The 288,358-nt window shown below is 42.5% G+C and overlaps 10 protein-coding genes across 18 annotated transcripts; 5 read left to right on the top strand and 5 right to left on the bottom strand.

Moving 5' to 3' along the window:
• Positions 1-20,033: 20,033 nt before the first annotated feature.
• LSM11 (LSM11, U7 small nuclear RNA associated) lies at positions 20,034-33,663 on the bottom strand. Its single transcript, XM_083726227.1, has 4 exons — positions 32,328-33,663; positions 25,401-25,540; positions 24,014-24,097; positions 20,034-22,177 (listed from the first exon to the last, which is right to left on the bottom strand). Exons 1-4 carry the CDS (start codon positions 32,953-32,955, stop codon positions 21,794-21,796), a joined length of 1,236 nt encoding a protein of 411 aa, XP_083582353.1. The 5' UTR covers positions 32,956-33,663; the 3' UTR covers positions 20,034-21,793.
• A 2,418-nt stretch (positions 33,664-36,081) lies between these two features.
• On the bottom strand, positions 36,082-41,892 carry THG1L (tRNA-histidine guanylyltransferase 1 like; the record flags this gene model as incomplete). 4 transcript variants are annotated; one of them, XM_083726231.1, is made up of 6 exons in its annotated part: positions 36,082-36,368; positions 36,772-36,879; positions 37,601-37,689; positions 38,640-38,809; positions 40,034-40,210; positions 41,693-41,892. In XM_083726231.1, 6 exons carry the CDS (start codon positions 41,890-41,892, stop codon positions 36,207-36,209), a joined length of 906 nt encoding a protein of 301 aa, XP_083582357.1. In that variant the 3' UTR covers positions 36,082-36,206. The 4 variants fall into 4 exon arrangements, with proteins under 4 accessions (XP_083582357.1, XP_083582359.1, XP_083582360.1 ...); XM_083726233.1 differs by lacking the exon at positions 41,693-41,892 and adding an exon at positions 41,558-41,652; XM_083726234.1 differs by lacking the exon at positions 41,693-41,892 and adding an exon at positions 41,541-41,596.
• Positions 41,893-43,044: 1,152 nt separating this feature from the next.
• Positions 43,045-54,168, top strand: SOX30 (SRY-box transcription factor 30; the record flags this gene model as incomplete). Its single annotated transcript, XM_083726214.1, has 5 exons — positions 43,045-44,023; positions 49,135-49,374; positions 50,101-50,337; positions 51,619-52,111; positions 53,711-54,168. The coding sequence occupies 5 exons, from the start codon at positions 43,045-43,047 to the stop codon at positions 54,090-54,092; spliced, it is 2,331 nt and encodes a 776-aa protein (XP_083582340.1). The 3' UTR covers positions 54,093-54,168.
• A 12,761-nt stretch (positions 54,169-66,929) lies between these two features.
• Positions 66,930-118,074, top strand: ADAM19 (ADAM metallopeptidase domain 19). 2 transcript variants are annotated; one of them, XM_083726210.1, is made up of 23 exons: positions 66,930-67,795; positions 72,233-72,318; positions 75,762-75,832; positions 90,244-90,322; positions 91,804-91,880; positions 94,789-94,981; positions 95,461-95,526; positions 98,247-98,318; positions 99,246-99,412; positions 100,041-100,125; positions 101,208-101,347; positions 101,986-102,163; positions 102,801-102,890; positions 104,828-105,023; positions 106,103-106,211; positions 106,928-107,129; positions 108,350-108,427; positions 109,329-109,437; positions 110,509-110,650; positions 111,564-111,645; positions 112,617-112,844; positions 113,617-113,757; positions 114,682-118,074. In XM_083726210.1, exons 1-23 carry the CDS (start codon positions 67,690-67,692, stop codon positions 114,733-114,735), a joined length of 2,751 nt encoding a protein of 916 aa, XP_083582336.1. In that variant the 5' UTR covers positions 66,930-67,689; the 3' UTR covers positions 114,736-118,074. The 2 variants fall into 2 exon arrangements, with proteins under 2 accessions (XP_083582336.1, XP_083582335.1); XM_083726209.1 differs by having other exon boundaries at positions 111,561-111,645.
• Positions 118,075-118,408: 334 nt separating this feature from the next.
• NIPAL4 (NIPA like domain containing 4) lies at positions 118,409-140,894 on the bottom strand. Its single transcript, XM_083726228.1, has 6 exons — positions 140,440-140,894; positions 132,228-132,476; positions 128,789-128,845; positions 126,964-127,054; positions 125,898-126,058; positions 118,409-122,393 (listed from the first exon to the last, which is right to left on the bottom strand). Exons 1-6 carry the CDS (start codon positions 140,483-140,485, stop codon positions 121,789-121,791), a joined length of 1,209 nt encoding a protein of 402 aa, XP_083582354.1. The 5' UTR covers positions 140,486-140,894; the 3' UTR covers positions 118,409-121,788.
• Positions 140,895-147,062: 6,168 nt separating this feature from the next.
• Positions 147,063-210,958, bottom strand: CYFIP2 (cytoplasmic FMR1 interacting protein 2). Of its 4 annotated transcripts, none has more exons than XM_083726205.1 (31): positions 210,606-210,958; positions 199,005-199,145; positions 197,741-197,830; positions 197,534-197,611; positions 195,503-195,604; positions 194,124-194,305; positions 193,760-193,856; positions 192,977-193,105; positions 191,798-191,902; positions 188,364-188,455; positions 182,914-183,031; positions 181,998-182,117; positions 181,643-181,768; positions 180,985-181,151; positions 180,011-180,158; positions 178,338-178,491; positions 177,737-177,893; positions 176,588-176,684; positions 176,401-176,477; positions 175,708-175,816; positions 174,692-174,811; positions 172,994-173,193; positions 171,788-171,875; positions 165,655-165,798; positions 164,478-164,568; positions 163,357-163,487; positions 158,881-158,953; positions 158,360-158,454; positions 152,523-152,761; positions 151,946-152,093; positions 147,063-150,794 (listed from the first exon to the last, which is right to left on the bottom strand). In XM_083726205.1, the coding sequence occupies exons 2-31, from the start codon at positions 199,119-199,121 to the stop codon at positions 150,627-150,629; spliced, it is 3,762 nt and encodes a 1,253-aa protein (XP_083582331.1). In that variant the 5' UTR covers positions 199,122-199,145; positions 210,606-210,958; the 3' UTR covers positions 147,063-150,626. The 4 variants fall into 4 exon arrangements, with proteins under 4 accessions (XP_083582331.1, XP_083582333.1, XP_083582332.1 ...); XM_083726207.1 differs by having other exon boundaries at positions 188,364-188,452; positions 210,606-210,874; XM_083726206.1 differs by lacking the exon at positions 210,606-210,958 and adding an exon at positions 210,233-210,352.
• Positions 210,959-212,242: 1,284 nt separating this feature from the next.
• On the bottom strand, positions 212,243-243,201 carry ITK (IL2 inducible T cell kinase). The gene is made up of 18 exons (XM_083726216.1): positions 242,934-243,201; positions 233,879-233,983; positions 232,888-232,969; positions 231,321-231,449; positions 228,578-228,618; positions 227,156-227,307; positions 226,800-226,865; positions 225,942-225,996; positions 224,994-225,073; positions 223,439-223,575; positions 222,795-222,869; positions 222,000-222,171; positions 220,425-220,641; positions 219,276-219,340; positions 218,246-218,364; positions 215,270-215,427; positions 212,860-214,330; positions 212,243-212,742 (listed from the first exon to the last, which is right to left on the bottom strand). The coding sequence occupies exons 1-17, from the start codon at positions 243,069-243,071 to the stop codon at positions 214,259-214,261; spliced, it is 1,863 nt and encodes a 620-aa protein (XP_083582342.1). The 5' UTR covers positions 243,072-243,201; the 3' UTR covers positions 212,243-212,742; positions 212,860-214,258.
• Positions 243,202-246,254: 3,053 nt separating this feature from the next.
• On the top strand, positions 246,255-249,198 carry MED7 (mediator complex subunit 7). Of its 2 annotated transcripts, none has more exons than XM_083726235.1 (2): positions 246,255-246,386; positions 248,307-249,198. In XM_083726235.1, the coding sequence occupies exon 2, from the start codon at positions 248,324-248,326 to the stop codon at positions 249,014-249,016; it is 693 nt and encodes a 230-aa protein (XP_083582361.1). In that variant the 5' UTR covers positions 246,255-246,386; positions 248,307-248,323; the 3' UTR covers positions 249,017-249,198. The 2 variants fall into 2 exon arrangements, with proteins under 2 accessions (XP_083582361.1, XP_083582362.1); XM_083726236.1 differs by having other exon boundaries at positions 246,308-246,419.
• Positions 249,199-254,540: 5,342 nt separating this feature from the next.
• HAVCR2 (hepatitis A virus cellular receptor 2) lies at positions 254,541-266,765 on the top strand. Its single transcript, XM_083728762.1, has 7 exons — positions 254,541-254,834; positions 258,133-258,486; positions 259,973-260,005; positions 260,681-260,754; positions 261,797-261,926; positions 263,765-263,804; positions 265,431-266,765. The coding sequence occupies exons 1-7, from the start codon at positions 254,795-254,797 to the stop codon at positions 265,522-265,524; spliced, it is 765 nt and encodes a 254-aa protein (XP_083584888.1). The 5' UTR covers positions 254,541-254,794; the 3' UTR covers positions 265,525-266,765.
• Positions 266,766-272,866: 6,101 nt separating this feature from the next.
• On the top strand, positions 272,867-286,495 carry LOC310839806 (uncharacterized protein). Its single transcript, XM_083728746.1, has 8 exons — positions 272,867-273,048; positions 277,067-277,411; positions 277,737-278,099; positions 280,645-280,825; positions 281,336-281,378; positions 282,446-282,515; positions 285,195-285,234; positions 285,808-286,495. The coding sequence occupies exons 1-8, from the start codon at positions 273,003-273,005 to the stop codon at positions 285,878-285,880; spliced, it is 1,161 nt and encodes a 386-aa protein (XP_083584872.1). The 5' UTR covers positions 272,867-273,002; the 3' UTR covers positions 285,881-286,495.
• Positions 286,496-288,358: the final 1,863 nt, after the last annotated feature.

Raw genomic sequence — 288,358 nt, 5'->3', positions numbered from 1 at the left:
TTCCTCTGATGGCAGCTATTATATCTGCAAAGTTCTTGGATTTCTACTTCCCCATTCAAGTTGAAGGTTTGGTTGTTGTTGAAAAGGGACTTAGCACTGCTCAAATGTGTGGGAAATTCGCTGTATGAAACAAATAATTACAAAGGAGCCATGAATACCTCTCACCCAGTTACAGCACAGACCTGTACTGTGTATATTGCTCCTGCATGTACCATAACCTCCCATAGGCATGCTAGAATTTCTCTTTGCATTTCCCCCCAATCTTCAAGTCCAATATTCAATGGCAACAGCAGAGATTGAATGCAAATTGCCTACTTTTGTTTCTCTAGGCTATTGCGGGTAAGGCTTCCACCCCATAGTTTTGAGAATCTGTGCTATCTCTGACCTCGGCCCATAATGTACAACTCAGCTGCCAATTTAGGTGAGTTCTTCTAGCAGATACAATTACACAAAGGAGTCTAAAATTCTGTAGTGTTTCATTTTAAAGTATTGGATGGCTTTCTTAAATAAGTCCCCAGGGTTTTTATGACTCAAATCATAAAAAGGGGCAAAAGAATGACTGGGTGCCATAAGGTACCAGTTTAGTAATTAACTAGCTCTTTTAATAGGCCTGAATTACTTTGTTTCATGATAAGGGGCTTTTTTTAAAAAAAAGAAAAGAAAGAAAAGCACACACACATTCTAAGACAAAGCTACATTCGACATCTGGGAACCTCCGAACAGCTGGCTACCTAATGAATATGCATCTGTTTAAGAGGCTGTGGTCCATTAATAAACCAATAGATATAAAACAGAAACAATCTTCGTCAGCTTCAAAAGAGATTGGATGCAATGTGCTGTGAAGTGTCACTGTCACATTGAATTGGGCTGGTGAGGTTAACAGTCAACTGTTTGGTACCCGTGCCTTTGTCTCTGCAAACAGAACTCCAATTTTCCTTCCATTGTGAAGCATAGGCAGCGCTGGCAAGAGTATTTGTTTCGTTTTGTTCCCTTTTCGTTTTCTGGTGCCCAGCTGCATGCTGGGCGCCAGTATCCTTTCAAGTTGGCATCTCCCCGTTCCTTTGCACCACTAAAAGAGTGCTCTCTACATTCTACAAAACCAGCTTATTTTAACAATGCAAATTAGCAAAAAAAAGAGCCTAGTATTCCACCACACATATAAATAAACTGGTAGACAGGTAGTGGTTGCAATAAAACATGCTTATGTGAAAGAGAACAGATTTCTCATTTAAAGCCCTTCCTGGAAATGTTCACAGGGGCAAAGAAATGCATTTAATTCCTATTGTGGTATAAAACAATTCTATCCAACAGCTACACAGCAAGTCTGATTGCTGAAGCCAGCATAATGCATATTAATCTACCATGATAAGAGTGTGTTGGATGCCATACATATATTTCTGCTTTCTTTCCAGATTCCAAGCCAGTAAGATTTCAGATGAAACCTGTTATCCAGTACTGCAACTTTCTCCATCTGTGTCCCTGCAGATGTTGTTGGACTATAGCTCCCATCACAGCCATTCAGCATCACCACTAGTCAGGAAGTATGGGAGTTGTAGTCCCAAAAACATCTGGAAGGCCACCAGGCTAGGGGAGACTGTGCTACTGTTTTCAAAAAGCGGTGCTATGTATTGGGGGGTGGCCAAAAGATAAAACTAGGATCTGCTGGTGGTTAGCAGTAGATTGGCTGGGCTTTCATATTTAGAATGGTTTAACAAATTGTTTAGCGGCAGCAACACACACATCCGCCCCCCAATCTTGCTTTGGATGCTGAAATGAAGACAATGAGCAGTGCAGAATCAGGTTTTTGTGTGAGCATGCTAAAGAAGATGCTAGATGAGAGAGCATTCCACAGATGGGAAGCCACAATTGAAAAGTCTCTCACCCTTGACACCAGCCTCCCTCAAAGAGGGGATCTTGAGGAGGTCTTCCAAAGATGATCTAAGGGTTTAGTTAAGGCAAGGCTTGCAGTTCAGCTGTGAGCTGATGTTATTTGCATCTGTCTTCCATAATTACTGATTTATTTATTTTTACTTTTTGCAAATACAGAACAGATAAAGTGTTTAGATCTTTCTTTAATTCCACCCAAAGCGTTTTGGGAAAATGGAAGGTGAAACTTGACTGGAGTTAAGGTAAAGGTAAAGGGGACCCCTGACCATTAGGTCCAGTCGTGACCGACTCTGGGGTTGCAGCGCTCATCTTGCTTTATTGGCCGAGGGAGCTGGCGTTTGTCTGCAGACAGCTTCCAGGTCATGTGACCAGCATGACTAAGCCGCATCTGGCGAACCAGAACAGCACATGGAAACGCCGTTTACCTTCCCGCCAGAGCGGTACCTATTTATCTACTTACACTTTGACGTGCTTTTGAACTGCTAGGTTGGCAGGAGTTACTAAGAATTAAATGTCTGCATGTGTTTTAATGGGGAAATAGCTTTGTGTTTGTGTCAAGTGTTTGGTGATTGTGTGTCACTGACTGGAATGCAACCCCAGATAGTTTTCCATGGTGATAGTACAGTCCTTTGCCTTGGATATTTTTAAGCAAAGGTTGGATGGCCATCTGCCATGGAGACTTGGACTAGATGACCCTCAGGGTCCCTTCAAACTCTAAAATTCAATGATTCTATGATATGCTTCCCCATCCCTGGGGCCTTCCTTGGCCCATTTTTATTCCCTTCCATTAGAAATACAGATTTGGAACTATGCCTGGTGGGGAAAACAATGTAGGGGGAGGAGTATGGAGGTGGAATGTTTGGCTGGGGAACCTCTCCTGTTGCTTCATTGGGCTTCCATTACAGAGAAGGTTGTAATAAAAGAGGTGAATATATTTGGCCAGATACAAATTTGCATTAGGCCCAAGTGATGCAAAGCTGCTGTTGCCTTTTAAAAAATCTTGGTTTAGCTTAGTTGCCAAATTTTGGCTGCTAACAGCCTGGCATTTTAGTAGATGATTGATTTGATGTTTTCCTCTTTGTTGTAATGTTCCCAAGGAAATATGCATGGACCCATCTTTAATGGCTTTTAAAAGATCCTTGAAAACTTTCCTATTTCAATCGCATAGTGCTGTTCTTTTAACTTTTCTTCTTGCTGCCTATAAATCAGGAGGATGCTGTAATTTTACTGAAAGATTGCCTCCTTGCATATACTTACCCAAACCTTATGATCCTCTTCAAAGGCTTTGCTCTATGAGCCACCACCAAAGGAGGCGAGGCGAGGCAGGCGGCTGCTAGAAAAAAGGGCTTTCTCTGTGGTAGCACCCCAGTAGTTGAAGAAGAGTTTCCTGGCACCTTATTTATTTATTTAGAGCATTTGTACTCCTCTCTCCAGACCAAAAGGCTCCAGAGTGACTTACATACAATTAATTAAGGCAGTCCCCTGCCTGTAGGCTTACAATCTAAATAAATGTGGCACGCAAGGAAAAATGGTCAGGGAGGGAAGAGGGAATGGTCTTTTCAGTGCAGATGAAGAGCATTTTGTTCACCCACACCTATTAAAATTGTCCTACAAAACAAAGCCTAGGATCTCATTGTTTTGCTGTGGTTCTAAATAAACCTTATGCTCTTGTAGCATAGGCTAAGTTGTACTTCCTTATGTTCTGTCTCTTAGGGGACATTTTATGTTGCTTTTATTAATCTTTTGCATTATTAGAATCATAGAATCACAGAGTTTGAAGGGACCCCAAGAGTCATCTAGTCCAACCCTTTGCGATGCAGGAATCCTGCCCACAGCCAACCCTGAGTGGGCTCAAACCACCAGCCTTCTGATGAACAGCCAGACACACCTGCCCTTTGTGCCACAGATTGTATTTTTCATTATATGAGGTTTGTTGTATGATGTCTAGGGAATGGTATTGAACTTCAGCAATTTGTATTTAATACAAATAATAGCACCTTATTATTATTATTATTATTAAATGAAAAATGCTTGTGAATTGTCTTCGGAGGTTTATGTCCTGAAATGTGGTTAAGAAATCCCATTTGACAAGTAGTAAACCAATATGAAGGGACGCGGGTGGCGCTGTGGGTAAAACCTCAGCGCCTAGGACTTGCCGATCGCATGGTCGGCGGTTCGAATCCCCGTGGCGGAGTGCGCTCCTGTTGTTCGGTCCCAGCGCCTGCCAACCTAGCAGTTCGAAAGCACCCCCGGGTGCAAGTAGATAAATAGGGACCGCTTACCAACGGGAAGGTAAAACAGCGTTCCGTGTGCTGCGCTGGCTCACCAGATGCAGCTTGTCATGCTGGCCACGTGACCCGGAAGTGTCTGCGGACAGCGCTGGCTCCCGGCCTATAGAGTGAGATGAGCGCACAACCCTAGAGTCTGGCAAGACTGGCCCGTACGGGCAGGGGTACCTTTAAAAACCAATATGATATTTTAATGTGCCCCAAGCCTTAGGTGAAAGAATTGGACTAGGAATTGAAATAATGTGCTAGTGATGTGAAAAGTATGGATGCCTCTAAGTCAGCCTAACTCTAGGGGGTACAATGCCCCCTGGTTTCAAAACTGCAGGTATTATGTAGTGCACTATGAATACTTGTATAAGCCCTGAGGCTGCATGTGTTCCTGCTTGTTTCTGATTTTTGCTGAAATCCGCACAGTGTCACAAAGCTATTATCATACATAAGTAAATATGTTATGTTAAATCAAAGAAAAGCTGTGCTTTTGGCAGTGTTTCTTGAAATTTGTAAAGCTTTAACCGCCCCCCCCCCCAATGTATTGCTTATTATAACTTGAAAAGAATTTGCCCGGTTTTTCCAAACAAATGGACTAAAATCTTTGAAACCCCACAATAGAAATACCGTATTTTTCGCTCTATAACACGCACCTGACCATAACACGCACATCGTTTTTAGAGGAGGAAAACAAGGGAAAAAACATTCTGAATGAAACAGTGGATGTATCATTTTTGTGCTTCATGCTGTGGCCACAGACATGTGATCTGATGGTGAATTTGGGGTGACCCAGTGCAAAAATCCTGAGAATCCCTGTGCATCCATGGTTTGTAACCACGTTTTTGCACCATTGCAGCCCCAGGCAACAGTGGGTGTGTGATTTTTGGGGGGCAGGCTGTAGCCATGGACATGCTATGTGATCTGATGGGGAATTTGGGGTGACCTAATGCAAAGATCCTGAGGATCCATGTGGATCCATGCTTTTTAACCACGTTTTTGCACCATTGCAGCCCCAGGCAACAGTGGGTGCGTGATTTTGGGGGGGCAGGCTGTAGCCATGGACATGCTATGTGATCTGATGGTGAATTTCGGGTGACCTAATGCAAAGATCCTGAGGATCCATGTAGATCCATGCTTTTTAACCACGTTTTTGCACCACTGCAGCCCCAGGCAACAGTGGGTGCGTGATTTTTGGGGGGCAGGCTGTAGCCATGGACATGCTATGTGATCTGATGGTGAATTTGGGCTGACCCAATGCAAAGATCCTGAGGATCCATGTGGATCCATGCTTTTTAACCACATTTTAAGTGGGGAGGGAAGGAAAAACACAGAACGGACAAGGAGCACGAGAGGCTTGTGCAGAGAAGCAGCTGGCTAAGAATGCAGGAGAGCGGTATAACTGGGAGGGAGGAAAGGAAGGCAAAAGTTTTCCCTCACCTACCCACCCAAGCCAGCCGGCTCGCACGCTCGCGCTCTCTCTCTCTCTCTCTCTCTCTCTCTCTCTCTCTCTCCCTCCTGCATGTTTTCCCCTCTGCATGTCTGGAGGGGAGGGGCTTTCCCTGCTCTTTGTTCCGTTTGAGCAAACACAGCAAGGAAACAGAGATGGGTGGGCAGTAAGACCCTGAGGCAGAATGCAGGAAAGCAGCCACTTCCTGTTTTCAGCTTTCCCTTCTAGGAGACGCGCGATTTTTGCATGCTTTTTTTTTTGCCTCCCCTCGCACCATTTGGCTCCAGGGACCACACATTCGCTCCATAACACGCACAGACATTTCCCCTTCCTTTTTAGAAGAAAAAATCTGCGTGTTATAGAAGGAAAAATACGGTATGCTGTATTTTGCAGTTGCCACAGAACTCATCTTATTTGAATTAACTTTTGGACACAGCAAACATATCAACCTTTAGTCTCTGTAATGGGCAAAACAATGGGTTGTTTGTATGTTAGTCCTAGTCAAAATAGAATCATTGGAGTTTAGAGGCTTAAGTTAGTCATACTAGTAATTTCAGTAGATGTATTATGAGTATCACTAACGTTGGATACAACCCAATGTCATCAGAAATGAGTGAGGGCAACATTCTGATTATCAGTTCAGATCCCATTTAATCAATCAGCTGAAGCTAGATGGCACTCTAGCAAACAATTAAAGAAGGATAGAAAACAACAGTTATATAATTTATATACAATGCTCTGAAATGCTCAAAGTGCTTCACATAACGTCACAATCCTTACAACTGTCAGGAAAGCTGTGACAGTGGGCTGTGTCCAATGCTGTCATTCAGCTGGTGGTCAGGCGTCTTTCAGCTGAGGGACCCTCCAGATCAGATTTGGGGGCTGCAGGGTGGTGGGAAGATTGCTAAAAATGGCTTCCATCTTGTTCTGCTGATGGAAGTCTTACCATCAGCTGAGTGACACCATTAGATACAACCCAATATTATCCTAATATAGATGAAAGCAGGGCAGTTGAGGCTTAGATAAAGAGTTTCTGTTCACTGCCATCCCCCCTCTCTCACAACACACCATCTGCTGTTACATTCAAATGGGCAACCTGTGGTTTGCTTTCCTCCTCCTAATCAGAATTGTAAACCGTGGTTTGCTGGTTCAGATATAATGGTATCTGAATATTGGCCTGCTGAAGTGTATTTCCTCTTGGTGGTGGTGGTGGTGGTGGGGAATTGTACAAGATGCACCCCCCAAGGCCATGTAATGAATGTATTATGGGACAGATGGCATTCAGACCTGAGGTCTGAATTGCCTAAGGTCCAGGACTTGCCTAAGATTGAGGACAAAGTGCCCCCTTTTGGAAATCCCCCCCAGATATCAATTCCACCTTTGAAATTCCAGTAGTGTTCCAGAAAATCCGGACTTATGGCAGCCCTAACAAAATGCTACATGAATAACACACAGAACAAGACACTGACTTCATTTCTGTGTTTTTAAAAAGTCTCCTATTTCCCCAAAGTAGCTTTGTTCAAAGGCCATGTCTAAGATTCCAGCATCAGACGTGTTGAAGAAAAGTGAGAGAAAAACAAAATTATGTAGCAGAAAACCTATTACATATGCACAGAAAATAGTACAGTGCTTACTTTAGTTTGACAATATGTACATTTTCTAAAAAGGAAACAAGTGTTGGAAAAAGGTATGGTCCCAATATGTCCTGCATAGGTTTAAAATTGTGTTCTACCCTTGGTTTACCAAGGGCTGCTTACCAGGAAATGTTGAGGATTAAGTAATACTTAGGAAAAGGAATCCCCTTTTCTAAGACGTTATTGGTATACGCAGCATTTAAAACTACCTTCACTTGTGGTGAAAACTTTGAGTTCTTTATAGCAAAAGGAAGCCATACATGTTGGAGAAGTAATGAATAAACTGTGATTTTTGTAATCCTGATCAAGGATTATCTGGATGAGGACCAGCAATTAGTTCATTTGAGGACAGAGGGTAGAGTCTGCTGCAATAAAATTCTCTGTGTAGACCTTGTTACCTTCAGAAGAAGAATAAAAAGATTTGAGGGTTTTTTAAAAGGGGGGTCTGATGTGTCAGGCAACCTCACTCTACATACCTAGCAGATTTCAGTACTTCATAGAAGAAGAAGAAGAAGAAGAAGAAGAAGAAGAAGAAGAAGAAGAAGAAGAAGAAGAAGAGTTTGGATTTGATATCCCGCCTTTCACTCCCTTTAAGGAGTCTCAAAGCGGCTAACATTCTCCTTTCCCTTCCTCCCCCACAACAAACACTCTGTGAGGTGAGTGGGGCTGAGAGACTTCAAGGAAGTGTGACTGGCCCAAGGTCACCCAGCAGCTGCATGTGGAGGAGCGGAGACGCGAACCCGGTTCCCCAGGATTACGAGACTACCGCTCTTAACCACTACACCACACAGGTGGAACCCTGGAGCAAATCAGTTTCCATAGATGAAAAGAAATTATTATGGAGAAAGGTGCCCTTTAAGAAATGATGTCCCCAAGCCACATAGGTGGTTACAGGGAAACTGCAGTTTTTAGCCATGGTAGCTGTTATGTACTGAAGTTCTCACCCTGGGCCAGCAGGGGGATACTGTAGATAGTTATGCAAATGAAGGATTGAAAGTGACATTCAGTGATTGGATAGTTTGTATGCAAATGAAGGATCGAAAGTGACTTTCAGTGATTGGATAGTTTTGGATAGTTTTAGAAAGTTGCAACAGTTACGTTGTTCTGGAGCTCTATATAAGCAGGTTGACTGAGCTCCTCAGTTCAGTTGTGTTCTGGCCTTTGAATAAACAAGAGCTGTTTGAAGAATCACTGTGTCGTCTGATATGTTCGCCCACAACTTAACAGTAGCCAAATGGAACCTCCATGTTGAGAGGAAATGTATCTCTCAACTGAAATTATGTTTGTCCTCATATCTGCTCATAGGCTCTTCTGTGACTGCTGGCTGGCTGCTGTTAGAAGCAGGATGTTGGAATTCTGCCTGGGTCAGAGGAATGTGCCACAGCGTAGGCACCAGCAGATATTCCTTGTCGACCTCCCGCTGCTACTCCCGTCAGATAAGCAGGCAAGGTCTCTGTGATTCTTCCCAGATGTGTGAGAAGAACACACCGTTTCTTCTCTCTCCCCTTTGGTATCCCCAGGGAGGGGAAAGAAGCAGACAGAAATCTATTTACATCCTTTATTTCTGTCTCTTACAGCAGTACAGAGAAACATGTCTGCACTCAATGGCAGTAAGAATAAACTCCACCCATGTACTTCCAGTACGGGTCACATGATACACACACTGAGCTAACATCCGGTGCTCAGTACAGAATGGACTGCCCCTTTCTTCCCATGGCAACAGTCACAAACATCCTGTCTGGCTTTCCAGCCACCTGCAGCTGACGAAGCTGCTAGAGCCTTTGCTTGCTGCCGCATTGGTGCTTTATGGTAACACAGGATGCCTGCCTAGACAAAACTTTTATTTGAACCAATAAGGTATGAGGGGATATTAGAAACTACTGGTCTCTCTGGCACCCTGCTCTTTCATGCTAATCGTATCTATTTTGCACCTGGCTCTCATTGGCTTTCTGTTTTAAATATTTACAAGCCATCTTTTAGGGTCAAAATCCTCCCAAGGCAGCTTCCCCTAACATCACAACACAATACATTTAAAAACCAGAAATAAGCAGCGGTAAAATGAATAAGTAACAGTAACTAATGACAATATTCAAAATGGTAAAACCCAGTAAAATGCTAGAATCACCAAAGTCGTCAAAGATAAAGCAGCAGCAAAAGCAGAGTGGTTCAAATAGTTCTAGTAAAAAGCTAACCAACCCAACAAGGCTGCCCACCCCTGTGATGGCAAAGAACAGATTCATGCTGGTCCTGGTGGACTACCACTCAGGCATTTCACATCATATAGCCTCCCAACCATCTTGGGATTGCAGTAATCAATCCTTGAGGTCACCATGGCATGAATGATAGTTCCCAAGTTCATGTTCTCCCAAGAGGAAGGAAGGCAGAGATGGCAAATCATTTTTGAAAGCTAGAAAGTGCTTCTGGTTGCTAGCACTGTGTGTGCTTTCCAAGAACATTTGCAAACTGATCACTAGCCCTATGGTTCCATTTACCAGGAACCCTAGATTACTCCTATGACTTGAGCCAATCTTCCTCTTCATCCAGGAGCCTCTGAGTCTCACACCTGACTGACTATTCCTATCCAGTGGTGAAGCCTCTGTACACAGCAGTTGCAATTTGGGGTTGTGGTTTTTTTTTGGGGGGGGTGGCTTTCCTCCCTATAAATGGTTTATTAATGATAGCATCTTAATGATCTGTTTAAAATAAATAAACCATTGACGCCATTTCAAAGGTATTTTGTGAGGCTCAGCTGATATTAAAATAGCACCAACCTTATGTGCTTTTTCAGCAAGTGACCTAATTAGTTAATAAAGTAATTGAATATTAAAAAGGATGTTGCAAGTGATTAAAATTTAAGAGCCTTCAGAACATTATTAAAGCTATAAATCATACATCACTGTTTTAATTTGCATAGCTACGGAATTACTAATGGTCCCACATGCATATGGTACTTGGCAATTAGTCTTTTCTACAAAATGTTGGTGATGGCAGGGTGGGTTACCAAAAACCTTGTGTGTCTGGGTGTATACTAATTTCTGGTTTCAACACATAGCCTGAGATGGTGGGAGCTTTTCAGGGGCAAATGAACTTTAGCTTCTTTTCTGTGCCTGAATGAAACAGCTCCAGCTACTCCAGGATTGCCTATTGTTCTCTGAGCAGTCTTGACAGTGATATTCTTCACCACCACAGCTAATAGCAAGGAGGAGGGGGGGGGGACACTTCCATTTCTGCTTTGAGCAGGGCCAGTCGAAACCTGACTTAACTTTCTTCACTTAGGATGTGTGGTTGGATTTCCCGAGACACACTCTAAAGCTTGCAGTGGGTGAAGAGCAATCAGTGCCATTTGCTGTGTGCTGACTACTTCTTTTCATGCCACTTTATTTAGCTGGAGTTCTTATTGCCCTTAACGCAATTACAGCTTATGAAATCCCCGAGTTAAGAGGCCGACTTCCAGCAGCCATTGTTTCCTGCCAGCTCTTTCTACATCACAAGATGGTCTCACAGAACATACTCCAGAATATTATACTACCTGCTTTTCACTTAAATTGGAGTATCAACCTTAACTTTGATTCACAAAGTAAACAATAGAAAACAGCAATCTAGGCAAAGTTAGCATGTCTGCTCCACCAGTAACCACGACTTATTTATTTACTAAAAGCATTTAGGAAATTAGATCTAGTTCTAAGGGCCTTGTGGCAGTTCCCTCACTGTAAGAAGTGAAATTACAGGGAACCAGCCAGAGGGCTTCTCAGTAGTGGCACCCATCGTGTGGAACGCCCTCCCATCAGATGTGAAGGAAATAAACAACTATACAACTTTTAGAAGACATCTGAAGACAGATATGTAATGTGTAATTTTTTATGTTTTCATGTGTTGGAAGATGCTGAGTGGCTGAGACAAGATGGGTGGTATACTGTTGTTGTTGTTCCTTTCCTTAATGAGCTAATGTCAGCTAACAAAATAGTCAATGGTCAGGGCTGATGGGTGCTGTTGTCCAAAACATCTGAGGAGGCTTAACACATGTTTATCGTTAATGGCAGAGTGAAGCAGTGCACCTCTAGGTTGTCTCAGAGTTGCATAGACGCCTCTGTCTATACTTTAGCAGTAAAGTCGTTTTTGTTAGCCAGTATGACCTTTATGATAGGCAAGCCTATGCAGACACATAAATGTTGATAAGTCTTTACGGTTAAAATTAATTATTTTTAAAATGTTTTTAATTGCTTTTAAATGTTTTCACCAATGATTTTAATATTTCTTGTAAGCTGCTTAGAGGTTTTATTATAATCGTTTTGTTCAATAATAAATAAAATAAATTATACTGATTGAAGAACCAGTCTCGGTATCATCCAGCAGAGCTCTGTGCGAAACAAAGATGCCATTTCCACCAACTCAGCAGAAGATTGCCTTAATATTTTATTGACATTTGCATGCAATTATATTATCAACCCACTATGGGATGGTGGTTTTGTTTTGTTTTCTCCATAGATGCACATCCTTTTGAAGTCTTTATTGAGGCCAAGTGCAGCAACCTGTTGAATTCTCTCTTTGAGAAACTGCTGACTGAAAACCCATACACTAGCTTTTGTAACAAAAACTGGACCTTTGTTTGTTAGCTGATGGTGGGTGATAAAGGCAGAGCTGAGAGTGAAACTGGTTCCTAGAGAATGATTCACACTCTGCTACCCACTACAATTCAATGCAATGAGGCACTTGAAGACCTGTTTTAAGGAGTTGAAATTTTAATTAAATAGCGTTCTAATGGAAGAGGCAAACTCTGAGCATCTTCACTCCAATGAAGGCTGACAAGCTCTATGCCGTTTTTGAAACAAATTAATTCCCACTGTTTCATTGCGTAAGGAAATCATTGGGCAAGAAGTTCAGACAAAAATTCGCACACATGAATTGGCTAAGAGCTCATAATATCAGGCAAAATTAGTATTCAAAGCTGTCAGTTTCCATATAACTCAGGCAGCAATCCTATATTCACTTACCTTGGAGTAAGTCCCATTGAACTCACTGCCACTTCCATAACACTATTGGATTGCATGGACAGTATTCACAGCCTTTGTCTTTTTCAAAACAAGGAAAATTCATTTCCAAGAGATGGGCTTGCAGTAGCACCAACTGGTTTCAAGGCAACTATGTGTGCACGCTTCATTTTACTGACAAGGGGAAGTTTCTGTGATGTCTAACTGGTCCTCATTGGATTGGAGTTTGTGGTGGTATCAGGAGAACATACCCCCAATTTTGCAGCCACATTGAATAAAAATATGTTGCGAGAGAAATATGCATCTAACATGTCTCGTTGCATTTGGGCTTCAGTGGAGAGGATAGAAACCCCCAGGAAAATTAGGGAAAGGAATACAAATTCTGTGTTGCAATCACACATACAGGTCCTATCCAAATATCCTATATTGTTCTCAGCTTCTAACCCTCTGCAGCTTTAGGAAGGGGGATATTTTTGTGTGTGGAAGGAAAGTGTTACCTCCTTTCCCCAAAGTGTCATGGGCCCCATCCAAACCAGCTGCCTCTGTTCCTGTAAAGCGACTTCAAAGCAAATTAAAACATGTCAGGTTATCTGATCACATGTCTCTCACATTGCATCTGGTTTTGCCCTCAACAAACCATTCCAAGGCACAGATAGCTCTGTAGGTAGTACTGCAAGGTGCTCCAGAGTGACATTCCTATTTATGGCAGATGTGCGCCATACATATATGCCATAAAATATATTGCGCCACAGAAGCAAGACGAAGGCTGGTTCTGCATGATTCTGATGAAACATTTCAAGGAACTGCTCATGTGCCCCTCAAGGTATATAAATCTAAATAATAATAATCATAAAAATAAATCAGTCTGATGCAATGAGTGGGAATGGAATAGGGTATCCAAAGTGCCCCCTTAACTTGAAAAATCCAAGGTTTTAGCTGAAATTTTTGCAAAAGGCTATTCTAGTTAGCAATTTGCATAATGACTTAGAGCTGATATGCACTCGCCTGGGCTCTGTTCAAAGAGCCTCTGATGGAAACATTTGCTTCTTAAGATATAAAACTAAAGGACACACATTGATGTGTGTGTGTTCAAAGCTAATTAAACTATATTACTTTATTTTAAAATTACCTGTGTCAAATCAAGCAGGAAAAGCAGCTCTTTCATCCAAAACTCCTCCAAGATTCTCTTTCTACTTTAAATTGGGCTCTTGGCTGAAACAAACATATGCACCTACTGCTCTTCCCTCTATTTTGCCAGCCTTCTGTATAGACTGTAGTGAAAGAGGCTGATGTCATTTTTTGCCAGCTGAGCAGAACACAAATTCTCTTTAAACTATTGCCATCTAGCGGACAGTAGTAATGAGTACAGCAGGAATAATTTTGGAGGGACTAGCAAAAAAAGTTTAAGGCCTTTTCTTTTCCTTGGTTTTTGGTTCTGATGTATACCAAATAAGAGCTGACAATGGCAGCATTTAATATTGTGATACCTTTTATCCAACAGCATGGCTTTATCCTACTAACAAAGACTGAGAACAGGCTAGCATGATGACTAGCTTGTCTTCAGCATAGGACACATTATATTGAGTCTGATGTGACAAATCTGGTTGGCGCTATCAAGGGGAGCAAAAGAAGAGGCATTTATCAAGTCAATAATAGAAAATCCTTATTTTGGATAGGAGAAGCTTGTTTTCAGTAAGTATCTATGAAGATAATTTTCGATCAAAATACGCAGGGCTTCCAGGTATTTTTCAAGAACTGTATTTGATAAAGATGGACTTTTAGCATCATTCTGAGACTCTTTTTCTTCTTTTTCTTTTCCTGAGGTTTGGTGCTTCCCACCCTTTGCTTAACAGAATAATAAAAGACATTTGTTTCAAGTAATATAATGAGTCAGAACTGAGCAACCTGCTTCTTCTAGGAAATGCATCCACTGAGTTACAAACACCTCATTCCCACTGAAATGGTAAAGTTGTGACAGGGCTATACTATTTGTGTGGCTATACCACTAGCATCTCCCTTATACATAAAACAAAAAACCCCAATTCATTCCTGTACATAGAAAACTAGGTAGGGCTAGAAGAACCCTTTTGCCATAACATGTCAAGTAAGGAGAAATATTTGTGCTGATGGAATGTTCTCCTTAGTGCTACATTGAATACATCCCACAATATTTGTATACATATTTCTCAGAAACTTTTCTATACAAGAGTATGCAGAGTTTTTTTAAAAAAATTCCCCAAATCAGCATAAGTTTACTGATGAAGTAAAATGGTAAAACAACAACAACAACAACACATTGTTAATAGATTGTGCTGCTTGCTAATGGGCAACAGGAAGAATATTTAAGAGGGTTCAGCAAAGAACATTAAAGTGCTTTTGTGAAAAACACCGAAGATAAAGGGATGTAAGCGTAGGAAAAGAGATAACGGCTTTTAAAAACAAGGCTTCATTTCCATCTGGAAGCAACAAGGGAAAAAAGCAAGGGCTTTTCTGCCTGCTTGGTCTTTTTGACTTGACTTGTCCTTTGTCCTCACATTTTGCTATCACAGGAACTATTCCGAATCTAACTTGGGTTACTTTATTTATAGGTTTTCTATACACAAGCACAAAAGTCCCAAGCCACCTCCTCCTCCTGCATGCTTGGCACATGACTGGGTCTGGCGCCCCTTTCCACCATCTCCTATCACAGTGGTGTAACTTCAGCAGAAGGATGCAAAGATATTCTAGTTCCTCACAAGCCTATGAGCATCCTTTCACTGCCCCTTTTATTATTATGGAGGGGTGCCTCTCACACATTAGCTTTTCCCCTTAGCTACGTCACATTCCTTCATTTCCTAACCCTTTAGTACTGCGGCCACCATGTATCTGAATGCCATCTATTTTCTACCTCAGTTTAAGAACCACTGGCCATGGTTAGCAGTAGGACAAAACAGCACAGAGGTCCAACCATGAGGTAAAAAAAAAACACCAAGTCAATTATTTTAGTAAAATATAAATAGTGATATTTGTGTGTATGCCTGGTTCCTTAACCAGCTTCGCTTCCTTAGAATTGCTTTAAATAAGAATGTTTACACTGTTACGCTGCCACTTTAAATGAAATAGCAAATACAACATAGGATTCCTTTCAGTAATCGTGTGAGCTTGGTCCTACCTGTATTCAAACCCAAAGTTAATTTTCCCGATGTCACTCTTCCTCAGTTAATTCTCATCGACTGAGCACACTTGCAGTCTTCAGTCAAGTCCATGAACACTTCCCTGTTGAGTCTCTCAAGTTTTTTTCAGGACTTCTGCAGCCTTCCTCCGCCCCCCTGCCCAGAAACTGTTGTTACTTCAGTTTCTCCATAATGCTGCTGATTCTTGAGGGCAGAACTCTCCTGAACGCTGCCTCGCTTCCCCGCCATTCTTCTTCCACAGCTCTAGCCAGTGATTTCAGCTCTCAGATCCTCTCAGGTTTCACAAGCCACTCCAAGCCTCTCCTTAAGTCCCCAGGTGTCCGCTGTGTGACTCAACTTCCAGCAGATGAACAACAACCCCCGTTTGTTGTTTCCCCTGTCCCTTCTTGACCAGATCCCAGCCTTTTATTCTCTCAGGAGGCCCCCACCTACCCCCAGCTAATAATTTCAATTTGGGTGGAATTCTGCAGCCTTACTGGCCTACAGTCAACCAACTAAAATTGATCAGATTCTGATGCCTTGGCTCAAGTACGTGGGCCATATCCCCCAGTTGGACACATTGCAATAACTGCTGCTCAGCCTCCCTGCAGATACATGGCATCTCCCAGTATAAACTCATCATGACAGTTCACAGTTAATCTTCTACATTAAACTATGAATAAATCCATTTATGCCCAAACGAAAACTTTCACCTCAGTTCAGAAGGGGATCTCACAAATACATACCTCTGAAATGCAGAAGCACACCCTTCCCAATTCTGCAATGAATAAACAACTCACGACCATAAAGGAATAGCTAACCTTAGCAGTGGAGTCTATTTTGCTAAGATTCCTCCTCCCCATCAAAAAATAAAAATAAGAAAAAGTCCAGCCTTTGGCCTCAAGGTGATTGTATTCTCCTGCTGTGGGGTGATGGTGGATGGTTTTAAGGCAACTGCTGTTTTTATCAGCTTCTCAGCAGCTTATTTTGGATTGTTTTTCTGCAATAACCTACAACGTAATAAACCAAGTGTGTAAATATTCCTGGCATCAAAATTGTCAGTATATAAATTGTGCCATATATAAATTGTCCTAATAGTTAGCCTGCAAGAAATAACTCTGAAGCAGTCTATGTTACATCAATATATTTATTGCCTTAGAGGTTGAACTCTTTTGTATACAGAAATCTAAATCCATCAAGCAAAAATAAATAAATAAATAAACTGTACATTCATTTTTAGGTTCTTAGCAGCAATTTCTTCTCAAAAATAAAACAGGAAGACAGATTAAACAGCTTGCATGTTCCTTCCAGTCCGAAGTACTCTGGTGGGTACTTGCAACTAAACCGGGGTTTAGTTCAGAGTATTTTTGTGTGTATTATATGCCATATATCTATCCGTTCTGATCTGTTGAGTTGCAAAGCTAGAGAGCTAATGCCTGACAAAAAGGGTATGTAATAGGTATTTTTACTGTATTATTTTTTACATTTTACATTATACAAAAAATGCAAACGTTACCCCTTTATTTACAAATGGGAACAGTCTCAGAGGGAAAATAGACACAGAAAGCAAAGGCATAGAAGAATCAAACCCAGTGATTGAGGCTAAAAGTATACCTGCACTACAAATTTAAATCAATTTTGAGCCTGCTATGGTTTTTGAGCAAGGAACCTTGTGAACTGAAGTTCACTTTGAACTATGAAGTCACCAAACTACAGTTCCCAAGGTTCAGTGGGGAGACCAGGCCACTTAAACCAATTTGTAATGTAGTTCAGGTTCACTTATCTAAGCTTTAAACGCTGAAGCCCTGAAGCCGGGAATGTATCAGTACAGCAGTCAGCTGAAGAAATTCCTAACAATGCCAAGAGAGGTTGGACAAGTATTTCGGGTTGTTTGTTTCTCAGCCTAAAACTGATCTTACCAAGATGATACTAGGATACAGCTGCACTTTGCTCTGAAGTAGTGAAAATCAAGCATAATTGCAAAAGGAGCCTGGAGCGGCTTTCAGGGTCCCCCCCCTTTCTCCTGAGGGAAAGCTTCAATCTTCTGAGAGAAAAGGGAAGAAACAGACTAGCTATGTTTGTACACAACCTGATCAAACTACTTTTCACTCTAAACGAATACAAGTCTGACAAGAGTCTCAGGTGTACTAATCCTATTCCTTGTTGTGAAGCTAATAAAGCAGGCATCCAGAAACATGATAAGCCTTTTTCTCTTTCATGACAGGCTTTCACCTCTGACAGCCAAGAGCAATAGCTCTTTTCAGAGACATCTAAAAAGGGCTTGTATACATCAAGAGACAAGTTATTCACATTACTCCTCCACTAAAGTAGGCCTCTGACATCCATTTTGAGGAAGAGCTTCAACAAGGCACTGGTGTATTCCTAGTGCTGAATAGAAATGTAATTCTCTGCATCTTCATCCCCAACAGGAATTCTGTTGCAAACTGGGAAAACAGAATTAAAATATGTTTCTACCACTCCCAGGGTATGCTTTGAGCTGCGTGGAATGAGTAACGAGTTTTGACACATAGCAGATTCTTACTGATGGAAGTGTAAATAGGCACTATTGAACTCATATTGAGACAAAAATTGTCAAAGCAATATAGGAATTATTTTCTCTCTCTTTACACAAAAATTCCCCCAATGGCAGCAAGTCTGCAGCAGGAAAAAGTTCGGCTTTGAGACCTCCATTCTGCCTGCCAATAACATAGTTGCAACCTTCAGAGTTGAAAAGCAAGGGAAAGGCTCAGTACATGTAATTTTCTTGCTGCAGTGATGGAACAAACACCACCTGCCGCACAGTAACCGAGGGTTTAAATACCGAAACCTCTACATGGAAGTCTAAAAAAACAACCACTTTGCATATTTGTGGTAGTGTTCTACAGCTGAACATTTGTCACATCACTGGTATGGAAATGCTACAAACACCTGGGTGACTCACACATGGGTACAGAGTTTTCAAATGTCATACTTGCTAAGTAAAATGTGGCCACACAGACCTTTTTGGTTTTGATTCTCCATAACTTGATGTTTTCTTTTTTTAAAATGTTGGGTTGAATTGGAGAGTTATGTGTTTCATATCAATCAGGCAAGAAACTAACAGAAAAATCTGGAAGAGGAAAGCTGATGAAGAATATGAAAACGTCCCCCTTTCCAGACACTCGTGCCTTACTCATCAGGTCTATATAGTGGCTTTGTCTCAAATTTATGAAGTTACTATCTTTGGAGAGCAGGGGCACTTTACGTTTGACACCTACACTTTGCAACTTTAGAAACCAAGTGCCAAGACAGGATAGGAATTCTAGTGAGAAACTCAATTTCTTGCCAATAAATAAATAAATAAATAAATAAATAAATAAATAAATAAATCCATCCTGAGTTAATTTGTGAGGTGTGGGAAGAATAGTAAGACAGGCAGATATGTTTCCATAAGTACTACTTATACAAGGCGAATTGCAACTCCAAAACAACAGCTTGGAAATTAAGCTTAGCACCTTTGATCTAGAGGCTTCAAGTAACAATAGAAAACGTGCAAGTCAGTAAGAGTCTGAAGATATTTTTAAGAATTCAAAAGAGAGTCTTGTGAAATTGACAGCGGATATGGGACCACAGACAAAGTTGTGAAAAGGATTCTGGAAGACAAAAGCAGCAGCAATTTAAACACTGAAGCATGAGGTAGTAAACTTACAGAGGCCGGCTTATGAAAGCATTTAATGAAGGCATTCCAAAGAATATGGATAAAGACCAGTGAAGGGAAAGATCATTCAGGAAAAAGAAAAAACCAAATTTGATGGTCCACTTAAATTTGTATTTGGGGGCCTAACCTTAGCGAAGTAGAATGTGAAAGGGCAGGCATCTCAAGAACAGACATATGAAGCCTACCCACCCCCCAAAATAGAAAATGTGGGGGATATATATATAATAAAGGGAGAGGTGTCTAGGTGAACTTTTTAAGCTAAAAGAAAACTATCTGGAGCGCAGAGTCAAGAAACTGTACTTTGAGGAGAAAAGAGCCACAGAGGAAAAATCAAGAACAGACACAAAACCTGTTAAATCCAGCCACAAGAATCTCTTAGGATCATTTTTGTGATAGCCTTTGCAGCCAAAGGTGATTGGGGAAAATCAAACTGGAAAGGGCAAAAGGCAGGCTGCTAAGGGAATTCAGAAACTAGTATTTCATGTCGTCTTGAGCTGTACTAGGCTGACAATAAAATGGCTAATTCCTTGAACCTCACAATACTCAGGGCAGAACTTCACACAGTGGATCATTCCATGCTTCTTTTTCACACAATTTGAAGCAGGCGGGCTGGGGGGCACAACCCTTTCTCCTCATGCTGTTTTCTCCACTGAAGATTGCTTTACTCTCCACTGAGAAAAGCTTTGGGACTCCCCAGAAAAAACAACATGAACAAAAAGGGTTAAGAAGCCCCTCTTCTCCACACTGGCCTTCCTTTTCAAACTGCAGCCTCAGTTTTCAGGGGTGAGCATGACATTCAGAGCTCCTCCAAATTGGGACTACTTCACCAAATATTTTCTGAAGGGGAATAATTCAACAGAGGATTTGGGAGAGGGCTCATAAGATTTCCTTCCTTCCTTCCTTCCTTCCTTCCTTCCTCCCTCCCTCCCTCCCTCCCTCCCTCCCTCCCTCCCTTTTTACAAAAAGATCCTGTGAATCCCAAATGATGCCACAACTCTGCAAATTTCAAGGCACTGAGTGGGGGGAAAATGGTTGCCTCCAAACACAAAAGTTGGAACAATCATCTGCCCTCCCCACCTTGAAACCTACCCTACTTGAGCCTACCCATCCCATTTTGCAGCCCACAACTCATCTGGAGAAATAAGAGGAAAGAAACTGAGCTCCACCCATGAATAGTTTTTTTAAGCCAGAAAAAAATGATAATTACAAACTACATGCAATTATCTAAGGGTTACTATCGATGGTGGAAAACGCCAATCATTAGAAGATTGTCAGGTTATTCTAGAAAATCAGAACTGACTTACAAAATGTAACCTATATGTTTTGAGTTATCTGTGTTTTTGAGCTTAATAATTCTACAGAGACTTTTAAAATGCCTCCCAATACAATAGTCATTGCATTCCAACACAAGCTATGGCAGCAAAGGCCAGCTATTGGAGTGCTACATACACACACTCACTGTAAACAGAGGGCACTATTATACAGCACCATAAAATCTCTCTTGGCAGACACTTTATATATATGTATTGTTACAACATACAACAGCTTCTTCTGATTATTACTGAATCATAAGGGGGGAAACAGTTAATAATACTGATTTTCTAAATAATCACCATGCATACTTTTCAGTAGTCTTAAAACATGCTTCTCAGGAACAATCAAACTAGCATTAGAGGCATGTCATTCAGAACCTAGAAGCAATCAGGACTACGCTTGCAGGTATCACAAGCAAATTATTCTCTTCAATCACCATCAGGGAAATCAGCCACTTCTATAATGTATAACTGTGCCTAAGCATAAAACACCCATCTTCTCTATTTTAAGCAACTTATGTACATCACCTTAAGTCTTTAGCGCTGCAACACACAAATGGATGAAATGAACAATTTAAAAAATAACAACCTGGATTGCAATTTCTGGGTTGTTCCAACCCATTTTATAATACATACATTTAGACAAGCTCCAGGTACAGAAGCTACATAGTTAGCTACATTCACTGTTTGCTGGTGGCACGGGGTGGGGTGGGGGGGAAGCAGGGGAAGATGGTTTTAAGAGCATAGGCTGTGTAAATACTGAAGAAAAGGCCAATTACTGCCTTTGATCACAAATGAGTTAGAGAGAAAAGGCATCCCATCAGCAAATAACCACTTGATTCAGTTTCCATTCCCTTTTTGTTCAAGACACAAGCTTGGACACCAGAGGGCACTGTGGTTCAACTCTGGAATACCTCCCCCACCCACGCATGCTATTAGGAGGGAGAGATAAGATCCAAACAAGTCCATACCTAAAGCCATTCCTCCTTTTCACACACTCTGAATTCCATTGCCATTTTTTATAAACGTGCTTTTCCATGATTTCAAATTACTAGCATTCCACAATGAAGTACCAAGGTCAATGGCATACTCTGCTTCTTTTGCAGCCACGTAGCAAAAACAGAGCTACTTTCAGACCACATGGGTTTTTAATATACAGCAATACTTGCCCCACAAATTCTGGAAGTTCCACAGTTCAAGGACTTAGGAGACCTGTCTCTTTGTGGAGGCAGCAGCTTCCTTGGCCAAACTTTAGTCCAAACAAGCTGGTAGCTGGCTCAAGATGCTCTTGCCTTCCTCCCTTTTAGTCAGAGGAAGAGAAGAAGTTACAAAACAATTCACAAAGTAGCATGCAGCTGCCACCACTGTTCATGCTGCTGGCTGAGTAATGGCAATCAGATCAATGGGCTAGATGAACAAGCAAGACATTCTCCCCTCGAATAAAAATCTGGTTTATGTGCCGTGTGAAAACTTGCTGGTAATCCACTTTGGGCCTCCGCTTTTTCCGTGATCGACCTCTTGTGCCACCTGCACTCGTCCCCTCTGTTTGGGAGATTCTGCCAGACAGCTCAATCTCTTTCCCATAAGTTCTAGGCAGGCTAGAGCTCCGTGTCCTCTCTTTGCTCGAGCGCTTCTTTGCCCCTCGTTCTTCTGACCTCCTCCGACCTGACTCGGACTTCCACCGAAGTGTCCTAGGATCACATGGAAGAGCTGGCAGATCAGCAGCCATCTTTGAAACGTCCTTTTTAACCAGGGACTCTTGCAGCTTGAGTCTGTCAAACAGCTACAGGGGGTGGGAGGAAACAAATATGTCATGAAAGCTGCCATCTCATTCTGTAATCTGAAAGCATATGGCCCACCACGGAGGGCCAAGCTAGAGAGTGGGTGTTTTTTGCAAGAGGAAAAATACACAGCAATGCTTTTCATGTACAGTACTTTCTGTTGGCTGGATAATACAAATTGTAAGCACTCTAATGCTAAGGAGATTACTTATTTGGCAGTTATGGAGTTATCCAGCTTCCACGTTTTCTGTGTGCATGACTAACGCACCTCACGCATGTACACATAGCAGATTTGGCCATGACTCTGTACTGCTCTGTTAAATCCTGGGGCTAAAGCAATAGATTAATCTGATTTGAGCTGTAACCCCTCTGGGACAAGGACTGTATCATTTCAGACTGTTGTGTGAATAGAGCCTAGTTCATTGCTGGCATTGAATAAACTCAAACATGGGTGCTCATCATTTTAGAAAACTGCCCATGTGAAAAGGCTATCAAGGGCATAACCATAGACAGAAGTTTCCTCTCCCTTTAACAGTGTTTCCCAAGGAAGCAGATTGCAAAGCAACAAGTCCTAAGCCATCAAGCACGTGTATACCAGTTGCAAGTAAAAAAAATTACACTGTCTGCCACCTATAACTGAAGCTTGCAAAACACATCCAGTATCAAATGTTTTTAATTATGTTTTGTATATATTTATAGTTTGCTTTTATTGCGTTCCCTATGTTGTAAGCCACCTTGTTAACATTTTATGAAAGAGTGGATTAATGTTGCCAAGTGCGCCAAAAGACAAAGGTTTTGGAAAAAGAAATCTCTACCTTTGGCCAGCAATTTTATAAGTTCTTTACAAGGTAAGGGCTGGAAAGTGGGAACGGGACCCACTTTTGCTGCTCTATCCATTTACCTAACATTAAGAAATGAGCTAGCCCTCCAGCTTAACCTTAAGTCTGTTTTGAAATAAAATACACCCTTAGTATGTGGGAAATTGAGCTTATAGGCTTAACTTTAGTGTACTTGCACCAGCCAACTACAAGGCTGGCCCAAGACATTTTGCTGTCTGAGGCAAAGAACAAGATGGTGCCCGCCCCCATTCCATGTACAGAATCCAGCTGGAAGGGAAATTAGCAGGCTAGCTTGGGTAGGCCATGGTGTGGCCATCACAGCTCTCTCTTCCAACACCTTGCCACCATTCTCTTCTCCTCCATATCTGCTTCCTCACTCTGCCTACTCTGGCAACCTAAAAGCAACAAGACAGGCCAATAGTTTGATTACAACACTTTATATAGCTACAAAATTGTATCTTCATTCAGAGTCAAGGGGCATACAATATATACAAGGTAACACCAACTAATGTCACTTCAGAGAATTTCCCAAAGTAGAGGATTTTTTCAATGGTGTATCAAACAGAGAACGATTCAAGCTTGAGGCAACATGCCTTCCTAAATAAGTATAAAGTCCCAACCACAGCACGGATGAACCTGGTTATATCCACGACTTATTCATATATTTAGCAGTGAACACGCTGAAAGAAGTTGATGCTCCAGAGGCAGTAGCAGGACTGTCCTTCCTGGATAACTGACTGTTTCAAACTTTCTTCCTCAGCAAATAAGAGGTCCAAGAGGGTACATAGGTTACAATGGTTCAGCTTTCACTACTAATTAGTGACTCTGAATGAAGATACAATTTAGTAGCTATATGAAGTGTAATCAAATTATTAGCCTGTCGTGTTGCTTTTAGGTTGCCTGGTTTTTCTGTTCACAACACAGGGGATCTTTGCTGTCACTCTGCCTAATGGCAGGGCTGGCCCAGAACAACAGACAAGCGGGAGAATGGCTACTTACCCTGGTGAGAGTCAACTGTGGCTCTACATAGAAAGCTTTACCCAGCACAGGTTTTCGATATGTCTCATCTACGTCTGTCAGGGCCTAGGGCAAGGGAAGCAGAAAGAAAATATCAAGGCAGGCTGTGGCTGTACATGGCATTTTTGTAATGTAACTTTTGAGGCCTGGGTGCAGAGAATTAGGAATTAGCATTATCCAGCTTACACATTACTCCAATAATTTAAGCCTTTCCATTTTGTTTTTTATATATATAAAATCACTGCTTACAATTATTATTTTTTAAAGAAAAACGGAAGAAAGCACAAATTTAAATAGGATACCTGCAGAATTACAATTACAAAATGTTTGCACATTTCTTTTCATCTTCTCCTTAGCCCTTTTCAGAAGTGCTTTGCATGCCTGCCTGCCCCAGGCCTAACATCCCCAGGGGCTCCACGCTTCCAAGTTCCTGGGTTCAGTACAAGAGGAGTCTGTGCACACAGACTTCTCCATATGAATGAAAGCCCTGTGCATTGGGGCTCCTCCTTTTGAACTTCTGCCAAACATGAAGAGGTTTTTTGGGGGGCTGCTTTAGAGGGCGCAGCCACTTGCCTATTGCCCTTCCCTGTTCTTCTGAAGGTCTAGTCAGTTTGGTTAGGATTCTGGCCTGGTGATGCAAGTAAATTTTTTTCTCTGCTTCTGTATCAAGCTTTGTGCTTACTCTTGCAGCTAGCACTCTAGACGGGTGGCACATTCAGCTCGTGTCTTAATTCTGACTCGTCAGCATCCAGTTTGAACTAAACTAAAAAGCCCTTGCAGAGTTAGCATAACATGGAAAGAACCATAACAAAAAGATGACAAACTGCTGTGCGTGTGGGAGAGAGGTCGAGAGAATGGCCGGGGGGGGGGGGGGGGACCTTAATGCCAGACGACTTGGGGTTCCAGTGAAACAGATGACTGCTAGGGCTTTTGTTGCATATTTTAGGGAGATTTCTGCTTTCACCCATACATTTTCAAAGACATTTTATGTGCATCTTTCACTTAGCAACCATAACATGTAAAAAAAAAGGAAAGGAGGTGAGAAAGATATTGCAGGGGGGGGGAAATGGGGGGTATAAAACAAGAGCGAGAAAGAGGAAGGTAAGTGAGAACAATCTAACACAATTAGCTCAGCTTGTGTTAACCGAAGACAAGACTCTGAAGAAACACTCCCTGGTCAACAGGGTGCAAGACTGTTCCACTGATGAAGCCTTGCCTTGAACTGACCAGATAAGAGCCAAGACTCACTTCTACCTGAAAACTAGAGGATCGTCCTTACCCCTTTGCTGAACATGCCATCTGGTTGAAGTAACCCTTTGCCAATTGGTAATTAGCTGTAAAATCATAGAAAGGGGGTGACAACCCTTACCATATTCCAGAACTTGTCAAATGCAACCAAGAACCCACTGCAGACTCCACGAAGTCCTTTGAAAGTTCGGACGTGGACGTTGACCTTTACACCATCACGGACGCATCGGTGCAGCTCCCCAAGTGGACTGCCTTCGTGAACTAGAATAAATGTAAACTGCCATTACTTTTTACTGAAACAAATGCCATGGAGAATAAAACAAAACCATTCACTGTTTTAAATCAAAGCATTACAGTGAACTCTGCTTAGGGAAAATGTCACAAATTTATACACTCATACCAAGTATCCACTCAGCTGCAATGTCTTAACTAGATTCCTGTACAGCAGGAATAGGAAAGCTTTGGCCCTTCCATTATCCTCAGCCATTAACCATCTTGGCTGAGTCTGATGGAAGTTGAGAGTCCAACTACATCTGAAGGGTCATAGGTTCCCCATCCTTACTCTAGTCTACAACTTGCTTTGGGGATCTAAGAAACAAATCTGCCCTGTTTGCACCAATATTTTTTAACTACTTTTCACTTTTGCCATGATAAAACAAGTTAGTCTTTAAAGTGTCATGTCTGAATGCAGTTAAGGAATAACAAATTTAGCTACGCTTTATAACACTACTGAAGACTTCAGTTTTCTTATGTCATAGTAACAGCATACAGTGGTACCTCGGGTTACAAACATTTTGGTTTACAAACTCCGCTAACCCGAAAGTAGTTGCTCTGGGTTGTCAACTCTGCCCCAGGATGAGAACAGAAATTGCGTGCCGGCAGTAGGAGGCCCCATTAGGGAAAGCGTGCCTCAGGTTAAGAACGGTTTCAGGTTACAAACGGACCTCCGGAACGAATTAAGTTCGTAAACTGAGGTACCACTGTATAAGCAAAATTGGTCAACCTCATCTAGCTATTAAGATTCACATCCCACAAAATCCCAGTAAGTAATATAAAGTGGAACTCAGGCTTATTTAAATCAGAACCAGTGTCTGCAAGGTCAGTCTTGTCTTATTCTGAACACTGAGCTCCATGGGCTCAAAGCGTAAGACTTGCAGAAAATGACCAAGGTTTCACAACTCTTGCACATATCAGTTTGTTCTTTAGTCCTGTGTGTTTTCAGAAATGCTTACCTGTGGAATATTTTGCTAATAAAGCACTCTGATCCCATCCTAATGGCACTGAATGGCCTATTCACCCTCTTATCAATCATATCCAGCTGGCACAGTTCCCTAACCCTATCACCACCAAATACAAAGAGATGCTTCTACACTCTGATGATGATTTCTCCAGAGGAGGAAAAACCCTGTGTTAGATTTGTCTTGGCAGCACATAACCATTCTGTGAACATCAAAAACTATTATGCCCTGCATGTAGCTATTATTTTTCTGTGGCTTAAAAGCAATGCAGATGCATTGTCAATCATTTGTGCAATCTAGGATGCCGTAATTACATCCCTAATAGTTCAAAATGGATTCCCCCCCCCCAATGTAAAGTATGTGTTTAATACCCCAATTCTAAAGGATAATTAAAAGGCTACTGGGGGTTGTCACCATACAACATAAATATTTTTAGTAGATAATCACTGCCTCTGTAACAAAGTGCCAATGATCAGCATGGTTCCTGTGGCTTAATTTATACAAGAAAATGATCTGTACCAAATAGTTTGATGGGCAACTATAAGCACACATAGTAGTCACTTGCCTTAATGGGACTACAAGACCGACAACAAAAAAACGTACCAAAACATGTTTAAAAGAGCTGCAGTGGCTACTTGCCTATTTCTGGATTCAGTTTAAAATGTTGACTTTCAACCTTTAAAGCCCTAAACAGTCTGGGAGCCTGGGACCTGGTCATCTAAATAATGGCATTCTTTAAAATCAGCTTCAAAGGCCCTTCTCCATGAACATCTGCCTCTGGAGGAAGGAAGGTCTTTTCAGTGGTAACACCCAAATTTTGGTCACCTCACCCCCGCTAGACAAATATGCAAAAGCATCAGGTCAGGTTCATCCTGCTTTCCACTGTTTTAACAATGCCTGAGACTCTTTTAAATGCCTGTTATTTTAATGGCTTTGCCTGGTGTTTTTTATGGCTTTTTCTGATGCTTTCATAGTTAGCTTAAATGTGTGTGTGTGTGTGTGTGTTTGTAAGCGACAGTAAGGTATGAAAAACGCCTTCTAAGTAACAGATACAGATAGGTAGCCGTGTTGGTCTGCCATAGTCAAAACAAAAAAATTCCTTCCAGTAGCACCTTAAAGACCAACTAAGTCAGTTCTTGGTATGAGCTTTCGTGTGCATGCACACTTCTTCAGATACACTGAAACAGAAGTTTCCAGACCCTTCTAAGTAAAACGCACACAGAGAGAGATTAAAATAATCCTAAATAGAAAGCAAAAAAACATGTTAGTACTACAGTCGTACCTTGGTTTTCGAACAGCTTAGTGCTCCAACGTTTTGGCTCCCAAACACCACAAACCTGGAAGTGACTGTTCCGGTCTGCGAATCATTTTTCGAAGCCAAACATCCAATGGGGCTTCCATGGCTTTCGATTGAGTACAGAAAGCCACGGCTTGGTTTCCGAATGTTTTCAGAAGTCGAATGGACTTCTGGAACAGATTCCGTTTGAGAACCAAGGTACAAATGTATTCCATGAACTCTTGCGCAAACAATAGGAGTCTGCACACACTGCAGTACCAGCATAGTTCAGGGTGTTAAATTACAGCTCAAGAAACATAGGGAGGACACAGGCTGTGATATAAAAACACCAAAAAGCCATAGAAAAGTCTTAAGAGGAGTTCACACAAACACAATAGCTCCTCTAGATCTTGGATAATTGGCTACTCCTGGATTTAGGATCTTTACAAATATTACAGTCCTTTTGGGATATAAGCAGTATCCGTTTCCCTGCTTCAGCAATCCCCATCCAGGCTCTAACGTTAGGATCACTTTACAGCATGGAGCTAGGTCATAGGGTTGCAGATCTTCACTCCATACCCCTTATGGCTCCTCTAAGCAGCGTAGAGACCCACTACTCACAGCATGACGACTGAGCCCCAAGCAACAATGGCTTCTAAACTTTATGTGCCAGGGAAGAATTACTCACCATAGGAAGACGCTTTCTGGCACTATCGCTTTCTGGTTCTCCAGCTCTATCCATGTGCTGTAAAGACTTTTGGGGAGCTGAAGAATCAGCATAATCTCTTCTCTCTCTTAACAGCTAAACAGCTATATTTTTATGCATGGGAGAGACCACACTATTATTTGGGTTCTTCAATCATTCTTTGGTCTTTCACAAAAGCAGAGAAAATAATTGTTATTCAAGGCTTAAAAACAAGAAAGGAATTTAAGATCTCTTCCCATGCAGATTATGTAGCTTTATCAGTCTTGGAGCCCGTGAAGTTTCAGAGTTTTATTAAGGTTTATTAACTCTGTTATTAACGAAGGATCAGAAAGAGGCTGAATACAAGAATTCTGTGATATTCTATAGTCTGAGTTTAAGAAGCTACGACTAATCTTGGTACTTTCTTGGTAAATCCTTTTTTAAATTAGTAATCAACTGATTACTGGGTTTTTTATCAGTAATCAACAAAATTAAATATGATTTTCAGAAAAGGGGCACATGTATTTTCTGGCTAGGAAGGATTGCCTGTACCAAACAACCTATATGTATCTATCACCAATCATACTGGAGAAAACAAAAGCAAAATAAAGAAGTAACACGTCCTTTAAATAGCATGGCTAGATCCATGGACATCAATGAGTTAAGTCTGCATAAAATAAGCTCTGCATGGATAGCAATTCAGTGACCCAGTAGTAGATTGCTGTAACATAAACTGGCATGAACACTACAGGTAAACCTATCTTGTATGTTGAAAAGCTTGGGCAGATGCTCCACTCAAACAGCTATAGAAGGCCAATGTAGACAGCATGTGGTCAATGCTGCTGCCCATGGTTATATATGCTCAGTTTATTATTTACTTGTTGGATATGGAAACAGAACACATATTTGTTCCTAAAACCATCTACTTTATAAGCAAGTGGCTAGCAAGCCAAAGTCAGTTAGAAAATATTAGAGGTTTTATGGTACAACAACATCTGGGCCGCATACCAAGTCAGCATGTAAGAAAACCTTAAAGACAATGGAAATTTGTAATTTAAGGCCAAACTACATTAGACTGTTGTAAAGTGTCTTTTTTGGGGGGTTGGGGGGTTGGAATAGGCTGTATGCCTGAGACAGGATAAAATAACAACTTGGAAAAACTCCGCTCTCCATTCACAAAGTCTCTCTGCTGGAACAACAAGCCTTCTGTGTGTGGAGGAACACAACTATATACTGCTTTTTGGCCCTAAGGTTCCCAAAGCAGTGAACATAGTTATCACTTTACATTTGGTTAGGAATACCATCTATTTGCTATTTAAGTGAAATTAACTAGTCAACCTTTTCAACTCTTTAGCCTGAAAAATGGAAACTCATCGCATCAATAACAAACAACACTGTACTTGTTCAATTAAGACTTGAGATCTAATTACTGTATTAAGATGCATGTAAACTTTATTTCTGACAGTCTTCTGGCTCTCGGTACAGGTATTCCAAACCATAATGGAAATCACAATCCCACTGAAATAAGTGGGAGTTTTGCAAAAGGATTTCGTGCATAATCTCAGAACAATCATCATCACACTTCAAGCTGTGATTCACTTGCCTATCATCATGTTATCATGAGTCGCTGCACTATATTTATAACCCTAGGACGGATAGTTAAGAACCTAGATTATAACAATGTAAAGGACATACCGTTGTTATAACTAGCGGAACATACTGTTGTTTTATCTAGGACAGTGGCATTTTTCAGAAGCAAAAGAGCCTTTCCTCAAAGGCTAGTCTCTCCTTGAATCGATACTGTAAGTAGAAAATAAGCAAGAGGAGTGAGGGATAAAAGTGACCTCAACAGACCCCCTGTCTGTCACCAAATGCAGGGCTTCTGCTTTGTATTATACATGTCAAGCCACAGAATGTGGAAAAAAACATGTGTTTGATATGGGAGCACAGCAAGCTGCAGAAAGTACCTGACTGGTTACAGCTCCTGGCAGGAGAATTGTGTCTTCACTTCATGCTGTCTCTGAGCTGAGGCCCTTAGGATGCAGTCACTCTTGCTTTGCAACTGAACAGAGTACCTAACCTTTGATGTCTAAATCAACCTGTCCAGTACGCAAGCTCCTGGGGGCCACCTGCCAGCAGTAGGTGGGGCCAGAAGCAAGAGTGGGTGGAGCAATGAATCTGAGTATTACCTTTGTGCTACACAACACACCCTTCTCTCTCTTACACCCAGGCAAGCAGGAGGCATTATACAAGTTCAACAACACGGCCAAACCAATGAAAAACATCCAAGGAGGATGTGAAGCAGAGCTATTGAGGGGTGTATCTGGGGAGAGCCCAGAGGGACCTGAGCTTTCCATCCCTGCTTTGACCAGTACCAGGCCTAATATCCACCATGGATAACATCCCTAAGGCAATACACCTCAACATTTCATGCATCCCAATACCCTTAGCAACTGTTCTGGCCAGAGTGTTCCCCAAGGCCGTGGAAAGTTCTCTCATCCTTGTTACTCAACAACATGGTTATGCAGACACGTATTTCAAAATGTTCTTTGCATGTTGTTACTCAGCCTGAGGGAATATACTGAACTAAATGTCCACACGTCCAGTTATGAACAACATTTATGACCCATTTTCGGTCAACCTGGTGTCAATTTCATTTAAGCCAGCATGGTGTGGTGGTTACACTGTTTGAGGGGATCCAGGTTCATATTCCCCTTCAGCCATGAGGCTCCCTGCATGACCTTGGCCCAGTTAGTCACTATCTCTCAGGGTTGTTTCAAGAATAAAATAGGGAGTACAGCCACATGCACCATCTTGTCATTCTCAGAGGAAAGGCAGGATATAAATGCAGTATATGAGCAAGTAAATTCCACATCAGACCAAGAGGTCCTATTTCCTTACACCAATAATCTTAATGTGTTTTTACACCTTAATCTCTTATCAAAGCACCTACCTTCCCACACACTGCAGAGCTTCTCCAGAACTCCCTCTTTATTCAGTTCTCCCTCTTGCCCACACCCATGATCTCTTGCCTCAAAATATATCATATTTTTATCACTCCAAACACTTCACCCCCCCTCTACAGCCTACACACACCCAAATCAAGAAAACACATTCTTCCCACAATGAAGCCACAAACTTTTTTTTTAACCATGCTTTCGGCTCTTAATTATCTATGGCCTCACATAGATGGAGTTTTAATCGTGCCTTTTGAAAATAGCAATGTCTTTTAGGACCCCCCCCCCTTTTTTTGGCCAGTTTCAATGCAGGTGGTCTTTCATATATTGCAGGTTGTTTTGAGTTACTCTGCCTAAAAAAGCAACCAATGAATTTAATAAGAAAATAATCACAACAACAACAAATACCCAGCCAGAACTCCAGAATGCACATGTGTTTTAAAACGTATGTTTCACAACACCAAATGGTGTCTTTTTAAACACTGCAATAGCAGCACAGGCTAGTGCCAACTAACACATAAAGAAATCAGCGTGCTATGCAGATTTTTATTTCTGCGGTTTTGCCTGTATGTACACAGTGCTTGTGCCAAGACCATGCAACACGTACACACGTGGGTCTAAGCCAAGCCAACACATGGGGGACGTGGTGCATCACAGTGCACATGGGCCACAGGCGGGTGTACTTGTCACATCCATAAAATTGTGAAATGCTACCAGCCAGTGACCCATTTTCAACGTCGAGGCTCCATCCCCGGAATGCCTTTTCCAGTCATAAGAAAGGGCTGCCTCTGAGCATACGCAGAGTGCATTTCCCTCCCTTGCCGACCAGCGACTTATAGAAGTTCACAGCATATGCTCCTCTTCAGAAACAAGCCAGCTCAGCTCCCCTTACCGGGCATCCTGGTCAGCACGTTGCGAGGCGCCCTCCTGCCCCGCTGCTGCCTGGCGCGCTCGGCCTCTTCTCGCTCGGGCTCCTTGGCCACCATGAGGCTGCGGAGACGCTGGATGCGCTCGGGGTCGGCGGGGGCCCGGGCGCCTCGGCTCCGGGCGCGGGTTCCCGCTGGGCGGCTGCCGCGGCCGGCGGCCCCTCGCTGACGTCCCGGAGCGCGGAGCAGGCCGCGCTGGAAGCTCTCGTACTCGGCCAGGTTGTTGAAGTGCGGCGCGGCCGGGTAAGGAAGCGTCGTGCGCTCCGAGTAGAGCGCCAGCAGAGGGTCGAAGCGCGGCGAACTCACGTCCAGGCGCCCGGGGCTGGGCGAGCGCTCCGAGCTGCTGCGGCCGCCCGAGCGGCGGCGGCGGCGGCGCCTCGGCCCTGCGCCGGCCTCCTCCGCCTCCTCCATGACTTCCTGGCCCTGCGGGGAAGGGATCCGCCCGCAGCTCCTCGCTCTCGCCGCTAAGGGCCGCCCCAGCACCGCAGGCGTCTTCCCGCCTTTCTTAGCGCCGCTTGGCGCTCTCGGAAGACAGCCAGGAGCGAGATTCCCAGCACCTGCGCTGGGGCTAGCGACCGCCTTTGGGCTTTTCATCCATCGGCTGCCCTAGGAAGTCGTAGCTGCAGTCGGTTGCCGCTTGTCCCCCACCGCGCTGGCCGACGCAGGCAACATTATTCCCTCGCTTCTCCCTCCTTACTCGGCGTTAGTTAATCCGAAATAACGCCCGACACCCCATCGCGCGTTTAATACTTCCTGCAGTGTCCATGATTCCCGTAGAAAAGCTGCATTGGCTGGCTGGATTTGCACGCTTCTCTCTGCAGACCTTCCTCAGAAGTGGCGTTCAATGCCTATGCAATAATATATGGCAAGAAAGTCTTACGTCGTGCGAAAGAAAATTGCGCTAACATTTCTTAGAATCCGCAGTGAGCCCAAGTGAAGTGCCCAGAAGCGAAAAATCGCACTTCGAACGCGGCGTTGCTGCTCAAGAGTAGCGGGATTTCAGGGTGGCGCCTAACCAAGTTCATATGAAATAATCTTAAATAGGAGCTGCTACAGCATACTCTTGTGTCGCTTATAGCAACCATTCTATTTGCAGAGGTGGAAAACAATGAGACCTCTTCTTTATAAGTCAGTCAAGAGATTGACAAAATTCAGGGAGCCATCTGGCACACCCACGCCTGGCATTTAAAAGTGTATATGGTATGTTAAAAATAGCAGGTATTTGACACCTACGTTTTCTATTTTAAAATCATTATTTCATTTCATTTTCATTTTTTAAATAAAAGGTTCGATTCATATATTGAAGGATATCAACTGGAGGTACAGGGGGGCATCACCTTGTTGAAGCTAAGCAGACCCTCAGGGAATCAAACATACACCACCCTGAGTTCCATGATGTAAGAAAGGTGGCAAATAAAACCAAGAAAAGGAAATAAAATACTTGCACTGGTCAAGGATCCTGTGTGAACAGAAGGTCACGAACCCCAATACCACACTGAAACCTCAGCCAGTATTTCATTTATTTTTATAACTTTGCTATGTTTGTAATTATGTAAATCTTTTCATATTGTAAGCTGCCTTGAGCATTGTTTTAACCGTGGAAAGGCAGCATACAAATAAAATGATGACTGGTTGGATGGACACAAGATGAATGGTGGGAGGAACCAGCTGGGCAACCACCAAGGGAGGAAGGGTCAGAGCCTAGGCAGTGGTGGGGGGGTGGTAAGTGGTCGCGGAGGAGAGACTAGGAAGATGAGGAGTCAGAAGCTGATGAGGTAACAGAGCTCAGTGAGCTGGGAGAGTCTGGGAGAGAGAAGTCAAGAATCAGGCAGAAGCTGAAGCAGGCAAGGGAGGAGGGAGGTCAAGAGGCAGAGGTGAGTCAGGCTAGTGAAGAGTCCCTCCCTCCTGCTGCAGCAAGCTCCATCCACCCTTACTACCAGAATCAGGAGAGGGATAAAACGGGTGGAGCAAAGATAGGCTGCACGCAGACACAGTCTCTGATTGCTTGCAAGAAGCCCCAGAGAGGAGACAGACAGCTGTGGAGAGATGGGGATTTTTAGTCTTAGCAACTGATTCAGGGCATGAGCTGCTGTGCTCATTAGGCCTGAAACCCAGCCAGGTCTATGAAGATCTTATTTCTCTAGTAAAGAGTTAACTCCAGTGTTGAACTGTGATTTATTGACTGGCGTGCTTTGTGACAGCCAAACATTTGTTTATTAATTTGGAGCAGAGGAGAGCATACTACAGGAATGTGGAAGCTATTTTGTGTTTTACTAGTACCCTGCAATCAACCAAATGGGGTACAGTACAAAATATATACATTAGAATTAAAGGACAGGTTGCCTCTACATAGCTGCTGAGTACAGTAGGAACATCAGAACTCAGCTGAGCTTCAGCTCCTTCATTCAAATCTGTTCCTGAGTACCTCAAGCTCTCTTCATTTCAGCTTTCTAAATTAGCGAATTAGGTTATTGTTGTATACATTAATTGGGAGTTGGACTTCCTTGATCAAACCACCCAGATACTCTGCCCACCTATGATGGAGAGAAAGTAGAACATGGAAGCCTTGAAGTCAAAGATCTATTTGCATGTTTGCGAGGATATTTGTATGTATGATAGGTAGCAGAGTGCACCAGTGATAGAGAATTGACTTACATGATTCCTGAACTATACAAGAGAATTATTCCAAAAATCAATGCAAAATTTTATTATTAACATTACAGCAATAATTTAAACACATATTGCTTAGAAGGTTGTTTTTCTTAATGATTAACCTAACTATAGCAATGAAGATGTCCACCATTTTAGATAAATTGGTTGATTATTGTTATCTCTTTTTCAAAGAGGCTTTAAGGGACCTGGTCTTCTTTAAAAGATAATGCAGGAAAGGCAGAAAGTGAGGAATGGAATGACATTAACAAAATATTTCACATAAAACCCTTTTGTTATTATCTCCCAGCATGTATCATTCCAGTCTCTGCATAGTCCGAGAAAGTATCAGATACACTCCATCTCCCCCCCACCCCGGAACAGGTCTTATTACTTCACAGGTCCAGCAGAAAGAATGCAGAAGCGCAACAAACTTTTTTTTGAAGAGTAAAGAACTTCCAGTAAGTTGATTGCCACAATCCTCAACAGCAGGAACTCGATAGTTTCCCAGGCAGCAGAAAATTGAGAGCATGACCTACAAACATATCCTGTTGTGATGCCCCCCCTTATTCAATAAGTTTATTATTCCAGTTTGGTCACCCGAGACCTTCTCTAATAATCAGTAAAGCAGCAAGGAGAGAGTCCAAACAATAAATGTATGATTACGGAGGGAAATTATGTTTCCATAGCTTTCAAAAAAGCCATAACTAATTTACACTTGAGAGAAGACTTCCTAATTAGTTTCAGCCATTTGCCAGGGTATTTTGTTTATCACTCATATAATCCAGAGACATTAGCAACTAGGATAATTTGTAACTTGGCTCCCTGATGATAGAACTTAATTTGAAGCAGGAGTTTAAATGTTTTCAGTTTTAAATGGGCAGCTCAAAATCTCATGGGACTTGTACCAGTAGAGTGCCTTTGAGGGCCATAGCCTAAATTAAAGGCATTCCTTTTCAAGTAAAAAGTTTGTCAACCTGACAATGATATTATTGTAAGGCACCTCATAATTTTGATGGGAAAACATACACATCTATGAAACTATAAAAATGAATACAAGCACTACATGGCTTCTTAAGTGCACCACACAAGTTTACTGAAATATCCATTCTGGGCCAGTCACCTATCCGTCTCCCATGGTCCTTGCAGGAGTAAACTGTATGGAGTATTTCACACCAACATCCAGATGGCAAATGTCAGCTATCATCAGCTAGGATTTCAGGATACTGGTCCCAAAACTGATCCCCAATGATATCACAGTGCAAAGCAACTACTGTAGTCCTTGGCCGGGTCACTTCAACTTCCTTCTCTTCCGTTTCCTCTGGAATTTTAATTTTCTTTTTAATGGCTTGATTTACCTATAAAAACAAGTGACAGATTAATGTAGAATCGCAGAACTGAAGTAGGCTAGAAGGCAATTCTAGTTTCATTTCTTTTTTTAACTATAATATGAGACAACTCTCAAATTAGAATCATCACTAGTAAAGTTCTGGTCGTTCAGTGGCAGATGTGCTCCTATTGAACCTTCACTACTTAAAATTTGAGTGAAGTTACCAGAGGAATTATCCTTTTCACTGAAGACCAGAACATTTCTAGGCTTAAATCTTAAACAGTGGTAATGTTATAAAAGCAAGACACACCTGGAAAATCAGCACACGTATGACTGTCAAAACCACTTACCTCCCAAGTACAGTAAGTATTTTGTATAACAGTTTGTAAAATGCACTACACACAAATGGGTATCTGTCAAAATTATATTACCTTTTGCCACAGTAGAACAGTTCCTTTTCTATACAACAATGATTCGTTATTGTAGTTAATGCTGAACTGAGAAAATAAAATCTCATTCTTGTCACTTGCAACTGTTCCCTAAGGATAAAGAGAAAATATTTTTTTTCCTTATAAAAACACCACCACACAGGCATATGAAAACACTGACTCCTCTCCATCTAGATCTGAGCACTATATTTGGAGACAGGATGGATTATACACAACCCACCAGTCCCCTTTTCTGCTTGCATTTAGACAAACAGTTAATCCTTATTTGTTCCACCTGGTTTTTAAACTTTGACAAGTGTTATATTCATACTAATATGGAGATAGGAAGATAAAGCTATTGGATATAGTTTAAAAAAAATCTAACCCAGGGGTCAGCAACCTTTTTTCAGCCGTGGGTCGGTCCACCGTCCCTCAGACCATGTGGTGAGCCGAACGATATTTGTGGGGGTGGGGGAATGAACACATTCCTATGCCCCACAAATAACCCAGAGATGCATTTTAAATAAAAGGACACATTCTACTCATGTAAAAACACACTGATTCCTGGACTGTCTGCGGGCCGGACTGAGATGATTGGGCCGCATCCGGCCCCCAGGTAACCTATTCACTCTCTCTCACTCACTCACACACACACCCCCCCCACCCACTCTTGCACTATGATAACTGTGTCACTTACAAACCCCTTCAACCTCATCCAGACTCCCAATTCTCATTGCCCATAACACTTGTGTAATTTGAATGCCTGCACATTAAAACCTCAAGCATGAGTGAACATACTACTTAGCATAATCTTGAAAGAAGACTTTCATACCTGTAGTCGCTTTTGGGCTTGTACAGGTGTCAAGCCACCTCTCTGCACAAGAGTCCAAAATACTGTATTGTAGAGATTATTTATGTGGCCTGCAGGAATGAAATAACAAACATCAGACTACATTGGGAAGCACATTGAACAAGCTTTCTGCCACAGCAGTAGTTACTGAAGGACTTGTATACTATTATATGAATATTAAAAAAAATCCTTAGAATATTAAAAAAAATCCTTAGCACCTTAGAGACCAGCTAAGTTTGTCATTGGTATGAGCTTTTGTGTGCATGCACACTACGGCAGACCAACACGGCTACCTACCTGTAACTATTATATGAACATGATATTGTAAAAATAGCAGTAGTCTTTTTATCTAAATCCAGTATTTTGGTTCAGTATTTATCAGTGTTTTATATATTATTACCCTACCAACGGTTCCTGTGACATGTTTTTAAAATAAAAATTTCCTGCTATGCAGGTTTTTTGTCACATCAAACATGAGGGTTTCTGTAGACCATCCAGCCAATCTAAAACTACTGCTATCCATTTCATGGAAACACTACTCAGTCAGGTAGCCAGATAATTGGTGGGGGAAGGTGGGGTGGAAGAAAACATGCAAGTAAATTGCTGTGTGCAGTGAAGGGAGAACAACAACATGGGTTGCTGTGATTGTCCATCTTATTTGTCGCGCCTTTTACATTCATTGACTAGACTTCTGAAGGCAGCAGCAGGGTTCCCATCATACTACAGAATTGAATATAATACTGTTTGCATTTCTCATGGTGTTGTTGGGATGCAGGGGGGAAAGGACATGAAAGCAATGCCTCTCCCATCGTGGCATAAAACTGGAACCTCTCTAAGGTTTTAACTTTCTCCATATGTGTAAGAACTAAAGTCTTGGAATATCCCAGCTGAAGGATAACTTTCTGTAACTACAGGCAATACTGACCAACAATCATAAACCCATGCAAACAAACAAACAAACAAACAATCAAACACAAAAACCTGATGGTGGAGGTTTCTCATGTGCGTAAGAGATGCTTACAATCAGCTTGTCGCCAACTAAGATAGTCCTTTAAATTCTGGTCACTAGGATATAACACAACACGCCCATCAAATCCTGGTGGATACAAAAGAGGCTGGTCCTTAAAGTAATCTTTCCAATAGAAAACGTAGCTGGAGGCAAACTGGGAGACCACATGAGTCATGAACTTACTTGTAAACAGAAAATAAAAAGGAAGTGAAAGTTAATAACATCAGTACTACAACACTGACAAATAAATAAACACTTGAGTACTCTATGTAATGCAAAAATGCATTTGACTCAATGGCCCTGTTCACGCATCATCAAAACTCATGGCTAATACTTTACCATGATCATGCCCAAGAGAGCACCTTCTTTCTTCCCGGTTTGTGCACAAAGAAAACAAAACACAATCCCTGGCTAAGCATTACATCCAACCCATGGATCATGGCTTGTTCTCTTCTGACAAACCATAACCGGTAAGCCAAAAATAAACCTTGGCTATACTTCAGTTTGCTTGGGAATAAAAGAAACCTTTATCCCTGGTTCAGATACAAAACCTAAAACACAGAAATCATGGTTTGTTTCCTCCCAGCACTAGCAGGAAGCAGTAAAACAGACTAAAAGGCACATTTACAGTAAACCATTAATGGCTGAATGTTTCAGAGTTTTCCAGATCTGTATGATTCACTCCTACATTTTCCAAGTCCAGGAGGTTGAGAGCATCGCATGCATATGAAAACTGGATAACAGAAAATGAAGATTCTATGAATTTTGCCATTTGCGGGCTGAACTATCATACATAATAGTGCTCAGTCAACTCTCAGGACTGGATGGCTGATTGTATCAATGAGATCATGACATAGAATGAAAACCGCAGTATGCTGTCATTCTTAAAGCATATCATATGCTAATAACAGCAGCTGATGACCACCTACTAAGCCAAATGGAAAGACTATACCAATGAAAATGTGCAAATTGAAGCTTATCTGTATACATTCCTTGTTACTTGCTCTCCTACCTTGTGAACTGAATACCCCACCAAAACCCTTCCACCTCCCAATTTGGTTGCATTTCTTTTGTTTTCTGCAATTATTACTGCAAGAACATGAAAGGAGGCCATTACCAAATCTATGAAAAGCAACGCATGTTGCATGCATACAACAGCTGTCAAATTTTTATATTTCAGATGAAAATGAATTTTAAGCAAAATAAATAGTACACCCCTTGCCTTTACACAGCACTTATTAAAAAGCTGCCATTTTTTACCAAATCAGAATTGTTATGAATTATTGTCTGCATAACTATATAATAAAATTAAACAAACTGGTTATATTTAAAACATATTGTATGAAGAGTAGATATGCAAATATTGGGTTGGGATGGGAGGAGAGAGAAGCTCTAAAACCAGTTACCTTGCTCTTCTCTTAAACCAGTTGCTTTTCTTTTTGAAAACAAAGCTGTATTCATCACTTTGTCCATAGGCAATGACAATATCCTCTAATTCTTGCATTACTGTCTGTGCAGACTTGTTCATCAAGTTAAGAGCGCGATCATCATTAGGCTTCTTAAAACCATGTTGCTCGGCAAAGCTTCAAAAAGGGAAAAATACAAATAAATGAAATTTGTCAAAGTTATTAAAGTGGTTATTAGCGTGTTTTTATTTTTTAATTTTGGACTGGATCCCATATGCATGCTATTATGTTTTAGTTGCAATACTAATTTATAATTTTTTAAAAACAGCAGATTTTTGTAACTTCTTCACATTTTTGCCAAATGGAAGGTAAATGTTAAGTTGTGGGTGAACATATCAGACGACACAGCAAATCTTCAAACAGCTCTTGTTTATTCATAGGCCACAACAGAACTGAACTAAAGGGTTCAGCCAGCCTGCTTATATAGAGCTCCACTACAACGCAACTGTAACCACTTTCTGTAACAATCCAATCACTGAATGTCACTTTCAATCCCTTATTTGCATATGTGGATCTAAGTGAAAACTATCTACAGTATCCCCCTGCTGGCCCAGCGTGAGAACTTCAGTATATAACAGTAAAACTACTTCCACTGAGGCACTACTAAGAATCCTAGCTGTAACTCATATAGCTCAGTGTCTTTTTAAGCAGGATGAAAACCTTCCATTCCTCCTTTCCTTATTCAGAAGCAGCAGGACAATTACAGCTTTTCAAATATTCATGACAATACTGGTTGTTATCTGTTCTACCAATAGGGGATGGCTGGAAGTGAGTTTTGTGAGTTGCAAGATGTGAAACAGATAGGTGGATGCAATACGGGAGGGGTGGCCCACGAACTCCCTGCATATTGTATTCTTTTCAGCACCTGCTGAACACAATCTTTTTCAGACAAGCCTACCTAGATGCTTAGGAAGGTTGCATGAGTTTTAATTTGTCTTAAGTCTATTCTAATGCAGTTTTAACTTTCTCACCAATATGGGTGGGGTATAAATAAATAAAAATTATTATTATTAGAAACATCAGTGTTTTAAATTATGGTTGTAAACTTTTTAGTGCCTTTTTATTGCTTTTTTTTGGTAAAGTGCTCTGATGGGTTTTCCCTACCATCAAGTGGTGTATACATTTTATGAACTTAGCTTCATAAAATTTATGCACCACTTGATTGTGGGGAGTAAAAAACCGTGCTTAAGAGGAAGGTACGTTTGGCAAACCCTCATCGTAATCAACTCCCGCAGGGAAACTTACGTCCCCCCTGTGGAAGGACGTGTGGATGCAGAATTTTTACGAAATAAAAAGATGCGCACACTCCCAGCGGAGAAATCCTCCCAAACCAAAGCTTCCCACTGTGGTCTTCAGATTACGACCACTGGCCGTCTTGGCTAAGGAGCTGTGTCCCATGGATGCTGCCCCGCCCGCAATCCGCCTCTGGGTGGAGCCCTCCCGATACCCAAGGGCAGCTCCTACCCTGAAATCCGACCACCGGTTCTCTATCCTTGCACGATGCCCATAACCTCTCCACCCCTCCCTCTTCCCGCCACCATTGGCTGAGCCGTCGCCAGCGGCAACCAAGCTGCCGCCAATCGCTGAAGCGGGGCTTACCGGTGGAAGCCGCGGCCGTCCAACCGGACCACGACCCAGCAGTTGGGCAAGCACGTGGCCTCGTCTTCGAAACCCCGCACGTATTCGAACTTGCTCTTCGCCATGGCGACGCGGCCGCAGCTCAGCCGCGCGCGCAGACCGAGGGAGGCGGCGGCGGCAGCAGGCGGAAGAACGCCACCAAGCCTAGGCAGCGCCAGCATCGGCGGAAGCTGCGTTGCGCGATCCCGGAAGGCTGGCGCGCGCACACACACAAACACTCCCCCCGTCCTCCACTCTAGCCGCTAGTCTCTATGACGCCGCAAGGTCTTTCGGGATTGCAGCTCCCTAACCGCATTAGCCTCCTCGCAGTGCCGGGCGCAAAAAGCCTCGCAGCAGAGTAGACGGGATAAATGCAGAGCGAACCGAGGCTGAAAGCCACGCCCTCCAGTCTCGATGCCGCCCATCCTGGATGTGCGTAGGCTGCTGTGGGGCGTTTAATGGGGGCGGGGGAGGAAAGGAGGCCCTCGCGCCGTGTGTGTTATGTGCGCGCGCGCCTGCCTTTTCTCAACCCGGTGCCGGGGGACTACAATTCCCATCATCCCTGGCCACTGGCCAAGCCTGCCGGGGCTGATAGGAATTGTAGTCCCGCGACGCCGGGTTGAGGAAAGGCGGGCGAACGTGCCTAATGGGGATTCTGACAGTGTTGTTTCGGGCCTCCATTAATCCAGTTCCCTCTGCCCGTTGAACGCGCATCCTCCCTTCCCACGGTCAGGTGCAACACGCGTCGCACCGTGCAGGGGTAACCCGTCCCGCACTCCTTTTAAGTTTTATCCTCGCCGTGGTCGTCTCCATCCTCCCAACCCCGACGCTGGGTTTGAAAAGAAGGAATCCCGTAGACGAGGGGAAATGAGCTGGTGCTTGTCAAGGAAGGAGGCGACGCGCTGAAAGCGCACGGGCTGAGGGAACGGTAGCTGTTGGCGAAAGGGAACGTTGGGGGCGAGGGAGCCGGCGCGCGCCGCCGCCAAACGAAGCCCTTTCAAAAAAGCGGGCAAGGCGCGTGGGTTCGTCCCGGGGTCTCCATGGCGACCTCATTGTTACGCGGCCCCCGGGGTCGCCCTGGCGACACCAGCGCGGGGAAAGTGCGGGAGGCACGTGGAGCCAGCCCCGCGGCTGTTGCCATTTCCCGCCGGTGCCCCGAGGCGGCGCGAGGCTCCGGAGGGCGGGGTCCGAGCGCGGCGCGCGTGGCCCTGGCGGGAGGGGGAGCCGAGAACGTTTGCGAACCAACCGCAGGAAACAAACGGGCGGTCACAGAGGGCGGAGGCTGAGCTCACAATCCCCGCAACAATCCCTCTCCCCGGGGGGCGGGCTGCGGCATGGAAGAAGGGGCGCAGGGGGAAACCCCCCGAGAGCAGCACCGCCTCCTGCACCCCGCGGCTTGGCAGGGCGCTCCCCGGATGGACCACCTTCTCCTGCACCCTCTCTCGGGGCAGGGGGCCAGGGACCCGCACCTCCTGCTCTTCTCCCCCAAACAGGGGCCGCAGCACCCTCTGCTGCACCCCAAGCAAAATGCCCTGCGCAGGGAGCAGAAACCTCCACTGCCTGGGGAAGGGCTTGCCTATAAAGAGCAGCAGCACCTGTTGGAAGACCAGCCTTGCCTTGCCAGGCAGCTCTGCCAGCCTGGCCTCGGGTTGGAACCTGGGGTTTGCGAGAAGCTGGAAGAGGCGGTGGCGGAGGGAAATGGCCAGCAGAAGGTGCTGCAAGTGAAAGCGGAGGAGCGGGAGCAAGAGAACCAACTGCTCCCGACGGGCGGCAGCAACAAGAAAAAGAGAGGGGAGCACAGGGCGGCTGCCAGTCGTCGAGGAGGGAAGGAGGAGGGAAGCAGCGGCGCGAAAGGAGGGGGGGAAGTCAAAGTGGGGAAAGGAGAAGAGCCGGAGGAGATCAAGAAAGAGGTGAAGGTGGAAGAGAATTGTGATACCAAAGCCTTGGGGTCCGGAAAAGAAGGGGCCATCAAAACGGAACTGGTGGAGCCTCGCGAGGAAGCTTGCAAGGGGAGGGAAGAGTTGGCATCCAAGCCTCGCCCCTCCTCCAACGGCCCAGCTCATGTCAACAAAGATGCTGACTTGTCTCAGCCTCTGGGGACTCAGCATCCTCAAGAACTGAAGATTCCTGTCACACTCCATGCTGTCCCTCCTGGGGCTAGAATCCAGTTTCAAGGGCCACCTCCATCTGAGCTCATAAGAGTGACTAAAGTGCCAGTGGCACAAGTACCCCTTAAAATGCAGTCCTTGCTGGAGCCTTCAGTGAAAATAGAAACGAAAGATGTGCCTCTCACAGTGCTACCCTCAGATGCAGGTAGTAGATAGGTATAATAGTATTTGCCAAGTTGCCCTTTAGTCGCTATTTATGTACAAGTAAACACCGGGATAGAACTGTTCATACACATTAATCTGCACCACTATTCCAAACTTTAAAAAAAAATAAAAAATGAAGGGCCAGAAGGAAGATAGGGCTTCACTCACGTTCATGTAATTAACAACAGCTCACTGTATACTTTACTGGCTGTTGCAACCACCAAAGATTATGAAGATGGTCAATTATGCAAAGTCCCATCTACAATTTTTTAATATTTGCAGGAGCTTTCTATTGCGGAAGTATGCCACTGCCCTCTTTAATACATTGTAACCAGGGCACAGAGATTAACTGTGACCCACAGAAGAAACAACAAAGTGCTTCTTTCATGTGTGGCAGATTAAAGACTAACCTTTTTTGTGCCATCAGCATTCATAGACCAGTATCCACTTCATCGCCAGTTTATGCCACAATAAATCTGTTAGGCCTTGTTCTGACCCTCTTCCAAGGAGCCCAGGGCACTGTACAAACATCCACCTTTATTATCACTACATTACTGAAGTAGGCTTGGCTGAGACTGTTACCCATAAAGCATTCTTGAGCCTTTGGGCACATTAGGTACTTTGAAGGAGTATTGTGGGCACCAACACCTCTAGTTGCTTCCCCCCCCCCCTCCCAGTAGTCAGAAAGAAAGCACACACAGAGATTGTTTGGTTTTTCAAAAGGTTTGGTAAAAGTCAAATCCAGTTGAATTAAAATGAATCCTCTTGAATTTGCATGATTTTATGTGGGGTTCCACAAAAAAAAACCCCACCAAAAAAACCCCAACCCCACCTTATAGTGGTACACAACACAGTTTAAAAAAGAAAAAGCAGATCTGGTGCTTTCAGGTATCACAAACATCAATCAAAGCATGGCTACTCTTGATCTTTACACAGAATAAAAAACACCCCCAATAAATTACAGAATATGTCTGCAGACACAGGTGACTATGATTTGATTATGGTTTTGAAGAGATCCCTTGTATTACGAGGATCCAGAAATATCTGTGCCTAAGATCAGCGTCTTTGTGTCATGGCAGCTCTGGAAAGTACCAGATCCATGGTTCAGTCAACTGACACATGATGTGATACTGGTTCTGGGAAACACCTGTGAAAAATTCTGCAATTCCAAGGGGATCTGATTTACTGGCTCCAATGTGCACAGGCACATGTGTGCACCTCTCTCCTTATTCCCATGGCACCTGTTTCCCCTGGTTGATCCATTTTCTTCAGTCTCCCAGATAACTCCTCTTTCCCTCCTATGCTATGTACGTACTTTCTTCCCTTCACATTCTGTTAGCAGCTCAGGAGCTGATCTGAGTCTTGAAAAGTACATCGAGATGAAAGAGCAATGCCTTCCTTACCTCTTTCATTTTTCTGAGCCCGGAAATACAGGCAGAGAAGAAAGAAGAAGTAGAAAAGAGTGCCATCCTTTCAACTTCTTCCTTCAGCTCTATGTTCTTTTCAAGGGGGAGGGAAGTAACAAGCCTTGTGCCAACTCAGTGAAGGGACAGTGAGCAACGTAGAACTTGGAGGCTTTGCTCCCAACAAACTATGATTTGTAGCCAAGATTACCAGTTATGAATTGTTGTAGCAAAACAAATCTTGATCACTGGCTTGGGTGTTACTCTAAGCCAGATGTCATGGTTTGTTTCTGCTTAGTTCAAGTAAGTAGGAGGCAAACATGCTCAAAGTAAATTTATATTTAAAAAAATTCAATACTACCCTTCAAGAATAAAGTTTTCTCATCAGCCTCAAGGGCTGCCCCACATAGAATGTATTGCAATATTCCAGTCCGGTGAAATTACCCACCTTAGTGAAATTAATGGGGATACTTTTGAAATACTAGGGTTCAGAATTATCTCTTGAGTGACTTTCCAAAGTCAGACAGAAAGGTTGAGCAATTTAAGGCTTGCCAAGTTTAGATCTCACAAAAAAGCTTGCTATGTGATCTTGTGCATGTCTACATTAGTTTCGGTGAGATTTACTCTTCCAAGTATAAGGGTGCAAAGGATTGCAGCACCAGACAACTTTAAATTTAGGTCTCACCATTTCTAAGCTGTATCCCTTGAGTTCTGACCACAGAAACATCTGTAGTGGATATGTAATTCTTTTCATAGATTAATAGAAGTTGTTGATATGCATTCCAATCCTTAATACTTGTACTTTGAAATAATTCAGGAAGCTTAGATTCAGATGTATGAGTAAAGTTTAGTACCTTAGTGCCCAAAAACAACATTCTGCTTTTAGTACATATCTGTTTAAGCCAGTGGTTCTCAACCTCTGGGTCTGCAGATGTTGGACTGCACTCCCATCATCCCTGAGCTCTGGCCTTTCTAGCTAGGGGTGATGGGAGTTGTAGTCCAACAACATCTAGGGATCCACAGGTTGAGATAAAATGACTCGGGAACAGCTATTGGTTGAAGTGGTGCTCCTTCTGAATGGTTGATGTATGCCTGGGTGGACACCCACACCCCTTTCCTAGTGTAGGGATGTACCCTGGATTCAAATCAAACACTTCAAGCATGTAATCATAAGCTGTTTCACCTAGTTAGGGCTTTTCCTTCCAGCTCTGTGCTGCTGGTGTCAATGCCTGTATTGAGACTGGAGCATGGAGAAAACAAATTCCACACAATGTGTCCGATTGATGTCTGCTGCAGTAGCAGCAGAACTGTTAGGGAACTGCTCAGTATGGGGTTGAGCCAGGATATTTTGCCCCCTTCTGCCTGCTGATGCTCAAACCTTTTTCTCCTGCTTCCCAGCACCCTTTCCCAACTTGATGCCTTTCAGACATTTTGGACTACAACTCCAATAGCCATGCCACCTGGCCATGGGCATAGGCAGGACCTTTGTTGGGGGTGCAGAACCAACGTGATTGGTTGGTTAGTTAAGTATTTATATTGTTTTACTTGATGTGGGCAGCTGCCCCTCCCTTGGCTACACCCATGCACCTGGCTAATGGAAGGGATGATGGGAACTGGTAGTCCAAAATATATGGAACACACCATATTGGCAAAGTCTGCCCCACAGAGTGAGACACTGCTGCTGCTGCTGCTGCTGCTACTACTACTGCTGCTGTCAGTGTGCGTCCTGGCCTCTCCCCCTGGTTGTTTGTCAACTAGACTCTAGAGTGTCCCGTCCCCCCAGTGGGTCTTGAGTCCCTGTCCCCGTAAGGGTGTATGTGTATATGTGCATGTGCTCTTTGCAGATGAAATTGTGTGGGTGCCATGTTGTGTCTCGTCTCCTTCCTATTTATTTATTTTATTTATTATTTATTATTTATTTATGTGGCATAAATGTGGCATAAATTTAAAAAATAATAATAATCAAGAACAACAGCCCAATAACCCCACCCCCTACTCAATGTGTCATGTGCTAATAAATGAGTGGTGGGAGCATAACAGGATTTGAACTACTTCCTAGAAGAATGCTTGTGGACTGGCAGTAGCAAAGTAATTACTGACTGTGCCACTAGGGCTGATGAACTGGGGGCCCTGTAGTCTCATCTTGTGTGTGTGGTGATGGAGGTGTCTGCTAGATGGGTGTCCCACTCATTGACTCCCTGTGTGTCAGATGGGCAGTCTCTGATTGCTGGGTATTACCTGGGTTTTTCCTGTTCCCCTGTGTCCCCCCCCCCTTCCCTGAGCATGCTTTATATACCACTGAACACCACCCCAATCTCTGAGTAGTGCGAGATCCCGGGGCTCCAGGCACTTACCCAGGGTTCGGTTTCCTCAGAATGAGGGACAGTGGAGACCATGGTCTTTAGGATATATGGTTTATTTACACATATATACAACCTGAGCCTGTGTTGCAGGTGCTCACAGCATCTTGCTTCTCCCATAGCCACAGCCTTAGATTCCAGCACAAGTCAGACATGGCTGTGTGTCTCTCAGCTGCCCAGGCTGCTTCCAACACCTACCACTTACACACCTCCCTTGCTTTTGTCTTTCTAACTGCCAGACAGTTGAGGGAGGGAGGCCCACTCATTTCTGCTCTGGCACAGAGCCACTTCCTTTGTTACCTTAATGACCCATACTTGCGGGGCCATTATCAAGAAACATGTCTGGCTATTCCAGCAGCAACTGGATCCTTGTTGGATCCAGGAATTAGGAGGGACTCAGACATACAGTCTACTGCTCCCTCTCTGCAAAATCACAACAGATGCAGTGGCTGTTTTGGCAGTACTATATATATATGTGGAGCACAAAGACACCATCTCTAGTGTTCTTGGCAGTATGCAATACCTTCCTACACTCAAAAATGAAGATGATTTTGTTGATAAATCAATATTTGTTTTTCAAGTAAGCAAATATAACCATAGCCCTGTCTGGTTCTGAGGACTCTACCCCAAAACCTACTCCTCTCCAGCTCTACTTTACACTCTTCTTGAACTGGCTGGAATATGTCCTTGAACTCTGATAATGCCTCTAGTTTGTCTAGTTGATGGAAGGGGTGAGTGAGAGTGTGTAAAACTAGCCTAGTGGACAAAGGTAAAATTTACATTCATTGTTCCACCCTCTTTAGTCTTTGGCACTACCGACCCCTGACACATGGCCCTTGGAAGGGAATGTGGCTTTGTCTGAAAAAAGTTGCCACATCACAAATCACTTGTGAAGCTCCCTTCGATTTCAAGCACAGTTTGCCATGTGGTTTGAGAGAGTTGCTGTTACTCCTTTCCTGCTGTGATTTTGGAAATGTGTTTATAGCAGCTGAATTCTATTTTTATGGAGGCTTTTTTTTAAAAGTCCCATTACATTACAGTACTGTATCCCATTTAAAATATAGCACATGCACTGTCATTCTCTATTACTGTATTTCTTTTGGTATATTGCTGTTGGCCCCCTTGAGAGGACTTGATCCAGAAAGGTGTCTTATAAAAATTTAAGGAAAATAAGCCAAAAGCTCCTGTGGGCTTATGACAACGGTTTCATGGTTATTTGGAGCTTGGCCTTTATTTCTATAGTCTGCACTAAAGTAATGAGCCCAGAATCATTAGCAAACTCGTTGTTTTTAACTACAAACTTTGTATGGTACTTATACTGCCTACCCATCCATCTTTCTTTCCTGTAGGGATACCAGACACTCCATTTAGCAAAGACAGAGATGGCCATGTCAAGCGTCCCATGAATGCATTTATGGTGTGGGCAAGAATTCACCGGCCAGCCTTAGCCAAAGCTAACCCTGCTGCCAATAATGCGGAGATAAGCGTTCAGCTTGGATTGGAGTGGAACAAACTCACAGAAGAGCAAAAGAAACCTTATTATGATGAAGCTCAGAAGATTAAAGAAAAGCACAGAGAAGAATTCCCTGGTATAAAATAGGTTTTGGTTTTTTACATGTTTCTCAACATCTGATGGTCTTGATGGAGTGCTTTGTGTTATCCAGAAACAGGTTTATGAGTGGGAAAAGGTGGGGTTCAAGGACGATACTTGAAAGGAAATACAAAAAAACCCCACCACCATGTAGGAACCACGAGGCAGTATTCATTAAATCTTTTGTCACCACCACCCCTTCTATTCCCATAGTCCAGTGGTTTTTTTCAGGCTCTGAAAGTTTAAAAACCAGTTCAGAAGAGGGAGCTGCTTAAGGGGGCTGCACTCTGTAAGTTCATGTATGCATGAATGTTGCACATGTACATTTTTACAGCATCTGCCATTGACGTTAAGTATTTAAACTGAGTACAATAGCAGATTTATTATAGCAAATGCTACTGGGCCAAGTTCAAGGTGTTGCCATTAGTATATAAAGCCCTTAACAGGATGGGACCAGTTTACTTGCAAGATCACTTTACCCTATATATGCTGAATTGACAGTTTCCACCAGTGGAACTGGCACTGTTACAGGTGCAACATAATACTTGTTCTGTAGTTATAAGAAATTGATCTTTTGATCCAGACTTTGGAACTCCCTGCTTATTAACATCAGGCAGGTGCTTTCACTGTACTCTTTTTGGTGTCCTTTGTTATTACATTAATCAGTTTTGAAATAAAATAACCCATTATATTTCAGTGAGCCTACTCTTTTATATTCCCACAGGTTGGGTTTACCAGCCACGACCTGGCAAAAGGAAGCGGTTCCCCTTGACAGTCTCCACAGTATTCTCTGGCACTACTCAGAATATCATTGCTACCAGCCCAATGACAGCCTCCACTGTCTTTACTGGGACATCTCAGAATATTATTACTACAAATCCAACTACCATTTACCCTTTCCGATCTCCCACCTACTCTGTGGTCATACCCAGCGTACAGAACAGCATTGGACACCCAGTCTGTGAGTTCATTCCAATAGTTTATGTGAGTTCATTATATGATAGGAACTACAAAAACCCAATGTCTGTATTCTTGTTGAGAGTATGATTATGTAGGATTATGCAGGAATATTTGATGATGAGATGTGCCATAGTTTTGCAGTAGCCTTATTAATTCATTTCCAAATTAGATTAGTGAAGTACAGAATGTTTTGTTTATATGCTTGTTTATTTGTTTTAATCATTCTCAAAGCAAAGTTGGGTCATTATTCTTACTAGCAAAACGTCTGTTAAATCTGATGAGAGAAGCAAAAGCGATTCAGTTTTCTTCTGCCTCACCACTCTCCACCCTCTCATATATCATTGACTTAATGAAGAGTAAGACACCAGGGCATTCTCACTTTTCTAAATCTAGTCCTGCCCCATGTTTCCCCAAAATGAACATGGCTTGAAAGTCTTGAGGAAGGGGTAAGGAACCTTCATCACCACTACCACACTGAAGGTCTTTCAGGTTCTGTGTTTCCTCCTTCCCTCCTGAGCCCACTTCCCAGTTTTCAGAGGCTGCCTTAGAAATATATTGCCGCTTCCCAACACTCTGAAGTTGACTTCAGGAGGGAAAGAAGAAGCATTATATCCCATTCCCTATGCTCAGTTATGCCAGTGTCTGGAATGAGAATCAGATTTTTCACCCTTTCAGCTATATCACATATTGCAACTGTTTCCTTTGGGGTTTTTTTAGAACTCCCTGGGAACTATTAGAAACCAAGCTAGTCCCTGTCTGCACAGCCCTGTTTGGAGGTCGTTTCCTTGGTCCCGCGAGACACTGTTAGGGGAGAAAATGTTGGGGACTTGATTTTATATAAAAGATTCAGTTTTATGCTGATAGGGAATTGAGAGACTTGCCAAAAAGTGCCTGGAAAGTCTTTGCCTTACATGTTCAATGATAGCACACTGCATACTGGGCATCATTGTGAGGGAAACTTGTAGGAGATTTATAAAGAAAAGACATTTTAAAAAAAGATTAACAATCTAAATATTGAATGTCTTTTTTAATGTTGCTGATTCATGAAATTGCATCCATAGATGTCTTTGGTTATGAAACTGCAGTAGGTTATGCTAGGGTTGCCATATTTCAAAAAGTGAAGATTCAGACATATGGCAACCATAGGTTATGCTATATTAAAGAAAAGCTTAAAAATGATGAGGGATGATTCAGTGCTATTACATGGATCATTCTTTCTATAATCACATAGTATAATATTTATAACATAGTGTTAATGGCTAATACTTTCTCTTCTCCAAAGGTGAAGCCCCTTCTACTATCCAGCTGCCAGGTCCTTCTGCTCAGCATCCAGGCCCTATTACGCTGTTCCAGCCAAATGTAGGAAGCACAGCCCCACTGGCTGCCTCAACGGCAAATCTGCCAATTCGTCCAGTGCTTCAACCTCAGCGTTTTGCTGCACCTTCACCTACAGAAGCTCACCGTGTTTCTTCAGGAACAAATTGCTCTATAAAGAGACCAACCCAGATTTCTATCGAAAGCGCAAGCAGGAACCCAAATAATACAAGCACCACACATTCCAGATACAGTGTCTCAAATAGTCAACCCCCTAAGGAGTACTCAGGTGTTTCTTCTTGTTCTAGAAATGGACCCATTCCTCAAGCTCCTCCCATCCCCCATCCACACGTTTATCAACCTCCTCCCATCGGTCATCCAGCCACCCTGTTCGGAGCTCCTCCTCGATTTTCATTTCATCATCCTTACTTTTTACCTGGGCCCCATTATTTCCCATCAAGGTAATGCAGCTATTTATTTGTGTCCTGCAGTAAAGGTGCATATGTAGTCAGACAACCATGGAAGGATTTGCAGATTTGCAAGGAAAAGATTGAAAAGAACCTGTGTGAATTTCCATGTACAGTCATACCTTGAAGTCAAACGAAATCCATTCCGGAAGTCCATTCAACTTCCAAAATGTTTGGAAACCACAGCACGGCTTCTGATTGGCTGCAGGAAGCTCCTGCAGCCAGTCGGAAGCCATGGAAGCCCTGTTGAACATTCGGCTTCCAAAAATAGTTTGCAAACCGGAACAGTCACTTCTGGGTTTGAAACGTTCAAGAGCCAAAATGTTTGAGAACTAAGCTGTCCGGTTTCCAAGGTACAACTGTATACTCTTCCTTTCTGTCCACCCTTTTTTCCTCTTTCCTCACACATTTATCCTCTTCATTTCATTCCACTGAAACATTTCTCATCATACTTTGCAGTGACCAAAGGGCTTTTTTTATAAGGGTTTCTTTCTCATTCTTGCTTTTTAAATTTGATCTGTGACCTTGACCTTGTTATTTAAACTTTTCTCCTCAACTCACTTTCCTCCTTTGAAAGGAGAACCTCTCATTCGGGTTCTCTTGACTCTTTGGTCATCTCCAGATGACCTGTTTAATGAGCATTCAGCCTGATATGTTTGTGGGGAAATTAGACAATGTTGCATCAAACAAGTGTTATTGCAGAAGCTCCAGTCCCTTTTCATGTCACTTTCCTTATCACAAAAGGCCATCATGTTCTGCAACAGTTGGTATTCACCCATGTTTATATCAGTTTAGAAGACCTTGCTCAATGAGCCACAGGCTAAAAGCTAGGCTGATGGTTATGAAGTAGGAAGCTTTTTTTAAGTGGTGGCATGGATACTGTGTAATGTTCTTACTGAGGTGGTTTATCAGTCCTGCCGCTTGCTAGTATATCTGTTTGTTTGTTTGTTTGTTTGTTTGTTTCAAAAAGCTTCTAGTTAAATTGAGTATTTTGCAAAGATGTTTATTTCGATGTAGTCTTCAGTTTTACTTCACTTTTATACTGATGGTTTGTTTGCTAATTTTATGTTATGAAGTGTGGTAGAGGTGTTATGAGGTGTGCTATAGGTCAAAAGTTGGAATCATTCATCACAAAAAAACAGGTCTGCATTAAGAGTTATGGGATGTATGTGGCTACATGGTCCTGCCCCTGGTTTCTGAACTGGACCAGATGATCTTCTGGACCAGAAAAGGGGAACATATGGTCTTCCAGGTGCTGTTGGGCTCCAACTCCCATCATGTGTAACCACTGGACCTTGTTGGTTCAGATTGATGGGAGTTGGAGTCCAACAGTAGCTGGAAGGGTACAAGTTACCCACCCTGTTCTTGTTGTATCTTCTAAATTAGTTATTCTGCATAATGCACTATGGGCACACATCTTGGCTTTTTGAAACACGGCCATATTATTGTATTCTATTTACAATTGTGTCCCATGACTGAGGTAATCCCTTTATTATGGTAACTGGTTTCCAGATTTGAATACAAACAAGCTATAATATATCATTCAGTTTTATGGTAAAAGCCGTGATGCAACTCATCTTTGTCTTGCTGCAGCACATGTCCATACAGTCGCCCACCGTTTGGCTACGGAAACTTCCCCAGCTCCATGCCTGAATGTCTTGGCTTTTATGAAGACCAGTATCAAAAACATGAGGCGATGTTTTCTGCTCTGAACAGAGACTATCCTTTTAGAGAGTATCCTGATGAGCATACGCATAGCGAAGACTCCCGTAGCTGCGAGAGCTTGGAAGGGACATCCTATTACAGCAGCCACAGTCAAACTGAAGAAGAATACTTAAATCCTATGCCACAGCTGGACATTGGGGCCCTTGAGAATGTTTTTACTGCAACCCCATCTACACCCTCTAGTGTACAGCAAGTCAATGTGACTGATAGTGATGATGAGGAAGAAGGAAAGGTGTTAAGAGATTTGTAATTTTAAAAACCCAAATGATAGTATCCAGCATAATTTTTTAAAACATGAAATAAAACATGTTGGTCATATAACACTATTTTAGTGAGTGTGGTCAAGAAGACATAATTGATTCAGGTTTTTGAATTGTTATGATACATTGGAGGTTTTTCAGGGCATTGTACCATTGCAGGAGTTGTACCTTAATACACCTGATTTCATATACTTTACCTGGTCAGGGCAGGTCTTAAGACTGAGCTGTTTGTATTATATGTTTGTGCACCACCTTTCTGTCAAACAGTGGGTAGCACTTCCAAAACCTGACTGATGCACTTTATTGATACTGCACTGACACAGCAGTGATCTATCTGCACCATGTATTCAGTTTTACATGCATGCAAAGAAGAGGTGTGACTCATTCATGGAGTCAGGACATAATGCCATCTGTTTTATGTCGATGCAATGCCAGAAGCAGCAGATACATTCACCAGGCTTTTCTAGGGACTTGCCCATCTAATCCTACATGGTAATAGGATCACTCACTTATGAGGGCAGACTTTGCTAACTCAGAACTTTTGTTATTTATGTTCCTAGATGACATAGTGGGATTTTCATTCTAATCTACATATTTATGGAGCAAGTGAAAATTCTGTTTATTTTCAGGATTTTAAAATTGCTATCTTTTTAAAGCACTTGTTTCATATATATATGCTGAAAATGGTTACATAGTAATCTGAAATTCTACAGCCCTTCTTATGATTTTAGCTTCCTCCTCGATAAGAGGATTTCATATTTAAAGCCCACATAAATGGGACTGTTGAATGTTTCTAAGAACAAGTATTGGTGAATCTAGCTGTGTGTGTTGTATACAAGTGGGCTATGATTCTATACCAGAGTATAATTAACAATAATATCTCAGGCATTCATTTTAAATGTATATTTTGAAAAATAGATGTAACAGAAGGTAATGTTGCTAAATGTTCATGTTAGAAAACATTTAATTTTATTTTGAAATTTTTCTTTGTTTTGGGGGTGGGGTTGATAGTACATTTGTTCCATTTTTGTTACATTAAAATAAAATCACATGAACTGTATGTTGTTAGCTCTATATATTGTGATGAACTATGAATTAAGAATGTCATGATCCTATTGCGTCCATGTAATAATAAGTGAAAACACAGTAGCCACTTCAATGTCTCTTCAGGGATATTTGTTATAACAGAAAAGATTGGCTGCTTCAAAAGTTTATACATTCTATACATGTATGGGGTGATTTTATTATAAATTTTTAAAAATTGTTTTTAGAATGCTAGCAGTGCGGACAGTACACAACCTTATCATAATATATTTCAAGCTAGCAGTCAGAACTGAAGCAGAAAAACCTAAAAGGAACAAAGAAGTTCATTGGTAATTTTCACTGACAATCGTTGGCAGTATCTCATCAAAATTGTGTAGTTTGTCCTTTCAATATCTTTATGGTTTATGGTTTTACTCTATACTTTGGACCTAGCATTTCCAGTACATTGTTCCAACTGTGCTGAATACAGTTAAGGTAGTTGAGGACCAGGCTTATCCATCATGAATGCTGCAACCAGACCCTCAGCTTCCATTGTGCATGCTATGTCAATAGTGCTTTTAAGGGAAAGTCTTATTAATAGCCAAAAGCATGCCCTAGCTCTGAAACAGACTACTGGGTGAAAGATGACCTTCAAGAATTCTTGTGGGCAAATGTGCTATTTCCCACATAACTATGGCTCCAAAGTATAAAACAGCTGTCGGATTGTTCACTCCATCTGCTTTTTCCCATCTGTCCTGCCCCAATCTTTTTTCTTTTCTTTTTTAAACAAATTGCAGTATCGGCTAGCTGGAACCATATATTGGTTGACTGCAGTTTTATTAAATCCAGACTGATGTTTCAGCCATAGTGCCAAACTATGCTTAGGTGCTATGTGAACGAGCCTGGCTGGACCGTTGGGCTCACACGACCCCCCTCCTCCCTTTGCATGTTTCCATTCCTTTCCACGTTTCCTCATTTGAGGCAAACTGTAGCTTGCCATTTCACTTGAGCTAGCAAAGCATGGTTTCTGCTATGCAGACCAAGACTGGAAGCCACAGTCCACCCTGGTTTCCACTTTGGGGCACGTGCAAACCATAAGTGTGCTGGTAGGACTATGCTTTGGCTCAAACCAAGAAAGATAGGAGGAAATCACACACAGGGAAGGGAGATGGAGGAAAGAGACTCTGAACTGTGAAAAAGTCACTACACTTTCCTTGTTTTCACAGTATTTTGAGATCACATTTGACTCTTAAGGACTCAGATCTCATTTCCATTGAATATTTCCCTGCTCCTGTTTTTAAGAGTTTCATGCAGCAATCTTTCCTAGCTGCATCTGGGCATGCCAGGGATGGAGACTGGAATATTTAGCATGAAAGCAATATGACTGAGGCATGTAGGCAGTGGTGGCTGGTGCCCATTCGAACTCGTGGGGCCGACGGTAGGGAGGCCAGCAGTAGGTGGCGCTAGAGTCAGTGGCAGGCAGAGCCAACTACTAGTTTTGCTGCCCCACCCCTCGTTCAGTTGTACAAAGGTAACATAGACTAAGAAGGAGGGAGTTGACAGCCTGTCCCACCCACAGGACTGGTTTGTAGGAAGGTAAGGTGATGGGGGTTGGCTGAGGGTGAACTGAGGTTGGTGGGAAAGTGCCCCATTTCCTCCAATAGTCCAGCCTCCTCTGTGTTAGGTGTGGTGCAAACATTCGCTGCTTTTGGCTTATATTGCTCCTGGTCAAATGGGTTTTGCAGGTTCCCTGAGCACTACAACCCCAGCCAAATCTGTTTACCACAGACAGCGGTGTTAGGAATGGACACACCATGGTTAAAAAAACCAACAGTGCTTTTCCCCACTCACTTTCAGCTCTGAAATTACTATCATCTGTCTTCAGCCAAAGTGATGGGGAAAGTTTTACCAGCTAAATATCTTGTGTCCATTGACTTTTAAGGCACACAACCAGTAAAACAATAACAAAACCCTTAGCAACCATATTAAATGCATGTATTGAGCAGCCTTCTCCAAATATGACAAACAGTGAAGCGCGATCACACGAAAGCTCTGCCATGCACTTTTAAAGCCAAGGTCTGGTTCGGGGGGAAGGTTAATACTTTCACTCACTGTAGTATATATATGCAAATCCAGGAAGTGGGTTGCACTGTGGTCTAAACCACTGAGCCTCTTGGGCTTGCCGATCAGAAGGTCAGCAGTTCGAAACTGCGCTACAGGGTGAGCTCCTGTTGCTCTGTCCCAACTCCTGCCAACTTAGCAGTTTGAAAGCATACCAGTGCAAGTAGATAAATAGGTACCACTGTGGCAGGAAGGTAAATGGTGTTTCTGTGTGCTCTCGCTTCCGTCACAGTGTCCATTGTGCCAGAAGTGATTTAGTCATGCTGGCCACATGACCGGAAAGCTATCGGCGGACAAACACCAGCTCCCTCGGCCTGAAAGCGAGATGAGCACCACACCCCATAGTCTTTGACTGGACTTTACTGTGCAGGGGTCCTTTACCTTTTTACATATGCAAATTTCATTTGAAAGAATGGCTAAACTCTTACAGATTTTTATTTTTCAAATACACAGTATGAAATGGTTTAAATTGGTCCAGGAGTTGAACCTTTTCCTTATTACCTCAGGTAAGAGTATTTTGGTATCTTCAAGACTAACAAATTGCATGGCATAAGCTTTTGTAGGCCAGAGGCTCAGAGCCAACATTATCAGTTGCAGGACAACAGCTTCACCTGAAGTGGCTATGAAAACTAACGCCACAATATGCCTCTAGAATCTGTCATCTCCAGAGTAGTCCAGCAAATGTATTTGCCTCCTCCCAATGCAAGGTATAAACACAAAAAATAATTTGTATGGCACTGTAATAAGAATGGGCAAGTGACATCCCCAATCCTGATCATCCTAAAACAGTTGTAGGGAATCTTTGGCACTTCGGATGTTGCTAAAGAACAACTAAGTTGTTCTTAGGAGCCTAAAAAATCAAGAAGGGAAGGAGTATCAGTCAAGTTGCTCACTGGAAGGACAGATTGTGAAGCTGAGGCTCCAGTACTTTGGCCACCTCATGAGAAGAGAAGACTCCCTGGAGAAGACCCTGATGTTGGGAAAGATGGAGGGCACAAGGAGAAGGGGATGGCAGAGGACGAGATGGTTGGATAGTGTTTTCGAGGTTACCAGCATGAGTTTGACCAAACTGCGGGAGGCAGTGGAGGACAGAGGTGCCTGGCGTTCTCTGGTCCATGGGGTCACGAAGAGTCGGACACGACTAAACGACTAAACAACAAAATCAGTCAAGTTGAGGGAAGTCAAAAAAGAGAATGGATATAAAAAGATGTATGAATTGTATAAATTTTATATTGGAAAAATTGAATAAAAAATATTTTTTTAAAAATAAGTTGTTCTTAGGAGCCTAAGGAAGTTTTTAGAGATTAGGGGCATCCGTGTAACTCTGAACTACTTTTTAAAATGAGCAGTAGAGAGTTTAACATTAGAGGTAGAATGGTTCTGACTGCTCCTGCACCTATGCTTTTAACAGCAGCCTGATAAAGAATTGTTTTCGTTCACAGCCGAATATTTCCTGGCTTGAAGTGGTGGGGAAATGTTTACCTGCTAGATTTGTGTGTGTCAGGTTGCAGCTGCAGGCAGAGGAACAGGGCCAGCAAAAATGTTTAAATCAGGGGCAGCTGTTGACTCGGGTTTGTGCAGCTGCAATTTTTTAAGCCCCTTCCCTTGCACACATTAAGCTGCATACAGTGCTTACAAAGGAAAAAGTACATTTAAACATGTGCAGATGTCAGTTTTTTCACTGAGAAATATCAACTGTTTTCTGTAATCCATTGGATAGAGGGGTAGACTTCCATGTGGGAGGGCATTAATATATGTTCCAGACAAAGACGAATTCCAGTTACTCGAATTCAGAATTAATTTACCCATTCAAATTAATGAATATCACTTCACAAGTTTCTGAATCCGTCCATTTTTAGGGGAATGCAAACACACCCATTGGCAAAAGATTTAAGCAACAAAGCTTTGAAAATGCCAAAAAACATTTGTTCCTGGTTGTTCACAATTGTGATCTTAAATCCAAACTCTCAAAAATGAAGGAACTAATTATTTCAGAGTTTAAATTAGGCCAGGGACCACCAGAAGTTAGTACAGTGGTACCTCGGGTTACAGATGCTTCAGGTTACAGACGCTTCAGGTTACAGACTCAGAAATAGTACCTTGGGTTAAGAACTTTGCTTCAGGATGAGAACAGAAATCGCGTGGCGGCAGCAGCAGGAGGCCCCATTAGATAAAGTGGTGCTTCAGGTTAAAAACGGACTTCCAGAATGAATTAAGTTCTTAACCCGAGGTACCACTGTATTAGAACCTATTTTTAGCGTCATGGCTCAGGCCTAATATAGGGCTGCCATATGTCTGGATTTTCCTGGACATGTGGTGTTTTGTCCTGGATCTTAGGCAAGTCAAAAGAAAAGTTCAACTATTTTGAGGGTTTCCGAAAAAATTCTTTACTTTTTGAAATATGGCAACCCTAGTATGTGTGGCATATTTTAGAAAGACTAGAAGCACAGAGCATATGACTTCACTATGGAGATATGAAAAATGAAGAAGAAAATGAAATGTTATAAAAAGTGTCAACGGTGGAGCTCAGGAATGTGGAGCCATTGGCCCTCCAGATATTGTTGGACACACAATATCATCATCCCTCCAGTCAGTTGTAAGGGATTATGAGAGTTCTAGCCCAGAAACATTTGAAAGACCACAGATTCCCCAAACATGAGGAATTAGGAAAAAATAAATTACAATTTGTTACCATTAGTGCTTATTGTTTGTGTTTATACACCCAAATAGAAGTCTGCATGCCTCTTATTCACAATTAACAATGTAACCCTATACATGTTTCCCCAGAAGTACCGTAAGTCCCACTGTATTGAGTGGAGTTACTCCCTAATAAAATTGGGGTTACAACAATAAAATATACCATGGTAAAGCAAACAGAAAAGTTACATCTGTAAAACAAGAAATTATAAGACGTCTCATATATAAAACTATTGAAAACAATTCCAACACACACACATACACACATTTAAAAACAATTCCACACCATCTGGGTTGTCCTTGTTGAGGCCTGGCGAAGATTCACTGCCCCCGGCTCTGCTTTCTGCACTATTTCTTTCACTGCCTTTTTACTTTTCCCCTCTGAGAGTGCAGCTGCATACCATGTTAACAATGTGATTAGCAACCCCACCATGAGTTTTAAAAAAGAAAATACCAGGCATATTGGTAGTGGTCGTGGTCACAGGGTAGGCAGATGCAATAGTGATTATCAGCACTGCAGTCAGTGTGCAGGGAGGTGAAAGCCTTCCCTCCACAGCTGTGATCTTGGCAAAAATCACCCCTCTCCACACACCAATCAGCACGGGGTGGGGGGATGGGGAGCTGCCTTTGGTGCTCTTTCCGGGCACAGAGAATAATACAGGCAGGCATTATCTTTTATATCTATCTCTTTTTCAGTGTGGAATAGGTTTTTTTGAAACGATGATTTGTTCAACCATCTTTCCTCAAATGAATCCTGGAGATTTAGTATGATATCCATCCAAGCTGTTCTCTGAACCACTTTATTACTTTAGCAGCCATCCTTCTTGGTTTTCAGCATGTCTTTTTATTAAACCACAATGAATGTAGCTTTCTTTTCTTTTCTTTTTTGGCCATTCTCAAATAAAGTTTGCAACAACCCCCCTGTCTGTGTTAGCTAAGAATGCAGTGCTTCTGCGCAGTCACATCCTCTGCTGAGTGCCACATGAGCAGGATACAACGGTACTTAGGCCCTCACACAATGTGGCTAGTTATTGCGTTGCATTAGCACAGCAAGCCGGAAGCTGCACAGTGCCAGAAAAAGACATTTATACTGTGCAGCTGTGCCTGCCTAACCCAGCTGGGTTGTTGCCACTGCCCAGCCCAGGGCTCAGCGAAGGTGGAGATGCAAGGACAGAACATACAGGCAAAAGGAGAGACCAGAAATGGCCAAGAAAAGCAATATAAAATGGGCCACTGAGCTCACAAAGAGAAAGGAACACAGGAATCTGCCTTTATACCAAGTCAAACAATTGGTTCACCTCACTCTGTACTGTTGACACTGACTGGCAAGAACTCTCCATGGAGACACCAGGGACCAAACCTGGGGCCTTCTCTATGCAGAGCAGTCACACTACCACTTGGCTTCCACTCCAAGGGATGAAGTGATGGCTGCCTCAGTGGAATGACCTCTGAACTGGAAACCTGGTGAAGAAAAAGACTTCTTTGTCCAGGATTTTGCTGAAGAGCAGAAAACAGCTTGTCTATGTATGTGTGTATGGCAACTGAGGGACGGTGGTAGAAACTGAGCCCCACCCTCCTTTCACTATTCCTGTTTCCCTTCTTCCAGAACCCCTTGGCGTACAGACCTGCCATATCTGTTCTTTGTAGAGCACCATGCACAAAGATGGCACAGTAAATGCATGGAACTGGCAAACTTTGGAAGGGTAACCATAAACCAGAGTCGGATTTTGCACCATAAACTCTATAAAGTCAATGTAGCTTAGTGGGTAGACTGCAGCAGTAGGACAAGTGAAACCCAGGTTTAACTCAATCCACCTCTTTGAAGCTCAGTAACCTTGAGCTCAGTCACTTCCTCAGAGTTGTTGTGAAGACATTATGGGCGGAGGTGGGGCAAGACTAATGTAAGTCACTTTGAGTTCCTTGGAAGAAAGGTGGGATACAAGTGTAATAAATACATAATAACAAACCACATTCAACCATCTTTGACTTCCCAAGCCTAATAGATCAGATCCCCACTCAAAATGAGATCCCATTGTGAGACACGAGGCCCAGACTTTCACATAGTTATAGAATGCTGGTGAGGCCTCAGTTCCTGCCTCATCACTGCTCCAGCTTCTTCACTCTGCTTCATGACTGGTTCCTTTCAGACAGCTTAACTAGGGGTTGCCTGAATCAGAAATATCAATGGTATTTATAAAGGCTGCTAGTGAAATATTTCTGCTTGATGTAGGATGAATGACATTCACAGCATAGTCTATTCAGAACCTCACTGAGCTAAGATCTTCTTGGCCTCTCTCTGTGAAGTTGTCTTAACCCTTCAAAGGATATTTTATATATAGAATAAGCTATGCACAACTGGACAGTGAACAGCTCATATTTTTGTGCAGGGGGTTTCCTGGAACATAGGGACAGACAGGAGGAGAGAGAGAGAAAGCAAAGCTCAAGTGACCACAACCCAGTGGTATAAATACTACCATATGGCATGTTTCATTACAGCATGCTTTCTATTTGTACAACTTAACAGGGGTTTGTTTGTTTGTTTTTAAAGTTCTATGCATCTTTGAATGTGATGATCTGGTAAAATGAAAAATCTTGGCAATTGAAGAGCAGGATTGGTAACCCTTGAAACAAAAAAATTCTGTAGCCTGGGTGTGGCAGCCACAGAACAGGGGAATAAAAGTCTCTAGGGTGGATCCCAATATTTTTCTTTTACTATTTCAGGATAGACTCCAGAACAAAGTCTGACTATACACTAAAGATACACAGCTGTTAAAATGTCTAAGGGAAGAGGGGGAACAGCTTTGCCCATTGTTTTTCTTGCAACTGTCCAAAAAGTAAATCAAGCAAAACTAGCTAAATGCCCAGGTTACTTCTTTTCTTTTTAAATGATTGAAACTTTATTTGAAAGGCAGGGTGACTGTTATGTGCCTAGTAACTAGAATAACTGAAGAACAAGAGGAAGAGATTCCATTCTGTAGTCAATGCACCAACACAGCCCCATCACCAATTCCTGTTTCATATAAACATAATTCTATGTGGACAACTAGAAAAGTAGGTCTATCATCTATCGGGTTCCAATTCTGCATAGATGATGCATAATAGTGTGCATTCCTAAATATGTTGTCACTCTAGGAAAGCCCCCTCCTACAGTACTTGCACAGCATAGAATTATGTGGGGGGAAATCCTGGGTAGAACAGGCTTTCCATTGTTAACACAGACCACAGTCTCCAGCAACCATATCCTCAGTCATGAAGCGCTGGATTTTGGTGTGCCATATGCTTCATGTTTATCAAGGATAAAGTTCTTTACGGTGGGAAACAGATAGCCATTTCAAGAGAGCTGAGAGAGGCTTGGAAGAGGCTTTGGTTCCAATCGTGTGCAGACATTTTTGTTTTATCTCTCGCCATTTTTTAAAAAAACTTATTTAGGAATTTTTATCTTACCTTTTTGTCATGAAGATCTCCCAGCAAGCTTAGGCTTCTGGTGAAATAGGGTTTTGAAGCTGAGCCTTGCACAGCCAACTAACCAGAAGTGAGAGATATGAGTGTATACACACCAAATTCAACGATCTCATTTTCAAGCCTTATTCAATCATCTGACACTCATCACATACCATGAGAGTATCCCTGTTCAGCAAGTGGGTTTTAAGGAATATCATGGTAAAGATGTGTCTGACAAAAGCCTTGAATTCAAATCAGCCACAGGTGATTATTGTAGTCTGCTTTGACTTTAAAATAATTTTGCAGCACCTTAAATGCTAAAAAATGGTTATGACACAAGCATTCATTGACTAGAATCCACCATTTTAATCAGATGCATCTTCAATGTCATTATTTGAACAGTGTCACACTTTTGTGGTACAGTTACAGATAGGTAGCCGTGTTGGTCTGCCATAGTCAAAACAAAAAAAATTCCTTCCAGTAGCACCTTAAAGACCAACTAAGTTAGTTCTTGGTATGAGCTTTCGTGTGCATGCACACGAAAGCTCATACCAAGAACTAACTTAGTTGGTCTTTAAGGTGCTACTGGAAGGATTTTGTTTTGTTTTGTGGTACAGTAAGTGAATGAACCAACTTGGTTTACACTCTTCTTGCAACTTCTGAGAAATAATTGTGTTACATGCTGCAGTGCCACACACTTCTCTGATACAGTATGTAGCAGGTTCCAGGACTATTCTTATATTACAAGTTTCATTACAAGCAACACTACTGAAAGTTGGTTGTGTATAAATTTGGAGGTTGAGCAGACAGGAAGCAAGCATGTACCCAGGTAATACTAGCTTTAAAACAGCAACAGTCTACCAGGTAGTCTCCTATGCAGCAGTTTCTGCTCAGCAGCAACTTAGCAAACTTTTCCAACAAGTTCAAAACCAGCACTGATTTTCCCTTTCTCTCTCTTCTTTCCACATTCAGTCTGACTGCAAAATTGTTTCTCTCAGCCATCCCAATGAGTGGTGTTATGCACATTCTAGTGGCTTGGCTTGCTGTTGGTCATCAAACACAAATAATCAGGACCACCTTGCCCAGCATGGAGTTCCAGCCTAGGCAAAATCCTAGAGAGTGAGAAAGCTCTATAATCATGGAACGTATTTACAACAATATGGCTGGAGACACAAAAGCTAAACCACTACTCTCCAGATGATACTTTCCATTTTTTTTTAAAAAAGCAGCAACTTTATAAGCTGCCAGAAGAATATTCTTTCCCCAAAAAACAATAAAGTCTCATGGCACCGAAAAACTAACACATTTCTTATGGCAAAAGTTACTGAGGGCCAGAACCCACTTTTTCAGCTTCATAGGCTATCTATCTATCATCTATCTATCTATCTATCTATCTATCTATCATCTATCTATCTATCTATCTATCTATCTATCTATCTACAGTAGTACATCGGGTTACAGACGCTTCAGGTTACAGTCGCTAACCCAGAAACAGTACCTCAGGTTAAGAACTGTGCTTCAGGATGAGAACAAAAATTGTGCGGCAGTGGTGTGGCGGCAACGGGAGGCCCCATTAGCTAAAGTGGTACCTCAAATTAAGAACGGACCTCCAGAACGAATTAAGTTCTTAACCCGAGGTACCACTCTATCATCTATCTATCTATCTATCTATCTATCTATCTATCTATCTATCTATCTATCATCTATCTACCTATCCATCCATTATCTATCTATCTATCTATCTATCTATCTATCTATCTATCTATCTCTATCTATCTATCTATCTATCTATCTATCATCTATCTATCATCTATCGACCTTATCAGGCGCCTGTAGGGTTTCTTTCCCCTACATAGAAAGACACTTTCTATGGCAGCCAGTGGAATAGGCTGCAGTGTGCGTGCATGTGTATGCTCATGCTACACATTTGGAAATGTGCTGACAGACCCCAAAAGGTAGGTGATCCCTGAAAAGCATACATGTGTACAGGATAAACACAGTGTTCGTTTGAAACAAAAGTAAAAGTTAAGAAAATAACTTCCTTAGATTTGCTGCCTGAGATGAAAGACAAACTCGTGCCTACCTCCACCCCCCACTCAATGTAGAAAAATCTAATGGACTTGCAGTTGAATCTTACTTCAACACTAGCAGCCAAGCAGCATCCTCTACCATACCTAAGAGTACAGTAGTACCTCAGGTTACATACGCTTAAGGTTACATACTCTTCAGGTTACAGACTCCGCTAAACCAGAAAGGTTGCTTCAGATTAAGAACTTTGCTTCAGGATGAGAACAGAAATCGTGCTCTGGCAGCGTGGCAGCAGCAGGAGGCCCCATTATCTAAAGTGGTGCTTCAGGTTAAGAACAGTTTCAGGAACGAATTAAGTACTTAACCTGAGGTACCACTGTACTGGCTAGCTTAGGGGTGTTGAACAGACCACATGGCATACACTAAGCTCTGCCCCCCCCCCGGGCTTTGCCACTTCTTCCTGCCCCCTCAGCATCCATCTGCCTTAAAAGGAGACCATCCTACTAGTGGTAGGGCCATGATGCCATCCCTGAATAACAACCTCAAAACACTGAGAGAAGCTGAAGCTTAGAACAAAGCAGAAAAATCGTTATTTCCAGACAGTGTATTTTTCTTTTAAATAAATTCCTTATTTCCCCACCTGGCTGATTTATTGGTATATGGTCAAAAGATCAATAGATACCACCTGCAAACTGCTGCTCTTTGAATCTTGCACCTCATTGCTTTCATATATATACAGTGCCACTTTAACTACACATGTACAAATGCAGACGTCTTTATAGAAGGAAAGATCAATACTATTCTTAAGAGGCTGAGCAGCAAATTAGGAGGGTTCCTCCCTCACCCGTCCCTTGAGATTTCTATAAAAGCATTGATAAAGCAAGCAGCTAAATAGATCCCCCCTCCTCTGATCTTTTTCTTTTAAAAAAATACATGAAAGTAAACCCCATTTATTTCAGTGGAGCTTCATTCCATGCTTAGGACTGTGGTCTTCTTCCTTTCATTTTGTCCCTTTTCAACTAATGGTTTTGAGTCCCAAATGCACTGGGATTTATTTATTTCCTTATACAGTATTTAGATCTCATCTTCCTTCCATCATGGAGCAACTGTACACAGAATCATAGAGTTGGAAGGGACCCCAAGGGTCATCCACTCCAACCTGCTGCAATGCAGGAATCTCAACTAAAGCGTCTACTGAATTCAATTAGAGGTACTCCAAGGTAAGAGCACATAGGACTGCAGTCTGAATGCATTGTTACCTTTTAAAAATAACTTTTCTGTGTTGCTTTATGCATAACTTAAGCTGCCTTGAGAGTGGAACGGAGAGCAACCTCCACCCCCTTGCAAACAAGCGAAGAAGGCAGACTATATCCCCTTCGTCTTCACCGCATACTGGTCCAATGATTTACTGGAGAAACCGTTTTAAATGTATTTGGTTGCTTAAATGCATTTGGCTTAAAAATAGCAGGCACCAGAGCTGGCACAAGGAATGGAGAGTGTAAGATTTGAATCTGCCTGGACTCTGAAGCCACACAACCGCGTCCGTTTGGGCTGCTCCAGCTCTTGATTTTGCCACTAGAGGGCGAATGAACAGATCTAAGTCGAGATGCATCTTTAATACAGATGCCTCGTGGGAAGGTAACTGTTCGTTAAGAAATGCCCCAACCCTGTTCTGCGTCTGGAGATGCGCACGGCGTGCGTTTTCTTCCAAGGAGGCTGACGCTGCGTGCACCCTGATCTCTTTACTGCTTATCAAATTAATGCCTGTGAGCTTATAACTGACTGATTGCTGAACGACCCCTCAAGCTTTTAAGTCATACATTTCAGAATCCGAAGGAGCTCCTGAAATAAATACAACTAGCGCTGAAATTTACTGCACACACCGCCGGTAGGTTCGCAGACAAAGGAGTAACAGGAACGAGCTCTCGCTATAATTTCAGGCGGGCTGCAAGGAAAGACAGATTGCCTTTCTCACCACCTCCCGCTATGCTTTCTTAAAGGCTCCTCGTCAGATAATAATGGTTGGACGGATCCTGAGTTTTGCTGCTGCTGCTGCTACGTCACCGGCCAACATCTGTCTTGGAATAGGAATGATGGCTTCCGTGATGGGCGGGATTTGAAAGCTGGTCTTTTTTTTTTTAAGCCACTATTTCATGTGCCTACCAAGGCATTGCAAAAGCGGAGGCTTCTGTACCAAGCCAAATGCAGCAGTAGCATCAAGAACCACCAGCAGCTATGACATCTCCATCTCTATGAAACGTGCCTTCTCTGCAGACCATGGGAGGGATCGTGTGCGGTGCTGCAAAAGGAGACTTGATTTATTCTATTTCCATCATCTTGCTTTGGCTGAGGCAGTTGCCGGCTGAGGAGTCAGGGTGGTCAGGTAAGTGTTTGGATCACTGTGCAGGAGGGCAGGATAAAAAGTGGGAACAGTTTTACCAAGGGGGGGGGGGAGACAACACTCTGATTAAGGCTGCAATCTTCACCCCACTTACCTAGGAGTAAATTCCACTGAATTTAATAGTACTTACTTCTGAGTATACATGGGATTGTGCTGTAATGCATAATCCACCAAACGACAGTAACTGAGATATGAGTGGAAATCTTGCAAACCTTCATTTTAAACAGCACATTTACCTCTTGATATATGCAATACTTGCATGAAAGGATGGGTGCTTAGCTGGGAGCACACCTGAACAGGAAAGAAGGTTTCAGCACTTTTGATAAGAAAATGCTAAATACACCAGATTGCTGTGAACATAAACCATAGGTGTAGAAGATGCTGCCTTCTCCCTCCCTTCAAGCCATGAAGCTCTAATTCAGAAGCATCAAATTCGTTTAAGAAAGGATGTTCAACAGGTATGCCCCTGGGAGTGGTTATAGAAATAGAACTGCAGATTTTCCATTTCTTCTTACCACAGTCCTAGGTTGGTAGGACCAGAAGGGGTACTGAATGGCAGCTGTGCAACCCCACAGTTGAACTAAATGCAGAAGTCTTTAAGTGTAGACTTGTCACAGGGATCAAAAACATTCTGTCAGTCATAATGCCACCCATGCATAAGAGAGCTGCTTACTTGCAATGCATAGGCTTCATTAACATTTCAGCTGTAAAGTAAGTTTCTAGTCCTCATGATAACAAAGCAGCATGGAAACCTGATGGTAGTGTGTTAGAGAGCAAGCTTCTAATATGTGCTGAATGCTTCTAACCCTGAAACACTTGTTTATTTAATTGCTTGAATTGCTTAAGCATTGCAACACACACACAAACACACACCATTTGATCTAGGAGGCCATACAATCTGAGTTGAAAGGAGTGGAGGGAAAGTAATTTAATGTGTCTGAGGTTTTCTGCTATATGAACCTGTTATTAATTGTTCCTTTAAAATTCAGAAGGAAATAATTTGAAACCTTTTTAACCTTCGGGAATGCCTATATTGCTTACAGAACAGTGGCAGATTAATTAAGAGCTCGTGACATTAACCATATTTGCCAAGTTATTGCTTTGTACAATTAAATGAACAGAAGATTGTTTTGAACTACAGTGAACTTTCATGAATATTCAATAAATAAAAATGCATCTGTTCTTCGAAACGTAGGAAATGCAAGACCAAAATGCAAGGCAAAAACTGGCAGATAAATGTACAGACACCCAAATTTCTAATCCTTCAGATTTCTAATCCTTCAAATCTGCCTAGTTTCTGCATATTGCTTTCTAATCCAGAGTGGATTAGGTTGAATCTGTTCTTTTGGATTTGGAGATCACTGATTGGCCAGTCCTTGTGATAATATTATGCTACGACCATCCCCTCTTCAGACCAGAGGGGTGCGCAACATTAATTGCCTGAACCTTGTGGTCATTTTTTAATGTCAGACTTCTACCCTTCTCCGACCAGCTATTTTTTTTAGGTTTTACACTTTTTAGAAAAGAGCTAACTAGGTATTTTATTAGGTGAACATGCTAAGCATTTATCCAGGATAGGGGGAAGGGAGCATGGACATCCTTCTGGAAGTATGTGGGGAAGAATGAACAGGAAAAGGCAATTGGATCCTGGGGGAGGGATGCAACTTCATACATCCTGCTTCTGACTTCCACTTAGCAGGACCAGCTAGTTGAATATGGCCCTCCAGATGATGCGTTTATTGAGCAAAGTTTTCATGGAGGTTATACAAAGTTTACTTTTTATTGAGCATTCATCCAGATTTGTTTGCGGGGAGGTTATACATCTTTCTGTCAATCACATGTTACCCCACACTTTTTAGTACATTTCCCTAACTGCAAGAAGTTTATTGGTTTTTTTTTTAAAGAAAGGGGTGGGGGAAGTGGATTCATTGAGCCCTATGAATTGCATAATCTTAAATCTCCAATATCCAACTGAATCCTTCCCACAAAATAGAGGCCAACTCACTCAATATAATGCAGTATCTTTATAGAAGGAAAGAAGTGGTGCAGAGTTCACAACACAGTCAATCCCTTTCCCCATCCAAACTCCACTTCACAGATGCATGAAGTATGCACTCTCATGTTTACTCTTTTTTGTCCTCACTAGGGCAAAACACTGCCCCTCTGAAGGTAGCCCTCTCAAGACAACACCAAGGTTGCAGGTTCAATCCCTGTATGGGACAGCTACATAGTTCTGCATTGCTGGTGGTTGGACTAGATTATCCTTAGACTCACTTCCAACTTGACCAATCTGGAACTGGACAGCTACTTTCATAGTAACAGAGCAATCTAGAGCCCCCCTTTTTGGCTTGGATCAGATGGGGACGTCCCCCCCACAAAGCTCTCACAGTCAAGGCAGCCTCCTCATTGGTGAAGTGAAAACATCAGACTTCATTTTCCAGCCATCAAATATGTGGCTGATTAAAGCCAAATAGTAGGATACCTGTTGGCTGGAGCCATCAGAAAGAGCTGAAATGGGACACTTGAAGGTTTGGAGAGGGCAGGGTTGACCTGACAAATCCACTGGATCCCAAATTGGTCCCTCTGCTACCACATAATTGCATCGGGCCTGTTCCCTGTGCCATTCTGGAGTTGGTGCAATGATCAACACTGATCAACACTGTGGTAGCTTTCTGCCCGCTCCACTCCACTGTCTGCCACAAATCCTCACCAGCAAGGGGCAGAGGGAGGTATGGGTTAGGATTGTTCTGTAAATGTAGTGCCAAATTGTCAGTTGCTGATTCAGTGTGCTTGACTTTGGCAAAAGCCTGTAAATCGAGGAATAGGGATCTCCAGAGGTTGTTGGACTACAGCATGGGTAGGCAGCCTAAGGCCCGGGGGCCGGATCTGGCGCAATCTCCTTCTAAATCTGGCCTGTGGATGGTCTGGGAATCAGGATGTTTTTACATGAGTAGAATGTGTCCTTTTATTTAAAATGCATCTCTGGGTTATTTGTGGGGCATAGGAATTTGTTCATCCTCCCCCCTTCAAAATATAGTCTGGCCCTCCACAAGGTCTGAGGGACAGTGGACCGGCCCCAGTTTGCTGCCCCCTGGACTACAGCTTCCATAATCCATGACCATTGGGCATGTTGATTGAGACTGATGGGAGCTGGAGTGCACCAGCATCTAAGCCAGAGAAGCCCTCTATTGGAACAGCTTTCTCCCTAATCATGAAGGCGCATTTAGCCCATAAAGCAGAACTATCATCAAAATTCTACAAATAAGGAAGAAACACAAACCAGGACAAATGTAGTACCATCCCAGAACAAGCATAAGAAACAGCAAAGCAACGTAGTTTAAACAAGCTTATTTCATCACACTTAATCACCAAAACCATACCTGTAAGTATTCAGCCAGAATAACCTTGTGGGAAAACACCTTCTTAACCCCCCCCCCCCGAAATGGGAGTGGATGGCACTGTGGTCTAAGCCACTGAGTCTCTTGGGCTTGCTCATCGGAAGGTTGGTGGTGTGGATCTGCGCAACAGGATGAGCTCCCATTGCTCTGTCCCAGCTTCTGCCAACCTAGTAGTTTGAAACCATGCCAGTGCAAGGAGATTAATAGGGACCACTGTGTCAGGAAAGAAAATGGCATTTCCATGTGCTCTGGCTTCTGTCATAGTCTTCCGTTGCGCCAGAAGCAGTTTAGTCATGCTGGACACATGACCTGGAAAGCTGTCTGTGGACAAACGCCGAGATGGCCTGAAGCGAGATGAGCGCCACACCCCAAAGTCACCTTTGACTGGATTTAACCATCCAAGAGTCCTTTACCTTTTACCTTACCCCAAATATAGCAATCTGTGGTCAGCTACTATATGCCTTCAGCAAAATTTGCCTTAACACGTCTATAAAGCTCTCTGTGAGTTAATGTGGGAGGAGGGAGTGTGGTTCAAGGAAAAATTAACCTGATTGGCTGTGTGGTGCTTTGATACACTTATACCAGCTCTATGACCCCCGATTGGCTTGACCATGTAGCCAGGAAAAGGAGAAACCATTAAAAAAACACATGTGCCAAATCAGCTACAATGATAGCAATGAACCCAGGTGAAATGATGCCCCAAATGCTTTTTTTTGGGGGGGGGTGTGTATTATCCACAAAAATCCAACTCAGTCTAGTCTCTCCATGCCAAGAAGCCAGCATTATACTTGTGAAACAGAGAACGGAATTAGTGAGAAAAGTGCTTGATGAATCTGCTCTCAAGAACCAAGGCTGCTTTTGACTGGCAAAAAGACTTGTCTGGGTTTGTAAAAGACACGGTTGGCTATTTGGATAGGTACAGTAGGGTGTTAGTGGGGGGTGCCCCCCTGTGTGCTGCTTTGCTCCTATGACCTTTCGGAGTTCAGACTGGGGCTTTGAACAGTTATTTATGTTTCCTCAGGGACATGGAATGCAGTCCACTCCCAGGTGCACCATGAAATCATAATACCTCAGTGGCGATCAGATGGAAGCTCTGGCAATGATAAGGTAGGTTGCTCAGCCACAATAACAGGAAACGAGCTGTGCTTTCTCGTCCCTTTCAAATAACCATTATCCTCCTGATACGATCCTTGGCGGGAATTATATAGCAGTGACAGTCTGGCTGTGAAGTGCCTTGTAAAATCTGCCTAAGCTGGATAGAGTGATGGTCATATAAACTCATATACCCATTATCAATACCAAGAGGAATGAAGGAAGCTGTCTTATACTGAGTCAGACCTTTGATCTATCTAGCTCAATCAATATTGTCTATGCTGACTGGTGGTGGCTCTCTAGGATTTCAGATTTCAGTGGTTTTTGCCAGCCCCACCTGGAGGTGCCAGGGATTGAATCTGGAACCTTCTGCAGGCAAAGCAGATGCTCTGCCACTGAACTTTGACTCTTCCCCCTCACATATGGGTGTATGTGTGAAGATGTTCTGTGGCCTTTTGAGTCATCATCTGGCAAGAGCGTCAAAACTAAATGAATATTGAAATTAACAAACCTATCTTAGTCATGTTCTTTAATTAAAATTAGTCTGCTCTGAGTAAAAATTCCTTGAATACCACCCTCAGAATTTAGAAATTCTAGAATTTATTACATTTTACTATGTTGCAGAGGGAATCGTATCTGCTGGTGGCACTAGCAAATTGCTTTTAAATATGGTTCTGGCAGAGGTGCACCTGGCCTTAAGTACTATTTGTGCTAATGGAGAAAGATTTTTTTAGAATGAGTGGTCTTTTGTGTATTGCAAGTGCCTTTTTGTGGCTATGTTTTCTTAGTGCCTCTTGCTGCTACCCTTAGATCCTTTATCACCACTAGTGATAAAGGGCTTTTTGGTATGGGGCCTGGGGAAAAGAGTGTGATAGCCTTATCAGTGTTTATATTAGTTAACAGTGCATCAGTTCTGTTTGCCCATCCTGCTAAGTAGGCCACTCATCTTGTAAAGATGAGTAAGCAAGACATAAGACTGTGTGATTTGCGGAAGACAATTTCAAACCACTGGGTTGATCCGTCTGGTTCTCAAAAGGCTTGGAAGCAGCTTGTAAGCCCCCCCCCCACTAGAGCGTCTGTAGCCCCTCTAGTCACATAAGGATACCATGCTGTGAACTAGCCTACACAAAGAGGCAACAGTTCTCGAGACTGCAGCAGCTGGAAAAGCTGAAGCTGTGGCCGCAAAAATGCCTGCCAACTTTTTCTGTGTACAGCCGAATTCTCACTAATGCTTCCCCTTTCCCCCTTGGTTGTGGTACCATGTGGTTCCTTGTATGATGTACAGGAATCAGATTCTGTATGCTTGGCATTGGATATAGTCAACAGTGCTGTTTGTCTTCCACCTGCTCCAAGCCAACATTGGGAGTTTCTCCAACTTCAATCCAGTTAAGAACATAGGAAGCTGCCTTTTACCAAGACAGACCATGGGTCCCTCTCGCTCAAGACTGTCCACACTGACAGGCAGTGGCTGTCCAGGGTTTTAGGCAAGGAACCCTTCCGGTCCTGCCTGGAGATGCAAGAGATTGAAGCTGGGACCTACTGTGTGCAAAGCAGATGCTCTCCCATTGAGCCACAGCCCTTCCCCGGTTATTTCCTACAAAAATGTCACAGATGTGCAGCAGAATTATCTGAGGAGCTCAGCTAGTTGTTGTTGGCTGTCTCTGTTTTGGCTGTGTGGAAGCACCAGACAGATGGGAAGCAGAGATTTAATCAAAGCAAGCATCAGTTTTCCTCTACTGCTATGTGTGTGGCCATGCAAATGTGCTTTTGATCAAAGGGAAGGGCCAGCTCTGTGGCCCGTTTGCTATCAGATCCCTTGCAGAGTTGACGAAGAAGGATGTGTCAATAAGGGCAAGAGGGCATTGCTATTTCTTTTTTTGTCCTTCTCTCTTGCTTGGAACAAGTTGCTCAACAAAGAGATTGCACAGGCAACTCTCAAGCTGCGAACTGAACCCACATCTCCCGAGTCTTTGCCCTGCACATTAGCCACAAAGTGCTCTCTCCCTCCTCCTGCTCATGCAAGCTCTCAAAAATGTTCCTGAATGCTCTAAAATAAAATTGGAAAAATCGTTTAAAATTAGGCATGAGAAGGGGGGCACATCTGTTGCCACTATGAATAGTCAAGGACCGTGTCGATATATGAATAGAAAAAGAGGATGGTGTTCTCCATGGAAGTTGTAGCAACCATTAGTGTGTGTGTGTGTGTGTGTAAGCACTAGAAATGCAGAAGCTGGAGGCTATTTTGGTTGAACAATTTGCTGCTCAGTGTGGGCGAGGTTCCTTCATAGACCACACTTAGGATGGGAACATGTTTAACAATGGTGCAATTTTGATTACTTGGGACAACCAACATTACTCACTTTCCTTCTTATTAACAGGCTGTGGTTTGTTTTTTTTATGAGGGTGCATGGGGGGAGGTGATAGCAATTTCCTGCCTCATCCGCCTGCTCTGCCTTTGACACTTCAGCTAATATTTGCCAATTTCCACCTTGCAGCCTTCGTAAGCCACCACAAAGAATCATTAGCCAAGTTCCGCTTCTGAGAGAACATACTGTAATATCCATAGTAGGGTTGGAAGGGAACCCAATGGGGCATCACGTCCAACTCCCTATAATGCAGGAACCACAGCTAAAGAATCCCTGACAGAGGGCCACCCAACCTCCAGTGAAGGAGGGTGGGTGGGTGTTAGATAGGCATTATTAGGGTCTGCATCATTCCCAATCAGCCAATGATTTCCTAAATTTCGTTGCATTGTGTTTTGCTTGTTCTTTGAATCAGTCTTGAATAGTAATGTCTTGACCAACCAACGTCACAGTGGCATGCATCATGCACAAATCTACAAGTTCCTGTCAACTGCACAATGGCTATGTCATGTCTTCACAGCTGCAAGCAGTACACATGTGCCCATTGGTGGGAATCACAAGTGGGAAGAGTGCTGTTGCACTCACGTTCTGCTTTTGGACTTCTCGTAGGCTGGCCACTGTGAGAACAGAATGCTGGACTAGACGGGCCATTGGCCTGATCCAGTAAATGCTTCATATGTTCTTATCCACTCTCTAGTCCTGCTTTTCCTTTACATTCAAGTCAGTCCATTCAGTACAGCTGCACTGGAGCCCAGGAAGGGAATTTTAATTCGGCGTTCATCACAGTTTGCTCCAGATATAGTTTGCCAGTGTTCTTCTCTGGTTGTGTTATGGTCTGGTATACCACTGTGGACCAATAAGCCTGCAATCCAGTTGCAACCTGGGAGTTGGTCTTATTGAACTCCATTGGATTTGCTTCTAGGTAAACAGCCATAGCAACTGGGTTGTAAGTGATCTGCAGTCTCCTGTTTGAGAATCAGTGAAATAAACTATTTGCTATTATTTTTCAACTGTTGCTTAATACTGTATCTTGATTCTGTCGTAAGCCAGAAATGCAGAGAGTGTGTAAACCTATTGTTTCTGTGTTGTACGCAGCACCCACCCAGAGCGGAAGTAGAAATAACAGCTGAAGGAAGAAACTTCATCTTGGATGTTGAGAAGAATGAGTAAGTAACCTTGTACAAAAAGGCAGGGTACCTTTAAATATGCATTCCAGTTAGTCTATTGTGTGAACTAAGCAGAGGTTATCTGCCATTTTGAACTCCAAACAGGGCACTCCTGTTCCTCTAATAAAAGTTCAGTTAGTGGAACATCTGCTATGGTGTTGTATAGCTGTCAAAATGCAAAGGCAGAAGATGTTGAGCAAGCCTCCAAAAGAGACTTGTGAAACTCGTACACAAACAAACCACCAGAACTCTAGCTTGTTCCTGTTCCTAGGCACTAGAAATGGGATTACATAAATCAGAGGTAACATCAGGCCCAGGGGTTATGTCCCTACAGGCATCTCTAGCTGGTCTGTGGGACTCTCCCTTTGCCATGCCACGCCCTTAGCCATCCTCAGAGCCTTCTTCAACTGCTTTTGTCTTGCTGGTTATGTGTCCTTAAACTGTAATTATTTGATTGATTGATTGATTGATTTCAATTTATATACTGCCCTATATCTGGAAGTCTCAGGGCAGTTCACAGAATAAAATCAAAATATAAAACCACAAAATACAGAATCAAAGTAAAAACAACAATAATACAATAACTCCCCCCTCAAAAACCCCACATTTTAAAAGGCCACTTGCTTGACTAGATCGAAGATGAAGAGGCGTGGGTGCAGAAACTTCTGGCTTTTGCATTGTTGGAATGTAGCCAATGCTATGAAGGAAAGGGTCACATTATTGCTTTGCCCACTTTTGTCTTAAGCTGATATGTGCCCCCCCCCCCCCTCAGAAGCTTGTTTACAAAAGAATGCCACCCTCAGGCTGGGAAAGGTTTGCCACCCGTGACATAATTCCATAGATCAGAAGAAAGGCACTCTGCAAAAGAGAAGACTTTGCCCTATGCAAGAGAGGCCTAGTTGCTGCCATCCAGCCAAATAAAACAGAGGGCTCTGGTGGTATTGGCAACTGCCAAGAGACTGAACTATAAGACATTTCCAAGTTTTTGTTATCATTTGCATTCTAGGCCAGTGGATCCCAATTAGCTAAGTATGGCAGACCCCCTATTTTTCAAAAGCCAAACCATGGACCACCTACTTTTGAAAATTTTGATATGTCTATGGTTGTTTTTGTAGGTGAATGGTGCCATGGACCCCCCCAGGTGGTTTTTGTGGACCTTCTGAGCTCCATGGACCACCAGTTGGGAACCACAGTTCTAGATCATTTATAGATAAAGCCATGTTAATTGCATTAGCTGCAGAAGTTATAATTGTATGCAATATAACTTTCTCTGTGGGGGCACCTACTCTATGGGATGACTTCCCCTTGGAGATGAGCCTAGGCACCAACTGTTGGGTGCTTCCAGTGTGCTTAAAAAACTTACCCATTATTTTTTAAAAAATTTTTAAAAACCAACAACTTAGCTATTTCCTCAGACGTTTCTAGGCTGTTTCTATACCAGTTTTTAACACCCTGATTACTGTAACTAACGTTAATATTTTATTGTGTTTTTTTTGGGGGGGTATGTTTCATGATTTATTGTTGTAAACTGCTTTGATACTCTCTGGAATGAAAGACACTAGAAATAGTTTTATTTATAAGTAACTGTAATATAGGGGATGAGGGGGATGCTCATCATATTTGCAGAGGACAAATAGTAAATAGATAAATAGTAAAATTATCATTATGGAGTAGGATGTCTCTATTTTCATCGTAGAAATATTGGAGGGTATGTCAGCGTAGGCCATAGTGGCTTATGCCACTATTGGAGAAACTGTTTTTCTGTTTCTATCTAATTATTCAGCTACCCAGAAGGAATTCCATTCCTCAGAAAGAAAGACTATTGCTACTTTAATTTGACTGGGTGCCTTTAATCACTTTAAGCACTTCTGGGTTCACAGGGCTGATGGATACACAGAATCACAAGGAAATGGTCTAAATGCTCTCAATCCTTTGCAGTTGATGTTGGTCCTGTGAAGAAAGCAGAGCTCGAGTCCTACAAATAGTCAGAGGCAGGCCTTTGTTAAAAAGTCTACAGGCCTTCCCAACGCCTCCAGAAAAGATTTTGTCTTAATAGGCCAGACTGGAACCTTCTGAGAGCAGTCAGCCCGCCCTGAAATGCTACTTGCTAAACATGTTCCAACAGCTAAGGCGAGATAGGGGAAGAGAAATTGACACATCTTACATTGCTAAACACATGCTAGATTTGTGTTCAGCACAGCTTCTAATACAAACCATGAAACCGCATGCTTGCATTGGCTTTTGGGAAATGAGTAGAGTACCGTTAAATGTATTCAATATACCCTGTTATGAAGTCAGGCTGTAGCTGCACAACATGCTCTTTAATTGAGAAATCGGGTCCTCCCTTAAAGAGGGCACATGATGCAGTGAGACCTGGCAACCAAACCCTGTGTTGTGGGTAGGTATGATTGGATAGCCACAACACCCAATTGGTAGGTCCCTTGATGCAGGGTTTAATCAGGCCAATGGGACGTAGGTTAAATGGATCAAGGGACCTATATATACCTATATATACCCATAACTTCCTCTTTTGGTGCGTGCATCAGAACACCTGCCCACCTCTCCCTATTTTTACGGTTTTGCGCTTGACCTTGCTATGCCATCGTGTGTCGTCTGTCATTGGGACAGGGGCACAGCAGTAATTTCCCCCACTTGGCTGATTGGCTGGTGCCATTGGGGTTTCACCTGCTACGTAGCAAATCGTCACAACTTGTAAGGTTGCGGATAGGCTCTGGTTCAGGTGATAGGGATGGGAGAGCGGTCTCGCTATCCCTATGTGAAGGGTATTCCGTTAAAGGAATCCAGGGAATTGATGGTTTAGTCAACCCCTGAGAGGGGGTTGTGCCCGTGCCTGAGTCCAGGGGGGCATTTGGGTGGTGGAGATAGCCTGTTCCCAGCTTTCCGCTTATGCAGGTGTTCATCCTAGACTACCTATGCTGGTGCCCTGAATCAGTGCTACCTGCAATGATGCAGGGAGCTAGTCGAAGAAGAGCCTATGCAACCACTCACTTGCTGTAATCAATAAAGTTGTGGCCTAAACTCTGCCAAAACCAAAACCCAAATTTGAGTCTTGTCTGAATTTATTTAAGGGGGAGGTTTAAAGGTCTGAACATGCAAAAATCTGTTTCTGTGCTCCGAAGAATTGATTTGGGTCTGCAGCCTAACAGAAACAGGACTTTTGTCCAGTTTCTTTTACATTTCTGGTGTTTGGGGATTTTGTGGAATTGTGAAGGGAAAGCTATGAGTGGTGGAAGAGAATTGGCAGAAGCAGAGTCTCTTGAGCAAAACATTAGCAGTAGATTAACTCTGAGCATGATGACATAATTTCCAGGTGTCTCCTGGGAACCATGCTGTGCTATTTTCATCTAAGGCCTGCTCTCAACAGGCTAGCCAAACGGAACACATATATTGTGTTTACTTCCTGAGTTGGGCCCCTCATTCCTCTAAATACAGACCCGCACAGCCATTCAACTTTGCAAGGGGCTGCAGGAGAAAATGTACAGGGTTCATAGTTAAAACAAAAAAGAATTCCTTCCAGTAGCACCTTAAAGACCAACTAAGTCAGTTCTTGGTATGAGCTTTCGTGTGCATGCACACTTCTTCAGATTCTTCAGATGTGTATCTGAAGAAGTGTGCATGCACACGAAAGCTCATACCAAGAACTGACTTAGTTGGTCTTTAAGGTGCTACTGGAAGGAATTTTTTTTGTTTTGACTATGGCAGACCAACACGGCTACCTATCTGTAACAGGGTTCATAGTTGTCTGTGATGTGTAATAAGTACAACTCCTCACTTGGCTACTGGTAGAGACTTTCGTCAAGTGCTCCAAACATAGAATGCTAGTTCTTTGCTAGTATAATTTTTAATACTAGTATATTTTTCTTTTCTTTGCTGGTTATTTGTTTTTAATCAATGCCCTTTTAAATGTGTTGTGGGAAGGGGATTATTGGTTTGTTGTTGTTCTTAATTTTATTATGGAGCTTATTTCCGAGTAGGTTTGTGTAGTATTGCACTATTAGTGTTTTGAAGTAAGTTCAACACATACTTGAGCTTAGTTTCAGTACATCTGAGGATACTTTGAGTATGTTAGAAACTAACAATTTATGTTTTGATGGTGGTTATAGCTGGGATTGAGGAGGTTCAAGCTCTATTTAATTCCACAGGAAGTTACTCTATTAGCTATTATCTCTGAATAGGTTCCCAGACACCTGGTGCAGCCCAATTGATTATTAAATGATCTGTCGAGATGCTTAAGCTCTGCAGCTGCAAAGCAGAAAATCCAAGGCAGATGGATCACAAAATAGATGGAGAGAGGTTCTAAGAATAACATTGGCCATAGTTCAGGAAGAACCTCACATGTAAACAGATTTGTTTTAAGCTTTGTGTGCATTTTTGAAAGAAAGACAGAATTCCCCTTTGGACGAAGACAGTAAGGTTGAAAATGTGACGAACATATAAGTAATTAATGACAAAAGACTATGCCTAAGAACTTGGCCCTTTGGATGAAGAGGGTAATTTTTAGAAGAGAAGCTGTACTGAAGAAGAAGAAAATATTCTACTGCTAGTGAGGATCTTGTTTTAGAATGGAAGGTTGTTACTGCTAATCTAAAAACTTTCCTGTGTCACCTGTGTGGTTTGCTCCATTTTGCTTGACATGGAAGGCATGGCATTTAATGGCGGCAATGAGCCTTGGCACAGGTTTGTTTAGAAAGGGCATTTATAATTCAGGCTGGGAAGAATTCCTTGTGATGGTAGCCAAGACATGCAGTTGTTGGCTAGTTGACACAGAAAATGCTCTGGCTCTCAGCCCAGCTCAAATATCTAATTCTAGAATTACTGTACAGTACCTTGGAAAACAAAACTGACAAATCCACTGTACTGTTTCCATGTGTCAGGGCTAACAAGACCCCATCCCCCACTGCTGCCTGAGATTCTGAGCTGCTGGATACAGGGTCACTTCCATTATAATTTCCTGCCTTATCTGGTTTCCTTTCCAGTGCTTGTTTAAGGAAACAGAAAACTGGAAACAAACGTGGCTGTTGCCTATTTCAGCTTTACGTAGGAAGGATTGCTGTGGGATTTTGCATAGGCGCTACACACACTGTGATTTGCTGGTAACTTCCTACACACGTAGGATATGAATGGGAACAAATACAGAAGGCTTTGACCTCTTCTGCAGGTCTCTCGAAGAGTTTCTGAATGGTTGGAAATCCAGGTCTCGCTCCGGGAGGGATTCCAGCTCATCTTCCTCTTGGAATGATGATTTCATTGTCAGAGGGCTAGGCAAGGAAGCTAGGTTATCTCTTCATTGACTCTAAACATTACATAATTTCCCAGGCAGGAAGAAAGCTTCCTTCTCTCCTGTCCTCATTTTGCTTATATTATAGGAAGACGTACAGGCAGTTTGACTCTGCAGCTTTACAGTTCTTTAATCTTTGGGGTTATAAGAGGGGAGACCTGCTTGGCTCAGCATAAGATGCTCCAGGAAGGAAATACTTTCCAGAAGAGATGATATAAGCAGAACCCAAACCTTTGGCATCAGCAGCAATATGAACCCCATTAAGCCCCACTTGAAAATGCCTTCTTATTTTAAAAACTGGTAGATCTATACATGCCACAAAGAAAAGTTGTGAGAAGAACAAATTGCCCTATTTGCTCCCCTGTGACTTGTGGGTTTTGCATGCTTTGGGGCACATCTCATTGCCCATCAGTGTTAACTCTCCCCAGCAGTTCTGACACTTAGAGACAGCTTGGTTGAAACATGGTTGACCTGAGGAAAGACATAAGTGTTTGCAAATGACACTAAACCTTTTGCAAAGAAGAAGAGAATCCTGAACAATTCATCCAAGGGCTGCTGGATTGCATCATATTCCTGACTTGAGTCCCAAGAGAACTTCTGAAGAAAGTGTGATATGTAACTCCCAAAGTTCATAAGCCAACTAAAAACCTCAAGCTTTAATTATTTTACAGAATTTGAACATTTCCAATCCCATGTGATTCTGGAATTTAAAAAGCAATTCATTACTGGCATATACTGCATGGGTGGGATGGTTTTGTTTTTCATAACAAATGGTGATTTCATATTATTGGAGTAATGCGGCAGAGCAAAGTCAAATTATCACTCACTTGAAGGCATTTGTACTGCAGCCAAAAGGAAACACAGCAGTGTAGGAACTGGATTTGGGTCCTAATCCAACAATGTATAAAGAATTGCTGAGAAATAAATCCTTCCTCTACTTCCAAGTGTTCTTGGCAAGCCATTTGGGCAGGTTTATTGTTTCATATTAAGAATTTGCTGCCAGTGGGCCTTGGCACATGTGATTTTGACCTCATTTTGACATACCCCTGTCAAAATCAGTGAATAGATATTGGATTTTGACTGTCATACTTGTATGCACCTATTATTCTTATTATTCTTATTCTTATTATTCTTATTATTTTAAAAGGCAGCAGTCTATTGAGGAAAGGATATGGTCAACCTAAGACAAATACATATTCTTAAACAAAAATGCTGCTCCAGCTTGTTCAGATCACTAAGATGAAGAGTCCAGGATTTTTTATTTACACTTTAAAAAAAATAATTTTTATTAATTTTCTTTTCTCAAAACAAATATCCAATATCATTGCTGAACATACATTTTCCAATTTCCCCCATCCCAGTTGACTTCCCTCAACTACTGGTTTATTACATCAGATGATACATTCTGCTGTTTATTTACAATACTATGTTATTACATTGTTGTACTACTTGTTCTCTGTAAATAAAATTGTAAATGTTTATTTAAATCCTGCCAGCGAGACCATTTCCTTCTGTTGTTTCTGCAAATATATTGTAAAGGGTTTCCATTCTTTTTCAAAGTCACTATTGTCCTTTTCACGCAGTTTGTTGTCAGGATTTTTTATTTACATTTATCCCTTTATCCAGAAGGATGCTGATCCACTGGTGCAAAATTCTATCGTCATTGAAATCTTACACATAATATGGATAGCCTGACTGCTGTAGACCATGCATTGGTAACCTCAAGGCTGGATTACTGCAATGCACCCTCCCTGCAAAACAAATTTGACAAATGGAAACCAAATAATAGAGAATGATGTCTTAGATTTGACCTCTCTATGTTGTCTCTTATGCCCCATAACTTTTTCTGCAACTACTATCATAAAGGGGCAATCCATCTTTCTTCCATCATGGGACTCAACACTATATATACAGGGTTCCCAGGTGCTCTCCCAATATACATATATAGATGCTTATAAGTGCAAAGGACATGGACACATTCCCAGTTTGATGATGTCATAATAATAAATAGCCGTTGTCAGGAATTACTGAGGTGGAGGAAGCTCCTGATCTGTTCCATTCACTTGCTTATTCCATTTATCCACTGGGCTAACAAGCCAAGTCATCAATTACCCTTTCACATACTCTTATAATACTTTGTTTCTGTTGCTGTGAAAACTATGAATATACAGTATCATCTGCAGCAACAGTCCCTAATGTTCAAAAGTATTTTTGTGGGTTTTACATTAGATTGAAGGTAAATTTCTCAAATTAATCCAGACCCTTGAATTCTGAAAACTCAAAACCGTTTATTTATTTGTTTGTGCTTTTGTATATTTCAGTTCTCACCTGCTTCCCTCTCCTTTATCGTCCCCTGGAAGCTGCTCATAGTTTTTCAGTGAGGCTAATGTTGTGACTTCTTATCAGTTTTTCTCTCCTGAGCTGTATTTTCTCTTTCCTGATTTGAAATTGTCCCCATTTACTCATTAATCTGTGTTGTTGGATATCTTTAAATTATAGCCATGCTTCTGTCTTAGGCTGCAGACCTAGCCAGTGCTGACTGACATCATCTAGTGTGAATGAAAGCAAGACATGCAGTATTTTGTATCTCTTAGTTTCTGTTCATTGGAAATTCATCTTTTATTTCTCTCTTTGGACTTTGAACACATAGGAAAATAGGAGCCTACCTTATACCAAGTCACACTGATTGGTAGCAGCTCTCCAAGGTTTCAGGCCAAGAACATTCCCAGTCCTGCCTGGAGATCCTGGGGATTGAATTTGGGGCTCTCTGGGATGGTAGAGCACAAAGGATGCTCTACTGTTGAACTATGGTTATGTTCTTCTGTGCTTTTTGTTCATCTCTTGGAACCAGAGGTAGGATAGCTCTTATGGTGGGGTGAAACAACTTTCTCCGATGAGAGCAAAATGATGAAGTCCAGGATGGGTGTAGGAATGGTGCAGATACCAAGGAAGCCCATGCAGAGGGGACACCATTTGAGTTATTCTTTAGGCATAAAAATATTCTGGGATGGTGCTGAGGGAATGTGCCTTTCCCTTCCTCAGTCCTTGCATCCCTCTGACCATGAGGGATAGCTCAGTCGGTAGAGCATAGGACTCTCAGGGCTGTGGGTTTGGGTGGAAGGCTCCTGCACTGGAGGAGATTGGACCAGATGATCCTCATGGTCCCTTCCAGCTATGGTTCTATGATGCCATGGAGGCATGTTGGAAAGTATGGATTTATCTCTCCATTCTGGTGGAGGCTTCAGTCGTGTAGGGGGCTGATGAAATCTCCAGAAGAGCCACGCGACAAGGGAGCTGCGATGTATGTGCCTCTGTTCCCTTGTTGCCATTCAGATGACACAATGCTCTTTTCTAACCTAATTTCCATCTGCCTCATACATAAAATATTTGACACTCCCCACCCTATACCACAAAATAGAAGCCTCTTCACTGCAGGCACTTTCGCTGATCTGCCCCATGGTGTTAAGATGGAGGATTTGTGAGGAACAATGGTATCATTGACAGAGCCGAGCCGAGCCAAGAGGGCTCTGAATGGGGCTGGAAAGGAGACTTTAAGACATCTGTACATTGTGGCTGTGGGCCAGGCCCTTGCTCACTCCTTGGATCTGACCCTTTCCTGAGGTTTGTGGCTCAATGAAAACTGGCAGCAGCTGTCCACATACAGCCTGCATCTATACTTCAGCAGGAGGACATTCAAAACTGCAGGCAGCAGCAAGCGGCCTGCACCCACAGAAGTTATTCTTTCAAAGCAAATGCTGGGTGCATGCTATGTGGGTGTATCAAGGTCAGCTTTCACTTGGCTAGATCTGGGCCAGTTATTTTTTTCTTCTGGGTTAAGGCTGCAACCCTCCACTTATTACCAATATAAAATGGGTTGTGTGTGTGTGTGCTCCAGCCGTTTCTGAAATCACCTCAGCTTTGAAAAACAGTTCCAGTTTTGTTGTTAATCTTATCAGCAGAAGCAGCTTCCTTTCTGAAGCACTGCAGATAGAATACGAGATTGAAGCCAACAGCTGGCAAAATGCTATCAGCCCCCTACAACAGGGTTGGGCTGATGCACAAACCACGTTTTGAAATCACTGGCTGGTCAGTCTTTGTTAGAGAATAGAGCCTGATCTATGGTGCTGACACTGCTTTCCTGCCAGGTAGTCTGGATTGGGCTGATTTTTCACGACCTTCACTGTCATAGTTAACTTGTATTCTTCTTTAGGGCCATTGCTTGTGATGCTCGAAAAATAATAACTGTCCTATTAGTCAGCAGAACCACTTAGTGATTTTCATCCCCTTGGCAGAAAAGAAACAAAAAGTGGGGTTTTTTTTGGGGGGGGGGAGGAGGAGGCAGAGAATCTGAACCAAGTGGCTCATATTACTTTATCACAAGAGAAACTTAGAGCCATTTCTGTACAGTATACTGGAAGTGCCTAAGGTCTGCAGTAAATGCATATGTGAGTTTTAATAGCAGAGGTACCGGTAATGAGGAAGCGTTTTGTATGTTGTGAGTTGCTTGGGAGTGATTTCTTGGGGGATCCATATTGGAGACGTGGCCACCCGGTGGCAGGTGGGACCAAAGCCAAAAGTGGGCAGAGGCAGCCATCTCTCCCTCCCCACCTCTTTTTCTCTCTTTTGTTCTCTGTGCCCTCCTCTTGCTTTGGTTCTGTGGTGGGTGGAAAGAAAAGAAGCTTCTCCTTCTTCCTGACCAGCATGAAAACCCAACAGGTTGGGAAGTCATCACTGGGCAAGGGAATGGTATGGAAGAGGATGAAGCAGGGCTAAAGAGGAGAGGTCATGGCAGAAAGGCACTGGGACCTGCATCCAGTCAAGAGGTTGGCAGTTCCCCACTCCTGTTTTAGTAGGGGTGACAAATAGACATTTATTTATTTAGGCATTTCCAGAGCTTCACCTTCATCTAAAACATGGACCTCAGAGACCTGTCGTACATAAAAGTCAGTCCAAATCTCTACTATATATTTGCTTAAAGAACCAAAACAATAACACCTGAGAAATAATAAACCAACAACTATTCAACGAGCAAAAGTTAGAACTAATAGTTTGGAGTTAGATAAACCATGAGCCCAGGTTCACATGTAATGCTGTGCAAACCTATGGAATAGTGTTGGGTCTCACGAGAACAGCACTAATGTGGCTGCAGTTTTTACTGGTGCTCATTCAGGCTAAGCCATGATTTGGCTTAGTGCCAACGTCTGAACCATGTCACAATCTTGTGTGTGTGTAACTTATAGTGCACAAAGAAAAATGTTTACCACAGCTGTTTGGGATATGAACACATTGATCAGCATTGCAGAAACCAGACCTTCTTCTTTCAAATAAATAATAACACATGCAAAAAGTTGGCCAAATGACCTCAGAATTACATTGCTGCTCATGTGTTAGATCGCCATTTCAATGTTTGGTTTTATTTTATGTTGGATTTAACTGTTGATCCCTGCCAGGCATTTGTTTAGTGTCCAATTAAGGATGTTTTATTTTTGTATTCATAATCGTGAAATGGTGTGGCTCATAGCCATTAAGTTAGCTTAACCCTGCTTATTTTGGGTCCATGGGTTTGACAATAAGAACATAAGAATCAGAAATGTCTGCTTTTGTTTTTCAAAAAAATAGGGATTGCAAATAATCTCAAAACAACAGGTTCCCTACACAGGTAGGGCTCCTTGACTGCACCATGCGCTTTCCCTCCTCTTAAATTCCTGATGTAAGAGCTGTTGTGCTGGGTGGCCCATAGCCTCTAGCCATAGGAGAAATTAGAATCTGTGACTTGCCTTGTTTCAGCCCAATTTGTCACATGCTGGCCACATTTATACTTACCGGTTGGTCCTTCACATCTTGCCCATACTCGTTAACCACGGCATGACACATTTAGCGTTTACTGACATTTGTGTGGTAGGCTGACAAAAAATGGAAACCAGCAAGTTACAGTAACTGAAAATTTTCATTTTGAATATTTTTATCCTGGCTTTTAAAAAATAAAAATACCACATGATTACTTGTATTTTGACTTCTCTAGAGTAAGATTTATCCTCAGGACCAGGCTGGGTCATTTTGCTGCTTGAGGCAAAACCACCGCCCTCACTGTGCCCAGCCCCCACCTTGCCACTGGGCGCCTGCCACTTGCTGTGGCTTGGCACTCACTGCCCAGCACTTGCCACTGTTGAGTGCTCATCATGTCCACCATGGTGGCTGCGCCCCAATCCCCTAGTGGGACATAACAGTTCTATTAAGCTGCACCTGATCTTCTTGGAATATACCGTATAAAGTGGAAATGGCAGGACTTTTAGAGCGATGGGATCTCAGTTGTTCTTGGGGACCTGGTAAATACCCACCCTCCGGAGTTAGCCTTGACCACAATAATATTAAGTTTGCGTTAGTAGGGCAAAACTCAGATTGTTGGGTTTTGTTTGCTCGGTGTAAATAACCCCAAAATTTCCTGTTTCTTTTGTAGTCTAAAGAATGGCATCATAGGTTGGGAAACAATAAGGGGAAATGGAGTGAGAGACACACAATTCAGGGAATGTATAAACAATATCCATTGAGCTTATAGTGCCCTTAGTGTTGTCGTTCATATGCCAAGGTGCAAGTCATAACTCAATAGCTTTGAATCTATCCTTTTTTAATCAGATGTCCAAAGATGGGAGGAGATGAAAGATTTTCAAGTAAAATGAAGTTCAAGTGAACAGGCATAGGGGTACAGTGTTATATGTATGGGTAGGTTAGGTAACTTGGAGATGCTGGAAGTTGTGATTTGGATGAATGGTGATCTGCATATGGCAGTTCATGAAAGAGCAATGATTTTATAGCTCCCCTGACAATTCATTGCCTATTAGGACAAAATGGTCATACTCAAGCTCTCAGCTGATGTCAGCTGGCCTTGGTTATCAGTGTGTCAGTTATCACATGCTCTTATCTTTGGCTTTGGATATACCTACATTACAAGTATTTGTGTTTTATATCAGTTTGTTATCAGCACCCACCAAAAAAATATTGGATATTGTTGTTTGGTAAGGCTGAAAATTCTGTTTAGAGATCCCTCTTCCCCACCCTCATCCTCACAGAACTACAATTACCAAATTCTCCTGTCACAGGGAATGACCATTTTGTTTCAGTGTGTACTACAGATATATTGCTCAAATATACTTTCATATTCTTGGTCTCAGCCCAGACTTAAGAATCAGGATATATACGTGTGTGTGTGTGTGTGTGTGTGTGTGTGTGTGTGTGTGAGAGAGAGAGAGAGAGAGAGAGAGAGAGAGAAACTAAATGGAATAAATTGTCACAAAATTTATAAATAGAATGGGAAAAGTGGGTAAATGGGATGTTGTCTCCTCTCATAATATTAGAATGCTAGGTCCCCTGATGAAACTGATTAGCAAACAAAAAAGTACTACTTCATTCAAATTCTAAAATTCCATGTGACTTCCATGTTTTTAGTTATAGTTTCATGTGTGCAATTGAACTGCCAACTTGGAAGAGCTTACACTGGTCAAACCCTTTGCATATCTGTGAAGTGCTTCCAGGAGTCACTACTTTAATTATTATTATTATTTAACCTCATCTGAGTTTACCACACCTGAAGCAAGTTTGGCACAGCCTCTCCTAAGGCCACTGCTTGCTCTGAGGATATTGCTTATGTCAGTTTCCTGGAAGCTAGCACAGTTTGGGTGGGGAAAATAATTGTTTCTTGCTTTCCAGACCATGACAACATAGGAGATAATAGAGAGCTTACTTTGCAGTATTTTTTGTTTAGGGTTTTTGTTTTATTGTGGTTATCTGTAGTCTGCAGTTGCAATGTTTAGTGTTCTGTATCAGCAAAGAAGGCCAGAGAAGCCAAATTAATTTTGCTGGAGTACAGTAACGATAAAAGGTTGTCATATTGGCATTAGTTGGCTTTCTTTATCTCTAGAGCACATTCAGCATACAGAGGTACTTTTAATATCGTAACCTTCTGTGAAAGACATGTGACTAAGAGCTAACAGCTTACCCTAGGCCAGACAGTGAGCGATACAACTTTTGAAGTTAACTTAAATGATGCAGGGGTTTTAATGATGATCCTTCTGAAGGGAGCGAAAAAAAGAGATGCATTTTCCTTTATCTCTCCTGATGACTCACAGATCATGGTGAAGTGCCAGGGGCCATTTGTTGGTGAATACCAGACTTCCTGCAAACCCTCAAAAAGCCTATCTTTCCCCTAGTTGCATTTGTGTATTTTACTCAGCTTGATGGTACACATTGCGGGTTATTTTAGCAACACATTGGTGTCCAGCGGAACAGGACAGCACTGCCCACTTGGCTTCCCAACATGGAACTCACTGCCAATAACCAAGAAGGAAAAGGGCAAGTCAGTGGGGAGGTCAGCGCACTGCAAATGCGCTGGATTGGCTCTGCTGCTGCACTTGCGCAGCACCAACCTCTGCCCTGCCTTACCTCTCCCTCTTGGTTACCAGCAGCAACCTCTGCACTGGGAAGCAAGGTGAACAATGCCACCTCCACTCCACTCTGCCACGCCAGTTGCATCTCCAACAATATATTGTACAGACCCCAAAGAAGATTTGTTGCTGTTGTTGTTTAGTTGTTTAGTCGTGTCCGACTCTTCATAACCCCATGGACCAGAGCACGCCAGGCACTCCTGTCTTCCACTGCCTTCCGTAGTTTGGTCAAACTCATGCTGATAGCTTCAAAAACACTATCCAAAATCTTGTCCTCTGTCATCCCCTTCTCCTTGTGCCCTCCATCTTTCCCAACATCAGGGTCTTTTCCAGGGAGTCTTCTCTTCTCATGAGGTGGCTAAAGTATTGGAGCCTCAGCTTCAGGATCTGTCCTTCCAGGGCTGATTTCCTTAAGAATGCCTAGGTCTGATCTTCTTAAAAAGAAGATGCTGTACTTTTATTTATTTTAAAGATTTCTATTTTCTACATACAACTTTGGCAGGCCCAAATGCCACATGACAATGTTGTTTTTTTAAAAAAGCTTTTGTAAGATATTGGTGTAAGCCTTTAATGATGTATGGTAGGGAGATTTCACAGAGGTGGACCGTTTAGGTAATGACATGCAAAATATAATTCTTTTCTGCTCTCTTTTGTCTCTCCTTTGTTGCTGGCAGGCACCTCTTTGCACCAGGCTATACGGAAACGCATTATACTAAGAGCGGAACTCCCCACACTGTGACTTTGAACAACACGGTAAGTATTGCGTGCCCAGCCGCAGAGTCCCCACCCCAGGGAGCTTAGCTGACTAGAGGGAATAGTGAATGGAGATGACAGCTGTAGGTTGTAGTTGGTTTCTCCTGTGCAATAGGTAGAAGAACCAAGGCAGCCCAGATCAGTGCATTCTCAGTAAGCAGTTAACTATGGTTTGCTATGATGTGTGAACTGGGCAATACAATACAAACTGGATTGGCTCTTGTTGGCTCTTGTTCCACCATGGCAGGTCACACCTCTTCTCAAGAAGTCCTATTGAATCGAAAACTGGATATCCATGAGCTGGTCACTCTGCTCTTGTCCTTTGCTAAGAGGGATCTGAACGTTGGTTATATTCTCAGTTCACTGCAAAGCTAGCCCTTGCCAGCTGGCCCATATCCAGCAGGACCTTCTTCATGAATTAACTGAGTGGAAATGCTTTGACTGGCTGGCACTTCACCGAAACAGTGCAAAAAATCATATTGCAAATTAGATGATTAAAAAATGAAAAAGCTCACGTCTATGAGCTCATCCTTCTTGATGCTGCTTCCTCTTCCCTTCCTCTAGGCTTAAAGTTTCATGAGAAAGATTACTGTGGTGGAATTTTATTGGCAATTGGGTTGTAAAGCGCATTTTTCCTGCCATTTGTAATGACAGGAACCTGCTACAATAGGGCTTTATCACTTCATGCCATGTGGGTGTTTTAAAGATCTGAAAAGTAACAATGCTCCGGGAACCATTTGGAGTGAGCGGTAAAGTTCATATTGATTTTAGTGTGCTTTGGATCTGGCCTTTAGGCAGGCTTTCAAAGGAATTACGTTCAATAATACTGCAGGACTCAATAGTATTATGCCAAAATGAGAGGTTATGAGTAACTGATCTGTACTTTATTTACACCTGAATATTTCTTTATGAGATTATAGAATGGGAACATTTCATTTAACTGTTACGTTCATGTTCCACCTTTATTCCAAGAGGCTAAAGGCAACATACAAGGTACTTGCCTCCATTCTTTCCTCACAGCAAACCATAGAAATAGTGACAAGCCCAAAGTCACTCAGTGAGTTTTGCAGAGATTTGAAATTGGGCCTTCTGAGTCCTAGTCCCAGCATTTTAACTGTTACACCAGACGAGCTGCTTACAGTGGTGGAATATACCTAAAGAAAAGGAGACTTGAATGTATAAATGTTTTCCACAAAATAGTACATGTACATTGCCAGATGGAAATGACAAGGTGTTTATACTCAAGCCATGTGCTTTTTGAAACCCTTCTTGGGGTTTCAAAGCACCTTAGGCTTCATTGACAATAAAGGAAAAAAGCATATGAACTATGGACTTCTCATATGCAGGGTATTTGGGGGAGCAGGTGGAGAGGAATCTATACATTTTGCTATCCTCTTCTTCCATCAACCATCAAGGGGAGTTGAGGAGGAAGAATAAATTTACAGAATAATACCTTGACAGTCTTTGTTCTGTCTTTCCAGGATCATTGCTTTTACCATGGTACTGTGAGAGAGGTAGAAGACTCAAGTGTGGCGCTCAGCATATGCAATGGTCTACGGTAAGGTCAAGCTCTTCCTTACAGAATCTCAAATTAGATTAGTTCTTTGGGATCACAGGGACATTCTGATAGTCTTGTAATTCTCTATCAGACAATATGACAATGACATTTTTTTAAAGCCATTCATTCGGTATTTTTAAGCCATACATGGAGGAATGGTGACAGGTGTTAATGGGTATTAACTATGGCAGCTGTTACCCATCCATGAACATAGTCTTAACAGTGAGTCTGTAAGTGACTGTGGAGGCCAATTCTGGGTCTACACATCCTTCCCCTGTGGGGACATAGGTTTTCAGGCAGGAGTTGATCACGGTGAGGATTTGCCAAGCCTTCCTCTTAACACATTTCTCCCTTTCATCCTGAGTTCGTGTATCTTCAAAGCCCATGACACCTTTGGTAAAGGCTGTTCTCCAACTGGAGCACTCGCAGGCCAGTGTTTCCCAATTGTCGGTGTTTATACTACATTTTTTAAAGATTTGCCTTGAGAGAGTCTTTCAACCTCTTTTGTTGACCACCAGCATTACGCTTTCCAATTTTAAGTTCAGAATAGAGTAGTTGCTTTGGAAGATGATGATCAGGCATCTGGACAACATGACCAATGAAACGACTTAAACTGGACTTGGACTACTGAGCTACACTGTTGATAACAGAATGGTAGATTTGATTTGTTTATTTATTGCACTAATATCCCTCAATTTTCCTATAATGGATCCCTGTGCAGCAGACATGTGGTTCCCAAATGGTCTCCCATCCAGACACTGACCAGACCTAGATCTGCGTAGCTTCAGCAAGACCTGATCTAAGCCACAAGAACAGTTCTTACATTGCCCCAGCTCAGACTTAGAATCAGAACCACATAATTGCAGGGTTGCAAGGGACCACAAGAGTCATCTAGTCTAACCCTCTGCAGTGCAGGAATCTTCTGCTCAACATGGGGCTCAAATCTACGACCCTGAGATTTAAGAGTCTCATGCTGTACCAACTGAACTATACTGAAACAACAAATGACATCAGTGAGGGATCCCCAGATATGTACATTCAAAAGGAGATTATCTGCATTAAGATTTTCATCTCCAAGCACCATAGGAAGAAATGTTCATTAGGTACTCAAGATTCTATTCCTCTGAATTCTATTTTACATAAAATCTCATTATCAATAGACTCATTGCAGTATCTTCAGCTTCCACCGCATGCTTGCTTTCCTGCCTTCTTAGAATCTTATCTCTTTATCTCAACAGATTATTCTGAATTTCTCCCTTTCAGTGCCAGCATTTTATAGCAATTTTGACATACATGCTTCTTCTGAAAAGCTGTTCTCTTCCATTTACCCCTCGCAAGAACAGAATTCTATAACATCCCATGTTAGCCACAAGTCTGTTGTACAGATACGCACATATTTATTCCACGTGAGATGATTTGACCTCCTGAAATGACAAGTTAAAGAGATTATTTTTATAAACAGGACGTGGTTTCCTTTTGGTCACCTTTATAAAAAGCCAATTGAAAGCTGGGCTGCCATCCAGCCAGGAAACAGTTTTGGCCAATTTTTATTCCCCCCCCCAAATCCCTCAATGACCTCAAGTCACTTTAATGCAAACAAACTGTCCAGTAGTGTAAACAAAGCAAATCCTGGCCATTTATGGCTGACATAATACACAGAGCCCACACAAAATAGGAAGCATCACAGGTGCATGCTGGCCTACTTTCACCCTCCCCCCCCCCCATTTTCCGGTACTTTATCCCTGGCTGCAAAATGACCATCTGAAATCTCATTTTTCATTTACAGTAGAGTTGGTCCATGGGCTGGCCAGTATCCTTCATGTTGTTCTAAGTCCTTTCAGAATTACTGGAGGAATACAGAAGCTAAACACTTGCATATGTTTGTACTTCTCAAGGGGAGAAGTGAGCAGGTGGGGAAGGGTGTAACTATCTCTAAGGCCAAACACTTCTTCCTTGGTACAATGCACTCAAAACAATCTCATTTGAGAAATTGTTCCCAGTCATTCTGCATAAATAATAACTGGGAGAGCAAAAACACCCAATCCTATATAGTCAATTCTCATGAAACAATGCTAGTTTCCTTTGTTGAAAACAGGCCTTTCTGTAATTTGTAGTTGAAATGATTGCAACTATAGCCCATTTACTGAAAATAAGTGCCCAGAGTATTAATAATAAGGTATCCTAGTGCTGGCTTCTGCTAGCACAGAATATGGCCCCATGTGTTCTCTTACCCTTCTGTGATCTTAGGTAAAGGTAAAGGGACCCCTGACCATTAGGTCCAGTCGTGACCGACTCTGGGGTTGCAGCACTCATCTCGCTTTATTGGCCAAGGGAGCCGGCGTACAGCTTCTGGGTCATGTGGCCAGCATGACTAAGCCGCTTCTGGCGAACCAGAGCAGCGCACGGAAACGCCATTTACCTTCCCGCCGGAGTGGTACCTATTTATCTACTTGCACTTTGACATGCTTTCGAACTGCTAGGTTGGCAGGAGCAGGGACCGAGCAACGGGAGCTCAGCCCATCACGGGGATTCGAACTGCCGATCTTCTGATCGGCAAGTCCTAGGCTCTGTGGTTTAACCCACAGCGCCACCCGTGTCCCTTCCATGATCTTAGGCCTTAGCAAAATGTGCTGAAACGTTCTTTTATACAAATTCAGTAAAAAAATATTCTGCAAAATATACACCAAGCTAGGTGATTATTGGTTTGTATTCATAGAATCATTGAGATGGAAAAGACCATGAAGGACATCTAGTGCAACTACCTGCAAATGCATGAATTTTTTGCCCAACATGAGGCTTGAACCCATGACCCTGAGATTAAGATTAAGATGCTCTAGCAACTGAGCAATCCCAGAGGAATAATGAAGTGGCCTCCCATAACTTCTGCTTTATTGATTTTGTCTTCCAGTGGCCTTATAGTCCTGAGCAACAACCTCAGTTATATCTTGGAACCACTGCCTCATAGCCAAGAGCAACACTTGATCTACAGGTCTGAACATCTCAAGGTTGCCAGGGGTACCTGTGGAAACCAGCATTCAGGATCAAATGCTATGGATTGGCTTGGAGAGTTGACAAGCCCAGCCGGGTCCAGTTATCGCAGGGTTAGTACTTCTGAATTATTCCGTTCCATCCCAGAATACATCTGTTTTGAAAGCTTTAAGGAAAACGATGATTCATGCTTAAGTGTTTAAAGTACTTCACTTGTATTATCTCAATAATCATGGGAACAGCAGTATAAAAAAGGCCGCATCATTATTCCTAGATTTCAGATGAAGGACTGAGGCTAAAAAACAGTGATTTGCCTTAGGTCCCCCCCAGGAAAATGAAGTCTGAGCTGAGAATCCATAACAGAACTTCTCTTTCCTCTTTGTTGCCCACATGCCACCTATACTGCCCTCAGATCTGAGCTGGAGAGGTGGGGTTTTCTCTTGAAATTATGAGGACTACAAACAGTTTCTAATTATTTCAGCATATGTGACATTTTTGAACCTCACAAAATGAGTACATTTTAATAAAAGTGTTTTTAGAATTTCAAAGAGCCTCATGAAACAGTTTGGGATGTGTACTTTTGTTACCATAGGTGAAGAGGGATGACCAACAGTCAATGAAATACGTGGAGCTCCTTCTAGTGGCTGATTATGCAGAGGTAAGAGGGACGTGGATTTATACCAGATCCAGAATCAAACCCAGGATAGACAGTTCAGGGCCAAACTACTTATTACACATGAGATCAATGATCGGGCCTTCACCAGAAGGTCTTTTTACTTAAAAGGAGCTGTAGGGGGAACCTGCATCCATATCCCCACCTCTTCGGTGCTAATAGTAACTTTGGAGGCTGCTTTAAAGTAAAAATACAGAAAATTATGACACAAAATCAAAATATCCTGTGTGATATGTTAATTGGACCTGTTGAGCTACCAAAAATAGTAAAACAGGAAAGTTTTGACTTGGATTATTTTATTTGATGTTTTAATGTGTTTTAAAATGCTTTGATATTTTTTCTTAGAAATACAAAGCGGTATAGAAATAAAATGAGTATAATTTATGTGCGTTTTCCAAAGCTGATTTAACAATGCTCCTTATCCCAGATCTGTATACTTCTCTTCTCCTGTTCTTTTAGCTGCAGACCCTTCTGCTGAAACATGTAGCAAAGGATCAAACTGTATTGAGAGCACTCATATATTTCATATTGTGTATGTTAGCAACTGACAGAAATGTAAAAACATCCTGTCTGCATGTGCCTGGAATCTGTTTCTAATCAGTGACCTGGAGCTAGTTGGGTCTTTGTCTTGTTAACCATCCCCAAGAGCATTAGGTCATTCACGCATCTTTTATTTTAATGGCTTTTTTTCCTGGCACACTCTTCTCCTAAGATTTCATCGCTGCTCATATAATTTATGTTGGGGTAACTTGATCCTCTCTGCATAACTGGATCTCTTCATAACTGTTGTTTTCCCAATTGCAATTTTACAATTGATGTAAAGGGCACATTCCCCCTCTTGTGACATATGTGTGCGTCTGCACACATGCACATACACACAAGGCTTCCATTATGCTAGAGTTTGTCTCTCTGAATTCTCTATGCGTAAATATCATGCATAACAATTGTGTTTAGTTAATCACAACTAGTGCCATTTGGATTTTACAACCAAAACTGCAATCCCACTTGGGCCAAATTGTTCCAAGTAGAGTAGCCAAACCACTGCATTTTTCTCACCCTTAGAAAGTGGTGGGGTACTTCTGGCCCACTGATCTAACTTGTAGACCTGGCAGGTCTGCTCACTTGCTCAGGTCATGGCCCCCTGCCCTACATATATGGTGCCAAGTATGAGGCAGGAAAGGATGTGGCTACCTGTCAAAAGCAGGGTTTAGAGCAGTGTTTCTCAAGCTTGAGTCCTCAGCTGTGGTTGGACTACAAATCCCATCATCCCTAGCTAGCAGCACCAGTCATCAAGGTTGATGGGAGTTGTAGTCCATCCACAGCTGGTGACTTGAGTTCAAGAAACACTGGTCTAGAGGCACTATTAATCAGCTGGTCATTGACACCTGCAAAACTCCCTGCCTATGTTATTGTGGTTTGATTTCAAATTGTGCAGGCAAAGGAGAACATTTCACCTGGTGATATTATAATAGGTGATTGAGAGGCAGGCACTGAGAAGCTGAGCAGGTGGTGTGAGAAAAATAACATTCTGGGTTTTCTGGTTGTTTGCTCACCCTCCTTTTACTAGACAAAGTGAATACAGCAATACATAAGGAGACATCAGATAGAAAAATAGGCAACCTTTTCCCCAATCGCGCCCTAAAAGGGGGGAAAATCCACTTCACAAAACAGACCCTAAATAGTAGTTGCTTGGATTAAGCAACCTATGTTCAGTTAACAGACAATATTTTAAGGGACATGCACATCACACCCGTTTTTAGGTAGTGTTTTTTTGCAGACACTGCAAAGCAGAAGCTACATCTGCTCTGCAGTGTCTGCAAAAACCAGCATGGCAATTTATGGAGGTTGCTATGCAAACATCTGGATGGGATAAGTTGCCCCGAGGCTAGTGTGGGTGGTGCAACCAGCAGAGCTTGAGGGACAGGGATTAGAACACTGATTACTAGATAGCATGCTGTGCATATCAGGAGAATACAACTAATCCTGCCAAAAACGTCTAGGCGGCATTTCAGGATTATGTTACATCAGTGTTCGGTCATGTAGGACAGAGAGATTGTGCTCTTTTTATAATTACAAATAGCCTGATACAGAGGAATAATCAACACTGGTTAGTGGGCAGTCAGCTGCTGCAAGAAACCATAAGCATCTATGGCATCTGGACTGTTCTTCCATGAGCCCCACTAATCTGTCAGGGGTGAGTGGTGACACTAATTCTGCTAGGACAGGCAGGGTGACCAGAAGAGTTTCTAGGCTCTGCTGTGCTAAGAGCTGGTTTTGATTTCAGTGCCATTCTGATGTTGCTGAGTAAGCCACATCATAAGGGCTGTGTACCTCCATAAGGGCTGTTCAACCTTTCCATTTCTAAAATTAGAGGTTATTACAGCGGTGCCTGAAATGCACAAAGGTGCCTGAAATGTGCTCCAAAAACTTGACTGTATAAAGACTATGATGAACTTTTTATCTAAAGAATTCGAAAAAATTATTTAAGTGTTTTCTGGAAGCGCAGAGTACAAGGAAATTATTAAAGCTTGTAAATGTTCATGGGATAAATTGAAATGCAAGTTTCAAATCCCCGGTAGTTGGGCAGTAAAAACAGGCAGCTCCTCAAGTGAGTTAGGCCAGAATCTCAAAGGAATAAATTTCACAGAGTTAGGAATGGCAGTGATATTTTATGGAATAATTCTGAAATGCTTTTCCCTCCCCAGTTTCAGAAGCATAATTATGATCTTCAAGCAACCAAAAATAAGTTACTGGAGGCTGCCAATTATGTAGATAAGGTGAGACCAAATAGCTACATTTTATGAGAAAACGGCTTTTATTTTTTTAAAGAAAGATGTCAGATGCTAAGGACTTAACTACATGCTTATATGTGAATAGTCACTTTTTTAAAAACTAAGAAAACTGTTTGGGAAGTTTCATTTGTTGAAAAAAAATATGGCAGGGGGAGGAGTGCTTAACTTTCATCCCTCCCATCATTCCAACTTTCATCCCAAGGTCGCTGTTCTCCTGTGAAGTTCCAAATGTGTATTTGAATAATTTTAGTAGTAGCTTTACGAAAGATGTGAAACTTAAGATAAACCAATAATTAGTTAATTTAAGATAAAAGTGTGTATTGGCAACAAATAATATATAAATGAAATAAGGAATGGACGGGAGGTCAGGTCTACAGTCTAAGGAGCACATTTTGCTTTATTGATTTGTAATTAATATTGTCTTTATTACTGTTTTGTTTGTGTTCTTGTTTTGTTTTTTGCTTTTTTGGTGTATCAATTATTATTATTATTATTATTATTATTAATACAAATGTGTTTTTCAGAGGACAAATTTGTTGTATGGGGGAAAGCCACTGCAGGGGACATTTGAAGGAGAAAAATGATTGGCATGTAAAAAGATTAAGAACCTAACCCTATGCTGTTTTTTTCTGTACATCCCCTCTCCTCCCAGCTGCTTTTCCAAATATTTAAGCAATCAGTGGCAAATTCTGAGCGTTTGCATGTAATGTCTAGTACAGCTCTAAGAATAACAAAGAATTCAGTTCAAGCTTTTGCTGCATGTTTTATGTACATTTATTTCCCAAGGAGAGCTAGGTAAGGAAGAATGTGGTGTACTGTATTCTAAGAAGATGTAACTCATATTGGAGCTATAATATGGTAGAAACAGAGGCATGTGATTAACTCCAGCTCTTCTTTTCTCCAACCTCTTAGTTTTACAAATCTCTGAACATACGGGTTGCTCTGGTTGGGCTTGAGGTTTGGAATGACCACAATAAGTGTGACATCTCTGAGAACCCACATTCGACCCTGTGGTCTTTTCTTGCTTGGAGGCGTAAGCTGCTTATGTACAAAAAGCACGACAATGCCCAGCTAATCACGTAAGTTGTTTTTATAGGAATAATATGGCCGCTGCTCCGAGTTCTCTAGTTACTAAATGTGAACTGGTACTGTTCTATGTAACTGTGTTGATACTAGTCACACTTTAGATGTGTGCCCCCATCCCTGGTATAAAGGACCATATGCAGATCCTGTTTCAAAAATACCTGCAACAACTTTCATGTCTTGCCAACCCCTACTGTAGAAGATTTGCATTGGTTCATATTGACTTGTAAATTTTGGAGAAAGCAATGCAAGCTGCAAACTTAGGCTTAATTTCCAGATTTGCCTCTAAAATGTAACTGCATGCATAAACCAATTCAAAAGGCTGTGGTTTGTGTGAATCCTTTAATGTTTGCCGTGTTTAATGAACCACTGGGATCATTGCTGCTTATTGGAACGGTGCTGGGGTATAGCAGGGTGGTAGTGAGATCAGGGCAGAGTGGGAACACCTACTGTATGTGGTGACCCTACCAGAGCACTGCACAGCCCCAACCTCGCTGCCACCCAGCCCTGTCCAGGTTTGCTCTCAGTGATGGCAGTGGAGAAAGGGCAGCACAGACTCCTATGGAACACTGGGCACTTTGACAAGCAGCTCTTCTCTGCAACATCTCTCCAAATCTGTTTCAGTGGGATGTCCTTCCACGGTACTACAATTGGCTTGGCCCCCTTGATGGCCATGTGTTCTGTCTACCAGTCTGGAGGAGTGAATATGGTAAGCTTCATAAACTTGACAAAGAGCACAACCCTCCAGGAAGTTGCTGTGCACAAGATCCGGCAAAATGAGTAGCAGCACAGCATCCCACGCTTCCACTGGATACTTCCCCTATTGTTTTGTGCCTGATGAAATCACCATCCAGAGAATGCAAGGTCACAAGTTAACATTGCTTGGTGGTAATTCAGGAGACTACCCCTTGCCCCAAGAGCACTCCTTGAAATGACATGTGACCCTATCACAGATTCCTGTGATCGTTGTCCCAATAAACTAGAATTGCAGTTTTATGTACACTTACCTGGGAGTACTCTTGAGCACGGTGAAATTTATTTCTGAGTAGATATGCATGGGACTTAGCTTAAAACATATATGGGGCACATGTTATCTTCCAGGTGCTGTTGGGCTCCAGTTCTCAGGGCATCCCTAAGAGGACTTGTGACAAATAACATTGTCTGCACCCACCCCCACCCACAATTCCTTCATCTTCTCCCTGCTTCTGCTGTCCATCCTCTTAATTGTGATGGCAGTGGCACCCCTTTCCCCACCTCATTTCTTGTTTTGTCTTCTGCTGCTGCAGCAGCAGCTGCCCCTCTGTCCCCCTGGTTTACATTCCCCTGCTTTTTCTGCCACTTTGGTGCCACCAAGGCCCTCTGCTCCCACCCTGGCTCGCTATAGGAATGAAGGCGGCGAAGAGTCTCGCTGGGTGGATGGGAGGCAGCGGGATTGTTGGTACCTAGTACCTATCAGAGTGTGGAGCCTGGGGTGGTCACTCCAGTTTGCCCCCTTCCCAAGGATGTTGCCCTGCCAACTCCTGTCATCCCTGTCCAGGATATGCTGAGATGATGGGAGTTGGGAGTCCAACAGCAACTGGAGGGGCACAGGTTCCTGATATCTGGCTTGAGTCTGAGGGTAGTTCTTCCTGGGAATGTTGCACAGCTGAGGAAGAGGAGAGCATCTTCCACCCATGCTACATTTGGCATTCTGACGGACAGGCCCATCTCCTGAGCCAGATAATACATATTTCTGTTCATAATGTGCTGCATGGTATACTAACTCTCACCCTTGATTCCTTGCCTGGGCAGGATCACTCTGAAAATGCCATTGGAGTTGCTGCCACCATGGCCCATGAGATGGGCCATAACTTTGGCATGAGCCACGATGCGGCTGGCTGCTGTACGGCCAGCGCTAGAGATGGAGGTTGCATCATGGCTGCTGCAACAGGGTGAGATGGCTCTTCTCATTGTTTGGTAAAAACATGCTACGAACTGGGTTGCATTAGAGTGCTTTCCTTTATTTGCGACTGACTTGAGGAAGGAGCTTTAATCTGAATTATAACTTGGTCAAGGGCTCATCCACACTTCTGAGAAGTTTTCTGCTTCCCCTGTGCTTCTAGCCATGAGCCAAAGTGGTTTTCTGTTTTCCCCGCCATTTTCCCACTGAATCAGAACAAACATCAATCCATGGTGTTTGCTCCAATTCAGCAGTAAAGAGCCAGTTTTTCTGGGGGAAAGCAACACGACAGGTGGAACAGTGGACAAGCCCAAATATAAATCTACCCACCATGTTTTTCACACTCTCAGAGGTCAGGAAAACTCTAACAGTCTAGCACTTAAAGTTCAGTGATAAAATGAAACAGCACTCCCCCCCCCCCACTGAATATTTGGTACAGGACGGATTCCTGCTTAAATGCAAAAGGGGCAATTCTGTTGTGCCTGCCATTCACTTGACACAGTAATGATATACTGATAGGGAAAGGAAGCATTGTTCTCTGGTGGTTTCTAGTAGCAAAATATTTTCTTGTGTCACTGTAATGCATTACTTCCCAATCCATTCAAAACAATGTGCCCTCCTTGCTTGCAGGGACCCATTCCCCAGGGTGTTCAACAGATGCAATATGAAGGAGCTGGACAGGTACCTGCAGTCTGGTGGAGGGATGTGTCTTTACAATATGCCAGATACCAAGACCTTATACGGAGGACAGAGATGCGGAAACGGCTACCTGGAGGAAGGGGAAGAGTGTGATTGTGGAGAAGAAGAGGTAACTCTTGTTGGACTTATTTCATGATCGAAGGGGTCACTGGCATGACTTCCTCTTATCCATGTTACAACAACTTTTAAAAACTAAAACATAGGCTGCAACATAAGCAGAGAGAGAAAATGGAATTATGATACAGTGACATATCAGCAACACAAACACTCTCTGTAAACCTGGAATAGTTCTGCCTCTGTCCCCCTCCCACCCCCATAGAATTATTACTGCGCTGTTTGTAATTCCAAATCCCCTTTGCAACTAAAGAACCAAGAGTCTTGTGGCATCTGGAAGACAATTTTTCTTGCGACAAAAGCACAAAACTAGATGGGAAGTGATTCGGCAATGAAATAAATGAATGACAATGATAATAAGGATAGCATTTTGATCCAAATTTATGTGAGAATTGCTGCAGTTCGATAATTCTGGCAGCTCCCAAGCACATCATGGAGGTAGTGATACAGTTAGAAAATGTGCTTGGAGCTCGCTCCAGGTTATTTGTTATGTGTGTGGTTTAAAGACCAATTGCACATGCAGTTACAACCTTACAACCTGCCCTGGAAAGCAGCCCAATGCTCCCTGGTGGTTTTTTTTTGTCTGCCCTGTAAACACAGCACGTGTCTTGTTTCTTCCCCCTCTCCCTTAGGAATGTAATAATCCTTGTTGCAATGCCTCTAATTGCTCTCTGAAGCCTGGTGCTGAGTGTGCCCATGGAACTTGCTGTCACCTCTGCAAGGTGGGGTTACTTGGTTCCTCTCTGTACAGCACAACAAATAAAGGTTTGCTTTTCTGTTTATAGGACAATAACTGAGAAGGAGAGGGAGGGAGACTGTGACCTTGTTCTGTCTGGGGCTGGTTTGCATGTTAGATTCACACTTTTTTTAGGAAACCCAGGTAAAAAAAGTACTCCACTTTAAATGGAAGAACACATGCATAGCACTTTCAACAGTAAACTGGGCACAGGGGTTAAAGTATGTGGCTTTCCTTATAGTAAACACAGAAACAGCAAACCAAGTGATCAAGCCCCACTTCTGCAGTCACCACAGGGAGACCTGGTCATTTAAATATGCACAAACCGCTTTTGACAATGCCACAAGTGTATTTTGCTAGCGTCAGGCTGGATTTTTCTTGAAATGCCTTCTGTTACTGCTGGACAGAAATCTACAGGTGTTTGTGTGCCTAGGCGAGACTGTGAAAGAGCCACCTATTTTCTCGTCTTGTGGGAAACCTACTCCTCAGACCCAGCCCCCAGCCCCCAGCCCGCCAGCTGTTTTGGCTTATACTGGTGCCGCTTTGTGATTATGGGATATAGCAACTGCAAGTGGATGGCTTGTCTTTCAAAGCAGGCAACTGGCTGGTGTGGGGCCTCCCTGCTCGATTCTATTACCAGTTATTGATATTTCTTTTCCTGCGCTGCGGGCGCCTCAATGCTAGGGAGACAAAACATGTACTTAGGCACACAGAGGCTGTTTTCCAGGGGGATTAAACTGCCTTGTATCTCGCTTAATAGCTTTCTGTTCTGCTTTACACTACCCAAAGCTGAATTCCTTTGCTAGCCAACTGACTGATAAAACTGTAGCGGTAGGCTCGGGTGGGGTGCAGATGCCTGTGTCTCATTTTACGTCTCAGCTTTCCTAGGCAAGTGTAGTTAAAATAGTCTTGGTATGTTAACTGCTTCCATGCTCCTCTCCAAATGCCGACTTCCATTAGAATCAGGTGCCCGGTGCAACCCAGTCAGATGGGCGGCACATCATCATCATCATCATCACCACCACCACTGCACACGTTGGCTCTGTTTGTGACCAATTTATCAGGTCCAGTCGTTCTCCAAGCAAGTTCCATCTTTTTGCAGACAACTGCAACATTTTAATCCTCTCCATCAGTTTCAGGGAATCCTTTGTCTTCCAGATGTTGCTGAACTACAACTCCCATCAGCCACAGCCAGCATGGCCAGTGGCCAGGGATGATGGGCGTTGGAATGCATCAGCATCTGGAATGCCAAAGGTTCCCTACACCTGCTCTACATGGTGTCAGCTGCCTACAGCCAGAACAAGGCTGACAATCACCGCACTTTAAAGCAGTCGCCGTAGCCCTGAGGATGGTGAGGAGCAGCTGTTAGTCCTTCAGAGTTGTGCACACGAGATTCATTGTGTTTTGTGTGAGCATGGATACTTCTCTTCCGCCCTGTCTTTGCGTTGAAACTTTATGTTGTGCCAGCAGTATATTCCAGGCACCGTGCAGAATACAGACATAGGCTGCTCCCTGCCCTTCCCATCTAACCTGGTGCTGTCTACTCTGGCTAGTAACAGAAGCTCCTCAGTGGTCTTTACCAGCACTGCTGTCTGAGTGAGATCTTTTAAAAAATGGAGATGTTGGGGATCGAACCTATGTCGTTAAGGTCAAACAAGGGTGTAGCAATGCCCAGAAGCCACCCTCCTGTCACTGCTGCTGCTGACCAATACAGTGTGCCCACAAGGTTGAGGGACTGCTGGATTGATGGAATAGGTACACCAATGCATACCTATTCAAACTGGTATTCTATAAAATCATGAACATTTCAGAAGATGTGGGAAACCAACAGCCGAAAGATGAACCTGTTCACTTAAGTCACCAGGTGTGCTTACCTGAGTTTTACCCTGGAGCAACTCTTTTAATTGTTTCCTCTTTCTTTAGTTGATTTCACCAGGGACTCTCTGCCGGGAACAAGCCAGACCTTGTGACCTGCCAGAATACTGTACAGGCAAATCCCCGTTCTGCCCTGCAAACTTCTACCAACTGGATGGCACCCCTTGTGCGAGTGGCAGGGCGTATTGCTACAGTGGAATGTGCCTCACGTACGAACAGCAGTGCTTGCAGCTCTGGGGATATGGTAAGGAAGGACATGTGACTAAATGGGGTGGGGGGCTTTTCAAACAGCATGGGGTCTAGGAAAGGCAAGGAGCAAATTGTTCCCCTGCTGATATCCTGAGCTTGAGGGATGGAGCTGTATTAGGAAAGAGGAGCAGGGAAAATGATAGATTGGGGAATGGACTTTACATCCATTGAGTCTCCTGTGACCAGATGCAAAGGTGACTTGTGTGCTCTTAATAGGTACGGTAAGTAGAATGAATTTTAGCAGGAGCAGCTTCTCCTATCAGAGTGCAGTAGGTTCAAGGGAAATTGCATATGCTAAAATCCCTTCTGCGACACAGCCCTGTCGCCTGTTGAATATGATCAACCTGTTGGGTCCATACCTTTATTGTGGCTGGTAGCAGTCCAACCAAATGGAATGAGGAAAACCATTCCTTTTACTCTACCAGTAATTTTCTATCCAGGTTGTCAAATATTGAATCTCCTGGTCTCTAAAAATTATGGAAGACATTAATAAATATGGCTTTAGCAAACAATTTAATCTTGGTCCCCACTTTCCTATTTCTTGCCTATGATATTTTGAATGGTGGGGAATAGCTTTTTGAACTTTCTTCACAACCACGCGGAACAAAAACCTTTAGAAGGAGTATGGAATTCTCATGATTCCACATACCAAGAAGTTGCTTCGTAAGCTACGTGTGGAGCACATTACACATATCTCTTACATTTCCACATTTGTAGCAATCCACTGTCATGCTAGCCAGTTTTTCTCAAACTTGGGTCCTCAGCTGTTGTTGGACTACAATTCCTATCATGCCTAGCTAGCAGGACAAGTGGTCAGGGATGATGGGAGTAGTAGTTCCACAACAGTTGGAGACCCAAGTTTGAGAAATGCTATGATATCCTGTGCCACAGGGGGAGTGATACTGATGACTTATCTTGTATGCCTCAGTTTCTTAGTGTTGCTGTTGGTTTTTTTGCTCTTCACCTGAAAACGACAATAGAGAGTTCACATCTACTGCCATGGTAGAAAGTTGGCAGATTTGGGTAAGCTACTATCTTCCACAGAAATCAGTTACATGAATCTCTTCCATGCAGGAGCAAGGCCAGCACCTGACATCTGCTTTGAGAGGGTTAATGCTGCTGGCGATTCCTATGGGAACTGTGGGAAGGATATCAATGGCCGATACAGGAAGTGCAACTTAAGGTACAAAGCAGATCCAACTATGCTGGGTGGGATTGGTGTCCTCACAGGTTAAAGGCTTAAAAATGATCAGTTTTCTATTGTTACTGGCTGAAGATGACTTCTGGTTTCTTAGGAATTTTGTTAGCAATATTCAGTTGCTTATATTGAATATTTTAGTGAATGTTCATGCCATGTGAACGTAAACCATTCTTTCAGGTCATACTTTTTCAAAATATCCTTCAGCTTTTCTGAGTGTGTGGTTTGCATCTGAAAATAAAAGAAAAGCAGCATGATTTGTGAGTAAGCCCCCCCTCCCCACCTACTGTGTGAAATGAACTGTGTGAGGGGCTCATTTGTGAACAAATCTGCTACTTAGAAAAGAGGCCCAGCTAGCCACCTCAGGTACTACTTATTGATGGGTTGCCACCAATCTTTTAAGGAGGAGGCTTAGGTGATTCCTCATGAGAAACTCTAATGAGAAACTTTATTTCTCAAAACCAAGCCTAACTCTAAGCATTGACTCCTTTGAAGGTGATCCCAAGATATATCCAGGGGAAAGTTGATGCAAACACACCATTAGTTGTGGCTAAGGAATGTTAGCTCCTGGTCCCATAGAGAGTTCTGTGTCTCAGATTTGCTCATTTTGTAGGATGGAAATGATCGTTTCTTGAATGTGAAGAAAAGCTGACACTTTAGCCAGAACGCTCAGGTTCTTATGCACTATTTTCACTTTCCAGAGATGCTAAGTGTGGCAAGATACAGTGCCAAAGTTCTGCTTCCAAGCCTTTGGAGTCCAATGCTGTTGCAATTGACACGACTATCACGTTAGATGGAAGGAACATATTCTGTCGTGGAACTCATGTATACCGAAATGAAGACGAAGGTGACATGTTAGACCCGGGCCTTGTGATGGCAGGAACAAAGTGTGGTGACAGTCATGTAAGTGCAGGTTGCCTACAATGCTCTGGCACCTTTTCCAACTGTGCGCTATGAAGAGAGCTCAGTTTGTTTCATTTTCAAAGCACTGCACTGAGTGGCGCCACTGTTTCAGAGGTTTGATACAGCTTTGGGGAAAAAAACAACAACAAGTGGAACTCTCTTCAGAAATGAGTGTCAGGAACCAGAACCAGGAGTAGGTCAGAAGAAAAAACACCAGTGCCAGTGAAGTTAGCTCTTTATTCAAAGAAACCAAAATAGCACAGGCCTAGTGATCACAGCAACTCTTCCCAGTAGATCTTGCCCCAGTGAGGCAGTTGCAAGGACTGGAGGTCACCACCTTCCTACTGCTCTGTAAGGTTCCTCTTCAACTTCTTTCCCCCAGCAGCCTAAGGCTCTGTTGTCTTGTATCTCATTGCTCTGACCTCCTAATTTCTCTGCATGTTCTGGGAGACCAGGAAAGACAGGGAGCTGGTCATAGCAGGAGCTGGGGACTCCCTGGCTTCTTCAGCAGCCTACTTCATCTCTGTCCCATGCCCCCCTTCCTATTCTGCCTCTGATTCTGGACTGCTCTCTGCCCCATGCTCTTTCTGCTCACTAAATCCTGTTGCCGCCTCAGCTTCTGATGCTTCCTCCTCCCAATCTGTTCCCTCTTCTCCCTCAGACCACCCATTGTTGTCCCACCACCACTTCCCCTGGCTCTGAGTCTTCTTTCCTTGTGGGTTCCCCAGCTTGTGCCTCCTGCCATCCAACCAGTCCATGACAATGAGTGTGCTCATTGCCATGTGCTTGTTGGAAAGCAGCTCCATGTGGGAGGGAATGTTCCCAACCCCCAAATTTGATCCCTTGTATCCTTCTGAGAACTGTGCTCAATACAAGGGAATGCTGTGAGGCTTGAGGCTGGTTTGCGTTTCACCAGCTCCACCACATCAAATATTGGATGGAACACTACAGATCTGTGAAAGTAAAATAATTCTTGTTCAACCTCATGTCAGCAGATCAGCAAGCTGTGGAGGCAAACCACAGAACAATAATAATTGGCTTTTGCCATTCTTCCACCACGTTTTGACTTCTGTTTCTTCCACCACTCCAGCAGCTACCAAGAGCAGCAGTATTATCTGTGGGGTGAAGCAATGGATGCAGCTTTGATTATCTCCCGGCCTAGGAATACATTTCATAGTACTGCTTCAGTTTTATCCTGAATGCCTGTCTTCCTCCTACAGATTTGCTTTGAGGGGCGCTGTAGAAACACCTCCTTCTTTGACACTGGAGACTGTGGGAAGAAGTGCAATGGCCATGGAGTAGGTATCTTGGTTTCTGCCTTCTTAATATGAAACTCTGTGCTACTTGCCCATTCAACTAGTGATTTTTATTTCTATCTGTAGGAGGAAATATATGTGATTTCACTAATACATGCAGTGCCTCAGAACATAACCCATGCATAAAAAGACAAACTGATGTGAGCAAAGCTCAACTGGTTCAGACCCTGGCCCACCTAAAAAAAAAAAAAAGTTTATAAATCCACTGAAAACTGATTCCTCCATAGCTAGTGTTATTCCAGAACATCTGGAGGGTACCATGTTAGCTACTCTGCCCTGTGGCCTGCTAGAATGGTTTCCTGTACAACTGCATGCATTTATGGATGGGCTTTCAAACATAGATGTCAAATTGAGGTCTTCATGGATTTGTTTGGCATAGAGGGATTGTTGAGTGTTATGTAGACTTTGGATACCATGTGTTCGATGTGCTAGCTGTTCTTAAGCCATGTTGCAGTTTTTGAGAAGAAGCTATCCACACCCATCATGGTCAGACAATGTTACGGGAAACATTTGCTGGGAGGTTAAAAATAGTGGAAAGTCAGTTTGGTCCCATTTTGGGAATGTGCATATATCCCAGTATACTTTTGAAGGGTGAAAACATATCCATTGGAACTTGGTTGGGAGAAATGATAGGAATTTCTATTGCAATTCTTAGGAAGGCTGGGTGGTATTAGACATGACTTTTGGGGGGTGGGGGTGGGGGAGATGAGACATTCTTCATATAGATGTAGTGTTGTTGAGCCCTAACAGTTGTCAACAGAAGGTGCAAGTGCTCCTTACAAATCCACCCTGATGTGCTTTTGGATTGGAATGATCATAGCATGTGATGTTTCTGCTAACAAGGAAAGGGTAATGTCAAATTTCCTCATTGTTCTCTCTGCAGATTTGCAACAACAACCAGAACTGCCATTGTTTCAGTGGATGGGCACCTCCATTTTGCAATAAACCTGGGAATGGAGGAAGCCTGGACAGTGGGCCCATGCCTCAAAAAAGTGGGTGTGACTCATGTTATTTGGGGGAAATCAAGGAAATCTGAAGGGGGTGGGAGGGAATTAAGGTAACTAGATACAATAGAGGGCAAGGGAACCTGTAGCTATATAGCTGAATGGGCGATGGAATTTGGCAGGTGGCGTTTTTGTCATAACTCCAGATTCCAGCAGCTATAGAAAACTGCCTTATAATGAGTCAGAACATTGGTCCATCTGGCACAGTATTGTCTACACCAGCCTTTCTCAACCTTGGGGCCCCATATGTTCTTAGACTACAACTACCATCATCCTTGCTAGATATGGATGATGGGAATTGTAGTCCAACAGCATTTGGGGCCTCACATCCTGGATAGTTGCTGCTAGTCCGCTACGCAGACCAGCAGCAACTATCCAGGATGTGAGGAAGAAGTTTAACCCAGATCTACCTGGAAATGCCAGGGATTGAACCTGGAACCTTCTGTTTTCAAGGCACGTGCTATACCACTGAGCTATGGCCCAGAGACTCCCGCTAAGGAGCTAGATCAGCTGCTAGAGATTGGGAGTCTAAGGCTGACAGACAGGAGCCAATAGAACAAGCTCCCAAGTCACCAGGGCTTCTGGGCCAGAGCTGAGATCCTCACAGGCACCTTTCCCTGAATCTGTAGGAACCAAATGCACCCTACCGTACCTTACCCATCCAGCAGTGCAGGGAGCACACACCTGGCATAAGGCTATGGAATGGGGAGGAGTGCTCACCTTCAAGCCAAAGGGTTTGGCCTTTAATAATCCACAAGGGGGTAGAGCCTGGAAGAGGTGGTATGGGAGTAGAGGTGTAAAGCCCGGGTCTGCGCTCAACCTAGTTGGGGCAAGTTGCTCTATTGGAGCTGTCTGTGGTCCTGTAACTCCTAACCTACCTTGAATTGTGGCATCTGGCATCTGGGCATGGCAAGTTCCTGGGCAACATTATGACATAAGTAGAACTTACTGAAATTCCCTCTTCCACACACTGGTCACCATGGTCTGGGGTGGGGGTGGAAACGATGTGAAAGGAGGACTTATAACAATATTGATATGTCTATTTTCTCCCCCTGTCAGGTCCTTTCCCAATCATAATAGGAGTCCTTTCCATCTTGCTTTTGATTGCAATTGGAGTTGCTTTTTGCTGCTATAAATGGAGAGCCAGGCTTGTGCCACTAAAGCAGGCTTTCATTCCTCCAAAGAAAATGCAGCAGTTCAGGTGAATATTTATAGTATGACAGTAACAGATGTGTTTCCATTTCTGATGCCGGGATAAAGAAGTCTGGGATTGCATGTGCAAGTTGCCTTGCGCACCATGCACCTTGGAGAAAGGCCAGGATACAGATATACTGATAAACAAATGTATTTCTTGCATACGCAACAACAAAGATATATATGCTGAAAAGGGAAGATGTTTAAACTAGTTCCTTTCTTCTTTTATGAAATTCCAATTACTTCCCACCTCAGACATTTAGCCCATTTAGTGTTCATCATGCAGAGACTTCCTGCTGCAAAATTTAGTTTATCAACAGTACTCACTGCCAGTAAATGTGCCTGAATTATTGCAGTTGAGTTGGCCAGATTATTATTATTATTATTTATAATTATATTCACTTATTAGTCTCCTTTTTAAACTTACAAAAAATAAACTCAAATCAACTTACAATATATATTGGCCTCTTGCAAAGACGTTGTTCCAATAATCTAAATTAGGATAGAATGGGAACCAGACCCCTCAGTCTCACTCCCAGTGTGGTGTAGTGGTTAAGAGCGGTGGACTCGTAATCTGGAGAACCGGGTTCGCGTCTCCGCTCCTCCACATGCAGTTGCTGGGTGACCTTGGGCCAGTCACACTTCTCTGAAGTCTCTCAGCCGCTCTCACCTCCCAGGGTGTTTGTTGTGGGGGAGGAAGGGAAAGGAGAATGTTAGCCGCTTTGAGACTCCTTCGGGTAGTGATAAAGCGGGATATCAAATCCAAACTCCTCTCCTCCTCCCATTCTATCCTAAATTAGATTATTTGGATTTGTTGTTTTTGATACATGATTCTGACTCAGCTACATGAAATGGTTAAATATATACCATGAGAGGCAGCTTCCTTGTAATTTTTGTTTCCTGTTATTTTCCCCAAGCAGTACCTCTCCTCCCATTCAGAGTGGTGCGACTGGGCATGCCAACCCAGCCTTCAAGCTGAAAACCCCCCAGGAACAGAGAAAGGTATCTGAAAGCTGAAACTACTTACAGCTGCCATGTTGAATAACACCTGATCTTCTCTATACAGTAGAACCTTGGTTCTCAAACAGCTTAGTTGACAAACAAATTGGCTCCACAAACCTGGAAGTAAGTGTTCCAGTTTGCAAATGTTTTTCGGAAGCCAAACATCCGACATGGCTTCTGCTTCAGTGCAGGAAGCTCCTACAGCCAATTGGAAGCCGCACCTTGGTTTTTGAACAGTTCTGGGAGTCAAACAGACTCCCGGAACGGATAAAGTTCGAGAACCAAGGTACCACTGTATTGATCCATGCTGATTATTCCCATGCCTTATAATACACATGATCCAATCAATCAATCAATCAATCAATCAATCTGCCGGAACTGCAAAGCTGCTTCTCTTGCTACATCCTAGAGACACAAGGTGAAAGTGATTGCTTAGGGAACCTCTTTGGGCTCTCGCAAGCACCTTTTCTCACGGTAAATGATTGCGTGCAAAGCATTTGATCCAGCATGAATGTATTAATGTCAATGTTTTAAAGAATTAATTTGTATTGTTTATATTAGATGTAACTCACCCTAAGGGTCTTAATGGAGCCAAGTAGTGGGAGAGAAATTGCAAAAATTCATAAATAAGCACAAGGAGTGCTCAGGGAACAAAATGTATATGGGACCAGGACTTTGTGTACTTTTAAAGGACACACACACACACACACACTAAAAATGCCTGGGCACTGCAGTTTACCGACCAGAGGGCTACAATTCCCAGCACCCTTAACATACTATAGTTTCCAGGATTTCTGGAGGATGCTTTAAATGCATGGTGTTTGTAAGCAGCACTGAGATTCTGTGGTTGGTTGGTTAATAAATCTATTCATATTGGGTCATTTGAAGGTCTCAGCAGGAGTAAACCTAGACAATGTAAATGCAGGAGTGATTTTAGAAAGATCACCTGCTCTTTGTGTGATTCCATGCAGGCAATTGGCATACAGAATATCCCTGCAAAGCCTGAAGTGCTCTACTGCGAACCACCTCCAGAGCTCAAAATTCATGCGCAACCACCACCACCACCACCACCACCAGCTCTCCCAGCTAACACAAGGAAACCTCCCTTTCTCGGGTATCAGAGTGAGGCAAATAATTTCCCCAAGCGAACTCCTCCAAACAGGCCAGCGCCACCAGCACCAAAAGTCATTGTTTCTCAGGTGAGTATTTTTATACGGATTGATATCTTTACACCTGTGGAAATAACTTGTTCCCACAGCTTGCTAAAAAGAGAGTGAATATGTGAGTTAATGGTGCCTAAGAGCTGATTTTGGCCTTAGTATTGGTAAGGTAAAGGTAAAGGGACCCCTGACTATTAAGTCCAGTCGTGACCGACTCTGGGGTTGCGGCGCTCATCTCGCTTTACTGGCCGAGGGAGCCGGCATACAGCTTCCGGGTCATGTAGCCTTCTGATCGGCAAGCACAAGGCTCTGTGGTTTAACCCACAGTGTCACCCGTGTCCCTTTACTATTGGTACATATTAGTAAATGAGGGCTAATAAAACTTTAGTATAGTTAATTCTGTTTCAGCATGGAAAAATGCATTTGGTACAAGCAGAACAGGTATTGCCCCTCCCCACCAACTGTGCATATCAACACTGAAAAAGCACAAGAATTGGCATACATCCTATTGCCAGTCGGCTGTGCTTCATATGAGCTCAGCCCCAAACTTTTGCATGTGTTTTCACATGCAAATGAATTAAGGCCATATTTTTCTTTTCTGAAAAGGAAATCCGGACTTTTGCCTTATTACATGCATTTCTGAAGAATAAAAATGCACTGCTCTATTTTCCTGATGCCTAACATTTCTGTAGATCATAAATCAGGGAATAGAGACATCATAGAGTTTTGCCCATCCTGGCAACTGGATAGTTGGAAGGTTGTTGATTTTTTTAAAAGAAGATCCCTGCTAGATCTTACTTTCTTGTCCCAGGATTCTTCCAGACCACGACCACCTCAGAAAGCTCTTCCTGCTAATCCAGTTCCTGCCAGCAACAGAGCTGGGTTGCCCCGGATGAATGCAGCAGTACCACCCCCCTACAGTGCTGTAAGGAATACGAGAATACGTCAGGAGGTGAGGCATATAAAGGACAGCAGGTGCTATTATTGCCCAAGGGCTATGTAGCAATATACTTCAGACCAGAACTCCACCACGTTCAGTGTCAAGTCTTCAATCTGTGGCCTTGTCAGCTGACGATGAGATGTTGGGGATTGTCAATCTGAGCCAGCTCCATTTTTCTTTGAGGGGCAGGGAGCAGCTACATTTGACTGCTTCTATCATATACGAAGGCATTTACAAATAGGTTTTTTGGGTGGGTGCTTTAGAAAGAAGAATCCAATGTGAGTAGGCTTCCTCCATCCTCTCCTTCTACAGTCCCCAGCTTGTAACACAGAACTCATAAAACTACAGTGGCACCTTGGTTTAAGAACAGCCCTGTTTATGAACTCAGTATACGAACTCCACAAAACCAAAAGTAGTGTTCCAGTTAGTGAACTTTTCCTTGGTCTAAGAACGGAAGCCGAACAGTGGAAGGGCACCGGCAGTGGGAGGCCTCATTAAGGAAAACGTGCCTCAGTTTAAGAATGGCTTTGGTTTAAGAATGGACTTCCGGAACAGTTTAAGTTCGTAAACCGAGGTACCACTGTATATATAATTAAAGCTGAGATCCTATAGTTAGCAGCAAGTCCTATTACAGACTTGGCCCGCTAGCTGTTTTGGGACTACAGTTCCCATCATTCCTGACCACTGGTCCTGTTAGCTAGGGATGATGGGAGTTGTTGTCCCAAAACAGCTGGAGGGCCAGGTTTGGGGATGACTGTCCTATTACATTCAGTGGGCCTTATTTCTGAATAAACACATATAGAATCGGTCTATAACTGTGAAGTGAGAACAGTTACAAGAGACTGAAGTATTTCCATTTAAGAAGTACTGTTCTTCTCTTGTTTCTCTTACCTAAATTAGCATCCATTGAACTCACAATCATTTTCCCTTTCCTAGAATTTAGTTTTGAAGAATGCTGAAGCTGTGAATACCCTGAAGTTTAGACATTGAAGGTCATCTTGCAACTCTGAACTCCACACCGGTTCTTCCTTCTTTGACCTGGGATTTCCCACAGGCTTTGTTTCCAGGAAGAAGACATGCTGGGCATGTTTAAATCTCAACTTCCTTCCCACCCCCCAGACTTGTATGACTAGGCGAGACCAATTTCAGGTCCGGTTCTAGCAACCTTGGCACAGGTCGATGACACACCCTTGGACGTCAGTGGGGATTCTATCCATGCATACCAAGGTTAATGTGACCTGCTTTGCCTTTTGGATATTTGTTCATTACAGGAGTTACTTGTTTAAAATAGCACTGGTGTGTTATAGTGCAATATGCAATGTGCTGGAACGGAAGTGGGAGAAGCCTCTATTTCTCCCAGCAATTCATTATCGCCTCAACAGAAGACAAATGTATTTTAGTCAACACTGAGCCACCACATTCTTCTCAGCTTTGTTACAACCACAGACAATCCTATGGGGAAGAGAGTGTTGTGGTGCCCCTGTGATGACATCATCTCCTCCAAAGTACTGTATGGAGACGTAGTCCGATCTTGTGGAATTTTGCTACATACTGACTATATTTATTCCCTCTTTTAAGGAATCTCCCAGGGTTCAGTGATTTACCTTTGCCCTCTTACACCGTCACCTTCTTAGCCCAAAGCTTTTCTGGTCATTACGTTCAAGGTTTGAAAGTGTTGGTGGCATAACTATGATGAGTCCTTCCTCTGCTCTCAACCGCCATCAACCTTTAAAGTCTACTCCATCCTGTTTGCATGTGGCATCTTAATTATAGGTTCTGCCCAGCCGCACAGAATGCTATTCCCATGACAACCTAAAAGAAATGTACTCTACCAGTCAACCAAATATTAGCAAGGCATTTTAAGGGTTTCCTACAATTAATTGCAGTTAGTTATCTGTTTTTGCATGCTACATCTTGTTCATATAATCAAGTACACTCAGCTTAGTTTTTGTCTATTTCTGTTTCATTTGGATTGGGCTTGCTCACTCAGGAAATTGGTGCCACTAATTTACCTGCGGATAGTTATCCTCTCCTGATGGGATAATCTTGGTTGAGAGTTTACACTCAACACTATCAAGCTAAGGCTTTGAAGCCTATAGCTGATGGGCAGGGTTGAATACCATAGCCCTAAATTAATACAAGCCAGCCTTCCCCAACCTGGTGCCCCCGATGTTTCGGACTACAACTCCTATCAACCCCTAACTAGGGTTGTTTGGGAATTAAGGTCCTAAACATCCTGCGTGACCAGGCTTGAGAAGGCTGATCGAAACCAACATTGAGTAATTAGGAAATAACCCTTGGTTAAATATCGGTGTAATTGGAATTCCCTTTGCATCTTTCCAATTTGGGGCTGGTGTAAAATGGATTACCAATGGCAAATTTACAATGTGATCAAGCCCTCGGACAAGGTACTACAGGTGCTATAATCCTAAGACTCTTTTCCTATTACTACAGTGGTTTGCTGCATCTCACTTGATTCAACAAAAAATCATAGGCTGTGTGCCTTCTTTCTAGCCTCTATATTCCAGTTCACCTGTAGGCACCTAATTGGGTGTCTTAACACAGTTCAGCTGGCTAAATAGAAAAATTAACTCATGGTGCTTTTACCATTGGGTATTTTAATACTGTAACAGGATACCATAGTGCATAAATAACCTCAACTTCCAAATATGCAGCTACAACATTGTTCCCAGTCTGAAGCTTTATGAATGTTTTCTCAGGTTTTAGGTGTTTTTGGTGCTTTTGTTGAATCGGTGATATTTTTTCAGTTGGCTTTGCAAATATGCTGGTGCTAAAAATAAGGAACTGTTTTGTCTATTACCATGAATTGTTAGGAAACTTGAATCAAAACTGCCATAGCCAGTCTTAGAAGTGGGTCTAGGTGCTGTTTATGCAGACTTTCTGGGGTTTTTTTGGCAGCAGTACAAACTGGTGTTTTCGGTTTTGTTTCTTTTTAAAAAAGGCCCTTTAGGCTTGGTTGTTGTCTTTCTAGATGAGCCAAAACAATTGTAGCCCCATGGCCCAAAAAACTATTTCAACAGTCCAAAACTCAGCTTGAGTATGCAAAACAAGGTTTCCTAGAAATTTTCCCAAGTTGTGCACAGTGCAATAATCAAGTGGTATCTTAACTATGCATGTACGTACATTGCTCTCATGTTACAGAATAAGCGGTCTATGCTGTCTACTGCATTATCAATAACAATGCACAAGTGGTTTTGAGCACTGCATTCTTCCCCAAATCCTCAGGTTGTGCTCATTACGTTCTTCCAGTTCTAGCACAGAACTGGTGCCACAAAGAACGGTCACTGGAAATACAATTAACGCTCCAAAACATTTTTGTTCTAGTTTCAAATATCCCACATGAATGGCTGTACACATACTAGTGTGCTTTAAACACATGCCGGCAGCCATTTCAAGACAGAAGGTGTGCGTCTCAGAAAACATAACAGCATCCATGCTGGTCTCTGTCTTTTCAGGTTAAGTCTCAGGCACTCTTAGCATAGTAGGATCAGTAATCTTCCGTTCAGAACTGTCACAGGTGAAGGCAAAACAGATTTGTTCTGCTAACTCCCTGAAGCCAATGGCTTTGCTAGGTCTTGGCTTATGCCATCTCAGAATACTTCGAAGAACAACTCGCTACAATTTCAAGGGGGGGGGGAATTATTCAGAGCTGGAAGGTTATCTTCCTCAAGGCATTGCCAAATGTCAATCCAGGCTTACTTTTAAAAGCTCCACAGCAAAGAGATCAGCACTCTGTTTTCCCCTCCCCAATGCTGCCGAAATGTGGCTGTAGGCCCTCCATCCTCACCTGCTGTAGTGTGAAGGTAAAGTTTCCTTGGGTAGGGTAGAGAGATGGTAGTATGCAGATACTGCCCCATGGAGATAGCCCAGTTTTGCTGAACTTCTTCCTTACAAGGAGTTTTTAAATAGACACCGTTCAGGTTTGGGAACTGGCACCCCTGCTTCAAACAAGGTTGATGAGTGCATCGGAAATCGTTTTGTACTTTCGTGTGTATGTTGAAAGGATAGATTGGGAGAAGAACATTGTGGTTGCAGTCCTATGCTCACTTACCAAGGAGTAAGGCCTTGTGAATTCAGGGGGACCTACTTCCAAGTAAACACACACAGGGCTGCACTCAGTGTTTATTAATTGTTATTATTATTAATTATTATTATTATTATTATTATGGTAGAGCCTCTGCATCATGCGTCACCATTTTATGTCTCGCAGGTTTACAATATGATCTCTGTGCATCTATGCAAATACTTGAATAATGCAGTTTGTTGTGCCTTTTGCCTAGTTATATTTAATAAATTTTGTGGTCAATATATACAGTTACCAAATCATTGAACGGAGGGCTGGCTTTGGTCTTGAGAAGTGGGGGAGGGCAGGGCTTGCACCACTTCCAGATGTTGCCTGTGCTACTGGGTCAGCCAGATGGTCCTCGTGTGTGGAGAACAGTATAATGGCCACGTTGCAAATTTACCGTATTTCCCAGAACGTCTGAGGTAGAATAAATAAAAAATTATTATCACCAGCAGAGGGCGCTGCAGTCCCAGTATCTAATTAGCAGCACTTGCCTTCCTGGTTGGTCACAGAGCAAATCTTACAGGAAGCAATACAAGGAAGCAAACAAAACTTAAAACAATTGAAATTTCCATCTTTTAAGCGTTTGTACAAAAAGATCTTTATTCTTCCCCTCTCCAAGTACAAATGAGTACCATTGAAATGCCATATGTTCAAACTTGGGAGTGGAGGAAGGGGCAAATCCAAGTTGTCCATGATAACTATTCACAAAGTTACATTGATCTTATGTAACTGTAAAATACATTCATTAGGAATGAAGATCCCCGGAGTTTTAAAAGACCTTTGTAGACAATGAGGAGCACAGACTTTTAGCCCACAGTTGTGGGCTGCTATAGAGTTTTGAAATATGACCTCTCAACTGAGTTGGCGACTTTTTATTGATCTCTGATCTGTAGCTTGTACTCATTCAAGATCCATCTCCTCCCTTTTCCGGTTGAATGTTATTTGTCAGAATCAGTGCCAAAGCCAAAATTTCTGGTTGATATTGGAACTCTGCACAATGGTACCTCAGGTTAAGAACTCAATTCGTTCTGGAGGTCTTTTCTTAACCTGAAACTGTTCTTAACCTGAGGTACCACTTTAGCTAATGGGGCCTCCTGCTCCTGCCACTCCGCTGCACGATTTCTGTTCTCATCCTGCAGCAAAGTTCTTAACCTGAGGTACCATTTCTGGGTTAGCGGAGTCTGTAACCTGAATCATCTGTAACCCGAGGTACCACTGTACTATGATGGTGAGATGAATTTGGATGCACTTCAGTCTCTATGGAGCTCCACTCTCCAACCTTCCCATCAAATCTTATTGTAAGATTTCATTATTAGAGCTCAACATCCTGGAGGCTTCAAACACCACATTCTTTCCATTCCAGAAGTGAAGAAAGGACCTCAAATTTAGAAGAAACTAGAAGCTCATCAACTTTTCATACCTAGCATCAAACACACATGCCACCATAAGTTTTGATGCCAAAAATATCCAGTTTGTCATTTTGCATTGGAAAAAGAAGCACAGCAGAATGAAAGTGAACCTTAGAAGGGTAACACTCTTACTGGAGTTCTTCCTTCTGGAATGAAGAACCACTGATTTAAATGGCAGAAAAGGAGGCTATGTAAATACGGGCAGAGCTTCTGTTTGTACTTCAGCAGCTGAAGTATTATCAGCATGCAAAAATCAACTCTCTTTGCATCCTAAAATTTCTTTTAAAGTTTTTGCCAGCTCTCGGTTAATGCCTGTGCTATCTGTATAAATCTTAGGATGCTGCTCTTTTAAAATGCACAGCTCTTGCTGCTGCTTCGGTGGAGACTGAGAAGTTGTCCCTCCCCATAGCAAGCAAATACATTTCTCCATGAAGTGGAAGCCTGCACTAGGCACTATGATTTGCTGTTCCACAGGAGCAAAACACAGGATCAGGATGTGGATTTTATGGCACCCAATGCTCGTCATTTGCCCCTGAGCCCCCTTCATTTGGAGCAGACTTCTCCAACCTTGCACTCTCTAAATGTTTTCGCCTGCTATACACATAGCCAGTCATGGACTCAGGGTTGGTGGGAGCTGTTGCAAAAAGCTTAGATTCATCATTCTCATGATTTTGATGTCTGTCCCCTAATCCTGCCTAATTTCTTTCTTATTGGTTTTCCACAAAAAAGGGGTATGTGCCTGTTACAGTACATTTTACAATTTCTTGGTCATCAAGGCTAAGCAGAAAGACTTTCATTGACCAAAGGAAATTTTACAAGCATTTGGGGAAATAGTGACAGTCATGGGACCCAAACCACCATCAACTTTCATGACATCATAAATCCTGCAGACTTGACCCCAGTTTACACTGCTGTGATCACAACTGGGGATTTGAGCTGTACAGAAAGGGTTTTTTTTGGGGGGGGGTCTACTACATACTTATAGAACTTAACATTGAAAATAAACACTAATGGTTATAGCCACTTACAAATCTTATTAAGAACCTAACTAGCATGTTGCCCCCACCCTTTAATCATGGCGTAACACAGTACCCCAAACAGAACTCATGAGATACCACCATCATTCTGGTACTTAAGGCACTTTTGAACATGGAGGGCTATTGGCCAATAATATTTACATCACAACACCAGTCTCTCATATCTATCATGTTTAAAGCCCTAGCTTTTAAACATGGGTTCCTTGGGTGTGAGCCAGGGCTTTTTCATGTTTCCCTGGGAGCTGTCAAGTCATCAGAGTAACATGGGTGCTGAGCCCAAGTGCACCCAATGTGCAACCAAGCATGTTGCATGAGAAGTATGCTGCTTGTGGTGAGGAGAACTGCATCATCTTCCTGCAACCAAAAACTGGGCACATGGGCAAGATTCTTATCACCACAGGAATGAATACTGTAGTCGACTGATTCTCCTTATGGTTGTATGTACACTGTAAGGTAAAAGGTTCTCAAACACCCTTGGTTAGATGGCTGACCCTTTGGTACAATGGCAGAAGCTAACAGAAATACAAATAGCATTTTGTCTCGCCAGAAGTTTACAAGGGATGAAGCATATTTCACAATTTTGCATTGGCTGTTATGCCTTTTCATAATACATTATTGCATAGGCACTATAGTACAAGAAATGGGACCGCTATCAGAATTGTCCTCTTGATACACACTGGCACTGTAAGACAGTTGCTGCACTATCAGGGCAATAGGTTAATGGGTTAATTCCATCCATTTTTAAGCAGAACAACTTAATAACAGTGGAAGACCAAAAGGCACTAAAGGGTAGTATACATAGGCAGAAAGACCCATGTGATATTGTCCCAGTGAAATTGTTCCCTCTTTACCATACAGATGAGGCAATCGCAAGATGGTGCAACCACCCTTCATCAGGAATTGTCAGGCAACAACAGAAAGCTAGTTGTCTGGGAAAAGAGTCCTAGCATAGCTTGATATCTGATCTAATTGGCTCATCAGAAGAATGCCTTAAGTTATTTTCTGTTAACGCTTTCAGTAGAGGACTGAGTACTCAGGGTTGAAAAAGACCACAAGAACTTTCCCTGAAGTTTCACAGGTCATGGACTTCAAATCTGAATGCTCTTCGTGGCCTCACAGCACCTCAGTATAGCCTCTCAAGGGAAGATCACGTTGGAGGAGACAACGTCGTGCAAAGGGGCCAAGAAGCAACTTCAACCACAGATGGAACCAATCCCCCCCCCCCCCAAAAAAAATGATTAGTGAAAACCTGCTTGTCTGAGGCAGGCACAGTCAAAGCAGTCAAGGCAATTCCAGAGTGTGGGGTGTGCGGTGACATTCCAAAGGATGGGGGGAAAGGGTTACTGAGACAAAACATGAGAGAGTTAGTTCACGGTATTCAGCTTGGTTGCTATTTCTCAGAAGATGCGTATGCGTACCCGTTAATGCAAAATATAGCACATGCCTGTATTACCTACACACAGTTCAATCCAAGTTCCTGCAGCTGCAGGATTGTTGCTATTAGGTTTCAGCTGTAGATCATGAATACTTTGGGTTTGTTGTCAGCCTTGATTTCTGGATTATCCAGCTCTATCAGGATGTTCTTGTCGTCCTTGACGGCTGGGGCCTCGTCAGCGTTTTGAAGGGTTTGTGGCAGGTTCCTCAGACTGATGTCCATATCTTTGAAGGCATGGAGTAAGAAGACCCCTAAAATAATGGTGAGGAACCCACAGACCGTCCCAATGATGTCCACCACAGACATGGTGACCCACTCCTTAAAGAGGATGACTGAAGTGGTGATGACAATGGTGGTAAATAGCACGTAGTAGATGGGGAAAACCATAGAGGTGTTGAAAATGTCCAGAGCTTTGTTGAGGTAGTTGATTTGGGTGGTGATAGAGGCCACCAATGTGAGGACAAGAATCCAGGTGAGTGGGTCCTTCAGAACAGGCCAGTGAGCAAAAAAGCCCTTAATGGCGATGCCTAGTCCCTTGACTGAAGATACTGAGAATGCCCCAATCACAGAACAGATGGTGAGGTAGATGAGAATGTTGGTCTGGCCGTAACGTGGGGCGAGGAAGAAAATCAGAACCAGGCAGACTGCCAACAGAATGCTGGCATAAGCAAGGAAACCTGGAAGAATGAAAAGAAGGGGGGTGAGGAATTCATCACCAGGTTGCAGCAGTTTTATGAGGAGCTGAGTTCAAGTTGTGGCAAGGCAGTAACACACCACTAACAGGTATAAGGAGTTCAACTGATCAACCAATAGAATCCTAGCTGTAAGAAATGAGAACTATTCCACCTAAACAAATGGAACTAGGTGAGGTGAGTCTGCCAAAAGGACTGGCACAAAATGCAGAAAATAAGCACATATAAGGGCAGGATCCAGGGAAAGACATGTGCACGGGCTCTAATTCATGCACCTAAATATATACGCAGAAGACCTATTTGGACATCTGCCTGAACAAGGTCTTAGAATGGAGGTGGATCACTCTCAATGTGGCCCTCCAGATGTGGCTCCCATCATCCCTGACCACTGCCACTGCTGGTTGAATCCAACAACACCTAGAGGGCCACAGGTTAACAATTCATAACTTAAAATCATGGGAGGGCATCATGCACCCAACATCACTGGGCACACAGGTTTCTCTTTAGACCATTGTGTGTTTTAGTGCAGAGAGTTTGAAGAGGGTTTCAAAGTGAGCTCTCCACATTTCAAGTTCTTGCGTGTCCAATTTGACAATGGGGCATGAGAGATCTGTGAAGGGGGCAATGTCTCCAGGAAACAGCAGCACCGGTGCAAAGACATTTCAGGTGATGGCACTGAACCACAATGCTCACAAATAGGCACCAGGCGTCCTATTGGGAAGACCCAGTTTTCTGAGTGCATGTTCTGGAAGTTGGGCAATAGGGGCAGTACAGGATTCCTACTGGTGTACCGACCTCCCCGCTGCACCAAGGATTCCCTGCCCGAGCTGCTTCAGGTCGTGGTTGTCCTGGGGGATTTTAACATCCATGCCGACACGACCTTACAAGGGGCCGCTCGGGACTTCGTGGAAAGCATGGCCTCCATGGGGCTGTCCCTGAATAAGTCTGGCCCAACTCATAGCCACGGACATGCCTTAGACTTGGTGTTTACCTCTACGGATGTTGGTGATCTGACATTAACTAAAAGCGAAACAAAAGAAGTGCCATGGTCAGATCACTTCCTGGTGCAACTGGACTTCTCCGCAACCCTTCCCCTTCGCAGGGAGGTGGGACCGATTCGGATGGTCCGCCCCCGCCACTTAATGGATCCAATTGGCTTCCAGAGAGTGGTAGGGGATGCTTTATCCCAAGTTGATGGCCTTTCAGCTGATTCCCTGGTGGCCCGCTGGAATGCGGAGTTAACCAGGGCTATTGACTGTCTGGCTCCGAAGCGCCCTCTCCGATTGCATGGAACCTGGACAGCCCCGTGGTTTTCCCCGGAGCTGAGGGTGATGAAACAATCGTTGAGACGGCTAGAGCGCCGGTGGCGGAAAACTCATTCTGAATCAGACTGGACACGGGTTAGAGCTCAACGTTGAGCCTACCAAGTGGCAATGGCGACGGCGAAGAGGGCCTTCTTCGCCGCCTCCATTGCATCTGCAGAAAACAGCAGCAGGAGACTTTTTCAGGTGGTTCACAATCTATCAGAACCACCTGTACCACCGGGGCCTGGTAGGGACCCCAAGATCTCCTGCAATGCTTTTGCAAAGTTCAGATTCAGAAGGAGGTAGACTCCACTGTGGGAGCAGGGCCAGGGCGGGAGAGTGCTAGAGTTCTGTCTGGTCCTGTTACATGGGATCAATTCCAATCTGTTACCTCCGAGGATGTGGACAGGCTGCTTGGACGAGTGAAACCGACCACCTGTCTCCTTGATCCTTGCCCATCCTGGCTGATAAAAGCGAGCCGGGAAGGGCTGGGCGATGGGCTCTGCGGAGTGGTGAATGCTTCCCTCTGTGAGGGAGCCTTCCCAGACCCACTGAAAGAGGCGGTCATTAAACCGCTTCTTAAAAAAACATCTTTAGACCCGGCCAATTTGGCCAACTATCGCCCAGTCTCAAATCTGCCATTCTTGGGCAAGGTGATTGAGCGGGTGGTTGCTGAACAACTCCAAGCACGCCTGGAGGAAACGGACCATTTGGATCCCTTCCAATCGGGATTCAGGCCTCACCATGGGACTGAAACTGCCTTGGTCGCGCTGGTTGATGATCTCCGGCGGGCTAGGGACAAAGGTGAGAGCTGTTTCCTAGTTCTGCTGGATCTCTCAGCGGCCTTTGACACCATCGACCATAACATCCTTCTGGACCGTCTAGAGGGGCTGGGAGCTGGGGGCACTGTCATACAGTGGTTCCGCTCCTTCCTCCTGGGCCGTGTCCAGAAAGTGGTGGTGGGGGGTGAGTGTTCAGACCCCTGGGCTCTCACTTGTGGGGTGCCTCAGGGTTCTGTCCTCTCCCCCATGCTTTTTAATATCTATATGAAGCCGCTGGGAGATGTCATCAGGGGGTTTGGACTGGGTGTTCATCAGTATGCAGATGACACCCAGCTCTACCTCTCCTTTAAATCAGAACCAGTGAAGGCGGTGAAGGTCCTGTGTGAGTGCCTGGAGGCGGTTGGAGGTTGGATGGCGGCTAACAGATTGAGGTTGAATCCTGACAAGACAGAAGTACTGTTTTGGGGGGACAGGAGGCGGGCAGGTGTGGAGGATTCCCTGGTCCTGAATGAGGTAACTGTGCCCCTGAAGGACCAGGTGCGCAGCCTGGGAGTCATTTTGGACTCACAGCTGTCCATGGAGGCACAGATTAACTCTGTGTCCAGGGCAGCTGTCTACCAGCTCCACCTGGTACGCAGGCTAAGACCCTACCTCCCCGCGGACTGTCTCGCCAGAGTGGTGCATGCTCTAGTTATCTCACGCTTGGACTACTGCAACGCGCTCTACGTGGGGCTACCTTTGAAGGTGACCCGGAAACTGCAATTAATCCAGAATGCGGCAGCGAGACTGGTGACTGGGAGTGGCCGCCGGGACCACATAACACCGGTTCTGAGAGATCTGCATTGGCTCCCAGTACGTTTCCGAGCACGATTCAAAGTGTTGGTGCTGACCTTTAAAGCCCTAAACGGCCTCGGTCCTGTATACCTGAAGGAGCGTCTCCACCCCCATCGTTCAGCCCGGACTCTGAGATCCAGCGCCGAGGGCCTTCTGGCGGTTCCCTCATTGCGAGAAGTGAGGCTACAGGGAACCAGACAGAGGGCCTTCTCGGTAGCGGCGCCCGCCCTGTGGAACGCCCTCCCATCAGATGTCAAAGAGATAAAGAATTACCTGACGTTCAGAAGACATCTTAAGGCAGCCCTGTTCAGGGAAGTTTTTAATATGTAATGCTGTATGGTTTTTAACACTGATTGGGAGCCGCCCAGAGTGGCTGGGGAAAACTCAGCCAGATGGGCGGGGTATAAATAATAAATTATTATTATTATTATAAATAGGATGACAGCCACACAGGGGATTCAAAGCTGAAGTGCCATGCCACTGCCATCCCACCTGAACTAGGGATTCAGATAATAAGCTACAATTATAGCTGTTTGGTGATACCTTTAACCTTCTGCTTTTCTGATTACCTGGCTCTTTCAGTTTAGAGGCCATTTCGTCCAGAGTGGTGACCTCCTCCTCTTCTGGAGCATGAATCACAAGAACTGTACTACCCACAATGCTCAGCATGCAACCGAGTTTGCCCAGGAGATTCAGCCGCTCTCCAAGCAGGTACGAGGACAAAATGGCACTGGGTAATAGGGGAGAAAAATCAATAAAAATGCTTTGAGGTAATCAACATACAGAAAACTAACAAGAAGTCAGAATACATGGTTGTCCCATTAATAACAGCCTTTTACAGAACTTCTTCTTTCAGTGACAAACAGAGAGATATATGCAGTATTTGGACACTTCAAATCAGAATCAATCATCTAATGGGCATGTTCAGATGTTCATATCTTAGCTTAATAAGCTGATATATTGATGAGCTTTGGGTACTCTCATGAAACCGGTTTGCTCCTCCAATCATATTCTAGCTGCCATGTGTATCAGTTGATGAGGAGCACAGAGACGGAAGAGGGGAGCAACTGCACCCACACATCCCTTCCTAGCAGCCCTAATGCCCTTGAGGTTGATCAAGTCTTATCACAGCTGGGAAGAGGAAAACACTCGCTGTAACTTATTGACTGACTTCCAGCCCTGAGATTAATATTTAAGGGGTGCTGCTGCAATGCGTCAGGCTGCCACCACCACTTTGCACCCAAAGGGAGTTCATCCTTTGGGACCACTACTTTGGTGTCTCCACAACTCCCATCAGCTCCAGTTAGAATGGCCAATGGTCGAGAATGACTGGAATTTCAGTCCAAAACATCTGGAGGGCACCAGGTTGCTGGTTGCTGTTTTAAATGAGTGCTACATTAAAGTCACCCCTGTGTCAAAAAGTATCATGCAAGATCTGCTTTGTCTGCTTTGTGTGGGCGGGGGGGGGGGGGGGGGACGACCAGCCAGGCTGAAGCAAATGTTTGGCTTCTGTGTAGTGGGAGAAAAAGTTATCAGGAATTTTTTCTGTTTGCATGGCCAATCCTGTTGCTACCACTGACATTTACAGACCTAGAATAAATATGGGAGGACAGAATAGAAATAAGAGGAAATCACCTTATGAGCACGCTCAGGGCTCCGAGCGGAGTAACAATTGTTGCAGGAGCAAAGGCATAGGCGGCAAAGTTAGCAGCTTCTCCTCCACCCACTGAGCAAACAGCCAAAGGATAAACAGAGAACAGGTAAATTACAATGAGTGCTATTCCTGCTCAAGTGTTTTTGCTAATCTTGTTTGCATTCAGTGCATAGTTTGGCCCAATGAAAAAAGAGCACTGGAGTTAAAAACTAGAAGAAAGATGGTTTTACAGCAATCACTGTTGTGTTTTCATTTCTTTAACAAGAAAAGGCATCTTAAGAGTCATGTTGTAGATTCAAGGAACTCCGTGCGAAAAGTATTGACCAAATATCTCCTGAGTAATGGATCAGAATCCAATATGGTGGCAGATGTGCCCAGTCAATTTTAGAAAATGGACCCAATCCTAGCAAACCAGACAATGCTAAAATGACTGATCACTGCCTTGGGTCAGTAGCTTCCAAAGCCTTGGAGCACCTTTAAGAGTGTCATAGGCTTTCATGGACTAGATACAGGGGTAAGCAAACTTTTTCAGCAGGGGGCCAGCCCACTGTCCCTCAGACCTTGTGGGGGGCTGGACTATATTTTTTTGGGGAAATATGAACTGTGCCCCACAAATAACTCAGAGATGCATTTTAAATAAAAGGACACTTTCTACTCATGTAAAAACATGCTGATTTCTGGACCGTCTGCGGGCTGAAGTTAGAAGGCGATTGGGCTGGATCCGACCCCCGGGCCTTAGTTTGCCTGCCCATGGACTAGAATCTGCTTCCAAGTCCTTCTGAAGTGGACTCTAGCCCATGAAAGCTGATGCCAAGGGCAGCAACAAGGTAGCCTCCTACATTTCCCACCACCCATCTCCCTCTGACCAGTAGCCAAATTGTGTTGCAGTTGCAGTTCGGAACATATGAAAGGCACCAGACTGCTTACTGCTGGCTTATTCCATAAGGTGCCTTGAGGCTATTTGTTGTTTTTGGCCAGCAAACATCTTTACTGAGGAGTGAATCATTTATACTGTGATGAGCAGGGCCGGCCCACCCATGAGGCAAGGTGAGGCGACCACCTCAGGTGGCAGGATCCACAGGGGCAGCAGATCTGGCTTCCAAGGAATGTATCGCTTACTGCTACTGCTGATGTGGCAACAACAACAACTGTGTCACACTCCTTGGAGGCTGGATCTGCCACCTCCTCAGCAGCTCCCCCACCCCATACCGCCTCTACAGCAGCCTCTTGGTGAATAGGGTGGACTGCTGGTCTTCCACCCATAGGGAGGAAATGGTGGGGGCTGCCCTATTGGGTCTCTTGGACACAATTCAGAGCGGTACCCTTTACTCCCAATGACAGTCTTTGATTCCCACTTCAGCCATCATATAAGGTTGATTTGATTCCCCAATTTGTTCCTGATGTAGTTCTTAACTCAACCCTTCTTCCAGGGGGAGGGCACCATTTTGTGGTTTGCCTCATGTACCAATATGTTTTGGGCTGGCCCTGGTGATGATCATTCCCTCCACCCCAACCTTGGTGATGAGCTCTATACATTCCAGTCCCCACAGGGAAGCTGAAGAAAGCTAGATGCATGCTTCGTGCAATGGTGGTAAAGACTGAAAGGCCATCTCCATATAGTTCAGTTTGATCACCTAGACATTTCCCATGTCATTGTGGGAAAAGGCTCTCAAATATCACTGCTAGCATGTGGCGCACTACCAATGGAAATGGCCTCCACATGGTAGCAGTAGTGAATGAAAAAGAGGGAAAGTGATAAAGATTTGATAGGAACAAATCCAGGCTAGTGTGAATAACCATACTTACTGGTCAGCAAGCCAGCCCACCACAGCCAGTCCCTAAGGTAGCCATGGCCTCCATCCCCTGGGAAAGCAAAAGCCACACATGCTTAGAGACTTCAAAAGGAAATAAGAACCACATACTAGGTAAAATTATATAGAAACAAAAAGAGATAAAACACATGCAAACCAGTGGGTTCTGGGTGCATTTTTAACTTCCTTCCCAGAATGACAAGAAAGCATTTCATGTTCAAGATAATTATACAGCACATTTTTGACACACATCATCATATGAATTTTAGCCATCCCTCCCTCCATCTTATATCCTGCCTTTTCTCCCAAAGAAGCCCAGAGTGGCATGATGGGATGCTATGATTCTACACATGACTGTGGCCTGTTGGGAAGACTTGCACATGACTGTGGCCTGATGGGAAGTCTTGCTCCTAAGCTTCGCTTCTGTACATAATGCTGCACAAACCATTCTAATACTAAGACATTCACTCACCACCTAAGAATGTTCAGTTCACATTGAGTTCAGGAAAACATTGTACCTGACCCGTTCTTAATGCATAGTTGACCACATCTACGGATGAATGCTATATCAATCACTAGTAAAAGTTTAATAAGGAGGTTTTCACGCCTGTCCAATTCTGTCTTCCCTTTCCCAGCCTTTAATCTATTGGTGATTAATGCTTATATGCAACCCTTGTATTGTATTTGTGTTGACCAATCAGCAATAAGCACATACGTGGCAATGCTGTAATATTCAATAAAAGAGACTCCTCGAGACTTGCTCGAGAGGTGCCTCCCAGATGACGCTCGCTACCTGTCTGTCGTTATTTCAACCCAACAGTGGCAAACACATAAATAATAAAAATGCAATCAAAAATAAAGCAAAACATATTTAACATTTCAAAATTGTTAAAAACATTTCAAACAATGAAACACAACAAAACATGTAACAAATCACGTGCTTAAACAGGCCCACCAAAACAGAAAATTTTCTCACAGGTGTCTAAAAGAATACGATGGTGTTTGCCTAATGCCATTTGGCATATTATAATGCTTTTGGCCCAGGCCCTTTTGCACTCAATACTAAACTATGACGGGGTGAAGAATCTACTCTGGCTGGCAGGTCAGATCATTATCTCCCCAAATCTATATTAACGAATCCTGTTTTCAGGCTTCCAAAAAGCCTGGTCAGTGTAAGAAGAGGATGCTGGACTAGGTGGGCCATTGGTCTGATCCAGCAAGACTCTTCTTATATTTTTGTGATTGTGATGCTACCCTAATCAAGTATTCCCCCTCATATGTTTTCCATTGCATGAGACTGGGGGAGGGGGATGACCTCAAGGATGCACTTAAAAGATCCCAGTGCCTCCATTAGGATCCTACCCCCTGACCCTACATGCTTTGCAGCTAAGTGCCTGCAGTTGAGAACCAGCTCTACTTGCGGAAGCTCCCTGCAAATTTGAGGCCTTGATCTAAAAGCTATTTGTCAATGCATATCAGTATAGTGACTCCCACCATAGCTAACTGAACATTATTACTATTCATAATAATGATATCCTAGTTTTAGAACAAGACATGACACTGAAAAACAAGGTAAAAAAAACAACTTTGTTGGAAAAACACAGAGTGAGATTATCAGCTGCTACACACAAGAATCCTGATTCCAGTATTTTATTGGAAACCAAAGCAGCTTAAGACTGAAAATAGGTACTGGCAAAACAGGAAGCACCACCTATCAATAGATGTCAGACTTTCAGGAATGTTAAAATGCAAGAGAAAGAGGGAGGTACCTAGATACCATGACAACAAATATGGCCCGAATGCCTAGATGGGCATGAGATTAGATGGGGCAGATATAGGGGAAGAGAGTAGAACAGCAAAGTCTAGAATCTCCATGGTCCTGTAAGAGCTATAGAACCTGTGTGTGCTCTTCGAGTTTATTTCCTTTTAGCAGGGACGGCTGATATTTTTCTTAGAGAAAGAGCTAGTCTGTTGCCTTCAAGCTTTGCAAAACAGGGGCATTAAGATATTCACTGGAGAGACTCTCTGCAAGGGCCTCGCACTACCACCACCATCCAAGGTGAGACGAGTTACTTCCAGAAAAAGAGTCTACTCGGTGGTGGCATCCATAGGCGCCGACTCCATGGGGCCTGAGGGGGCCCGAGCCCCCTCAAAAATTCGTTTGGGGGGGCTCTGCCCCCCAATAATTTAAGAAAATTATTAGTTATATTATGCTTTGTAAAATCACAAAATTATGTTGGTATTTTTTATTTTCCTTGTTTGACGATAGTTACCTTTTAAAATACATTCAGTAATGAGTTAAAACAAAGCCACTCCCGATCTAGAGAGGGGGTGGGGTTGCGGGTCTCGACCCATCAACAATCTCGCGGGGCTGGCGTCAGCCCCGTGAGAAGCGGGGATTCCCCCTAGCTCATTAATATTCACCGCCCATGGCGGCAGCCAATCGGCTGCCGCAAAGGGCGGGCCCTCACAGGTTCACTTAAGGTCGGGGCAGCCTGGGGCTCGCCCCTTTCGTTCCCCCAGCAGCTGCGGTTTGGAGGTCTTGGGCCCCCCCAATATTTTTTATAAGTCGGCGCCCCTGGTGGCATCCCAGGGGTGGAATGCTGAAGAGGTTTGGCTGGTGATTACATTATTGTCCCTTCAGTGTCAGAAACTGTTCCCAAATTTATTAGGTGCCATTTTAATCTTGCTGACTTTTTTGCTGCTTTTATAATTTTGTGGATTTCACATTATTCTATTTTCTCCATTTTTAAAATTATTTTAGTAAACCATCCTAGGAAGATTATTGAGTTGTGGTATAAAATAGATTGTGAATGAATGAACCAACCAAAAAATAGATTTAGTTAAATGCACTTGGGGACCCGCTTCTTCATTTTTCTCGTATCTGCATAGTGTTGGTGTTGCTGTTGAGACTCACCTTAGGCCCAGCTGTAACAAAGTAGCGCAGAGATAGGTTGCCAATGTGGTGCTCTCTGGATGTTGGACTGTGACTTCCATCAGCCCCCACCCAGCATGACCAAAGGTCAGGGTTGAGGCAAGTTGAGGCAAGTTGTTGACCAGCTACACCTGCCTTCATCTACCAGTTGAAGTTCAATGGGTTAGATGGAGAAACGTGTCATATAGGCACACTCCCTAATGAACTGTGATTGGCTGTAGTTGCCTGTTCAGGCAAGGATTTGCCTCTGTGTAATGTGTAGGCAAAGGCCTTCAGAATCCAAAACACTTTGAGGCTCAAAGTCAGATCTCTCAGCAATAGCCAACATGATACCCTCAAGATGTGGATGACGATTCCTGTCAGCCAGTGGTCAGGACTGATGGGACTTGTGGTCCAAAACATCTGAAGGGCGCCATATTGGCCAGCCCTGTCTCAGATACAACCAGAGCTCATTCAGAAAATAATTCCTCACCCACCTCCTGAGCCATTGAAACCATACCTGCCCTGGTGCCTCCTGTCTCCACAAGCCGACGCAGTCCTTTTTTCTTAAGGATGACGCTGCTGCCAATCAAGAAGCTGGAGAAGATGGCCAAGGCCAAGCCAATGTAGAAGCCATATTTGTCTTCTATCTGTACCATCCAGTTTGTGTTTAAGGTGATATTATTGTGGGGTACGACTGTTGAGCTGACATTCCCAACAACCTGACAGAACGTCTGCCCAGAAAGGCATGTCAGAGCTAATAATGAACCTGGGAAGACAAGAAAATGGGAAGAGGGCAGAAATTAAGACTTTAAGCAAATAATACATTTACTGCCTTTATTTTACATGTCATGCTCAAAACATGCCATTATTTAGGTCCTTTGCTTCCTTGAAAGAAGAAAAGAAATGTCCTGCTAGATCACTAGAACATGATTGTTCTAGAACATGCACAAGAACACGGTTAGCTTTTGCACTTATTAGATTTCTAACAGTTCCATGAACTAATAAATGTAGTTACTGTATGGATGATGGAAGTAAGGGAATGTTACCTGTTCATCAGAATTCCCTCCTATGAAGAGCCTTAGATGTTGCCCAAAAAACAAACTGTACAGCTGACATAATGCTGTATGTCTTACAGTCTGTCTCACAATGTATTGCATCATATAAAGAGAGCATTTCTCAAAATCTCTTTCATACACTTGTACTGAATCAGTAACATTTCATCACTAACAAATCATTTATCAAAAAATATAAAACTGGAAAAACTTGACTGAGCTGCGACTGAGGATAATAACTAACCCCCCTTTTTTGCAAATGCAAATAAATCATGATTTACAGATTTATATGGGACTATATAACTGGTTGATTCAAACAATCAAATCTCATCTTAATAAACTAAGATATGAACACACCTTTTGTCTACCCTGGCAGCCCCTTCTCTACCCCCTTCGTGGAGTTTATAATGAACAATAGTTTCCTGTTTCATCTGAACCAGGTTACTAGCTTTGGAACAGGCCAGGTTATTAAACTAACTTCAAACTGAACTTTAATATCCCATCTTGTTCCAATGCTGGTAATCATAGTTTCTTCGTTCAGACTAAATGGGGAAGTGTGGCTAATTAGAGGCTTCCTGGTTTGATCACTCCTGCCACAAAGGAAGGAGTGAAAGGGATGCGTTGGGCAGGAGAAAGGCTTGTTGAAATCTCAGCTTACTAAGCCAAGACATGATTGTTCAAATTGTGCCAACAAATGCGCTATCCTTGTTAAAGCAACAACACTGAGAAAGGCTCAAAACTTGTGAGATTACCTTTGAAAATGAAATAAATAAATAAATAAATAAATCCTACCTCAGCAAGAACTGAAATAAGTTAACTAAATAAAAGTAAAAGTCAAACTAAACACTAGTGATACCTGGGTGCCATAGCTCTGAAGTTTGCATGTCATATACATAGTTAACCACAGCCTGCTGAGTCTGCATAAACACAGTCACAACAGCAAGATGTTCCCACAGTTGCAAGTACAAGGCCAGTCACACCTGGAATGGCCTGAGCACGATATGAAGAAGGATAAGTGAGTAATTGTTCTGTGGCCAAGTAGAATACCTGACTTAGGCACGCTTTGTTCACACAAGCTAATAGTGACGCAAGAAATCATGTGCTTGTTTGCTTGCTACAGTGGCATAAATGCTTTGTATTTTGTGTGCTCGATTTTGGAGATATCCTGCCGAGTCTCTGTGCAGCAATTGAGAAAAAACTTTTACTTTTCCACCCACTGTCTTTTTATTGGCCTGGGAGGGACAGCGTTTTGGACTTGGTACCAGTAACACTATCATCTTCACATAGGAGAGAATAAAATATTCCCAATGCAGTCAACATGCTAGATCAGTGGTGAAGAACTTCAGGCCTAGGGCTGAACATAGACCTTCAGGCCTCTCTGTCTGGCTTTGGGATCCTTCCCAGCCTGCATCCCTTTATTCCCAGCCTACTACCTTTATTTTAGGAAGGTAAGACCTGTTTCTCCACCCATTGTTGCCTCTGGTCCCACCCAGTACCACGGACATGCAGCTCATGAAGAATTTGAGCCTTGGGCTGAAGAAGGTTCCCCTCAGGCTGGATATAAAACCAGGGAGAAAAGAGAATTTTTAGAGCATTGAATTGAAACACACACTCTCTCTCAGCACATACATACGCATAGACTGCTCTGCAAATAAAGCATGCAACATAGTTTTAACTGGAACGAACACAGATACAAATCAAGTTTCATCAGTTAAAATTTTTATCAGCACCCAGATCTAAGGTGTGTCAGCTAGTGTGGGTGGGGATTGATGAGCCTCTGTGATTCCCAGACTCAAGACACACCCAAGGCACCAATTCAGTTACACCATAATACAAGACAGGTGGAAACGATTACACCTCTTCCATCTCTACAAAGCCACTCATTGCTATAAATATCCTTCTTTTCCGTGACTAAACGGATTATGGGTGGTTGAGGTGCAGAGTACAAACCTTAGAACTCAAATAAGGATAGGTTGGGCAAAGATTCCTAAAGGTAACCTGTGGCCAAAGGGCTTGACAGCACCTGATCTCCATGTGTAGCTTCTACTTTGCCCTCTGGAACAGGAGAGCAAGGAGAAGAAGCAGGTGCTGTCAAAACTTGTCCAGACCTTTGTTTGAGCTACGCAAAGTGAGTGACACCTAAGGACTCCAATGCTTTGTGGAGGACCTGGGTTAGGGCAGACTGATACTTGAACTATCAGAAGCAAAGAGGGAGGTGAAACATTCTATAATGTTACCAACTGATTAAAAAACGTTGTTTGGCCTGGGCTTGTGCCTTTAAAAACAGTATGATAGCAGATAGCAGGTGTCCCTTTTAATGGTTCAGAGATAAACACTATAACCTGCTAATGGCTGCCCCCATCTGAAAAAGTGGGTGGCTGCAATACAGGAAAAGCCTCATGGTTGTTGTACCTCTGCTATGAAACCAGACCCTCCAAGTGTCCCTATTTTCAAGGGACATCCCTGATTTAGAGAAGCCATCCCAGTTTCTGATTTGATCCTGGAATGTCCTGCAATTCCTTTGTTGATGTTTAGTCGTGTCTGGCTCTTCGTGACCCCATGGACCAGCACACGCCAAGCACTCCTGTCTTCCACTGCCTCCCACAGTTTAGTCAAACTCATGTTCATAGCTTTGAGAACACTGTCCAACCATCTTGTCCTCTGTTGTCCCCTTCTCCTTGTGCCCTCAATCTTTCCCAACATCAGGGTCTTTTCCAGGGACTCTTCTCATGAGATGGCAATTCCTTAGGTTGTCCTTATTTTCATTGGAGAAATGTTGGAGTGTAAGAAGTTATCTGGCCCCCGAGGCGTCTGAAGGCAATCCTGCACAGTATAGGGAAGGTTTTTAAAAAAATGTTTTTAAATGTTTTTATACAGGGTAAGTCTTTTAAAAGATGCCCAGTGGAACATGTGTACTCTATATCTATGGGGCCTCTTTTAAAGGACTCACCCTCTATATGTTGGAAGCTGCCCAGAGTGGCTGGGGCAACCCAGTAAGATGTGTGGGGTATAAATAGTAAAAGTATCAGTACAGAATGGGATGTCCCTATTTTCATAGGAGAAATGCTGGAGAGTATGTGAAACTAGTGAACATGGGAGGTTTATTCTGTACCCTGCTCATTGGTTTTCAGGATATAGGTGATAAAAATATTTTTAAACTAAATTGGGTATTTAATCAGGTTTTTTAAAGAACCCTGAGATGCTTTGTGTTTTGTTCCTTGCTATTACTGTTTGTTTTGTACATGGTCGTTTATTGTAAATCCACTTTGCTGCACAGGCGCTCTGATGAAAAAAATTGTTGGCAACCCAGACCCTTAAAGGAAAGCTCAAAGGAAATGGTGCGTACCCATTTGCAATAGCTCTTTAAATGAGAGGGAGAGAACATATATACCTATGGTCTGATAAAACAGGGCAGGATTGTAGCTATGCTACAAATACAGTAATGCAAATATGCCGTGGTGTTTTGACACTGGCAATTTGCCTGATACAGACCAGTCTTTGTGAGCCTGAAAACAAACAGTGAATTCTTATCTCCAACATACTCACAATGCCCTAATGTCATGTAGCCTTTTCCTTCCTCGGGGATTGACAAGAATACCAACATCCTCAAAAGCCCAAGTAAAAAAGAAAGGAGAAGGGGGAGGATTGAGGCCAGTTACAACCACACCAATTTATTTGCTCAGATTCTGCTGCATTCTGTGAGGGGAAATTCAAAGAGAGTGGGGAGGGGGAAAGCAACTTTTTTTTTTGGGGGGGGGGAACCTGCACAGTCAGAAAACCAGCACAGAAGAAAATGGGCTGAGATACTATTTTTCTTCTTGCTGCAGTAGTTTTTTTATAAAAAGTTTGTTGACTGAGTACATGCGAGAGTGATAAAAAATGGGTAACCCTCTCCCCCAACTACAGCATGAAGCAGTAAAAAGGTAAAAGGTAAAGGACCCCTGGATGGTAAAGTCCAGTCAAAAGCAACTATGGGGTTGCAGCGCTCATCTCGTTTTCAGGCTGAAGGAGTCAGTGTTTGTCCACAGACAGCTTTCTGGGTCATGTGGCCAGCAAGACTAAACCGCTTCTGGTGCAACAGAACACCGTGACGGAAACCAGAGCGCACAGAAATGCTGTTTACCTTCCCGCTGCAATGGTACCTGTTTATCTACTTGTACTAGCGTGCTTTCGAACTGCTGGGTTGGCAGGAAGCATGAACTAGTATAGCCCACTTGTGCATCATAAGATTCTCTCACCTCAGTCTACTGTGTGTGTAGATCAGCCCTTCGAACTTCCATAAAAATCACAAAGGACAGAAGTAAACATCCAAATGTGCATTTTAACTCGAAAGTCAAATTTCCAGCACAACTAACAATGTATTTACTCACAAGTAGGTCTCACTTTCAATAGGACTTGCTCCCTTTTAGGTTTGCAGGTGTTGGCTGTTTTTTATCAGAAACATTTTGCCCTGTTCTTCAGCCAAAAGAAAAAAGAAAAAAGGTACCCAGAGGAGCTTACAACTATAATGATGAGACCCACAGGCAGCTGACCCACAACCCACTACCTTCTCAGGATACAGAATGCAATATGTTGTCCAGTGAGCAATTCAAACTCAAATCGCTTGTCTCTTTACACCTTGGCCATGTTTAGGGAGGCATCTCTATACTTCAATGGCAGTGTCACACACAGCAGCAGACATCTGGAACAATTCCCAGTCAATAACATTTTTGGTGAATTCTGGTCTTGAAAACATAGTTTCTAATTTTCAAGGAGAAAGTGATGTATTTATTAAAGACTGATGGCATCTCAACAAAGGTCAAAGCCTTTAATTATGATGCCCACTCCATAGCCTGCCATCCCCACCAAGCCAGATAGTCATAAAATCACAAGCAGGTAAACCAACTGCCATGAAAGTATTCAGGATTATCTGTTAAAGGAGAGAATGAAAGAGTTGTAAACTCATCAAAATCTGCAATACATCTTTCTTCCTTTGCTCTGTTTTCTTTCCTGAGTAAAAATAAAATAAAAGCTTAGAAAAAGTATGCCATCCATTCCGGCCTAATCTGCAGTGCAAACTTCTTTGAAATTGATAGATTTAAAAAATCTGTTTATTCATCTTTGGATCCCCTTGCTGTAATGCCTGACACCAATAGTCACAAGCCAAGGTGATACTCAAACACTTGACTGAATCCCTGGAGGCTAAAAAGCCAGCTATTACTTTTTAGAAATGTTTACTGTGTGTTAATTATTTTGATGCACAAACTTTGAGAAGCAAATGGAATACATTATTAACAAGCTCCATCTTAGTTAAAGAATGGGATAATATTTTAGCCTCCGTTTCCAATGTATCATTAGATTATAAATGATGTCTCACACAAAAAGAGATTTTATTTCGCGTTTATTGGATTCCATCATGATTGCATAAACATGGACTCTCAGTGACAACATGCTGTTGGAGATGCAGAATGAATAAATATTGTGGAGAAAGAGTTAAACATTTCAGAAGATAACATCATTTTAAACTATATACTTAATATATGAGGCTTGACTACCAGTCAGTGTAAATGGATTCTCTACGAACTCACATCTGCAAAAGGATTGATACTGATACATTGGAAGGATAAAAATATGGATGAAGTATCCTTTAATTAATGGATAGCTGACATGACAACTCCTGGAACCCATGAACAGATCCCTTTCAGAGGAAGATTAGGCATGGACAAATTTAATGATACTTTGGAACGTTTTTATCGAAACCATAGTGATACATGAATCATCATATACTGAGGGAAACAATAAGTCTATCCATCTACATACTACATACTATACTATATAGTTTTGCATTTTATTGTTATCTTGTTATTGCTGTTTTCCTCTTATTTTTAAAATGTTTTTAATATTTGGAAACCCAGCCAGATGGGTGGGGTATAAATAAGAAAATTATTATGAAGATTATTTCTTTTTCCATTTTATATTCTTTCCTTCGCTATTTACTTTAACTCACTTTTATAACCTCAATAAAATATAAATATTTAAAAAGAGCCACAAGCCAATAAAGCTACATTAATCCAGGGAGCAGCCATGCTCATCAGTAGAAGCTAACAGAAGGTAATCTTGAAGACTTATGGGTCATATGCTTCTATTATCTTCTACAGCCTATTTCACAAGAAGTCTATGACAAAACAGACTCATGAAAGCAGATGTGGCGTTTGATCCTGTTTCAAAACATTCTTAGCAAATTAAGCAGCAGCGGAAGGGCAGCAAAAGAAGCCATCTCTATTACTTTTGCTTGTGAATGCAGGGGAAAATATTATACCCTTTTGGAAGGTGAACAGGGAACCCTAATCTGAGCAGCACCACATTGTTCTGTAGGATTCACAAGTCACCACTGCTTTTCACCATTCTCACCACCCACTTAGCACCCTAACCCTTCCACTGCTCCCATAACCCTATCCTGAAATACTCAGCCATAATTCCCAGTCAAGCCAGCACAATTTAAGACAAGGCAGCTATTATACCTGAGCATGAGGGAAATCTTCAGGGCTTTTTCCACTTTCTTATGAACTTTCTGTTTGTGGACATGATAATACTGGAGTAACTGCCCCGAGGGCCATAATGTTCCCAACCTCCCATGCTTTAATCTTTCCTTTGCCCTTTCCTTTGCCCTTTTACCTGTGGGATGAACCTCCCAGAGATTGTCAGACTACATCTCCCATTGGCTACACTGGTTGGGGCTGATAGGAGTTAGAAGTTCAACCTCATTGATACATCAGGGCACGGCAGCTCACCTGCCACAAGAGTTCTTGTTGTTTCTCTAGGGGTGAACAGCTCAGTGCTAGAGAGTCTGCTTTGCATGCAGGTCCCAAATTCAATCCCTGGCATCTTCAAGTTGAGCTGGGAAACTCTGGGGAGCCACTGGGAGTCAGTGTAAACAATACTGGACTAGACTGGCCAAGAGTCTGACCTGATACAATGCAGCTTCCCATGTTCCCACAAGCGCTCACAAGAACTGCCTGTTCCATAAACGGTAGAAGAAGGAAATATACAAGTAAAACACTCCCGGGAAAATCCTGCTCTTTAAGTTTGAGTTTCACCTGCAAAGGAGGAGACTGGCCGGGCTGATCGTGAGAACGAGCCCCCTCGCCAAACAAGCGTCTCCTTTTTGTTTTTAATCTCTGCACCTGCCTCTTCAGGCGTACTTTGCACAATCGCTTGGCTTGCTTGCTTGCTTGGCGACCTACAGGCACCCGGAGGGAAGGAGACAGAGGAAGCTGCTGCAATCGCCTGGAGAACCGAAGGAGAAGAAAACGCCACCTTCCCAAACCCCACGGTTACGCAAAGCAGGCCACTCTTCCGAGCCACACAGACCTCAAGGGCGACGTGGGGCAAGAGGTTCTTATAAAGAGGTTCTTATAAAGACCTTATAAATCTTCTGATCTCCCTCTTAAAATGATATGTATTCCAGCAAAAGGAGGCAAAGCGATTATTTTATTGGGTTTGTCTGCCAGCGTGGGAAGGACCGATCCGTTTTTTGGACCAGGAACCAGGAACTCGCTGATAGAGATGGAAAGGTCTCCCTAACCTTGGGAAGTGGAAGCAGGAAAAGAAGAGGAGGAGGAGAGCAGCCGAGCGGTCTCTTCTCTATCTCCCTCCTCGTAACCCGCGTGCGGCGGCCAAGAGAGGGCTCTTACTCACCGTTGGCGCAGCTACTGTTCACCCAGAGCGGCTCCGGTCGCTCCATGTGCTCTTTCCTGCCGAGGCTCAGCAGAGATCAGCGCATCCCCGGGAGAAGCGACACGAAGAGGACGCGGCTGCCGGAGACGGGACCTAAGGAGGCTGTGTGTGCAATGGTTTCTTCCGCGCCGCCGCCGATCTTCGCTCGCTCGCTGTTCCCAGAGGGGCAGCGCAGCCCTGCCAGCGAAAACTCCAAGGAGTCTCGTTTGGCAAGAGCAACTTCAAGACTAACAAATTATTGGGACGGCCTCTGCGCGCTCTTGGCTCTTCTCCCTTCGTCAGAGACTCGAAGTCGACCGGCTGGCCTCGCCCCAACCTGTGGCGAGCGGAGAAGTTGCCCTGGGCGAGAAAAGAGATCACACCTGCCCCAGCCGGATCCACCACTCCTCCCGGTCCGGGTTTTCTCAATCTGACTCCGTCTCCCCCTCTCCAGAGGAGGGGCTTGTGCCCACGTGCTCTTCGGCGCCTACGCGCGTTGCGAAGCTTCCTTGCCCTGGGGCGAGTGGGGGGGAGGGCAGCACAAATCCGGCAGGTGCTCGTGACTCCCGGGGTCAGATGCCACACATGTCGGGTTTCCTTGTTTCATGGAGAACCGCTAAGGTGAAAATGGGGCGGGGGGTTCTCAGCTCTGCCTGGAAAACAGACACTTCCACTTTGTGTGTGCGTGGATGAAGTTTCTTTAACTTGCACTCTAAAAGTGGGAAATCCACGAAGCCCCTCTGCCAAAAGCAGCAAAATAAAATGGGCCTTAGATGCCCAGGTCTAGTTCGCACATGTTTTCCCAACCAGGGGTGGCTGGTGCTTATTGGTACCAAAAATAGGTGGAGCCAGAGCCAATGACAGTCAGAGCCAAGTCACCGGTGGAAGTTTGTCCCCAGCTGCCTCCCTGTTGAGTTCTGCAAGGGAAATCCAGAGACCAAGGAGGAGGAGGAAGCTGACAGGCAGGGTCATCCCCTGGAGTGGTTGTAAGAAGAAGGCCGAGGAAAGATTGAGGTTGGTGGGGTGGTGTTTGGTTAGCCCTAATGAACCAGCCCCCACTGATATAGGCTCAAGTTTACACATCTATGTTTGTTAATTGCCAGCTGCAAACTGAAGTCTTGGATGTGCGGATGGGCTGGTGTGACAGATATTGCCAGCACAACTTTCCTACCGCCCAAAGTCAACTCAACAAATTATTTCAGTTGATATAGTTCACACATGTGGCTAAGCAGGGCTTTTTCCCCAGCCAGAACTCGTCAGAACTCAGTTCCAGTCCCTCTCGGGTGGGCACAATTGCCATTATAAGAGAACAAGGGAGGCGTTCAGCTGAGTTCCGGCACCTCTTTTTCTAGAAAAAACGCAGTGTATTATGTATGATTCATGACTCATCAAATGTAGGTATGAATGTGTGAACCAGATTTCAGTGTGGAGAAAAGGGGTGTACAGAAATGACACTCACATGGATGACATTGAGCTCAACCAGTGCTCACACGTGGGAATAGGGAGGAAGGACTTTCAGGAGAGGAGATTGAATATAAGGACTATGCTGTTGGGTTGCATCCAGAAGAAGCTAGCTGTACTTAGGTCCCATTGAAACTGGTATGGTTAGTAATAGCTATCCCAAGTCCCCTTGATTCTGTTTCATTTAGCCTGGGTCTGACCCTCTGTGAGTTTGTTTAAGAAGTGTTCGGCAAGCCCCAAATACTGTTTGACTACACTGAAATGAAAGGCTCGGACAACAGTGTTGAACTTTATTCTCACAGAATGCCTGGAGCAGAAATCAAAAGCAAATAAGATCCTTATTTCTTAGATAACAAAGCATGTGCTAGCTATGCACGTACGCCATTGAAACATCCAATTCCCACAGAGAAGGTGAGCAAGTTTATAGACAGGGACTGTATGCTTTGTATGCAAAAGGTCCCGGGGTCCAATTTCAGCATCTCCAATAGACTGTTCTTGCTGGGCTGACATTTTATCATCAGGTCTAGGCTGCTGGGACTTTCCATCAGCCTGAGTGCAGGACACGCCCCCCCTTGGCATACCTTGTTCTGGTGCCAGAAAGGAAGAATAAAAACTACAGTTGCCAGGGTGGTGGGCTGTGCTGCCAGTAAAGCTGATCCCAAAGGATGCTCCCCTTTTCAGTGCTTTGGCCCATCCCCTTTAAATTAGTTTTATAGGCTATGGTTGAAATTGCCCCTCCCCCTTCTAAGCTGTTTCTTTGTGATTTTCTTTGGACCATTTCCAGGGTATGGGACTACAGCTGTCCTGGACTGGTGTGAAAGAGAGAGAGGTACAGTAGTTTCAGGCCCTTGGAATGAGAGTCCGGCTCCACATGGAACTATGCCCTTCCTGGGGGAATGATTTTTATCCCAGGTGACACCTGGCCCATGGGTCATGCCTGATACCTTTAACACTAAGAGACACTGAAAGCACCATATCCTGTGACATAAGACTTGCTTGTATTGCTGAGAGGCTGTGTGTGAAGTGCTTCTGTTTATGCAGTATGCACCTGGAAAGTCTTGGGCTTGGTGGAAATTGGGGTATCCTTTCAATCTGAGTGGCCAGTCTGCTACAGGGGCACCTTCTGAATGATTTGTTATTATAATGATGATACAATTAGAGTGCCCAATAGATTGAAGTTCTTTAACTGAAGCTATTCAACCTCATTTCCTATCCTACACATTGAGAGAGAATGACTTGTACCAGGTCATCCAATTGACCAAGCTGGCTAGAGTTTATTGTACTATTGGCACAGTTCCTCCCTCTAGCAAATTCTTCTTTCTACAGGTGTCTACATGCCCGCCAGAGGGTGGGGAAAAAACATCATAGATATTCTTCTCTTTCCGTATTAGATTGTTCTCCTATTTGTGGTCCAGGCTATTTGAATTTCAAGCAATTCAAACAGTATCATAGCAAGAAGTATGATTTCCCCCTACCTGATACAGTTTGGAATGGAAAAGGGATCTGAATACAGTACATGCATTTGACAAATGAGTCCCGTTTTACAAGTCCCCCCTCCATCCCTCCTAATGAAACTTCACTGCAGAACACTGGTCTCTTAGCAATGCAGCCACACCTGAAATACTGGTTTGGAAATGGTGTGCTGTGAGGCTGAGGCAACTGTAAGTATCTGGAGTGTAGGTTAACACAGGTTTTTGTCCCTTCTGGTATGTTCTTTGGCTGTATGGGGAGATATGGAACAACTCCGGGTACCAGCAATCGGTCCCTCGCCATACTGCACTTTTTGCCATTGATCTGGACATTCAAGGATAATTCCTCCTGCAGGAGGCTTGGCTCAGCGCTCGGGATACAGGTGTATGAGAGGGTATCACACAGCAAAATCAGGTGCTTTGAGGCATTGTGAAAAAGGAGCATTGTGATGGGGTGTGGTTTCGACTTCTCACATTCGTAACTAAATGGGAGGTCCCATCTCCCGCCCACCCAGCTCACTTGACAATGTGGAGGGGTTATATCCAAGAGGAATCACAGTTGCAAAAGTGGTTAGTGATCTGTAAAGTGATACAGGCATCTCTTTCTAACATGCTCTGCGTGAATATTGTGGTCGGTTGTTTTTATTGTAAGTTTTTGAAAACAATAATACTTTTTTTAAAAAAAGGTTCATTGCTAAATTTTTCATTGTGTGGCTGTAACAGAAATTATTGCTTCCCTGGTGAATATTATCCAATTGCTTTGGAGAAATGAAATGGCCATGTTTGCTTTCCAGAGGGGAAAACATTTTACACACTAGTACTGTAAAGGAGAGTGGACTTAACTAAGCTTACGAAGACTGACATACACACAAAGCCATTATTTTTGTGTGTGTATATATGTGAGAGAATGGTGGTCTGAGGTAAACTACATTTAGCCTCAGTTCCCTTCTCCGTCTGCAATAGAAAGATAGCTCTTGACTATGTTGAAAAGGTTACTGATATACTGTATCTGAAATTCTCTGAACAAATAATCTCAGTAATCTTTACAACAGCCCTTGACGGTAGGTCATTATTACTAGCATATCCATAAACAGGGGGAGGGCTGAGAGTGCGGCGTACCTAGTGCTCATGTAACTGGGGTGAAATTTGCTAGGGAGATTTACCTCAGCCCACACTTTCTGTGAGCTCCAGTGGCTATTGTATTCTTGCATTCAGAGAGGCATGAAAAGGGTGGAAGAGAGGTTGGCTTCACACAGGTGCAATCTCCAATTGCTTGAAAAAGCCCCGGAGAGAGGGAACTTAAATGGCTCTAGGGAGGCAAGGACTTTCAGTCTTTGCAACAGATCCATGGGGCAAGACTTACTGGGGATGAGCTACTGTGCTTGTTAGGCCTGACATTCCACTATGGGGTGGTTTATTGCTGTCTTGCTCCTGACATTGTGCTTGCTGAATTATAAGCATAATAAGAACATGGCAGTGATGAGCATTGTGGCAACTGGATGGGCAAGGGAACTACAGCTGGGAAGATTTGAATCCCCAGATCTAAATGTAGCACAGAGACCTGTATAAGCCCCAATTTGGGTCGATTCGCCTCATACCCCAAACCACCTGTTTTTGTAATAATGCTACAGCAACTTTGTCACCCTTTCATTCAAACCATTCATGACTCAACTTTTATTTTCCCCTTGTTAACAGGATTCATCCTAGCTTTGCTGTACATATTGTTGGAAGTTGCAATACAGGTCATCATGTCACCACACACAGGGTGTCTTATCGATACAGAAGCATTTTGAATGGAAATGAAGAACTTCTGTTGACCAATGATGAAGGAACAAAAATACAAAACAAGATATATCATTTCCCGCTGCATAGCAAATATGATTCAAGAATTCAAACACCATAGTTGATCACTACTGTGAATATACCGCACCATAAATAAATGTAAATTCATTGTACAAAAAAGTCCTGGACAAGTCTTCATACAAATATGATACATTTGAAAGAATTATGCAAAGTCCTTTTTTAAAAACATCTGTTCTTAAAAACAGCACCTTGCTCATGTTCTCAAATAGACAAATATCAATTAAAACCAGAATAATACAGAAGAGAATAGGAATTAATATGACCACTGACACTTCTGACAAATTCTGTTGGTAAAGGGAATATGTTTGAAGTGCAGAGAGTTTGTTCTTTAATATCAAGTCACAAAAAATCAACCTGATAGACTGTTTAAAGCCTGAAAGGGCCACAGCTGTTCATCATCATTGCTGAAGTAGTCTGGAGTCTACATCCTCAAGGCTTGGTTTATCCTTTTGTCAGGCCCTACCTTGTGGTACGTACCTTTGTGGTTTCCTCGTTCCCACCAGAAACACTTAAAAAGCCAAATGGCATGTTGCACACCATTGCATGTTTCTTTCCCAGCCCCTAAACATGGTGCTTGTTTTTATTTTATTTTTACTGAAAAACAGCCTTGGAAGCAGCAATCAAGACTTGAGACAGTGGTGAGGATGGGGTTAGGGCAGCCTAACTAAGGGACAGGGAACATATGGTCTGTGTGCCAAATTTGGTCTTCTAGAGGTTCTAATTTTGCTCACAAGGCCATCCCCTCCCCAGACCTGTCCACCCAGACATCCTCAAGGTTGTGTAGGGCCATACCTGCAAAGGAATGACCGGAAGCCTTAAAGGAGACTCCCAGCTATTTTACGGCAAGGAAGGCTTGGAAGCTGTGCCTTTTAAATCTGGCACCAAACACAAGCCCCATTGGGACTGGTTGTATTCAGAAGCTCCTGATCAGAGGGGAGCCAGTCCCTGTGGAATGCCGGGCCTGCAGTCAGCCATGAATTTAAATCCATCGCCAAGAGCAAGCCTCGCTTTCCACAGGAACCTTTGCAGCTACGGCTTGAGTTGTAAGCTGTGGAAGCAAAGGAATAATTGGGAACATAGAGCACTTCCAATTCTTCCTTTTAAGCTTGAATAACCTGATGTCATATGATGCCAGGGGAATGACAGGTGGGCATGGGGGAAGGGAGCCCAGATCATTCCCCATCCTTTGCCTAGCCCTTTCTCTTTCAGCCACTGATCTATTCAAAAATATTATGGGCTGGATCCAGAGAAGTACACACAGAATTCTGCTCATGCAATGGGGCTTTCCTGGCCTGGCTCCTTTTCACTGTGTCCCCACCACCATACACACACCCAAAAAGGCTGGGCATGGCATGGCCCACCCAAGGCTGAAAAATCAGCAGAACTCCAGGTGGTTTTCTTGCATTCCATTGGCACAGGATAAGTTTAGGTCCAAGCCATTGGGCCTCTCCAGTATGCTTTTCCACCTACAGGGGGAAAGAAAAGGATCACTGATCCAGGGTTTGTAATTCTGATAGGTGAGAAACACCTTTTTCTTTTTAAATAAAATAGGAAGTTCATTTCATGCTTACTTCCCCATAAGCTATGTGCCTGGAGTAAGAACTGTCTGTCCTCAGAGGAGTTCCACTCCGTGCTTCTTTATGACTCATTGTTCTGGGCATTCTTGGAAGGCAAGTAATGGCACTTTATATAAGAATTATCCTCTTACAGTAGATGTTGATGGGAAGGCTAGGACAGAACACTGGATCACAGAAGAGATGCATCCACAGCTTCTTCCGGGGAACATTCTTGCAGGTATTCTTAATTATTACATTTATTTGTTTCTTGTGGCATAGTGTTCCTGTGGGACAGTGTATCTTCACACACAGTTGGGGACAGACTTAAGATGTTACATTTCTTTTTTAGCATGGAGGAAAATCTGAATCACTCAACTCACTCTTTGATAACAACTTCATTATTTAGTCTGCAAGTAGCAGGACCAGAACTATCTCATAAAGAGCATCCTATGAAGGCCACTGGGATTCTTTGCTGGGATTTAAAAAGATGGAAATCTCAGGGCAAAAACATCCTGGGAGAAAGCAAACCATGTTGGACAGTTACTTTAGAAACTCAAGGAAATACTCTAAACTTACCCTGAGTTTTCCCCACACTCAAAGACTCAGAAGTCAACCCTGTTTTCCTTCTCACTTGTGTACTTAAAGCATTTAGGATTTCCCTATAAATAGCATTGATCTCAACAGAGAGTAACCCACAACCCATGTGTGAGTAATAGTGTTAAAATGCAATGTGTGAGCATAGCTAAAAATTCCATTTCATAGAACTGGAAACGATTATTGGAATTATGATCATCTAGTTGACTCTTCTATTGGATATGGGCTGTTAAATATAACATACTGCAGCTGATACTACAGAGTAGGCCTCGGAATGGCATTTGTTCTGGATTGTAATGTCTTTCTCAAGTGGCCTGAGTGTTTACACCTGTGGTATCATGCTCTGTTAAGTAACCACCACAAAAAGATTGAATTTTATTTTGAAAAGGCTGTGGGAATAAAAATAAAAATGAACAGCATCCTATTTATCTATTTCATTAGATGTGTTCAGATTCTAACTCTGGGGTGTTTACATAGTGTTTAGTTCAGTTTTGCAAATCTGAAGTTGAGGGTTACTAAGGTGCATGAAGAGAATGAAATTCAGCTAAACTGACAATATGTGCTCTCAAAAACAACAACCCTGAAGCACTTTAATTGTTGCATTAGATATTTAAGATGGGATTTGCTGGAAGTTAATTCCCCACCTTTGGACTTCCAAGCCCCTTTGTTTGTTTCTGCCTGAGTTAAGAGTCTTCAGGTTACTTTTCTGAGCATTGCCTTAATTCCACATTGCAAGATGTATCTTGCAGTTTGAAATGCTGCAAACATGCTCCCCAGATTCTGTGGAGGGATATTTATTGGTTACTTTGGAAAAAGATGAGAGCCTTTAAGGAAATAAAGGTATTTGCCAAAGGAAACATACCTCATGGTAATAATTGTATGTCGTTGCTGTCCCTTGAAACAGAATGTTCTTCCTGTCCCTGACACAGACAATTAAGAGGTTTCTACTTCATGCGCCCTCAAGGAGGAAAAAAATGCTGAGTCTCTGGCTTCGTAAGATTTGTCATCATGCTGTGACAATGAACCAAACACCAGCAATTAAGTACTGTGTCAGCTTTATGGTGAGATGAAGGAAGAAAAACACAGACCTAAAACACCTGGTTGTTGTTTTTTTAAGAAACCAACACTTTTTTTTTAAAGTGGCGATTTCTCTTGGCAAAGGTTAGACTAAATAACTAAATGTCTGGAGTTTGGGATAAATGCAGAATGTTCTGACATCTGCCCTGACAATGATGGAGCCTGACAGGGTAAAAATTAGGGCAACACACCAACATATACATTCCTTCAACAATATACCAGGATGTTTTCCTGAGCAAGACCCAGTGAGGTGAACATGGTTATGCTCCTGCACTTCTCCCTTTCATTGTTTTGTGGCTTGTATAGGAGAACTTTCTGGTGCATTGTGTGCCCTTTGTCTAATAGATTGCATTTTAAATATTTCCTTAATGCTTTATTCTGAAATCTTTAGAGCAAATCAGAAGGGAGATAAAATGCTGCCTTTTCCTTGTAGGAAATTCAATCTAAACTACCTAAATATTAAAGGGTTGCAATTCTGAAACCCTTAAAGAGTCACGGTAGGCAACTGGGGGACAGGAAACTTGCATGGTAAATAACTCAAGTGCCTTATGATAGCCTAGCAGAAACTAATTCTTCTCTCAATATCTTATAGAACTTCATTTTCATTTCACGCTATTATACAGCCCTAAACTTTGGTACCTGTCTCAGCAGACTTGTTCTAAACTTTCTCATTAGTTTGGAGAGACTTCTCTGTAGCATTGTCGCATGGCTTCTTTGCATTGTCTCTGGTATTTTCTCTCCATGCTTTCTCCTCCCATACACATCCCTCTCTTGTTTCTACCTCCTACAGGTAGTACACTCTCATCTGAGCTCTAGGGTACACTGGTGACAGGAGGTTTCCTTTGGTGTAGGGAACTGCAGAAGCATGACCTTTTGAGTCCCGCCTGGACCTCCAATTCTGTGAATCGTTCACACAGAAATTCCTATGTTTACCTCTTTGTTCTACAGGGTTATGACAGGGCGATTTTAAACTTTTGTTGAAATTCTGCATGCCTTTGGAACCATACATATTAATGATATATAAGCTGCTGCCTTTTGTTTCTTTCTAAATGCCCTGACGTCATGCCGAATCTATTTTTTAGCATTGTTTCCAAAGTTAAGTCTGAACCAATTACCAAATGTCATATATTTTCCCAGAATGGGGAAGTGTATTGATCTCATTATTCTGTTGACTATATCCCAAAGAATGCATCAATCGTATTTCTCAAAGAACTTACTAGTTCCTTGACCTGGCAACTTTATCAAGAGTCTGGGTCATGACAATCAGTGCCTCTTCTCCTGGCTGTTTAAAATTCTAGACCCTCAGGTAAAACTACTGCCAACAGTACTTGGTTAAGGGGAAGGTATTATACAGGACCACCATAGCAGTGATAATCAATTCAAAATATGAGAAGACTCTTTTGTCAATGCTCCACTGCTTAAGTAAACTTAGAAAGGTTAATAGCACTGTCCTATACATGTGGCTTGTTTCCAGCTAATTGTGCACAAGATTGTACCCGAAACAATTTTAGAAGGGCAGAGGACAACAAGGCAATGACGAAAAATCCTCTAATTCTAGGTGGAGAATGATAGTCAATATTCCATCTCTAAAAGAACCTGATTTTTTTTTTTTTTGCTTGCGTAAATCACACAGCTCTTTATCATCTATGGCAGGAACAACTTAGCATTTCTGAATGTTTTAAACATTTAAGCTGTTGTTTCCCATCAAGCAGGAAGGCTTTTCAGTCGCATGGTGCATCAAGCGGAAGACTTGCAACACACTGAAACGATGACTGCTTCAACTGTAACACCCCCAAAAAACAACAACTCTTTTAAGGGCCATAAAGTTTTGTGCTTGATTGGGTTGTTCTTGGTCATCACAAAAGCTGACGATACCACAGGAGAAAAAACCACATTTTGCTCCATCTCACCACATTTTCAAAGCTATGGGTAAAACCAACCAGAAAGATACTATAGAAGAACATGCATTCAAAACAGGCCTTCTAGGAAAATGCTTCTTTGTATACTGGGTCCATCCAAGTCTGCACTGTTGACAGATCTGTGTTCTCAGGGTTTTCCCTTCCAGGCCTCTGAGATCCAGTCGCTCCTTCCTCACTGACTTCAGATGTAGAGACACAAATGCTCACATTTCATTTCCAGCACGGACTATTTAACAGGTGGTGGCCAAGGACTGGTGGATGGGGGGCTGGAAGCAGCGCACATGCTCGACTGTAGAACTGTCTGTTTCCACTGACTTCATGTACTTGTTCAGGATGGCAAAAATCTCATTGTTCAGAATCTGGTACTTCCTGATCCGGTCAGCCATTTTTTTAAGAGGCTAGAGAAGAAATGAAAAGACAGGCAAAGCAAAAAGCAATGAAGCTTTCAGACCTCTGCTTCTACAGCTAGCCTAATGCTGAAAGGCTGGAGCGAAGACATCTAGAGAAACTAATAGCTGACACAATAGTTCCTTCCTAGCTTTTTGCAGAGCCAAAATGCCAATAACACCTCTTATTTCCTACGTATCTATTAGCAACATAATGAAATCACTTGACTAGACAGGTGGATGGCCCTGCCTGCCTGTCAAATTTGGGCCATGAGGCAGATCCAGATAAAGATCTGGCCCACAAATCGAGAAAGGTTCCCCAGCCCAGAGGTGCTTATCATCATCATCATCAATTGAATTTATATACCACCATGTATATCAAACCTATCCATTCTGAAGGAAATCAGCCCTGAGTGCTCACTGGAAGGACAGATCCTGAAGCTGAGGCTCCAATACTTTGGCCACCTCATGAGAAGAGAAGATTACCTGGAAAAGACCCTGATGTTGGGAAAGATGGAGGGCACAAGGAGAAGGGGACGACAGAGGACGAGATGGTTGGACAGTGTTCTTGAAGCTACAAACATGAGTCTGCAGGAGGCAGTGGAAGACGGAAGTGCCTGGTCCATGGGGTCACGAACAGTCAGACATGACTAAACAACAACCACCCTATAACCCGGGGGTCTCCGGGCAGCTTCTTGTGTTCCACTCCAGGTAGCAGGTGATGTGAAATATCTCTGTCTTAGACCACAGTCAGCCAATGCCAGTTGGAGTAGAGCAGTGGTTCCCAATTAACTAATTACTGAGGACCTCCTATTTTTCAAAAGCCAAGCCAAGCCCACTACTTTTGAAAAATTTTGATAACTCTATTGTAGTTACCTCTGCAAAGCAATTTTTTTGAGCAAAATGTGGGGTAACCCCTAATAAGCAAAGGATTTTAGATATACTAAAAAACAGACCATAAAATTTGTGATATTTTCCATGCAAAAATGACAAAAAATTAGTTGGGGAGGAGAGGCAAGGGTAAGGGCCGTGGACTCCCTGGGTGCATTCCACAGACCCCCAGGGGTCCCTGGACCCCTAATTGGGAACCACTGGAGTAGACAATATTAAGCTAAATAGTCAAGCGACCTGACATTCAGCTCAGTGTTCACCCTCAGACTTACCACATTCTTTATGATTTCGTCTTTCCCATCCTGCCTCTGCACTTTTAACAGGTGGTAACAGAAGTCAAAGAGATCAAAGCGACGCTGCTGTCCCAGGAGGACTATGACTGAGCAGCCAGCCCAGTTCAGCCCATCTCCAAAACATTGCCTGGAGGGAAATGGGACATAGAAGAAATTACTTATCGAGAATGACTGGCTGGCATGGTGTTATTGAGTTGCTTGTCCTGAGAATTCCTGGTTGCTTGATTCTATGTTAAGAGAACAACAAGTATCAGTCCATGAGTAAATCAACTCAGAAGCCAGTATAACGAAAGCCAGTGCTTTGTCTTAGGCCAAATAGGTCAGAGTCATTCAAAAGATAACTCACTTGACTATCACTAGAGAATCCCAGACCCCATTCCTGGCATCAGAGATACAGCGTCCAGTCATTAGTAAAGCGGCCCACATTCCTGCATGTAGAAGCAAACCTCAAGTAAGGAGGTATTTGCTGATTTGCTATAGCTTTCCTGGCTGTGGGGAAAGATCCTCTAATACATGATCATTAGAACTCAATGCAACCCAGTGCAGGCCTACTCACTCAGCAGTGAATTCATTTGTCCCCACAGGAATGCAGTACACAAACTGCATGGCACTCCAGAGCCGGTGGAACTCAACGCACTCGTCAACATGCATGACGCCATTGGTAGGGGGAGGCCCGCGCCAGATGGGGTCCTGGAGGTAGCTCCGAATGCGAGTCAGGATAACCTCAAACATGGACAGGCCACAGCACAACCTCTCCTTGGTCAGCAAGTCTCCTTCACGGGCTATGGCTATTTGCTGAGGAGGAAGAGAAGCCCAAGAATAAAAAAAGGTGTAAAACGTCACTTTCCACATGAATGCTCATCACGTTGACCTTTTCCTTCCTGTGTTTTGCACTTGGAAATAATATTTCTTGTAGGAGTTTCCTTTGCCCTTAATTTGTGCTTAAGAACATTGAGGTACGTTTGTTATTTAGATTAGGAGTGAGTTGTCAAAAGCATCCTTCCTTTATCCAAATATTCATTACTTTGAGGATAACCAAGAGTGTGGTGGAAAAGAGAAGCTGAAATTTGCTTCTTTAACAGGTGTTTCTTTTTTATTATTATTATTATTATCTTCAAGATTTCCTGCACATTTTATTGTTTCTGCATACTTAATGCCTGGCAGCAAAGTACTGCTATGCAAGGGCGCTTTGTTACTGCAGTTTGTAGTGTATGTTATATTATGATCATGTCTTTTACATGCCTATTCATTAGACTGTTGTTAATAACAGCGGGTTATTGTGAAATATTAATCAAAATATGCACTTCCACACTAGTTATTTGATATATGCTCTTTAGGATGTTTTAAAATATACAACTGAATGTGCAAGTTTAGCTTTGATGATCAGGGATGCCATCCTCTATGAATATTTTAAATTCGGACAGATACTAAAAGGGAACCAGGGTTCCAATCATTGTTTTGTATGTATTTTAGTTATATTGACTAGAAAATGATGGCTGGTTAAAAATAAGATAAATGGGTAAATAGGTTTTCTCCCATTTGTTAATAATCTCAAAAGATGAATTTAAAAAGCATTGACAAGTTAAGATTCCTCCACCCACCCAGTTTTCTAACACTCACTGCTAGAGGGGACCTCCTCCACATTTTACAATAGAAACAGGGCAGTGTATTTGCAGACTGAAATGAAGGAGGGTCACACAGGACCACTGCCTGGAGAATTGCACTCCTAAGTTGTAAGCTTTTGCTTGATGTAGAACAGTAAGATGAGTAGAATACAAATACGCAGCACAGAAATGGGAGGCAGGATGGCAGGATGAGATGTGGCAGCACGGGGAACAACTAAAGGCACTTCAGCCATCATACAGTTATGTCATCTCAACCCTATGTAGGTGGTATATAGCAGTAACTGCTGATAATGTAGTTGCAACCAACCAAAAGCACAGCAGGATGGATTTGACCTATTCGCTCTGAAGGGGATGTTGCAGCACCATTTTGGCACAAGCCATTCGTCATGTTGCTCCAGCTTCACACAACTTTATGACCAGAATGTCAACAATCCCATTAAAGACCCTTCCATCATTCCCTAGTGGTGGTGAGCTATATCTGACTTTTTGGTATGTAACATGGAATTGTTTCAATTCTGGATTCTTGGCATGGCTGACTTTAAGTAAACTGGTCCATTTTTAAAAAACACATTCACCCTTTTTCTTTTTGTATCTTCACCGACTAAAACTGGAAGACAGAGAAAATTATGACTAGACTGTCCTATCCAGGAGTAAGACAAGTGATATACAGTAAGGCAAAATGTTAACTCCATATGTTTCTTAGTTCTTGCATATCAAGGATTCTTAAGTGGGAATCGTACATAACCCCCCCCCCCAAGGGTAAATCCCATTGCTGCTGAATGGGTTGAGCAGCTGTTGTTTGTAACAGTGGTGAACAGTGGTGTTCAGATGCAGCTAGATTTCTTCATTAAAGTAAAAATACACCAACAGGAGGGTCACAGGCTCCCCTACCTGGCTGCAGAGTACCAACAGACTCCCAACATTCCCAGAAAGTTTCCCAGACCTGATACTATCTCAACTATTTTTCAGTTAGTAAATACTAAGATTAGGAGTTCCACCAGTGTTATCTAAGACACAGCTACAAGGACATTCTGTTGGAGAAGTAATTAATACTCAACAGAAAGCAAGTGTGAAGAGAGGAAAGTCAAATTACTGTACAGAACCTTTTCAGATAGAGGCTTGGATCCGAAGAAGAACCAGAGGAAGGAAGTTGGTGGAATGTGACTTTCTCACCCTCTCCTTCCCCCAGAAAGCCTTACTTAAAGCTTTGGTATGGGAGGATGAAGGGGAGAGGGCAAAAAAATTGGGTGGAGGAACCTTCCATGGGCCAAGCTCTGTTACCATTCTCAATGTATATTGGAGCCAAGTACTGTTGATGTTCTTCTGACATTTCCCACAATAAAATGCAAAGATGCATGCAGCTCCCCATTGTGCACATGCCTGAATGTTGAGAGATCCATTTCTGCCCTTCATACTAACTTCTGCCCTATCATGGGAAGCACTGGTGGAATACAGCTCTTAAAACAGGCCAACTAACCTACTTTCATCAACTGAATGGGAAGTTCGCCCACCCCAGGTTTGGACAGTTGTCTCACAGCAACTAACTCCTCCTATTAATCAGGTGTAAATGGATATAAAGGAAGCAGGTCTGTGGCTCCTGTGCCTATGAAGAAGTTGACGGGATTTGTGTGCCTCTTGCCCTGGGTTGTTTATGTGCACATCCAGCCCAACGATATCCCCCCCATGACAAAGGAGTAGGAGCTGCGAATGCACATAATGTCTGAGGCAAGTGCTCCATGTGGAAGTCCAATCTGCACAGTCTTTCAACCCATGCTCTCTTTGGAGAAAGAGAGAGAGAGAGAGAAAGAATGAATTACACAAGAGTGATCTGCCGGCATCAAACGTTACATTAAATGTGTGTTGAGGGTTGCGGAATGCACTTCTGCGAAACAGAATTAGGATTACTGGGACAACGTAAATTGAAAGAAGACTTGCAAAATAGAGCTTCCCTTTTCCTTGTTCTTTCTACATGGGCACAGGGAATATTTACAGCCCTCCTGAAATCAGGGTTTGAAGAAATGCTATGTTTAGGTGTTTGAAAGTCTCAAATAAATCTAATAAGAAGTAAATGAATAAGCTAGTTAGGAGGACAAATTCAACAAAGAGAGCCACATTCAACAAAGCAGCTGCACTCGCAGGAACTGGTGTGATGAGTCCTGCTGGCGCAATGGGACTTTAACCCCTCTCCTCCTCCATGTCCGCCTAAACTGGCTCTGGGAGGACTGGAGAACCCCCAGAACATCATGTGCAGGGGAGAGAGGGGAGATTGTTCTCCTGGGCAAGCTGAAACACTTGCGCTGATGGGACAGTTGGAAGACTGTAATGTTGAATTCCTATGTCCTACTATCCCACTATTTTATGTATGTAATGGATGTTTAACTGCGCATCCAAAGCTCTCTAACTGCTTATACATGTTTTTGAATCTACTGCCTTGGTTGTCAGCCTAATTCCTTTGATTAAGGAAACAGAACACAATATAATAGATTACTTGGCGGATATGGGTCTTTGGATGATGTAAGATGAACACTGCTGGATCCAAGCAGGGGTCTATCTAGTTCAGCATCCTGTTTCCCACAGTGACCTACCAGATGTCTCAGTAAATTTTCCAAGCAGGACACAAGGCCAAGAGCCCCAACCTGCTGTTGTTCCCCAGTGACTACATACAGCCATCACGACTATTAGCCATTAATATTGATAGCCTTGTCAATGGTGTACATTAGGACCAGAAAATTCTTATAGGGATTCCCAGTTAAATGGTCTGTGGATGTGGAGAAGTGCCTGGGTGGGAGGCCATGGAAACCCATTCAGCACTGGCAAGGAACTCACAGCTGCCAGGAGGGATATGGCGCGGCAAGGAGGTTGGTATTGTCAGCCTCTTGCCACCTCTCCCTGCGGGAAAGCACCACTGACTCACATGCTAGGAAGTTAGCATAGTGGCTTTGCCCTGCCTGGCAAGCTGCTTCTGGTACTGGAAAAAGGGTTCCCCAGGGAGATCCTGATCACATCTCTCTTACATCACATTCAATTTGACCATAAGTTAAGCACTCTTGCCTGTCACTGATCACAGTCATACACTGTATATGCTTAAGGCTGCAGCCCTATACTGAATACCTGAGAGTAAGTTCTACTCAACTCAGTGGGACTGATTGCATAGGAGTACACTTTAAATTTCTTTTACTGAATCAATAGGATCACCAAGAGTGCTCAAATTTTTCTGGCTTGTTACTCTGTTTTATCTCCCCTACGAAGAAAATTGATGTAGAAAATAATAGGACAAGCTAACAGACTCGGAAATTTGAGTGGAAAGTTATACAGACAGTTAACTAAGCATTACATACACAAAGGCACACAACCGCAGACACATAACCATCCTTATGATTTTTTTCCTTTGAATAAAATGCCCCCATTCTGCTGGTTGTAAAGGCAAGAAAGCTCCACCTATTTCAGTCACCTGCTGCGAGCCAAACCACCCATTCAAAATTCAGACCACAAGCAGAGAGCAGGTGCGCTGTAGAGCAAATAGCTTCAGATGACTCATGCAAGTGAGCCAAGCCACAGGCTGCAGAGAAGGGATAAGAAATATTTGGCCTTCCAGAGGTTGCTGGACTCCAAATCCCTTCAGCCTCAGCCAATATGGCCAAAGGTTGGGGAAAGACAACCATTCAACAACCTCTGAAGGGTCACAGGTTCACAACGCCTGTTGTAGAAGAAAGAACATCTCCCAGGCCAATCTGCTTGGAAGTAATTCCTTATTGCCTCTAGATCTGACAATTATTCAGAGCCACTTTCTGTGTTCTTTTTTAGGTGCACAACTATCATTTTTAGGTATACATCTCATAAAATTAACTGTATATGGAAACATGCATGACAGATGTACCCTCTTCAGAGATCCAGGACTGGTTGCAGCTCTCTGTTGAGAGTACTCTAGGTGGCAAATGTAAGTTTTCCTGCCACATAATGTGCATAGTGACTTTCAGACCAAGGGTGGTATCTGACTAACTTGTTCTGCCAATGCAAGGATTTCCACTCGCTCAACAAAACTCCCCCATCATCTCCCTGTGCCCTCCTCAAAGCTCCTTCAGAGAGTTGGAGAAAGCCCCAGAATAGTTGAGGGTTCACAAGGGGAGAGGTTCCGTTGTGCAAATGATGGAACCTTGCACTGATGGAACATGTTAGCTGGATACTACCCCAAATGGCCAACAAAGAGTACACACTCTTAAGTATCTTAGACATATGTTGGAGGCAGTGAAGCTGGCAAGTTGATCACAACTGATGTCGGAAGTGCTGTAATATGCTATAAGCCAGGTGTCAGGGCATAGAAGATTTGCCACTGCAATGCCACAGTGCTGGGTTTTACAGGAATAAGAGACAGGGTTTTAATTGTGGTCCTATTTGTGATCATGCGGCAGCAGATTTGAAACAGGAGCGATTGTTCATGTGAACCCGTATTTTGACTCAAAATCCATTTGGAATAGCCCAATAACAGGATCGTGGCAATCAGGAACAAACTGATTCTTTTTTATCTTTGCCGTAGTTAGCTTCTGAGTGATATCAGGGGCCATCATGAAACACACACAGTGCACTGATCCTCACTAAAGCTAATTTAATTTTGCTTGGTAACAGTGAAATATCTATGGACAAACTATACCGTGTCAGTATCCAGAAAGACTTCTTGTAGCTCAGAGATAATCTGGGAATTGCAGGCGTGGGGGGGGGGGGTAGTGTGAAATTTTTAGTTACCCCGTGTGGGTTTCAATGTCATCCTTACCTGCGGTGTTCCCAGCCTCTCTATTAGGGGAACCAGGTGAAGTGGGGCATATTTGGCTTCGAGACGCTTCATGCGTACCTCCAAGCGTTCTCCTTCTGTTAAGCGAGCAGCAAACAGTGAAATGAGAAAGCAAAACGGGAAAAAAAATTCCAGCATTTCAGAGTCACCTCCCAACCATTATCCAATTCTGGGACCAGTGTGACGGAACAAAAGCAGGGTAGCGCATCGCGAAGAAGGGACTCTGCGATTTACAGCCGCAACACCAGCACACTTGTAAAAGGATCTTGTTTTGAAAGCAAACATCTTGCTTTTGCCGAGAAGGGTTGCAAAAAGTTACCTTTCATGAGGACTGCTCAGCAGGGCGACTAGTAAATTCAGTTCAATGAATGGCTGACTAGTGCTAAGGGCCTAAGCAAGTTTCGTTGAAACTTATTGATTGCCAGCTATGTCTCTGCAGCTCTAAAGGTTTAACACATCTATGGGAATAATGACTGACATCTGACCACCTCTCCACTCCTTACCTTTGATGTAGACCCTGGGCAAAATATTTTGGAAGGGAGCAGCATGCAGCAAATCACACACTTCTTCCTGGGACTGAGGCAGGAGGAAGAAAGATAAAAGGTGTTAAAAATTCCCCGTGGGACTAGTTGTTCAGCTGTCTGAAAGACTTGGGGTGACCATACTGATCTATGTTCCTCCAGAGGGCTTATTCAAATATAGCCCAATCTCATGGGTGACAGAACTGGAAGAGAATGCCTTTTGAATCCATGTTAAGATTATGCAAACCAATACAAGATTTTTTTTTAAAAAAAACTATGGTAAAATCTGGAGCTTTGCTGTGGTTCTTTAACTCATCTAGTAATAGGATCTAAGGCAAGGATGGATAACGGTCCAAACCCTGTGGCTGAACAGTGCAACACTCTGCCAGGATTCCAGATAAGTGCTGCTCAACCTCATTCTACCTTGTGTGACTGTCTGCACCAAGGTATACCTTGTGTGGTTAGAAACATTTACACATGGTCTCCACTTGTAAACCTAAACCACTTACAAGTAACTTGTGACAAAAGCAGTATATAAGCAGTAATAATTTATACCCCGCCCATCTGGCTGGCTTTCCCCAGCCACTCTGGGCAGCTTACAACCCAAAAAAAATTGTAAAACATTAGACATTAGACACTTCCCTAAACAGGACTGCCTTCAGATGTCTTCTAAAAGTCAGATAGTTGTTTACTTCCTTGACATCTGATGGGAGGGTGTTCCACAGGGCGGGCGCCACTACCGAGAAGGCCCTCTGCCTGGTTCTCCAAAGACCTCTCTGAAGAGGATGACGACTTAGCAACTGCAGAACTTCAGAAGGACAGCTCAGGCCTTGCAGTGTATAAACTGAGCCACCTAACACTCAGAGCAGTTCTCTCTTCCATCAGCTTGCCAATGAAGAAAGAGAAGGCACAATCTATGGACATCTCCATACAGTACTACAGTAAAATAACCCTTTACATTTTATGAAACTCAGGATAAGTTAGTAGTGGGTCTTCTGACAAACCCAGGCCCTACTAGTAGACATCATGGCGATATTAAGCTCTATTGCATTTATATCTGCTGTCCTAAATAACTCCTACTGGGAATTAGCCTAGGTCCTCAAAACCTCAGGGTCAAACTAGAAATGGCACTGGAAAATATCACAGATATCCCAGTTTTCAATACATAAAAGCCACCAGAGGGGTGGAGGTGCCACTTGGATGGTGCTTGTGGCACTGGGCAAAGGGTATTAACTCTTCCACCACACTGTTTTCTTGATTAAAATTCCCTTCCCCCAACCCCCCTGCTAATTACCACCCAGAGGAAAATATATAACTACCAGGTTACGCATTGCGGTAATCCAAATTACACACACCTCTCAAGTTGGCTTTTAATTAAAAAAAAAAAAAAAAAAAGCAGAACATCCTGTTCATAGATCTTTAAGTCTAGTTTGCCCTGAGGCTGACCCTGCTTTCGTTACTTGGGACTGGCATTCTGGACCTGTTACCTGATACTGTGTGACTCCAGCTAACACCTCAGCTTGGGGCTTAAAATGGCAAGCTTAAAGACAGTCAATGTCCCTCATGTATCCGGACCCAGCATTGCAGAGAATTTTAACGAGGTACAGACTTTCCCAGTACAAAGCCCAGAGCAAGAATCCTAGACAGGGACACTGCCTGGTATGAAAAGCGAAACAGCTTCCCCTGGTGTGTTCTGGGGCCTTTGGGAGAGGGCCGCTGCTGCAGACACATCCAATACCTTGCCACTGAAAGCAGTTTGGAAAAACTGCTCTAAGACTCACACACACACAAAAAAGACTGTCTGGTGGTTCATTCCAAGGAACAAAGAGAATGCAAATGTCTGCTTGGCACCACATTTATAAAACACTTAGAAGCCAGTGTAGTGCATGTAAATTGGAGACTGCAAAAAAATCACTGCAATTAATCATTGCAACCGTCTCTAGGTTTAGAAAACACTGTGTCTTGGGAGGGCCTCTGTAGCTCTGTGGCTGTAAGGCCTATGTTGATGAATGAGAAACCTTACATAATGTCATATGTATGCTTGGTTTTATGATGCTCTACAAAAGGCATTTACTGTTGATGCAAGCAGATAGTTAAGACCTACAAATGTTAATGAGGAGAGAGAAATAAATAGTATCAAAATTTCAATCCTCAGCACGCTCTTTTGGTAGTAAGACCCAAGAGACCTTAGGAGGGACTTACTTCCAAGTAGCCATGCTTTTGGACTAGGCTGGAAGAGGCCGAGAGGGAACCACAGAAGAATGAGAAGCAACTTGAAAACACATACAGATATTCAAAGGTAATCCAAAGTGCAGACATACAAAGAGGCAAGACCTGGGAAGCAATAATGCTGGAGGAGACTTGAGTAATGGTTGGCAGCAAATTCTGCATGAGTCTACAGGGCGGCACAGCAACAAAGTAAACCACGATGGCTGCAGGCTGCATGCAAAGAGGCAAGACGCTGCAAAAGGGGGAGGTGCCAATATATCTCTGTGCGAGGACACATTCAGAATGCTGTGATCAATTCTCCAATCACCAGCCATGCCTTGTAGTGTCAAAAATACGTGCACAGTTCCCTCATCTAAAGCCTTGGCTGCTTACCAAAAATAGCACAATGAACATCCTAGAAGATGGGTTTCAACTTCCATTGCAATACTTAATAAATAGTTAACTGTCTCATGGTATGTGACTGCTTCCTACTTTTCAAGAAACCCCATGCTAAATGTCCAATCTCATCTCGAAAACAGAGGGGAGGCCTTCATTGCTGACTATGGCAGAAGGAATTCTCCTTCCATAGCGGGCAATGAAGAAGGCGTCCGTCAGTCCACATCTCTTATGTTTAACTATCTGTGCTCTGTGGCACATCCCAAGCACAAGTTAATAGATTAGTAAATTGATAGATTAGTTTGTCCTTGGAAAAGGAAATGGGTTTCTTTCTTTTTTATTAATCATACAAGAAATTAAGTGGCATTATGATGTTCAGGAAATCATGAATTCAGAAGGTCTTTGTGAAAAGACCACTCTATGATTAGCAAAACCACTAGTACTCTGGAACTTTTATCCATAATAATAACAACAACAACAATAACAACAACAACAACAGTGAAATTTAAGAAAAGTAAGCTTGTGTCGAAATGTTCTCTCTTCAGTCACAAGCAGGAAATATATAGACACTCATAGAGGAAAAATTAATAAATCAGTCATATCGAACACAGTAACCAAATTTGTATTGGATTGAGTTATGTGTGCCTTTATGGCCATCAGAAAGTACAAAGGAATGATTCATTTTACATTATTTAATCCAAATCTTCACTGATGAACTTAGAACTGAGAGAAAGACTGGATAGGTTTATTCACATACAACACATATAATTTCTGCTGATCATCCTTTCCCAGACTATGACCCTGATGCGCTTACCTCCATGCTGCTATTGGCATTTTCCTCCTATATCAAAATAGTATTGGCTCCCTAATACACTAATGATGTGTCTCTACTATGAGAAGCAACTCAGTGAATAAGTATCCAGTAAGGGGGTGGGGGAGGCTGTTGTGCACATTCAAGGGCACGTTAACATTATGCAGATCAGAAGAACCAACATAGCCACAATGGGAGAAAATGCCATTCAAGAGAGCTATGATACAGTCAAGCATCCCAAGAAGACACATTCTTCCTCTTAAGAGAAGATGGGATGCACCAAACGGATTGGGCTGGGCACTAAGGGATATCCAGAAAGCAACTATCCACACTCATGGTTTGGTGCTGGTGCTAAACCAGGTGTGCAGGAAGCAGTACAGTGGAGGTACTTTAAGAATTCAGGCACTGTGTTTGCAAATTCAAACAGCAATGTCATGCAAAGTATGCAACCTGTACAGATATCACTATTATACTAGCAATCCTGAAGTGGGGTCTATAAGAACAGGCAAGGGACCGGCAAAGGATGAAGTCGAAGGGATACATAGACTGTTTGGATTAACTCCGAGCAGGGTACATACCCATACCACATAAAAATGCCATGCAAATGAGAGTCCCCAAACCCCCCTTTATCCCTATAGCTCCATGCCATGTGTATGTAACACACTAAATCCACAACGAAGCCTCATGATGATCTGTTCTTCCAAACCAGTTAAAAGCACAGAGCCTTTCTGTTCCTGAAACCACTCCACAATCCCCACCACTTTCATGTTAATTTAATTCCCACATGCCACGGTTTGTACATTCTGATTTCCACCAGCTATCTCCTCAAGTCTATTCTCATTAAAATGGCTTTACAACCGATGCCAAACCATTTAAAAACACACACACACACACACACACACACACACACACGGTGCCACCCTCATTAATTAAATCACAGCTGCATCAACATATTAACTGAACTGGGTGAGCTCATCTGGTTGGTTGGTTAATTTATCTATTTAAAACCCTGCCAATTTTTGAAAGAATTCATTTTAACTCACCAAGGCCTGCTCTATGAGAAGGCAGAAAAGAATGGCATTACCCACTTCTCTCAGACTCTGGAACACATCAGTCTTGAGCTCTGCATACTCAATTATGTCCTTCAGCTGGTGATGGAAAAACTCCAGGATTCCTGGTAAGAAGCAAAAGAGATAGGAAAAAATTAACTAGGGATCGATATGATAGGAAAGAAGGGTACCAACTGCGAAGAGCAAGTTGGTGTTGCCTTTGGAAGTAGCTGTGGTCCTGAGCGCCTGCCTCATACACTCTCCTTTCATTTCAACCTTCTTAGAAGTCTATGGCTCAGGCTGCTCCCACACCTGAAGAGCAATGCTGTGGAAGGACGCTACTGACAGCCAATCATACCCGGAAAAAAGTAGGGGAAAGAGAAAGATACTCCAGATGCCTCTGTTTCTTGTGAGCTCAAGATGTTAGGAAATATTACTTTCTCTAAGGCCCTGTACACAGTAGGCAAAAGAACAACAACAAAACCACTGCAAACTAGAGGATTCCTACTTGGAATTTAGTGACCTTCTAGTCCTACATTGTGGCCCAAGGGCAACCTGGCAGGAGCTGAGAATAGCAAACAGGGCAGGGGTGGAGCAAACCTATATAGCCCCATCAATTCAGACTAGGTCAGCATTGACATAACATGTGCTGACATGCTGATGCTGGTGTTCCACCACCGTCCAGGCCAAATACAACTCCATCCCCACCTGAAATCTCTTGGGGTAGGTGGACAGAACAGCTTTCTTGAATGATAACCTGGCTATCTGCTCCTGGCGGGATGTCAGCATGGACTCTCCATAATCTTTAGTCTTTTAGGAGACTTCTCCACACATCGACATCAACAAACTGAAACCACAGGAAAAGGCAGTGCGGTGTAATGGACTGAACACTGGACCTATGCCAAGGACATCGAGGTTCAAACCTCTATTGTTATGAAGGTTGCCTTAGGCAAGCAACTATCTCTTGGCTTAACTTATTTTAGAGCAGGATAACCGCACATAAGCCATCCTGAGCAGAATGGTGAAAGTGCATTAATACAAATTTCACAGATAAAGATGCACATAGGGAAGAACTGACATTGACAGCCATCTCATGAAGCATTCCAAGTACCAACCTGGAGATCCATACTCATGCCTTGGCAGGCGGCAGATCTTTGGCATCACCTCTATCAAGGTTTTCACATACTGAAGGATGGTCCCTTGCAACTACCAGAAGGAGAGGAACACAAAGGTCAGCTCTAGAAGATCAGCATAAACTTGGAAGCTTATTCAGTTTTACAAAGTGGCCACAGATGCGGTTATGAAAATGATTTACAACAATGGTGTTCCTTTTTTAAAAAAGTTCTAAACAAAGCTTCAGGGGACCCTGGGGAATGGTTGTGGCTTAGTGGTAGAGCATCTAGTTCAGTGTTACAGCCTCTAGGGATGGGAGAGGACCGTGTCTGAAATCCTGGACAGCTGCTGCCAGTCATCACAGAAAATACTGAACTGGAGGGAATATTGGTCTGACTCAGTATAAGGCAGCTTCCTATGTTTCTAATTGCAAAGTGAGGTCTGGGGAGATCAGAGACTGATATAAATGTGCACTGCAGATACAGGTCCAGGAACATCTTCCATTTCCCAAGTTCCTGGTGCTTAATTTTGTTCTCATTGTCTTTGCTCCAATACAATGTAATCGGAGTCCAGAACAGAATATTTTCAGTGGAGATACTCTGCCAACTCAAAACAGGCATCTCAATGTAATGGGAATTACCGTATTTTTCGCCCTATAGGACACACTTTTTCCCCTCCAAAAATGAAGGGGAAATGTGTGTGCGTCCTATGGGGCGAATGCAGGCTTTCGCTGAAGCCTGGTGTGCACCGACCCCTCTCGCTCTCCAGGCTTCGCGGACCTCTCCGCAAGCAGCGGGAGCATTCCTGCTGCTTGCGGAGAGTTGCGTGCATGCCAAAGCCTGCGCGTGCTGAGCTCAGGTTTCACGGACCTCTCAGCAAGCAGCGGGAGCCAGTGCTGGGCTCCCACGGCTTGCAGAGAGCTGCCTGTTTGGGGGCTGGGGTCGGGGGAAGCTCGGGCCTCCCTTGCCCCAGCCCCGCGCCTGGGTGAAAATAATTTTTTCCCCTTTATTCCCCCCCCCAAAAAAAAACTAGGTGCACCTTATGGGACGGTGCGTCCTATAGCGCAAAAAATACAGTATATTCTAAAATAATATACATTTTATTTTTAAAATGTATTGTTCAATATACAGAGTTGTTTTGACTTCCTGGCCTGAACCTCATCCACAACTGCACCATTACCAGGCTCTTGACGATCTTCAGCAATTCTTCCATCACCACAGCAATCCCTTGGTACCCAAGGAGCCGGCAGATTGTCTTGAAATGAGGAGGACCCACAAAGTTCCGGTAGGAGCTATAGATGTGGCTGTAGGCGATGTTGAGCGGCTGTGGGGGTGGGCAAAAACAAAAACATTACTGGATCTTCAAAATATATTGAACAGCTATACAAATAGTTTGAAGCTTGCAGATCACTAAGTAAACATCTTCCTATTTTGCTAATAATATAACAGAATCTAGTGGCAGGCTGACAGAGAATTTTGAATTCTCTGCACAAAACTCTGGAATCTCTGTCCAAAAGCAAATGTGCCTTTCATGCAGTGTTCTTTTCCTTGTTGTTATCTGTGAAACAACAAATGTTTATTCGGCTTTACGCCCATCATGAAACACAACACAACAAAACAAATCAAATAAAACAGCGGACTCGTACAAACCACAAGTAGTATAACACAGTTCACAACTCACAAGGACGGATATTAGCCATTCATTAAAAAGTTTAAGATTAAGATTAAAAAATTTTGGCACTACACTAAAATCAATATCTGATGTCATTATAGAAAATTCTTATAACTATCAATAATCTGCTAACATTCCGTTCCGTCTCTTGTACGAGAGGACGGCTGTTAGGAATTTAGCAACCTGTAGGGTAATATAAGAATCCACATCTTGAAGAACCCAGGCAAGCTGTAGGTCTACTGGTTTGTCAGCCATAGGCTGGATTATGGGGTTTAGTATACTAGCACGGGCTGAACTGTACAAATGGCAGATAAACATAACATGATGTAGAGATTCAGATGTTTTCATTTCACAAGCACTCATTAAAGGGACTGATATTATCTGTGTTTCTTTGCCAACTCTGGACACATTTTTCTTAGGCTGCACTCCTGTACACACTTTCCAAGAAGTGAGGTCCACTGAACTCAACATGTCTAACTTCTGAGGAGACATGCATTGTTCAATCTCCATTTATAAGGAAAGTTATATGAACAAACTGTGATTGCAACACCATTACTACAATAAGACACTGAATGTTCACTTCTGTTTACCATGTCCAACAAGTACCCTTTGGCCTTCTGTTGGCTTTCCTTGTATTATTCTAACATCATGATTACAGCCTCCTATGAATCATTAGCTTGTGCATCAATAAGGTACTATATTTTGATATCAATGAGATAATGCAATTAATGTAGATACTGGAGTAAATATAATTAACATGATTGGCTGATGCCAAGCGACGGTAAATTGCGTCAGGACATATAAACAGAGGACTCTTTGCTTTGTATGTTACTTCATTTCATTAAGCAATTTATGGAAGATTGGAACACCAGGTGTGTAGTCCAGTTAATGGGAGTGTCCAAGTGAAATCTGAATAAGCAATAGTGAGAAGTGCTTTGCTATAGTCCTGTTTCCCAAGACTTTCATCATAGCCTTGTTCAGACAAGTTCAGTCAATATGCAGAGTGAGTGAGGAGCAGGATTGTGTGAGTTGACCCTTCACCTCAACATGTTGATCAGAGCTCCTGATCACAGCCTATGCACAACTTTCTAGTGACGAGGTGAAGGTAAAACAATATATTTATAAAAATTTAAAAATAGTTCAAGAAATGCACATAAGGATCACTTTACGTGGGACAGTGATGTTAAAACAAGTAAATTCTTTAAAAATGTGTAAAAATAATTACAAAGATGAGCACAAGAAGTGTAGTTAAATTTCTCCCTGTATTAAGTAGCAAAACAGTTGCAGCTATTACAAATACGACAGCATGTGGATGCTAAACAGCTGATGAATATTCAAAAGTGGATTTACACACTGAAAAAGGAAGACTGCAGCTACTGAACAGGAAGGGATATAGCAGCAGTGAATCAACATGTTCTTCTGTGTGGGAGTTTTAGCAGCTCTTTGTCCCTGCCTGAATTCATATGTAGCAATAAGCAATCGAACAGAAAGGAATTAATTCAGTTGCTAATGGATACTTGTGCTTACTTCATATTCCTGGAAAATAAATATGATGCCATTTTTACAAAAGGACCCCAGAAGTACTTGCAGTTCTGAATTTTCAGAAATTGTTTAAAACATGGAAGGCATTATGTAGCGCTGTTTTTGAGGCTGGAATCCTAAGCACACATTCCTAATAATAAGCTCACTAAACACAGTGAGACCTGCTTCTGAGTAAACATGCATAGGATTGTACTGTAAGATTGGTTAATAAAAAATAACTACTGCTGATCACAGAGCTTCAATTCTAGTTGTGGATATTTTTGGATACAGTATTTTTGGTGTGGATTAAAGAGAGAGGGGCACAGAGAGTGTTTAAAGAGTGCTCCCCACTTTACCTGATTTCACCTATGCGCACGGGGGGCCAGAATGTTACCCCCACATAAGTGGGGAGTCATCTGTATAGAAGTATCTTATATATATTTGAATCCCTACTCTGTTTCACAATCACACTGGAGACACTTGACATCAGCTCCACACCTTATAGCAAAGGCAGAGTGCAATTTCCTGTATTGCTACCAGGACAGACAGAGTCCTTAAATTAGGAAACAACAGAGAATACCATCCATTCTTCTTGCATTAGGCAACTAGAGACTCCTTAAATCAGAATTACTAATGTTATGCTACCAGTATCTTTTGGGTGAACAAACTCATGAAAACAATAGTCATGTGCTATATTTGTACATATTATTTCCTGTTTTGATGGAAAGTAATACATTCCATTTATTTAACCTACAATAGTTCTGCTGCAAAAGGTGCTATAAAGGTGAATTTACGTGGGTGGCTGGGTGGCTATTTTCTCTTGACAGTCATCTCTGACAGTTTCCTATTGCCCCGCTTATAAAATAATAAAAAGGAACCTGAGCCATCCAAACATTACTACGGTATTTTAATTTCAAGTACAGTGACAAACAATAATCCACAGAAAAAAAGGACTCATTTTTTAAAAAGCATGTCAGTTTGCTCAACAATGCTTTAGAGAACCTAGCATGAAAAATACCTAGTTCTTTCCTAGTTTACTTTATATTTTCCTGTGGATACATTTGAACATAGGAAGTCCCTAAGACTACAGCATGCAATTCTGAACCTGATCCCAGTCATCTCTCTCTTCCTTTCCACTTATATAAATGATAGAATTGTACAGTTGGGACCTGGGGAGTCTAGTCCAACCCCTGCAATGCAGGAATCTCAACTAAGGCATATATGGTTTGCTTAAAAACCTGAAGGAGGCCGTTCCACTCTTGAACAGCTCTTATTGTCAGAAAGTTCTTTCTGAGTTTAATCAGAATCTCCTTTCTTGTAATTTAGCACCCAAAACAGGGGAATACAAGCTGGCTCAATCTTCCATGTGACAGCCCTTTAGATGTTTGAAGATGGTATCGTATTTTCTCTCAGACTCTTCTTTTCCAGGCTAAACATACCCAATTCCTTCAACTGTTTCCCACAAGGTTTGGTTTCCACACCCTTGGTCATCTTGGTTGCCCTGCTCTGCACATGTTCCAGCTTGTCCTTCTTAGATTGTAATGCCCGGAACCGGATACATTACTCTTGGTGTATTGATTTTCACATGGCAAGAGTGTTCATCAACTGTAAACACTGAACTTTAAAATGACTAAAACAACAGCAAAAAGATTGACCTGCAATTCATCTAAACAGCTGTTGGTTGATTTGCTGCCGTTACTTATGTTTTACTGCAGCTTGTAATGTTCAAGTAAGTCCATCACTCCAGACTGTCAAGTGTATTTATGGAGGAGACATGTAGGCATTTCTCTACTGACAGGTGAAAAACAGGAACTAAATCTCAAGAAAATAGCTGTGCTTGACAGCCCCTCTCATCAATCTGCTTTGGTGGGTAAATTTTACTCTTCGATATACTAGAGCCATAACTAATGAAAACCTGGCCATATTACTTCTCTGGAGTCAGCACTGCATCCTAGACCCATCACCTGGGGTCCACTGGGCATGTGGACCCCAGGAGAGCTGCCATGGAAATGTGGTCCTCAGTGTTAAAAATGGTTTCTCCACCTGTCTTACACAATGAAGGGCTGCTTAGAATGAATAAATAAATAATGAAAATACAGTGGTACCTCTGGTTATGTACTTAAGTCGTTCCAGAGGTCCGTTCTTAATCTGAAACTGTTCTTAATCTGAAGCACCACTTTAGCTAATGGGGCCTCCTGCTGCTGCCGCACCGCCGCCACGAGATTTCTGTTCTCATCCTGAAGCAAAGTTCTTAACCCGAGGTACTATTTCTGGGTTAGCAGAGTCTGTAACCTGAAGCGTATGTAACCCGAGGTACCACTGTATACCAAGCAAATGAAGTGCTATCTTTACATGAATTAGGTAAAATGGATCAGCTTCTGTTGGTGGTGGAGTAGGAAAAGCGTTTGGCCTACACAAAATTCTTCATTCTACAGAATGGGAACTTAGTGGAGGAACAATCTATCCGCTGTGGCCCCCATGTGGAGGCAGCTACATATTGCAGCCAAGATGGTAGCATCTCCATACTGCAGGTTTAATATGTGTAGGTGCTTCCACAGCAGTCCCAGCCAGTCTTTCTTTCTGTGACGTGATGCAAGTGCATGGAAATTATGCATGGATAATTCTAGAACTCCTAGGCATCCAACGAAGGTGCCAGCAGACTCTTCTTAAGCTTATTGTGTGAAGAATCTCAATGCTTGTGTGGAATAGCCTGAAGATCACTACTGAAGTACCATGGAGACCTTCCATTTGATGCAGAGGAACAATGTGTCATTTCATATTAGTCATTATTTTCAGATGGTTTCAACTGGTCTGTTGCTGGAGTAATGTGTAGATCAGATCTAAATCTTGGCTAACACAGACAATGACATTTCCTATCAATGTGACTTTGCCGTCTCTGCAAACAGATGGTACCATAGTGTTTTATTTTTTAAAATAAACTCATTTCAACCTTCTATAAAGCAAATATATGGAGTCATTAGCTCTGATTAAAACCCCGAGCCTAAAAATACAGATTGTGATGATCCAAAGAAGTGATCAGCGCACACCAGGGGCTTGTTGGGGGGCTTGTTGTAAATGCCTTCTTCAATTCCCACTGCAAAGATACCAGCACTGTCTACTTTAGAAAGAAGTTTCTGTCTTCAGCAGTTGGAACTGCTATGGTAACAGCAATGAGCAAATTTCCTGCTATGTCCGCATCCTTCTCTCTCTGTGTGTACACCTTTGGATTATGGCCATTAACTCAATTATTTTAGTGAAAAACATGCTTACCACGTTTGCCTCAGTCCAAAGCTCTACAGATGCTCTGATTAAAGAATGAGCTCCAGAATTTGCATTGATTGACTTCTTCATTCATTGTAGTGTTGGGGAAGGCTTTGCATGTGGCCTAACACTGCTTGCTATGTACATTGCAACATTTTTAGCCATGAAACGAACCTCAGGTTGGAACAGAAAAATGTACAGGAGTCAAGAATCTGATCCTGCATTGTGACTGTCATTTGAGGGAAATTCTTAAACAACAGTTCTCCAGGTCTGATGTCATGGGAAACCATGGTTTTAAAAACCTGCAAATGCAGGGTGCTTGAGAACAGAGCAGAAGTGGGGTGATGAGAAGGAAGCCATAATTTATTGGACTGGGATCATTATGCTTGAACCAGGCCCATGTGTAAAGGGTAATGGATAGACTTCTCCAAAGCTTATTTTTCTTAAGGAAAAGCCAATAATAAGGAGAAAAGGAAGTTGAGACAACAGGTGGGGTGATGGATATTGCAATATTTGTCCAATGATAAAGGGACATTATGGGAGGGTTAGTAACATTAACATTTAAGCAAGGCAATGCGGTCATGGAGCACTGATGCAGACAGTTTGTGCAATGATGTGAGGACTGCACCAGCCCCCTGCAGTATTTCCTGGCACAAATCACATGGAAACTGGCCAAATGGACATCATTTGTGAAAAATGTCTCACTGACCCTTAGATACACTAATGTTACAGAAAGCCGCAATGCAGTTGCTATGCTCTGACATCAACTGAATTAAGGTGCGTCTTTCATTAAATCATTCATTTAAATGAAACTCCTTCCAAACTGGACTTTGAATACCCAATATGTTTCTTGACTCACCTTAGATCCATAAAGATAGTATGGCTGGACGTTGGCTGGTTTATCTCTCTGGGGTTCTTGGGTAAATGGAATTGCTGTCCGTACAAATCTGGTATTTGTGAAAAAATGGAAGAAAATGGCGTCCAAAGCTTGTTTTAGAGAAGATGTGTATTGCACCATGGTTCCCTCCTTACATTATTGCTTTATGCACCAAGTTAACTAATTATTTTCCTACATGAACTGGCAGTTTTACTAATATTTTCAGTTAGATACAATATTTTCCATTTTTTATTGTATTCACCTACCAAGTACGGTGAAAAAAACCCTTTTATTTTACTTGTGAAATGAACATTTCTAACTGTTAATACCAATCACTAGAATTTCAGTGTTATTGAAAATATATTTTATCATAAATGCTTCTTCAAAGAACTATATCAGACAATGCTACATATTTGTATCTGCAGTTTAGTCAATAAGCTCATTATAATGTAATATAATGGAGCTCCGTGTCTATTATAAATTCTGTGGGCTGTATCCAATGGTGTAGAAGGCAGAGCTCAGTCAAGCAACCTTTCTCTTCCTCTCCTCCCTCCTCCAGCCTCTGAAAACCCTCTTGGGCGATGCGAAAAAGGGCTGCAATATGAGGGAGGAATTATCCAATATCAAGTGGAAGGATTTTGGTTCAGTAGGACCCCTGCAGGGACTGCAGGGGGAAGAGAGAGATCAGCTGTATGCTTTTTGTTCGCACAACTTTGGATACAACCCCATCACATTTGTACACAAATATTTACAGTATCCTCTAAGATTCCCACATTAACCAGCTTTATGTGACCCTTCCCCTTCCATCCAACCCTGACAGCTTAATGAGATGTCATTTTTCTGATCTAAAAATAACTATGCCGAAACCCTGACCAACTCAAGAGCAATGCCTATAATTGTTTTAAGTTTCAATACTCTATTGTGAAATTGATTATGTGTAATCTACCTTGGTTTGGGTCAAGAAGCATGAAGAGTATGAGTCTTGAAATGCATCCATAACCTATAACTAGCCTTCGAACCGCACCTCACTTTGAATGACAGAACTGTAGAGTTGGAAGGGACGACATGAGTCTAGTCCAGCCCCCTGCAATGCAGGAAACTTTTGCCCAATGTGGGGCTTGAACCCACGACCCCGAGGTTAAGAGTCTCACGCTCTACCAACTGAACTATTTGACATTTTCTTCTTACCTGTTAGTAGACCCATTGTAGCAATAATTAGGTAAAAAGTCAAAGTTCAGCTCCCAGAAGACATGCAGGGTGATGCGGCCATAAGGAGCCGAGACATTGTGATTGGCCTCTCGGAACATGGCATCGAAACTGTCCAGGGTCATGTGCTTGCACAGCAGTCTGTGCGTCAGACGGTTTATCTCCAAAAGCCACTCAAGCTCCTGCACCCAAAGAAAGGAATGGGCACTTTTCTAACAGGTTGTGGACTGAAAACACCATACGTCTGATCTGAACCGATGCCAGGGAAGAATTATAAAGACAACACAATATTCTTAACATTTATATTTATATCGCTTACTTACATCAGCTGACTAACCCTTACAAATCTTATTATTGTACCCATACTGCAAACTGTAGAAGAAAGGGGAGACACAGGCTGAGACACAGTGACCTCCTAAGTCCACTGACTGGATTCATGGCAGAGACAAGACTTAAGGGGTTCAGGCTGAATTTTCACAAGGCAATCTCTTAGCCATTGTATCACACTTGGCAATTGCTTAGTGACCCAACTATTTGAAAATCCTCATACTCCAGTGCACGGTTATTTATGCCTCTACTTTGCCAAGAAGAGAACTAATAAATTTTATCTATTGTATTTTTCTGCCTATAAGACGCCCCCATGTATAAGACTCCTCCCTATTTTGGGGGACTCAATTTTAAGAAAATGAGGGGAGATAGCCCAAAGTTGTTGAGCTTCTCCCCCCATGCAGCTGCAGGCAGCAAAAATCCCCTAGATTGTTTCCCATGTGCAGCGGCATCAGGGGAAGTTGTGCTCCCACCTGCCAGCTGGTTGGCGGGAGAGAAACGTCTCCTGATGCCGCTGCACGCGGGAAACAATCTAGGGAGTGTTTCCCGTGCACAGGGGCACTGGGGGAAGCTGCGCTCCCACCAACTAGCTGGCTGGCAGCACACAGCTACTCCTGCCTGCACAGCTGCGGCCAGGAAACACTTCCTAGATGCTCACTGCGGCATCAGAGGAAGTTGTGCTCCTGCCAACCGGCTGGCTGGCGGGCATGCCGCTCCCCCCCATGCCACTGTCCGTGTATTGGATGACCCCAGTTTTTTGACACAATTTTTGAGTCAGAAAACATAATCTAATACAAAGAAAAATACGGTACGTTATGCTGAATGCCCAAGGTGTGGAGGCTATCAGCAACCACTGGAGGATGTTGACAGTTTTTCCCCCATCTGGAGATAAGTCCAGTGAATGTAGACAGTCTCCTACGGCACCATTCTCAAAAGATGCATATAGGATTGACAACTTCCCTGATTCCTGACTGTAACATATCCATGAGCAAGACCTGAATCTGCATACTGTGAGCACGTTAGTAATAAGAGAATAGACTCCACTGGGGATTATAAATGTACTAGAGATGCAATATTTGTGCAGTGGGAAGCAGGTCTTTCCAATCTGCTTCCTCTCCTTAATCCGGACCTGAGAGGGTCTTGGGAAAGATCATATGGTGCCCAGAGGCATTCTGACTATGAGAAATAATGTATCTGGATCTTCTCTCCACAGTACAGCTGTTCTATGTAAAAATTTACAAAAACAAAGAAAGGAAAAAATGTGTTGCGGTTACTACTGTTGTTATTTAGGAACACCCCACTCTAGCCTGCATCATGTCATCCAGCCTTAGTAGAGCCACTGGGAAAACTTACCACAATGGATGTCAGATCCTCACTTTCAAAGCGACTAATGGCCTGGTCTAGTGATTTGTACATTGCGGCTGAGATACGCTGAGTGATGAGTCTATTTAGGTCGATGGATCGGCCCAGCAGCTGTGGAAGTCACAAGACAGACAGCAAGTGAGAAGATGATTAAGAAGTGGTCCTTGATTCGGAATTACTATGCAGAGAGAAAGAACTAAATTCTACCCCAGATGTATGAGTTGGCCTATCTATACTAAAATGGGGGTAAGTATTTTGATCCATTCATTTCAGCTGTCAGGGAAAGCCCATGCTTGCAAAGGAATATGCACAAGGATCTGCTTTCTCCACTGTAGTAAAACTGAGGGTAAGGGAGTAATTTTATACATGAAGTGGAGCTTCAGTCGGTTAAAAAACCCCTGCTGGCTGGGGCATATGAGCGAGAAGGGCTGTAGCTCAGTATCTGCTTTGAATGCAGAAGGTTCAGTCCCACATCTCCAGACAGGGCTAAAAGAGAACCCTGTCTGGGAGGCTCCCAGTTAGTGAGCAAGACAATACTGAGTAAGATGGACCAATGGTCTGACTCAGTATAACGCAGATTCCTATGTTCCCCTTAAAACAATAAAAAGGAGAAAAAAGAACGCTTCCATATTTGAAAGTATGCCATGAGATGAATGGATGAGAAATGCCAACCATAACTGTCCATTCTACTAAAGCCCATTATTTCACTAGGGATGGAAACCATATTATGAGTACATTCACACAGTTACTTTTAAGGGCCAAAAAATGTTTGTATGTGTGTGATGCTTCTCACCATAGGTGAAGCAACTACAAGAGTACCTTTGGCTGGCTTGGGATCTGAGATGTGCTGTATGAAATTATTTAGGCTTTCATATTTACATCTCTGTGCATGGCAGAGATTGGCAACCCAAAGATGTCTGGAATGTAAGCCTGATGTACAACTCCTCCCCAGGTGGCAAGCCAATATAAAAGACCGAGAATCTTGTTGCAACTGATTTAAGTTGTACCTGGACATGTCTCTGTTTGAGCAACGTTTCATAGCGGTTGGATGGCGGGTAAGGTATAATCACTCCATAATTCTTACATTCAGCCCGGAATCGTTTATCCAATAATACACTGTAATTGGAAAGCAACTTGTCAATGCTTTTACTTGAATGGCTCATGAATGGTTCAGTTTATGTTATTAACAATATTTCACCTAAAAGTAGAGCTAGGCAATAGGTGGTGAACTTGATGCGCCCCAGAAGTCCAACAGAGTCAGGAGGTCTCCATTTGGCTACCCCTATGCTATACACATTCAGCAAGGGTATCTGAATAATCAGATTAATTGTGGGATTTAGTGCATGAAAAAATCCGTAAGAAGTTCTGTTTCCATGGTGCAAAATTTGGAACAGAGATTAGGCAACATATTTTGGATAAGTGACAATATTTAGTTGTTAAAAAGGTAGGTGCCAATAAAGAGTATGCAATACTAAGCAGTTCATGTTATTAACATGGACCATTTTCAACTCTGTGCTAACAATCTCCTCTCATTTCCCAGCAATGTATATTTGTTGTGATCTCACCACCTGCACAAGCCATAAGATCTTCAGATAAGGAAGCAGTCTGTCCTTTAAAGAAGTACATAGCAGCTGATACAACACAGTTAAAAGCTTGCCATGTTTTGACAATTGAACCAAAACCGAGCAGAAGTCTCCTACCTGCCAGCCATTGCTTTATAGTAAGCAAAGATCTGGTCTGCCAATTTGTAAACAAATTGATCAAAACACAAGTTGACCTGTCAGAAGAGTGAAAGAAACAGGCTTTAGGACCAATATGCATGACTGGACAATTGTTTATGAAGTTACTAGAACAATTAGGTAAGAAAAAAAAAGAAAATAAGCTCACTTCTGCTTCAATTTCATCATAGAGAAACTGCTTTTTAAACTTGGTCAAAGCATAATAAGCGCTGTCGTTGTAGAGGTCCAATGGATACAGCACATACCTGCAATGAAGGAAACAGGCTTAGGACATGCCAGCACAGTGTTTGGGTATGACAGTCACCTCTCTTTAAAGCAGAAGTTCTCTGCCTGCTCACTTAGCACTAAAGCCAAACTGGAGTGCGTGGAATCTTGCCCTCAAAAGTACTGTATTTGTATATGAGCAAGAAGAGAAAGGGCATGTGGGAAGCATGGGTAAGAGGTGACATGTCCAAGGGTGCAAGAAGTAGGAAGAATGGCAAATGGGAGCCAGTGACGGCGGACAAAGGAAGACCTGATAGCTATACTACCAAAAACTGTCCTTGGGAGGGCTATACTTCACTGGTACAGCATCTGCTTTGCATGCAGAAGGTATCAGGTTCAATTCCTGGCCTCCTGATATCGGAGAGCTATTGCAAGTCAGCATGCACAATACTGAGCTACATGGGCCAGTGGTTTGACTCTGAATATGGCAGCTTCCTGTCAGAGAGATCAGGACCTGCATTTCGGTGTGCCATGGACACTTTGTAAGCATGTGTTTAAAAACAAACCACCAAGCACACCCAGTGGAAACTTAGTTTCATGAATAAAATGTAATCAATATTTACAATTTAACAATGCATGCTATTAATCCTCTGACTTTTAAAAACAAATTTCTTCACACACACAAACTGAAACTGATGGAAGAGTTCGAACTACCTAAGTGAAACATACCCCCCCGCCATAAATCAATCTCACTTGTTTCACAAGTCCTAAAAAGACCAGAGCGATGAATGCTGATTTTATGCATCACCTGAGGATCCCCCCCCCCCAGTTAGACAAAACATTTGGCTTACCCTTTAAGACAGTCCTCATTGCCATCCCCCATTCTGATGGCAAAAGGAGACAATGTACCCCAAATGAAAGGCAAGTACAGAAGGCATAGTACCTGACTTTAGACACTAGGTCACTATTTCCTTTTACATGCTAGAAGGAATAACATGCTACAATAAAGAGAAATGCCTTCAGTTTGCCATCTCAAAGATATCCAACCCATTTATATCCACAGATGCATTCCACAACATCCTTGAGCTCTTACTCCATCATAGAAGGTTCTTTGGTTTCCAGGATGTGATCTGTTAGAATCCAAGGCATAGACATCTCAATAGGGAACTGAATCCGGCGGCCCATGGTCAACTCCAGAAAAAATTCCCGGAACCAAAGCTGGGATAGGTCACAGCACTGTTGGAGAGCCTCTACAAACACAAATAGTGGAGGAAGGTTTAATGCTTATGAAGGATGAACAGAAGGCTAGTCTACATCTGCTATTATTATAAATTATAATATATATCGGATATAAAAGCATATCCGAGTTAAGAAAAGAGTATGCACATGATATATGATTTTTATTTTAAGATATAAATATGCTTCATGACCATAAACTACTGTATTCAAGAAACCAGTTTAAACACACATGCATAGCAATTTCTGACAAAGTTCACATCCAGATCTAAAAGCACCTTAATATGAGCAACAGCAAAAGGGAGAGATTGCCCCAAATGCTACTATCCTTTGAAATGTTAACTCATATCAAACATGTATTCATATCAACAAAAATGCTGCCTGAGACGCTACTATCCTTGACGTATTACACACACCAAACATGCATTCATATCAAACCTGCGTCTGTTACTACCTACCACTAATGTTGAGAAGATGAGTGAAGAAGAAGGACTGTTTGTGGAACTCTTCAATGGCCAGAACTATTGGTCCATCCAGGCTGCTCCTGAGAGTCTTCTTTGAGCCACTTTTGTCTGCAATGAGCGATTCCAGCATGGTTCTCACCATATAAAGCTGCAAGAGGAGAGCAATTATTCTTATTATGCAGGCAACCCCCCATTTACGTGTGTTCAATATGTACCTGACTGCGCATACAGTCACAATAAAATTTACTTCCAAGTAAATTGCGCCAAACCCAAAAGTGAATTTTAAAATGGCAAAAACGGCCCTAGAAAGGTCAGAAGAGGCATGGAAACAGCACCTAGCAATCCCAAGAGCCTTTGCAAGTGCAATCCCAAGAGCCCTTGCACCAACCACTGAGGCCTATGGAGGGTTGGGGTTTGAGCAAAGTTTGGAGAGAGCAACTGAGGTGGATGTGGGTGGCTGGTAAGTGCTGCTGGATTTTTTAAGGGGTTTTCAAGAATGTTTGTAGTTTTTTCCAATTAATTTTCAAATATATGCACTTTCACTGATGCATACAGTGCCTTGGAATTTAACCCCTGCATAAATGAGAGGTTGCCTGTAGTCTGCATCATCTCCTACAGCTAACGACTGCTCAAGTGTGAGTTTATCTGTACTTTTTCTTAAAATCCTATAAACAAAATTCCAGCTCAAAAGCTTGTGGGCAATTTATATTTCCCATGCCACTTAATTGCTTTGCTCAACCTGGAACACTGTAGTACAGCTCCCATCAGCCCCAGACAGTGTGGCCAATGGTCAGGGATGATGGGAACAGGAATCCAAAACATCTGGAGGACACCAGGTTGGGGAAGCGAAGTAAGAATGAAGATCTGATTTCATCCTGGACTACTGTGTCTAGGGTGATTGGGGGTGGGCAGCAAGGATGTGCCCTCTTCTGCCTCTGCATGGCACAATTGCCAGGCTAGAAGCAGGAAGATCTGTAAGTGTGCCACCATGTTGATCCTTAGCACTGGGTTGCTGATAATAACTATGCAGAAGCAGACACCAATAAAATCGCAATAAAATTTACTTCCAAGTAAATAGCTCCAAACCAATGAATATGAAAGGTCCTGTGTGTTATGTGTTGATTGGAATATATCTTGTCCCTCAGAGAACTACTGTGGAGTGGGAGGGGAATGAAAACACCATTTCCAGCCTTCATGATGTATACGTAATACTCCAGCATTTCTGACAGTGCCAATCACCTATCAGGTGAGAGGATCTAACCAGACTTCCAGAGTACCCAAGATGTGACCTACACCACCTGAGCTAATAGTTTTGATATCTGTTTGTCAGGAGGATCAAGGCTCCTTGAAAAGGAAAAGTGCACAAGCAGGCTGATGTTACTGGAGAGGCTCCTCCTTTTATTACCAATGTGTTTAAGGCTGAACTGCAAGCCAACTGCACGTTTAGAACAGCAAACAATGTTACGAACTGCAACATTCTACTTGCGCAGGACAGTGCGATTCACAGAACGTAATTCACACATTACATAATTATACATGATTATACACAATTAAGACAGCGTGACTGGTGTTAAAGAGAAACTTTGAAACAAAAGCATTCTAAATGTTTAGTTTACAGACACATCTTCGAGTCCCAAACTGCTCTCAGCAGAGAAGGAGGTACATACCTGTGTGCTAGAAGGCCCTACAGCTCGGCGTGGGACCTTGATATCAAAACCACCTTTGGGATCCTTCTCGCCTCTCAGACAGGGGTCATTTGGAGGCTCACGCCCTCCCTCCCAATCACAGATTGTCTTTCTAATTGCCTGGAGGACACTAGGAAGATGAAAAGAATTTGATTCAACTCTCCACTGAATAGGGTCTGGTAAATTACTGTTTCTTCAGACTGGCCTACCTCACAGGATTGGTGCAGAGATACAATTAATACAGGAGCAGTGCGGGTCTTTTTAAAAGCCTTGGGGCCACAGTGCCTCATGGGCAACCTTATAGGGCCAGTGGTACTGTGGCCAGAGGCCAAAATGGGCGACACAGCTTATGTGATCCTTACCTTCCAGCCACAGATAAGTTTTATACATAAACAGAAGAACCCTATGCATGTGGCCCTTTGGAGTTTATTAATAAAGCAGTTTATTAAAATACATGGGAATGTTGGTGTTGTCTGTTTATCCAATCATCATCATCATCATCATCATCATCATCATCATCATCCTGCTATGGTTTCACACAAGCCCTTGGACAATAATGCAATTGTTGGGGGATTGTGAACCTTTGTCTTTATTGCTTAGGAACATCCTGAGATTATGGATGCAGGTTTTAACCATGTCAATAGCTGCTATTGTTCTTTTCTTTCAACACAGCTCTTGAGTATTATGTAGAAACAAAGGTACATTTAAGAGTAGAACTAAATTATGATTGACATGGAGTTGCCACCAAACCCAAGTCAAATTTTCCCTCCCTCCCTCCCTAATGTTCAGAGATGCTAACTCCTGCTGTGACCTCATTCAGTTGTGTGTTGCTCCACCCCTATCAGAAGGAGCCAATGATATCAGAGGGGAAAGGCTTTATGTGATAATGCCACAAAATGGATTAACTCTGGAGGAACCACATTCAGGGCTGCTTGTATTGGAAAGGCCGGCCTCACCTGATTAGGACATTCTTCTTCTTCCTGACAGCTTGCCTTAGTGGCTCTCTCAGTGTCACCTGAGCAAAATCCTGCAGAGCTGCATATATTGTGTTCCTGATGGCTTGGTTGAAAACACTCTCCATGCGACCCATGAGCACCTGCAGACCTTTTATCATAGCAATCACCTGAGTAATTAAAGATAAAAAAGGATCCTTTATTTTCAATGCCCTCGTGCGGTAAAGGGAAACATGCCAAGTCAATTTCCCCCCACTAATGTTTGGATTGCTGAATCGGAGCAAATGGGAATCTGTAGAAAACCCAAATTGCCATTTGCTCTGATTCAGCTTTAAAGAGCAGGTTTTCATAGGGAAAGCTCTGGAGAAAGAAAAAGAAAAAAAATGCTCTGACATGGAGCTTTAAAGTATGGGCATGTGCCTGGAAAGAGCATGGAGAAAACTAAGTATGGAAAAACCCTAACACTGGTAGTGTTCAGTGGGACTGGTGTTGTTTTACCATGTATACAAGCCCTTACAGATAAAAAACATAGCAGAAACAACTTGGCCAAAGGAGAAAATGTTTAACCCCAAGTATATTGAACCCCACATGCTAGCATTCCAACCACCCTTTTCCAAGACATTTGCCACTTTGAACATATTGAGACAATGCAGCCACCCACCTCCACAAACGCAAACTTCTCCTCACTGGTGTAATTGTACCGTGTGGCTCTTTCGTACTCCTCAGCAGTGCCTGGGCAATCTTTGTTACAAAACTTATCAGTAGGATGGACCAGCTTCCAAGAATACTGAATAGAGAAAACAAAAGCAGATATTGTTCAAACACTGCTTGTCATTTGAGAAAAATCTTAGTGAAACCATTTCATGATCTCACTCTGTACTCTCCACTGTATGCAAAATCCTTGCTTTATTTACGTTAAGTTTTGTGGTGTGGTAATCGATGGCCACGACTCAGGCTGAATAAGAATTAAACACATCTGACACCCTGAGTATTGTACGTCTATAGCCACTACTTACCACTTCCATAACATGTGCACTCCACTTGGACAGAAGCTGCAGTCCCCGTAAAGCCAAGTCAAAAAGCTCCCTGTATTCCTCATCTGACTTCTGGCTGTCCAATCCTGAGCCAGTCACAACCTGGAGAACATCAGATAAGTACCTCTGTCTGAGGGACACATGCCTATGGTAGCTTAACAACTGTATCTTATCCGATGCCACTATCATATCTTTTTTAAAAAGTACTACCCTCCCCCTTAACTGAGTTTCAGGTCTGAGCAAGAAAAAGTAAACAGTTGTACAAAAAACAGAATTGACAGCCCTGAAGATAAGGGAGCTGGTGCAGAAGAACTGAGACATGGTGCTAAGTGGAAAACGAAACAGGAATAAAGAGTCAAGAGATGGGAAACTGGAACCTCAGAAAGAGGCACATTACAGAGTCTAACAAGACAAGATGGTGGGTCTGGAGGATGAGTTTTGGCCATTCTGCATTTGTCTTTAGGTTGTAAAATGGTTGCTTTTGATTTGGGGGTCTTCTGCAACAGAAGAGCAAAAAGTTCAGAGAAAGGTTGAAAGTATGTGGCAGTGGGAAGTTTACAGGAAGAAGTACAGTGCACAGGAAGGTTAAAAGCATGGCACAAAAAGTTTAGCCTAGGGATCTGGCAAGTTAAAAAAACCAGAAACACAACCAGGATGCTACTCTCCTTCGGGTTGGCTAAAAGTGGGTAGGGGCAGTGAAAATACTGAATAAAGTAAACCCGAAAAACAGAGTACTTAGCCCCCACTCTTGAGGGGTGGTTTTATCTGCACTCTAACATTACAGATGAGATTTACCCACTAAGCATTTCTGAGCATTTCCCCAGGTCTGCATCCAACCCTTCCCCCTTTCATTCCACAAACTGCTCCTGGGCCTTTGTTCCCCTCCATGGAAGCTTACCTCACTGTTGCTGTAGCGAGCAAGTTCGGAGATGAAGCGGATATGGTCATCTCGGATCTGAACCATCTGCTCGCAGATATTGTACTGGGGACTGATGCTGCTCTGAGTGCATGTCCACCTGGGCAGAAAACCAACGCCTTTATGTGACTGGGTAACACTCAACACAGTGGAGCAACAGTTACTGCTTGAGACACTTTTGCTCCATCACTCTGTAAATATGTCAATTCTTTCGCTTGTTGCTTCACCCGGTCAACACATGGGAATGCGTGCTTGTCAATATCCCTCTGGATGATATATTACACAGCCAATTACTTACCAAGGGCAACACTGTGGCCTCATCTTTCATACCTTCATGAACCATCTATAATGCACTTATTTTGCAGTCATGGAGAAAATTGGACTGATGTAAGAGAAAAGGGAGACTGGTCTTCAGCATCTCTCTTATTGTGAATGTATGGCTGGAACCCAAAAGCAGCAGCTGGGAGGAAAAGTCTCCTCAATACTTTGTCTTATCTGAAGAATTTGAGCCACTTTTTAGGGCTAAGTCCTCACAAATCAATTTAAAAAGGCGTGAGAAACAAGGTACAAATAGTCACAGCAGAACCAGTATAGCGATTAATCCAAGAAGCTGCTCTGGTATCAATTAAAGGCAGCATGAAAAGGAAGACTTCAATGCCATGGTTGAAGGGACAAGATACAAGTTCATTGAAGGGGTGTCTATAGTTTTGGGGGCCATCACTGACAATGCCCTGTGCACGCCAACCTAGCTGATTTTAATGGTGCGCACTTGAGGAGGACCCCTGGGACAGATGTTAGCATACTGCGAGGATTGCAGGGGTGAAAGTGGTTCGTCCGATAACCTGGACCCAAGCCACTGAGGGCTTTAAAGGTTAAGACCAGCACTTTGTGTTGGGACAAAAAACCTACTGGTATTCAGAGCAACCGGAACAAAATTGTGCATTCATATTTTCTGGCCCCCACAAGAATCCAAGTGGCAGAAGTTTTCCACAGCTGTAGCTTCTGGACCATCTTCAGAGCAAGCTGCAGTAGTCCTCATGTGCTCAGAACAAAAACAGCAGCAGCAACAAAAAGTAACAAAAAAACCCATTCCACAAACTGAGTTGCAGGGTCTGTGTGTATTATGCCTATATTATACCTATCTGGCACAAATGAATCATCAGAGTAGCTCTCTGTAAATGAGAATTTGAATGAATTAATTCATTGATTCAGTTCAGACATCACACTAAACCATGGTTTATTCCTACCATGGTTTAGAACCCAAACCATGGTTTGAGTTTCCAAATATACAGGCAAATTAGCTAGTCTGCTCCCCCAATTTTTGTTCTGCACAAGCCTCTAGAGGTTTGTTAGTTTAGACATCACATCAAACCACTTTGATGTATGTTTTTAATTCTGGTTTACTGGCCAATTTCAAACTACAGCTTGTCAGTTGTCATCACACCAAAACAACAGTTAAACTTTTTGTATGATGTTTGAATTGAATCACTAACATTTCCTGTGATAAATGTGCATTGTTTACAGATTCAATAACTGGCCGTATAAATGCTTAAAATAAATAAATAGGTGCAACAAGTAAAAAATGACACTGTTTGCATACCACAGTAAGCCATTATGGATGACTTACCAAGAATGAAGAGTGTGCTAGTACAAACTGCACAATTACTCTGGTGCAAGAAGGAACAACAAGCAATGCAACTTAGTTTGTCATTATGCTTGAACCAGGATCATGGTTTGTTCCTCCCCCCAAAACAATATCAGCAAGCCTAGAACAAATATTGGATTTGTTATTGTGGTCTTTTCAGAAGAAACAAACGACAACCCCAGATTTGGACATAGCAAAAAGCCAAGTTTCATGGTCTGTTGCTCCTATTCACATAAGAGGAAGAACAAAGTGGGAGTGATTAGGGTGTGTGCACTAGAATGCTGCTAATTCATGATTAAGCCGCCAACCATAGCTTACCATGATGTGCAATTTGGTCGTTTGCCATGTTGTTCCACTATTCAAAATCTGCTAGGTGTTGTGGGGTTTTTTGGTCATTAGCTATTTAAAGATACAGATACTGTTTTTATCCTGTTTTTGGACTCTGAACTAGCTCTCTTCAGTGACATTTTGGTAGATGCATATATGTTAACTATGTTGACGGTAGATGACCATCTCTAATTATATCTTCAGATGTCACACAATCTCAGTATAAAAGCATATATATTGTTTTTATCCCATTTTTGGAATCTGAACTATCTCTCCTTGGTGACATTATGGTAGCTGCAGTTAAGTTAACTTTGCTCACAGTGGATGGTCATGTCTAATTATATCTTCAGATGTCTCATGATCCCAATACTTTGCTCTTACCCTTTCAGTGTCCTGCTTCCCCCAAAGGAATCGGCAGGTTAACAGGGATGGTCAGAATTATAAGGCCATACAAGAAAAACATAGTTAATTGCATCTTGGCACAATGGTGAAATGAATAAGGAGCAAGAAAAGTAAAGGACAGGGTATGAAAGCACAGGAAAACAATTCTGCAGCCCGTTAAAGTCCAAGATCTGTTCTCCCTGGAAGGAGAAAGTTGCAGGGGGCCATGCTGCTCTGACTGAAAACTGAATGAAAAAGGAATTGTTAGTAAGTGAGGACAGTTGGAAGAAATATTTTACATTTTTACTATTGGGGTGGAGTTGGGAGATATTTGAAATGGGACTAAAACATACAAATTGTTAAAACAGCTTCCACAAATGGAAAACCTTTCCATATACCGTGGAAATTAGTTCATGACAGTTAGGATCCAACAGACTGTGCAACAAGTTAGGACAGGCATAGGCAAACTCGGCCCTCCAGATGTTTTGGGACTACAAATCCCACCATCCCTAGCTAACAGGACCAGTGGTCAGGGATGATGGGAATTGTAGTCTCAAAACATCTAGAGGGCCGAGTTTGCCTATGCCTGAGTAAGGATGATCAGTGACAAACCACACATACATGCTGGTGAGGGAAACCACTGGTTAGATACTTTACACCCATGTCAAAATCCAGGGCAGTATTCAATGAAATAGTTTTGCATGCAGAAGAATTACTGCTGGCGCAACAGGACTTCCTCTTACTTTCCCCCCTTTGTGTGCCATCCCAAATCTGCTCTGGAGAGTTGGGGGAAACTTCAGAACAGTTTTAGTTGGCGCATGGGGGTAGAGCATTGGGAGAATGTTGTGCAGCTATTGTGCAAGCTGATGTCCTTGCTCTGACAGAACCTTAGCTTTAATGCTGTGCTGAATACAACCTTCAGAATGTTAAATAAATATGCACCCAAAGGACACTGCCATTTTCAAAAGCTTGATCTCTGTAAGGGTGATTACTTCCTATATACAATTGCTTCATGGACTTGCCTTGCTCTGAATCCAAGCAAAGAGCGCATGAAACAAGTTTCACATACTTGGCTTGTATTCACGGTCATTTTACGGAAGTCACAGAATGACAGCACCAGCTTGTGGAGTGTAAAAGAAATGGAAGTTGCTGTCCAATACATACCAGCTGAGAGATGCAGAGCAATATTTTAGCAAAGGTGGTGTTTTCGGCAAAGGTAATATAGAACAAGATCTTGCAACACATTTAACAGCAGTCTTTAGAACTCATGCATGTAAGTGGCCCTACGGATGGCTGCTTGAAACACAACTGCGTGGAGATTGCTGCATGTACCTCCATTTCAAGAGAACACCCATGCATCATCTTGCATGTGTGAATTGAGGTGGGAGATCACCAAATGAATATTCAGCAGTGTATCTATTTAAATTGATCCTTGCTAAGCAATGACTGACATGCTATCTAAGGCGGCAGAGCCATGTTGTATGCATACTTCGGTGTTCAGTGTCGACTTCCATGTCATCAATTCCCTTCAAAGAGATTGCAGCTTGAAACAGTAGGTTTCACCTTATATTTCTTTGAAAAACCCGTTTAAAATTCTGGCATTACAAGGTTGACCCCTACTATCTTCCCTGAGAAAAAAAGTAGTCTGTACCGGACAGATAGAGAAAGTGCAGTGTCCATGCTCTGGAGAATTTTAGATCCTATTGGAAAATGCGGATAAAAACTACCCAGAGCAGGCACACCACATTCACATCCACAGCACAACCATCCATAACTGCTGCATTCATAGTCACCAAGCATAAAAGCATACAAGAACAGGTGGCAGACAGGTAAGTACAGACACTGAACCTGGCATTCACAAATATATTCACAATACATGCAGTCACACATGCACACATTCTTGCAATCACATAAGCACGCTCCACATACACACACTGATGAGTATCAAACTTGCTCCAATTCTCATGAACATCTATCAGTCTGTAAAAGTACAAACACACCTGAATGCATTCAGATACTGGCATTCATACATTCATATCCTTTCTAAGCACAAACCACCAACATCTGATGCACACTCATACCTGCAGTCACCTACAGGTATCCTCAAGATATACCTATTCAGGCTCACAATTTATGAACAGCATGTACATAGATAAGCATAGACACAGATGTGTATGGCAGCTTTCCTCAACCTGATGCCTTCTAGATGGTCTGGACTATAAATCCCATAAGCACCAGCAAAATGGTCAGGGATAATGGGAATTGTAATTCAACATCTGGAGGGCATCAGGATGAGGAAGACTGACATAAGGTACTGGCACATCTGTCTAACTAGTGAGCATTCTGATGGTAATCCAGAAAGTCTTTGTAAGATTAGGTGTGGGGACATAGCTAGTAAGGATCCGATCAAAAGGTAGGGCAGGAATGAACGCAGAGGGCAATATGGGTCTTGCCTAGATTGTCTCACACCAGTGCTTCTGAGACTAGCTTGGGTGAGATCATGTGTCTGAAAGAGATGAAAGGAGGCAGCACTAGCTAGCAGGAAGCAGATAACTCTAGGCAAGTAGTCAGTGACAAAATCTGCAAGATGTGGGGGAACTATCAGGGCATACAGATGTCGCTCTAATAAGAGTCAGTTTATTGAGTCCAAAAACTGCTCCTTGGTTGTGCTGTTAAAGGGGCACAGCCTTGGCTCAGTCAAAATAGGGACAGAACAGAGAAAGATAAATAAAGTTCCAAAGCAAGAACTCTTTATGCTGGAACAGAGAATAGCTTGAACTATAACCAAACAATTTATTTCAATGGGTTTAGGTACACCTAATTCTGCACAAGATTGGGGTTTTCACCCAAGGTACAGCAAGGAAAGGATGAGGAATGATGAACCCACACACATCTGGCCTCAAAGAACTCACTACTACAGAGTCACACTCAGTAACACAATCACGTGGATACACACACTCACTTGCAGGCACCCATGCACAGACCTCACACACGAGAGCAGGAGAGTTGCAAGTGTCTGGCAACTTCCTCTCTTGACCAGGACACACCAAAGCCAAGAGACATTATGGCAGGCACTCACTTGGATTTGTTCTCCTCATAGTGAGCACTGGTCTTAATGTATCTGGCCAGCTCTATCTGCATATCGCCGAATAAAGGAACCACCTGCAGCTGCTGGAAGAAAAAACAAAAGATGGTTTAAATAAGGCAGAGAGGCTCCCTTGGGGCTGAGAGAGCAATACAAGAGATTGGGGGAGAAAGGGGTACTTAACCGCCAGAGATGAATAAAGTTCTGGAACAGTCTTCCCAATAACTTTTGGATCAGCGAAGAGCCTTATTGAGTAATGAATTGCATATATGAGTTGTTTCAATGACTCAAACCAGATTCACACAGTAAAATCACCATGATGTGACCCCTGACAGTCATTTTTGCATGGTGATCATTTCTTCTGAAGATGTCACCTACATGGTGAGATTTTACTATATCCTGGAGAGCATTCAGTACCCCAGTAAATATTTAGAACTCACTAAATGGAAGCATATGACAGCTGACAATGAATAAAACTACTCATCAAAAAATCAGTATGAAAATTCAGCCTTGAGATGCTTTGCCCAAACAGACACAGCAAAAAAACACATAGTACGGTAGCAGCAATGTTCTACAAGAGAAAGGGTATCACCATGCTTTGACCCTTTTAACAGGAAGTGTCTCTTTAACCCAATACTTTCTGTTGTTCTTCCTGTGATGGTAACAACTGTAGTCTGGGATACATTTCTTCCCTAATATTTTGTTTGCAATTTCTTCTCTCTTCTTCCAAAGCGGTAAAAAGCTCGGTTTATAGCTAACTGTATTAAAACATGGACAGTGGGTTTAAATTTCAAGAGTGATGGCTGTAGATTTTTGGTGCTTCTCCTTTCTGAAACACTGCATTAGAAATTGGTTTCTGTTTTATCCTTTGTCGGATACAGGAGTCACTCTGTCATTTACACGCCTGGCAGAAATATAGCACGCAAACCAGTAACAACATGCAGATCTCACCCATATGTGTGTGACAGGGAGCTCTGGAATTCATTTTGGAACCAGCCCACAGCTTCAAAGGATGGCAAGGTCAAAAAGCTTACAAGTACCTTAAATGAAAAAATTCACTCCCTTCACTACTCAGTGTCCTTGGCAGTGGACCCTGCTGGTGGGAGTGAGGCTATGTTGATAAACAGAAGCTACTATCACAAACAGATCAGGTTACATCGTTCAGCTGGTAAATGAAGAGTAATATTGTCACATCTGAAGAGCAACAGATGGCGTGCAGCCAAAGGGATGCAATTAAGCTAAAATGAACTGCAGTTCTTAAGTTACACTTCATAGTGGAACACAGTTTTCTTAATTAGCTAGCAACAGCAAGCAGAGGTCACAAGCTGGTGAATGTATCTGGCAGTGGTACAGGTCAAGTTGCTGCTAAAGGGTGGGGGCCCCCAGAGGTTTAAACTTTGACAATCCTAGTTTGCCTTCATCACAGGAATAGTGTGTGGCTATGAATAAATAGTACATTTCCAAAGCTCTTGCTGATAATCTGTGGGGTGAATTGGGATGGGATGGGGGTGGGTAAAATGGGAAGAGGAAAACCAAGTTATTTTGGAGCAGGCAGCGAAAACTGGATAGGTTTTCAAAGGCAACAATGGGGCCCAAAACACCTTTTTTAAATAAAACTTTTCTTTAACAGAAATTTACTTTTTCTGTCACAACTGGTGGTGTGCAGCAGCTGTAGTCAGCAGACAATTGGCCTGTCCAGTCCCCATCCCCCCAGTGCCTCAGTTGTAACAACACCACATCATGATGTAAGGTCATTCCGAAGGCATTGTTGGGAGGGAAAACGGTCTGCAAACTCCATCCCAAAGAATGAACAGCACAGATTTTCAAACAAGCTTTGGCTATTTGGAATCACTGTACTTCGTTCTAACATTGCTTAAAATGGCAAGACCCTTCATGCTACAGGTACTAGGAGTGAAATTCCTTTATGTTGAAATTTATTTTGGAAAAGTTAAGTTTTCCTTTGTTCCCTGTGCATCTCTGTTGTAGCCACTACAAGACTGGAAGAAACATGTTAACTTTGGAAACACATGGAAAACATAAATCATGACCGGCTGAGGTTCTTGGACACATTTTTGCCACATGTTTTCAGTCAAGTGACTCCCCTACACACATTCATTACCCTCACAATATAGATATCAGCCATGAGAACTCATTCTTCATACAACATATGAAGCAGATTTCAGAATTCCAAAACTTGGTTGACAAAGTTTACAAGTGGTGATTGGGTCCACTCATAGGATGCCAGTAACACAGGTAACAGTTAAATTGTGAACTTTTTAATATATGCTGTCTGCCAAATTTTGTTGCCATGTTTGAAAACATATTACACATGACAACACTGAGGAGAGAAAGAATCTCAACGAAACGTGGCATTCCAAGGAGCACCTCAACCTGCTACCTTGCTCTTCCTCATTGAGTCTGCCATTTTATTTCTCTCCACACTGGCAGAGCAAGTGGAACTTTGTCAAATGTCCACCCCAATAAGGCCATTCTAAAAGCAGTAAGGCACCACTGGCATTTTTCAAAAAACTGATATTGGTGTCTTGGTTACTGAAGAGGGCAGGGTTATCTGAAGAACTGTTCTTTGGCTCCTCTCTACAGTGTACTTGCCTTCTGCTTGCGACACATTCTATGATCTACATTGCATTGGTTGACATTGGTGCGAAGCCAGGGCTTGATGAGCACATTATCCAGCCAGCTGCCCCCTTCCAACTATTATGCACCTGTAGTTTTTGTTACACTTTTTTGAGCATGATATTTGCATGGTGTTAAAATACTCAACACATTTGGAAGGCTTCATTTGCAATTGTACAGTACTGACCCCAGCACCTCCCGCCTGCCTACCTATGTAGCTAAAATTCCAAGGCACTTAAATTCACCACTCATGGTAATGAAAGCATTGTTGATAACACAGAATACAGCATTTTCAACAGGGATGGAAATGGACTCTCACTATGGCAGCTCACAGCTTATATGTTGTGGGCACAATATCTGGGTATAAGTGGAGTCTACCTGTTGCATAACATAGGAACAGATTGCCCTACCCAATATAAAGTCCGTAGCCATGCTGTAAAAATCGAACGTGAGTACAATGACTCTGAAATGCTGCAAATATGGACAGTTAGCAGCACCACGACAATATTCCTCAAAGAAAAGTGATGGAAATGGGAAAGAGTGGCACACTAAGAAGCAGGTTGAGACTGCAACTTTAGCAAGTTTTATCCAATATCAAAAACATAGCATCAAACAAAAACTCAGCTGTTCAGCTTACTGTAATGTCAGACACTGAAGATTTCCAATGCAATTGCATTTCAGCATCTCAATCTTTCACAAATTGTGCTTGCTTTGCCCCAGACAGATATCCCAAGCAGCATGACCACAGATTCCTTTGGAGACAATCCTAAGGCAAAGCAATGCCAGACACTGACCTTGAAAAACTTGTCAATTTTACTGAGGTTGATTCTCTTCTTGGCATCTAGTTTGTAAATGTTACTGACATTTCCGTCCATGAGATAGAGACCAAAGCCCATCACCTAGCAGAAAAATGAGATAAGCATAGAGGTCTGGTGGGAAGAACAGTGATATTTTCAGGAAAGTTATAAACTAATCCAACATCACAGCTAGGGGTGTTTACGGCTTATCAATTCCAATTTTATTTCTTCTGAAATTCATTAATAATCATAAGAAGCTGCCTTATACTATGCCAGACTTTGTGCATCTAGCCCAATATCGTCTACTCTGACTGACAACACAGGTGAGGCAAGGGTTGTTTTTTAAATGGTAATGCTAGGAATAGGTCCGGTCTCTGTAATGAGGAATGTTTCCAAGATACACCAACTTTGTCTTTTGTGTGGCTCGGAAGCTTAGTTCAAGGGTAGAATCCTAAACTGGAGAATAAATGTTTCACACCACCTGAAGACTGGTCTTTATTCTCTGAGGGTACATTACTTACTTTTCTATCCCACTTTTCAGACAGTAATGGTCTCTCAAAGCAGACACATATCAATTGCCTCCTGTCAGTGGGAACTGTTGCCTGGCAACTGGCAACTGCAAGCAGGGGAAGGCTTGCCTACATCATGGGCTGAGTGAGTGTCAGCTGCTCAAACCCACTCTCTTGTCTTAAAAGACACCAGTTGCCTAGACGGCAGGGGCCTAAGGGAAACACCAAGGATGCGGGAATGAACTTGTAGGGATACTATGTTATTTTTGTTCCCAATACCAGACCTGAATATGGTTTTTATTGTGAAAAATCTTACGTAAGCTGCTTTGAGAGCCTGTCAGGGCTATGAAGTGGGATGTAAGTATTATTAGTAATAATAATAATAATAATAGTAGAAGTAGTAGTAAAATATGTGGAAGGAAGAGGCATTAAACCGACTCTGCCAAAGACTTGATCCCATTTGTAAATAAAGGGCTGTTGTGTCTTCATGAAGAGGTAAAACTTAAGCCTGACACAATATGGGTAAAAGAAATAAAAGTGGAAGCAAAATGGGGAGGAAAATAACCAGGAACCATAAAAACATTTATTTTTAGAACAAGGATCACAATGAGAGAGGGAAAGATCAAGAGACAGAGAAGTCATCTTTGGAGAGAGGTAGAGACGTTACCTTTAGGAGCATATGCTTCTCACTGGGCGTCAAGTACATCTTGTTTTCGTAGTAATCCACACAGATGTTCACAATATCAGCCAACAACTCCTCATAACCTGGAATGACTTCTAGCTGCTGGTGCAGGCACTTAAAAAAACGTAACAACCCACAAGACCCTCAGTAATTTCAAACAAAGGACAAAAATAAAAATGTTTAAAGACTGTGAAACTTAATTTAATTACTTCAGTGTACAGAGCCAATAAGTATTGGTTATGGCCTTTCCAGATAACAAATGCAGGTACAAAGGAATTGCGGCGCAATGGTTAGGGCAGCCTTCTCCAGCCTGGTGCCTTCAATATTATTATTATTTTGTTCTGAACTCCTATTAGCCATAGCTAGTATAGCCAAAGGTCAGGAATGGTGGGGATTGTAGCCGAAAACACCTGGAGGATACCAGTTGAGAAGCATTGGGACAAGGATTGGAGAAACCCAAGTTCAAATCTCTACTCAAAGGGGCACCTTGGGCCAGTCAATCTTTCTCCACCTAACCTACCTCACAGATTGTTGCAAGGATAAAATGTTTAATGGGGGTGACAACAATCTGACAACAAACCTAGACTAGGTCAATTATTTAACTTTGCTAAATTATTTAATTTTAATTATTTAAATAATTCTATGTTCAAGATGACAGTCTATGGCTTAAAAACAGGAATTAAAGCTTTATAACGCACATAAAAAGCAAAACAGTAGTAACTTAACTGAGCACATGACGGGAGAAAAAATAATATAAAACTACCATACCTGTGTGATCCTGTTATGATTTGCTAGGAACATGGAAAGGTTCTGCGATTCCTGAATAGACTGGGGATCAGCCATTTTCCTCAAAAACTGGGCTGCTCTGAAAGACAACAGAAATCCTACCTTGACCAGGGTATTTCTGTACATACTATGCTAGTTTGTAATACAGACCTGTAAAAAGAGCCTTTACCATAAGGCTAAGAGAAGCATTCCGTTTCATTATCTTTGCTTCCCTAAAAATAGATTTCTTCTGCTAAATATTTCTCATAGACTGCTGGAATAACACAGGGCCTAATTCCAAAGGTCCCAACAATTCACCCTCTCAGAATGGCAACACTAAAAATGCACTGGCATTCACCAATCTCACCTTTTGTAGGCAGAGTGGTCATTTTTGACACTGCACTTCATATTTTTCAATTCATCCAGGACAGCAAACATGTTGATAAACTTTCCCAATGTCAGTAGATACGCTTCAGAAACAAAGTCTTTCCTTCTCTCTGCATGACACAAACGTTTTACCTCGCTGCAGAATCGCTCAATGGCCTTTCTCTGGAAAACAGCAACAAATGGATAATTCAGAGGTGGGGTGAAATGGGATGGCCTTGAGCAAATAGTTGCTGAGAATAGCCTTGTTCTGACTAGGATCAGGATCCCATCGCTTGCTCTTTCCCCTTTTCAGCCTCAACATTACCATGTTTCCACCCAGCAGTTGAAATCATTGTTCAAAATATTGACCTTTTAGCTTTATCGACGAGAAAAATTCAAACAGCAAAAGTAGTTGAATAGTATGTATGTAGTTAGTTAGTTAGTAGATAGATAGTCTGAAATAAACAAATATCAACTCAGCAAGCAGCAGGGCAGTTTTATCTGCTGAGATGAATAAAATGTGAAAATGAAATGTTAATGTTCTCTTCTGCTTGTCCCCTGCAGCTTTTCAGGTAGAAATTGCAGATCTCAAAACACATGTTCAAAACTGCTGACAGATCTTACAGGAAAGAAAACAAACCCATATTTGGTGCTCAGAGCAGCATACCTGAATACAAATGGTTCTCAGACCTAACCCCAACATTGCTGTTCTATTTAGTGTCCCTCAAAAAGGTGTTTAGGTACTTTGGGCAGACCACTGATTTGGCTGCTGTTCTTTATACTGCTACGTTAAAGAGGAAAAACTTCTGTTTCAAAAGGTTGTCATCATCTGAGATCATATTCTACGGCTTGCTCGTTTATAGACTATGTTATGTGTCACAAGTAAAGACCCAAACTGAATTTGAGAGACTAAAACTTTGCCCACCATCAGTTATGCAAGTAGTTTGTTGACTCAACAGGGGGAAGGCACAGAAAGTTTTGAAAATAGTATGGAAGGAATTCAATGCTGCACTAAGGCGATCGTTCCGTCAAGGCAAGTGTTTGGGCTTGCCAGATGGAATGACCCCCCCTTCCCCAGCCCTGTGCAAGGACTTCTGCTGGCAGGACGCATTAGCTGAATCCCACCCAAAGTTGAATCGTGTCAACTAAGAACCTCAAATAGGTCAGCTATGTGAATGAAAAGAATGCTACATTTTTGGCAAATGTGCCAAATTTAAAGCAAGCACACTGCTCTCCCACCTCCCCGCAATGAGATACGGTGAACTAAGGCACATTCCTAGAAGCATTTTCAGCTTTACTCTGCAACATCAGAACTGATCATGCTGTTGAGCAAAGGAGATCATATTGAAACAGGAATTTTGAAGCTCCCCCAAAACCTACCTGAAAATACATGAACTTCATGAGCTTTGTAACTTCTGGCTCCAAGACTTCCACAGTCTTTTCATAAATCTCAACCCGATTTGGCTGTTCATTGCACTTTACCTGAAGGACAACACCTATTTTCATTAGTTATCCTAATGGGACAAATGTTCTGCTTTTTTATTTTGACAGCAGCGTGACAGAGATCTGTGATAAGGAGAGTCACCAAGCCAGATAATTTTGTGAGCATTTTCTAAACAGTAATATGTATCAAAAATGATCTTTGGCCAGCAGCACATACTTTATATTTGCTTAACACTTTGTTTCTATTTGCATTTGGGAATACATTATAATATTGCATTTTCATTTTCATCGCTTATTCTTTTTTGTTTCTAAATTTTCTAAAGTTTTTGGTTTTTTAATTAAATCAAATCTTATCTTCCAAAACAATTTAAATAAAAAACACTGCTTTTTAATTATTTTCCTTTAGAAGAAAAAAATCTTCCACACTCAACAAGACCAGGATACAAAAAAAATTCTACACTTATTTTCATATGTTAAATGACTAGCTGAATAAAGAGATCTTCTGTAGCAGGACAGCTTATACCTATATGAACCTGCCAGAGCCCAATTATTGGCTTCAAAGGCCCTGTTCTCTAGCCTGACACTAAAGTCAATTGTTTTGGCAGGTACTAGGGAAAGAGCCTTTTCAGTGATGGCTCCACAAATGTCTCCAATTACCTCCCCCAAAATTATGGTTGCCTCCCTCTCTTGTGGCCTTGAAGCGGCACCAAAAGATTTCTTATTTATTCCACCAAGCTTTATTGATGGTGCCCTACATAGATTTTTATTGTAAGCAGTTTTGTGAGTGCTTGTGACCTAAAAGGTGAACTAGAAACAGATTGAATAAATACACACGAAGCCTCTGTGAAGTTAGCTGAAGTGTAGCATACACTGCATGGCAGATAGGCAGAACAACAGAAGTAGATACATCAGGCTCTCAAGAATTTGTGCACAATTTTTTTCTTTCTCTCCTAAGAGTCATTCCCTTCATCAGTATGATCTAGTGGTCTTTTAACCTGGTTTGCATAAATTCGCCTGCAATATGCTTCAGTGATCAAAGCAAGAAACTAGAGCATGTGATCAAAAATTCATGTGAAGCAAGGAAATATTCAGCTGGGATTTACAAAGGCTAAAGGGATAGGGACGCATTAGTCAAACAGCAAAAGATAACCCTTAGGAGAACTGCATATTGATCCAGCTTGGAGTCCATAATGGCACCAATACCAGCACTGCTTGCTGAATTAGAGTATTTCCCAGGCTGCATATAGAGCAATCTGGTATCATACTGAATTCACACTGGAAATGGTATTTATAAGTTAATCACAATAGCCCAGAGGAGGCCTTAACAGTGCTTAGTGCAATGCTATTCTCTGTGACCTGTATGGCATTTGGAAGCTTATGCTGATGAAATAGGAATGACATTGTTGATTTGTGTTTAATATAGGCATCTTAACAAACACAGTGGGAGAAAATTTGGATCCCCAGAAGACAAGCTCTGACCCAGTAACAAAGGCCCATACGAACATAAGAAGAGTCTGTTGGATCTGGCCAGTGGACCAACCAGTCCAGCATCCTGGTCTCACAGTGGCCAACTAAATGCAAGCAGGCCCTAAGCACAACATCTCTCTCCCCTCCTGTGGTTTTCAGCAACTGATATTCAGAAATATACTGTCTCCAACCATGGAAGAAGAGCACAGCCATTATAGCTAGTAGATACCGATAGCCTTATCATCCATGAATTTGTCTAATCCCCTCTTTAAAGCCACCCCACCTTGATCACACAAACTCAGAACCTCAGGACCGCTTCATGAACATTTTGATAGTGAGAAGATGGAAAACGTATATCATCCTCACCAAGACCCAAATCACAGCCCCTATGCCAATACCTTAGTCCAGGTTCTCTGCAATTCTTCTAAATATTTCCATCCCTTGTTCCCCCTGTAATTTCTGTCTGAGTGGGCTGGGCTTGAGTCCAACCGTACATCTTACCTGGGGAATGGCCCTGGAACAGCTCCTCCAGGTGTAAAGCATCACTGCATATTCATGCCCTTCCTCCAGCATTTCATTCTGGAAGACAGATACACATTTTGGCAGAATAGCAGTGCTGGTTACCACAAAAAAAACAATTACACTTCAACCAACTTTACACCGAGTCCCCTTTAGTGTAGGAAGCTGTGTATAATCTATGGCACTTACCATGCTTGAGTGCACTGTAGCTTGTTCAATATACCTAGCAATGCCAGTTACAAAGGCATTTCTGTCTTCAAAATTGGTGTCAAAGTTGGCCTGCGAGCAAATAAAAAAACAAGGGTTAATGCCGCTCGCAGTCAGAGCAAGCTCTCACACAGAGTAACACTTATTTGATAACTGGAAGACATAGATTTATTATGCAGTCACTACAGTGTCATTGTCTTTTATCACCTCAAGTAATTAGTCAACAAGGGAAGCCATAGTAGCAGGTTTTAATAAACCGTATGGTGTGGTCATTCACAAGGCAGTAGCCAACAATCTGGATGAGTGAATTCATGCTTATTTGATCATTACTGTGCTTAGAACGCACACCTATAACCAATACATGTTTCCACAAGACAGCATGGAAAGGGAAGCAAAGGGATCATAGCCCTGTTTGAAAGATAGTCAATCAATCTCAGGAAGGAAACTGTTATACAAGAAAAGGTTCCCGTGCTTTCACTGGGGTCAGTGTCAGTCAAACTTTCCCCAGAGAAAGCATGCAATGCAAGAGAGGGAAAAATATATATATGAGGGAAGAGTTCTGAAACTTTAGTAAGGCCTGGAATCTCAGTGGTACAAGGTCTCTTCCACCTCAGTCATTTTTTATTATCTAAACAGTCAAAACAGAAAGAAATTGAGGCATAGGATTTAATCACCCTCAGCTTCCCTCCTCCATCTCAACCTTTCAGCTTCTTGCTCTGTTGAAAATATTTAGACCAACACAGGAAACAACTTCCCTGATTTTTTTTGTAACTCCTTGTGGAAGAATTTATTATTAAAAGAGCATGGTGTAACATCAGCTCGTGTAGCACTGACCAGTTTTAACAGAAGATTTACACTGGTTGCACGACGTGATACTTTGGGTCGAACTTGGTAACAGATGTGAGCAGTGAATATGCCACTTTGCATGTTTGCAAAATACTTCACTACAGCCTATTTGTGTCAGCCATCGGCCATAGCAACAAAAGAACATTGGGATGTACAGAGAACAAAATAAAAAGTTGATTATATAAAACACAGTTTAGGGTCATGAATCAGCAATCAAATAGTGGACCTTCTTCTGAATGCCCCAGCTAGAAACCTTGCAGTCATCCTTTGTTGCTTACTGTATTACATATTTCCCCAATCACAATGTTTTCTGCTTGACTTCATAATACCACGAACTGCAGAAATGAATGGCAAAAGCATGCTGGCCCTAGAATAAAATGTTTGAAGACCTGCTGTTTACCTGGTACATGATAGACGATGGAGGTGGCTCGATGCATGGCTGCTGATCAGGTAACGGCAGCTCCTCTAGCAGGTCCACATTGGACAGAGCATCCTCCAGTGTTACGTGAGTCGTCATGGCTCCAAGCTTTCAGACTCACAACTAAACTCAAAGAAAATAAGATTCTGTTAGAGAACCAGTGCCAGAAAACTTAGGGATTCAGAACAAATGGAATCAAATTTGACAACAGGCCAACATGCAAACACATGCCCCATTAAAATCAGTAGGAATTAAACAAGATGTAACTATGGGACGCAGGTGGCGCTGTGGGTTAAAGCCTCAGCGCCTAGGACTTGCCGATCGAAAGGTCGGCGGTTCGAATCCCTGCGGCGGGGTGCGCTCCCGCTGCTCGGTCCCAGCGCCTGCCAACCTAGCAGTTCGAAAGCACCTCCGGGTGCAAGTAGATAAATAGGGACCGCTTACCAGCGGGAAGGTAAACGGCGTTTCCGTGTGCGGCTCTGGCTCGCCAGAGCAGCGATGTCACGCTGGCCACGTGACCCGGAAGTGTCTCCGGACAGCGCTGGCCCCTGGCCTCTTAAGTGAGATGGGCGCACAACCCCAGAGTCTGTCAAGACTGGCCCGTACGGGCAGGGGTACCTTTACCTTTACCTAACTATGGATTAGAATGCAGACTGGGCTGTAATACTACACACACTTAGCTCCACCAGGCCAACAACACACCATACACTGCTGAGTTAACCTGCATAGGACGAAGCTGCATGGCTGCATTTCCAAAGGGAAACTGCCATAAGATAGAATTAAGATAGCCTGCTGGTAGCCCATATGTGGATCGTTGAGATCATTAGGAACACCACGTTGACTTGATTTGATTTACATACACAAGCAGTTAAGACAAGGCTACACCACAATCATATAATGGGCAGGTAGATAAAATGTTTTCGTCTTGAGAAAGATAAAAGAGACACAGATGAGAGGTACAAGGATAATTTGTAGCATTCCAGTACCATGTGTATCTAAAGATCTTGTGACTACCTTCTGCATGCCATTTGTGCAATAGTAACCTTGTAATGCGGTTACCATGCTATGGGCCAACAGCACACCATTACTGAGGTGCAGCCGCTTTAAGAAGCATTGCCTCACTGTCTTAAACTATTTCCATACACAAACAGTCCCGAGTAACACTCTGGGAACTCTGCTCTGCTTTTTAAAAATGTACAAACTTTATAATTTCATGTAACTACGGAGTCCCCTGAGTGTGGAGAAACCAACCGTTTGTCAGAGGTTAAGTCCTCAATGATTACACTTTCACAAGTGACACCCAGAAAACATTTCCCTTATTTTGCAGCATCTTTCAAAAGCTTCTACTTATCCAATTAATTCAACTGGAATGATCATGTGCTTCTTTTAATATTCTGTGTACTTTGTTATTTTTCACATCAGAAAAAGGAAACAACCAACAAATGTCTACAGCACTTGCACAGGCACCTGCAGTGTGGTGGGAAAGTGTGGTTATAGCTGCAAAGGAAACACAACCTTAAGAGAACATGTGCAGATTCAGTGCAGCAGATACACTGGCATTATTGCTCAATAAAATGAATGCCTCTTCTACTTCTGTTTATGAGGTTTTATGAATTAAGTTTGGCCTCTGTCAATATAACCCAGAGGCCGACATTGCTGAATAAACTAATTATTATTCCTGAGTCTGTAAAATTCTGATAATTCATCTGAGCACACTATACAACTGTTGAATTATCTTTGCATTCCCATGGGGCATTTTAGATTGGATCAAACAACTAATTGATTCTTTACAGGTCAAACTACATTCTCTGAAGTCTACTGAATGGGGAGTGGGGGGGGGAGATGTGCAAAGGTGTCTATGTCTAGCAGAGGAATGTGTTTCCTCCCCTTGTACAAGGACTTATGGATGTCTGTTTATCTTTATTTATCTGTGGACCAGTAGGCCCTGCAAAACTGTAGTGTTCGTCAAGGCTCTGTTATTTAATGTGTGTTACAATCTCAAGTATGGAAGTGACAACAGATGGACACAACGATCAGATGAGGTAATTCAGAAAAGGTCCTTATGGCAAGTGTGATAAACAGCTGTCACAGCAAAGCAGCTGCCTGCCTAGGCTTTGTGGTCAGTGATTTACAAGAAAAGGTTTCCAGAAGGAAGAAATATGGGTCACACCAACTATTCTCATTTTGAAGGAGCTGAACTCAAACTCTTTACACATTCATAGAACCCAAAGAGCTTGCATTTCATTGCCCCTGGGAGCAAGCCCAAAGGTAGGCGGAGTAGCAATCCTCTTGAGGAATGCACACATTATAATAATATTCCCTCAGAGGTACTGAAGTGAATGCCTCTTGTTTATCTCACTGCAGTATTGCATGAAATGAGGTTATATCCCACAGTTCGATTCTGTCACATTTTTATTCTGTGCATCTCAGGGCTGGTTCACACCTACTGATAAATGTGCAAACCTGGCACTGAGGTTTCCCTGCCAGGTGATGTGAGGTGATATGAAAGTCCTATTTAAGGTGCCTATGTGATAACGCTTAGCATTTTGAAGTGTTCAGCAGCTGGAGAAGAGGGCTGGAGTGCCTCAGAAAGTGGCCATTGGTCTCAGAACTGGAATGTTGCATGTGGACAAGAGCATCTCTTTCTGACACGAACATTAATTGTTTTGGTCACGCAGAGAAGCTTAGAAAACAATAACAACAAATTTCTTGTAGTTGCTGGATCATTCCATGTTACATAATGTCTGCAGCCTATTTATAATAGTCCCTTTGGTTTCTGGGCATAAGATACATGACTAACAATGCAATCCTAATCATGTTCACTTAGAAATCTTATTGCATTTAGTAGAGCTTACTCCCAGGTAAGTGGGCTTAGGACGGCAGCCCAAGTTTATCTTTACAAAACTGAATTAGAAAGCAAAATATCTTCAGTGCAAACTCCATCCCACATAGCAGATTTCATGCTGTGCTTCTGCTCCACATATTTCTTTGTGCATGTGCTCATGAAATGAAGGAGACTACATGTGCGTTTAACGGCTTCATGACATGGAGAGGTTCAGCAGGCATGGCTGCTCCTGTCACTGCTGGTTGCTTTGAGATGCTGTTTTCTTTGAGGGCGGAAGTTTCACTGGCAGAGGCTCTGTGTGAAAATGTTGTTGAAAGTAATGGAAGCTAGGGCAGGTCTGAAGCTAGAAAGCCTTGCTTACAACATGGCTGAGTATTGTTATCACTCAAATATTGCTTCTTACAAAAGTTTGGCTGTAATATGGAAAGGGGAAAGGATGTACTATTCCCCTCTAAAGCAGCACAATTGCTCATTGATATCATTACCCCAAACAGACAAAAATATTTAAATGAGAACAGCAAAGCAAAATATATGCATATTCTGCATAATTAGAATTGCCAGGGTTTTTTTTCTGGCTTGGTCCCTGGCATGCTGAAATGTTAACAGATGAAGCTTTCCCCACCATTTAATTTCCCTACCAAGAAAAATTACCCCAGCAAAGTATCTGCTCCTTGGGCAGCTGTTCAAAGCACAGCAGCCCTTTCGGCGGTGTGTGTGTGTGTGTGTGTGTGTGTGTGGCAACCCTACCTACCATTGATTCAACTTGAAAAAGCTTACACACTAATCTCATGTCTTTTCCTTTTCAATTCATGATTTTAAGGAGATATTTTCGTTGCTATAATGGCAGAATTATCAAGCTTTCCCACATGAGCCAAGAACATCTGCTACTTAGTGCCGCCGCTGTCATCATCTCCACAGCCATAAAAGCCAAATAGTTCCTTCTTTTTTTCCAGTGATACTGCAATGGGGTCACTGGGTCAGTGATCCTCAAAAGGTCAGCAGGGGGTATTAGCCAACAGAAGCCATCTGTGCCTCGTGGGTTTATATGGGACAGAGCTGACAAACCGAGTGTTCAAAAGAGAAAACAGGATGGGGTGGGTGGGATATAAACTGTACTCTTTGTGGTTCATGTATAGGTGCAATACTTCCTGCACTGTCATGCCTGACCGACTACTGTTACAGCACCAAGCTCTCAACAGATAACTACATACTTTCTACACTAGAAGTGGATTGCATCAGCTAACTTGAAAGAAGGGACTTTTTTCCACCCCCACCCCCCAAAAACACAAGGAGACTTTTGACCTTTCACACAGCACATACTCTGCTTCAAATTACATGATGAAGCACAGAAGACACTATCTCCAAAAAATCTTAAGTGATCCGCCCCCCTTTCTTAAAAATTATTTTATGTGCAATGCCTTCTGTTCTTCACAGAGGACCTAAAAAGAGTATTTAAGTATTTCCAGACATGACAAAGCCAGCCTAAACCAGCAACTCCCTAGGCAAAATTATCACTAGAGTAGGATGACCTTGTGCTGTCTGGAAGCACTTGTTCCATGATGAACATGGGAAAACTACTCAATTGGTCTGGGGCAATTGCTTTCATAAATGTGCAGTCACCATCCTATGCAGATCAAAAGAATAGCTCCTCCATGTTTAACAAGGAGCATATGATTCAGAAATCAGCTTAGAACGGCTCCATCTTCAACACTGCAGAATTCCAAAAAACAAAGTTGTGACTGAAGAAGATAGTCAAAGAGTCAAACTACTAGAAGACATTTGAACAGCAGGTAATCATCAAAATGCTACCTGTAAAACAGATAACTCAAGCAGGTCAACCAACACACACACACACACTGCAAAACAACAACACAAAACTGCCTCCAAGTAAACCACTAGCAATCAAAACTGTCACTTAGCAATTCTGACCTAAGGAATAGCCCTGAGCATCAGTCATGAGCCTGAGAAATACAATACCATTTTATATGCCAAAGGAAATGTTATAGGGACAGTTCGAAACTCTCCATTCACAAGTCACATTCACATGTGGGAACCGCTCAGGCACAACCAAGGCAAGGTTTTCTGGTCCCTTCCTTTCTGGTCTTTGAGAAGTGGATAAGCGTCTTTCTTTTCTGGCCTCAGAGTCACCTGAGTCCTACCCCCTTGCTTGCTTCAAAAAGACTGCTTGGGTGTTGGGTGAGAAGTGAAGGGGGTGGGTGTGAAACTCAAAGCAGAGGTGCCTCCCCCCCCCCCAGCAGAGCCACATGGCTGGCCGTCTGGAGTTACTGCCTGGTGGGCAGCAAGAGGAGTGGCACGTTTATTATTATTAGTGCAGGAAGAAGAGGTAGTCAGGAAGAAGCAGCTCTGGCTCAGGCTGTGATGGTGCTTCCATGCGGGGCTAGGAATACACAGTCGCATTTTCCCTCCTTCCCTCCATCCCTTTTGCTCAGTGTCGCCTCACTCACATTCACTGATCCTGCCTGTGGAGAGAGGCGAGCCTTCCTTGGAGTGGGATCATGGAAGGACACTTAAGTCTTAGGTTTGCAAACTGGACACTCAAGGTGGGCGTCTCTGCCACAGTGTTAGAAACCGAGATATGAAAGCTAGGAGCTAAACGGCACCTTAACCCTAGGTTATGGGCGCAACAATGGAATGTCTAGGCGCACTTCTTTAATAACAAGAATACAAAGCTGAAAATGAATGAACGGCAGCTAAAATATTATGTTCATTTTTCACATGGTCTAGGCCTCATGTGAAGACTGCAAAAAACAAAGCCATGCATACCCTGCCCACCCCCCTAATATTCTTGAAAGTGTCTCTTCTCCATGCTTCAGAGAGTGGCTGGAAGTGGGGAAGCAGAAAAAGGTCCTCCTTTCCTTCCACTCTGCAGACAAGCCCTGGATTCTCCCTATACCCCCTTTCCTTCATATAAATATATCTTTTTGGCACCATAATTAACACATATTAAAGGCCTATACAACTGATGGCAAAGTCTGGGGACTGTGTTCCACAGCTGGGATGTTGTTACTGGGAAGGCCTTCTGGCAGGTCATAGAACCCCAAATTTCACTCAGGGTTGGAAGCACTGGAAGGACCACCCCAGTAAACCTCAAGCCATAGGTAAGCTCATATGGGGAACCTATAACAGCAAAGGTGCTCCTGATTCTTGTGTTGAATCACGGAAGGTTATATAGAGAAGGTTCAGGGAAGGCTTTATGTTATTCTCTCAGTTTGAGTGCAGCTGCACCCACTCAGGCCATTCCTTGGCCTGGCGTCTAGGTTTGGAACTCACAGGACACAACAATGGCATTGCCCTCAAAGAGGTGGAACTATATCTTGCTCTTGCATTTCAAAGTTGTACCCTCAATGTACAACTCAGGACTTGCTTGTCCTCGGTGTAAAGGAATTGTAATAATCTGATACTGTACATAGTTTTCCATAAAAGTCTTGCTGTTACACATTTTTTGAAATCGTTTTGGATTAGTATATATATGAGCACCTTGACTCAAATATTTTGTTAAAAAAATATTATTTTGTTTGAGAATGATTAAGAAAAAACCACAAAAGTAAGGCCTGGGTGGGACATTCCTCCCCCCCCCCCCCGATTCCTTTTTCAGGCCTTTCCATCTCTAATCCAAGATTAGCCATATTCAGAGTAGACTTGATGAATTAATAGCTATGACTAAGTTATATCCATTAATTTCAATGGATCGACTCTGGGAGGAATTCAGTGTAGCACTAATGTGATTGTTCTATCAGGACAAGCATGGCCATGAGCTGCTCCAGAGGGTTCTTGCAAACAACCTCCCCCCATAAGTCAATTGCAGGGGGTCTGCAGGGGAGGGAGGGGGAGAAGCCCTGTTGCACATGCAGAAGTCCTTGTGCAGACCTTCATTTGTTGAATTCTGTCCTCTAAGTAATAGTTAATTGGATGTAAGCATTCTAATTAAATTATCAAAATGTGTGCATTCTGAATAAAGTAAATACCACATATTCCAAACTGACACATATTTCACAGAAATAATTAATATTGAAAAATGAGTTGGGTCAGCTGTCCCATCTGTTATATATCATTAGCCCAAGGAGCTTAGAGATCCAATTTTTGATTTTACATAATATATTGCTATGGTGGTAGAGTTCCTGCTGTGACCATAGGTCAGGCTATGGCCAAGTCATGGGTTCTTCTGACTCACGTGTGGAAGACCATTGGTCTAATGGGAACCAGCAGGAATACTGCAAAGAAGCTAAAAAATGTAATTGAGGCACATATTTACTGAACTACCATCAGCCTAAAGTTTTCAATAGTTTTAATAGTTTTCATTAGTTTTCAATAGTTCAAATTTTTTAATTTTAATACCAGTTCTCATCTCATTTGCTCAATTCTATGAATTAATGTATGACATTCATTCCCACCATATGTCCCTATGCCATCACTTTAGAACTACTGTATTCCACTGGGATACTGCTTTTCTAAACACTTTATACCAAGAAGAACTATTAGGGGGTCCTAGTGGTGTTGTAGAAATACCTGTCGCTTTGATGGATAGCTATATATTTACACTAAGCCAGGACATGGAAGCTATGCAAGTAAAGCACTTCCTATAAGCACACATTAATTCTTATGAAATAAAATTCTGCTCTGTAACAATAAGCTAAGCTAATGAAACATCCACCAAATTATTTGAAAATGCCCTCTTTCACTGTTGTCTACAAAGCGTAACATTAGTTATTTATTTAAGGGACATATAGTACTACGCTTTCTGAGAGTGTCCACATAGTACCTTCTCATACAGTATTTTAAAATGCAAACACATTCCAAAAAACCTTTTAAAAGTCAGCAACAATAAATAACAATGTTAAAATCACCAGCATAAATTTTAACTCAGCCTTAACCCAGTTAACTCATTCATGTCCCCCTCTATCAAAAACTTTTTTTAAAAAAACGTGTGAGATGGGGGTCTGCCTAATCACTACAGAGCTGCATTCCATAATTTCAGGTTATATACATTTGCTCATCAGTCTAACTGACTTTACAGGCAGGCACTGAAGTCAGCCCTCTGAGTTCTTAAGCTGTGGGCAAGACCATATGGCTTCAAGTGATCCTTTAAATAACTTAATTGGCTCCAAACCATCCCGGGCTTTAAAGGTAATAACCAGTACTTTAACGTGGATCCAAAAATGCACTGGCAACCCAATCAAGAAAGCATGTGCTGACCACCTGCCGATAACCAGATGGCTATGCTCTACATCAGCTGAAGTTTCTGAAACAGATTCAAAGGCAGCCCTATGTGAAACACATTACAGTAGCTCATGCACTGCTAGTTCTTTCTAGTGGGCTTCTATGGGTTCCAATGTCCGTTTCATGAAGCCCACACACAGGACACCCCTCACCACACAAAACAGCTCTGTTGGACGACACTGAGGTGGACAACGCTATATCACAATGGTGATGGACACATATGATTTGTTCACTATTATCACCATCAAAGGCCAAGACATCAAGTGAGTTCTTACCTGTATTAGGTCATTTTGGCTACAAGTTGTCTGACACCCTGTGCTCTAGCCGTGGAGCCTATCACTTAATTACTCAAAGCTCCTACAAGTATATAGGAGTATATAGGACTCTGCAGATGGCCAGCGCTGACAGTCCAGGTCCCTCTGGTTCAATCAGCCAGCAAGGATGGAGCATCAAAACCATCCCAGACCCCTGGGAAGCTTACAGGTCAAACCTGATCAAGTAATGACATTATCATCTGTTCCAGACAGAAGGCAAGATCCATTGTGAGTTCTGCAACATGCACTGGCTGAGATATAATCTAAGACAGGTCCATGATTGTCATGGAGGCCATGAATTCCTGAACTACACCAGACAAAGTCACCTTAGCTTTTATGTTGAAATCACCCAGAACCATCCGCCTCATGCATTGATGTTTTCCCTGTGATGACTCCTTTCTTTCCTTCCCAGGAATATAAGGCGGTAGAGACGGAGACAAATAGCCAATTCCTTGTTACACCCCTAAAGGGACACACCCCCTTCTTCTCATAGCTGAAATGTTAGAATATACATATCTAAAAGAAGTTGAAATGGAAGACCCAATGACTGCATTTGGATGGGACACTAAACTATGATTTAGCATTAAGTGCACAAGCCTTGAGCTTGCACACTCCTCCAGCTCCCTCTCTTCTCGGGTGGCCACAAGGAATACAGAAGTTTCTATTTCCATCTAACCAGAGTTACTTATTATGTCAGAACAGCTCCAGGCGCATACCCAGGTTCTTCTCCATGGGTACTGTGGTGTACCTAATTTCCCATTCTGGCTGCAGTTTCCAACATAGCCCCAGAAGCCACTGCAAAAGATCTTCCAACTTTCAGAAATAGCATTTAACTCTTGTTTGGATTTTAAATGACTGTAAGCTGCCTTTGGGGAGTGGGAAAGTGAAGCACACATAATAAATAAAATAAAATAAAAAGCTAAAATGAGGTTGGGGAATGAGGTTTGCAGGAGAACAAAACTTAATTGTAAGAAAAACAGATGATCTAGAATATATGCAGAAATGCACACAATGACATCACAGGGAGACTTCTAAAACACTCATTTAGGAGAGTGTGGTTAGTTCGTTGGTAGGTAGGTTGGTAGGGGCTGTTTCCTAGATGACTTCTGTGAAGAGGTGCATCTCTCTGAGAACTGCTGTGTTGAGCAAAGCTTGATTTTAAAATAGTTGGAGCCAGATGATTACTTACATTTCAGCAACCAAAAATCCTCTACACATCCTGAGGTGCAGTTCACTGTCTAATACAACAAATAACACCTGATCACAGCTTGCCTTCCTTTCCATTTCCTGCAGGTCAGTTCAACCTCATTACTTAAGATTATTTTGATGTGAAACCCAACAGCCCCAGCCACCACAATGACAGCAACAGATGGCTCAGAGGCCCCCTCTGAATCACCAACAATATCCTTTTCAGCTGCAACTTCAAATTCTGGTTTGTTCTTTTATTTATTTATTTACATTTAACTCCCACTAGGCACATATGGGAAAAAAAGAGTCCAGAGAAGTTCCATCAGAACTCACCCACTTCTATTTGCCCTTCTCATGTTTTCTTCCCTCACAGATCTCAGCTGTGACTTGTGCAGCAATTCTCTGCAAAACCAATTCATCTCCTGTCATCTGGGACCTTCTTGGCCCTATAAACTAGCTAATTCATTTCCAACCCACTCACACCTTGTGGGTTCAAAAGTTTGACTCAAACAAATGCTTCGGTATAACATTGTTTAAATGTATTCTCAAGGATGGAATGCAGATATGAGTGTACACGACACAGGACAGGAAAAGAATTTTTTAAAAATCAAGCTTGATTTATTATTGCCCAAACCAAAATATATTTTGAGTGAATTACAGTATCTCTAATTCTACAAAGGTAAAGACCACATATCCCATTGGCTCCAACTGCTTCTTTCAGTATGATCTGCAACATTGTTTTTTCAACTATGTTTATTTGCACCTTCACCTCTACCACTGAATCATCTTTTTTATTTTATTTTTCCAGTTTTCATAATGTGCATGCTTGCTGTGAATCCACATCATTTCCCTTTGAGCATTTTCCATTTGCCTCCCACACCCTGGTCTATCTCTGCCTATGCACCACACCTTCAATTTCCCTACCAAAAAGACAGAAATAAACAACAAAAGCAACAACAACAACCCCACAACCACCTAATGACTAAATTACTGACCAACTGTGCAAGGGAATGACAAGCTACGATTTGATCCTGGAAGCCACTGCTTAATTAAACCCTATGTGCTCATTAAGAAAGACAGAATAAGCATTTCATTTTTGCAGAGAATCCTGGGAACCACCACAATTTTTTCCACCCCTACCCCCCCCCCACCATAGGAAACAAACCAATCACACGGAACTTGCTTGGTGCTCTATAATAAACAAGGAGGCCTTGAAATATCCCAGGTAGCTCTAGGCATTCTGGGAGATCTCTTGGAAAATCCTTCCTTTGGAACCCAAGCTGGGCCTAATTTCTTTCGGCACCTGGCCACCTGCGACACACACGCACACCCCCCACCAGGCCTGCATCCATGCTTTGAATTGCATCCTAGCAAGCGACAGCCCCGCGCCCCATGCAAAAATAAAAATATACGGGCGGGGGAGGAGAGCCCGGGGTCTTGCCAGAAGCCTGTTGCAAACCCGTTTGAATCATGGCAGAGCTTTGCAGTCTCATGGTTCAACGCCCTTCAAGCAAAGCTGTCATATTCGGCCCTTGGGAGGTAACGGGCTCCCAGGCTTGGCAGGGGGGAGACCCCTCCTGCGCAAACACTGCCCAGATTTCGCCCCCACATCAAACCACCATCACCTCCTTCCGCCACGGTCAGCAGCCGAAGCGAGCAGGAGATGAATGAATTGCGGGCAGGGGCGGGCGACGGATGTTGACGAAGGTCCGCCGTTTCTGTCGCCGGGAGGAAAACGACCCCGCACCTGCGTCTATATAAATGCAACCGCCACCCCCACGTCCTCCGGGCCGCAGACCCTTCGCCGAAGCCGAGAAAGCCGCGCGCCAAGAGGCATCTCCCCACCCCGCCGCCGCCGCCTTAGTCGTGGCCACTCCGCCTCGTGCTCGACAGCGGCTCCCCCAGCCGCGCGCGCCGGGATGCCATCGTCGTTGCGCCCCCAGGATCCCCGGCTGCGGGGTGGCGGGATCCTCCGGTGCGTGTGGTTCTTTTTTTTACCTGGCCTTGGAAGCGAGGATGCTGCCGGCCTCTGCGGCTGGGCTCTGCGCGGGATGCAGCAGCGAGCGGCGGGCAACGGAGGAGGCAGAGATGCTGAGGCGCCGCTGCTGCCACCACTCGGCAGTCTCCACCTTCGCCGCCACAGCCTCGGCCTCCTCCTCCTCCTCGGATCTATTCGTGTCACACACACACGCACACACACACAGTCCTAGTCAGAAAGGCTCCCTCTCCCCCCCTCCTTTTCACACACACGCACAAAGAGCAGGAAATGGCTACAGCTTGCGCGCTTCCGAGCTCTTGTGCTCATCGCCCCCCACCCCCTGGCGCGAGAAAGAAACCTACCCCCCCCCCCCGCGCGCAACCTCCGCCCTGCACGCCTCGCCTCCGCAGCGTGCATAGACCGTGTCCCCCTGTCAGGCAGTAACTGCACCTGTTAACGACAGCGGACTGGAGTTTCGCGGGTTGTGAAACCACCGCCCCCCCCCCCGCATAGCCCGCCCTCCTTGAAACTGCTGGAGGAATGGGCTCTGCTGCTGGAGCAAATTCTGTAGGCAGGCTCAGGGAAGGAGGGGAGAAGAACGACAGAAATCGGCGGCATGAGCAGCAACTGCGCGGCCGCTTGCTTGCTGTGAGAAAGAGTGAGCGCCTGCCTGTTGGCCTCGGCGTTTCTCTCTCATCTTAAGGGCTGAATAGAGGAGCAGGAGGCTCCAAAAAGAGTGGGATAAGGCAAGCAGTTTAAGCATGGGTAGGCAAACTAAGGTCCGGGGGCCGGATCTGGCCCGCGGACGGTCCGGGAATCAGCGTGTTTTTACAAGAGTAGAATGTGCCCTTTTATTTTAAATGCATCTCTGGGTTATTTGTGCGGCATAGGAATTCATTCTTATTTTTCAAAATATAGTCCGGCCCCCCACAAGGTCTGAGGGATAGTGGACTGGCCCCCTGCTGAAAAAGGTTGCTGACCCCTGAGTTTAAGCCTTGCCTGTGCAGCATTCAGCCAGCCCTAGATTGTCAAGTGTATGCTTCTTATTTCCACCCTTTCTTTACCTTAAAAAAAAGGGGGGGGATAAATCACACACCCATGTGTGTGGAAATGAAAAGGCAGCCCAATGAAAAACAAGTGAAAAGGAAATCAAGTGAAAATGAAAAGGCAGCCAAATAAAAACACTCCAAAAATCTTCACAAGACCAGGTACAGAAGCTAAGGGCAAGAAAGAAGGTGGGGTAGGAGAGGGGAAATTGAGGCATGAAAGGGCAAAAGGGAGAAATTAAACCTCAAGAGGAATTTCGCAAGGCTTAAGAAGAGTATAATTTTAAGGAATTCAAATTGTAATACAATAAATTCAATATATAAAAAGCAAAGGAAGCAATTTGGGAACAAATTAGGAAAAAACTGTTTTCAACCCTGATCGGATCTGCCTGTAAATCACAACCAAGTTCAATTGGGCTTTTTTGTTTTGTTTTAAACCCAACGTTTTGTTTAGGTTTTAGTGGCCTTGTTTAATGTACTTTTAATGTATTGAGATTAATGTATATAATTTAGTCACAGCTATTAATTCATTGAGTCTACTCTGAATATGGCTAATCTTGGATTTTTCTGATGTTTTATTATTATTTTGTTTGGGAATGATTAACAAAATGTTTGACACAAGGTGCTCATATATTTACTAATCCAAAACAATTTCAAAAAATGTGGACCAGCAAGACTTTTATGCAAAACTATGTCCAGTATCAGATTATTACAAATCCTTTACACCGAGGACAAGCAAGTCCTGAGTTGTACACTGAGGGTACAACTCTGAAATGCCAGAGCAAGATACAGCTCCACCTCTTTGAGGGCAATGTCATTGTTGCGCCCATAAGCTAGGTTTAAGGTGCCATTTAGCTTCTAGCTTTCGTATCTCTGTTTTTAGCACTGTCAAAGATAACTCTGCAGCAAAGTCTCCCTTCCATAGGATACAGCCTGGTCCTTGATTTAGCTGCAATGGTCTTATGCAACATTTGTGTCCTGGATGCAGATGTACAGCCTTGCACCAGAAATAATTCAGTCAGTTAAGTAGAGCCTGGATGAGATGTGTCTGGACTACGGACATTAACACAAGGAACATATGTAGCCTGCGTTTACGAAGCATAGGCAAACTCTGGCCCTCCAGATGTTTGTGACTACAGTTCCCATCATCCCTAGCTAACAGGACCAGTGGACAGGAATGATGGGAATTGTAGTCACAAACATCTGGAGGGCCAGAGTTTGCCTATGCCTGGTGTATACAGTGGCATTCTTGCTGGATCAGGACATTTGTTTTAAAGTTCCTGTTTGGGGGCCAACCACCAATATCCAATAGAACTCTCCTTTATATATAAGATTTGTTAAATGTGAACCTGTGCACTGAAACTTTTTGTAATGATAGTATTTACATGGAAGACAACAGGACATATTACTCTCCAACTGTTTGTAATAGTTTTCTCATCTCATCTACATATTCCATATTTCCGTTATTTATTTTCCAGCATTTTCCTAAAAGAATCTCTAGTTTTACAATCTAAAAATGGTCAAAGAGGCTAACAAAATTTATACAATGAAAACGCAATACAAAAACATAATCATAGCAATAACAATGTACAAAAAAACTCTTAAATAGCTATACTATTCTAATACAATACAATCAGTTCAAAGTCATCCTCGAATGGAGAGCAGTCCAGCAGGGTATTTTATAATAATGTACATTGTAATTGACCATTGGAAATGGGTAAGCAGGTAAAGGGCCAGTTCAAGAAATTTTGGCAACTAAAGTGGAAGTTCAATATAATGTACATTATATATCATATATTTATATTTCTCTTATGTAAAATAAAGTAACAATTTGTTGTCATTAATAGCATTCAACACTTGCCACCTGAGGGCCTCACATTTTTTTTACCCATGTTTCTTGTAACAACATTAAAAACAGTTGATAGTGAAAGAATATATTATACAATATTTGTATATTAGCTAACCCTGCTGAAGATATATATCCCCCACCCTTTCTTTCAACACATTGTGTAAAGAGTAAAAATAAACAAGTAGCAGAATCCTATAGTTTATACTCCAGAGCTCCAAAGCAAATAGTCCATTCTTAACTTTCCCAATGTACAAGATGCAGTAACGAGTCCCACCTGTCCCTGCTGTGTCCTATGTTAATCCATGCAATTTATTTTGTAAGAAGATTGTGTTTTGAATTTGCTGTCAAAACATTTGTTTATGAATAGCTTAATATTCCCGTTCAGCTTCAAGCAGGCTTGGAGGACGAGAGTCATACTTCAGTTCCCCTTGAAATGAGTCATTTTTCAATAAAAAAAAAAGTGTCAGCTACATAAAGCAATGACAGTTCATCATCTTCAATATCGGTTATCACCATGTGAAACAGAAGATAGACTCCTGGATCCTCACTGAATCCTCACTAAACAGATAATTAGACACAACCCTGAAAGCATCTTGCATTATCCGTTTTCTCAGTTTGTGTAGGACTTTTAAATAGCCAGGATTCCTGTCGCTATTTCTGTCCCAGGTCAGCTACTTCAAGGTGAATGAATACATCTGAACAAGGCGTGCTAAACGTGGTCATGCTTTTCATATCTTTTTTCTTTTTTAATTAAGAAGCAGCTTCCTTTCATCTTTAGTTAAAGATCAGATTCAGATATTTCGTTGAGCTGGTAGAGCAGGGTAGAGAAGGGGGGTCTGTCCTCTTGCTTCTGAAGGGACAACATAGAAGACAACACTGAAGACCATATTGTAAAGGCCAATAACAACCAGAAAAGCAATTAATTAATGAATTTTTGCAGGATTTCTATACTGCCCAATTGTAACAAAAACTCAAAAGTGGTTTACAAAAAGAATAAAATTACCATGGAAAATACAGTTAAAAACAACTATTTTAAAACATTCAAACAAATAATTAAAATCAACAATAAGCTAAAAAAATATATGCCAGCATTCTTACTGAAAACCTTCTAAGAAGGAATAATAATAATAATAATAATAATAATAATAATAATAATTTATTTGTACCCCGTCCATCTGACTGGGTTGCCCCAGCCACTTTGGGTGGCTTCCAGCATATATAAAAAGTATAGCAGCTGCAGTGTTTTTTTGTAAGCATTACATGATGGTGAAAACAATAGACAGCAGCTCATATGTGACAAGCCAGCCCAGTCCCGTTTCTCTGCAGTGAGCCTATTTTCTTCTGGTACCAGGCAAAGCTTCCTCTCACCAGGAAGCAAAAGGCTAGGTGCAGAATATGGCAGACAGCCCCATGAGCTGGGAAATACATGAAAAAGGTTCCTTCTGATTGTGGCCCTATGTCGTCATCATCGTTCTTAATTTTAATCTGACAAGTATGTTAAAGTTTACAAGAATTATATTGCTGATGAAAACGCAAACGTCCTGGCATTGGTAATCTAGTTAACACCTGCAGTGGGATAACCCCACCCTAATATGACAGATTTTCCATAATTTTTGACCAATTAAAATTCTAAACCTGCATATTTTTCTTAGAATGTTTAAATGTGTTAGCAGGACTACTTCTGCTCTCCTTAAGAAAGACCAGTGCTGTTTCGGATCCCCCTTTACGAGGTGGCATTCTGATCCCTCTTCCCATATATGAAGTAATCTGCACCTGTTCTAGTACTGACCTCACTCCAGCAATGTCTCATGAGCGTATAAATGGTATTGGAGGCCAGTCTGGGCTTATACAAACGTAAACCAGCACTGATTTCTTCCACCACTTCAGCGTTGGTCCTGTTCTCGTAAGGCATTTTGCCTTCGCTGAATATCTCCCACATCAATACTCCTGAAAGAAAACAAGCAACATATAATTTTGGAAGAGAGCGCATCCACATTAATGTCGTGGCCTGCCCTTCTCCCACAGACATCATCTGTGTCTGGGAGGCTACTTCGCTTACTGAGGAGCCCTGGGCAATCGTCGTCTAGGGCACAGGTGGCACAAGTCTTGGCATGAATCTGAAAAGAGGTACATGTACATAGCCATTCCTACCACATGGCAGTGGCAGCAGAGAATCCTAGAATTAGAAGGGACCCTGTGGATAATCTAATCCAGGGGTCAGCAAACTTTTTCAGCTGGGGGGGGGGTCCACTGTCCCTCAGACCTTGTGGGGGGGCAGACTATATTTTGGAAAAAATAGATATTAACGAATTCCTATGCCCCACAAATAACCCAGAGATGCATTTTAAATAAAAGCAAACATTCTACTCATGTAAAAACACCAGACAGGCCCCACAAATAATCCAGAGATGCATTTTAAACAAAAGGACACATTCTACTCATGTAAAAAACACGTGGATTCTCGGACCGCCCGCAGGCCGGATTTAGAAGGCGATCGGGCCAAATCTGGCCCCCAGGCCTTAGTTTGCCTACCCATGATCTAGTCCAACCCCATGCAATTTCAGCGTTGGACTGGAACTAGGGTTCAAAACCCCACTGGCTCATGAAGCTCACTGGGTGACCATGGACCAGTGACTGCCTTTTGGCCTAACCTACCTCACATGGTTATTGTGGGGATTAAATGAGGGAGGGGAGAATCATATACGCCGCCTTCAGCTCCTTGGAAGAAAAGGTGGGATGCAAATAAACAACCAAAATAAAATAAACCCTGAGATCACTGGATGAAACAATGGTTTTAACTGTAAGTTTTTAGAATGTTTTAAAACATGGGTAGGAAAACTAAGGCCCGGGCACCGGATCTGGCCCAATCGCCTTCTAAATCCAGCCCGCAGGCTGTCTGGGAATCAGCATGTTTTTACATGAGTAGAATGTGTCCTTTTATTTAAAATGCATCTCTGGGTTATTTATGGGGCATAGGAATTTGTTCATTATTTCCCTCCAAAATATAGTCCAGTCCACTACAAGGTCTGAGGGACAGTGGACCGGCCCCCTGCTGAAAAAGTTTGCTGACTCGTTTTAAAATGAATCTTTTTTTAGGTGTTTTTAACAGTTTTGGAATCTTCTTTTTTAAAAAGACTGGCTGTCCTTGCTGCCCTGGGCTCCTTTGGAAGGAAGGGTGAACAGAATTTCAGATAAATAAATACATAAATGAGGTGGCTTCCTATGTTGAGACTAAACGAGGCTTACAATAGAAATAGTCTCACTGGTTTCCTGATTGTCAGTACGTTATGTGTTTGCCTCTGCCTATATGTGGGAGCCAGGACTGATCGATTGCATTTATATCCCATATTTTCTTCAAGGAATTGGAGGTGGCTTCCATGATTCTCTCCCTGCTTGTTTAATCCCCACAACAACCCTGATAGGAATACTAGACTGAGTGGCAGTGACTGGCCAATGTCACCTAGTGAGCTTCATGGCTGAATGGGGATTTGAACCCTGACCTCGCAGATCCAATTGGAGAACAGCCTTTACCGAAGGTGTCATGGGCTTTGAAGATGCTTGAACTCAGGACAAAAGGGAGAAACGTGCTAAGAGGAAGGCACACTTGGCAAATCCCTCCAGGAAACCTATATCCCCACTGTGGAAGGATGTGTGGATCCATAATTGGCCTCCAGTCACTTACAGACTCACTGTTAAGACCGTGTTTATGGAAGACAATCTTACATGGCTACAAGTGATCACATAAGAAGAAACCTGACATTCTAACTACTACACCACACTGGCTCTCCAGACTTTACCATTGATGATCACAATGATCGCATGTAAATTATTAAAATTTTCTTTGTTGCAGACAATGCAACTTCTTCACTGGAGTTATGATTTGTCTGCCAACTTGCTTTTCAAAAGGGTCAAAATTAATTAATCAAACACAACTGCAGAATCATAACACGGTTAAATCGAAACTGTGAAACTCACTTTAAACAAGTGTTGCTGTTCTGCATGACTAGAAACAAACCACCCAAAACACTAATTGTGAATTCAAAATAAAGAAGCAAAATGGAAAGGATATTTTCTTAATTGCAGTTGACAACTGTATGCAAAAAGCACAGAGCTACCCTGTCTCTAGCGGAATTCCATCTTCATATCAGCTAAGTAATGCCGGCTCTTCATGAAGCATCTTCATGATACAAGCACTTTGAAACATTTATAAATCTAGGGGATGTCCTTCCAGGATCCTTTATTGGTGAATAAGCAAAATTACGAAACTCTTAGTTGAAGTGCTCACTCATAGGTAAAGGCTAGTTGTTATGCTTGGCAGGGGGTTGGACTCGATGGCCCTTGTGGTCTCTTCCAACTCTATGATTCCTCGGGGTGTTTTGATCCAGGTCACAGTAGGATGGTTTAATGACCCAGTGGAGAATGTGAAAAGATTGAGGAGTAGCAAAGCGGAAAGGCTCGCAGAAGCACGATGCCATGACTTGACAGAAGAATCCTCTTATGCAAACCATGCTATGCAAATTAATAATAAGTCACAGACCATGCTGGCGCCTGCAATCCTCGCCTCCCCATCTATAGGAAATGTTAAGCCAAATATGGTTTAAAACATATTACATTTAAATAATAATAATGTAAGCCTTTTTACACAAAAGGGATATGAGGACGAGGCTGGAACTTCTTATCTAGAAAGGATTAACAATGGAAGGTCTTTTCAAGAAGAGTTTGAAGTAATTAAGTGAATGGGAATTTTGAGATTAAAGGTTCTTACCGAATGACCATACATCAGATCTGGTACTATACCGACTATAGGAGAAAACCTCTGGTGCTGACCATTTGATGGGGAATTTGGTGCCCATGGAGCTGGTATACTGATCATCAAGGACGTATCTAAAACAGAGCAACGTGTTTAAGGCCACAACCCATTTGAATGATTCCAGGGTCCACATTACACAAAAACCATTGTACACAGGGAAAGGCTGCAACTCCATGACAGAATGCATACATTGCAAGCGTAAGAATCAGTTCTCAGGATCTCATACAATATTGTGGGTGAGTATTGGGGGGTTGGGGTTGGGGGGGGGAGTTATTGTTTTAGTTTGAGTTGTTTATATCTTGGATTTTATTCTGTGAACCACCCCGAGATCTTGTGATGGTGGTATAAAAATTGAATTAATAATAATAATAATAAATACTGTGCTCTATGCTAACATAACATCCTCCTTATAATACGTGATTACTGGTGTAAGAGGATAATATGTCCTGGTCCAGACTGGAAGCTAGACCAAATGGTTCACTGCCTCTGGTTCCATATTATCAGATACTGCCAACCATTTCAACAGCGCTGTTAACTACAGAACATATCCGGCTAGCAACTGGTGAAATGATGCCTGGAAAACAGCAGGTGATGACAGTGGTTTAACAGTTGATGGGATTTCTTTTCCAGAGGGTTGAATGTGCTATGATAGAGACATCTCATTATTTTCTTTGTTCTTAGTTTTTATAGGTTCTCACAATGGCTCAAACTGTTTGATTGGAAATGACAATGGGGCAAAATAAATCAAGTGTGGAAATCATGAGAAATGGTGCCTTCAGCAATTTGAGTTCACATTTTAAAAAAAAAACATTGTTAAAGGAGGGAACAGCTAGAGGAAGTTTCAGCAAGAACAGGACAACTATGAGCTCCAGACTAAATGTATATTTTGCCACAACAATGAAGTAGCTGCTGGACACATTTCAAAAGGACGGGGAAACTTTAGTGGAATTCTACTCATCCAGTATGCAGACAAGGTTCAAATTACCGTGACATTCCAAAATCTGACACTTTGACAACTTGGAATTCTCCTACCAAGCAATTCCGAGCAGCCTGTGTAGAATGGAGAAAAAGAGAGTATTAGTAGGGCTGAACTGAAACAACCCATTATTTCTCAAGAGCAATTTTAGCTGTGTTGAAAAGTACACCCGACACCTTTGAGCATTTTTCCACAGAGGTTGTGAAAACGTTTGCATATTCATTTACTTTTCTCAGATTTGCTCCTCCTCTTTTAATCAGATTAGTCTGTCTTCTTCACTCAACGACATAATCACATGGTCAAATCTGATAGGCTGGGATCATGAATATGTTTGATCCATGTAGGTTTGCCCTCATTCTCAGCAGACTGTGTTCCCTCACTAATATCTTCATGTAGCAAAATATAATTGGCTACACAGTGATGTGATATCATCCCATTTAGCATGCGATTTTCATTTGGCTGGGATCGCCCATGTGACTGGCCAGTCTGTGGAAAAACTCGGCAAGGACATTGGCACCAGAGCCTCAGCAGGTAGGAAAACAATAGCATTTGAAGATGGGTGGGTCACCTAAAAGAGTAAATATTCTGACAATAAAAGGATTTTTCAGGAAATAACTATAATGGCCCCACAACCACTATTTTTGGCTCACATACTGAAATGGAAGAATATTTGTTACAGTCCTAATTATTTAAATTATGGCTTGTAAGTGGTGATAATTTCACTTCCTTCTTAATTTAAAGTAAAGGTAAAGGGACCCCTGACCATTAGGTCCAGTTGTGACCGACTCTGGGGTTGCGGTGCTCATCCCGCTTTATTGGCCGAGGGAGCCGGCGTACAGCTTCCAGGTCATGTGGCCAGCATGACTAAGCCACTTCTGGCGAACCAGAGCAGCGCACAGAAACGCCGTTTACCTTCCCGCCAGAGCGGTACCTATTTATCTACTTGCACTTTGACGTGCTTTTGAACTGCTACGTTGGCAGGAGCAGGGACCGAGCAAACGGAGCTCACTCCATCGCAGGGATTCGAACCGCCGACCTTCTGATTGGCAAGTCCTAGGCTTTGTGGTTTAACCCACAGCCCCACCCGCGTCCCCCTTCTTAATTTAAGAGCTGCTAATTTCTTCACAAGAGGTACAGATGGACATGACCCAGACATACCAAGTCTCTGTGGATGACAGACGCTTGTTCCAGATAAGTCATTCCTTCACACACATCTTGGCACATTCCAAGGAGCTCTTCCTTTGAGAAACTCCCTCGCTGCCTCTTTAGATAATCAGCCAAACATCCATGCTCCATGAATTCAAACACTAGGCACATAGGAGCTTGTTGCATGCATATCCCATGCAGCTGGACTAATTTGGGGTGGGAGAGCTTCCTGTTGATAGAGGACGAGAAATCAGTGTAGTCATGTGAAGTCCTTTGCAGAAGCTGATATATGGGCATATTCAACCGGAAATTTAAGAAAAGAGCAAGAAAATCAATGTGAAAGAAGAAAACCAGACCCAGGAATGGTATACACACAAATTGTGGGTCCTGGAAAAGTTCATGTTATATTTCTCTCATCATTGTATGAATCTCTTGAAAAGTAAGATGGATTCTGCACTGCTTGGACATATAAACAAAATGTAATTGACATTTCCACTATTTTCTGTTCAAGCAACAGCCTTGCTGAATGTAGTTTAAATACTCTTCACATACGCAATGCATTTAAATACTTCAGAATGTGTATAATAAATGCTCATGCAGTTTCTCCAACAACCTGAGCTTGCTTTGTGTCTTTATGAAAATAAGCATCAGATATTAATACAATACGGATTTTTACTGAATGAGCTATAAAAAGCGAAAATTATGCCTTTCCTTTGAGTATAGCACCAGTGACATCAAAGTCAATCTTTCATTTCCAACTTCATCCTTAGGAGAGATTGTGCAGCATCAAAAGTCCCAGTGGAAACAGCATTTTACCCCATCTTTATATTGATTCAAATTACTGCTTTTTAAAATCGAAAATATTTTCTTCAAGCTTTAAAATAATTGATGCCACATTTTTCATCTTTGTCGTCGTGTCTAGAGAAATATTATCTCAAAACAAAAGCAAAAATTCATAGAATCATAAAAGGAAGAATCGCTGAGCCAAGCAAAGACTGCTGTAAAAATAGCCTGCTGTATGCCAGCTTTAGATTCCTTATCCCTCTAGAACTGCCCAGTGTTTAAAAGGACAACATAAAGATCCATCATCAACCAGAAACTCATGCTGAAATTATATCCTTAGCTGGGACTGGAAATAACTCCCATCAAATTTCTGAGTAGATAATATAGGACTGCACTAAGTAGCCTCCAAGCATCATGACTTCATTCATATTTATTTGTGCATTTGTCTGCACGTAGATAAAAAATGAAATTCAGTGGTTAGCTCTTATTGTTCCAGTAAAGACCAATTCCACCAAAGTACAGGGAAAAAGAGAACCTTACAAAGCACTCATATGTCCCACAACTTTTCAGCCTGTATTTGAAGCACAACGTTCGGTACATTTTAATTCTGGTTATAGAGATTGTCCAAAACTGGACATTAGTGAAGGTGGCACTAGGAGATAAAAAGTCATGCTGCCATTCATTCATATACTAGGAAATGGTGTCTCTGTTTTACACGACATTGGGTTCACCTGACATCATTCTAAAGGCTTGACACAATGTAATGGACCTTGACTGGTATTGGACCTTGGCTGGATTGCTTACATCATGACTTGGGCCTCCTCAATGAAGTCTTCTTCTGACATGGCTCCTGTGCGAATGGTTTTTATGGCCACTTTCATCCGGCCCAGCCAGTAACCAAGATGAACCACCCCAAACTGGCCAAGGCCAATCTCCTGGTCAAACGTCAGTTCCTGAGGATTAATCATCCATTTTCCTAGGATAAGGCAGAAGAAGAACACTTTCAAGCCTGTGTAGTGATTTATGAAAGAAAAGGAGTGCAGCAGTACTAGGCTTTTTACAATACCCCCAGCTATGATAATAGATTTTAAGGGTTTGAGAAGTTTCATTCAAATTTTAACAATTTAATCTTAATAATAATGGAACGTGGTTAGTTTCTTATAATAATTCATCAGTTTTCCATTAGACCGCACCATCATACACATTTTGTTTTAAACACCCCCCCTCCCCGTTGCCCCCATGCACTCCTCAAATCTGCTTGGGGGGGCATTCAGGGAAACCTCAAAACAGAATACAGATGGAGGAAAAGGGAAATTGTTCTATTGGACAAGCAGAAATGTTTCCACTGATGGAACAATCTTCTTAGCGTTCCATTGAATTTCACCCTTAGTATATAAGATACTATGAGGTTCTGTTGTTTTTGCTAAAAAATACATTTCTACTTGATCCATTCATTGATATGAGCCTGTTCTCAGTAAAAATGGATGCAACATTAACTTCTATAGAGTCATAGCACGTCATTTAGACAAGTGGAAGCATTATGCCAAATGAATATAACTAAAGAATAAAAACACAATCAAGTCAATGCAGTCTCCTCACCATAGCTTAGGCCAGCAGTAACAGGAACCTTTTCTCTCCAGGAGCAAACAGCATACCTCAAACGAGTAACAAGACCTGCATGATGGGAAATATATATACATGAATCGAAGGAAAAGGTGACATTGACTGCTTATTGTTGGAAGGGGTGAAAAAGAGATGGGCCACGGAGCCAAGAGTTAATGGAGACTAAGGAGATAGATGACAGCCACATTTCACATAATATGTTTGAATATGTCTAGGACTATGATTCATAGAGAAGTTACATCCCAAGGAAGTTCTGTCAGTATAAAGTTTGGGACCAGAGTGACAAATATAAGAGACAAGGTATAACTTACAATCATTCAGATAATCAGAAACACAGGTAATTTACACAGGGCTGGATAAGTTAGTTGAACTTATTTCCCATTGAAATTTGTGTGAATTCAATAATGGGAACTAAGTTCAATTAACAGAGCAATCCAAACTCCCCACTGCTGACACCAAAACTCTGCAGAGGCACTGTTGCATCTGCAAACCAACCACTCATGTTTAAAAACAGCTGAACTGAACTTTGATTTCCAGAGCAACTTTTAAAAATATATTTAAAAATCCTAACATCTTCAGATCATTTCAAAGCTGTTTCTCCTGTTCTTGCCTGGACATACCTCCTGCATTGTGCTGGTGATAGGTGATCAGTTCCGGGATACAATCAAAAACATGCTTCTCTGCCAAGTAGTATCTCCTGGGGATGTCGCTTGTCTCCTTGATGTGATAATGTTTTATAACGGGGTTGTTCTCATTGCTTAAATAGACAAAACAAACAAATAAGGTTCCTTTCGAAACAGTATAAAAGGTAAAGGTACCCCTGCCCTTACGGGCCAGTCGTGTCCGACTCTGGGGTTGTGCGCCCATCTCACTTAAGAGGCCGGGGGCCAGCGCTGTCCGGAGACACTTCCGGGTCACGTGGCCAGCGTGACGAAGCTGCTCTGGCGAGCCAGCACCAGCGCAGCACACGGAAACGCCGTTTACCTTCCCGCTATAACGCGGTACCTATTTATCTACTTGCACTTAAGGGTGCTTACGAACTGCTAGGTGGGCAGGAGCTGGGACCGAAGGACGGGAGCTCACCCCGCCACGGGGATTCGAACTGCCGACCATGCGATCGGCAAGCCCTAGGCACTGAGGTTTTAGCCGCAGCGCCACCCGCGTCCCATTCGAAACAGTATAGAAGCAGCTAAAAACCAAACAAACTAGAATTACCAAGCATCAATGAAACTTTGGGCACATACTGTAGATATGAAGTGGAAAACACAGACACAGGCACACACACAAACACACACACACAAAACCCACTTATTTGACTCTAGTAGCCTCTACTTTTTAAAAAGGTAGTGAAAAGAAACCCTTCCATTATTTCTCTTTAAACAACAATTAGAAAGAGCACCTTTAGAAGGTCACACTTTGGAAAGTCTGGGGACAGATATGTTTGATACCTTGTTAAACGATTCAATATTATTATTGCCAGATGGACAGGGTATAAATAATAAAATTATAATCGTTATTGATATATTAATTAGATTTATATACTGCCCTTCATCTGAAGATCTCAGGGCGGTTCAATAAACCCCCTGATAAAAGCACAAAATAAATAGTTATAACAAAAACAAAACAAAACAATATCGCCCCCCAAAAAGCCTCATTTATAATGTCGTGTGATATTAATCAACCAAAGCCCTGGTTGAAGAAGAATGTTTTCACCTGGCAGCTAAAGATATATAATGAAGGTGCCAGGTAAACCATCCTGGAGAGAGCATTCCACAAACAGGGAGCCACTGCAGAAAAGGCCACTCTCTGGACCTGTTAATTTAGTGTGATCAAATTTACATTTAGTGGTGTGTGTGTGTGTGTGTGTGTGTGTGTGTGTGTGTGTGTGTAGCCAATCTGTCATGTGAAATAAATGCAGGAATTTACAACTGACACAACACTGTGCATCAAGATTTCTGCCATGACATTTTCAGGGAATAATGTTCCCATTTTTATTACAGTTCAAACACATGTTTTGGGAGGAAGAGAAGAAAACAGAAAGCTGTCATGCTTGTCAAAATATTTAAAGAGACTCTCAGTTTTTAAAATCAATATTGTTATTTCCTTTTACAAAACACAAGAAACAAAAACCCAAATAACAGAACCACGGCAAACATCCACTGGGATTTGACTTGCCTCAAAGCCTTTGTGAAAACTGAGACCGTGTATGTGCCAGGTTGCCTTGAATCTCTCACCATGAAGGCTCCTTCCTTACCCTGAAAAGGAGGAGAAAATCAGAGCTGATGAACAGTGATGCAACAGAGGCTTCAGAATCCCTAAACTAAGTGGCTGAAGCCATATCACCATTCCCCCAATTCACATCTCCGCCTGACCTAGAACAAAGTATAATGGTGCTGGTGCTAAGGCAGGAACTTGGGCTTCTTTTAAAAAGAACAAACACAGGTGGTACAAATATGAGGAAAGAAAGAGCCAATCCTCAAAGATGCTTGGTTAGCATAATGTATTATCAGTGGTAGAACATAAGGTCCAGGTTCAACCAGGTAAGGATGGGAGAGACACCAGCCTGGAACTGGTGGTGGAAGGATTACTACTTACAACCCAGCAAATTATATAATCAGGCAATTCAGGTGACAGAGGATTGGATAGTGGCTGTAAAAATCATTATTTTAAATTAATTAAAATAATATCTGTAGAACTACCAATAAAGGGAAAAAAGAATATTGTAGCATTGTGACAACCGAACCCTTCCCCCAATAAAATTACATTACTAAAACATATACAAAATACATTGCAAATCACTAGATCAAATTACTATATAAACATAGCTAGATTACTCCTCTGAGAAAGCCTGAGTGGACAGATCAAATCTTATAAGGCACCTTAAAATCCCTGTAGGTTTTTGCCTGATGTTCACTGGAAGCACATTTCAGTGTGGCACAGATGCCACCATTGTAAAAGCCCTGGTCTTATAGGACATGTTGAACATCAGCACATGATGCTACTAAGAGTGTCATTGCATTTCCCCAATATGTCTCTTTTGCAACATGTTCAAAGTAACCAAATCATAAATATATATATATAAACGAAAAATAAAAGACCATCACCATATGGAATTCACTTTACCTCTTCCTTGAGAAGGGCTTCTGCCTTGCTTCTGCTGATACTCTTGTTGTACCACCTGCAATGATAAAAAAGTCCCAGGATATGAGGTTAGGCTGTACAGCTTTAGCTGTAAACTCCTTGGCTTTGGAGTTATTTGGGTTACTTTCTTGTTTTTATGCTGCACATTAAAATGGCACATGAACTATCATCCATGTTAATTTGTGAAGAACATACTAAGGAAATCAGAATTCATTTATCATTACAAATTAAGCAGATTCTGAATGTTCAGCGCATGCAAAAACTGCATGGCTATGGCCACGTCTGGTAAAGGAAAAGGAGAGTTACTCTCCACAATTCAGCAGACTAAATATTCCTTGAAATAGCTTTCTGCCCCTTGAACAGATAATACCCCCTTCACTAGTTCCACAATCCTGTCTATCAGTTTAACCCTCCCAAAACTGAAACAAATTTACACCTTCATTTGGAAGGTTTTTTTAAAAAATCTACTCAACTGAATTCTCACCCCCTTGGTAGTAATAATCGCTTAGCCTTAGATCTATTTAAGCGTTTGCCAGCAGGAGTGTCCCATCAGCAGCAAGACACTCACATCAGCAGAAAGAAGTCAGTAGCCTTTCATGTATTTTCACCTGTACCCTGTACCCTTAAAAATATGCTTTAGGGGCTTTGGGGAACCTCTGGAGGCTGAACACAGTGCAGGGAAAGAAGAGATTGTTGAAAAGTCCAGCCTTGTCCCTGTACCCCAGGGTGCCTTCTACTATGCTAGATCCCAGTTCCCTCTGCAAATGGAACAAACTCTTCTATTTGTGGCTAGCTGGGATCCAAGCCAATGTTGTAGCTAAAGAAGAAAAACAATCTTACTCATATATTTGCAGATTTTCTGGTGATTTTTCTACCACGTAGCTGCTTGGTACATATCCTTCATGCCTGTTAAAAACAGAATGCTCTAATATTAGTACACTAGAAACCCAGGCATCTTCCACCCAAAGCATACATGAATTTAAAAGGTTTATAATAGCACTATGCCTTTTAAACTCTCCTTTAGAAAGGGCTATTACTGGTAACAGAGGATAAGCTTCCAAACTATATTTATAGATGGAGTCCAGTAACCATCATTCTGAGCAGGAAGCAGTACAGTCTGAGAAAGCTGTGTGGCTATTAATTCTGTGTCTGCAATTAAAAATAGAAGAGAAACTCCAAGCAAATGGCCTACTTACCCATTTCTATCCTGAACCAACCACCAGTGGACCTCAGAGTTATCAATAACATGGTATTCTTCGTTGCACCGTAATTCCAGCTCCTGAGGATTCTGTGCACTGTAGTCATAAATGGCTATTACTGGAGATTCCTTGGACTCTGCAAATAATCTCTGTACAGAAATAACAAAAAAACCCTCGAATGAGCCATATTAAATATGCAAAATTAACTACAAGAAATACATCTGTATGTTTACCCAGTGTTCTAGCTTGCATGTCACACTTAAATGTGTGAGCTCACTTGCATGTGTGGGCTCTAGAAGATAAGACTGTGCCACTTCACTCCTCCCCTGTCGTTTTGCTGCTGCGTTACACTGACATAAGACTCACGATTTAGTTCTCTCAGGCAAAGCACAAGCTGTAAACTGCAGGGCAAACCTTGGTTACAGCTGGTGGTTAGTTTGGAGACAGCTGAACCAAAGTTGGACTTCATGTGTGAACCCAGTCAATACTCACAATCTTTCCATTCCCATTTTAGGATGGAAAGATTGCCCAGATTAAGCATATGAAAATAATATTAAAATGCCTGCGACTCACGTTACATCATACATGCACTGGAGACACACAACAGTCTTCTGCACGTATGCATGATTTTTAGATTTGAAAGAACTGCATACAGTACTTAAATCCCAAACTATGAAATACTGCACTTCAAAGCTATAGATGAAAAGAAGATGTATACCCAATTCAGGACCCTTACTATATTTTCCCAAAGACACAACCAAAATTACTATTTAAAAATGATTACGAGACAAGAGCATACCATATTTCCCCGTGTATTAGACAAGGTTTTTTGACTAAAAAATTGAGCAAAAAAATGGGGTTGTCCAATACATGGGGGTGGGGTGGGGGTGGAGAGAAGCAGCGCACCTGCCAGCCAGCCAGCCGGTTGGCGGGAGTGCAACTTTTCTTGATGCTGAAGCAAGCGGTAAACCATCTAAGGATGTCCACAGCTGCGTGGGGGGAGAAGCTCAACAACTTTGGGCCATTTCCATTATTTTCTTAAAACCGAGTCCCCAAAAATAGGGGGGGGGGTTCCTTATACATGGGGGCGTCTTATAGATGGAAAAGTACTGATAGATAGATGATAGATAGATAGATAGATGATAGATAGATAGATGATAGATAGATAGATAGATAGATAGATAGATAGATGATAGATAGATAGCTAGATAGGTGCTCCTTTAAAGGTAAAGGGTAAAGGGACCCCTGACCATTAGGTCCAGTCGTCGCCGACTCTGGGGTTGCAGCGCTCATCTCGCTTTATTAGCCGAGGGAGCCGGCCTTTGGATACATGCAAATATTATAGAAATATCTGAACGTATTTGAATTTTAACAACGTCGCACTTCATCACTATGCCTGTGCCATTTCTTTACGCTCACCCAGTTATCCTCTGGAGTTGGGGGAAGAGGTTTCTTGGAGACTAGAAAAAGAAAAAGAAAAGCTTACCAACAATATGATTCATGTTTAGAACAAAGCATAAAGAACAAAAGACAAGCCTGCTGGATCAGGCCAGAGGCCCATCTTGTCCAACATCCTGCTCTTACAGTGACCAACCAGATGCCTGTGGGGTGCCCAACAGCACTCTACTCACCTGCCGTTCCCAGAAACTGGTATTCAGAGGTATAATGCCTCTGACTGTGGAGGCAGAACATAGCCAAAGCGGCTAGTAGCTGCCAATAACCTTGTTCTCCATGAATTTAACCCTCTTTAAATGCCATCCAAGTTGGTGGCCATCCCTGCCTCCTGTGGGAGAAAGCTCCATAGTTTAGCTAAGCAATGTGTGAAGCAGTGGTTTCTTTTATCTGTTCTGAATCTTTTAACATTCAACTTCTTTGAATGTCCATTCCTAGTGTTATGAGAGAGGATGAAAAACTTCGATCTACCCACTTTCTCTGTACCATGTACAATTTTATAAACTTCCATCCTGCCGCCTTTTACTCGCCTTCTCTCTAAGCGAAACAGTCCCAAACACTGCAACCTTTCCTCACAGGGGGTGGTTGCCCTTTTTCAAACCTCCTCTGAAAGTAGAAAGAACTATCATAATCCTACAAATCTGGGCAAATTCAAACAGCCACAGGGGGGCTCTGTTTTCACACGGAGAGTTGGTTGCTCTGCAGTTTCTGTTCCTGCAATGAAGCAACTCTCACCACACTTTGCAGTGGCTCAGAGACTGGGCATGGGCATGGGGAAGAATGGTTAATTAACCACACGGCCAGAGGCTTCAGGCAAGCAGACCTGAAGTAGTACTTTCTTACAATCATATTATAGCAAACCTTCATTTGAACCGGCCCAAAGCAGACCTGCAAGTTCTGTCTCTGAGGTTCATATTAACCACTCCCAAAACTATAAATTTTAATGGCATTCACTATTCTCCCCACTTTTGGACCGAGTTTCCATTCCCCACAATGGCAGTCACACATTTATACAGTGCCGTTATGAAGCTACGTTAAACATGAGCATTGCTGTATGAAGCACATTGCCCACTTAGCAAGGTTGCCAACACCTGAAAGGTAAAACTATTGCAGCTGGGTGAACATTGATAATAATAATAAATAACAACAAGAACAGCAATTATTTATACCCAGCCCATCTGGCTGGGTTTCCCCAGCCATTCTGGACAGCTCCCAACAGAATATTAAAAACACGATAAAACATCAAACATTTAAAACTTCCCTAAACAGGGTTGCTTTCAGATGTCTTCTAAAAGCCAGATAGTTGTTTATTTCCTTGACATCTGATGGGAGGGAGGGCGTTCTACAGGGCGGGCACCACTACTGAGAAGGCCCTCTGCCTGGTCCCCTGTAACCTCACCTTGCAATGAGGGAACCGCCAGAAGGCCCTCGGATAACAAGTAAGCCCAAGAAGTGTTAAGCCTTCCTGGCCTCACTTCTTGGCTCCACCAGGTCCCACTCGGTATCAACGCCAAGGGATGGAGCTTGTTGCTTCTCACTGGCCAGCCCAGCAGTAACTAGGCAGAGCTTTATGCAGCAGGGAATTTAGCGGTAAAGGAGCAGGAGCTCTGATGTACAGTGGATCCAGCAAAGAGAGGGTGGAGTAATCCCCATGGAAAATACTCTGTATATTTCAGAGACATGGATATTCCACATGCTTACAAATACCCTGAGGCTGGTTAATATCAGGGTAATCACTGATCTGTCTAACACAAGGGAGGGGAATGTTTTTTTCAGCCCAAGGGTTGCTTTTCCTCATGGGCAACCCTCCAGAAGGGCCAGAGGGAAAAGTGGGCAGGGCAAATCAGTATCTTAATCTCAGGGTCGTGGGTTCAAGCCCCACATTGGGTAAAACATTCCTGCATTGCAGGGGGTTGGACTAGATGACCTTTGTGGTCCCTTCCAAATCTAGAGTTCTATGACTCTTCCTTTTGTACAAGAGGCTGCACTCCAGCAGCCACACACGTCAGAGGTTTCTACACACTCCTACCCATCTTTCCATCCATGCAAACGAGAGATATCACAGTTCAAGAAGTCATTCCAGCCAGGCTAAAGGAGGGTGTAGTGCAGAGCCAGTGAGTGGAGTGGCCTCGGGGGATGTCCTGAGGGCCAGACAAATAGGTGTAAGGGCTGCATTTGGCCCCAGGGCATGAGGTTCTAAAGCCATCAAAATGAAGGGGGAAAACCCCACCCTTGTGTCAAAGCAATAAATAAAACTGCAAGTAGAGCAGAGAACTCAAGCAGCCAAAGCCAGCTGCATACTATACGGAGCATACAACCATGCAACTAAATATTAAAGAACAAAGGATTTAGAAGACATTCCATATAACATGTAGCCATTTTGCAGATGGGCAACACTGAGGCTGTGGACCTCTAGTGCCAAGGACAACCAGTAAATCTATGCCAGGGGTTCAAACAATAGCATAAACAGATGACTCGAGTGAGTGAGTCAAACCACAGAACACAGACAGCTTGCAATAAGCTTTATGTGTGTGAGCGAAGACTTAATTAAACACAAGGGAGCACTAAACATGGCATGGGATATCAACTGTCAAAGGTGACCAGGTGCTTGCTTGATATCTCATCTAAATTAAAGCATCATACATCAGGGTAAATCATCAATTCAGTACTGATTCAGAAGGGATGAGGACACTTGGAATGAATTACATACCAGTATTGGCTGGAACATACTCCACACAGCCTGTTGCCAGTTTTTCTCCCTGAGCACAGCATCTCCATCTCCCATCTATCCAGAAATTTGGGTGAAACTTTGCCACCAAATTGTTGTTGTTCCTAGTTTCTGGAAAAAGTCGGATGGAAAAATTAAGATTGTGTCAAATTTCCCCAGCCTATCCATCTTGACAATGGCTAACAATCTTTATCGTTACATGGCGTTCTGATGAAAAATACCTCCCATATAAACTGCCAGTGAGTGGGAAGGAGAAGGTGTGACAGAAGGCTCAGTGTAGCTGAAAATTACATTCCACATGCAGAGGGGCACATCTGGTCCATCCCATCATTGTGGGCTACAATTAGAAGTGGCCAGCCAGCAGAGACACAATAATTTCTCTTCTTTGGCTAGGCCAAATTTCCAAAAGAAATACAGCTGGATTACTGAATATGTAACAGCTATCTTACATGGGGGACGTGGGTGGCGCTGTGGGTAAAAGCATCAGTGCCTAGGGCTTGCCGATCAAAAGGTCGGCGGTTCGAATCCCTGCGGCGGGGTGAGCTCCCGTCTTTCGGTCCCAGCTCCTGCCCACCTAGCAGTTCGAAAGCATCCTTAAGTGCAAGTAGATAAATAGGTACCGCTTTCTAGTGGGAAGGTAAACGGCGTTTCCGTGTGCAGCTCTGGCTCGCCAGAGCAGCTTCGTCACGCTGGCCACGTGACCCGGAAGTGTCTCCGGACAGCGCTGGCCCCCGGCCTCTTGAGTGAGATGGGCGCACAACCCCAGAGTCTGTCAAGACTGGCCCGTACGGGCAGGGGTACCTTTACCTTTACCTATCTTACATGGAGTGAAGCAACAGATTCCAGACTGCACTATTTTAAATTACCAATGTGGGGATCTTGGTTGTTGCATTTAAAAAAGAATAATAATAAGTTTCCCTATGTCAAAAGTCCCTAGCATGGACAGAAAATTATTTACTATAGGTATTTTTATACCATTTCAGTGATAGTCCCTAGCATATGGGGGAATGCTAAAACATTATTGCTGTTGTGTTTACGTATTTACTATGTGAAGGAAGCTTCGGTGCTTTTGCCCACACTGGGGGACAAACAAAAAGATATGACCCCTCATTTGCAGTCTGAAATGGTTCAGTCCAGAGTGCCAGCAACTCACAGTTCAGCTCAAAAGTGACACAAAGACAGCATACAAGCTGAAGCAGAAATTGCCTTCCTGCATGCCCATCAATCAATCAATCAATCAAAAAAATATTATACAAAGGTTTTAGTAGCAGCATTTCTGTCTTTTATATATGTATGCTGATAGCAGGAGAGAGGCTTATAAGCATTTCAGGAGGCAGTTGTGCTCATACTTTACTGGGGAGTAAATCCCATGGAACTCAACAGGACGATTGCACTCAAAAGGAACTCAATAGTAGACATGCAGTATTGGCAGCATATGTGAAAGTGGTTGAAGTGGGCTCTGAGTCATTAAAGTTTATGCTACAACAATAGTTTTGATCCTGCTCTTGGAATATTTATTAACCTGAGAGGTTACACTGTGATCAGTTACCTTCTTTCAGAGCCAGCACCCATTTCTGACAGCTCGCTTGGCTGGGAGCAAAGACGTACAGCAGATAGTTGTCATGAAAAATCTACCACATGAAAAAAAGGTGCATAGAATAAATTCCAGGCCAATAGGAAAATAACCTACTTCTGACATGTACTTAAAAGTACTTAAAAGCGAAAATATGGCATGGATTTCTATCTATCTATCTATCTATCTATCTATCTATCATCTATCTATCTATCTATCTATCTATCTATCATCTATCTATCTATATCTATCTAATCTATCTATTATCTATCTATCTATCTATCTATCTATCATCTAACATCTATCTATATATATATCTGACGCAGAAATAAATAATTCAATTATTTGCCAAATTATCTCCAGTTGCATGACTCAAATAAATCACCCATGTTACTCTAATCTGCATGTAGCTCCAAAGCTAACTGCTGCAGAAAGGGTTAGGAATTGTCTTTTAGAAAAGGAAAGCCAGCTGAGTTTTTCCTAATGCTGAATTTCCCTCCAGATACCCAAATTCGTTCTTGTGCAGTTAAGAAATAGGAAAGTAAACATTTTCCAGATACGTTTAAAAGTGAAAAATTGAGGCTTAACATATCCCCTCAGGGAAGAAGCTCCACAGTCTGGGCACTGTTAGCTACAGAAAAGTCTCTCTGACTCTGGTACTTGTCAAACTGATTGATTTAGCCCAGCTTAGGTTATGGAACTGATAGGGCTGGTCCAAGAAGACACCTTGCTTCTTGAGGCTTAGCCAATCGCCCCCCACCCTACCCCAGGCAAAGTCAAAGTGAAAGGCACTTTAAGGCAAGCAAAGTTATTTGTCATCTAAAATAGAAAACTCCACCTCTTTTGCTTCTCTCTGGAACCAAAAATGAATTAAATATCTAAATACTTGCTACCCTTTCATGCCTGATGTGGCTTCATCACTCTGCCTAATAGGACAGCTGGCCCAGAGTCACAAACTTTCACTTACCTGGAAAGGGTATTTATAGTGACATGGAATTGTTATATCACTTTTCACAATTTCTACACACTTAATCTTTGATAGTTCAATTGAGCCCTTTAGAATTCTTTTTTTCTACAAAAAAAGAGAGATAAAAACAACAACACAGGATTCAGTTTGTGTCTGTAATTTTTCTAAAGGGTTATGTTATGAAGTAGACAGTGCCTGTTCTACTGCTAACATTACAGGACCAAGTCTTGGTTATTCCTTCATATCTGAAAAGCACATTGGAAAAAATCAAGGAAAAAACTAATCTATGTTACAAATTTTAGTACCAATTTTTAGTCCACATCTCCATTTTGTCACTTACTATTCTCATTTCCCTCCCATTGTGAGGTTCAGTACTGGCATTCAGCAGCATAATGCATTCAGGAAAATTAGGAAGGGGCTGTAATTAATATCGATTTTGAAGAACAATATCCCTCCAATTTCAAGTTCTAATTTCAACGCTTAAGAAATAGATACTATTTTATTGAACAAAATTGAACAAAATCTGCACATATTACTGGTATTTCGCATTTCCAGGGGAAGCAATCTCAGTAGCACTCCTACAATGTAGCAATCACCTACACTCCTACAATGTTGAAATCAACTACAATGATCAGCTGCCCAGTGTTCCTTGAAGACACACTGGCTGTATTTGCCAGTAATGTGGACTGAACCATTGCACCCAATACAGAGAAGCAGCAAGACCTTTTGGACACAAGGAGGGAACAGACCAGCATTTTGCAAATCCAGATAGCAACCTTCACAGTCAGTGTTATTTTCTGATTATATGGAGATTTGCTTTTTTATTTTGAACAATGCACTTGCTTAAATGGCATCAATTATTTTGTGCTGCAGCCATCTTGGCAGTGGGAAACATGGGCAACTGAGCTGCTCTCTGCAGAAGTCTTGACAGAAATAATCTGCAGGTCTCTGTGGATTCTGCTATGACCGTGAAATTAACATGAAGCTGTGAATTGCCTCCAGGCACCCTGTTCTGATTTCCGTACAGCACCTGGTGTCGTGATTGGAAATATTGCCCTGGTCCCATTCTTGACACACCCTAGGCTAAGGACTAACTGATTAGAGCAACATGTCTTGGCATCAGGTGCTAGGGCACTCTAGGATCTAATACTTATCTCCTTTCTCAGAGCCTCAAAAACAATGCAAAGCAGGAGAGGATCTGAGCAGCAAAGGCTTTTCGTCTCTTTCACACAGTGGTTTTAGCACTGAAAACCCACAATGCACACACTGTATGTGAAATACCGCTTAGTGAAACAAAGGAGGCAAAACAACACCTGCATGTTACTAGCATGCACTGCATACAATGAAGCTGTATAATGCATAAATCACATTTGGGCATAAATAACCTTGGCTAATCAAGAGGGGAAACAGTCTGACAGAGCTTGAGGAGGCTCACAACAATTAGGTTTCTGCTGCAAACAATACTTAAGGTGAACATCTTTTATTAACAGGCGTAGGCAAGGTCTGTTCAAGCCTACCTTAACTCTGGTGAAGCAAAAAAAAAGTGGGCATGCTAACCCTCTTAGCGCCCACACCACCAAATGACCATATTAAATGTTTTATTAAAAATATGGCATTCTAAATCAGTCAATACTCCTGTGGTGATTTCACACGTGAGGATTAAAACAGCTTTTGCCTAAATCTCTATGTAATGCTAACGTTCAGCCAATATTAAGCAGAATGCAACCAGCCTGGAGGACGGCGCTGCCTGATATCGTCCTCCTCCTTAGTCACAGGGTGGCTCTTGTAGAAATCAGCAGAGAGGAGGATGGGGACAGAACTAGAATTGGTTCTGCTTGTCACTGACTCTCAGGTGTTAATTGTTGATGGGTGACATTAAGGTCCCCTGTGCTCTCCCTTCTTAAGGTTCTTTATCTTTAAACCACACTTGGACCAAACAGGCCTTCAAACGGAGAGGTCTTCCAAACAGAGGACTGACGGCCCTTCAAATAGAGGATTATCCCTCGTAAAGTAGGGCACACTTCTGATGATGGTGGAACTATGACAAGTGCCCTCCCTCTGCCTATCTTAACACTTGAGGGGGGTCGGTTGGGATAGAGGCAGCATTTCAGATATCTGAAGCATAAGTTATTTAGGGCTTTAAACACCAGTATGAACACCATGGGCCTGGAAACAAACTGGCAATCAACATGGGAAATAACATTTCCCCTTGAGGAAGGTTGGTGTTCAGATTGCATTAGGGATTAAAGGGCACATCTCATCTAGCTACTTCACTGGGGAAACCTGCCTCAGGCATTGAGAATTCCGACCCAATGTGAACATGGATTCATACAGGCATACACTAATGGAAATGAATAATGCAATCCTTTAGTAATGCTCACAAAGAGAGACACACACCCGGCGCCGTTGCCACTGCTTCCTCGATTCAATCTCCAGAGCTAACAGAACAGAAAGGAGAAAACAATTATCATTGTCACTTAAACCAGCAGTTATGAATCAGAATGCACACTGGGAGAAGGCCCTTTGAACAGCAAGAGGCCTTTTTACATAGTCACTTTTCAAAGTACAATTGCACTTTAAATTATTCTTGATCTATGTGCATCAAGGTTCAAGAGACAAACAGCACAAGTTATGCATTGTTCCTGGGTCCATACAGACTTCACTGAAGGAAACAGCACAAAAGGAAAGATATACAAAACAATACTTTGCAAGGGGACATCTATATGCCATTTTTGAAAATCAAGGAAAAGCAAATAAAATGAAATTGGCTTTTTGAGAAATGAGGAAGCATAACTAACAGCAGGGGTTTTGTGCAAGGAAGGAAAATACAGAAATGTGTGAGTTATATATCAAAATAGACTCCAGAAACTATAAGAAACTCTCTCTGTGTGTGCATGGAATTGTCCACCTATTGTGGAAGCTCCTGCATTGACTATAATACACACACATGGTTTTCATCATTGTTAAATACAAATACGACCTACATACATATACAATGGCACTGTACAAAAATATTGTACTCTAAGACTTTTGATATTTGGAGAAACTGAAATAATAACTATTCAGATAATATTGTTAAAGACACCTCTTGCTCTGCTTAATATCTGAGACCAGGTCTTTATTTGAATTGAAATGATTGTTGTATTATATCAGTGTTTATGTGTTGTAAACCACTTTGGAATTTTAAATGTTTTAAATAAACTAGGGAAATGTTATTCAATAAACCAATACAAATAAACATGTTGCACATGCCATGAGGCTTGGAGGGTCTCTGCCCCAAATCATTGAGTGGCGGGGTGGAATGCACTTTGGACAATATCAAGATATGTAATGAAGTTGCATTTGTTGTCGTATGCATTTATGAGGAAGAGAGAACAAAAAGACCTGGAGAAACAGCAGCTCTGAGTCTCTTACGGCAGCTAAAGCTACAAAAGACACAGGGTAAGGTGGCTTTGTTCAATATCGGCAATAAATAGCTGTTTCAGGTGCAGTTCTGTGTCTCTTGACTGTTACCTTTGTTCATTATTGTCTCTGCAGTAATACTATGCTGTTTTACATTCTATTTTACACTGCAGCTGTTGCTATCTCAAAGAATTGTGATGGCAAAACACTTCTAACACAGTAAAAGCATTTCAATGAAACATCCAATAGATTTCATCAAAGGTTTACACTCCTGGCTGACCAAGTGGCTGAAGCCTGGAGAGATGCTTGCTATTAAAGAGAGGCAGGGAGAACCACAGTGGATGCAATGGACTAAATTTCTAAATATACATATTTTTGTGCTCTCTGCCACAACGCTCTCCATCGAGAACCAAGAAACTTCAGAATATTTTAACAACCTCGCTCCCAGCCACTGAAACCATCCATGGCATTGTACTGATTTTGTAGTCCGCTTTTTTAAAAAAAAAGAGAGAAGGAAAACTGACGAAATATGTTGCTATTAGGAGAATTAAGAGCTATATTCTTCTTAACTGCAAAACTGTGGTCTTCTTAAATGCAAGCTTTGCTATGACTTTTAAAACTCCAATTCTCATCCCTGGAACAGAAAGCTCTTTCTCCTCTCGTGTTTAGTGCATAATTGCCATTAACATTAATGAAAGGTTTGTACATACATCAGGGGAAGAATGAACCTCAGAAAATCCAGCAACAATAAGGATCTGTGTCTTCTAAATTTCATTATACAGTACACAATGAGGGGCCATCTTACCATGAAGTAAAGCGTGCATAATAGATATGTGTTTTCGAGATTGCCGCCCTGCATAAATCCACCAGTGTCTTGTAATCCGTGTCCCTATTATAACATGCAAATTGCTGCTGCAGACAAAACTCTCTCTTTTTCCCTAACAGTCTGATTTCACGTATACTGTACTGACGTATACATTCCTAACCGTGCGTTTGCCAACAGTCTGACCGACAACAAGAATGTGTCCATTAGCGAAGACTGTCTTGCGGACTGCAAATTTGTCAGCAACTTCAACAATTTCAGTTTACTTATTTGATTTTAAAAAGCTGTCTTATCAGCTGAGGGTGGCTGGGGTGAGGACATTTTGCAGTGGAAAAATTGTCAAAAGAAGAGCAAGTTAAGAGCCCCCTAGTTCCCTCCATCATGCCAGTCTTCCTCTTAAAATTGCAGTCTTAGTGTAGGAGAGAAACAAAGTCTCCACGCCCCCCCCCCAAAGAATGGAACCACGTATAACAAACAAAACTTCCACTGCCCCAGAATCACATACCTGTCCCAGAACAACATGCAATGTACATGTAGTTCCACTACTGGAAAAGATAATTTATTTGGGAAACGCGGTGTGTTAAGACAGCAGTATTGCTCTTTCAGCAGACCTGAGAAATAGGCCTGCAAAAGATTTCATTTGCCAAAGGCTGCTATTGGGCTCTATTAAAATCTGAGTTTTGCTACAGGTTATTTGAAGATTAAGGGTCAAAATAGACAGTAAGACTGTCCATAAGAGCATATGATTAACTTGCTGGATCAAGCCAATGTCCCATCTAGCCCAACATCTTGTTCTCACAGTGGCCAACCAGGCGTCTGCATGAAGCCCAGCAAGCAGAACAGTATATCTAAAGCAGGGGTCAGCAAACTTTTTCAGCAGGGGGCTGGTCCACTGTCCCTCAGACCTTGTGGGGGGCTGGACTATATTTTGGGAAGAAAGATAAAATGAACAAATTCCTATGCCCCACAAATAACCCAGAGATGCATTTTAAATAAAAGCACACATTCTACTCATGTAAAAACATGCTGATTCCAGGACCATCCACAGGCCGGATTTAAAAGGTGATTGGGCCAGATCTGGCCCCCGGGCCTTAGTTTGCCTACCCATGATCCAAAGGCAGCAGCCACCCTGCTTTCTTATTTTAATTAATAGCATACATTAGGGAGGAACATCTGCATCAGGACTGCAGCATCTTCCCTCACCAGCCATTATCCCAACAAAAAACCCCTCTGCACTAGTGATCCTTCTCCCACACTAAAATAAGTGCGAATTTTCATTGGAAACGCTACACCTGCATGCTGCAATCCTGACGAAAATTACCCCTATTCTGCCTTTTTTTATTCTTAAAAACAACAACACATCTAGTGTCTTGTAAATTGTATTCTAACAGTGTAATCCTAAACATGTTTACATACAAGAAGTTCAATGGTGCACAAGGGGTCTTCCCTAGCAAATATGTTTAGAAGTGCACTTTAAAGTGCAGGATCAGGCTATGTATCTTAAAATGTATTTAATTTAATTATGTATTTTATTAGCTTAATACCATCATTCTAAGGGATGCACAACAGGGACAGAGCATCAAATCAGAAAAACACACTTAAAATGCCTGTTGGTTTTTTAAAAAGGCATTTACTGTGCCAGTCATTCCCATTTATTCCATGGCCTTAAATTATACCACAAAACTAGTGTTAAAAAGTGGGTAAGTGTCCTTGTATTCATAGATAATGGGTAGTAAATCCCACTGTATTCAATGTGTCTTACTCCCAGGTAAGCAAGCCTAGGATTGCAGCCTAAATGTTGGGTTAAAATAAAGTCTTAGGTCATGAGATATTTAACAAGATCAAATGCAAAACATAGTTTCAGATTACCAGGGATTAAGGGCCAGATTAGACAATATGCAGGAGATCTATGACCAGGAGAGGCATCTGTATTGGATAAGAGCAGAAATAATGTTGGGGGCAGTGTGTGCTTCAACACCCCCACCCCACCCTAGTACAGTTTACCAGCAAAGAGTAATTTGGAGGGGGGGAAGCATCTGGAAAAATATTTCTGTTAGGAAAATCTGTACAGTCTCTAAACTGGAGCAGTAACGTGTTCCAGAGCAGGGCCCTCCTATGTGCATTTTCTTCAAAACTAAACAAGTTTATGCACACTTTTTAAAAATGCATTTACTATGAGATATGATTCAACTATAAATCACTCTCTCTTCTGAAGCTGCTATTAGAACTGTAAAGGAGAAAGCATTGGATGTTTTCTACTATGGGATAATACCTTAATAGGGGGTGTTGATGGGAGAAAGGGTTGAGGGTGGAAAACCCTTCTCCCTCCCAGTTCTGCAGCCATAATCCCATTTTTGGTTGCTTTTAAGTTAAACTTAATTGGAAAACCTGATCACATATTCTTCTATGTCTCATCTGTTTTGGCTCTAGGAATCTAGGTAAAGGTAAAAGGACCCCTGACCATTAGGTCCAGTCACGGACGACTCTGGGGTTGCGGCGCTCATCTTGCTTTACTGGCCGAGGGAGCCGGCATACAGCTTCCGGGTCATGTGGCCAGCATGACTAAGCCGCTTCTGGCGAACCAGAGCAGTGCACGGAAACCCCGTTTACCTTCCAGCCACAGCGGTACCTATTTATCTACTTGCACTTTGACATACTTTCGAACTGCTAGGTTGGCAGGAATCTACCTCCATCCAAATTTCTATGTACAGTATGTACATAATTTTAAGAGATGTGCTCCTTTCAGGTCCTCTATGGAAGATTCTACTTTTTCTTATCCATTTCCTACTTTTTTCTATGCTATATGCACACAGGCTTGCATCAACTAAGGATGCAAGGAGGCACCAATTTTCATCTGGTCCTGTCCTTGTTGTAATCAGCTTTGTTTCTGTTCCACTACAGAAGCTTCTGCTAAAAGCTACATTGTTTATCTCGCTATCTCGCTATGGCCAAATTTGACATAATTTCAATACATTTCAGTAGAAGGGAAGGGAAACAGTAGAAGGGAAACACCAAAAGCAATGCAGAAAATAGCACAATTAGTTATAACATTTACAGATTAAAGGGGGAAAAATGACAACAGTGAATACTGCCCATCTTCTCTTGTGTGGTTTCTATTCCTGACCTATGACGAACAGGAAGGCTGTGGCAACTTCCGCTCCTGTTTCCATTTCAGACAGAATCCTTGAGCATAACCACTGAGTCCCACACTGAGCAAAAGATTCCTGCATTGCAGAGGGTTGGACTAGATGACACCTGTGGCCCCTTCCAACTCTACAATTCTATGATCCCTAGCATCAACTGAGTCCTATCAAAATTAGTGGTGCTAAACAGAGTAGGTTTTAGTCTTACACTGCATAGTTAACCTAAATCTAAAATCTGTGTAGGGGAGTCCTAATTCAGATATGCTGCCCTTTTAACAGCAATGAAAGAAGAAAGCAGCAATGCTGCTCTCACCTCCCAGTTCCAGGGACACCTTTCCTAGAAGTCTTGTCCTTCCTGCTATAAAAAAGACAGGTTGCAAAGGTATCAATGGGCCTTTGGAGCAAGCAGTTGGGGTAGGAAGAGGCACTTACTCTGTAAGCTCTTTAATAGTTTCTCCATATTGGATCTGCCATCTCAAGAACTGAACAAACGTATTAATAATGACATGAGAGCATCCTACCTATTGTCCTCTCCTACCCTGGACCGTAGGTGTTGCCTAATCAACATCATCAGTACCATATGAAAGAAGAGAAATGTAGTTGTTCCTCTTCTTGCCTGTTCGCTTTATTACCATGTTATCTGCACACAACTCGTTACTGCACTGTTCTTTAGGTGTGGTCTGTAGCATTTGAGGGATGAGAGCAGACAAAAGGACTGCAAAAGCTAGGGAAAGATTTTTTTCCAGCTGGAAATATAACAGGCAACATCCAGCACCTGTGGCAAATATGCCAACAAAATCTTAGCACCCTGAGCCTGAACATTGGGTCTGAACTATCTACCTACAATGTTTATCTAAGCTTCTCCAACAACACAGAGAGAAAACAACCATTAGATTTCAATAAAATGGAACAATGACCAGCAAACTCCTTAGAAAGCAAGCAGCTTTTTAGCTGATGACAAAAGCCATGCAGGGGCAGGGAGGTGACCAATGGGACCCCCAATAGCAGAAGCTGTAACTACAGGCTAGCTGTTACTTAGTCCCGCTGTGGTATTTTAGCATGCCATATCAATTCTTTCCAAGGATATCCTAATCCCTGAAACAGTAGTTCTGTCTGGACAATGAGACTTTGTGTGGTGTTCAAGGAACAGATTTGGGTGATACTTAAATGATAGGGTAGTGTTTGTGTTTTGTGTGTAAGTAAGGCTGGTGTCCTGTATGGCTCTGCAGGACTTGGCTCCACTTCCATTTTTTCAAAGCCACAGAAGATAAAAGGCCCTGATAAACATTTCAGCTTGCAGTTAAAAGACTGCTCTAGAACCCTCAAACCACTGAGAATCAACATTCTCATATCTACATCAAGCTGTCTGCCTTCTTGGCGTCTATAAACTTACAATCACATACAATGAGGCAAACAATGCTTTTTAAATCAGTTGTGGATGCCTTGAAACATTCTCCTGGAAAGGAACAAGCACTATCGTATCTTTATTCAGAACCCTAAAATAAAATAAGAATGCATGGTTTACACATAGGACAATTTTGTTCAAACATAAAGCAAAGGCAATCGCTGGGAAAGCCACTATCGCATAAGCTAGCCCCAGATTACCTCATTCACTCAGTTTCTCCCTACCCCTTCGTTATCCTTTGATAAGATGCTCTGAAAAAGATATGGGAGACAACACACATACCCCAAGACGATGCTCAAAGTACGCCAGCCTTGATTTTGTCAAAACGAAGAATCGTACTTTAAAATTGGAGGGAGACGTCCTTCTCTTTTGCTGAGACTTTTTGATAAGCTCTTCTTCAAGAAGAACACCGTTGTTCATTGTTCATCAAGTAACAGGGGCCCTTCCAGGATGGAAAGGCACCGGCCCCAATACCAGAGCACATAAGCCTGGGAAAGAGAATTCATGTGATAGACACTGTTGTCTTTCACAAAAGTGGATGCAAAAAGCAGCGTAGGTGCTTATCTTTCCATCTGTCATTCAGGCAGTGCTGCTCAGCTAGCTTCCTTTCTGATGTAAAAACCATAACCACATCCTTTCATACACTGTCACCTGAAAAGTGCACACTATATTATTTTATACGCTCATAGAAAGGGAGGTGAAAATGAATAAGAAAAAGAAAATGGAAAGGTAAATCAGGAACCGAATTAAAAAAAAAAGCCAAGAGAAAGTCACTTACAATTTACCTAATAAACACAATAATAATAAAGGAATGAATGCGTAAAGCACAAACATTAGGTCTGATGAAGTCCACACCTGCTATTTAAGTAACTGATAGGTCTGATGTTTCCATAGACAGCCCTTTAAACTTGCATGTCTTGCTGTCATCTGAGATTTATTAATTTATTGTATCAGGTATGGCCTAACTTCTCAATATCTCACCAAATAAGATTGTTTAGAAAACCAGAGATATATAGCCAGTTCTATAGCATTATCTTAAAAAGTAGAGACATCACCTTGCCAACAAAGGTCCATATAGTAAAAGCTATGGTTTTCCCAGTAGTGATGTATGGAAGTGAGAGCTGGACCATAAAGAAGGCTGATCGCCGAAGAATTGATGCTTTTGAATTATGGTGCTGGAAGAGACTCTTGAGGGTCCCATGGACTGCAAGAAGATCAAACCTATCCATTCTTAAGGAAATCAGCCCTGAGTGCTCACTGGAAGGACAGATCCTGAAGCTGAGGCTCCAATACTTTGGCCACCTCATGAGAAGAGAAGACTCCCTGGAAAAGATCCTGATGTTGGGAAAGATGGAGGGCACAAGGAGAAGGGGATGACAGAGGACGAGATGCTTGGATAGTGTCTTCGAAGCTACAAACAAACTGCAGGAGGCAGTGGAAGACAGAAGTGCCTGGCGTGCTCTGGTCCATGGGGTCACGAAGAGTCGGACACAACTAAACGACAAAACAACAACATAGCATTATTGCTAATTGTCCTATGTTTATGTGTTTTTTTATTTGAAATACATTTTTTAAATGTTTGATGGAATTGTTTTCATGTGTATCGTTATTACGTATGGATTTTTGCTTGTAAACCCCTTAGAAGCCATTATGGCTGTATATAAATCATCATCATCTCTAATTGCTGATTGTGTTTGATATATAGGGACCCTTATTGCATATTGTATTTTATCACTGGATTATGGCACTGACCCATGACAGGGCCTTCTTGGAAGTGGTTCCCCATTCATAGGATGCCTGCCCTGGTGATGAGCATCTCTCTCCCTCATTATTAACTTCAGGAGGAATTTAAAAATATTTCTGTTCATCAGACATTTGATAACTGAAAGATACTGTTCCTGGCAACTGTGAAATCACCTGCGAGAATATGTGTCTGTTTTTAGATGTTATATATATATATATATATATATATATATATATATAATATATATATATATATGCACTGCAATGAATAAACAATTAAATTTAAAAATTACATGACATGGGAGATTTGTAATTAGGGCTATAATACTATACAAAATTTCCTAGGAATAACTTCAATTGAATTCAATGCTCTTTACTTCTGAGCTCTTTACTTCAGGATAAGAATAGAAATCGTGCTCCAGCAGCGCAGCAGCAGCAGGCCCCATTAGCTAAAGTGGTGCTTCAGGTTAAGAACAGTTTCAGGTTAAGTATGGACCTCCGGAACGAATTAAGTACTTAACCTTAAGTACCACTGTAATAAACTAAAATAATAAAGACAGTGTTTGTATTCCTTTCAGGACAGTATCATTGCTGCTCCCTACTGCCTAAGAGAGGCATAACACAAATACAAATGTAATTTAAGTGCTGTATCTTATATTAACATAAGACGATATCACCTACCAGAATTAATTCTTCACTTGTAAACATTTGGCTGCAGATATTCTCCTGGTGCTGTACATCCTGAGACATGACTCTGCTTTTATTACACTGTTGATTTATACATGATGTATGCAAATTCCAAGCTCCTTTGCATTGTGTTAGAAAGAGAATATTCCAGACCATGGGCCCCGATGTGGCCCTATGGAGCCTGTCCACCTGGCCCCTGGGACGTATTTGGCTCTGCCCTTGGGCTGCTTGAGCTTCTTATTAGGCTGGAGACGTTTCCCTTTCCCTACTCCTGTTCTGTTTTGTTCCAAGGACTACAGTATTATGCAAAACCAGTGTGGTCCAGTGGAAACCCGATAGCGCATAGGCCCCAGATATGTGAAAGCCCACAGACCCACTCTGGTCTTATGATCAGCAGAGGGAGCCCTTTTGGTGGGCATGGCAGAGAGCATTCTCTGCGGCAGTTTCTAAATTGTGGAATTCCCTCCCAACACATTTCTGTAGCTTGTGTTGAAGACACGCCCTGAGCTTTGACAATTGCCAGGGTATTTTTGTGTAAGTGCTCACAAATACTCTGTACTGTATTGCCTTTTCCCCTCCTTTTGCCAAAGGCAGCCATTTTGTGCTGGCACGCACACAGAGCACTTATATTTCAGGACCACCTTTATTTTTTTACCCCCAAAAGCATATATTAGAAGGCATTCTATTCATGAGATCGTAATTTGTTTTTAATTGTTTTAATATAGTATTTTAAATTGATGTAGCCCGCACTGGGATCTTACAGTGACGGGAAAGTAAGAAATTGCAGAAGCAGCAGCATCAGCAATGTAAGAAGTTTCCTACAGAAGACGAATGCTGCCTTTGGTTTTTGTGCTGCAGGGAAAAACGCGCAGCGCCATCTAATCTCAGCTGTGGGACAAATGCTGGTGAATCACATTTTTTGCATGGTCTCCTCTGAGCTCCTATTGCGATCTCGCCCCTTCAATGATGAGACCAGAATCACAAAGTAAGTGAGTGGAAGAATGGCCAGTCTAGGAGGCTCCACGTTCTAATATCTATGGCAAAGAGGATGACGAAACCTCGTTGGATATCAAGAGCTGCCAATCAGAAAGCAACTCTTTCACTCCGCCCGCGGTTAAGTCTATGGCTGTTGCTCCCGCCCTCCGTCCCCCCCACCCACTGCCTTTTCCCCTGCCTGTCGTCCCGACGCGTAAGCCAATAGGGAGGCAGGATGCCGGAAGTGGCTCTGTGCCGGTAGTTGCGGGGAGGGAAGGAGCGGAGAGAAGCGAAGCAGGAACGGAGGCGGCAGCTGCGAAGGCAGACCAGGTGAGTTTTGCCGATTTGTGCCTGAAGAACCAGGTAGGGCTAGGGCTCCTAAAGTGGGGGGGGGTGTTGCGGGGGGGAGGGGTTCATTTTGATTTTGAACCGCCATTTGCCCTCCGTTTCAAAAGCTCTTGTCTGCCCCTCCCTCTAAAAATGTTCGCCCACCTGGTTCGCTTCGCCACAGGGTGAGAATCTAAACTGCTACTTGAGCTGGAAGGGATCTTCAGAAGAGACTTTTTTTTCCCTTTCACGACACTGAAAACGCACTAAGGTCAACTCAGCCGCCCATATTACATTAAAAAAAATACATTATATTAAAAATACATTAAATCCTTACAGTCCACAGAAGTCGAGTCGAGTTATCTTTAGGCGCCAGGCGAAAACATTCCTCTCCTTCCAGGCCTTTGGCTAATTAAACAATCTATGGGCGTTCAAATTTTTTTTGTGTGTGATTCTGATGATTGTTACGATGTTACATATTTTTGTCATTTTATTTGTATGCTGCCTTTCCATGGTTAAACCATGCTCAAGGCGGCTTACAGCGGGGAAAGGTGTACATCAGGCATCCCCAAACTCAGTCCTGTTCTGGGTCTACAATTTCCATCATCCCTGACCACTGGCCCTGTTAGCTAGGGATGATGGGAGTTGTAGTCCCAAAACAGCTGGTGGGCCGCGTTTGGGGATGCCTGGTGTACATAATTGCAAATGTAGCGGAAGTAGCTGTAAATAAATTAAAACATATCAAAAAGACTACAACCAAAGTGAACAATTTCTGCATTAACTCATGAAAGATTTAAATGTGCAAAAAAATTATATTGACCAAAGCCCATAAAAATTAGCCCAACACAATGGTCTGTTCAGAAACCTTAGCTTTTGTAGGTGCAGTCAGACCAGGCTCTACCCTCTCAGGCCAGGAAGGAAGGGAACAGCTCTTCCAGAACTCACAGCCAAGATTTGTTTTTATACCGTAAACTGCTTTTTATTACTTGGATGAAGGGCAGTATAGTAGCGTTTGTTACTGGGAGGAATTGTTTTGGATCAGGAAAAGTAAGCAAGGTGACCATGTGTTGCTCCATGATCCGTGAATTGGAAACCATGCTATTTAAACATTTACTTTGGGAGTAAATCCCATTAAGTCCCATATATCTTTAGGCACCAAGCAAAAACTTTCCTCTTTAAAGAAGCCTTTGGCTTCTGTCTGTGGCCTCTTAGCATGGGCTGCAGCTATAATGTATTTTTAATGTAATATTTTAATGTATTTTTGTGTTGTTTTAATGTAGCTATGTGGGCTTTTGTTTTGAGTTGTCTTTGGCAAGAAAAAGTGACTAATAAATTTACTAAATAAATAATAATAATACTTCTGAGTAAGTATGTATATAAGATTGCACTCTAAATTCACAACACAGTTGCAAAATACATGGATTTATGTAATGCAAGCTGTGGTGTCCATGTAATTTAAGGTGCTTTCTGAAAGAAGTTCTGTTTCTGAAATATTGTTGAATAGTTGCTGCCTCTGCCTTGTTAAATGTAGTACAAATTACCATTTCTGTCAATATTTCATTTTATTTTAAATTCTCAGTAATGTTTGTTGTGAAACATTCAAAGGAGCCCAACTAAGTAGCTCAGGCTTCCTCAACCTCGGCCCTCCAGATGTTTTTGGCCTACAACTCCCATGATCCCTAGCTAGCAGAACCAGTGGCCATGGATGATGGGAATTGTAGTCTCAAAACATCTGGAGGGCCGAGGTTGAGGAAGCCTGAAGTAGCTAGTAAATATTTTTCTTAGTAATTTTTCTCCCACAACAGGCCTAAAAGGTAAAATTACACAAACCATTCTCTCTAGTTACTGGTATTAAAATATGGTAGTTTTTTGTGTGTTTTTTGCTCTAAAACTAACATTCTAAATAATTGTTTATTATTTTAGTGATTTGATCTTCCACAATGGGTGAACCTCAGCAAGTGAGTGCCCTCCCTGCACCTCCAATGCAATATATTAAAGAATATACAGATGAAAATATCCGTAAAGGTATCACCCCGAAGCCACCACCACCAATTAAAGATAGCTACATGATGTTTGGAAACCAGTTTCAGTGTGATGAACTAATTATTCGACCATTGGAAAGCCAAGGCATTGAGCGATTACATCCCATGCAGTTTGACCATAAGAAAGAACTGAGGAAACTCAACATGTCTATCCTGATCAACTTCTTGGACCTTTTGGATATATTGATAAGGAGTCCAGGCAGCATAAAACGAGAGGAGAAACTGGAAGACTTAAAACTGCTTTTTGTTCATGTGCATCATCTTATAAATGAATATCGACCCCACCAAGCCAGAGAGACATTGAGAGTCATGATGGAAGTTCAGAAACGTCAACGTTTGGAAACTGCAGAGAGGTTCCAGAAGCATTTAGAACGAGTTGTTGAAATGATCCAGAACTGCTTGGCCTCTCTGCCAGATGACTTGCCTCACTCAGATGGAGGGATGAGGATAAAAACTGAACCTTTGGACCATGAAGACAGTCTCAGTTGCATTGGACAGAATGACCAGCAGAGAGCAAGCTCTAACCTCAAGAAGGATCAGGTTTTGGATAAAGATGCAAACATGTGTAGCATTATTGATGAAATGACATAAAGACTCTTTGGAGACTTATTTTCAGTTAATGAAAGTTATTGGGAGTGAAAATGAAACTGATGCTGAAGAGTTCAGTAGAGTTTGAGATTTTCTTCTATGCTGCCTTTTGATAGTGATACTTAATGAGGAATCATGGAACATGGTCTGTAAGAGACAATAAACTCTGATTTATTTTTATAGTATTTCAGTGTGCACTATGTTTTTGTCTACTTGGCTTTAAATAAAAGTAAAACCGATAGATGGCTTTATTCTGGAAAGCATCACTTTTGTCATTTGTTACTGCCCAGATTCTGCTGATAACTCATTTCCTGATTGTGTGTGGGAAGTTCTGTACCCTGGTGGTTCTTTGTTTCAGTCGGAGCAAAAGACATATTCTACAATATTGCTAGACTGTTGCAAACAATGTTATGCTAAATATAAGCAAAAAAAATCCAAGAATTTCCTTTCTGAATTTTAGTTCATGAATTGAAGTAACTGATTTTGGTTTAACACAACCTTTTTTAAAAAAACAACACACAAATAAATACCTAAATGTTTCCTGTCTGTTGAGATGAATGTACTTCTAAAAATACATCTGTTTGTCACTAAATGTTGCATGATGGGCCCTACGATCATGACACAAGATTCCATTATAGTGTGAAGCAAGTGCCTCACAGCTTGCTCAGGGACCAGTGAGGTTAATTACAGTTGTTAATCACAGTGGTTTTTATCCATTGATGGTTCCAGTAGCAGAAAGCACTTAAATTTGTATCTCCCAGACCCCCACCAATTCTGCCCTTGCACCCGCTGCAGCCCTTTGCACAATATCCTGTGCTGTTCCAGAGGGTCCCCCAATATATTGGAGCATGAGTGCTGATAAAAGCAGCAGTGGGTCAAGAGGTTTTTTGCTTTTAGAATATTGGATAGTTCAATGCTGCCATGGATATAATTCAGAAAAGATAAGAGTGGAGGTGGAAACTTAGAAGTAGAACGACCAGCCCAAAATGGATAGCAACCCAATGTTGGTACTGCGGGGAGGGGGGTTCTGCATGAAAATCAGCTGAGTCCCACTTCCACACAATGGCTACTGGCTCTCCTGCCAATGGACTTCTTATGTATTTCCCCCTCTTTAAATTAGATTATTTGGATCAGTGTGTTTTACTTTGAACCCTCGTGATTTTATGAAACATTGTTTCTTTGCCTCAGGAATGAAACAGGAGTGTGCATATATTAAACATTTCTACTAACTTCACTGCGTATGGCAGGGTTTTTTTAGTTGTCATTCTTGTGACATTAAGGGTTCAGTCATACTTACAGTGTTTTTCCTATGAGTTGGCAAAAGAGGGCAGCACCTAACTTGCAAATTATGATTATTTTCCTCATAAGTACAATATTATTCTACCCACATTTATTTTAAAAAAATGAAGAAATATCTTAGTTGTGGTTTTGCCATGACATGCTATGTTGCTGCCTTCATAAAGAATGTATTTAGTCATATCATGCATTAGGGACATGAGTAAACTAGTTTCGTACACCAAGTAGAAGGAGAACCATGTACACCACCTTTAGATCCTTGGAAGATAAAGGTGGTATATAAATGTAAAAAAAGAAATATGTTTCTCTGCTTTGGAGTAATAGTACAGTGACACTTAAAAGCAGGGTGAAAACTACAGCCTTAGATGCAAACACTTTAAATCAGCTGTAGGATGAAGTAGTTCTCTTTTCTTCAGGAAACAGCTGAAAAGCATGGTCATTCTTTTACAGTGTCTTTTACAGTGGTACCTTGGGTTAAGTACTTAATTCGCTCTGGAGGTCCGTACTTAACCTGAAACTGTTCTTAACCTGAAGCACCACTTTAGCTAATGGGGCCTCCTCCTGCTGCCGTGCCGCCAGAGCACAATTTCTGTTTTCATCCTGAAGCAAAGTTCTTAACCTGAGGTACTGTTTCTGGGTTAGCGGAGTCTGTAACCTGAAGCATATGTAACCTGAGGTACCACTTTATATCTGTTGAATGTAATGATTCTTCCTTCCTAGATGGTCCCTGGTGTTCAGAGTTGTGTGCTTGATGCTAATATTGCAGTGCACTTAGCGATGCCCAGCCATAGCAAATGAGATGAAATAATTTAAGTAGATCTAGATTTATTTGTAGAGATAATTCTCTACAAATTTCTGTTCTTATCCTGAAAGAAAGTTCTTAACCCGAGGTACTATTTCTGTAACCTGAAGTGACTGTAACCCGAGGTACCACAGTGTTAAGTGTCTCCCGGAGATAGTTTCTTGGCCAACAATTGCTTTTGCCACTGGGTAGAGGGCCTGGAGGGAGGCAGGTGGCGCTGTGGGTAAAACCTCAGTGCCTAGGACTTGCCGATCGTATGGTCGGTGGTTCGAATCCCCGCGGCGGGGTGAGCTCCCGTCTTTCGGTCCCAGCTCCTGCCCACCTAGCAGTTCGAAAGCACCCCTAAGTGCAAGTAGATAAATAGGTACCGCTTTATAGCGGGAAGGTAAACGGCATTTCCGTGTGCTTCACTGGTGCTGGCTTGCCAGAGCAGCTTCGTCACGCTGGCCACGTGACCCGGAAGTGTCTGCGGACAGCGCTGGCTCCCAGCCTCTTAAGTGAGATGAGCGCACAACCCTAGAGTCGGACACGACTGGCCCGTACGGGCAGGGGTACCTTTAGAGGGCCTGGTGACAAATTCTGTGCTTCTTCACACTTGTCCTGACACAGTTGCTTCCCACTCACTGCATTCTGGGATCGAAAACCATGACTATGACTGTAGGAAATTAAAGAAAACCCCTTCCATGTGATTAGGAGATGACGATTTTGAAAACTAACTAAATAAAACAAATTGACTTGTGCATAATTTGCATGTCTCCCCTCAAGGCAGGGGAGGCCAGTTAGCTTGGGGGGGACTGCATCCCCAGTCAACTTCCTGCATACCTGCTGATAAACAGGCTCTTCATAAGCTGAGAAAGTGGGAACATTTAAAAGGACTCCTTTTTTATATATAAAAAAGAACAAAATAAAGTGATGATGGAGCATTAGCTTCAAAGGCACTGGTCTGGACCACAGTTAGCTGGACTGCCATGCCTCCTTTGTCCACCATCTCTGGGTGTTATTGTTTTGTATTTAATTCCCACACACCCATGTGGCCTTAGGACAGGTATTAACCAAATTAAGAGCAAAAGTATAGAAGGAAGAGCTATGAATCTTGGCTAAGGGTGAGGTAAGTTGGAATCCCAAAACACTGAGAGGGCCATGGGTTCCTCAACCCAGTGCCCTATGTTATATATTTGCACTTTGGAATGAAGGGCAAAATACAAATTTAAAACAAACAAAATGTATTTAATCAGTAAATAAAGAATAATTATGTATGTCTTGGCTAGGAAAAATGTCAAGGGTTGAATCAGCAAGAATATAAACACCAGTCTATTCTTGAAATCAGCAATGGACAGGTTCCTTTTTTCTGTTTCATACAGGATGTGGTTTCAGCAGGCTCAAAAAGCTAGACTGAAACAGACAGCAATGGTACAGGGCTGTTTTGTGAGGACTGGCTTGTGACTGTCCACACTAGGTTTGTGCACTGGGTATGGGTTAAACTTTTTATTGGGTTGAAGGAGTAATGAGATGAATTGCTATTTTCTTCTCTTACAAAGTAAGATAGGGACACGGGTGGCGCTGTGGGTTAAACCACAGAGCCTAGGACTTGCTGATCAGAAGGTCAGCAGTTCGAATCCCCGCGACGGGGTGAGCTCCCATTGCTCGGTCCCTGCTCCTGCCAACCTAGCAGTTTGAAAGCACGTCAAAGTGCAAGTAGATAAATAGGTGCCACTCTGGCGGGAAGGTAAACAGCGTTTCCGTGCACTGGTGGTTCGGAAGCTGTACGCCGGCTCCCTCGGCCAATAAAGAAAGATGAGCGCCGCAACCCCAGAGTTGGCCACGACTGGACCTAATGGTCATGGGTCCCTTTACCTTTACAAAGTAAGATGCTACTTTTTCGTTTCTCCTTGGTTAAGAAAAGCAATTATTATGCTGAAATTACCAATATATTATTCAGTACATTGCATTCATTATTTATTGAACTTACGGATTTTAACAGGGGCTGTCTCCTGGGGGTTGGGGAGGGATCTACTGCTGGTGGCATTGCTATAAACAATTTATGTTCATCTGAAACTAAATCATTAGTGCATTGTTGTGCACTAACTAATAAAAATTGGTGGTGCTGTTTAGCTGAGAAAGCATATCTTCATTAGCTATCCTCTCAATATTGTCTGAATTGAGTGCAATATTTATTTATGGTTGCTCATGCAAACCCCAGTAGTCAGTCAAAATAAGGCTTGGGAGTTCTTTAAGGCATTCGCCATATTCAGAAATCAACATTTATTGTGCATTGGATTTTATTGTACACATGCAATAAAGTGCCACGACTTTGGTTGCTAGTAGTGACCAAAATTAAATCCCATTGATTTCAATGGGACTTATATTAAAATAATGACTAACTTGCCTCATTTAAGTGATTGGAACTTAAGCTCAATTAACTTAGCCTGGAGCCAACTCCATGGGTGGTGTTCAACTTTTACTTAGAGGAGACCTGTTGAAATTAATCAACACGACTAAGTTAGTTCCATTCATTTAAATGGCTCCACTCTGAATAAAATTTAGATGAATACCACCTAGTGGGTGTCATGAAATCCACAAATAATACCCTCTGGGGGTGCAGTTTTTCTGAATTTTATCATTTGAAGTTGATGCAGCTGCATGTATTATAAAACTCAAGATGTTGGCAAGATTAAGGCACAAAATAGGCAACAGCAGACAGCTGCTCACAGTGGTGCTTACCTGACCTTCAAACAGTAGTGTCACTGATGCTTAACACAAGGAGGTTAGTGCAATGCAAACACACCGGCAGACCCAAACTGGTGCTTCTGCTGGAGCATTTGAACTGCACTGACCTCACCCACTCTTTCCCAGTAATCAGTGATTCAGCTCTCCAGATAAGTACTGCCACACCACCATGTCCTCCACCCCTGGAAATGGGGAGGGAGGCTTGGTTGCTTCTTTTTCTCTTTAAAGACATGGTGAATGTGCATGCGCTAAAGGTAAAGGTACCCCTGCCCGTACGGGCCAGTCTTGACAGACTCTGGGGTTGTGCGCCCATCTCACTCAAGAGGCCAGGGGCCAGTGCTGTCCGAAGACACTTCCAGGTCACGTGGCCAGCGTGACATCGCTTCTCTGGCAAGCCAGAGCTGCACACGGAAACGCCGTTTACCTTCCTGCTAGAAGCGGTCCCTATTCATCTACTTGTACCCCAGGGGTGCTTTCGAACTGCTAGTTGAATCCTAGCCTGAATGCTAATTCCCTGTCTACACATAACTTTCCAGCCACACTTTGCAATAAAAAAAGATGGTGTACAACAGTATAATGAGAAAGCCTTTATCTTCACATTTAAATCTTATGGGCAATTTCTGAAGATTATGGGAGTACTGGACAGAACAAATCCCATCCTCTGATGTCCCGAGCAAAGCATTTTGTCATTGCTGTGGAAGTTTGTTGCCTTTTAACCAAGATGTCCACAGTATTTACCAAACACCAGCATTGGGTGGCCCAGTGAGATGTGAACTAACCACAGGGCGGGGAAAAGAAAGAAAGAAAGCCTGCTGCTGAGTGCTGTGACTTAGGTCACACATGATGTAGATCGGAAATTAGAGAAGTCAGAAGCTTGGTTGTGAAATGAGCATTCTGTTAAATCTCCGCTTGCAGTAGGAACAAAGCCACCCTCTGCTGCCATCTAAGCCTATACCATGTTTCCCCTGGAACGAATTCTTCTGGTGGTCTTTACAGGTAATCAAACATTAACAAAATTATAAATTATGGAGTTGCACTTCTGGGAAATCATTGTTTTAGACTTGTACAGTGTAATTGTTCAGTATGTAAATATTTAATTCTCTTTAATTCAAGACTAGACATCTGGCAAATGATTGTGATTTCTAACATACTCCTTTTAAGGCTGTAATACCAGATATATACCTAAATTGACTTGCCTCTGAGTAAACGTGCTTAGGGATGAAGATGCAGGAATGAGAGAAAGTTAACATTCTGCTGTTATTTGCATATGGTATATGATTTCAAGAGCTTAGGCACTAATACTACATTCATTTTCTAACAGTCAGCATCAACCATGTGACATATTAAGATGTTATTGAGGCTGACTGCATGTAATGCATGTTCACCTAACTGGAACAGATCCTTGTGATAACCATGTGAAAACTATAAACCTCACCTGCACCCTAGGTTTCCAGAATACCTGGTTCTGTGCTACAATATGCTATGATATCCCTGCACAGTATCAATTCGTATGATTTGAAACATGGGGCTCAACAGCGTCAGCAAGAGTTGTGAGGATATGAGTCACATGCTATCAGCATACAGACTTCAGCATTTGAAAGAAAATGATATTCTGTTCCTGCGAAATCTGACCACAGTCCTTAATCGCCAAGGGGCTTCCCACCAGTGCAAATGCTCTTTTTCTGGTAGAGAACATATTTTTCTTTTCTTTTTCTCACACTAAAGCTAAATGTGATGGGAGAAATCATGCCTCATTTAGTCCCAAACAATCCTTTCCACATCTGGTTCAATATTTCTTACTTTTATCCTCCAGTCTGGTTCAGCAGCAAGTTGATTTCTATGCTTGTTCTTCATATAACAAAATGTTGAAAATGTTTGTTCACAATGATACGTGGAACAAAAGGGAACTAGATGTCTCAAAGCTTTTTCACCTAACGTCTTATAATCAGCAAAAACCTTCACCCAGAATTGGTCCAGTCTACATTATTTTCAAAATGATTTCAATGAACCATCACAAGTCACATCAACAGGTACATCTTGCTCTTCTGCAGATAGTTGTACATCACCACATTCAAAAGGATTCCTTACACATGAGTGCTCAAGATTTTGTGCAGGGAAGTAATCTCTGATGCTGGTCGCTAAATCACGCAGGTGCTCAGTGATGTAATGTTTTACTTATGGCATCAATTCTATGTCATTGGCTCCCAGAAATGTCTCAAGTGTTGGGATATTAGTGAGGCTACCACCTCAGCTTGCCCATAATCATAATTTTTACATCACTACCGCAGTCTTATCTTCAACATAAAAAATATTCACATCACTACCTTGAAGGCTTGTGTTGAGAGTGCTCAAGTATGTGAAAATGTCTGCTAAGTGGGCTACCATACACAGCCACAGAAAGTTGTTCAACTGATCACATGAAATTTTGAATCTGTCAGAAAAACTATTGAGTCAGACCACTGATCCATTTGGCTCAGTATTGTCTCTACAGTTAATGGCAGTAGTTCTCTAGGATTTCAGATAAGGATCTCTGCCGGTCCTACCCAGAGGTGCCAGGGCATGCGCAAAGCAGATGCTCTACCCTGAGCTATTGCCTATCCCTAGACAGTAGGAAAAGTTCTCCATTTCTACACTGCAACTGAATTTAAAAAAAGGAACTGTGTATAGAACTTGCAAGTGCTCTATATGCAGAAGGCTTTTTATATGTTATTCCTTACTTGTAATCTGAGATGGTGCATTTTAGCAAAACTTTGTAGCATAAGGTTCTGCAATCTGAGGGATCTTGCATCTTCAACACATAGGTGAAGGCTTGGTCAGGGCTTGATAAAGTATTGGTGAAGACTGAGTAGAAAACAGATGGAATTTTGTAATTTTGGTGGTGGTAGTAGTAATACCAGCAGTAGTAGTAATTTATAATACAGTCCTTCTGTGCCCATTTCATCTCTGGCTTAAATGGATTAATTAGTTAAATACAGTACTTATTTGGAGTGAGGTTTTTATTCTTGCTGATTACCCAATAGAAACAACCAACTTTTTAATTTATTTGGTTTCTGCCCTACACCTGTTTCCTCCCACCCACAAATGTAGCCACATAGCTTGACTCAGAAAACAAGAAAACAAAATGCTATGCTAATCATAGTGATAATTTGCTTAGCTATTTTCCCTGTTGGACTTCCAAGCTGGGACCTGGATCCCAAACTCATAAGGCAAAATTCACTGAAAACCCTACCCACAAGCAGTGGGAGAGTCCTCTAAACCTGATAGTCCTTGGAAGCAATTAGAATTTATTTTTAGTTAAAAAGTAGAGAGCAAGGGGAAGGGGGAAGGGAACCCTTACCTTTTAAAAAATGATAGGCATGTGAATCCGCCCCATGGAGCGAACCATTTGCTCTCCTCTCCCCTGCCCCCTCCAATCGCAAAAGCCCTAAGAAACTGTGTCAGAGGTTTTTGCTCAATCCCAGCTCACTTGCCACCCAGCAACTCTTTCACAAGGTTTTCCCTGGCCAGCAAGCAGGCGCTGGTCATGAGCAGAGGCTGGATGATCCGTGGAAGGCTTTTACTGTGCAAATAACAAGATAAGCAAGTCCCCTGGGTGTGTTCCACGGACCCCCATTGGGGAACCACTGCTCTAAACTGATTTGTTTAATAAGAATATCTATCAGTTATTTTTTGTTGCTTGCTAAAGAATTTACCAAACATTTCAGAAACTTCCACTGAAGTGCATAAGTGATGACTGCTATTGAAAAGTTAGTATTTACAAGTTGCATCCAATGGTGTTCCTCTGCTGATGGAAAGCTCTTTGATCCAGCAAAGGGTTTCTCAGCAGAACAGGGAGCCTATAACTCACCCTCTTCCCTGCAACCCTACTACCTTCCCCATTGTTCCAAAGGTCTCCCATTCAAAAATCAGATTCCTTCTCCATTCCTCTATGGTTCTATAAGCTCAAAGAGCTTTCTGATATTGAATGGACGCCACTGGATACAGCCCTATGAATCCGCCCCCCATAAATGACTACACATTTTGTTATGGAGAAACATACTTCCTGTTTGAGCACCCACATTATTGTTCAGCATAGTTTGGGTGTGTTTTCTCTTTATTTTCTTGGCTTCAACTCAAGAGACTGAGCCGAGGTGTTGGAATATGTGCCTGGGAAGAATATTTTCAAATTACAAAGTCAGCATAATATTAGGCTTTAGGAAAGTTGCTGAGATGGAAATCTTTTTACAGATACATTGTTGTTCCCACAGTTTGTCATAATTCCATTCTTTTTTTCTTTCCTTTTTTGTAACTGTAGTGTCTTCCCCTACATGCTTGTTGACATCAGTTTCTGGGACTACAATACAGGGAAAAGTGGGCCAGAACATCACATTACCCTGTCATTATTCTACTGTGGAAAATGGGATCAGAACCATATGCTGGGGGCGAGGAAGTTGCCCTCTATCTTGGTGTTCCAGTCAAATTTTCCAGACCAACAAACAGCAATCGAAGGATAGCAAGTATTATCTACTGGGAGATGTTCATCAAGGAGATGTGTCTCTGACAATTGTGAACGGAACAGAAGAAGATTCGGGAACATACTGTTGTCGTGTGGACATAAGTGGCTTGTTCAACGATCTGAAACATAACATTGAAGTTGTGATTGAGAAAGGTGAGCAGAATGCTTCCACCAGGCATATGCCAGTTTGTCACTACCTAAGACAATATTTGCAGCATATTTTTAAGTTTGGCAAAATGTTAAAGGGTCTTGATAAAACTTTTTACAAAAAATGTAGAGCTTCTGCTATGAAGGCTAGCAATCCCAATAAATCATATGTCTATTTCCTCCCACCAAACATGGGTAGCATCAAAAAATGATTATGCATATTTGCAGAGGATGGGTAAAAGGTAAAGGTAAAGGTACCCCTGCCCGTACGGGCCAGTCTTGACAGACTCTGGGGTTGTGCGCCCATCTTACTCAAGAGGCCAGGGGCCAGCGCTGTCCGGAGACACTTCCGGGTCACGTGGCCAGCGTGACATCGCTGCTCTGGCGAGCCAGAGCCGCACACGGAAACGCCGTTTACCTTCCTGCTGGTAAGCGGTCCCTATTTATCTACTTGCACCCGGGGGTGCTTTCGAACTGCTAGGTTGGCAGGCGCTGTGACCTAGCAGCGGGAGCGCACCCCGCCGCAGGGATTCGAACCGCCGACCTTTCGATCGGCAAGTCCTAGGCGCTGAGGCTTTAACCCACAGCGCTACCTGCGTCCCGCAGAGGATGGGTATCAATAGCTAAATGGAAATTATTTAGGATGGGTATCAATAGCTAAATGGAAATTATTTCTTGACTCGATGGGCTTTTGGTTTACTGCAGCAAAGCAGTTCTTTTGTCATTATGCCCTTAAATCCTTCATTAATACCCAATAATCACATTTCCTTCACACACAAATATACATCTGTATTTACACTCACAACTAAAGGTGGGGAGGAAGAGAGGGTTTCTGCTGTTACATTCTCATATTCTTAGAATTAGTCCTGTGCCAAGCAAGACTTCAATCCAGCAAGTTGGTGGCTCAGATTTTCAGGCCATATGACATCCTGAAATATAAAAGTTGCAGCAGGAATTTGGTTCATGATCAGAGGGCTTGGTCATAGCTGATCTCTGCTGGGATGAAAGGTAAACCTAAAAATGAGACAGCAGTTGATATCATGCTAAAAGGAAGAGACCACTGGGCAAGTCCAAAGTATATGTGTGAATGCAACTTCTGCACAGCCATCCATAGTTTGGTAAACCTCAATGACCAGTAGATGTTCACATGATTCTTTACTATATTAGCTTCAGGCACAAGTCCAAAAAGTGCTAAATATATTCTATTGTATCTAATGCTTTTGGGACTTGTACCCAAAGCTAACATAGCAGTAGTGTGGAACCTTAAGCCTGCAAACTAAATAGACCTGCCAGGTCCTGTCAAATGGTCTGTGAGACAATTTCTTCCAAACAGGACATACCTGTAAGAACTATGGCCCTTGGAAGGTTGGACAGGTACAAATCAGGTAGTTGGGCGCAAAGAGGTTCACCACCCCTGTAATACAACAAAGACTTACATTTTTGCTAAATATGGTATGGTGCAACTGACTTGTCTGTTCTTTTTCTTAATCAGGGAACTGGAGTCCAACTTCAGCTAGAGTACCAGGTATGTGTATATAGATGGATTGTGAATTTGTTAGTCTCCATTGGTTAGTCTCAAGTCTAGTGAAGCATGCAGTGAAATGAAATGAAGTGTTGACTGTAACTCTCAAAGAAAAGAAGAAAGAATAAATTAAAAGAAATAGTGAGTGTGCTTAACTCCCATTTTAAACTGACAACACTAGATTTTCTTATCCATGCATATAACATGGGACTCATCATCCAGGAGCATCCATTTATGTATTCAAGGACAAAGACAGCTATAATTATAATTATAATTATTTATTTGTACCCCACCCATCTGGTGGCTCCCAATAGAATATTAAAAATACAATACAACATCAAACATGAAAAACTTCCCTAAACAGGGCTGCCTTCAGATGTCTTCTAAAAGTCAGATAGTTGTTTATTTCCTTGACATTTGATGGGAGGGCGTTCCCCAGGGCGGGCACCACTACCGAGAAGGCCCCCTGCCTGGTTCCCTGTAGCTTTGCTTCTCGCAATGACGGAACCACCAGAAGGTCCTTGGCGCTGGACCTCAGTGCCCGAGCTGAACAATGGGGGTGGAGACGCTCCTTCAGGTATACTGGGCTGAGGCCATTTAGGGCTTTAAAGGTCAGCACCAGCACTGTGAATCCAGGTTGTATGAATGAGTATGCTGCTTTATCTTTGCTTTGTCTAGCTACTATACACTTCACTGAAACTTACTTTGCTTTGGAACCAAGATGGATGTCCAGAACACAATCCCCACAGGATGTAAGTATCTGCATGGCCTCTTTGCAGATTGATGGTAATGTTACATAACTTTTAGGTACAAAATGTCCTTCCAAAACTTATCTGTGTTAAATATTGTTCTTTCTTGTTATTGCTATCCATCATTTTTGGTTAGTAAACCATAAATAAATGACTTCTTCTTTTCTTCTTACATGAAGCCTTTGGCAGACTCTCTTATCCCCCCCCCCCCATATTCTACTCTATTAAGCTTAAGTATAACTAAATTAATATTCCTTCTTGTTTTATCTTGCCTCCATCCTCCACCTACTGTCTTTCCCTGTGTTTGTTCTCAGATTGAAAGTGTCCTTTTCTGCTTTGTAAAGTACTGTGCACATAGATGGATATATAAAACAGACATTTTTACCATTATGATAATAATTTACTGTATTTTTCTGTGTCTAAAACACCCCCATGTATAAGATGCCCCCTATTTATGGGGACTCAAATTTAAGAAAATGGGGGGATATTACCCAGAGTTGTTGAGCTTTTCTGGGGTGATTGCAAAAAAACCCCCAAACACTCACCCACCATAATGAGCAGCACAACTCGAAAAACCCACCAATCATTAGCCAGCGCGACAACAGATGAGGCAAATCACCCCCCCCCCATTGCCACCACCACAGCAAATTGAAAGCAGTACTTGCCGCAGCCACCAATCACCCACCCAAACGCAACTGACAATCTCCTGCTCCCGAAAACAACCAATCCTCCGTGCCAATTCTGCACTAACCGTGTATAAGACGACCCCCCCCCCCCCCCCCAGTTTGGAGATCATTTGAAAGAGAAAAAACCACTTGTCTTATACACAGAAAAGTACGGTATCTCATCAGATTTCATGAGTACAAGCATAATTTTCAGTACTATAACACTCCTAGCAGATTAGCTCACCTCATCTAAATTGCCCTATTAATTCCATTTCTGTATAAGTAACCTGTTTGAAAGGTAATCTGTTATATCTGGACATAAGTGTTTGTATTGCACTTTTCTACTCAGCGAGGTCATTTCTGTATTATTATTTTTGCAGAATATTTCTTTACATTTTACCACACTAAGAGAAAAAAGAAAAGAAGAACCTTCAAGGACAGCCCTATATGCTGGCATTGGAACATGTGCAGTAGTATTATTGCTCATTGTGGCAATGCTGGCACTTAAGTGTAAGTATTCCTGTAGTTTTGCAGAATTACGCTGTATATTTTTGAACATTGGCAAATGAGGGAGGGAAGACAGAATTTCTCAGGGCTAGTGCTGGAAGAGATGCAGTATCATTATTAGTCAATATTTGTGGGACTAAAGGATTGTATTCAATGCAGCGCTATGTCAAGGTCCCAATAGTGTAAGGATCACCACGAGCACAATGGGTCTTTTTGCCTCTCCTCCTCTCGTGCAGTGGCATAGCATGGGTTTGCCAGCTCCTGGGATGGGGCAAGTATTGCACCTCCTGGTAGACTGGGTAGCTGGGGTGGGGACACGCGCCAGGGGGGTGCGTGTGGAGGATGAACAGAGCCCGCCGTCAAACAGGCTACTTGCCCGTTGCCCACTAGTCAAACTCACCTGCCAGCAGGACTCTGTTGTGGGAGAACAGTCAGGTGTGTGCCCAGGGCAATGGCCTCCCTGGCCCATCACACCACGCCTCTGCCCTCATGTGCCCTCTAAATCTGTTCTGGAGTATCCTACATCCCTCCGTTGGTTCGCACCAGCACAAGTACACACATAGAGAGTAGTTCTCATGGACGTATTTCAGAAATATTTGGACTGTTTGGCTTTGAGATATTGAGTTGTGCATGTGGTTATTAGTTTGGCATTGTATATATTAGTTAAGGTTTCATGTACAGTGGTACCTCGGTTTACGAATAGCCCTGTTTACGAACTATTCGGTATAAGAACTTGACAAAACCAAAAGTAGTGTTCCTGTTAGTGAACTTTACCTCGGTCTACGAACGGAAGCCAAATGGTGGAAGGGCACCGGTGGTGGAAGGCCTCATTAGGGAAAGCACATCTCAGTTTAAGAACAGCTTTGGTTTAAGAACAGACTTCCAGAATGGATTATATTTGCAAACCGAGGTACCACTGTATTATAAATTGTTAAAATGTCATACATTATTGTTAATGAATTTTTGTAAACTATACACAGAGTTGCTAAATTTGTGGATTACAGCTCTCATCATCCCTGACTATTGGTCATGCTGACTGGGGCTCATGGGAGCTGAATTCCAGCAACATGTGGAAGACCACAAGTTCTCCATCCCTGTCCCAATATAAAAACAAAGCTTTTCATGCCAACACTGCATGCAACGCTTGTCAATTTACAACTTTTCTATGCCTCTAGCAGAGGAGCCAAATCCTAGGGGCAGAGGAGTCTTTGGCAACCCAGTAAAATATTTGGGGGGTGGGGGGCAAAGTTGATGGGCATTGCTATTCAAATGGTATGTGTGTGCCACATCATGAGAGCAGTTATGTAGCGTGGGGCTTACTGGCCCCCGCAATATTTTATTCAAGTTGGCACCTCTGCTTTTAATAAGTCCAGTCCACAGATGTTATAGCAGCCACCAATCCTTGTTTTTGTTGTTGTTATTCACTAAAAGCATAGCATCTTTTACAAACAACCATATATAGTTAATAATTAACATTTTTTAATACCAATAAACACAAACGGTATTCATTGCCAATTACTGTAATTCATTATTCTAATACTGCGGAGTAGAGAAGAGAGACAATATGTCACCTTGCCATAGTAACCAGGTTGTCTATTGCCCTATTTTCATCAAAATGGATTTTGGAACAATGAGAGTGCAAACATATTACAGGTAATGCCTTACTAGCAAAATCAGGGTGATTTACTTGCTGCATACAAATATGGAAATAGGACAGAATTTCTGGAGGGCAGTAATATCAGGAAGTACTGTTTGGTAGTTCCTCTATAATAATCTCACTCTTAATCTAATGAAAGCAACTGCCTTTTATATTATTTATGCTTTTTAAAAACATCCCACAGGGTATTTACACATGAAGCAGAAGATGAGTAATTCTATAAGGTAATTACTATTCAAGTCTGTTTCTAGTTTAATGCTAAGAAGAGTAGATGCTATAGTAATTCTACAACTTGCAATTGTTCTGGTACAAAGTGAAGTAATATTACAGTTGGAGAGTTCAGCACGAGTGCTACATATTCACATTCATTGGAAATATATAGGTAACATCATGGGTTACATTAGGATGTTTATAGGCCTGGATTTAAAGCATGCAAATACTTCCATGTGTGTCACATGGGGATAGTTATGAGAAGCAGACAGAAGGGTAGGCCTGAATACCAATTTTCAAAATGAGGGGAATTTCAAAAGCAGATTGTGAAATGAAGTAATGGTCTGCTGCTTAAAGAAAAGGTAAAAAAAGAAAACCCCAAACACCCCACTGGGTATATTGAGTTATTTCTGGTGACCATTTCTATCTCTCAGTACATCCTTGAGAACAATGCTATGGCATTTGCAGAGTAATTATTTTAGGGAGAGGGAGAATGTTGTTGCCACAAAACTGGTGGTGGCTGCAGCAAAACACAAAGCTGTGGATATGTTTTGTCCCCCAGATTTTAAAATTCAAGCCACGAATTCTCACTTGGTAACTTTCAATTCAGTACTAGAAAACATATGACCATTATTTGTCCATTTTGTTTGGTCCTGAGTTATTTCTAGGGATGTTGATAAGGTACAATTTTGATGGTTTCAGAAAACAAGTTTTCCTCAGGTTATCCTTAATTGGGCCCAGATTGTTTCAGTTTGTGTATGATTTGTAATGGGATTGTTACATCTGCCCTCTCCGACACTTCTTCTGAATTTTTTAAAAAGTAAGGAGCTGGCAGGGAGGTGACATAGACCTCAGGTGTATGGCCTGGATGCTGCAGCACATGTTCATAGCAGCATCAAGATGCCTCACAGCAAACCCAAGGCAGCCAAAGCCATTCTGAGTATAGGTCCCCTAGCTTGGAGAAGAATCAGGAAGAAACTAAAGCCTGAAAGGAAGTGATCTACTTTACCAACAAATAGTTACTAAAAAAGAAGGAATCAGTGAGGAAGAACTGGCTGTCTTTCTTTCTATCACAGTCCCCCCCTCACGGAGTCAGGTAGCTTATTGCAAGTGTTGTTGCTTTACTCGCAGAAATAAAAACTTTAAAATCAATGAAAGCAGTACAAACAACAACAAAAATATTTAAAAGGCCAAATTAAAAAGAGGTGTCTTGATACCTTTTCTAAAAACAAGGAAAATCGTAACTCTGAGGGGAGCACGTTCTAGAATATGATAGCGATAAGGAGAAAGAGCTCTTGGGCATGACTATCAAGCGGGCCTCTGCAGATGGCAGTATCCTCAAAAGGGCCCATCCTGCAAGAACTAAATAGCTGAACAGCTTCATAACAATACAGGGTGTTCTTTAGGGAGCCAGGTCCTAGGTCAGAATAGCTAAACACACCTGTGTGTCTTAAAATCCTGCCTCGAGAAAACTGAAGGGAATTGGTGCATAGACTAACCTAGAGGGTAGACTCCAAAAATTGGGGAATACTAAAATTTGTTGAATGATCAAACTTGTTACTTTAATGATAGTGTAATTGCTATGGCTTCACATATTTCATTTAGCCCAAATGTGATTTATATTTGCTTTCTCTTTCCAGTCAGGTGGCAATCTCAAGCTCGGCCACTGGAGGAATTCAACATGTTATGGAGACTGGTGTCCGTGCACCGGAAAATATTTATGAGATGGATTAGAATAAGAATAATATGCACAGTTTAGATTGTGTTGACAACTACACCAAGAGGTGTTACTTGGAGCAGACTGGCTATCAAAAAGATATCAGTAAAACAACGAGTATGTCCGGATTCACTGGTGGCCAGACTTTTTGGGGAGAACTTCACATGTTTTTCTACAGCGTGAGACACTGCAACTTTATTACAGTACATATGCATACCGTTGTGCTTTGATATGTGTTTCCCTCTAGTATGTTGTGTAAGAGAAACAGACCAGAGCTGGAAGCCTGACTCTATGCCATAACCCAACCTTTCCCACCCTGGTGTCCCCTAGATGGGTTGACCTACAACTCCCATCAGCCCAGACAGCATGGCCAGTGGTTAGGGATGATGAAATTTGCCATGCAAAATATTTGGAGGGCATCAAATTGGAAAAGGATGCCATAACCAGTTTCTCCTTCTGAAGAACCACGCCACAATCGCCTACTGTCTGTTTAATTGGCCATCCATCACCTAAAGGCACAGATACAACTTCTTAGGTCTTTTATGTATATCATGCAAGTGAGGGTCTCTCAATTAAAAGAAGGACAACAAATAGCCATGTGACTGCTGCTGAAAACTTTACTACATGGAATCTTTCCCCACATGATGGACCAGTTTTCCAGTCCTTGGGGTCAAGTACTGGGATAACATATTTCATTGGGTATTCTGATTGAAATCAGAGGGTTGGCAATGCAATTCACATGGTCATAGTCTTGGCTGACATCCCTGAGTACAATCACAGTCTCCATAAGATTGATATAATCTGTTGTATTGTACCACCACGAGCTGTAATTAGTAAGTTTCCTTTCCCCCTTAATTATCGATCTGCTTACATCGTTTTGTGTGCTCCTTTTTGTTGCCCATAATTTTTAAACTTTCTTGCAAAATAAAACTTTAGCTTTTTTATAAAAAAAAAGAGGGGGGAGGAAACAAGAGGGACAACTCAGATATACAACTTAATACAGATTTGTCATTTATAGTTATCTGCAGATCAGAGGGAAAACTATGTTCTAATTTTTCCAGTGGCTCACTAGAGGGCACTCAAAGTACTACTTTGATATATCAGTTTGAGTTTTATATTCCACACGGGCTTTCCATTTCCTGGAGACCAGGAGTTTCAAGATTTTACTATTATGTGTCCTTTACTATGTGTGTCCTTCTAAATCACACACACACAAACATGGCAAAACCCTGAAAATAAATAAAGATTATTTCCTGTATTATGTTGATTAGCAGTTTTATTTGGGAATTCCCAATTTGTGAATTGACTCTCTTCAACCATGTTGTTGTTGTTGTTGTTGTTTAGTCGTTTAGTCGTGTCTGACTCTTCGTGACCCCATGGACCAGAGCATGCCAGGCACTTCTGTCTTCCACTGCCTCCCGCAGTTTAGTCAAACTCATGCTGGTAGCTTCGAAGACACTATCCAACCATCTCATCCTCTGTCGTCCCCGTCTCTTTGTGCCCTCCATCTTTCCCAAAATCAGGGTCTTTTCCAGGGAGTCTTTTCTTCTCATGAGGTGGCCAAAGTATTGGAGCCTCAGCTTCAGTGAACACTCCTTCCAGTGAACAGTCCTTCCAGTGAACACTCAGGGCTGATTTCCTTAAGAATGGATAGGTTTGATCCTCTTGCAGTCCATGGGACTCTCAAGAGTCTCCTCCAGCACCATAATTCAAAAGCATCAATTATTCGGCGATCAGCCTTCTTTATGGTCTCTTCAACCATAGGTGGTATCATGTAAGACACTGGCCAACACTGCATTGCCCACATGGTATCTGGACTATTATGCTGATGGAAGAAATAACTTGGTACCACAGATTTATTAATGAAAAAGCAAAGACAGATAAAATCCAATGCATAGAGTGGTACCTTATTTCTTATATTAACACCCATTGTTTACATCAGGAACCTTCATCAGCCACCCCAGAAATTTGGAAATTATAATAACATATTTTTACAACACAGTCAGGATCATTGTTTAATGTTAATGACTGTATATGTAATAACAATAATTTATTACTTATACCCCGCCCATCTGGCCGGGCCTCCCCAGCCACTGTGGGCGGCTCCCAACAGAACATTAAAAGAACAATAAAACATCAAACATAAAAAACTTCCCTGAACAGGGCTGCCTTCAGATGTCTTCTAAAAGCCAGATACTGTAGTTGTTTATTTCCTTAACATCTGATAGAAGGGTGTTCCACAGGGTGGGCATCACTACTGAGAAGGCCTTCTGCCTGATTCCGTGTAACCTCACATCTTGCAGTGAGGGAATCGCCAGAAGAACCTCAGAGCTGGACCTCAGTGTCCAGGCAGAACAATGAGGGTGGAGACGCTCCTTCAGGTATACTGGGCTGAGGCTGTTTAGAGCTTAAAAGGTCAGCACCAACACTTTGAATTGTACTCGGAAACGTACTGGGAGCCAATTTAGGTCTTTCAGAACTGGTGTTATATGGTCTTGGCGGAAACTCCCAGTCACCAGTCTAGCTGCCACATTCTGGATTAATTGTAGTTTCTGGGGCACCTTCAAAGGTAGCCCCACGTAGAGCACATTGCAGTAGTCCAAGTGGGAGATAACTAGAGCATGTACTACCCTGATGAGACAGTCTGCGGGCAGGCAGGGTCTCAGCCTGCATATCAGATGGAGCTGGTAGACAGCTGCCCGGGACATGGAATTGACCTGCGCCTCCATGGACAGCTGTGAGTCCAAAATGACTTCCAGGCTGCACACCTGATCTGTCAGGGGCAAAGTTACCCCATTCAGGACCAGGTTGTCCTCCAAACCTGCCTGCCCCCTGTCCCCCCAAAACAGTACTTCTGTCTTGTCAGGATTCAACCTCAATCTGTTAGCCGCCATCCATCCTCCATCAATCTCCAGACACTCACACAGGACCTTCACCGCCTTCACTGTTTCTGATTTAAAGGAGAGGTAGAGCTGGGTATCATCCGCATACTGATGAACACTCTGCCCAAACCCCATGATGATTTCTCCCAGAGGCTTCATATAGATGTTAAAAAGCATGGGGGAGAGGGTGGAACCCTGAGGCACCCCACAGGTGAGAGCTCAGGGATCTGAACACTCATCCCCCAACACCACTTTCTGGACATGGCCCAGGAGGAAGGAACGGAACCACTGTATAACAGCGCCTCCAGTTTCCAGTTCCTCTAGATGGTCCAGAAGGATGTCATGGTCCATCGACCAAAGGCTGCTGAGAGATCCAGCAGAACTAGGAAACAGCTCTCACCTTTGTCCCTAGCCCGCCGGAGATCATCAACCAGTGAGACCAGTGCAGTTTCAGTCCCATGATGAGGCCTGAATCCTGATTGGAAGGGATACAAGTGGTCCGCATCCTCCAGGCATGCCTAGAGTTGTTCAGCAACCACTCGCTCAATCACCTTGCCCAAGAATAGAAGATTGGAGACTGAGCGATAGTTGGCCATATTGCTTGAGTCGAAAGATGTTTTCTTAAGAAGCGGTTTAATGACCGCCTCTTTCAGTGGATCTGAGAAGGCTCCCTCACAGAGCAGAGCATTCACCACCCTGCAGAGCCCATCACCCAGCCCTTCCCAGCTTACTTTTATGAGCCAGGATGGGCAGGGTCAAGGAGACAGGTGGTTGATTTCACTCGTCCAAGCAGCCTGTCTACATCCTTGGAGGTAACAGATTGGAATTGATCCCATACAACCTGACTAGAGAGGACTCCAGCACTCTCCCACCCTGGCCCTGCTCCCATGGTGGAGTCTACCTCTTTCCGAATCTGAGCTTGTACCTTGGTCATCCGTCCTTTATTCTCGCATACGCTTCTCACTCCATCCTTCTATTCTCTTGTTAATTTGCATATTTTCTCTCTCTCTCTCTCTCTCTCTCTCTCTCTCTCTCTCCCTCTCTCTCTCACACACACCCCTTCCCATTTTCTCTCATCCCCTCTTTGCCCCTCTTCTCCCCATGGGGCAATTGGACTTAGGAAAACAAGTTTCCCTTAGTTCCAGATTTCCCCTGAAGGTTTGTGGAGTCTACCTCTTTCTGAATCTGAGCGACTTTATCTGCAAAAAACTTTGCAAAATCATTGCAGGAGATCTTGGGTGAAGGTGAAGGCCCTGATGGTGAAGGTGGTTACATTAGATTGTGAACCACCTGGAAGAGTCCCTTGCTGCTGTTTTCTGCAGATGCAATAGTAGTGTCGAAATCAAGCCTTGTCAGAGGAATGTGCCACTCTCCAGGCACCCGGCTGATTTCTTTGTTGACCTCCCCGTCTGCGACTCCCAGCAAGATACAGGCGAGGTCTCTTCGGCGATCCTCCTCAACGTGAGAAGAACACACCACTCCTCCCTCCTCCCTGCCTTTCCCAGGGAGGGGAAAGAGACAGACAGAAATATATTTACATGCCTTTATTTCTGTCTTTTGCAGCAGCACTCTCTTAATACCAACAGCAGAGAGAGATTGACTCCACCCATGTACTTCCAGTACAGGTCAGATGACACACTGAGCTAACATCCCGTGCTCAGTACAGTGAATGGACTGCCCCCTTTTCCAATGGTACAGCCACAAACATCAACATCCTGTTTGGCTTTCCAGCCACCTGCTGCTGCAGCTCGCTGCATTGCTCCTTTTTCGTAACAAATAGCGGCAAAGAAGGTCCTATTCACTGTTGCTATCGCCACTTGGTAGGCTCAACATTGAGCTCTAACCCATGTCTGGTCCGATTCAGAATGAGTTTTTTTGCCACCAGCATCTCAGCAATTGTTTCATTGCCCTCACCCCTAGAAAAAACCATGGGGCTGTCCGGGCTTCATATAATTGGAGAGGGTGCTTTGGAGCCAGACAGTCGATAGCCCTGGTTAACTCCGCATTCCAGCAGGACACCAAGGAATCAGCTGAAAGGCTATCAACATGGGATAAAACATCTCCTACCACTCTCTGGAAACCATTTGGATCCATTAAGTGGTGGGGGTGGACAATCTGAATTGGTCTCACCTCCCTGTAGAGGAGAAGGGTTGTGAAGAAGTCCAGTTACACCAAGAAGTGATCCAACCATGGCACTTCTTTTGTTTCACTTTTGCTTTGTGTCAGATCACCCCACATCCATAGAGGTGAACACCAGGTCTAAGGCATGTCCATGACTATGAGTTGGGCCAAACCTATTTAGGGACAGCCCCATGGAGGCCATACTTTCTACAAAGTCCTAAGTGGCCCCTTGTAAGGTTGTGTCAGCATCCCCTATGACAACCAAGCTAGGTGTCTCCAGGAGCACATCCACCACGACCTGAAGCAGCTCAGGCAGGGAATCCTTGGTTCAGCGGGAAGGGCGGTACACCAAAAGGAATCCTGTACTGCTCCTATTGCCCAGCTTTCAGAACATGCACTCAGAAAACTGGGTCTTCCCAATAGGCCTGGTGTAAGCTAATGACTTCCTAAAAATCACTGCACCTCCCCCTCCCCGCCCATATGATCTGGGTTGCTGTGCGTAAGAGAAACCTGGTGGACAAGCAGCGGCAAGAATAGGCCCGTCTGCCTCAACTAACCAAGTCTCTGTTACACATGCCAAGTCAAGTCCTCCATCCACGATCAAGTTGTGGATGTCAGTAGTCTTATGAATCAATGACCTGGCATTACACAGCAGCACCTTCAGGTCATGTGGGTCTCCCGTGTTGATTCCAGTATCCATCCGGTTAAAACCAGACCTGGAGGCAGAGATACTCTTTAAAAAATGACTAAACCTGCCCCCTCAGTAATGACATGGTATGGTATTAGTGTAGCTCCTCCTTCTGCCCGTGAGTTCGGGTGTCTCAGTACATGGACACTGTACACTGTACACTGGCTCCGGCCTGGTGGAACGCTCTGCCTCATGAGACCAGGGCCCTGCAGGATCTGATTTCTTTCCGCAGGGCCTGTAAGACAGAGTTGTTCCGCCTGGCCTTTGGCTTGGAGCCAATTTGATTCCCTCCCTCTCTCTTTTTTTCTTCTTCTTTCTTTTCTTTCTCCTCCTGCGATGAGGCTACATTTTAATCTTTTAATGTTCCATTATTTTAATGTTGTATTTTATTTTTGTTTTTAAGTTGTAATCATTCATCTTGTTTTTATTATTGCTTGTAAGCCGCTCTGAGCCCGGCCTTGGCTGGGGAGGGCGGGGTATAAATAAAAAAATTATTATTATTATTATTACATTATCCCCTGTGGAACCTGCCCCAGCCATTCTGATGGCTGGGGCCCCTGGAAACAGTGGCGTAGCGTGGGGGGTGCCAGGGGTGCCGGCCGCACCAGGCGCAACTTGGGCGGGGGGCGCACTCGCACTAGCAGCTCTCTGCCCCTACTAAAATCCACGGGTTAGGGAGCCCGCGCTCGGTCGGCTTGGCGAGGAGGTCGCAGAAGGGGGAGAGCAAAGCCTTCTGCCGCGGGCAAAAAAAGGAGAGAAAGCCGGGCGGGCGGGCTGGCTGGCTGGCGGGGGTCTGGCTGTGCCTGCTGCTGCCGTTGCCGCTGCTGCCGGGCTTTGACAGCTTGGCGAAGCGGAGGGAGAGGAACTTTATGGTACTTGCAGCTCTCTCTCCACTGGCCGCCTGGGTAGTGAGCCGAGCCGAGCCGGGAGTCTGGCGAGGGGGCGGGAAGACACTTTCCCCCCTTTTTTCCACCTCGCCTGGTCAAAAAGGAGAGCGGAGTCTCCTCAGGGCGCCCTCAGGCAGGGCAGGGCAAGGCAAGCAGAGCGAGGAGGAGAGAGAGGGGAAGGGGGGGGGAAGCAGCCAGGAAACGCCGCGGTGTGGAGGGGGAATCAATTAAGGAGAGAAAGCGAAAAGCCTTGGAGAAAGGGAAAAAAGGAAAGAAAAGAGGCAGCTCCGGGAGAGCGCGGGGGAAAGAGAAGCCTCGCTGCTGCTGCTTGGGAGAGTAAATTACTGTACTTGCCTTGCCCCGGGTTAGGGGGAGCAAATTACTTGCCTTGCCCCGGGTTAGGGGGCGCAAATTACTTGCCTTGCCCCGGGTGCTGATAACCCACGCTACGCCGCTGCCTGGAAAGCATATGCTACTGTATACAATTACTTTCTGGTAACTTCACCCACAATTCCATGCCATCTTTCATTTTCATTTCATTTTTGAGTTTTGGTTCTTTCGTTTCATTGGTTGTGTGTCGGTTTACTTACCTTCAAAAATTAATACAAAATGTTTTCTTAAAAATAAAGTTGGTAATGCACAATGAAATAGAAATCAAATGTCCCTGCAGTTTATTATTATTATTATTATTATTATTATTATTATTATTATTATTATTTTGAAGAGGGATAATTGACCATGGGTCTCCTGTGTTACACCCATTTGGCCGTTAGAAGCACAGTGGCATTGAGGTTTAAGGTGCTTGAACTCAAAATAGAGAAATTGCAAACGGCAACGCTCACTCAGCACTTTCAAACTGGTTAGGATATGATAAGCGCTCCGACACAGGACACTTTGGGGGTTTATGAACTGTAAACATGTCACACATACTACTTCAATGGATCGTGATTCATATTTGTATAGGTGAGTGGCTATTAAGATTCATTATTCTTTTTAGATCATGTAACAAAATAGATTCTATTTTGTACCTTCTGTTTTGCAGCGAGGAGAAGGAAATTCCACATATTTAAGCTAATAAAAGAATGTCTAAAATTATGTGTATTGGTAAAGAGTAGACTTTTGGAATTCTGTTTTAGTGGTCAGATTGTTTAAAAATATTACCAGTGGAGTCTCAGAAGACAATTCTGGGTTAAATTGAATCGTCCTGGTACACTGGAATATCTAGTTTGTTGTATTAGTGGTCAAATGGCATTGTGGGATGGAATATAGGAAGAAAAGGTTGTTCTTAGAGTGGATGTTTATTAGTTACATTTCTGTTTGAGGACCTTCAACCTCAGAATAACTATATTGTGGAATTGCTTTAGAAGAGCTGTGATAGAAGTGTAACTTCTAGTTGTGATGCTAGAAGAACATTGATCTGTCCACAGAACATAACCACAAGTTTTATGTGCAAATGCTTTACTGTAGGGGAAACAGGAATTTGTCACTTTGTTGATTTTGAAAACAGTAATAAAAAACACAACCGTTTGGGCATTGATATGCACAATAGGCGATTTGTAGGAAGAATAACATTTTCATAGTGATAACATTACAGTTTGAGGACTAAAAACATGCCATCTGTCACGTAACACCACAGCCGCTCTCATTTTACACTACAGTCGCAAATGGAATCTCCATGTTAGCTCAAATTATAATTTTATCAATGAAAAATTCATAATAATTGACATTAAGTCCCAGTGTAACTCACAAGGAGATCTGGGCAACCCAAAACTATGGAATACTAAGGTTCAAGGCTCTCAGTGGAAACGAGTTACTTAAGTTCAGTGGCTGTACCCTGAATATGAGTAGCACCATTAGAATTCCACTTCAAGATTTTCAGTTTTCAAACACCATGGAAATTCACTACAGATTGTTAGTTCACTTGAAATAAAATGTTCTGCTGCATAGGCTATGCTAGGAAGGGGATAAAAATGCTGAATGATAGATGGATAGTCATACAAGAACAAACTCCATTAAAAGTAGAATCAAACATTTCAGGTTTTGTTTTTGTTTTTTAAAAAAGAAAATTATGCACCTCTGCTATAATTTTGTCTGCTAAGAGCATTTCCAATAAAAAGTAACACACAGGAATGCATGAACATGAAGATCTAAAACTGAATAAAACCAGCAACACCATAAAATGCAAGTAAAGCCAGCAGTAGTGAATAACCTTAATATATAGGATTACAAAACAAACCACTAAAAGCTTCTAAGATTCTATAATGGAAAAACCTGGGTAAATTTTAAAGAGTTATTTACCTAGTCTTGAATGTATCCAACCTAGGTGCCAGGCAAGACTGTCTAAGAAGGGCATTCCATAACTAGGGTGCCATCGCTGAGAAGGCCCTCTCTTTAGTAGACACCTGTTGCACCTTGTTTGGTGGGGGTACCTGTAGAAGGGCTTCAGAAGATCTGGGTGGCAAGAGGTGCTGGTGTAATGCCACACTGCTGCCCCCTGACAGTGGCATTGCACCATTTACTGGAATAGGGAGGAGTGGGCTAGTGTGGTGGCAAGATTGGGGCTGCGTGAGCACACTGGTGGGAGTGGCACATTGGTGAAGCGGCACAGCATTGTCCTTGCTACTGCTCTGACCCACCCCTACACCACTGTTGGGAAGGAATGGCATGGCACCACCCCACTGTGCCAGCTGATTTTGCTGGGTAAGTACATATGGGGAGAGCAATCCTTCAGGAAGCCTTGTTCCATGCTGTTTCAGGCTTTCAACACATTCCAGCACTTCAAGCTGGGCCTGGAAGCCAATGTGGGTGGCAAATTCCTGCTCAATTACAGGCATAGCAGTTGATTAATAATCCTGCTCTCCTGTTTTCGATCAACTAACTTTTCTGGATTGTTTTCAAGTGTATATAACACATTACAGTAATCCACACAGGAGGTTCCCAGGTTGTGGCTCTCTTTGATTTATCTCTCAATATGCAGACCCCTAAATCTTAACAGTAGGGCTAATCTAAAAGCTGGCCCTTTCTATTCGTCATCCCTGAAATTTCTACCGCTAACAATCATTTCAGTGGGAACAGACCTTTAATGAACAGCTTAGTAATACTAAGGAGAACAGAATTCTTAGACGTCCACTGAATGTTCTTATACATAGGTTACCAGTTCTTTATGCTATATTCCATAAAATAAAAGGTTGTTGGTCAATGCTGGTGTTGTAATGATGGACCAATGCCCTTGCTTTCCATTTCATTACCTACTGAACTTCCCTCCACCCCTGAAATTATTTTAGCCTGCTTCGTAATGAGAGCATTACTGGAATGTGTAAACCCCACGGGCCAGAAGCAATATCATCCCAATAACATATCCTATAGCAAGACAGTGCCGTCCTAATATCACCTGGGGAGTGTTGCATGAAAATTATGAGGGCCCATTTGGAGGAGCCTCTGCATCTTTCCTGGGAGTGTTGCCAAGAGGAAATGACATTCACAGATCTCTGGAGAAGAACCGCTCAGCAGAATCAAGGCACAGCATTTCATGCCTGCGGCCCTCTCTGGGAGAGCTGAGCCGGGTAGGGATTAGAATCACAGGGTCGTTTTGCCGCTTCAGCAACCAGGCACAGGAGCAGAGGGGCACTGTGTAGTTTGAGCAGCCAGAGGCATTGCACTGACCCCCCCATGCCCTCTACTCAGCAAAATATTAGAAGTCACTTCATACAGAGGACAAGAAAGGTATGGATTATAAATAGTCAAACTCTAGGGTAGAGCAGGCTAGGAAAGGATGAAACAAGCACAATGTTACAAATCCTCGTTTCCTTGACCCTACTGAAATGCAATGAAGCTAAGCAGGTAATTTGTTCCACCTCATAGAACTTTGTTTTGTCAGAGTGCCTTAAGCAAAAGGGAGAATATGAGAGAGTCCACCTTCTCTGTGTTTCAAGCATTACAAAGGGAGTTCTGACCTCATCCCCAAAACACAAGATGCTTTGGTCACAGAAGTACAACTCACTGTTCTAGTGTAAACTCGCATTGACAGTGGTGATGCCAGAATCTACTTACTTAAAAAAACAAGGGGTGGAAAGCTACAGGTGTTCTGGACTACAACTCTCATCAGCCTCAGCCAGCATGGCCAATGGGTAGGAATAACAGAAGTTGTAGTTAAGAACATCTGGAGGACAACAGGTTGCCTGCCTCTACTGAAAATGATTCAGGAATGACTAGGAAATCTAAGGCAGATGGAAAACGGGCAAAAAAATAAAAATAACCTAAGCATGATTGGTCTTGGGAATTACAGCTGAGATATGTATAGGACTGGGGTGTAAGGCATGATAAATGGGACTCCGATTCATGCAATAATAAGTGAAGCATTGTCTGATAAAAATATTCTCCCTCTATCAATCCACTGTGATCAAAACACATATCAAATGGACTTGCTGCTTGTTAGTTTCAACTGGGTTTTAGTTTAGATTATTTGTTTCAGAATACAGTGGTACCTTGGGTTAAGTACTTAATTTGTTCTGGAGGTCCGTTCTTAACCTGAAACTGTTCTTAACCTGAAGCACCACATTAGCTAATGGGGCTTCCTCCTGCAGCCGCGCCACTGGAGCACAATTTCTGTTCTTATTCTGAAGCAAAGTTCTTAATCTGAAGCACTATTTCTGGGTTGGTGGAGTCTGTAACCTGAAGTGTTTGTAACCTGAAGTGTATGTAACCCGAGGTACCACTGTATTGATATGTTATATTGACTGTTGAACTTAATTATTTTTAATTGTATGTTGCTTGGTTATTAAACACCTTAAATAAATAACAAATGTAAAGGTGTGCTGGATTTCTATATACATAACAGAAAAGTGATGAACGCATTTATATATAGCTAACAATTTAAATACATAGTTTTTCAGGAAAACTGGTTCCTTCATTTCAGGAAAGCAATATTACATATTATGGAGTAAAATATTCTTGACCATCTTCTCTGTTCTTTTCTTCTCAGTGGATACCATATCTCAAACAGTAGTAAGAGGGGTGGTGGGCCAAGCCATCACATTGCCATGCACCTATCCTGTCCGAAACAGCTATGACCTTACTGATATGTGCTGGGGCCGAGGCAGCTGCCCGAATTCTAAATGCAGCAATGAAATTCTCCGCACGGATGGAAGGCGGGTGATAGCAAGAAACTCATATAGGTACCAGTTATGGGGATCTGTGACATGGGGAGATGTGTCCCTGACAATTACAGGTCTAAATGAAAGAGATAAAGGATTGTACTGCTGTCGTATTGAAGTCCCAGGCTGGTTCAATGACATTAAAATTACCTTGGATCTACAGGTTAATAGAGGTAAGTGGAATTATTATCCTCTGCCCATTTTCCCCATCCTATGAGAATTATGAAAAATACTTGTTAGGTTTCTCTGCACTACAAGTTCACTGTGTGGGGAGTCTATGGACCATTGTTCAACTGCAGTTGATCTAGCTGGCAGCAGAGCTGAACAATCTAATCAAAAATATTTTCATCTGACCTGTCACAGAATCTCAGTTAGTAAACAATTTCCCCTTCAACCTACTCATTTGTTGGCTTGAGTTGTTATCTTTTTGGCCACCATTTGCTTTGTTCCCATTCCATAGATGTAGTTCTGATACATATTTTTGTTGTTTTCTTACAGCAACAACTACAGTCTCTACCACAACAACCACAGTCTCCACCACAACTATTGCCACCACACCTCAAGTCCTTATCACCACAAGTATTCCTTCTCCCTTAATAACCACAGTTACTTTCCCACAAGCCTCTCCTTTTATTTCAAATAGCCCTGATTCCCCCACTGCAGCCCCCACTGATGTTCATATTCCAACAATGACCACATCTTTTGTGATGACAGACATGGCTGTCGTCCATCAGTCAACTTCAAACCATCGGTCAACTTCTCCATCGGTCAACTTCAAACCATCACCAACCAGTCGCCAGGATGAGTTGACCGAAAATGTCTGTTGTTTTTTTACCACAGTGACTGCCCCTCCGGCTACAGGTACAATGCTTAACCCAGAAGAACTGCCTCCTTTAAGTTCAATTTATTTATTTATTTGCTCTAAGAATTTATAAAATGCTTGATATAAAATAGTTAAGTGGTGGACAAGATGGCAGAGGGACCAGCCATAAGATAACATTGAAAGCATGCCTTAATATTCTTCAGTAATAATCAAATCAGCTGCAAACAAAAAGACAGCTGTCCTCCTAGGGAAAGTCTGAGTAAAGTAGAAAGGGTTTTCAACAGGAATTGAAAGCACACAAGCTACATACAGGCTGTCAAATTAGAAATGATGGTGGAAGATCTGGGTGAAATAACTGGAAATCTATATAAAGACAGAACAATTTAAATCATAAAATGGCATAAGTGAGAAGGTAGGTGGAAGTGGAGAAGTGAACTCATTCCTCCTAAACACTGGCTCTCCCCACATGCCCCCCCATGGCAATCTGGGACTAGAAGTAGCTCCAACTGAAAAACCAGCTAGGTTAAGCAACTTTGAGGAGAAAAGAAAAGAAAGGGGGTGGGGAATAGGTCCCCACTTCTTCTGTGCTCCTTTTAAAATACCCCCCCTAACCCCACCTTCCACTTTATCTTGATTGCTCTTCCCTCACAGTTACAGTCATACCTCTGGTTGCGAACGTGAGGCACATTCGCAGCCCATTGTGTTCGCAGCCTGAAGCACTGTGTCTGCACATGTGTGTGATGTCATTTTGTGTTTCTGCGCATGCGCGAGCACCAAAACCCGGAAGTAACCCGTTCCAGTACTTCCGGGTTTGGCGCAGTCCGCAACCTGGAGCTTTCGTAACCTGAGGTATGACTGCAGTTGCATTCTTAAGTGTGTTCCATTGTCTGTCGGCTTGAAGTATTTCTTAGTTCTGTATTAATCTTTGCTGCAACAGATATAGCTTGACCGCGTGACCCCAAAAATGCCTTTATTTCATGGGCCTGGGCATTTCTCCCAGAACCCAAAGGCAGAGCCAGTTTTCCAGAAGTCAAGTGTACCCTGGAACACAGTTAGTTAAATCACATTTCATGTTCCAGATTGTTGGCGCTAGGACCAAAGAAACACAGAAGTTTCCTTTTCTTCTGCTTATGAGCTTCCTCATTTCCCATGCAACCCACCAAAACAATTGTTTTCAATTCTCCATTTTGAGCTATTCTTCAAGACTTTGTTAATGCAAGTCAGACCATGTACGGAGGTTGCATTCACAAGAAGGATTCATCATGGCAGAGAAGTCTGCTTATGATGACTTTCCTTTCCTGCTGTAAAGGATTGGCCAGACTCCCCGGTGGCTTCTGTGAAACTGTCCTCAGAAATTCAGATTCTAGATTTGACATGTGCGTTCATGACTTAATTGTTTTGTTTTCCACAATCCAATTCCTAGCCACAAAGAGCAGCCAACATCCAAGTCTGGGGATGGGCAGGGGGAGGAAGGAGGGCTCATTGATTTCCTGTTGCTCCCATGTGAAAAGACACCATAAACTTAGGCAACAATTCCAGAATAAAACCCTCTCTTCCGAAAGAGAAAAATTCTAACCATATTTTTCGCCCTCCATCTCACTTTAAAAACAAAAACCAATTCAAGGCTTTCCTCAGATAATTCAGATGCCCGAAAAGCTTGCCAAGTCAGTCAGTATTTCCATATTACCTCCCCCCCGCCATATAGAATCATAGAGTTGGAAGAGACCACAAGGGCCATCAAGTCCAACCCCCTGCCAATATGCACTCTGGTGAAATGGTGTGAGGGGGCTGCAAACTGGAGAGTTCCTGGAAGCCTGAAATTTACAATACTGTAAGTGTCAGACCATTTGTGAAAAATCACTAAAGATAATTTCCCTGAAGGTTCTCCTATGCAATGGACAGTTTGTGGTAATTATCGTAGGATCCAGGAAAAAGTAAAAACACCAGCATTATAAGGCAATATCCTACCTGGAGGTAAAGAGATCACAGTGGAATATGTTATCTGTCCTTTTCCCGTGTTTGGTGGGAACATACTTCCAAGTGGAAGGAATTATGGGACCTGAGATGCACAATGAGAAACAAAGCCAGGGCCCCAACATTATGTTTGTTGTCTCCACAGCCCCCATGTTGTCGGAAAGAAAGTAGATGAAAGTAGTGGAAAGTGGTGGTGGTTGTGGGACTACCCAAGATGTGTATACAGTTTAATGTGAATAGATTCTTAAACCTGCCCCTTGCTACACAGTCCTGGGCTCAAAAGCAGCTGCTTGCTTCAGTGTCTCTCATTCCTGTGGCAATGGAGCTGCTGCTGGATGATCCCTATGAGCTCAGTAGACTGTATCTCCTGCTGCTTTCTCCTCCACTGTATTCTCTAGTTTAAGGTTACCAGATGTCCCTGTTTCCCGGGGACAGTCCCCAGATTTACAAATCAATCCCCTGACAAAATCCATCTATTTAGTAGGAAGTTGAAAAGTGTTCCCAGATTCATTGAAAAAAATCTGGTAACCTTACTCTAGGTGGGTGTTTTTATTGTCTACATCAGCACTGTAGTCTACTCAGTCAAATGTTCCTCTTCAAATCCCTTAGAATCTCCTCAGAGAACTGTCCCTTACTTCTCAGAAGACCAAACCCTTCAGTCCCCCAAAAGTGCTGTGGTTCACCCACAGATGTCAGAGAACTCCACTGGAAACAGGAATGGAAGTGAAAATCCCCAACATTCACATGATGATCAGAAGTCAGGAATGGAAATGACTCCAGCAAATAACAGGTAGTCTTCACTATTATTTTTTTTATCTGGCAATGTCACACAAGTCATTACATTATTTTCTGCCCTTTTTCCTAACATTCCCCTTCCACTGAAATGCATTGAAATTAATTATTTCATTAATTACATACATTTTGGCCATAGCGAATAGTGAGATGAGTAACAGGTTTTAGCACAAGCTGAACTGCAGTGGAAAGAAAAGGTGCTGTTTGTGATCAACCTGGGATGGGAATGGCTGCCTCCTTGTAACCCCACTCCAGGCATCCCACAGGGTTCAAGAGGTCAGGGTGGTTTCATTTGATGTACTGGAAGAATATCTGCGGTGTCATGTTCTCATTAGTAGCTTATAGCTGCAATGACATTATGAAGATGGTCACCACTGCAAATAAAAGAAATTAAATTTTCTCCATGTCTGTTCAACCAGTTTTATTGTGGAAACTCTCATTGGAATGTTATAAGTTTTAAAATGTGTATTTATGATTTGTGATCCTCATTTTTTCCTCTCTTTTTTAGCCAAAACCAGTTTGGAATTTCTGATATGCTAGTAACATATAAGGTATTTATTGTATTTGGTTGCTTACTTTTCCAACAAGCTCAGACTCCTACCATAAATGTACACAGGGAAAAGCATGGGATTTGGAACAGAAACATTAGCCAGTTAGAAAGGGGTTAAGTGAGGGGTTACCAACCTTTGGGGATCAGTGGGCATATCTTGACACCAGTCACAAAATGGCAGCTGTGGGGCCATATCAGAACACAAAATGGCTGCAACATCTAAAAGAGTAGAAAAAGAGATGTGGCCACAAAATGGTGCAGGCATGATCCCTCTCCCACAACAGTCAACCTGTCAATGGGCGGAAATCCATCTATATCAGCCACCACCAGACTTGTTCATGGAGGGAAACTCTTTGTTCCTCTTCTCTGTTTGGAATGGGTGGGAAGGTGTGTGTTCAATCCCAATTAAATGTGACATGTTTAAGGGGGTATATTCATTGTAGGAGAGACTGAGCCGTGCAAACAGGAATGGAGTAGGAAGATCAAGTCTCTGATGTATTGTGGATTTTTGAGGAGATGTTTACCGAGACTTTTCATGGGTGCCATAGATGGTACTGGTGGGCACACTGGTACCCATGGGTTCTTTATTGTCAACCACTGGGACATGCATTACTTCCCTGAATCCTTCTCCTGCTCTACTCGTGGGAAGAAAAGTCAGGCCTTCAGCATACATCTGCATATGCTTTTCCTGGCCATAATGTAAGCACACAAGGTATTACCATGACAGGGCTGTTCTAATTTACACCCTCAAAAATGCACCCTGATCCAGGTGAAAGAGAAATTTATTGAAAGCTTGTCCCCAGCATGTGTAAATGTTCTTCTACTTACATCTCTAGTTCTGAACTTTAAATGTAAAGGAAAAGCGAACTTGTATATTTGGAAGCTAGAGTGGGTTGGATCACAAAATCCAACTCAAGTAAAATGTGCTGACCGATCCACTCCTTTCAGCCCACCAACTGGAGCTTCAGGCCAGAACACTGGTGTCCAGGTGTCCTTGTCTGTTGGCAAAATTAACCTGGATCATAACAGTTTTAAAAGCCTATTTGGTTTGTATGTTTTCCCTGTTAGGAAGTGCTGATTCTTGGTGCTATTGTGCTTTTGGTTCTCCTCTTGATTCCAGTAGTACTGCTAATGAGACGTAAGTATGAAATATGCAGTTTGTACTCTGTTTTAAATAGATGCTTGGTACCGAAGAAATCTTTTGAAACTTTCCCCTAACAAAGCTGCAGTTTGCTAATCTAGTTCTAGAGCACACTAGCAAGACAACTCATTCTCATTCCAGGAATGCCTCTGACATTTCATAGACCATTCTCTCTTGGTTGGTTGGTTGGTTGGTTGGTTGGTTGGTTGGTTCCTTCCTTCCTTCCTTCCTTCCTTCCTTCCTTCCTTCCTTCCTTGCTTGCTTGCTTGCTTGCTTGCTGGAGAGGAGAGAGAGTATTTATTTTATTCATTTGATTATATTTATCAATTAAAAAATCTTCAAGTGATTTAACAGTAAAAACATCATCAACAAAAACCATTAAAACCAACTAAATATTTAAAAGTAATTTAAAACAATTTAAAACAAAAAAAAATTCAAATCCAACACAGATGCAAAGTGGGGTAAAGATTTCTATATAAAAGTGTAAAAGAAATCAGAATTTTAGTGTGAATTTCTCCTCATCAATACATTTTTATATGCAGTTTTGACCACTGTAGACTTTTTTTGCAAGCAATTTTCCCTAGCATTTTTGTATGTTATTTTCTTTTTTTTTATAAATATTTATTAAGAATTTTTATAAGAAAAAAGCATAAATAACAAACAACATTGCTTATGTCATACACAAAATTTCATAACTCGTTTGGACTTCCTCACGTCTCCCGCTCCCACTTACATTGTTAAAAAATTTTTTTCAAGCAAATTATCATCTTGTTTACAATCTTATATCCACTCGTTTAAATATAATCTGATAGTTCTCCCAAAGGATTTGTCTTTTCCTTAATCTCACTTATCATCTAATTTCAATCTAGTTTAGTGGTGGCCAATTATTTATGATCAAGCATCCTTCTTAACATTCAATCAAATTACAATATTTTTGTAAATAAGTTTTAAATTTCTTCCAGTCTTCTTCCATCCTTTCTTCTCCCAGGTCTTGGATTCTGCCGGTCATCTCTGCCAGTTGCATATAGTCTATCAGCTGCATCTGCCATTCTTCCAGTGTGGATAGATCTTGAGTCTTCCAATTCTTGGCAATGAGTATCCTTGCTGCTGTTGTTGCATACATAAAAAATGTTCGGTCCTTCTTTAACACCCCCTGGCCGACAATACCCAAGAGGAAGGCCTCTGGTTTCTTGGTGAAGGTATACTTAAATACCTTTTTCAGCTCATTATATATCATTTCCCAGAAGGCCTTCACTTTAGGGCAGGTCCACCAGAGGTGAAAGAATGTTCCTTCATTTTCCTTACATTTCCAACATTTATTATCAGACGAATGGTATATTTTGGCAAGTTTAACTGGGGTCATGTACCATCTATATATCATTTTCATTACATTTTCCTTCAAAGCATTACATGCAGTGAAGTTCAGCCCAGTGGTCCACAACCTTTCCCAGTCCTCAAACATAATGTTATGCCCGATATCCTGTGCCCACTTTATCATAGCAGATTTAACCAGTTCGTCTTGTGTATTCCATTTTAACAGCAGGTTATACATTCTTGATAGTACCTTAGTCTTTGGTTCTAACAGTTCTGTCTCCAACTTCGATTTCTCCACCTGGAACCCTAGTTTTTTGTCATTTTTAAAAACTGGGTGTAATGTAACCAGTCTCGCACTTTACCCTCCATTTCTCCAAACTCTGCAATTTCCAATTGTCACCGTCTTTTTCTAATATTTCCCAATATTTTGGCCATTTGGCCTCCATGTTGGGTCTTTTTCGGGCCTTGGCTTCCAGAGGGGACAGCCACCTCGGAGTTTTGTTTTCCAATAAGCCTTTATATTTTGTCCAGACATTAAATGCATTTTTGTATGTTATTTTCACAAACATCTTCATTTTTATGCACTTCCCCCAATACGTACATTTTGTAAACATTGCTTGGCTGGAGAACTGCACCAGATAAGGATGGCTGCATTTCTGTTTGTATATTGTTTGAGAAAGTGCAGACTGCATAGATTTGGCTTTAAATGCACAGTGAAATGAATCCCCCCCCCCAAAAAAAATCCCTACTCCCAGGTAAGTGTGTGTAGGACTGAGCCCTTGCACCAGTCTTAAGCAAAGCTATCAGATTCATGCATAATCAGCACCATAAAACATCAATATACACCAATTGTAAAATTGTATTTAAACAGAGTAGAATATCGGCTTAAAAAACAACTCAAGTGGCTGTGAAGCACCAGAATGGTTGTGAAGCACCAGAATGTTGAACAAAATTGTGTTCCTGCAGCAATGTCCCTCCAATTTCACAGAGCTTTCTTCTCTTTTGTCTTCTTTCTTAAAAGCTGCACACTCTTCTCTAGCACTGCAGCCCATGTCTCCTATGATTATTAAGGAATAGGGAGCCTTGCCACTTTCAGTGCTCCATTTCTCTTCCAGTGCATGAAACCCTCTTGGGTGAATCTTTGAAGTCACCCTCAGCAATCTCTTTCTGTATGGTCTTTCAGTTGTGCACAAAGAAGAGTCCTGACTGCTTGCTATTCCTGTTGCTTTTAGTGAAAGTTTTCTACTCCTCAAGAGTTGTGTATTATGACTCAGCCAAGTCTGTTGGTTCACTAAATTGCATCATACTGTCCTAGAATAGATGTTCCTCTTAAAACTAATCAATGCTTCATTCCCTCTCTAGGTAAAAAGATTAGAAAATACCACATTGACGAAACCAAAAGGTTAGAGTTTAGTTTGCAATCCAGTTCTTTTTTGTGTCTAATTGAAAGAGAGACATAATAATTTTTATATGAGCCCACACTAACATTTCTGGTTCTATTTATTTTCCCTTTGTGTTTATTACCCTTACCCAATAGCCCTGTTCTTTTTAATTTTTCTTTTAGACTGTAAGTAAGCCTTAGGGCAGGACTTGCGTTCTTTTCTTGGGAAATATCAATGTGGCCATAGTAATTGTTCTGCACTTATTCAATGGATGCTATCCCATAGGCTTTATATGCTAATACTGAAGGGGGGGGGGGAGTAATCAGGATTGATTTATTTTTTACTATCCTAAGAAATCTGTTATCCTAAGCTGTATGTTGACACAACCACGACACCTACAGACTCCACTGACTTTCAGGCCCAACTAAATCCATGTATTGTACTATACTTCTGCCCATTCGTGGGTTGGCAATCTTAATTTGGCACCAGAACTACAGTATAGCGAAAGAAACTGAGCTAAATGAATAAGTTAAACAAAACAACCGTGTACTTATTTACCTCAAGCTTTAAAAGACTTGTGCTTGTCCTTGCAGCTTAAACACACATGAAGAACCTGAACAAACACTTGCTGAAACAGGAGGAGAGAATGGAATGTTTCCTCTGTAGCAGCCGCATTTTTACATTCAAATCTAGCTACAAATTCAAGATCCATGAATGGAAGCATTTCGAAGAAGCATTCCGGAATGATAGATTGCATAACTTATGCTGATCGCCCTATTGCATCTATTTGCCAACTAACCACTTCATCTCTCCCCTCCCCCCCCCCCCCCGCTTCTCTTCTTTTATTGGGCTCTCTTCCCTGCTTCCACCTTTCATGTGTAATTTTAAAATCCTGTACTAAGCATAAAATGAATGGTAAATAATGGTAGTGGTTGTGATATTAGTTGCAGCTGTGGCAGCAGCAACAGCATGTTGGTCTATTTTCCATCTGGTAGTAATCTGCTATTCCAGCAGTTACTAATAATGTTAAACTCTATTACTTAAACATTTTCTTCCTCAAATTTCTAGCTGTTTGGTTGCAAATCCTTTTACAAGTAATACATTTTAATCATGCTAGTGATTAATATATAAAGAAGCATTGTGAAATTATTGTTATTGGAAGTGGTAGTAGCATTGTATTTAGACAATGTATATACAGCACTGCTTAATTACAGCAGTCTCTAAGTGGTGTACAAGGAAAGCAATACAATAAAAATAAAAATTGGTTAAATCTATTAAAAATGTTTAAAATAAATCAAATCCTTAAGTAAACTATTCATGTATTGCCTAATGATGAGGACTTATGCCTTGTGCAGACTGCCCCAGAAATGCAAGTGAGAAGTGCTTTCTTCCATGTGTTTGAGCTAGCTCATGTTTGAGTTTTTGTTTTAACTCATGAACAATATTTGCATTTTAAAGAGTTTGACAGCACAAGCCTATACAAGTACTCATACTTCTTAGTTTAATGGGTAGGTGTACATAGAACTGCAGCTTCAGTGACCTGATCAGTTATCGTGAACCATCTAGGCTCTGTATCTTGGTAGATTCCATGTGGCCATTGCCTTCAGTTTATTCAGTCATTTTCTTTGGAGCAAACATGTCCATGAGAATGTTGCACACTGCCACAATAAATGGAAATACATGCCTTTCTGTTATTTTACAGCATTCTGCAGACAGACCGGGGTTAATGTTTGAAAAAATTACAAGTGTATAGTGCTACCTAAAGTTTAAGAGTTGATTCTTGAATCTTTGCTGAGATTGATTTCATAGGCACTTTCCCATGCATTCTGTTCCATTACTCAAATTCTTTCCCCAACATTTGTGCAATCCTGTTATTCAATATCCTAAGACAGCTAGAACCATTAGCGCAGTTTGCACCATGGTCTTGCAATGGAAACCATACCTTCGTTGCTGTTTGTCAGCTGCTTCCATGTTGTCTGATGTTGCCTCCAAGCTGTTAACCAGGCATTTTGCCGAGTCTTGAAGAATGAGAAATAACCGTGGTGCAGTTACAACTTGTCTGTTACTCTTTCTTCCAGATGTGGCAAGTTGGTGGGGCTGAAAAGGGGAGACAACCGCAGTAGGCGGGTAACTAGAAGTCAAAAAGCACCTTCTGCAAGGGTAGTGCAAGGGTAGTGGAATGCCTCCTTTGACCAATGAACAGACAGGATTTGATTCAAACACTCCCAACCTATCTGACATATCATTCTGAAAAGTTATAATGCATCATACACATGCACTCCTCAAGATAATGGAGAAGCCAGTCTGAGCAAATCTGCCTTATGGAGACTGTGCCCCAGAAATGTAAATTAGATGCAACACAGGCACCTGAGCATTCCTTCTTCCCCACCTTGCTCTCCATATCCTCACTTCCAATTATTTACTCTGGCTCATGTTTGAATTTACAAAGGAAATCAGAGGATAGGAACCTGCACGGAACGCTAATGAATTCTGTTGGGACATATGTAAATGGAAATGCACTGAACTAATTCATGAGGAACTGATACCAGCTGTCAGCACATTTAATGAAAGGTTAAAGAGATCTTTTGGAGAAGCAACCAAGAGAGACATACATTCCTCTAAAGAAATAAGGCATAAGAAATACAATCCCGGGATGCTGAGAAACTTGGCAAACATGGCAGCTATTTAAAGAGCGACAAAGTAAAAGAAAAAGAAAAAAAGACGTACTGTATTAAGGTTAACATTCCTTCTCACTTAAGAAGTCCTTCAAAGCAAGAATGAATGAACTGACTGACCCATTAGTACCTTATTGCAATTCAGAATCTGTTAGCCAAATTAAGTTTGATAAAAGCTTCCATGTATTATGTCCTATGATTTTTGGAGCATCTTTGAAGTTTTGTGCATATGTGTTTACACAGTGCATCCTGGAAATGTTCACATCATGTCATTCTTTTTCTATGATGCCATGGAATCATTGGTGACAGATGGGATTCTGGCTATGTGCATCATCATCATCATCATCATCATCATCATCATCATCATTTCACCTTTTCCCCAGGCACCTTAATTTTTAAAACCGCAAACAAACTTACATGCTTTGTAGCTAGGCTACTGAAGTAACATCTTTTACTCACTGATATTACC

This window comes from Podarcis gaigeae, assembly GCF_964106915.1.
Source record: "Podarcis gaigeae genome assembly, chromosome: 2".
Taxonomy (NCBI): domain Eukaryota; kingdom Metazoa; phylum Chordata; class Lepidosauria; order Squamata; family Lacertidae; genus Podarcis; species Podarcis gaigeae.
This window is presented reverse-complemented; position numbering and strand designations above follow the sequence as displayed.

What these genes read in the sequence shown, in the direction of transcription:
- LOC310839806 (XM_083728746.1), top strand. Translation starts at nt 273,003, where the DNA reads ATGTCACACATACTACTTCAATGGATCGTGATTCATATTTGTATAG. An exon ending in ATGACTCCAGCAAATAACAG is followed by an intron (nt 280,826 to 281,335) that starts GTAGTCTTCACT and finishes TCTCTTTTTTAG; the next exon opens with CCAAAACCAGTTTGGAATTT. An exon ending in CACATTGACGAAACCAAAAG is followed by an intron (nt 285,235 to 285,807) that starts GTTAGAGTTTAG and finishes TTGTCCTTGCAG; the next exon opens with CTTAAACACACATGAAGAAC.
- NIPAL4 (XM_083726228.1), bottom strand. Translation starts at nt 140,485, where the DNA reads ATGGAGCGACCGGAGCCGCTCTGGGTGAACAGTAGCTGCGCCAACG. An exon ending in GACAGGAGGCACCAGGGCAG is followed by an intron (nt 128,846 to 132,227) that starts GTATGGTTTCAA and finishes TTGCTTTCCCAG; the next exon opens with GGGATGGAGGCCATGGCTAC. An exon ending in GCCCTGAGCGTGCTCATAAG is followed by an intron (nt 126,059 to 126,963) that starts GTGATTTCCTCT and finishes CCTATTACCCAG; the next exon opens with TGCCATTTTGTCCTCGTACC.
- ITK (XM_083726216.1), bottom strand. Translation starts at nt 243,071, where the DNA reads ATGAACAACGGTGTTCTTCTTGAAGAAGAGCTTATCAAAAAGTCTCAG. An exon ending in GTTTTCACAAAGGCTTTGAG is followed by an intron (nt 223,576 to 224,993) that starts GCAAGTCAAATC and finishes TGTCTATTTAAG; the next exon opens with CAATGAGAACAACCCCGTTA. An exon ending in CTGTCATCCACAGAGACTTG is followed by an intron (nt 219,341 to 220,424) that starts GTATGTCTGGGT and finishes CATTCTACACAG; the next exon opens with GCTGCTCGGAATTGCTTGGT.
- HAVCR2 (XM_083728762.1), top strand. Translation starts at nt 254,795, where the DNA reads ATGTTTCCCCTGGAACGAATTCTTCTGGTGGTCTTTACAG. An exon ending in AACTTCAGCTAGAGTACCAG is followed by an intron (nt 260,006 to 260,680) that starts GTATGTGTATAT and finishes TGCTTTGTCTAG; the next exon opens with CTACTATACACTTCACTGAA. An exon ending in AAGATGAGTAATTCTATAAG is followed by an intron (nt 263,805 to 265,430) that starts GTAATTACTATT and finishes TTCTCTTTCCAG; the next exon opens with TCAGGTGGCAATCTCAAGCT.
- ADAM19 (XM_083726209.1), top strand. Translation starts at nt 67,690, where the DNA reads ATGGGAGGGATCGTGTGCGGTGCTGCAAAAGGAGACTTGATTTATTCT. An exon ending in GAAGCTCTGGCAATGATAAG is followed by an intron (nt 72,319 to 75,761) that starts GTAGGTTGCTCA and finishes TGTTGTACGCAG; the next exon opens with CACCCACCCAGAGCGGAAGT. An exon ending in CTTGCTGTCACCTCTGCAAG is followed by an intron (nt 102,891 to 104,827) that starts GTGGGGTTACTT and finishes CTCTTTCTTTAG; the next exon opens with TTGATTTCACCAGGGACTCT.
- CYFIP2 (XM_083726205.1), bottom strand. Translation starts at nt 199,121, where the DNA reads ATGACGACTCACGTAACACTGGAGGATGCTCTGTCCAATGTGGACCTG. An exon ending in AAAGAACCTTCTATGATGGA is followed by an intron (nt 176,685 to 177,736) that starts GTAAGAGCTCAA and finishes CCTTCATTGCAG; the next exon opens with GTATGTGCTGTATCCATTGG. An exon ending in ACGAAATCATAAAGAATGTG is followed by an intron (nt 150,795 to 151,945) that starts GTAAGTCTGAGG and finishes TTTCTTCTCTAG; the next exon opens with CCTCTTAAAAAAATGGCTGA.
- MED7 (XM_083726235.1), top strand. Translation starts at nt 248,324, where the DNA reads ATGGGTGAACCTCAGCAAGTGAGTGCCCTCCCTGCACCTCCAATGCAA.
- LSM11 (XM_083726227.1), bottom strand. Translation starts at nt 32,955, where the DNA reads ATGAAAAGCCCAAAGGCGGTCGCTAGCCCCAGCGCAGGTGCTGGGAAT. An exon ending in TTGACAAGTTCTGGAATATG is followed by an intron (nt 24,098 to 25,400) that starts GTAAGGGTTGTC and finishes CCCTTGCCCTAG; the next exon opens with GCCCTGACAGACGTAGATGA. An exon ending in CACAGTTGACTCTCACCAGG is followed by an intron (nt 22,178 to 24,013) that starts GTAAGTAGCCAT and finishes CACCCCCTGTAG; the next exon opens with CTGTTTGACAGACTCAAGCT.